The following is a 287,189-nucleotide window of genomic DNA, read 5'->3' on the forward strand; positions in this document are numbered from 1 at the left end:
CTTGTAAATATGAAGCATAGGCCTATTATTTTTTAATACATGATAACCTTAATCACGGCGTCATCCAAACGCTTGTGAATGGCGCTGGTTTCGAAGACCCCAAATCGGCACTTCAAGACAAACTCGCCGTTCAATTATGAACAAGCGGGTTGGATTGTGGAGAAGTGTGCCGGGTTGGAAAGTATTACCGTGGTTAGGCGGGCTTTCCGCCTTAAGTTCTCTCCGAGAAAACCAGCAGCAATACCACATCTGAATGTTTTTCAGCGTTTGGTGGAAAGATTTAGGATGGTTGCAGCGACACGGCCATGTGTGTGCTCCGGGCGCCAGCCGATGACCCCTGGTGAAATGGAACAAGTCAATGATTTCTTCCGGAAAATGTCACAGCTCATGCTCGGCAGGCGTGCGAAGAGTTTAAAATGTCCATTGGAAAGGTATTGAAGATCCTAATTCTGTCATGGCCTCCCTCGATCGAAGTTCAACGACCTCGCGCGGAAGTGCCATCTCCACTGGCCCGCATACAGTCCCGACCTGTCCTGCCTGGATTTCTCGTTCTGGACCCAAGCTTTGGATCGCGTGATGGAATCGGAGCCGGAAACAATCAAAGAACTGAAGAAGGTCGTGGAGGACCTCGCCAGTGGCATAAGCGAGGAGCAGCTGAGGAAGATGGTCTGGCACACACAGCGCCGGGCAGAGCCGTGCGTGGCCGAGCGAAGGTGTTACTTTGAGCACTTCCTGTAGGAGACACATGTGGCAAGCGGTGATCGCGATGATGTCATCATAAATGATACGCCCTCCTGAAAATGCATTGTGTGATTTGATAACGTGAGATGAATATATATCATTCTGGTGCCTACCTACTTTATTCCATTCATTAATGAACACCCGGTACTTCGTAAACGGTCAAATGGTTGCTAAATTCGAATTCAGCTCCAAAAACTAGCCTGGAAACATATAAAACTCGAAAATGTGAGCCCAGGTCATCAAAGGTAAATGACCTGACCTGACCTTCCGGTGACCTTGACACCCACCCTAATGCATGGGAGCAACATCATATCCCATGTTTGAACGTTTGAAACCACGAAAAGACTGCAAACGCGCGGCTAATGCGAGGCGACATATGCCGAATCGCGATCCCGGCCAAACATGGTGCCATGGTGCTAGGCCGCCGGTGCATTTGAAAGAACTGTGGTGCCCCTGACAAGCCTAAAGTTCCAACGACAGGCCCGTGGTGCCCCTGACAGGCCCATGATACCCTTGCGAGGCCGGTGGTGTCCCTGCGAGGCCGGTGGTGTCCCTGCCAGGCATGTGGTGTCCCTGCTAGGCCTCTGGTGCCCCTGACAGGCCTGTGGTGCCCCTGAAAGGACTGTGGTGTCCCTTGGCCCTGACAAGCCTGAGGTGCTCCCGACAGGCCCGTGGTGTCGCTGACAGGTCCATGGTGCCCTTGCTAGGCCTGTGGTGCCTCTGGCAGGCCTGTGGTGCCCCTGGCGGGCCTGTGGTGGTACCCCTGACAGGCCCAAGGTGGTGCCCCTGCGAGGCCGGTGGGGCCCCTGGCAGGTCTGTGGTGCCACTGGCAGATCTATGGTGCTCTTGCTAGGCCGATGGTGCTCCTGACAGGCCTGTGGTGCCCCTGACAAACTTGTGGCGCCCCCGACAGGCCTGTGGTGCCCCTGACAGGCCCAAGGTGCCCCTGCGAGGTCGGTGGGGCCCCTGGCAGGTCTGTGGTGCCCCTGGCAGACCTAGGTGCTCTTGCTAGGTCGATGGTGCTCCCAACAGGCCTGTGGTGCCCCTGGCAGGCCTGTGGTGTCCCCGGGCCCCAATGGGGCGGGGGTCATGACCCATATGACCCACCCTTGGATCCACCACTGGTCATTACTTGCAGACTGACTCATTTGACATCCATTGCAAAACAAGTCACAGTAGTATGTTTGTCACCCTGTTCCTTTATGCCCATTTTTATAGTGGGCAAATCTCGACGACTGGGGGGCAATGCTATTGAGTGCGGGGGCATTTGCCCCCCCCCCCAGTTAACATGTTAAAATAGGCCCTGACGTGCTGCATTCCTCAGCAAGGCACGCATTCCTCTGCAAGGAACTTTTTAAGGAATGGATTAATACTTTCGTCTAGGGTGATCGTTGAGCCGTAAAAGCTCCTGATTTGTGCTAGCCTCATCTCTTGCTACGAAGCTGCTATTCCAGTTCAAAACCCTATGCTAAAAGTGAACTATTTCCTTTAACCCTCGCATGCGTAGGGGGGGGGTCGGATAGAACCCCCATGGTTTTTCGCAAATAACTCGCGAAAAAACGGCCGATCGCGGCGAAACTTTCAGTACCCTCGAGTTGATCAATTTTACACCTACTCTAAAAATTTCATGACCCTGACCCAAGTGACCTTTGACCTGTGACCTATTTCTCGAGGCCATGTTTGGCCGGAATCGCGATTTGGCGTATGTTGGCTCGCATTAGCCGCGCGTTTGCAAGCTTTTCGTGGTTTCAAACGTTCAAACATGTGATTCGATGCTGCTCCCATGCATTAGGGTGGATGTCAACTGTCAAGGTCACCTGAAGGTCAGGTCAGTTCATTGACCTTTGGTGACCTTGGTTCACTTTTTCGAGTTTTACATGTTTTTAGGGTAGTTTTTGGAGCTGAATTCGAATTTACAGGGTGTTTCACTAAAAGTGTCAAAAAGTAAAAGGTCATAATGCACATAATAACAATGTTTTCTAAGGAAATTTGCATATCATTTCATCCGCAATTGTTGGACATTTGAATATATAAAAACGATATCACCGTCACTCAAACCTATTCCACACATCTGCCCCTTCTTTTGATGCACCGTTTCGGCACGTGTCCGGAGGTGCCTCACAGCCCGTTTTCATCTTCAGCGTCCAGACTGTCGGCAAAGCCTTGAATTGTGCTCTTCAGCTCCCGAAGTGATGCGACTTGAGTCTTCCTCAGCTCTGCGAGAGCTACTGAGTCACTGACCAAACCAGAGGCTTAGCGGTGACAGATCGGGGCTTCGCGCTGGCCAGGGGCGGTCGGCGAGGCAGCTGATTATTCGGCCCAGGAGCTTCTGGTCCAGTCAGTTCCTGGTGGCTACAGCCGTTACAGTGGTTGATTTTAATAACTTGTAAGGCCCTGGCTATTTCTGATGTTGGAATTAGCTTCTTGTTATCTTCAAAGGCCCTCAAAAAGACCCTGACCTTCTCAACGGTTTCCGCCGAGAGGTGGGGGCAACCCCGCCTTTTTTGGACTGGAACCGGCATCGAAGGAACCCTTTTAAACCTCTCAACAAGTCCTTTGAAACTTTTATAATCTGGAACGTAGCGAGGTGAGAGAGTAAAAAGTTTCCTGAAAAGTCGGCATACGGTTTCATGTTTCTGATGGCACCAAATGTACATAAGTGTAATTCACCCCTCCTGTTGCGGTGTAAATAACTGTTCTTGTTCTGCATAAGGAAAAAATGACTAGTAACTTTGGCCTCCTGCCCTCGCTCCGTATGAGTGTAAAATATATCTTAAATGGATAAATAATAAATGTCCAAAAATTTGCAACAAAGCCACGTGCGCAGCCACGTGATTTGCATATTCTATATATCTTTAATAAGCATTTACTTTTTGACACTTTTAGTGAAACACCCTGTAGAAACCATTTAAACATTTACGAAGTAGTTTGGTGCCTTCGTAACATGTTACGAAGCTGTCAGAGGCGTTTGACACCTACTACGAATACCCGTCACGACCCCTACTGGTTGACCTGACCCAGAGCCTATTCTAACATGTTAACTGGGGGGGGGGGGGGCAAATGCCCCCGCACTCAACAGGATTGCCCCCCCCCAGTCGTCGAGATTTGCCCACTATAAACCACGGGCCTGTCGTTGGAACTTCAGGCCTGTCAGGGGCACCACAGTTCTTTCAGATGCACCGGCGGCCTAGCACCATGGCACCATGTTTGGCCGGGATCGCGATTCGGCGTATGTCGCCTCGCATTAGCCGCGCGTTTGCAGTCTTTTCGTGGTTTCAAACGTTCAAACATGGGATATGATGTTGCTTCCATGCATTAGGGTGGGTGTCAAGGTCACCGGAAGGTCAGGTCAGGTAATTTACCTTTGATGACCTCGGTGCACATTTTCGAGTTTTATGTTTCTACTTTCTAGACTAGTTTTTTTAGTTGAATTCGAATTTAGCAACCATTTGATCGTTTACGAAGTACTTTTGGTGCCTTCGTAACATGTTACGAAACTGTCAGAGGCGGTTGCCACCTACTACGAATACCCGGCAAAACCCTTACTGGTTGACCTGACCTGACCTGGCCTAAATGCATGAAGACATCATCTATGATCATAACTAACATGATATTCGTGATCAGCACCCCGAAAAAAACCATAGCAGCCACCCTTTACGACACTCTAACAGGTTCCGATTTTCCCGACGTTTGGGTCATTGACCTGACCTGGAAGGTCAACCGATGACCTAGGACCTTAAAATTGGGTATCATCGGCTTCCTTTCATCACGGGCAATACGGTCGTTTTTTTCCGCGAAGCTCTAGCTCGATCAGGGGCGACACGGCAAGGGGGGAGGGTCCAACGGACCCCCCCCCTCCACCCCCCATATACGTTCGCAGTTGGAAAACACCAATACGGGCGAGGGTTAATGGATTATTAAAGACAATTTTCCAGGTTGCCCCTAGTCAAATTCCCTTAAAATATGCTCTGGAGATCCAACGGGGTTGCATATTGAGAAGAGGTTTCCAGTTTACACGAATGTTTACTACAGCTTACGAGCCACCCGATGGTACGCTTTGACTTGGAATTCGGCCGATCCTTACACTCGAAAACCGCTGCGCAATGTAGATATTTTCGACATAAGCCACACAAATGATCTTAGGTCATCGCACGACACTTGCCAACTGCGGTTGGGTTTCACGCTCTATGCTAGCTTTGCCACAAGGTTCCTAAGGAGTCGTTCCCTCATTCAGAGTCATAAGGGAGAGCCGTTACTTTTACTGTGGTAAGGTCACTATCGTAACTTGGTGACCTATTTGGGCCGCTGTGCTGGAATACAAAGGTGGCACGTGACGATCTGCGTGGGAGTAGCGGCTACTTAAAGGGACCCTCCCACCTTAACATTAGATTTGAGTTGAGATAGCCAAAATGGGGTCCCTGGCTCACAATTACCGGTTTCGGCACTCACAACATCGAGAAATGCCTTAAATCGGAAATATTGAATTTCAAAATTGCAGCATTTTGATTCAGAGGGGCTAATGCTTAGGAATACCCCTCTGAATGTGTGACGTCAGCGCAAATATCTAACGATTTTTAAATGTTTGACTAAAACGTTTTGTAGCACGCGGTGGTATATGCTATTTGCGCGCAACATCTGCCGCAAACGCCGCACTTCTAAAATAAAGTCGCTAGAAACAGCGGAGATCCAAAAAAGTAAACAAAAGTAAAAGTCTAATATCTTGAAAACCGGTGAATATTTTTCGGTGAAATTTGGTAGGTATTCGTTTTCGCTCTTTCTGAACCGAGCGACATCACTTTAATGCCAATTCATAAACTTTTTTGAAGGTGGGAGGGTCCCTTTAAAGGAAATAGTTCACTTTTTAACATGGGTTTTGAACTGGAATAGCAGTTCCGTAGCCTGGGCTGAGACGAGCATAAATCAGGAGCTTTTACAGCCCAACGATCACCCTAGGCAAAGATATTCTATTTCTCGTCCCGAAAAAGGTGTCTTGCGTTGAGGATGTGTGCCTTGCATATATTCACATCCAGTATGAAAAGAGCATGGGTACCGAAAATTCTTCAGAAACTAGAGAAATTATCTACGAGAACTCTAGAGAAATTCTCGTACTGATCAATAAGGACATTCAGCAGCAGCAGATCACCCAAATGCCGGTGGCCGCGATAATTTCTCTAGTTTCTGAAGAATTTTCGGGACCCATGCTCTTTTCATACTGGATCGCCTGTGCCTTACAGAAACTGAAAAGTCCTTCCTATATCAAAATATAGAAAATAATCTTTTGTTATAAATAGGTTTTATTTTCTTTGCTGATCATTTTGAACATAAAAAATCATAAATCCATTGCAAAAAAATAATTTTGTGAAAGTGAACTATTTCCTTTAAAGGGACCCTCCCACCTTCAAAAAAGTTAATGAATTGGCATGAAAGTGATGTCCCTTGGTTCAGAAAGAGCGAAAACGAATATCTACCAAATTTCACCGAAAAATATTCACTGGTTTTCAAGATATTAGGCTTTTACTTTTGTTTACTTTTTGGGATCTCTCCTGTTACTAGCGACTTTATTTGGAAGCAATAATTTGGCAGCCTTAAAGTGCGGCAGACGTTGCGCGCAAAGCAGCGTATACCACCACGTGTTAACGATGGTTTTAGTCTAAGATTTAAAAATCGTTAGATCTCCGCTGACGTCACAAATTCTAAGGGGGCATTCCAATGCATTAGCCCCTTAGAATCCGAAAACTGCAAGTTTGAAATTCCATATCTTCGAATTAAAGCATTTTTCGATGTTGTGAGTGCCCAAACCGGTATTTGCAGGCCATGGCCACCAATTTGGCTATCTCAACTCAAAACTAATGTTAAGGTGGGAGTGTCCCTTTAAGGGGGCAGAGTCAGTCTTGGAAGTGCCGCGCATCGGGCAGTGGATTCATCAAGCCCCCGACTCATGAGGAAGGGCTGCCAAATTTCAGTCACTGAACCTTTTGACCTGGGCAGGCACGTACCCAGGATTTCGCCCAGGAGGGGGCCACCTGCTTTCGAAGGGGCCCCCCACAGTGTATAGGGCCCCCCAGGTTCCCCGGGGGCCCCCGGGAGTCATGAAGAACCTTTCGATGGTGGGGGGGGGGGCATAGTGGGTCCGGTCTCTCCTGCAGACGTAGGTGAGAAAACGCCACGTGTGTGGGAAAACGCAATTCAGTTCTTTACAACCTAATGTAGCATTTGGTTGTGATTTCTCGCGTTTAACTTCATCAAAGTCAATTAAAACGGTCTCTGTAACGGTCTAAGCCTTGAGAAAATGTGGAAAATTGGAAAGTAAAAATATTTTTGCTTGAGGAGTGTGCATGAAACGCACGGCATTTTATGAGCGAGCGCCTCAATTATTGAACATCCTCCAATTCCGGATATGTAGGTATATAATATAATAGTGGGGAATAAATGTCTCGTTATCGGAATTCCACTATCTGGCAACTAGCCCTATGTAAACGCGGCTATTATATGTTTCACTAGGAATCGAGCGCAATTGTACTTTTAGCCAGAAAATAAATGTTTGGGTAATTCTGACCTCTGGGACACTCTGTATTAATTGGAGGAATGGGACTTAGGAGGAAATGCGATTGCAAATCGACCCACATCCCTGTGTTAGCCAATGACGCCTTTGGGGCCAAGGTTGGGGGTATTCAGTTTAGCCTTTTTGTTTTTCTGTGATATCTCCGGCACCGTGAAAGATATTGGCTCCTTCAGATGAGTGCCTACTCCAGTCACTACTTATATCCAGTAGCCAGTAGCCACTCAGATGATTTGGGATCAATCAGGTGATAAGCGTACTTTCAGACGACCAGGGGCCCCCAGTCGACCAGGGGTTCCCAGGCGACCAGGTCCTCCAGATGACTAGGGGCCCCACTGCCCCAGGCGACCAGGGCCCTCCAGGCGACCAAGGGCCAATGCGATCAGGTCCCCAAAGCGATCAGGGGCCCCCAGGGGGCCCCCATGCGACCAGGGGCCCCCAGGCGACCAGGGGCCCTCTAGGTGACCAGCGGCCCTCAGGCGATCAGGGGCCCCCAGGCGACCAGGGGATCCCAGGCTACCAGGGGCCCAAGGCGACCAGGGTCCCCCAGGCGACTAGGGGCGACCGGGGGCCCAGGCAACCAGGGGCCCCCATGCGACCAGGCCCCCGGATACCAGGGGCCCCCTGGGCGACTAGGTACCCCCAGGCGATCAGGGGCCTCAATATCATGCAACCAGAGGCCCCCCATGCGACTAGGGCCCCCTAGGCGACTAGGGGCCACAGACTATCAGGGGCCCATACGACCAGGCCCCGGGCTATCAGGGCCCCCTAGGCAACTAGGGGCCCCCAGTCGATCAGGGGCCTCATGCGACCAGAGGCCCCCCATGCGACCAGGGCCCCCTAGGCGACTAGGGGCCACAGGCTATCAGGGGCCCCCATGAGACCAGGCCCCCGGCTACCAGAGGCCCCCTAGGCGACCAGGGGCCCAGGAAACTGGGGGCCCTTGGATGACTGCAGGGGCCCCTCGGGTACCCGGGGCACATGAATGAAACTTTAATATCAATTTTTCTTCCGAGTAAAAGACGTTTTATCCAGTGTTTAAAAAAAAATATCCTGGGGCCTGAGGGGCCCCCTGAGCGCCTTCGGCGCTCAGGGGGGGGCCTTGGCCCCCGTGGCCCCCCCCTTGGGTACGTCACTGGACCTGGGGGATGGATGAGGATGTCAAATGGTTCACTGCCTCTCAAATTTAGCAGTCCTTCCTCAGTCGGGCTTGCTGGATCCATCGCACCGATGCACGGTACTTTCAAGACTGACTGTACGTTGGTTACCAGCGCATAAACAAATAAAAGGCAGAGTGAGAACTCTGTATTGATCCATCATCACTCATTGGCCAAGTGATCTCAGTGCACGGCGAGATCTAGGTACACAATTACATACGACGGACACATGGGCGCATATCTCACCAGTTGAGCCACAACGCCAACCAAAACGTCGGCACGTACGAACCGGTCAGTGACGGAAACGCTTGTAAGCCCCTCAATGCACAACATAAGGCATCACAACTCGCGAACAGGGCACATGGTTTTAACAATCGTGCTGAAAGCCCGTCGTAAGTTAAGTTTGGAACACTAATCGTAGTCGTCCAGACAAATCTCATCTCTCCCGCTTAGCAAGGGCCATGTTCATTGTCCACACCTCGTCCCGCTTAACGCAACCCAAAATGATGATGGTGGACTTGAATCGCCACATTCAGGCGCCAACACTTCCTTATAAATAGTCATGATCCGGAGGAAAGATGTCAGCCTCTCTACTCCTGTCGTTTCCAGTCCGTTCGGCGCTGGTCCGAGCCGCAGCGCCGGGGCGCAGATGGGCGGCGGTATCAGCCACGCCGACCCCTCGGTCGGACGGCTGTCGCTCGGTGCGCGCACTCCATGCACGCCGATCCTCCTCCACCGCCAGCGCGTCAGCCTGGTGGATGGCTCCCAGCGATACCAGCTCATCCAGCTGGCGAAAATGATGTGCAATCTGTTCTCGGATCGTAAGGGGCAGGGTGGGCATAAGCTCGGCAAACTCCTTAGCCTTGGCCATCAGGTAGGCCGGCGAGGCGTCACTGAGTGAACTACCCGCGGACGGTGGAGGCAGAGACTGCTCTGTCGGCGGCGAGTCGGCGGCATCGTCACCCCAATCCGTCTGCGGCGACTGCTCCCCGGCTGGCAGCAGATGCACGGTGACGAACTTGTCCTGCAGAGCGACCAGATGGGCGTGCTCACAGATCTGCTTCTGGCCAAGCCACTCACGGCAGTCGCATCGCATCATGTGCCCGCAGATGTTGCACGCTTCGCACCGCTGCCGGCACTGCGTTGACAGTGGGCACGTCTGGTCCACCAGCTCCACTGTATGTGGCTCGCCATAGGGGTCATCAGGCTTCGACCTTACGACCCAGGCAGGAAGTGGATTGTCATTGATCCTGAAGACCGTCGCCCCCGTCTCGGCGGAGAGCCGCGCGGCGGCGTTGTGGCGGCGCCGCATCTTGACCTGGTTGAAGCCGGGCTGCTGCCACAGCTGCCGGCGGCCCGCCTTCAGCAGCTGCTCGTCGGCAAACTCCAGTAGCGCTCCGATACACCTGTGAATCATGGTAGATGCGGTCAGGGTTAACAGCCTTCCAGTCAGGCACGGCGAGACAACGGAGTCGATCGAACCTTAAACGTTCAAGAAGATCTACTAACTATAGGAGTTTATCCGGGTGCACGCTCCCTGATCCCTGTTGACCTTATATATTTACGCAAAACATGATAATAATGCTGATACAGAGCCCGTTTTGACAGCCGATGCGCTGTTTCCCTCAGAGTCCCTCTCACCGTGATTGGTTGGAAGGCTGGTGACGTAGGCCAGATGCCGTCATCTCTCCGCTGTCAGTGAAGCTTTGCTGCGGAGAGAAAACACGTGTCAGCTCTCATAAATGGTTTAGTAGGCATCGGCACATGTAATCATACCGCAGCGTTGCGGCAAATTACGTAAGAAACTCAAAAACCATCATATACTTTGATTGTGGGGCTGGACGCTGGTAAAGTTCACATCTATATTACAAATAATAAAAGTAGTCATGGTTTCCCTTCCCACAATTGTAAACTTACACTGAGCGTGACGAGCCTGTCACGCCAAGCCTTGTTCACTTGCCACAAGCGCAGGCGATGTTGGGTGTCTTGGCCGGTCGTGGCGATCCAGGCGTTGAACAACGTCTGGGTTTTACCCGTCATCAGGTACTCCGCGTGTGGAAACTCACGGCCTGTCTCAGCACAGAGCTGAATCAGCCCTTGCAGCATCTTAGCGACGGCTTCCTCGTCTTCGCGACTGGAGAGCAGCCAGGCGACCGGTAGACCCTGGCCTTGGTCGGTGAGGACCAGCAGCGTCACCAGGTTGAATCCGTGTTCTGTGAAAATCAAACACACCCTCCGCCACAAAACATTCGTATTAAAGGGAGAAAATGAATGCTCAGAGAGCAGCAGCGCCGCGAAAGCGGATGACAAGCAATGGGAGAAAGAGATGGGAGCTGTTTCCAGTGCGGGTCCATCTGGAGAACGGATTCTGCTCACAATGGGTAACATAATTCAGAAAGGCATAGAACAACATTTACTAAAACTGGCGAAACTTTAAAGGTAGTGTGCCACCTCCCAATGATTTCCCATTTTATTTTTCCTAGGATAAGAAGCTTCTGTTTTTACCTTATATCGCAAAAAAAATCAAAAATGGGCCTGGAATAGTGACTTTTTCGCCTAAAAGTTTATCGGTTTTTCGATATGTATAACAACTATAGTGGGCTGACCTGCAAGCAGGCGTCGGCAACAATCGCGAATGCGGCGCACATGTGACAATAAGCAAAGGTCATTATAGAGTTACGACGTACGGGAATGAGTTATCAGCTGTCTAATCGTAGACAACACAATGTCGAACTTAAACTGTAAGCCTGTATTGGTATTGTTTCTTTAATTTGGCTGTCGAACATTAATTTATGGTTTGAAATATGATTTTATGTAAAATAATTGATATGAAACAGCCGTCTCTTAAGTTATGACCCCATTTCACCACAAGCAAGTGGCAGAAATGACAATGATCAGCTGACGCATTTTTCTTGGCCGAAGTCAGAGCGCGCGGCCCGACGCACCACCACCGCACCACAAAGTGTGAGCAGCATATTGGGAAATTCCGACCTCGACGAGCACCAGAAACCACCTAACAGGCGTGTTCGAAACTGCAGGAGATGATGATGAACGGGTTTATCGAAACTTGATTGGATGAGCCTATCGGTAATAGCGATTTTAGTGTGTGCATTTATTGTTCATAGTGGTGTGAAATGTGGTTGGGGTACGACCGACAACCCGTCGGGGCGAATTTCGCACTGGGGTACTCAAAATTTGAAGAATTTAAGACGTTTCCATGAGTTTTGAAGGTATGGATAAGTTCTAAAAATCCGGTTCTCCTTATCCGGGTCATTAACTCCATATGGTCCAGGAAAGCTGGCACACTACCTTTAACGCGCTAAAAGTTGGGGACATTATTTGCCTACTTGACTGTACCACTACTAGACGCTTACCACTTGTCCCTCGCGTCTCATCGATGCAGACGGTGCCGCAGCCATGCTTGATGAAGTTCCTGAGCTGGAATTCCGTGCAGAACGAGAAGATGAAATCTTCACGTCCCAGACGGCCATCGGGGTCGGCTTCACCGGGCATTTTCAGGGCCAACAGATGTTGCTGAAAGACATGGCATTACTTCTGTTAATATCCAGGACTTCGGCGCATCTTTTCAAGCGTATATGGATATTGAAACTTCTTCATAAACGGAGACAATTTCACAAGCTGGTTTGAAATTGAGACCAAAATATTTTTTCAGCATATCTTAATGTTAACATTATAGTTGTTATGTTAGGACCGTATATCTAATGCATCGTTAACAAAAACCTCTGATCCAGCTGGTGAACATTATGTGCAAACTGCAAGCTGTTCGACGGCGAACATGCACGTCCCGCGTTAACACCACGCCCACATTTACATAAACAGATACTTATCAACTGTGTGTGCTCACCTGCTCCGACGCGCGGATCTTTTCCGCGTATGTTTCCACGCTGGTCGTCTCAGTCGCGCTCCCCGGGTGCGCTCCCGACGCGTTCAGTCCCAAAGAGGCAGCGATGTTGTTTACGTCCTTTTTATTGACCCAGTAGGTACGGCTGGAGCGGGGATCACCGCAGGCCTCCAGCGAGCGCCGCACGTCGGAGATGATGCGGGTCGCGCCGACGCCTTTCAGCAGTTTCTCTAAAAATGACAAGTACTTTACTTTTATAGGATTACGCATGGAGGTACATTGTACAATGGGTTTTCATATTTTTAATATCAATGCCGCATAATATCAATACACAAATACAATATACATACATCATTCAGCTATTTCGATCCAGTTTATCATCATGATTATTTTTTAGAGAGCGGACAAGCGTGCGGCCAGTACTATTTCACATACCTTTTATCAATGCCTTGTCCTCTTTCGGAATCCGCAGATGGGCAGCGCCGTCCGATCCGGTCCCGTGGCCATAATGAAAGTGGAAGACAGTTGCCCTGATGGAGCCGTCCTCCTCCAGCCTGGCGCGTATCTCGGAGGTGCAATCGCGGCCCATTTTGCACGAGCCTTGCGATTTCAGTCTTCGGAGCCCCTTCCCTGAGGGCTTGTGGAAGCCGGAGCGGAAGCATTTGAAGAGAACAGACGGGTGATCGGCTGTAGGCGTCTTGCATCTGCCCACGTATGAGGATGACGTCTTCGCCTCATACATCTTCTTCCATGACAAGAAAGCTGGAAAATTTGGACGATGAAAAAATATCGAGATTCATTAGACCCGCCAAAAACCTTTTAAGAGTTTCCCTCCATATAGCGCAAAGCAGGCGGCCGCCTGACCGATTCCTTGCATCATAATCCCTGTCAAACTGAAACAAAACCTATGAAATTCTGGCCCCATATAGCCTCTGTCTACTGTTCCTCTTAACGTGGCATGGAGTTACCGTTGAAAGAGATTGTTGCATTGCAAGGGATGGTAAGAAGTATTAATAAGCGATTTTTTAAAGTATATGTTTTTTATTGACACAATCTTGCATGTACAACGAGGGGGCTGAGATCTGCACGATCTAACGAATTCACCTGGCCTGATATTAAGTGACTCTGGATTGTTGCGGGAGTCGGGAGATGGAGAACCCACAGTGCGTCCAGTGATTTAAAGACAGAAATGACGTCATTGATGAGTGATTTACGGGACAATGTGAAGGTCCCACACTGACGGCCTGAGGCAGCTCAAGTAACGATGCAAGAAGTTTGCAGTCGTGTGTGGTGACTTGTGACGGAGTAAGGAACATCATGTAAAAAATCAAATTTCTGTCACATCTACTTAATTCATGGTGATCAGAATTTTTTCGATACCCCTCGTATAGTGGGATGCCCTTCAGACCGCCCAGCGCTGCCCAGTGTGTCCAGCTGGGGACGCGGCCCGGCCAGCGGCGCAGAGGCGAGTCACCTGCCTTCAGCCGCGTCCAGCCGGACCGTCTCGGAGCTCAGCGCGTCCGAGATGCCGTGCTCCGACGCCAGGTGGGTCCGCAGCCGACTGCTGTTCGGGACGGCGGCCGTGCACGCAGTCTCCACACCGGCCACCAGGGTAGACTCCAGACATTTCTGCCGACGGACATTTGTGCAAACCATCAGAAGGGCAACGCAGATGCCCAATTTACTTAAGAAAATATTCATTATCATAAATCAGTGCTATAAGCCGTAGCATCGTCCATTGGGACCAATACCCTCGCCCGTATTGGTTTTTCCCCACTTGCTAACGTATAGGGGGGAGGGGGGTGGGGGTGGGGACTCCCCTTACCGTTCGTCCCCTGGTCGAGCTAGAGCTTAGCGGAAAAACGAGCGTGTAGCCCGTGACAGGAGGAAGTCGATAATACCCAAAATTGTAGCCCTACTGCCCTTGCCCGTATTGGTGTTACCTATGCCAGCGTGTAACGTACTGGGGGGATGGGGGGGGTCCGTTGGACACTCTGCCGTTCGGCCCCTGATCGAGCTAGAACTTCGCGGAAAAAACGAACGTGTTGCCCGTGACAAGAGGATGCCGATGATACCCAACTTAACCCTCGCCGGCCGAGGGGGGGGGGGGGCATCCGCCCCCCATACGGTTTTTTTCGCGATAGCTCCGAACACGCTGGCGATAGAGAGCTGAAACTTGGCATACCTGACCTTTGATCCAAGCCGGATCTTTTGACACCAACCGCATTTTTGGGTCAGGTCAGGTCACTGACCTATGACGTCATAAGTGAACCTCTGCACGGTCTTCAGATGTCGCAACTTCGCAACGCCCTCACTGCCAGAGGAGATGTCACAGGGAAATGAAACTTGCAGGATCTAGTATCCATTATGAGTCTCACAACTTGTATGTCTCAGATTTTTCCTAAAGGTCATATGAGGTCAGGTCATTTTCGTGACCTCACCGTTATAAGTCAACGGGGAAAAATGAAAACTGCTATTCTGGCGCCGGGAACGATCTCCAACTATCTCAAGCACACAGAATCGTGATTTGATGCACTCCTTGCAAGGTTAGATGCGTCACTTTTGCAATGTTGACCTTGCGTGACGTCATTTATGACGTCATCAAGGTCATATTAGTTTTTCGTCAATAACTCTTGATCAAATTGAGCTAGCGACTCGGGAAAGCCACCAATGGACTCAGGAAGACCTGCCGAATCGAATGATATGCGACATGACCTCTTTCGACCAACTTCGTGACCTGGGGGTGCTGACCTGACCTTGACCTGAGGTCAACACCCGAAGTTGACCTGACCCGAACAAAAAGTATATTATTCGACGCGCCTGAGCGAGGCGAACACGATGCTGCCAAAATCGCAGCTCTGCGGCCGTTTTTTGCGAAGTTATTCACCAAAAACTGAACCGTACCTTGGGGCACTTGACCTGACCTCAGAGGTCACCGGTTGACCTAGGACCTTAAAATCGGGTACCAATCTCTGCGTCTCGTAACGGCGCACACGCTCATTTTTTCCGCAACGCGCTAGCTCCACCAGGGGCGAAACGGCGAGGGGGGGTCGTACCCGCCCCCCACCCCTCGGCCGGCGCGTATGTAGAAAACCAATAGGTCCGGCGAGGGTTAAGTGTTAACCCTCGCCCCTATAGGGGAGGGGGAGGTCTAAAGGACCTCTCTCGGTTTGACACTCGCGTAAAACGCGGCCGATCGCGACGAAACTTTCAGTACCCTCGCGCTAATCAATTTTACATCTACCCTGAAAATTTCGTGACCCTGACCCTAATGACCTTTGACCTGTGACCTACTTTTCGAGACCATGTTTGGCCGGAATCGCGATTCGGCGGATGTCGGCTCGCATTAGCCGCGCGTTTGCAGTCTCTTCGTGGTTTCAAGCGTTCAAACATGGGATATAGTATGTAATGCTCCCATGCATTAGGATGGGTGTCAAGGTTACCGGAAGGTCAGGTCAGGTCATTGGCCTTTGATGACCTCGGTTCACTCTTTCGAGTTTTACATAATTTCGTGGCTAGTTTTTCGAGCTGAATTCGAATTTAGCAACCATTTGAACATTTACGAATTAGTTTCGGTGCCTTCGTAACATAATACGAAGCTGTCAGAGGCGGTTGCCACCTACTACGAATACCCGGAAAAACCCTTACTGGTTGACCTGACCTGACCTGGCCTAAATGCATGAAGACATTATCTATGATCATAACTAACACGATGTTCGTGAACAGATTCAGCACCCCGAAAAACCCCATAGCAGCCACGTTTTACGGCGTTCTAACAGGTCCCGGTTTTCCCGACTTTTGGGTCATTGGCCTGACCTGGAAGGTCAACCGATGACCTAGGACCTTAAAATTGGGCATCATCGGTTTCCTCTCGTCACGGGCAACACGCTCGTTTTTTCCGCGAAGCTCTAGCTCGATCAGGGGTGAAACAGAAAGTGGGGTCCAACGGACCCCCTATACGTTCGTGGCTGGAAAAACACCAATACGGGCGAGGGTTAAAGGTCCTAGGCCATTGGTTGACCTTCCAGGTCAGGTCAATGACCTAATAGTCGGGAAAATCGGAACCTGCTAGAACTTCGTAAAGTGAAGCTGTTATGTTTGTTTTGTTTTGTTTTTTTTTTTGGGGGGGGGGGGGGGTACTGATCACGTATTTTATGTAAGTTTTGATCACAGATGTTTTCATGCATTTAGACCGAGTCGGGTCAGATCAGGTCAGGTCAACCAGTAGGCGTTCTGCCGCCGCTATCCATAACATACCTAGCAGGTGTCAACAACCACTGACGGCGTCGTAACATGTTACGAAGGCCCTAAAACTACTTCGTATATGTTCAAAAATGGATGGTTATTCAAAATGAGCTCCAAAAACTTCCATAGAAACGGGTAAAGCTAAATAAGTGGCCTTGACGACAGTTGACACCCACCGTAATGCATGGAACCAACATCATTTCAAACGTTTGAACGTTTACAATCACATAAAGACTGGAAATGCGCGGATAATGTGAGCTGACATACCTGGCGCGTTAACAAAGTTCTCGGCCCGACCATGAAGTAGCAGAGATACGACGTCGACTTATTAGACCAAAAACTGTTCACTTATCCAGATAGCTACCGTCAGGACAAACACACTTCTCGCAGCGCTTCGCTTAAGCCCTCAGGGCCTCCTCAAATGGGTTTTGAACCCATCCGGCACGTCCGAGACGGCTACTTTGGTCGCCCGGCTGCCGGCGAAGCCGCGACTGCTAAGCAATTTCCTTATGTTGGGGAAACTGAGGTCATTTTCGAGCAAAAATGGGCAAAAAACATGAAATCTTGAAGCACTTACAAAAGTTACAGTTAACAAGCAATTTCAAAGTTATTTATGTGGTCGTGTAGAGAAAAGACGGCGCTACAAAAACTGTTAACTCGGATATTCAAAATTGTGTGATTATGACCCCACAAAATTAAAAAAACATCATTTTTTTACAAAAACGCAATAAAAACCCAAAAGTTTTTAGAATTTTGTAAAAAGGAATATATATGATATTCCCTGCGCTATTCTATCAACATAAAAAATTGTAGATCGATATCTCCTTTTTTGGCCAGGTTATAGCGAAAAAACTGTTGAAAATTGATGCCGTCAAATTTGAATTGAAAATTTGAATTGAAAAAATTGATTGAACACAAATTTTAGCAATTCTAGACACGTAGCGCAAAACAAAGACCACCCTTGGATTCCCCGTCACGAGCTGCATCGAATTGATTAGTTGATACCCATTTTGTGCAAAAATATCAAGTTTGAAATTTGACCTCATTTGACCTGACCTTGACCTGACCTTCACCAGAACATAATTCAAACTGTCCCAAAAGGTTGCCTGGCCCACATAATCGCATTTGCCATGTAAAATGGACTATAGGTAAAACATGCATCACATATTTTCATATTAATGACCCTCAGTGACCTGACCTCTGTGACCTGACCTGGTATCAGTGACCTCAAATAGCAAAACATGTGTCTGACGAACAATTCCCCATCGATGATTTTCAATGACATGCATTTTACTCGATTTTACAACGCATTTCTTGAAATGTCTGTAAACGGTGAAAATTCGACATTCGACCTGACCTGTGACGTCATCGGTTTGACCAAAGTCAATGAAATTGGGTCACAAGGTAGTTTCCCGTTGGGGCTATCCAACACCGTTTTCTGCTTGTCGCTATGTTGCGTGGTTCTCGAGATCTTAGGGGGTGCCAAAATGCCCCCCCCCCCCGACGGGGCGCGTTGCTCGGCAGACCCCAACGAGCGCGGGATGCCAATGAAGAATGGCTTTTAGGAATCCAATAGACACCTGCGCTTCAGTTGCGTAAAAAAGTACTTATTTTTTCATATTTTGAGTCAATGCTGTTGATGGCTTGCACACTGCGGAGGTCACCTTTAACCCGGCAGGCGGTGGGCTTCCCGGCCACCTTCCGCGCCGTGGGGGAGGGCATTTTTTGCCCCCCCCCCCCGTATCTCCGAAACTACTAGACGGATCCATAAAATTCAAACGACGTTCGATAGCCCTGTCAAATTTGTCGAGAGAACTCCAATTTCATTGACCTCGGGGTCACCGATGACGTCACAGGTCAGGTCAAACATAAAATGTTTCACCGTTCACGGGTCTTCTAAGGAATGCGCTATAACATCGAGTAAAACGCATTTTGTTGAAAATCAACGATAGGGCGCAAGTTGCCTGGTGGCTAGTACATATGTTGCTATAAGAGGTCATTGATAATACCACGTCAGGTCATAGGTCAGGTCACAAAGGGTCAGCAGTCAGCACATGAACCCAACTTCACTAGGGTTGTGCGATGCATGTTTTATGGCCAATCTTGCATGTACAACTCAATGGTGTTGGTTATATATAAGACCGTAAGGTACGGTTTAAGTCACTTTCTGGTGGAGGTCAGTTCAATATCAGGTAAAAAAAGTCAAATTTCAAAGCTGATAGTTTTGCATAAAATGGTATTGATTCGATGCAGTTCGTCACGGCAAGTCTAATGGTGGTCTTTGTTTTGCGCTATGTGGTCTATGTAGTATTGCTAAAAATTGAGTTTGAAAATTTGACATCAATTTTGAACAGTTTCTTCGCTATAACATGGCCAAATACAGAGGTATCGATCTAAAATTTGGTACGCGAATAGCGGTCGGTAGGGGCTATCACATATATTCCGTTACTTTCGAAAATCGAAAAACATTTTGGATTTTTGGCTATTAAACTAAAAAAACTATGACGATTTTGGGGGTCAAAATTTTAAAATATAAACATTTCGAGATTGCAGGTTAGTAGCCCTGGTAATTCTACACCTTTTATGTCCAAAGCTATAGGCCTGACAGCTCTTCCCGCGAAACCTTTTTTTTGGGGTCGAAAATGGCAGAAATGACGTCACTATGACGTCACTAGCGGCCAACCTATCATAGCCTATGGAAAATGCTTGGTCACAATGTGTAAAAGTTACTCCCGGGAGGGTAGTGAAAGTGGTGCAGCGGTTCTGGAGATACCTACCTATGTCGAAAAAACTAAACGGGGCAAACATGCCCCCTACCGCCTGGAAGGTTAATGGTCTGTTGACCAAAATTGAACAGAGATGTCCACTTTTTGACGCTACTGTAAGAAAGACAAACCTCAACATGTGTTGCCACTAACTTTTCGTGAATAACGCTTGAAGCCTTGTTCTGCAGTATTATGAACCGTATAGCCGAAAATGGCAAACTATGTTACGATTAACTAACAGCCTGAGCTAATCACAACTCAAGGTAGATTGGTTTATGGCTACGTAAGTGGACATCTCAGCAATACATAATTGAACACACCGCGATGCATTCCAACTCCTTCATGGTTGGGCCTCCAACTTTTTGAGCACCCAGCGTACGCCGATTCCGGCCAAACATGATCTCGAGAAATAGGTCACAGGTCAAAGGTCAGGGTCAGAGACTCAGTCATGAAATTTTTAGAGTAGGTGTAAAATTGATCAACTCGAGAGTACTGAAACTTTCGTCGAGAACAGCCGCTTTTTGCGCGGGTTGCATGCACGCACACACAAGCTGGAAGCTGCCCAGTGCCCACATACATATAAGCCGGCCATGTATTTTATCAGTTCGGAAAAAACACTATATAATCGCGAGCATTTGTAAGGATCCTCACCGATCTCTCGTAAGATCTCTCGCAGAATTGGTGATGCTTCCACCGGTGCGTATTCAGGGCGTCCCTGGAAACGCCCTTGTAAGTGCACTTGTCGCACGAAAAGGCCTGAAACAGAATAGTTCAGGTTACCCGACACCCATCATAGGTACGGCCCTCCAGGTATTTAGTGGTTGGTTGCTAACATCACAATAATCTATCTGCATTGATGAATACGTCTAATGGCTGTTGAAAACCACTGCCGAAATGTGTGCACGAACCCTCTTCTCATTTCTATTGAGTCATTTTACAGGAGTGTCTCTGTCATTTAAAGTTATTACACCAAAAGCACATAGGCTAACCAACTACTCTTTTGCTGGTGGGCCGTACATTAGTGAATGTAAGAGTATCCGATTAGCAATTAATGAGATGAAAACACGCACTGTTGGCATTATTGATATTATCGAGTAAAGTTGGGTAAATAGTAAATATACTTAAGCGCTAGAAATATGTGTGGTCAAGACTGATAGTAGGTACGCGTTTTCGGGTTACAAGAGATTTTCTGGTCTATGGAAATCGATATTCCAAACATGTGACTGCTAGTCGACTTGTGATGTATTTGTGAGTGCTAAGAAAATAACATTATTTGTCCGTATCTAGCACTTGGCGACCTCCCCCGTTGCAGGAATCTGACCTCTGCAGTTCGGTACAATCCTCTGTTTTGCCTCTGTTGTTTAAAACTGACGTCCACCGCTTAGCAAAGCCCAGCATTTCTCTGACGATATCGTGCTAATGAACATACCTTAAGGCCATTTTGATCTAGTTATTGCAATTAAACTGTCCAAGGCAAGAGTTACGCAAGGTCACCATTGCTTCCAAATTTCGCTTATGGTTCTTCGACAAACGCTGCGATGTTGCGATAATACGAGAATGCGATGCCCTTGGCGATGCCAGAAAATGTTCATCTAGTGCAAACGGATGCGCTGAGTCACACTGCGGGAATCGCATTATCGCATGAAATGTCACGCAATATCGCCCACGCAATATCGCAAAGAAGTTCAGCATTCTGAACTTCTTTTTGCGATAAGCGATATCGCAATATCGCAGATTCGCACGGGAAAATCGCTTAGTGGAGCCTGGGCATAAATTATTTGACTGCCTGGAAACCATACTTTTATGTCCATGAACCCCACTTCCCAGTACCTTGACACCCAACATACCTTGGCCCCGTCGTGTTTAGTCTTGAGATGGGCCTTCAGGGACGCTAGGCTGGGATGATGGGAGCCACATAGTGCACATTTGCGCTGGGGAAAAAGAGACTTCGTAAGCGCGTCACAACTAACTATTTTTCACTTTTGGCGGCCCGACACAAATAACTTTTAATCAACAAAATTACGGGGAAATGAGCAAAAACATATTTAATTGGCGAAACAAACAATGAATCAAGATTTGCAATTCAAAGCTTGAACTGTATGCATCAGGTTAAATAATAGATATCACCATCAGTGATTCAGTTTCAATATACACGTAAAATCTGTGCAATTAAAAACAAAGTATTGCATTGAAAAAATATTTCTACCTCACTCAAAAGTAAAGAAAATGACCATTAAAAGGTAGGTACTAAAAAGATGTTCCCAAAAAAATCGGAGTTATTCAGTGTAACGTTTAGAAGAGGCTTTGAATAAACTACCCATTGCTATTTCAATCCTATCTTGAAACTTAAGTTCGCCAGTTTCGGCGTCGTACGTACGATTTTAACCCGGTTTACATAGCATATTTGACGAGGCTCTAGCTCGTTAATTTGGCGATAATTTCGATGCAGTGGTCTTCAAATATTTAGAGGGGATCATTTTGTAAATTGATCAGCACCATTGGCATCTTTTGCAACATCACGGATGGAGATATAAGCTTGCAACAAACCCTATGTAAACGCGTCTATTATCGGCCTAGTGGAGAAAATGAACAATGGCCATCGACGACATCACTATAAATAGTGACGTAATGTCGACTCTATCAAAAATGGACGAATCATTGCCATTTAGGCGAGCTTTTCAATCGCTTATGCCATTTTTCTCTGCGACGTTTAGTTTTGAAGATCTCTGGGGGCGGGCATTCCCCAAACCGTCCGCTATAGGCTGACTCAGACATCCATCCTTGCCAGTGAGTGGATAGCAATCACATGGAGATGACGAATAAGGCGGGCACTATCTACCTCGCCTACATTGGAGATTGGGGAAGATTCTCAGCCTAACATATTTGCATTCATGACAATGTACAGTCCACATCCACTGAATACTTCAGGACGGGTACCAGTTATACATAGGCATACCAGCTAGCTGTACCTACTTGTCATAGCGTACTAACCTGACGACCTGTCTTCTCCATGTTTCGGTGACCGAGACCTGGAAAAAAGGCTGGCATCAACTGGACAGCTCATAAATGATTTTGAAATAGATACTATCATTTGATCTGAGTTCACTGGCCTTCGAGAAGCCATCATTAGCAAAGCCCACCACAAGGTTGCTGAGGGCGTGAGGGTAGATACTAGATATGTTCGAGCAGACAGTGCGTTTCCGGGAGTGGGATGCGAATTCTCGACACAAACTATCGGCCGCTATCGGTCACCTTATCGCCGATAGTTGTCGCGTGGTTGCTGCCTGGCGATTTAATACCTAAGCAGTAAGCTGTCCGATTTGCACGGAATGTCATCTACATACATAATTGTCCACTACCCAGCTTGTCGTAGGTACCTAATACCTACCCGTGACAGGCTGGACACATGTACCATTTATATATTTTTCTTTTTAGTTAAAAAAAAATCATAGTGTCAGGGCTGTGACGAAAAATAAGTGGCCTAAATCCGATGAGAAAACAGGATTTGGGGGTACCCTAGGTTTGGCTCCTGCATGAGTTGCCCCCCCCCCCCCAAAACGCAAGCCTGGATCCGCCAGTGCATGAACATGAACATACAGGGTGGAAAGTAATTACGCGAACATACTTTTTCGTCTTCTAGTACCTAATGAAAAAAACGGCGGTGACATAAACAATATATGTTTTACTTTATCCTTATCTAGTTGCGATGCATTGACATAGGCGTTCCGGCATGATTTACATCAGCATGTGAAGATCTGTTGGCCAAAGCTCAGCCCACACCTTATGGAGCTGTCCAGTGAGGTAATCGGTATTGGTGGCTCCTTGCAGCTTTTAGACGGTCTCCTGAGGAGTCATCTGGGGATTTTTAATCGAATTGAGGCCCAGGCGTTTCCCAGATCAGCTTTTGTATGTCCTGAAGAAAAACAGGTTCTCACAGCACCAGTATTGCGTTTTGTTGGCCGTGAAAGTAAGGATTTCACCAATCACGAAGAGCAGTTTCTTTGCGTCAGGCACAAAAGTGCGCTCAGTCATTTTGCCCCTTTCGTTGCACGGTGGATTAGACAGAGACACTCGTCTTGGAGGATGTTCCACCGGTTGTATACTTTATTTTTAGTGACCTTTTTTAGCGCTACACGCAATTCTGACACCACCCGGGGGCTCGTGACCCACTGATGTGTTCCTTTGCCGGATGTTTGAAGGTTGGGACGGACGGGACATAGGACGCAACAGCAGCCCTCAGAGCAGTTGTTCTGCAGGTTTGACGGATGAAACAGTTTCACAGATGTCTCACCCAACCACAAATCCAGCTGCCTGTCCTCCTCTGTCCATCTTTGATTGTCTTTGAAAAGCTTCAATTAACAATTCTGCTGTTAATTCGTGAATTTTGGTCATCCCGAGGGTTTGTACGACTTAATTTTCGAATTTTTGCGTATTAATGTGCGAATCGTGATATCTTAGATCGGGTACCCGGCCAGAGTAAGCTATTTTGCCAGTTTTCGGGTCGACTGGCGTCGTTTTGTCGCCGACATGGTGACCACCCGCCCGGCGGCAGAATTCGCCGAGGGGTTGCTGCCGCGGACGGCTTTGCTTTTTAAGTCTTCTCAAGTGTTATTATGTTAAAAAAAACGTATAATTGTGCAATGCTGGTGCTGAGACCACTACGAATCCCTTCTCCGCCAATCCAGCGAAAATAATCATAAACGCTTTCCCTGGCAGCTCCAAATTGAGCTCTTTGCCCATTTCGGTCTTGTGCAGCGTATGGTGTCTGCACCATTTTAAGTCGAGAGGTGTTTAAGACCTTCCAGGTCATTGTTCAAAGTTGGGTCACTTTTGGTAGATGAGGCGACAACAAACACGACCAATTATGTTCCATGACAGCCCGTACTCATAATAATGCTCCACTGACGGTCAAAATTGTAAGAAAATACATGTTCGCGTAATTACTTTCCACCCTGTACACACCGTATTTTCTAAACACATACGATAGAAAATCGACTGCGACGGTCGGTCATGCATGTCATCTCTACCTTTCAAGCATTTCGTTGCAACTACTAACTAGCTTGACAACTAGTAGCGGTTTTCCGATAAAGGGCACAGACGAGATGACAACGACATCTAGCGGAGGCTCACTCGAACTCGAAGTATCCACAACCGTCAATACCACCCGCGGATGACGGCTATGAGTTATATAGCCTTGCACGGTCGCAGTACGTTTATCCGTGACGCAGTGACTTCCGCTAGACGGGAGCACTTAGGAAGCACTTGTGTTTGAAGGGTGCGGTTGCAGGCTTTGCGCTCACTCCTGCCAATAGGTCATCTGTTGCTGCTGAGCAGCTTATTGCGACACATTGCGTCACCCATTGATGGCAGGAGATGGTGCAATATTAACTGATCAACAACAAAGAATACTGACCATCTCAGTAGTGTAGTAATTGACGCGCACGGAGCAGAAGACGAAGCATAAACAGCCTAAAACGGTGACGAAGACGAGCCCTTAATTACTGGTGTTAGTGTCCGGCAATATTCGTGATGGGGAGGATTATTGAAGGATGCGTCCGACTTTTCTACACAACAATGAGGGTGCGAATGTACACAGAAGTGCTCCTGACCACCGTCATTGGCATGGTCTTCGCTGCATACGCCGTGATAAATCTCCTCAATACGGAATATACAACTGAACAGTTTTGTCAGTTGAACAGCATGAAGAAAACAGAGCCTGACGTGGTGCACGAGAACATTACCAACCCGTGCCAGTCTGAGATTGTGCTAGATTTCACCCCTGATGAGCTGGGGCCTTGGCTGCAGGCCACGCTCTACATGCCGGCGATCATCTGCCCGTGCCTGGTCACTGCCGGAGTAGTGGCTCTGATAGGGATCCGACGGACAAGAGGCCTTCTGATGCGGCCCTGGCTGGGCTTCAACACCTGCTGGATAATCTCTCTTGTCATTACGATGGCTGTTCTCCAGGTGTGGGGCTTTGACCAGTACTCACACGTCTTGGCTGTAGTTTTCTCTGTCAATGTCTTATTTCTTCTGGATGTTTCGTATTTCACCTGGAGAATCCCAAGACAAGACAGCTACACACTGAAAGATGGGCCTGAATTCACAAGGAATTTTGGAGATGGAGAAGTTCCCATGGAGCCCACGTCTGGAGCTACATGATGTAGCCTTTGACTTTTAGAATGTTCTTGACATAAGAACAGATGAGGGCGTATCAAGAACTATGCGATATATGCTTGTGAACAGTGCACTGCCAACTGAATGAGACACTAGCAGTCTGTTGAATCACTTGATGATGATTCAGTGTTTTAGGGCGCACCAGCAACGAGGCTATATCATGCCAGATTTTTATCTTATTTTGCATTATAGTATGAAATTATGTGATTATAAGCATTGTTCTGCATGTATGCACAGGCATTATACTGTTTAGGTGCTTTTGCCACATTGTATATAAATATCAAATATGCATGCTTTGATGGCTACATGTACATATGCTATGCTTTGCGTAATATATTTTGTTTTTCAGTCGGGCACACTGTGGTATTTCCGATCCATTTATGGAAACGTTTCCATTTTTGGAACAATGTTCCAAAAATGGATACGCCGTTTCCAAAAATAGAAACGATCTGTTCCAAAAATGGAGACGCTGTATGCATCGCTACCTTGAAGGCAAACTGGGCATTGATTGGTGCAATTTGGCATGCGCAGGATGCCACCAATCGACAGCCAGCATTCTAGTTTATGTTCCTGTTCTCCGACTTTCCGATCAGAAAACCGAAAGTTGACGAACGAGGCGATGCTTATAGCATGTTGACGTGATAAAAAATTCACACGTTATTCTAATCGAAAATAATAACATTTATGAATGCTTTGAACAAAAAATAACGTTTTTAACAGACTACTGAGAGACTGACCCATTGATTAGAACAACCACATCACCGGGAACTTCAGTTTTTCATTCATTTTCACGCTGCGTTTTCCGGTGTACCAGCGGCCTGGTGGTCGTCAATCTTTGATTAAATCGCATGAAAGTTGTTGCAAAGCCCTATTTGGAGACTTAAGTGGGCATTTTATGATATTTCAAATGTGCTGAATATGATCGTAGGCTCGGATCAACGTAAATCTCCGTGCAAATACGTAAAAAGCAGGATGGAAATAAGGTCTGCACCGTCGTCACACCAAATACCGTTGTATTCTGACGATGAATTTATTCATTCTAGCTCATGTGTAACATTGATATTAATTTTATATATTGAAATGATATCTACGCTTTATGTATTGCCCACTTTGGACCACATCTGTCCAGTAGTTTCTGGGAAATCTTAGTTTTAGTTGACTTTTGAATGTGCTCAAGTTGCGGCGCGTAAGGTATTATTTTCTAACCCGACATCCAAGGTAACTGCCGAGAGCCGAGATGCTAAACCAGTCCCAAAACATCAAATTTTTAGTTGCATGTTAATTTTAAAAACACATTTAAGCTAAGTTTGCACACATTTGAACTTCAGCGTTTCTATTTTTGGAACATCGGCGTTTCCATTTTTGGAAACTAAGTCTCCATAAATGGATACGATTCAGGAGCATTTTAAAGACGTGAGTTTTAATGCATACGACAGCTTTCCATGCAAGAAGACAAGTGCTTTTGGTGTATCTGAGCTTGTTTTACGCGAAACAGTTGTTATACATCGAATCCAGCCACCCTTGGCAAGAAAATATGTGCGGAGATGTTAGCGTATCTATTTATGGAACGAGCGTTTCCATTTTTGGAACAGAAGAGTAGTCAAAATTGGAAACGTTTCCAATAATAGAAACGTTTCCATAAATGAATCGGAGATACCACAGTGCGCCCGACTGTTTTTGCTTAATAAATCAAAACATGCTTTGAAGAACATGCTTTTTGATGCTTTGAAGTGTTCTGTAACATATGCACACATGCTGGGCTCTGTTTCATGCGTTTCATGGCACAATACTACAGTCTGCTATGCATATCGGTGCATTGGGTTTCCATGGTAACATCAACAACTTGGATGCTCGCTACACTGGAGCGCCCAAGGCCATCTCAATCTATAGACTCAGGAGTATATACTGCCTTGGACTCAGGATTCTATGACCGTGGACTCAGGGAGCGCAAGCGCCTGAGCCTGAGTTTGTTGTGGCAAATTTATCTCAGACACTGCACCAATCAAGATACCGCAGTGCACCAATACATAAACACACTCAAATGCCTGCCCATCCCCTACGCTTCAGTGTGTTAACAACATAGAAATAAATACGTAAACCACGGTGACTATAAATCAAGCTATAAATAACAACAAAAAGTACGTAGACAACTAACGTAGACAAGGCGTAAACAACTAAGGGTAGTCAGTAGCCAGGGTGTCAGTAGCAGTCAGTAGTGTGACGGGCTGTGGCCTTGAAACGCCTTGAAACGGGTGATAGTGACGTAGTTGTTAAATGCGTTACAACCGTGTTACCGTTAACGTTTTCGATGGAGTTTCGTTTTGTCTGGCGGAGTGGGATGATAAAGTTACCATCATTTCATGGCCTGGGTCGATATCTTGGTCGATATAGACGATATGGACAAGGACACTGTACACAAGCAGCGAAATTTCGAAGCAAAAATATTATTTGTGATCAGCTGGCTAGATTCAAAATGCATCAGTTTAGTTACCTATTTCTAAACGCCTTACGCAGAGCGGCCAATTGTGCGGATGCGAGACGTTCGAGACGTGAAAATTATCTGTGATAGAGGGTGGATGGAATGTTTTGCGATTGAATTTCTGTTGATTTTTCGTATTTTCTTGTCACGTTTCTGAAAATTTACATCAGCAACCTCGCATTTTCACAAGCTTTTATCTTAGAGGTGCTAATCGAAGAGAATGAGGCCTTGACAAATGACACTCCTTTGTGGCCGTGCTTTCTCAAGGTCTCGTCCGCCTCAGCCTCGTCCGCCAGGTGCTAACGGACAAGAATTGTACCCCCTATGAAATTCAGCTAGCATCACAAAATTAATCAAGATGAGCATGATGTTTGTGAAATGCATCATCAAGTGATATACCTTGGTCGTTGTTATTACCTCATCTTGCTGTCATAGCAGTCATTTGCTGAAATTTCTCTTCATCTCCTTTTGAAACCTAAAGTATTATGATGAAGGACAACAGCAGTGAGGCAATGAAATCTGATGTTGATGCTGTTGCCATATGGGAAGCCAAATTCAAGAAGGACACCCTTGTTGGAAGGGATTTTAGGTGAGTATTTTCCATGCTGTAGGATAGATGTATTTAGAGAAAATTTGGAATTGTGGTTAAATAGATCTATGTAGTGCCACAATATGCTGTAATGCACTTTTCTAACATTTCTGTGAGTTCACGGCAACATATCACTCTCAATCAATCATATGCTTAATGCTATGCTTTGCATAATATATTTTGTTTTTTGCTTAACCCGCGAGTTGCTGGGGGGGGGGGGGGCGTTAAACGCCCCCACTTTTTTCGCCGGGTCATAGCATAAAAGGTGCGCCAAATTTTGGGTACCTGTAGAGAATTGATAGAAGTTTATTGTGACAAAGTTTTAAAAAAATCGGCCGGAAAATTTTTGAGATATTGAGGTTTTAGTAACGTCATGATTTCTGAGTTTTTGACCAAAAACGGCATATGTTCAAAAAATCATATAAAATCACAGAATAGATATACAGACATGCCGTAAACACCATTAGACTGCCAATACCATGAGCAATCTACTGGCTATCTTCGATTATTGATTAATGTTCCACATTTTCCAAAATCTTGAACTGAATCTTCGCAATTTCTCGTGACTACTTCACGACCATGATACATGAATTTCTTAAATTGAACTTTTTGAGCCAAACTCGTTCACATATGAGAAAAATAATGTCATCATCGTGTTCTACGCTCCAAATTACCCATAAAACATGTGTCACAGGCTGCGAATATCAGTTTTGATTTTCGGGGATAGGTATGTGCCTACCCGGTTGACCTGACCTTGACCATGACATGACCTATGCTTGACTGACCCCTACATGGAGATGACACTCTTGTAAACCTTATATGATGGATTGTGCACCGTTTTGACAGAGTTTATGACGAGAGGCGCCCATTGCGAAGTCCTGAAGTCCATGCTACTGAAAGCCCGATTTCCGGTGTTTGACCTGACCTTGACCTGACCTGTGACCTCAAAATTCAACTTTTAAGTACTCATCTGAAGCGTCTCGTCGCGCTCTTTCGTTTGCCGCCTCGTGCGTTTCGCTGCGCCTATTGGTTCTCGAGTTATCGGCTGGGGTGGGTAGGCATATGTGGTGGGTAGGTGGGTAGTGGTGTGGTGGGTAGGCATATGCATGTGCGTAGGCAGGTGTGATGAAATAGTGTGTGTCTTGTGTGTGTGCGTGTGTGCGTGTGCGTGTTTATATTTTACTTTGACCTCAGCCGTCATGGGGTTTTGCCTGTGGCTGACAATGCCTAATAAAAAAATTGGTTAGAGATAAGATGCTTTTTAAACGACTTCCTCATATAAAATCGGGTGCTGGGACCAATCTTATAAACGCTTTAGAATGAACATGGCGTCACTGGTTTAAGTTTGGGTGCATAAAACGGCTATTAAATGCAAAATGGTTTTCATGCATTTCAGTCAATTGACGGTTCCAGTGGCCGAGCTAAAAAAGTTCGGTAGTGTTTTGCATCTTTTACGCCCTAAGAAACTACACCATCTATTGAAGTGGGAGGGCTTATTTGAATGGGACGGCGCATTATGCACCAATCGTGTTCTGTCGTTTGTTTTGGACTGTATTTTACCACATCCACTGCTGGTATCACTATTCATATTATCTAATGCCGTGAATACGACAGCATTCCATTTATAAGATTGGGCCAATGGAGTCGCGCCCCGCGAGCTCGGTTTTCCGCTCGGCCGCTACGGGCCGAGGAAATCGGTCTTCGCCTGAGGGCAGGACGGAGGTCAGCGAGGGAGCGCGGGGTCAGCCAGGCATCGCCCAGTGCCGAGCGGATGCCGCTCCCTCCCCTCTCTTCCCCTCTTCTCCCCTCCCCACCTCGGTATAGATGGGGAGGGACCGAACTGCCAATGACATGCGAGCGGTCAAGGCCGCTCGCGCGGCAGCGACCCTGGCGGCCGGGTGCCGCAACTGGGATTCAGCCAAGTTACCGATTCGCCTCCTGTGGGAGAGCCAAACCAGGGGACATACTTTTTAGATATACTGTACGTGTCAGCCGCCTCTGACAGCTTCGTAACATGTTACGAAGGCACCAAAACTACTTCGTAAATGTTCAAATGGTTGCTAAATTCGAATTCAGCTAAAAAAAAAACTAGCCTAGAAACATGTATGTACATCTCGAAAAAGTGAACCGAGGTCACCAAAGGTCTTTTTTTAATATTTTTGTTGCCCGACCTGAGCTTTTGTCGTTAGTAGCACACATTCATACTGGGTTAGTACACTATATACACGGCAGTGCAGTGGTACGAATCGTTTTCGGCACCCGCTACGCGGGACAGCCTTGACCGCACGTTTCCTGTCACGCACCCCAGGTGGCACCGCACTGGCGCGCACGCTGGGGCTATCCCGATTTCTCGGGCCCGGCAGGTCAGAGGGCTGCTCCGGGACATGAAGCGAGGCCGTGCCCTCGGGACATGTCACCGGACCGAAGGATCTGTTTAAAGGGACTATCCCACCTTCTAAAATGTTGTTAAAACCATCTAAATTGTGCCCGACTTTATAGATTGGATGACCAGGAACACGGTTCTGGCATTCTTAGGCTTCCCATATTCCAAACACAAACATTCAAATATGTGACGTCACAGCCCAAAATTACCTCCTTCCCCAGGCCACATTACTGTCATAAAGCTGATTCTTTTTACTCTGTAGGCACCACAACAAGGTTCAGACCAAGTTTTAAGCGATTTTTCAACGAACAAACCCATTTAAATCAGAATGACTAAACGAGGTGACGTCACACTAACGGTCGCTCCATGTTGAAGGTAGGGCCTTGTGCAACATAGGCGTAGGAACAGGGGGGGCCAGGTGGGCAAGTGCCCACCCACTTTTCGAGGTGGGGGGGCCAACCATGTGTTTTGGCCCACCCACTTTTTACTCGAGGCCCCTCGTCTCGATTTGAGAGGACGTCGTCACCTTCCAGAATAAACAAACTCGGTAAAAATAAGTTCCACGAATCCCCACGCACGGACTCCAAGGGGCCGTGATGGATCCAAGGAGGCCCTCTGTTCATACTTGTCAGTCGAAGCCCCTGAGACTGATGGCCTGAGAGGCCCTAGTGGATCTGAGGAGGCTCCAATATACACACTGGTCTGGGGAGGCCCCTGACACTGGCGGTCTGGGAGGCCCCTCTATCCCCACTAGTCAGAGGTCTGAGACTGGTGGTCTGGGAGGCCCCTCCATCCAGACTAGTCAGAATAGGCCCCTGACACTGGCGGTCTAGCCGAGGCCCCCTACCCTCACTAGTCAGAGGAGGCCCCTCTATCCTCAATAGTCAGAAGAGGCCCCTGAGACTGATGGTCTGGGAGGCCTATCCATCTACACTGTAGTCAGAGGAGACCCCTGAGACTGATGACCTGAGAGGCCCTTATAATCACACCAGGCAGAAGAGGCCCATGAGACTGATGGACTGAGACTTGAGAGGCCCTTCTATTCATACTGGCCACAGGAAACCCCCAAAACTTTCGGTCTGGGAGGTCCCTCAATCCGGCACCAGTCAGAAGAGTCCCCTGAGACTGATGGCCTGGGAAGCCCTTATATTCACACTAGGCAGAGGAGGCCCCTGAGGCTGATGGTATGAGAGCCCCTCATATTCACACCAGTCAGAAGAGGCCCCCGAGGCTGATGGCTGTGAGGCCCTTCTGTTCATATAACTGGCCACTGGAGGCCCCTGAAACCGATGGTCTGGGAGGGCCCTCTATCCACACTAGTCAGAAGAGGCCCCTGAGACCGATGGTCTGAGAGGCTCTTATATTCATACTGGCCACGAGAGGCCCCTGAGACTGGTAGTCAGAGAGGTCCACTCCTAATGAATCTAAGGGGGCCCTCTATCCACATTTACACTTTTCTAGGGAGGCCCCCGAGACTGATGGCCTGAGAGGCCCTTTTATTTATACTGTCCACAGGAGCCCCCTGAGATTAATGGTCTGAGAGGCTCTTCTATTTATACTAACCAGAGGAGGCCCCTATGATTGATGGTCTACTCAGGCCCTTCTATTTATACTAGCCAGAGGAGGCCCATGAGACTGATGGTCTGAGAGGCCCTTCTATTCAAACTAGGCAGATGAGGCCCCTGAGAATGATAGTCCGAAGAGCCATGCGGCGGCAACTGGCCGTGGCCATAGTTCGGCTCGGTAGGGCCCCACAGAGCTCATGAGAGCACCTCAAGGGCTCCTGATGGATAGGTAGACACGCTTATCCCTATAAGGGTGTCACGCTGGCTTCTGAAGGCTCCTTGTAGGCATCTAAGGGCCCTTTCCGGCCTCTAACGGCTCCACCCGCCTGTTATGGCTCCACACCAGTGTTTATGAGCGCCACACAGCGGCGCCTTTGAGGGTCATACTAGTGTCTCTTAGGGCCCTATATCGGTGGCTCTGGGGGCCCCACACCGGCGCCTCTGTGGGCCACCACACCTGTGCATCTCAAGGCTCTATAGGTACATCTGAAGGACCCACACCGACACCTCTGAGGGCCCCACACCAGTATCTCGGAGCTCTGAAGGCCCCACACCTTTGACTCTGAGGACTCACCGGCTCCTGAGAGCACCATGTTGATGTCTAACGGCTCCACAAGGCCACTGAAGGCACCACACAAGCTCTCACTGAGCTCTAATGTCCATGTACCGGCCTCTGAGGGATTTAAGCCAGCGCATTCATAGCTCCACACCAGCACTTGTAAGGGCTTCACACTGAAGTATCTGAGGGTTCCACACCGGTGTCTCTAAGGCCCACATACCGGCATCTCTGAGGGCCCCATACCGGCATCTCCGAGGGTCCACATCTGGCGGGCAACCATCAGCGACTGAAAGTCCCACACTGTCGACACCGAGAGCCCCATCTGCGTCTGGGAGCACCATGCGGTCTCTAAGAACCACAGCGGCTCCTCCGTACGAAAGATGGGCGTCTGCATGCCAAAGGGGAGCGGTTCTGAGACAGTAGGGCACCTACGTGCAATAGAGGGGCGCCTATGAAGCCCCTAGGGGCGCCTCAATGCGAAAGAGGGGCGCCTCTGAGACCTACATATATGGGCGTTCACATGCAATAGAGGTCTGCAATTGATCAATGCCATGGGGGGGGGGGGAGGGGGGCATTCATAAGAAACAGGGGCGCCGGCATGGCAAAGAGAGGCGCCTTCAAGTGTCCATAAAAGAGAGACGCCTTTGATAAGCGCACATTGTATGCGACAACGGGGCGACTGTGGGACATATAGGGATGTCTCTGATGATTAAAGGGCGCTTATATGCCAAAGAGGGCGCCTATGAAGCTAATGGGGGCACCTGGGAAACGAGGAAGACATTTCTGTAAGGGTTTTCAGGGGTCATGCGCCGTTTGTGGCAAATAGATTCTAAAAAAAAAATCGGAGGGGGAATAAGTTTTAAAAATGGTGCGGACTTTCCGCATCGTTCGCTTAAGCGGTTACGCCCCTGGGTACATCTGCCCGATCTCAGAAGCTAGATTTGGAGGTCATACTTGAAAGCAGTCAGCAGGACGAGGCAAAAGTTGGAGGCCCCTGAAAATAGGAGGCCCCCTGGAAAAGGAGGCCCCCTGGAAAAGGAGGCCCCTTGACAGGGTGGCCCACCCACTTTTCATGACGTTCCTACGCCCGTGTTGTGCAAGGCCCATTTTCAAATGAAGAACGAATTTCTTCAACACCAAGAGGCCGCGGGGGTTGCAACCTAGATAGATAGTGGTTTCTGAACCTCGCCGCAAACTTGGCTATCTCAACTCAAACCCCATGTTAAAGGTGGGATAGTCCATTTAAAGGCGGATCAGGCCCGTGTACCTGCGGCCGGGGGCGCTGGCTGGCACAGCGGTAATCCCCACGACCGAGCGAACACTCCCCAGTTACTGCCATCTCCTGGGTAGGAGCCGGCCGAGGAAAACGCTGCCAGAGGTCAGCCTTGATCCAAGGACCTCCCACACCAAACGTGAACGCACTTGCCAACTGCGCCACAAGGGTGGTGAGGTCACCAAAGGTCAATGACCTGACCTGACCTGACCTTCAGGTGACCTTGACATCCACCCAAATGCATGGGAGCAACACCAAATCTCATGTTTGAGCGTTTGAAACCACGAGAAGCTTGCAAACGCGCGGCTAATGCGAGCCGACATACGCCGAATCGCGATTCTGGCCAAACATGGCCTCGAGAAATAGGTCACAGGTCAAAGGTCACTTGGGTCAGGGTCATGAAATTTTCAGAGTAGGTGTAAAATTGATCAACTCGAGGGTACTGAAAGTTTCTCGCGATCGGCCGCTTTTTGCGCGAGTTATTCGCGAAAAACCAGGGGGGTCCATCCGATCCCCCCCCCCCCTACACATGCGAGGGTTGAATAAGACACAGCGCCGGAATAGTTGTGCTCAATGCCGATTGTCGAAATGGCTCCTCAAACAGTTGTGGCCATGGCTCATGGTCGAATTCAAATGCAAAAAGGTGTACTAACCATTAACCAAGGCACATATGTACTATTGTTTTCTTGTAATGTGCATCAGCTGGTAATTTGTTTAGCAGTTTCTTTGCACTTCATTAAGGGTTTGTTCCCGTCGCTCCTCTAACCTCCTCCAAGCTCTTCTAACCTCCTCTCGTTTCAAAAAATTGTTCCCGTCGCTCCTCCAAGCTCCTCCAAGCTCATCTTGATTTCACATCTCACCACCACTATTTGCCTCCTCCCTCATCCCAAACGAAAGTTGGTTTTTTGGAGGAGGCTCTTGCGTAGACATATTTGGCGCACGTAATACAAATGTGAATTGTTTATAAATGAGATTTGAGGGAAGTGGAAATAATTTTAGTGATTGATGACGATTGGATATCTTTAAATAGTAATGTTTGATATTAATCTAAGATTATTTTATTAGAAAACGGTTATTATCTCTTGATTTATGTTTGAGCGCCATAAATCGCCGACCGTTGCAGCCCGCAAACAGCTGATTTCCTCGCGAAAATGTTCCCGTGGCTCCTCTGAAACGGCTCTCCTCCAAGCTCCTCCAACCTCATCCGAGATTTTTTTGGGAGGAGCGACGGGAACAGACCCTAAGGTCAACAGTAGTCCTATTAGTGTTTGTCAATTTGTATTTTAGCAAAGTATCATGCTGTTCCATGGCACTGATTTCAAGCATATTCTTTGTGTTAGTCTTCATTAGTCCCTTGAGTAATGCAGAACAAGTTTTTTTTCCTGTCATCCATCATGCTGACCTGATGTATCGCCGTTTTACTTTCCAGGGAATACTGGAAGCTGCACGTGCCGACCATCTATGCCCCCGACGAGAGCACCAACTTTCTGCACATCAGCTACGATGACGACAGTGCACAGAAGCTGCTTTTCGATACACTGAAACAGTTCATCTGCATCGACAACCCGGCCGAAGTGTTAAAGGTTAGTCTTTCCTTTGGATTTGAAGTTTAGGGCGGTGTTTCACGGCCGCTGCTAACACGCTAGTGTCAGCACACGTAGCGAATTTGGTTTCCATGGAGACATCAACAAATTCGGCCGCTCTCATACTACCACAACCTGTGACGTCAGCTCGCGAAATGCGCTAGCAGCTTGGTAGCTGCGTCCGTGTAGCACCGCTCTGGCTAGCACTTGGGGCACCGCTCACTGGATGCTGTGCTACTTTTTTATCGTTTGGTTGTAGTTTTTCGCCGTTATGAAGTGAATCTATGTAAACTCAGACGTGGATAATCTGCGTTTCCGTTGGGTAGTTTTGATGGCAAAGGCCCTGATAGATTTGTGAAACGATGATGCCCATATCTTTAGTATCAGTGCGCTGAGGTCGAGCAATGAGCATATCTAGCACAATCACAGAGGACGCGTGTTTCCTCCCATACTACAAACCGCCCCCCTTCGTCCAGGCCGTCGCTGAGCAGTTCTGCAGAGATGCTGTTCAAAGTAATATTGACCACATCTACCTCATGGTATTTTTAATGCAGGACATGTAGGGCAGTGAGTGGGTGCTGCCACCCGGCGCGGCTGCGGCCGTCGGCGTCGCTGTCGGCTCGGCTCTGACCCCTGACCTCTGACCTCCTCAGCACCTCAAGGAGCTAACCACGCCGGCGGCGCTGTGCGGCAAGGTGTTCCGCATGGGCGAGGCCACGTACAGCTGCCGCGACTGCGGCCAGGACAGCACGTGCGTGCTCTGCCGCGACTGTTTCGCCGCTTCCGCCCACCAGCAGCACAGGCGAGTCGCGCCCCGAGCTGCCGCGCTACGGTACATCGCGGCCCGATCTCCGCGGTGCAGAACCTACCTCACCAGGGCTGAACCACCGGCGTCAACAGCTTATCGTTGTGCTCTCGATCGCCGGTTTTTCCTCCTCGATTCTGCTTTTATTTCGGATATGAACAAAAGCTATCACAAGGTTGTAACTTGTTGACTAACCATTGTGTCTATGTTCTCGGTGGTCATAAACGAAATCCGAGATTTCATATCATTCATATCATTCAATGATATCTGAAGTAGTTAAGTAGCCAGATAGGTTAACCCCTGACTGACAGCGCGGTGTTGGGCCCCGTCCGGCCGCGCAGGTACAAGATGAATCAGTCAGTGGGCGGCGGCTACTGCGACTGCGGCGACCGCGAGGCCTGGAAGGACAGCTTCTGCTGTAGCATCCACGAACGGAACGCCGTCGGCGGTGGCACCAGCTCGCTGCTCAAGTTCCCGCCGGAGATTGTGCAGCGCGCGCGCGCCGTCTTCTCCGCCGGTGAGTGGCCGTCGGGCCAGGGCGGGCCGTGTGCGCAGACTGCTGTGTGGAGCGTCGGTTGGGATCCTGCTCAGTTTAAGTTTCTGCTGAGGTTGGAAGATGTAAATGATGAATGACCTGTTATGCGTTCCCAGGAAGACAACAAAGCGTCATTTTGTATGCTTCCTTTGGAGAAGCTGTTAAAGGGACCCTCCCACCTTAAAAAAAGTTAATGAATTGGCATGAAAGTGATGTCGCTCGGTTCAGAAAGAGCAAAAACGAATATCTACCAAATTTCATCGAAAAATATTCACCGGTTTTCAAGATATTAGACTTTTACTTTTGTTTACTTTTTGCGATCTCCGCTGTTCCTAGCGACTTTATTTGAAAGTGCGGCATTTGTTGCGCGCAAAGCAGCATATACCACCGCGTGCTACAAAACGTTTTAGTCAAACATTTAACGGACGTTCGAAAGCCTGATGACGTCATCAGATTCCCGTAATGGTTAAGAGATAGGGACCACGCTGGTCCCACCCTGCAAGTAAAGGGAAGAAATTTCTTGAACACCATAAAGCTGCGGGGGTTGCGACCAGGATAAATGGTGGTTTCTGAGCCTAGCCGCAAACTTGGCTATCTCAACTCAAAACTAATGTTAAGGTGGGAGGGTCCCTTTAAGCTAGTTCCGATAGTTAGTTCATTCCGATAGATATATTTTTTATTGCTTAGTGACACCAATATTGCCGGTGAGCAACGGTCACGGATTCCCCACTCCCCTTAACCGTCTCGCCGTTCTAACGCCACTCCCAACACGCGTCCCCAGTGCTGGACTACTCGCTGGAGATGCTGACCCACGAGAACACGATGGGTCTGCCGCACGACCTGCGCTCTCCGCTGGAGCAGGAGGGTGACGCTGACGACCTGCTGTCGGGCGCTGAGCCGCTGCGCACGCCGCTCTACGTCACCATGTTCTACAACGACGAGACGCACACGTTCGAACAGGTCAGCGCGGCCGGCGGTGGGGCGGGGAGTGACAAACAGACGGGATGGGTGTGGAAGATGTGTGTTTGGTATTTGTGCAAGTGGGTCGTGGTGAGATTATTTGAGTGCGTGGCCTTAGTCATGGTAGGGTCTTGTTGTTTTATTTGTACAATGTACATAGTTGTTATCAGTGACTTTCGAGCTGCTGAATTCAATGAGTCGTTTGGTTATGCGACAGGTATGCTGTAATGAGCTGTGTTTCCGTCTGATGGCCCAATTATGGTGTTGATATCACTTGAGTCTCCTTATTCTGGTTTCGCTGTGTATTTATGTGTAAATAGTTTAGGCATCGGCCACTTATTTGACCGAATACGAAGCTTTGTGGTTGTTGTGTAACCTTCGTCTCGCTATCGATACCTTAATTATCCTTTTCCTTTACTCTGTTTCTCTCTGACCTCTGTGTGCTGTGAGTGACCTCTGTGACCTGTAACAGGTGATCGAGTGCCTGCGGCGGGCGGTGGAGTGCTCGCAGCGAGACGCCGTCGATTACGCCACAATCATCGACCGGGTCGGGCGGAGCATCGTCAAGTGCGGCGACTTCCAGGTCAGTCACTGCCGGGATCGAGAGCTATGTCCTCCGGTGGGGGTGGACTGATTTCAGGGCCGGTCGGACACAGTGTGGTTGTGTGCGGCGACCTCCAGCTCATTCACAGCCGAGGCTGCAGCGGCTGATGGCAGTGCGCTGGGCGGGACACAGGACAGTGATTCCAGAGTCGGACGGAATATAGCTGGGAGCGGGGATTCTATGCCAGCACCGCTCCAGAGTCGTTGTGTGACTGCGGTGCCGGTGGGCGGAGCGATGTCGGTTACAGAACGGCAGCGTTTGTACCGTAGAGTGTTTGTGGTGACGTCTTAGAAATTCAGTGGCCTGGTACGGCGCGGTGGATTAGCACGATCATGATGACTTCTCAGGAATGTAGACTGAAGCTGGTGAATGGTGATGCAGTTCATAGGTATGATGAAAATGATGGGTCTAGGGATGTCACTGCATTTTAATCGTGCGGTTGCTTTTCGCGTAAATATTGTGTTTGTGTGATTTCCACTGACCACAAAATGCAGTGGCTTAGTGGTTTCTAGTGCTGCCCGTTTGCTGATCTGTCATCTGACATTTTCTCATAGCGTCAGTGATTGTTTAGGTAAAATAGTGACACGGTATATCAGTTATGTGGACAAAAACATTCCCTGTTTACGTGACTTGCACACATTAAGGTAGTATTCAAGTTGACAAAATTGGCAAAAGAAACGCGTTGCAAAGTAATCCAATCTGCACGTGATGTAACACTGTTCTCATCACATGACTGAACCCGATACATGGCTAAGGGTAGGGGATGTTTGGACCGGTATACATCACAGTGCTCTGGGTGTCACCAGGCCCCTCATATCCCTCTCGTCCCGTGCTGGGCCGGTGGATGGCACCATCGGCGTCCTGTCCATCTACGGACCACTGAGTGTCCGCCGTGGCGCTGGCGGCCTTTTTTTTCCGGGCGGCCGGCCGCCTCCGCCCGCTGCCGCTCGCGGTCCGTCTCCGTATTTAGCCCACTGGACACGGCGATGACACGTTTTTTTTGCGGCGGCTTTCGGCCGTGTTCGTGGACTGCCGTGCGGGGCGGAGCGGCCGTTCCGTGATTCAGCGCGCTGGCCGACCGGCCGGCCGCTCCCGGGTCGACATCCGCGGCAGGACTGGGCCGACACCGTCCGACACTGGGGGTCGACGGGGGACATAACCGGAGCGTTGGCAGTAGTCCAGTGATAGTTATTGATACGCTTTCTATGAAACTAGCGCTCGTTGCTTGACTGATGAGCATATATTCTGCGCTTTTCTCTCATTGTATGCGATATTTTGCAGGTAATGTGTTTTTAGTAATCCATTTTACTGTGTTGACACTGAAGGCTTGGCAACCAGCTATGTAACTAGTGTGCAATGTGCATGCTTGTGAGTGCCACGAACATGGCGTAACAGTGGCCAGCTCTTATCTACACAATCCCTACGGTCGTGAAACACCCTAGCGGTATGATTCCCGCCGCTCCTCTGCAACTCCGCGCCGTTATTCGTACCTGCGATCCCCACAGCCATGTAACACCCGCCCCTTGTGTTACATGTCTGTCTGTGCAATGCTCTTAAAGTGTAACACCGCGTCTCTTTCCGTACAAAACCCACAGACGTGTCAGAAACCGCTGCCCTGTGTGTCATCCCCGATAAACCTGATTTTATCTCCTTGCTTCATCCCCAGGGACATGCGATACCGTGCCTCGTTCTGTCCAATCCCCTGCTGACGTCTCTGACCCCCCCACCCCCATGCCCTCCACATTCACGTCACACACACACACAGCTTCTGACGCCCCGTGTGTCTGTAAACAGTCCTCTTAGACGCTGACGCCTCTCTCTGCACCACCCCTCAGACGTGCAACAAGGCGAAGCAGGTGTTTGAGCACCACTCGGTACGTCACAGCAGCGGACCCTACAAGGTGCACGTGATGCACACGCACGTGGTGGCCCACCAGACGTTCGCCATGCGCCTGCTGCTCTGGCTGAAAAAGCTGATCGAGGAGGTGGACGGCTTCCGCACCCTGTTCGGCCAGATCGTCACTGAGGTTAGTTGTCGCTCAGCGAGATATTTACGTTGTAACTCAGTGGTAGCTTTCAGTATTGCAGCTGGAGGTCAGCGGCTGTTTTACGCCGGTCGATCGTGGCTTATTATTTTAGCGCCGCAGATGTGTGGCTGAATGATGTCGTGGATGGGTTTCGTTTATTATTTGTAGAGCTGTCGCTGGTAGGGTAGATGCTGGTGCAGTGTCGGGCGGCTACTGTGTCGCTGAGGCAACTCATGGCACTAGCATGTGAAATAGTGTGACGCTATGACCTCTGCTTTCAGTATTTTATCAGAACAGTACTGCTCAGTGTAAACATCTGGGGCGTACGATCGTTTTCCTTTTTCGGCTGAACGCATTTATATACCGAAAACCACGTAACAATCGCGGTTGTAGTATTGAATCATTTTTACCTCTAATTCTTATTGAAGTCTCAATTTTTTCTAGGCTTGATGAAGGTGGATTTTAAGTTTTTGTCTGGCCTTGTTTCGCATTTTCTTGGGTAGTCGCGTCTGTTGACCGTGCCTATCAAGAAACAAGCTAAAAAAACGCATTCACCTTCCTTTCCCCTGTTAAATATCACTGAAAAACCACAGAAGCTCACAGAGAAGCCCGCTCTAATCCAGTTTAGCTGCGATCTCCACCCGTGGTTCCGGGGCGCGCGTTCTGCCGTCGCCGGGCGCGGGCGTTGTGGCGCGCGCTCTCACGTCACCGCGCCGCCCGCGCCGCCGCCGCCGCCGCCGCCGGAAACAGTGAAAGTGCCCGGCGTCGGGAGCACGGCCTTGGAAATGGAAATGTCGGCCGACGGTAGCGCATCACAGGGGATCAGCGGGCACCCACCCTCAGCGGGTCCTGTAACAATGGATTACCTACCATACATACACCCCTCAGCGGGTCCCATAACGGGGGATCGGCGAGCACCCCTCAGCGGGTCCCGTAAAGGGGGATCAGCGCACCCACCCTCAGCGGTTCCCGTAAAGGGGATCAGCGGGCACCCCTCAGCTGGTTCCGTAACGGCACTCGTCATCGGGTCATGTAAATCTGCTGCGAGCATTTTCATTGGCACAGCGCACAACGATGACCATCGGAACGTGAACAAGGGAAAAACAGTTAGGGGGAGACGGTTGCAAGGGTGGTTTGTCACGGATGAGTATTTTTAGGTGTGCGGGGTTGGCTTGGCGGTGCATTAGTTCGATGTGATACTCTTCCCGGAAAACTTGCGATCGTATCTTCTAGATTGTTTTGGTCCATCGACCTTGTAACATTACAAATATGGCGCCGTCGGGTGACGTATGGTTATATTTATGCTATTTAAAGGTATGTCTTCGTAGTTTTTACTGAAATACGTCCCTGAAATCGGCAATGCTTCACTGCGCCGTGAAATTCCACCCTCTGCTAAAGAGCTGCTAGTTTTCCGCAAATAAACTGGCGGCATCGCCCGTGGGGTTTCGTTTGAACTACTCAGTAGACTTTTCTGGTCACGGGCGCGTGTGACATGGGACTTGTGACTGACCCTGACTCAGTTAATGCAACCCCTGTCCTGATTTGTGACCGTTGGCCTCTGTTCTGACCTCTGACCTATCCAAACCTTTGACCCTTTGTACGTCAGCCGGCGGCGGCGGGCGGACGGGTCCGTGACCTATAACCTCTACCGTGGCCTGTGACCTCACCTGACCTCTGACCCCGTGTGTGCGGCAGCCGGCGGCGGACGGTCCGGTGACATTTGACCCCTGACCAGACCTCTTACCTATCCAAGCCTGTTACCCTTTGTGCGTCAGCTCAGTGACCTGTGACACCTGCCCTTACCGGTATGACCTCTGACCTGTTTCATGGCAACGTTTCCGGCAGCCGGCGGCGGACGGTCCGGTACTGGAGCGCGTGATGAAGTCGGACACCCAGCTGTGGAAGCTGGCCAGAAACCAGTGGCACCTGCTGCTCATCCAGGGCATGCTCATGGAACACGACAGCAAAAAGGTTTTCGCCAAGGTTAGTACTGTTCGCAGGCACCGTGGATCGAGGGGAGGATAGGTTGGTTAGGTACGATGGAAGTGGTTAGTGCATGGGCTGGGAGGCGATGGTTGGCCACTCAGAGTAACCAATTACCCCGTTAAAGTGTCGTCAACCGAAACCCATTTGACCCCTGCGATCTGTCTGACCTCTGTCTGACTTGTGACAGCTCATCTGGACCCGCCGTCCGTTCGCAGACGTTCACATGCGTGTACCCGGCATTGAGGACCCCCTGTCTTATCCCTGTCTGACCCTTTTCTGACCCCTCTGTCTATCCGCAGACGCTTACTCGTCTGTACCCAGCGCTGATGACCTCTCTGACCCCTCTGACCCCATCTGACCCCCGGCCCCTCTGTCTATCTACAGACGTTCACTCGTCTGTACCAAGCGCTGATGACCTCTCTGACCCCTCTGTCTATCCGCAGACGTTCACCCGGCTGTACCCGGCGCTGATGCGCGACTTCATGTGTGACGACCACAACCACTCGGACTCTGTGACGTCGCTGTCGGTGCAGATCTACACGGTGCCCACCATCGCTTACATGCTCATCACCGACGAGGACTGCCTGTTCGTCGTCACCAGGACCTTCTACGACGAGTGCATCAACCGACGGAACGCACGTCAGTGGCGCACGGAGGGGGGGGGGGAGAAGGGGGCTGTGTCGCTGTGGGGACTCGATGCTCGATTGAGCGGGGTGGGGCCCGTACCAGAAGGCCGTTACTGGGCAGCGGGTGGAGTGATCGGATTTTAGCAGACGTTTGCAGTCTGTCAGTGATCATTCTCGATAGTACTACTGAGATGACAGTAGTGACTTTCAGGTCAAGCGCCGAAGCTCTTCCATTCGAGCCTTGGAGATGGGTTTCAATTCTTACATGTTCTGTTTGTTTTTCGGTGCGGTCCCCGTTGTGCCATTTCCCCTACATTCCCCTCTCTGGCCCTGACTCCCCTAACTTTCCCGCTCTATCCTTCTCTGCGCGGTCTCCTAGCGCTTTTTACCCGGTCTGCCCTGTATATTTTCCCCTCTGCCCTGTCTGCCCCAACTCTCCCTCTGACGCCGTCCTCCCGCCGTTTCCACAGAGGGCGTGCTGAGTTTCGACGCTCGCAGTCCGAACACGACATGGCGCCGGATCAGTTACTGTCTGAACGACCTGCGCTACCTGCTCAACAACATGCGGCCGCCCCAGTGGACCGACCAGCTGCGCAAGGGATTCCTGCACGGCTTCAACGCCCTGCTGGACGTGCTGGCGGTCATGGAGGTCGGTGGCGGTGCGGGATGCGATGGGGAAAGGAGGGGCTGGGCCATCTGAATTCACCCCCCGTGATTGTGGCCTCATTGGTGGGGAAGGTGCAGTGACCTTCATCTGGATGTAGTAGATTGTTACTTGTTAATGATTATACATATAAGTAATAATGTAATATGCGTGCTTGTTTTCAGCGATGTCAGTTCGTCAATTACAGTCTAAGTATCAATTACAGTCTAATCATACAGCCTAAGTCTAAGTCTAGTCTACAGTGTAATCATCATAGATCATTACAGTCTAAGTAAACAATGTTAAACGTTTATATACTTGTGTTTACCCTGTGTAGAACTAAGGGTATCGTACCACCCAATTACAGTGTGTTATCTAACCGCCGCCGCCGCTCTGCCGCCGCCAGGGGATGGACTCGTCGGTCCGTCAGATGGGCAACCACCTGGAGTTCGACCCCGAGTGGCAGACGGCGTTCACGCTGTTCGGCAAGCTGTCCATCGTCATCTACCACCTGATGGACTGGTGCAGCTCCGACCGCATGGTGCTCGTCAAGGCCTACCGGTGAGCCTGCACGGGCGGCTACGGGGAACGCCTGGACGGAGGGAGGGTGTTAGGTGGTAAAGTGTCATAATAACTGCGGTGTGTTTGTGGGATTGAGTTAGTGACTGAAGGGCAGGACAGCGCATTTTATTGAATCGTCAGAATTGGTGAGTCTGAGCTTTAGACATAGAGTTTGATGTTGTCCAGTTTCTCTCTTTCACGTTTCAAATTCATTTCGCTTGTGTCTTGTTCCTGGAAATCCACTATGGCCAAATTATCTCGTTCTTGTATCACTTCATCCAGCGCTGACCTGTCCAAGGACTCTGCTTACTTGACCCGCCCGGGATACCTCCCTCCACTCTAACTCCCCCCCCCCTCCTCCACCAGCGCGGTGCTACGGAAGCTGTACGGCAAGCTGAGTGAGGAGCGACTTCGTCCGTCTGCCACGGTCACCGCCGCCGGCAAGACGTTCCGCGTCATCGAGTTTGACATGTGGCAGAAGCCGGTGTCGCTGCATCTGCCGCTCACCAGGATGTTGGCCGGACTGCATCTGCATCTCGGTGAGCGCGCCTGGGGGAGGATAGATGTGGTGTGGAGTAGGAGCTGTTTGTTGTCTGGGGACGAGAAAGGTGACGGTTCGGGAGGAGAGAGTGGTTCGTAAACATAGCCTTGGGTACAAGCAGTTGTAGCGACCTTGTATAATGTATAGCTTGTTGAGGGGATTTTGATTTCAACTGAAAATTAGTCATGAGTATGATAAGATCCGTCACTGGGCATAATTTTTACTGCGGCTTTCAGAAACTCAGCAGAAATGCGCTCCTCGTTTGATGTCTGTTGCAAACATATGTAATTTGCTGGACAATATTTGTCACACAACAATTTGCCTGTTCCCAATATCCTCCATGTCTTGGCTGTGCACTGTGCACTATGCAGTGAATCCCACACATACGCTCACAGCTCCATGACTTGCCCTGACTGACCCACCGCGCCCTGAGACTAACCGGCACCCCGAGACTGACTGTGAGCGCGCCCTCAGGTCGGTTCGGCCTGCAGTTTGGCTCTCCCGAGTTTGAAATGGAGGACCGGCCGACCATCCAGCAGATCATGGAGACCTCTCTGCGCGCCGTCATCCTGACCACACAGGTGAGAAGACTGACCCACAGGACATCGGAGACTGACTGACTGGATGGGTGAGGTTGTGGTCAGAGCCTTGTTTGATATTTCGAGTCTTGGATATTTTAATCGATGTAAAATTGTGATGCTAATTAGGAGTGACGGTAGTTTATTTTATCCTTTAAGTTTCTCAGTGCTTGTGCGAGGATCATATCAGAGCATTTTAATTAGTGACCTTACCCTCGTAGTTTAAAAAAAGTTAAATCCAAACACTTGTTTATTAATGATTTCGAGCACAGCTCTTCGTCAGGTGACGGTAGTTTATCCTCGTTTACTTTGGTCTCAACCTAAAAGTGCTATTTTTTCTCGTTGTAAGCGTTATTCTTCATGAATGCCTATCAATTGGGCACAAACTGCACATAACGACGTGCAACATCCCCGATAGATTGTCCACCTTTTCCCCGCCACAGCTGCTATTATCCCCCGCCCGCCTCGCCCTTGCTGACTTACCCTGTGCGGTGCAGGTGCGGGCGGGTATGTGGCGTAGAAACGGCACCTCGCTGGTCAGCCAGGTGCACTTCTACAGCAACGTGCGCATCCGCTCCGAGATCCAGGACAGAGACGTGCAGGTAAGATTGACGGGATATAGGACTCTAGACGTGCAGGTGAGACAGACGGAGGTACAGGGGTGTACTGTGACGTGCAGGTGAGATGGACCGGTCGCACTGCAACTCGCTCCTCATTCAGGCCGCACCCGGCAGCGCGCGCAGGCATCCAGCGACAAGGCTCATCTTTATCCATCTGCCCATCACTGAACACGGTTTCAAGGTCATATTTGCACGACACTCGGCTGACCGGTCAACGAGGGGTCATTCCTGCGGTGATCTGATGATTGTCCACTAATCTCAGCGCGCGTTAGACGACGTCCAAGACGGGCGTCTGAACTTTCCGGACACTGCACGATAGGTCACCTTATCGCGTTCTTTCTCCCTCCTGACCCTCGTCTCCACCCGCCGCAGATTCTTCAGATGGCCGCCGCGCTGGAGGACCCGGACGAGTTTATCATGACGCTGATGCTGCGCTACGGCATCCACCACTGGCTGGCGCCCGACTTCGAGGGCGTCATGAGACGGGTGAGCTATGGGAGGGGGTGTATTAAGGGCGATGATAGTACTTTCTACGAGCGTAAGCCTAGACCAGTAGAGCCCAGCTCACTAGTACGTAATTCGCTGATGCCGCTCATCACTGGGAGCTGCTCATCCGGGAGTCACCCGACCCTCTGCACTCCGCCGGACCCTCACTTGTACCCCGCTGTCCCACCAGCCGACATAACCCCTTCCCTAACTGCCACCAGACCACTGAGGTGGACGGTGAGCCGGTGACCTACTTTGTCGAGACGGTGCAGGAGGGCGGCAAGACCGTCACCAACTTCGTGCAGACGGTGCAGGAGTTCACCCACAACCTGGAGGAGATGATGCTCGTGCTGATCCACGTGTTCGGCGAGCGCTACCAGCCCGGCGTCGGAGAGGTGACTCGAGAGGACTGCCTGAAAAAGGAGGTGAGTTGATGTGTGGGAGAGGAGGGGACTGCCTCAAAAAGGAGGTGAGACAACGGGCGGGAGAGTGACTGTCCGGGATGGTATAAAAAGGGAGATGATTTGCTTATCGGAAGAGACGAGATCTGCCTAGAAAAGTTGTTTTTTCTTGGAATGGAATGGAAAGGTGATGATGATGACTGTCAACGTTTGCCTTATGTATTGTTTTGAATTAAACCTATATTTTTAAAGTAATATTTCGGTTTGTTTTGCTATCAAACACCGTCGCGCCCGCCGTCCCAGCCTCGAGTCTCCGATGTCACCCTTGTTGACCCTCGCCGCCCGCCGTCTGATTTAGATCACTCAGTGTCTGTTGTCCCGTCTCCAGATCATCCAGTGTCTGTGCATCGAGCCGACGCCGCACTCGAAGCTCTCCAAGCTGGTGGTGGCTGAGAACCACAACGTGAGCATCGAGCAGCTGGCCGACCAGGTGGCCGAGTTCAAGCTGCCCCAGAACGGCACCGGCAAGGGCGTCTACGAGCTCAAACCAGGTGAGACGCCGATATGGGCTGGAGGGGTCACAAGTGAGGACGGTCTCATGAGGGCCGACAAGCAGGGGTGGGATGAGTGACTGAGCCGAATGATGAATGGCTGGATGGTGTAAAGAGGGGCGTAAAGAGAATACGAAAGCACTTTTGAAGGGTGGTTGTTGGGTTTGCCCTTACCGTGACAGTTACGGTGGCCGTCCACTGGCTAGGCGCGTATTCAGCGCGCAATCGTTCAGCGCCTAGCGCGCTAAAAACTTCAATTATTTCAACTCGACAGCGCGTATTCGGCGCCGACCAGCCGACGGATAATTAGCTGACTGCGCTTCGTCGCTTTCGGCACTGAACTGCCGTCAGCGCGCAGTCCGTAGGCTCCAATATTAAATTCAGTGCGTAAATGTGCGCGCCTTACCAGTGGACGGCGACCTTTATATGTTTACGCAGTCGATGAATTTCATTGTTGTTGATCGTGAAGTGTTTTTAGAATGATGTTATTAAGCGCCGGGGATGGACGTCAACTGACGCTGACACTGTCAACTGCCCCATGTCCCGGGCCGCTCCGCCTGCAGAGCTGTACTCGGACTACAACCCGTTCTGGTACCACTACACGCGCGAGGAGCAGTCGCGTGCCGAGGGCGCCCAGCGGCGCCGGAAGCGTCTGGCCGACGAGCCGGCGTGCCTGCCGCCGCCGCAGCTGCCGCCGTTCACTCCCGAGTTCCGGGCGGCGCGCAACGTGGCCGTGTGCCGCGCCATGCTGGACGTGCTGCTCACCGTGCTGAGGAGGTGGGGGACCGGGGTGGGGGAGGGGGAGATGGAGGGGGGAGACGGTGAGTATGACAGTTGACACTCGTGTAACAATTTGCCTGTATAGCACTTCGGGTTATGTGAAGGTGGGTGGGGCTGACTGTTTCTGTTTGTCGAGGGTGGGACAGGATCAGAGGGAGGATGAAAGCTGAAAGGGTGCTTAAGCTGCTGTTGGTAGAATTGCATCGTTTCTTTTGCGATGTATCTGAGCTCTGTGTTGCATTTGAAGTTCTCGCGAGCATGCCCAAGCATTTCCTATTGGTCAGACTGACGCGTGTTTTGAGCGCATTTGTCGTCCTTCTCCATTCTCTGACGGTTTGTCCCCGCCTTTTCCCGACAGATCGGCGGACCTGACGGCGCGGGTGTTCTCCGAGACGCTCTTCCAGCGCGCGCTGTTCCTGATGGGCCTGGCGCTGAACGAGGAGGAGCGATCGGCGGCCGGCGCTACGGCCGACGCCGGGCCGCCCGAGCAGCCGCCCGCCTTCTGCTTCTCGCAGCCGGCGCAGCAGTGCGGCATTGTGGACGCCCTCCAGAACATGGTGCGTAGCAAGGAGTAATGCCACGCGGTAGACGCAAAACGGTAACTTGTATTGATTCCAATCCTGGGTGTTGTGTAAATGCTCCGTCGTCTCGTCACTGATGTGATGTTTCTCGCCGCAGGTGGGCAATCCCCGAGTGAGTTCCCACGCCGACCTGCTGGCCTGGGTGAACGCCAAGCTGAACCGTCTGCTGGGCCGGACGGCGGCGGCTCCCGAGAGCCAGCCGTCCACCTCGGAGGAGGCCGGCAGCGAACAGAAGAAGCGGCGCGCGCAGGCGGCCGCCCGCCGCGCCCGCATCCTCGGCCAGATGCAGGCGCAGCAGAAGAAGTTCATCACGCAGAACATGACGGCGCTGGCCGAGCCGGAGGAGGCGGAGCCGAGCGGCGCGCTGTCGGCCGAGCGGGCGGCCGCCGTCACCGGGTCGGCCATGGACCTGAGCGAGGGCGCCGAGCCGGACCGGTGGCCCGTGTGTCTGGGCCCGCGGCAGTCGGCGCGGCCGGCCGCACCCGCCGAGTACACGTGCATCCTGTGCCAGGCCACCGAGCAGGTGTCCAGCACGCGGCCGGCCATGGTGATGGCGGCGTTCGTGCAGCTGTCGACGGTGCTGTCCCGGGACCGGGCGTCCACGGCGGCCAACCCGGTGCTGTACGTGCCGAGCTCGCTGCACCGACTGCCGCACACCTCCAGCTGCGGACACGCCATGCACGCCGCCTGCTGGCAGCGACACTTTGAGAACGTCTGTCAGCGCGAGCGGCGCCGCGCGCACAGGTGGGACTCACCGGCGGCAGTAGACGGGGAGCGGGACTGAGGTAGAGAGACAGACGGTCAAAGAGGCGGATAGAGTAGTACCTATTACAGATTACATGCGAACGCAGTGTGACGAACTCGCTAATAATTGGCATGCTGCTGGTTTATGGATTAGGATCTAATGGATTTCATATGGCTATCTCAGCACCAGTAGACACAAGACACTCAACGGTATTGAAGGATAAAGCGACTTAATCACTGCATATGTGAATGGTATGTTGTTCAGCCATGTCCCTCTTGCTTGTGGCTTTCAGCTGAATTATGTGGCCTGTTGCCGGCCTGTTGTGGCCGTTATTGACTAGCTCTCCACCACTCCCTGTCCGCCGCTCTCACCTCTCACACACTACCCGTCTGACGCCGGCAGGCTGCGGCACAATATGAGCTACGACGTGCAGAAGCGCGAGTTCCTCTGCCCGCTGTGCCAGTGTCTGAGTAACACGGTGGTGCCCCTGGTGCCGGCGCGCATGGTGGCGCTCGATGGCGACGACCGGCCGCCGGCCGACAACATCAACGTCTGGGTCAAGGGGCTCCAGCTGGCCTGCGCGCACACGGTGGGTGGAACGGGTAGTAGGAGGGAGGGAGGGAGGGAATAAAGGTGCCAGGTAGTCGGATTATCAACTGCTTATCGGAATAAATGGATTATCAACCCGCTGAGGCGTTTGAGAGACACGTTTTAATTAACAAGGTATAATTATTCAGCCTCAACCTTACGCTGATTTTTGCTGCAACTATACACCTAGCACCAGTATTGTGTATTTGACCGTTGGCCTCCATATGTTCCGCTGTTGCCCGCCCCGCCCTCTGACCGATCATTGACCGTTCGTTGACGGCCGTCTGCCCGCCCAGGTGGTGCAGGTGGATGAGTCTCCGGGAGCGGACCACAGCGTGGAGCAGCGCCGCGTTCGGTACCGCAGCCCCGGCCTCAAGACCGTCCTCAAACATATGACGCAGCGCGAAGGTACGGTGGCGCCGACGGCTGAGCGAGGGCGATTGAGCGGTTCGACCAGTGCTTTGAATTTTTGAAGAATCGCTACTCAATTATATGTTAGATAAACACTACGAGCTGCAGCTGCATATGTTTAGTTTGTTTTCTTTGATCTCCGTGTGGTTATATTCTTATTAATAACATCTTTTTAATCCATTCGTGGCAAATAATCCATCTCTACATTTATTGGGACTGAGGCTTATTACGAGCGAGCGAGCGCAGCGAGCGAAGTGAGTCTTTTCAATATAACGGAAAAATCTCAGTATGAGCGGCCCGGCCCGGCCCGGCCTGTAACGCTTTTGAGAGGCTTATATCTCAGCAACCGCTGGACCGATTGGCCTGCGGTCTTTTTTGTTGGGTAGCCCCATCCCTTCTACCCCGTAATTGACTACTTTTGATACATCTCAGTGACCGTCGTGGCACGTGCCACGTGAAAAGTCAAGGGTGTTCAAGCTGTTTTGCAAAAGTAGTGATTTTGAGAGGCTCATATATCAGCAGCCGCTTGGGTGATTGACTTGCGGTAATTTTTGTAGGGTAGCTGCATCCCTTCTACCAAAGGTCGGATACTCTTCATCTATGTGAGTGACCCCCACTGCACGTGCAAAATACAACAATAAGAGGTGCCAAATTTGTTCCCATTTCAGTAACTCGGTAATTACTGGGGCGATTTCGCTGAAACTTGGCATACAGGTAGGCAACCACCAGGCAATGCATTCCCATGTGTTGCGGTTAGGGTGCTACTGCACGTGCGCACGTGCAGGGGGCGTTTCCAGATCTCGAGAACGGCTGGGCCGATTGCGCTCAAATTTGGTACACGGTTGGGGACCGGTTAGTAGGGTGCCGTGCAAAAGTCATTTTGGACCCCGTTTGCACGTGCGCACGTGCAGAATGCCGCTTCCAGATCTCAGGAACGGCTGGGCCGATTGCGTTCAAATTTGGTACACCGCTAGCGACCGGTTAGAAGGGTGCTTTGCACAAGCCCGTTGGAAGTACCCTCTCGCCCTTCTGCACGTGCAGGGCTCACTCTCTCGCTCGCTCGTCCTTCGCCCAAAAGGCGTTTTACTGGTAGTTCAATACGCTGAATGCCTGTCATTTCATCATTGACTTCCTGCAGTCTCATTGAGCCCCTGTCTCAGAGGATCCATGGTTTTAGTTGAAAATCGAGGTCTTACCTTGTCTGTGTCGTTTCAGGGAACCAGTTCCGAGCGCAGGTGCGTCTCGGTGACCGTATAGCCGAGATCCCCACCTCCACTCGCGAGATGATGATCACATTCGCCATGGTTCCCTGCATGGTACGTATGAGGAACTGGCGTGTCGTAAAACCTCCTCCGTGTGGCACCGACAGACCGCCTCTCTCAGGAGTAACTTTCTATGTGCTTCTTTGTCTGTTGGACGCTGTTAGATCGGGTTCCAGGATGGAGCTCCATACGACTGAAATAAACTCTAGATCATATTTTTGATGTACGAAGTTACGAAGAAATTTTTATGCTGGAATATCTTGTAGGTCATAACTGTGATAGTTTTGCCGTACTGTGCCCGGCCGTTTGCTGACCGCCGTTCCGTTCCGTCTCGCTCCGTTCAGGTGGGTCTGGACGGCCGTGTGGAGCTGGGGGACCGCCGGGTGCCGCTGCTCACCCTGCAGACGTGCGCCTACACGCTGCACACCACGGAGCAGCTGCTGCGCCACACGGGCCGGCCGCTACTGGCCGAGCTGGGCAGTCGCGGCGACATCTGCCTGACGCAGCTGACGCACGTGTGCGCCACCATGCTGCCGGTGGTGGCCGAGCTGGGGACGGCGCAGGCCAGCTGCCTGGGCCTGCTGCGGCTGCTGCTGGACCAGCCGGCCGGCGGGCCGCCCGTCACAGACATGGACGCCTTCGGCCTGGTGGTGATCCTGTGCTCGCTGACCACCACACTGTTCGCCGAACACGCCGACGGCATCCAGGCGCCCTCCGGATCGCTGCAGGTGAGCTGAGGGAGCGAGAGAGACAGATATAGGGGAAGAGGAGGGTGGGTGCTCCGATGGCATCGAGGCGCCATCTGGATCGCGGCTGAACGGGGAATGTGGTGAGTAGAATGTGAAAGGGAGGGACGGAAGGGTGAGAGCTGATGTGTATAGAAGCGAGTTGTGGGAACGGTTGTGAGACTTTCGCTGTTGCTGACGCTGTGGTCTCGTCTCCCGTCCCCAGGACCTGCAGTGTGTTGGTCTGTCGCTGCTGCTGCACCTGGTGCAGATCCTGCTGACGCTGTGGTATCCCCCCTCCCCAGGACCTGCAGTGTGTTCGTGTGTCGCTGCTGCTGCACCTGGTGCAGATCCTGCTGACGCTGTGGTCTCCCGTCCCCTCCCCAGGACCTGCAGTGTGTTCGTCTGTCGCTGCTGCTGCACCTGGTGCAGATCCTGCTGACGCTGCGGTCTCCCTCCCCAGGACCTGCAGTGTGTTCGTCTCTCGCTGCTGCTGCACCTGGTGCAGATCCTGCTGACGCTGTGGTCTCGTCTCCCTCCCCAGGACCTGCAGTGTGTTCGTCTGTCGCTGCTGCTGCACCTGGTGCAGATCCTGCTGACGCTGCGGTCTCCCTCCCCAGGACCTGCAGTGTGTTCGTCTCTCGCTGCTGCTGCACCTGGTGCAGATCCTGCTGACGCTGTGGTCTCCCGTCCCCTCCCCAGGACCTGCAGTGTGTTCGTCTGTCGCTGCTGCTGCACCTGGTGCAGATCCTGCTGACGCTGCGGTCTCCCTCCCCAGGACCTGCAGTGTGTTCGTCTCTCGCTGCTGCTGCACCTGGTGCAGATCCTGCTGACGCTGTGGTCTCGTCTCCCTCCCCAGGACCTGCAGTGTGTTCGTCTGTCGCTGCTGCTGCACCTGGTGCAGATCCTGCTGACGCTGTGGTCTCCCTCCCGTCCCCAGGACCTGCAGTGTGTTCGTCTGTCGCTGCTGCTGCACCTGGTGCAGATCCTGCTGACGCTGTGGTCTCCCTCCCCTCCCCAGGACCTGCAGTGTGTTCGTCTGTCGCTGCTGCTGCACGTGGTGCAGATCCTGCTGACGCTGTGGTCTCCCTCCCCTCCCCAGGACCTGCAGTGTGTTCGTCTGTCGCTGCTGCTGCACGTGGTGCAGATCCTGCTGACGCTGTGGTCTCGTCTCCCGTCCCCAGGACCTGCAGTGTGTTCGTCTGTCGCTGCTGCTGCACCTGGTGCAGATCCTGCTGACGCTGTGGTCTCCCTCCCGTCCCCAGGACCTGCAGTGTGTTCGTCTGTCGCTGCTGCTGCACCTGGTGCAGATCCTGCTGACGCTGTGGTCTCGTCTCCCTCCCCAGGACCTGCAGTGTGTTCGTCTGTCGCTGCTGCTGCACCTGGTGCAGATCCTGCTGACGCTGTGGTCTCGTCTCCCCTCCCCAGGACCTGCAGTGTGTTCGTCTGTCGCTGCTGCTGCACCTGGTGCAGATCCTGCTGACGCTGTGGTCTCCCTCCCCAGGACCTGCAGTGTGTTCGTCTGTCGCTGCTGCTGCACCTGGTGCAGATCCTGCTGACGCTGCGGTCTCCCTCCCCAGGACCTGCAGTGTGTTCGTCTCTCGCTGCTGCTGCACCTGGTGCAGATCCTGCTGACGCTGTGGTCTCGTCTCCCGTCCCCAGGACCTGCAGTGTGTTCGTCTGTCGCTGCTGCTGCACCTGGTGCAGATCCTGCTGACGCTGTGGTCTCCCTCCCTCCCCAGGACCTGCAGTGTGTTCGTCTGTCGCTGCTGCTGCACCTGGTGCAGATCCTGCTGACGCTGTGGTCTCGTCTCCCGTCCCCAGGACCTGCAGTGTGTTCGTCTGTCGCTGCTGCTGCACCTGGTGCAGATCCTGCTGACGCTGTGGTCTCCCTCCCTCCCCAGGACCTGCAGTGTGTTCGTCTGTCGCTGCTGCTGCACCTGGTGCAGATCCTGCTGACGCTGTGGTCTCGTCTCCCACCCCTCCCCAGGACCTGCAGTGTGTTCGTCTGTCGCTGCTGCTGCACCTGGTGCAGATCCTGCTGACGCTGTGGTCTCCCTCCCTCCCCAGGACCTGCAGTGTGTTCGTCTGTCGCTGCTGCTGCACCTGGTGCAGATCCTGCTGACGCTGTGGTCTCGTCTCCCTCCCCAGGACCTGCAGTGTGTTCGTCTGTCGCTGCTGCTGCACCTGGTGCAGATCCTGCTGACGCTGTGGTCTGCTCTCCCGTCCCCAGGACCTGCAGTGTGTTCGTCTCTCGCTGCTGCTGCACCTGGTGCAGATCCTGCTGACGCTGGACGTGGCCGAGCTGACGCGCCAGCAGCCGATGGAGACGGACGACGAGCCGGCCGCCGGTGACCAGGACGAGCAGCAGTGGCTGGCAGAGCTCTACACGCTGGTCCGCTCCGCCGCCGGCGTCGAGGTGGCCGACGTCAGCCCGCCGCTGCTGCGCCAGTATGTGGCCGGCGCGGTGACGCCGTTCCTGCGCTGCTGCGCGCTCTACTTCCACTTCCTGACGGGAGTGCGCGCGCCCGACGAGCTGCTGCAGCCGCTGCCGCTGGCGGCCCAGTACCCGCACCTGCTGCGCTACCTGGGACTGGACTCGCTCTGCGTGCCCCAGGCCACAGACTGCCAGAGCGTGCTGCAAGATCTCATCGCCAAGTGAGTGGCCGCGGCCGGGGAGGGCGTGGGCCTGGAGCTCTGTCACTATATTCCTATTGTCGGGTGTTGCGTAATATTCAAACTTGCCAGTTCTCTCCTTAGTCTAGGCGTCTTAGAGATGTCCTACCGATCCGACCTGTAGCCTGCGTAGGCTGTGAATTTTGGCTCTGACTCGACATCCCCTAGCCTTCGCTTTCAGCTAGTCTTGCGACCCGTACTCGACTTGCCCCCGACAGCAGACTTCCGACCCGACCTGCCGTAGCCTCCGATCTGACGAATGACCTCTGATGACCTCGCCGCTGACCTCTTTCGCACGCCGTCCTCAGGTGGTGTCGCCACCCGGACATCGGGCCGTACCTGGCCGGCAGCCGCGGGCCCATCGTCCGCTACCCGCTGTCAGTCAACACACTCATCCCGCTGCCCGTCGACTTCTCCGAGCTTATCAACAAGGTCGGTGGTGACCATAGAACGCAGCGCAGGATCGCCCTTAGCGACCTGCGCTCGAAGTTGTGGTAGTTTTGTTCGAGCAGTGTTTTGGGGCTTTGAAATTTGATTCGAGCAGAACATGCGGCACTAAGAGTTCCTTACAACTGTTCATATCAAACTGGCAGAGCATACTGAATGACCAGCTGCTCATCGATACTCGAGCTCATCGCCAAGATGCATTGTGAAATGTACTTGGTGGACTCGTCGCCAAGTGTGTGGCAATGACTCTGCCCAGTTCATACAGCCATAGGGCGTACCAACTACCAGCAATGACTTATGTCCAGCGCGATTCGATTCAGGGCCGTGCCGTCGCTCAGACGCCCGCCTTGCATCCCTGGCATCCCTGTACCCTCCCAACTGACCCTCTCCCTATTCTCCCCCAGGTATCCGACTTCACGTGTCCGAGCAGCGACGGCGAGTCGCGCGTGCCGGCCATGTGTCTGGCGTGCGGCGAGCTGCTGTGCTCCCAGTCGTACTGCTGTCAGGTGCAGGTGGAGCACATTGGACAGATCGGCGCCTGTAACGCGCACCTGATGCGCTGCGGCGCCGGCTCCGGCGTCATGCTGCGCATCCGCGAGTGTCGCGTCCACCTGCTGGTCAACAAAGTCAGAGGTCAGTCAACCGGGGGTCAGACGTCAGGGGTGCCGGGTCAGTGAGAGCGAGGGTCAGAGGTCAGGGCATAGTTCAAATGACAGGGCATGCCACAGGGTTCAGTGTACAGAGGTCATAGATCATAGCACAAGTCAAAGGACACGATAGGACACGAGTCAAGATTAGAGCAGGACAGTGGTGAGGGCGCAGGTCAATGAGCATCAAAGAGCACATGCCGGTGAGCAACTCACTAGGGCACAGGTTAGAGCAGAGGATAGGCCGAGCGGATCAGGGTTGGGTTTGTTTGTTTTGCTTTGAAACGTTAGGTCCTTTCGGTCTAATGAGGCTCTGAACCGGGTTGATGATAGAATTAGGGGGGGGGGGAGTGGGAGGACGTTGGCCTGGGCGGGTCCCCATGTGCGCTGCTGGGGCTGAGCCAGTCAAAGTGTACAGGCCTACCGGTCCCACTAACGGGTGCCCCACCGTACGTGGAAATAGGGGAGAGTGGGGCAAAGCGGCCACCCGGGGCAAAGCGGCCACCCATCGTTTTAGCCCTTCATGACTGGCGTCAGTTCCAATGTATGGTTTCCAATTATACTTCTCTTTACGGTCGTTCGAATGAGCCAGACCGGGGTTTCAGGCCCATCACCATTGTTCTGTGAAACACGGAAAAGCATTTCTTGCCAGGTTACCAACTATGTTTACAATTTTTAAATGTTATGTTATTCCATAACCGTTTGGAATTTTTATAAGCGTTCTTGTCCATGCATTGCATGGTTATCGTACATGTATTCTACCAATTTTAATGTTTTTTACCCCACTAATAGCTAAGCTGGAATATTTTTGTCTCGGACGGTATGCGCGGGGCAAAGTGGCCGGGGCAAAGTGGCCACCCCCCAATTGGCCATAAGTTGCTTCCATCTGGATAAAAAACATAATTTATATTCAAATGTGTCGTCATGCAATTATCTTGGCCAGTTTTCAGTTGCATGAGTTACCAAATAATGCAATTCAATGTTTATTTTCATGAAAATCCTTTCTTTGTTTACCTACGGGTGGAAGTTGATAAAGTAAACATCCATCCTCGCTTAACCTTGTCGCCATCAAATACCGTAGTCGTACACAAGACAACTATTTTGTTTCTCCTATCGGGACTTGAGAAGACGCCGGTGGCCGCTTTGCCCCTGGGTATGGGGCAAAGTGGCCAATATGCATAGGTTTAAAGTTTTGTCAATATCTTTCATATGTGAACGCCTTTGGAAATAAAACGCAGTTGAAATAAAAGGCAACTTAATAGGGATCACATTGGTATAGAAAGAATCTTTCCAAGTTTAAAAATCAAGCGTTGGCATCGTGAGAAGCGTTAGGGTGGCCGCTTTGCCCCACTCTCCCCTACTCCTGAGGAGTCACACACGTCGGATGAAGGTGGCCCTTCAGCCCGGATCAGGGGGGTTGAGGTATGGAGAATGAAGGATGGATGAGGTTGCGTGTTCTGAGGATGGAACAGAGGAAACTGTACAGGGGGAAGGGATGGTACAAGGGCTTTTGAGTGTCAGCATACCAAGGCAACTTGGGCATAGTTAAGTGCCTAAAATCATAAGTTCACCACTCAAATTTAAGCGTATGGCGCCGTCTTTAGCCCAGGCATCTCTAACATCTCCTCCTCGGCCGGCGGTATCCCCTGCAGGTGCCAGCGTTCCCCCGCCGTACGTGGACAAGTTTGGCGAGATGGACCAGGGCCTGAACCGTGGCAACCCTCTGACGCTGTGGCGCGAGCAGTACGACAAGCTGAACCGGCTGTGGATCGCGCACGGCATCCCCGAGGAGGTGACCCGCCTCATGGAGGACTCGTTCAGTCAGACAGACTGGCAGAATCTCTGAGCGCTGCCGGACGGCTGGCAGAGCCTGTGACCGGCAGCCGACAGACTCTGAGAGACTGGCTGAAATGGTCTGTGACAGTCCGACAGACTCTTAGAGACTGGACTGGTCCGTGACCGGCGGTCCGACAGACTCTGAGCGCTGCCGGACGGCTGGCAGAGTCTGTGACCGGCGGCAGTCGGACAGATCCCGGAGACTGGCTGGACTGGTCTTTAGCCAGCTGTCCCTCAGACTCTCGGAGACTGACTGGTCTGGTCTGGTCACTGGTCTGTGGCCGGCAGTCCGACAGGCTCTCGGAGACTGGCCTGTCTGTCTGACTGGACTGGTCTGGTCACTGGTCTGTGGCTGGCAGTCCGACAGACCTCGGAGACTGGCCTGTCTGACTGACTGGACTGGAGCTCCTCCTGGCGGCGCCTGCCGTGCGCAGCTTAAGGACGCCGTGGACTGAGTTGTAAGTGTGGAGAGGGAGAGGACAATGGGCCCTCGCTCCCTGGGACGGCCGTCGGTCCGATGTGTTCTGTGTCAGAGGATGCTGAGCTCCGCGCTGTGTACGGCTGCGCTGGCTAGAAGAAGCTCTCGGCTTTTAATGCAGGCGGACGGAGGCGTGCATGACGCCGACGCAGGCGGATGGGAGATGTGACTGACCCATAACGTAGGCGGACGCGGACGTGAATGTTTCGACGCAGTGGTATGGGAGACGTGAATATCGCCCGACGTAGTTCCTCTCGCGTACTAACTCTAACCTAGGGCGGATGTGCTGGGCCGTATGTGAGAGGAGGAACGGGCCAGAGAGGGTCCGGTGTATGTGTCGAGGGAGGGGGGGGGGGGGGGGCGGGGAGGCAGAGCTATTTCTCGCTGGTTTGCGTTCTGGGTAGATATTGGAGGGCGACTCAGTCGCCGCTTATTCGATCGTGCAATTGATATAATGCACTAACCGCGACCAAATTAGACGTCGCAGACAGATATCAGCTGCCGTTGGGGATTGATAAATGTTTATGGAAGGAGTGATTAAGCCCGGATTGAACAGTTGTGAATGTTTATGCGTGTAGTGACAGAGCGATGGTGTATTGGGAGTTGTAATTGTCGTAAGGCTGGTCTAGGTTGGTGTGCTTCCGTCCCGTGTCGTGCGAGCCGCACTGGCGCCGCTGGTAGCTGGAGTCGGCCTGTCGGACGGCGGCCAGGGAATATCCGAGTGCCCGGCCCGCCGGTGGCAGGTCGGCGACTGTGAGGAGGTCGGCACTCGGCGGCGCGCTGGTGTATACAGCTGCCCGCTGAGGTGTTCTCGGGCTGGTCTGACCCTCTCCTGGCTCCCGGTGTCTAACCTGCCGAGCGGGGCGGTCAATGTAGGTCTCATATTACGAATATCAGTGACGGTGCGCGGGTCGGACGAGCGCCGCCGCGCGCCCGACTCGGGTGGTTCAGAGTCTCCGAGTGTCCGCTCCATGACAGAAGCGCGTGCGCCGGTCCCCACCCCGCCGCCGTCACCGTTCAACACCCCGCTGTGATGCTGACAATATTGTAGAAACTGATGACGATACATATACTGCTCGCGATAGATAACCGCAACGGTCGGGGCTGGCGAGCCAGCTCCGCCTGTACCGAGTGGCCGCTGAAAATCTCCGGCGTTCTGATTCTGTTAGTCTTTAAGCACTGACTAACAGCCGTCTTTGACGTGAGTGTGGTTCTGGGTGAACGCTAGGATTGTATCCGGATTGTTTCGTGTAGTACTGCGATATATGACTGGGCAGGATGGGCCGGAGCGACTCGCAGTGGCCGCCTCAGACTTTTGAAGTTCGAGCGGCTGCCTCGAGATGCTCCCCGTAATCAGACGCGAAATAGATGTACGAATGTTCTGCCTTTTAAAGTGGATTAATAAATGCTGGAGTCGTGGAAAACGTTGGTGTTCCGTGGAAAGGGGTGGAGTGTGTGTGTGTGTGGGATGGGGGGGGGGGGGTGTCATCTGCCCTGTTGACGAGCTCAGCGAAATATTCCTAAGCGTGGCGGATGATCCAACTTCAAGAAGAGTGTGTTAGTTGGTCTGGATTTATTGCTATTTGTACTCACTTTAACTGACAATATCAACAGGAGGCCCGCTGCCGGCGACTTCCGAAGGTTGTGGAGTTAAACGCACAATTTTTAGATGCACATGACGCACGCTACATTTCACCACTGAAACAAGCGTACCTACACGGTTGTCGAACTCCGCAGTACACCAGGAGTATGAAAAATAACCTCTTGCTCATATCTGAAGGAATTAAAAAATTAAAGACCAATATATATTCGGGCGTGGCCCTTCCTCAGTGGTACAGTGTTACAATGGAACAAGCAAATCAGATATGAGCAAGAGGTTATTTTTCATACTCCTGATAATCTTATCAACAATGCTCAACTCAACGTTTCAATACCTGAAATCCGCAGTACACGATTGAGAACTCCGGCTGGCGACGACCCTCATCGGTGACGCCGGGAAAAGAAATGGAGTGCTTAGCGCTCACTCCTTCTTGAGGTCGCGGTCGAACAGATCTCCCAGGCCCTGGCCGCGGTGCTCAGTCCTTCTTGAGGTCGCGGTCGAAGAGGTACTCTCCCAGGCCCGGGCCGCGGTGCTCACTCCTTCTTGAGGTCGCGGTCGAAGAGGTACTCTCCAAGACCCGGGCCACAACGCTCCATCCTTGTAATCATGTCACCCAGCTCCTTGATCGCCTCCACCTGGGAACAGACGGCTGGTCAGACAGCTGGCTCGGCATGATTGGGTCCTCATGGTAGGTCATTCTTACCGCACTGCCCACAGCTGCACTAATCGCTCCTTCGCTCCAGCTTCATTACACACTACACATTTATGTAATACTCCAGCTGAATTACCTTTCTCAGCTGTATGAACCGCGGTCACCCATGCACCCATTCCCCCACTCCCCGCTCCTCAGCTTTCGGTCTTTACCTGTTCGGTGAGGAACTCGTTCTCGATGAAGTCGCACATCTGGGCGTCGCCGTGCGAGCCGGCCACCGTGTGTAGATCCAGCAGCGACTGATTCACCGACTTCTCCAGCTCGAGGGCGGCGCGGGCGGCCGCCAGCGGCGAGCCCCACTGGTCCTGAGCCGGCTTCATGACGGGCTGCAGCAGCACCCGTCCGCCGCGCTGGTTCTGGAACTTCATCAGCTTCTGCGCGTGCTCGCGCTCCTCGTCAGAAGCCTTCTTGAAGTAGTCGAAGAAGCCGGGGAAGGCGACGTCGTCCCGGTCGAAAAAGTAGGCCTGCGGAGGGAGGTGGGGGAGGGGAGATGACTCCGTCCCGTTATGTATGTACGGTGTAACGGTAAGGTAGATTAGCTCTTCTCGGTCAAAGGGTGCCGCCCGTGACGTTTTTTTTTTTTTTTTTTGCAATTGCTCGGAGCGCAGTGGCCACATAGCGCTGAAGGCTGCCGCACCTGACCTTTGGTTCAAGACGGATCTTTCTACATAATTGCATTTTCAGGTTAGGTCAGGTCACTGTGACCTATGGTGTCACGAATGAATCTACGCACGGCCCTAAAATGTCGCAAATCCTCAACGCTCTCAGTGCCAGGAGATCGTTCATAGGGAAATGAAACTAACAGTACTCAGTGAGCTCTCGAGCTCTCACAGCTTCGATATCTCAGAACTCCCTTAAGGGTCACCTGAGGTCTCGTCGGTGAGATCACGCGACCTCACCATTATAAGTCAAATGGGAATCTTATGGACGTTTTTATTCTGGCACCGGGAATTACCCATGACTACCTCAAAGCAAGGAGAACACCATCGGCGTGTACCAGGGCGGCGCCTTGAGCTGTGTACTGTACATGCTTTTCTCCAACGATCTGTGTCTGAGCGTACCCGAAGACGTCACCATAGTTCAGTACGCTGACGATACTCAGCTTATGGTAACTGGCAGGAAATGTGACTTACAAATAATCGATGACTGATGAGGCCATTGCGAGGACGCAATGGCCTCGTGTCTATCTGTGGTTCTGCCACAACGGAATGAAGCTCAACGCTGCAAAGACGCAGATGCTTGCTATAGGAACTCCGGCGATGCTTCGAACCTTGCCACCAGTTACCCTGAACTTCTGCGCGACTACCATTACCGAGTCTGAGACTGTGAAAAACCTAGGAATCATTCTTGGCCGCCACCTCAACTTTGTGCCGCATGAAGATGCCGTAACACGGAAATGCACAGGCATGCTCACGGCGCTGATACACGCACGGCACGTGATACCGCGATCAGCCCTGAGGCAGATTGTCGGAGCGCTGGTCATGTCAGTGTTGCGGTATGGTTTATCGGTGTATGGATCGTGTGGGGAAAGGCAGCTTTGTCGACTGCAGAAAGTGGTGAATTTTTGTGCACGTGTCGTATCCGGTCGACGGCGTCGCGATAATGTTGTGGCAGTCATTAAGGAGCTGAAGTGGTGGTTGACTGCCAAACACTAAACAGTTAGTAACGTATCACACTGTGAGCGCTGTAGAGCGCATCATCACGTCCGGACAGCCCGAATATCTCCGAGGTACATTTGGCCAGCGGGCTAGCCAGCGTCATAGACACGACACCAGGCGCGCCTACTATTTTACACTCCCATCCATTCGTACGGAAGCAGGCCGCCGTAGGCTCTGCTACCGTGGCATAGCTCGTTTGAACGAGCTGGGAGTCGAGCCAGGTATTCTGTCGTACCGCTATAAAGTCAAAAATGTGCTGCTGGCCACGCCACCGACATGAACGTATGTTGAACGAATGCATGTGCGTGAAAGAGTTATGTATGCGTTTCATTGTTTGTATTTTCAGTTTTTCATTGACGTGAACATGTGAAAAGCCCCTCCTCAGAGGGGATCCTGTTTGAATACATCTGTATCTGTATCTGTATCTGTAAACTCATAGCATCCTTGGGAGTTCCGATGCTTCACTTTTGTTCTGTCGACTGCGTGATCTCATCAGAATATTTCGTCAATAATTACAGACCAAATTAAACAGGGAAGTAGGGACTCGAGAAAGCCGCAATGGACTCGAAAAGACCTGCCAAATCGAATTATATGCGACATAACCTCCTTCGACCAGCTTCGTGACCTAAGACGGTGTGACCCGACCTTGACCTGAGGTTAACACCTTGAGCTGACTTCACCTAAGCAAAAAGTATAAGTAGGTATCGGTTAAGTCAATACAAACGGTCCCTGCCCTTTGTAAACCGAACCGTTGAACTGTAAAACAAACCGTGGTCAACTGTAAATGTAAGGGCTTTTAATAATAAGCTGTCGATTCGAACGATTTCCCATGGTACCTATTGCAACCAGGAGTTATGAGGCCAAGAAAGTCGAAATCGGCAGACGGCAACATCAACATGTGACCCAAAATAACCTCTGTTGCATTACCTTTGACCTTACCTTCAGTGACAATTTGTTTCCTTAAAATGGCCGTCTACCGTCTCTATTTAACCCGGCAGTTGCTGGGGTATTTCGCCACCCACCGTTTGCTGGGGGGGGGGGGGGGCGTTAAACGCCCCCAGCCGATAACTCGAGAACCAATAGGCGCAGCGAAACGCACGAGGCGGCAAACGAAAGAGCGCGACGAGACGATTCAGATGAGTACTTTAAAGTTGAATTTTGAGGTCACAGGTCGGGTCAAGGTCAGGTCAAACACCTGAAATCGGGCTTTCAGTAGCATGGACTTCAGAACTTCGCAATGGGCGCCTCTCGCCATAAACTCTGTCAAAACGGTGCACAATCCATCTTATAAGGCCTACAAGAGTGTCAGCTCCATGTATGGGTCAATCAAGCAGAGGTCAGGGTCAAGGTCAGGTCAACCGGGTAGGCACATATCCCCGAAAATCAAAACTGATATTCGCAGCCTGTGACACATGTTTTATAGGTAATTTGGGGCGTAGAACACGATAGTGACATTCATTTTATCATATGTGTACGTGTTTGGCTCAAAAAGTTCAATTTAAGAAATTCATGTATCATGGTCGTGAAGAAGTCACGAAAAATTGCCAAGATTCAGTTCAAGATTATGGAAAATGCGGAACGATAATCAATAATCGAAGATAGCCATTTGATTGACCATGGTATTGGCAGTCTAATGACGTTTACGGCATGTCTGTATGTCTATTCTGTGATTTTATATGATTTTTTGAACATATGCCGTTTTTGGTCGAAAACTCAGAAATCATGTCGTCACTAAAACCTCGATATCTCAAAAAATTTCCGACCGATTTTTTTGAAACTTTGTCACAATAAACTTCAATCAATTCCCTACAGGTACCAAAAATTTGGCGCGCCTGCGGCGCGCCGTTTTGATGCTATGGCCCGGCGAAAAAAGTGGGGGCGTTTAACGCCCCCCCCCCGCAACTCGCGGGTTAAAAACATGCTTCAAAAGGTAGACACTAAACATATAAATTATATTTCCGAATTTTTAAATACAGGTATTTACAGGTATTTTAAATTACAGGTACCCACTGTATAGGTCTATACAGTGGGTTCCAAGGGAAGTGAGAATCGTGTGAAGCACTAGCGTCATTTCTTTAGCGTCCCCCGCCGATTCAGGCAGTGTGCGTCTGGCACCTCTGCGTAGTTGCGTACTCCCCCAAGGTTGGATGACCGAGCTCCGGTCCGGGGGGGGGGGCGAGGGGGGAGGACGCTGCGCATTGCCACTCGGCGCGCACAGCTGCCAGCGACGGGAGCCAAATGCGTTCCAAAGAGGGGAGGGCTACCGCGGGTCGACGGGTCGGCCACCGTACTTATGCATTATGCAACTGATTCTACTGGTAAATACAGGGATGTGACGCGAGATACAATTTAGACGGTAGATAAGCCGAATGAAAAGAGAAACCCTATGAAAAGAGCCGGAGCCGGAACTCGCAGTAACTCGCACTTTCGCACTCTTAATTAAGAGCATAGGCTTATGCAAGCCGTGCAATAGGTAGTGCAATGCAATTGCTTCTGAACGTTGAACTACGAAGCTACGTAAGTAACGTAAGCACGTAAGCACATAAATAAGCAGTGTGCCACTGGTTATATGCGATTGCGTTCTGCTCACCATAGAGAGGTAGGTGTAGCTGGCGAACAGCTCCATGTTGATCTGTTTGTTGACCCCGGCCTCAGAGTCCTCGTGGTAGTTCTGGCGGCACTGGCTCGCCATCCTGTCTCCCGGTCAGTGCGTGTCTCAGAGGTCACAGGTCACGCTGCGGGCGGGTCAGGTCACCGGTCACCGGCAGGTCCGTACACCGTTCGTCCGTACTCTGACGGCGCAGAACGATCTGTCGCCGACGGCGGCGAGACGCGCTAATATAGACCGGCTCTGTGTGACGTCAGCAGCCGACTGGTGACGTCACAGCGGACAGGTGACGTCACCAGGGCTGCTCCCGTCGGCCCTGCTGCCGACGGACACCCAGAGTTCATAAATACCTTATCAATTCGGTTGGAACTATGAGTAAATAATTTGATATATCCGCACATGCCACGTTTCGCTTTTTCTTTCAAACTGACTTGGGACACTGGAGCCCTTTTAACTTTTTTGTTCAAATAAAGTACAAGCAGAGCAGCTAATGTTCCGTGGACGGGCCGTATCCATAAAGCGACGCCACTCCTTCAAGGCATTTCATTTTAATAAAAGGTACCATTAAAAACACTAAGAAGTTGCATGGAAAGAACGACTGGCCCTCATTCCCATTCTAACCGACAAACTGCGGTGTTACTGGTTTGGTGAAGCTTCTACCCACGCCACCCATTGGTATACGGTACTTTATAGAGATGTCAATCGGATACCAACTTCTTGGTATACCGATACCAAACCGATACCAACTTGGTATTTGGTATTTCAATCGTAATGTGTTTGGTATTTTGTTGGTATCATGAACCCTCAATAATGTATAAAAGGCTAGGAAATCGGTAAAAAGCTGGTATTTCCCTCATTTTTCCAAGTTGGTTTGGTTTCGGTATTTCCCCATGGTTTTGGTTGGTATTTGGTTTGGTATCGGTATTCAGATTTTCCGTAATTGACATCACTAGTACTTTACCCAAGGGTAGAATAACTGAAAAAATAAGAGCCTTCCAACTTGGCATTGCGCGTGCCCTTGCAAACTTAGAAGAAAAAAAAACGGCTTTCCAATCAGCCGTATCTGAGTCGTATCATTACTCACCGAATCCCACGGTCATAGAATACTACCGAATCCCACAATGGTCTGTAAAGCTTGAAGCTGCACGCGGACGCTTTTCTTAGCTGACAGCTTTTTATAGATAGGACAAGGTGTTACGGTAGAAATATGTTTTAGGTGTGCAGGAGATCCGCCTAACACCGAACGTGTCGAGATGTTATCCAGCAAACCTAAACGTTATGTGATGAACGGCGAGTCTAGTATTTAGGTAATTAGGTTAAATACAACATCAGACACATTGGAAGCAATATTCAACATCGCTGTCATTGCTTAGGGCCTTGTGCGAGAGTCGATTAGATTGTCCTGCTGTTGCATATTTATTGATTAAACTTTTCAAATACCAAATAATCGCGTGCATTCGTTTACAACAATGTTCCGCTAACTACATAAATATTTGAACATAATGTCATTTTAGATACGTTTATCTGCACCTTAGAAACTGCTATATTTTCAAATTTTCCCTCATTACCTTAAGTAAGGATGCATTGGGTGATGCGTTGCATAAATGGCCTAATTACTCACTGAAAATGTTCTTTAAATAGCACAAGTGCAATTTGTAAGAAGCAGAGGTGGCAAAAGGTGAAAATTTTGGGAACCAAACTCGAACCAGACCCGACTGGATATTTCTGGAACCAGTCGGACCCGGTCGAAGTTGGAATCGGAACCAGTTGGACCCGTTCCCCAAAAGTCAAGTAATACAAAGCATTTGTAGGTAGCATTGCAGGTAGGTAGGTAGGCTGCATCATGTGAAACAGCCTTTTTCGCACTGGAAATATTCATGAGGTGCAGTGTGCAAAGAAACATACATGAGCAAATGTTTTCTTTCCATTCACTTCATATTTTGCAATCATTTGTAGTGTGCATGATGTATGGTTTATGGCAGGACCCGGTTGGACCCGTCAGAAAATTTCCAGGAACCGGTCTGGACCCATATGGGTCCAGACTGGTTCTTTGGACCGGGTCCTCGGGTCCACATTTTGCCACCTCTAGTAAGAAGTTAAAACAAAAAAGCGCACGTAACTGGTTAACAGATCCCTTCACATTTATTCGAACATTTTAATACTCAGTTGGAGGCACGGCCTCCCTCAAAACTCGAGAAAAGCCTTGAAAATTACTTTACCTACAACTGGACCTTAGTCTGAAGCTCATTTATACCTACCAAACTACCTTACTGTCGTGAAGCAAGCTATGCAACATTTTTGACCAAGTTCGTTTCGAGTGGAGCACACATCGTCGGTCCCTCGTTAACCACATCTTTTTGCGGTGGCGCGGGCCTTAAAATGTTTTCTGAAAAACACTCAGAGAAAGTGGAAGTCCGTTTGAATCGCCTATCGCCGTAGGAAAACATCGAGAACCTGGGCCCTCGACAGGCTACATAAGCGCATGCTAAGTTTAATCACCAGTTTGTATGTCATTATACTGCATCAGTCGTTTGGATATCATTTTATCCATCCGTTTTCAGATTTCTTTCATTAATATACTCATTTTTTAATTCATTAGCATTATTGACTTTTTGTATATTGCCTGTAATTTTAATGCGGACTTCTTCGGCCTCATTACATTTTTATCGCTCTTTTCCTGTCAAGTGTGCGTGGAGGAATGTCAGTATTCCGGTAAGTGTCAAGACAAAAAAGTTTGTGACAAAACGAGGACCGCTGGGTGTTCTTATGCACTGCGCGAGGTCCGAATACTATAGTGTAATATTATTGTCCCTTGGCCCGTGAATACCTACAGAACATGACTCTCTTCGGTCTTCACTTCACCGATAAAAAAGAAACAGTAGTATCATTTGAGCACATCTATTATAACATATACAAGGGCGCTACCATTAGAGTTAAGCCTATATCACATGACATAATTATGCGCTTGTATGTATGATTCCTATATTTAAACAGCATTCACTCCCCAACACACAGAAAACAGTCAAAAAAAGACGAGAGTTCGGATAATAAATTAGGTAACAGGTGATTGCACAAAAGAAAGGAACAAGAAACGACAAATAACACATTCAATCGCAGATAACATATGCCTACATCGAAACATAGCATTGTTCAACTATTCGTTCACCCGAAGCAAACAACGTCTCTGCTAGCCTTTTCCATTAAATAAATATCTGCAGCCTCTGCAGTCTGCCTCAAACAACATCCATGCACACAACGTAAGGACAGTACGAACACACAAATATGGTACAACCGCTCGACAGATGAATAGAAGTCAAAGCCGTGAGATTGATAATAGGTACATGTTGTTTTTGGAGTAGCAAAAACACTGTGCGCAGTGTTGGCAAAACCGGACCGAAGCCTAAAGAGTGCATTTCTGTCTAGTTGTTCCTGAAAGCACATCGAACAATCCAAATAGTCGCTCCTTTCCTAAATCTATCCCTATTCCTAAGCTCGAACGGCTGCAGTCAGCCGAGAGACGGAAAATTCAGCTCTAGATAAAGACTGAGAAACTCGACCGCGAAACGTGGCCAGAGGCATAGATATCGACGAGAATGTTGAAATCGACGAGACATTCACAGTCACAGCGAGTTGACAACACGTCTTACGGAGAACATTGGCCGGTAGTGAGACGGTGACCGACCATTGAGAGCTGATCGGCCGAGGCAGGACGGCGAGCCCCGCGGCTGGAGCCGGACAGTGAGCCCCGCGGCTTGGGGAGCCGGACCGTACGCCCCGCGGCTAAAGACTCGGACCGTGCCCCCGCCGTTCAGAGTGCGATTAGCGGCTCGGGAGGCATATCTCATTACCGCCACAGGAAACCGACGGATCAGGGAATCGTGGAAGGGCAGACACTCGACAGCTGAACACGGCACCGCTACCCAGACACCATGGCAGTCCACTGGAATCGTACACGCCAAGTGCCAAGGCGCAGCGCCCGGACCAGCTACGAACTTCGAGTAGACGGGAAAAGAGAACGCGTACCGTTTTAGAATAAAATGATATGCTTCTATTTTGGTTCGGTAAGTCCGAGAAAAGGGCTTGATTCCCTAGGAAGCACTGGTGGAACAAGTACAAGTTACTTTAGGATTCATTGAAGTTATGATTCAAAATTTCAAAATAACTAATATATATATGTTATAAAAAAAACTCACGCACATTGACTGGACAGGAAAAGTCGGAGGATTCAAGAGGCGGACTTACTCGAGAACACCCATTCTACGCTAGCGAACATTGGAATCGTATGCCATACCTGCCATGGCACACAAATACACTCACAGCTCCAATAACCTGTGGACAAAAACAAAACCGAATTGCCTTGACCAAACCAAATGACTCATATCCACTGCCCACATCTGAACGCTTAAGAGACTGCGATCGAAAACAAAGTCCCTATGGATCTCCAATTTACCATTTCATGCGATGATGCGCATGCTTCCAGTGTGGGAGGAAATATATAACAGAACGTAACTATTGCTGGAGTCCCATCAGTCGTAACGTTTGCATTCCGTCGACAGTTTTCATGGCTATGTACCCCAGCAGCTACGCATACGAACAGCCCTATCCCGATAAATGATAATAAACATCCGAACAACAACTTCCGTCCTGTAACAGTTGAACAGCCTCCCATAAATGAATGGCGTACTGTCGTGCACTCAGTCGTATCCCAAAAGGGTGACCACACGGGACTTCGGGGCCTCTTACGGCCGGCTCATTCAGCTCCACACACGCCCTCTATCATACTCGACACTTGCATTCGCCAGAGTTCGTTTCGCACATCACACTCTCTCCGTAGTGTTCGCCTCAGCCGTCTCCACCGCGCACACGACATAGTCTCCACGGACGCTCCTGGCTCGCCGAGAAACCACCAGCAATGCAGCGGCATCAGCTCTTGGTGCTCCGCCCTCCAGTATAACTTAACGTCCTCTCTTCGGTTTTCCACTGCCTCTCACACAAACACTTGACGCACAGCGTTCGACAAATAACAGCAATAAGTCCTCGAGCTTTCTAGTCGCTCTCTCAGAGCGTTCCCAGCTTTTCCTAATGCCCGATGTCGTCGACCAATCATCCAGCGCCACCTATCGGTCGACCGACTCGTAACCTCTCCGACACATCGCTTCACACTTCCACTTCACAACACCTCGGCCGGACCATCCTGGTACCCTCCACCTTCATATGACCGGTCTGCGCCTCACGACCTCACCACATCATCTCTCTGGAACAGCGCACACCCAGGTGCCCCTCAGCAGCAACACTCCGCTGACCAGAGGCCGCCCTAGCTGACCCAGAGGCCGACCTAGCTGCCCTTGCCGTTGGGGTTGAAGTGCAGCTCACTGGAGCTGACCTCGTGTGGCATGCGTGAGTAGTAGGTTACGTGTTGACTCATCAGACCGGTGTCCTCGCCGGGGTCACTGCCGGATCCCATACAGCAGCGGAACAGGCGGAACAGACCTGCCGAGGGGACGGAACTTCGTCAGAGGGTGATACTGCGACGGAGGAGGTCGTTCGAAGGGTAATATGTTATCTTCATCGTGGTATATAATGTGTAGAACAAGCGGTAGAATCTTATCGTAGGTGATATAACGTTGCTGGTGTCATCAAATGAGAAAAAAATCATTATCATTTGTACGGAATACGTCTTTCCTCCATTTCTCCCAACAGAGCGGCCATCTTTACCTATTCACTTACCGGCCTGGTTCTTTATCGAAGCGCCCACGACGAACAGGACAAATACGACGATGATCGAGATGAGGACCACCAGAATCACGTTGATCTGGAACATGACTGGACCCACCGACTCGAACTCCTGCAAAAAATGAATCAAGCATATCACACTTGTCACCAATTACCAGTGTCTGAACAATTTCCAGAATGAACAGGCAGTCTCAGCTGCTCAGTTCCTTACAATGGCAAAGGTTGAACCTAAACACCTTTTTTTTTGGTAGTGGCGTAACGCACTGAGACGCTCAAATTATTGAAGTCATCGGCAATTAACGGCTCCCCATCAATACGACATCCCAGACATCCCCATCTGTTCGCTAACGATTGAGAAAACGGCTGATAAGCCCGCCCGCATACACTCCGTGCCATGCGGCACAGCATAACTTCAGGCGTCTTCACTGCTGCCATCTATGGGCGGCAGAGGAAGCGTCCGCACAAGCGGTACCACGCATACTGGTGAACGGCAAAGCAAGGCACAGAGTCAGTCCGTTTTGAATCAAACTCTACGTGAAGTGGGACAAAAATAGTTTAACTTACGTGTCCGACCACGACGGGCTGGACCATCTCCCCGGCGGCTGCCCCGACCACAATCAGACTGGTGATCACCGCTGTAACAGAAGGGGTAACGTCACCAGTCCAGCCGCTGACAGAATTACTGCATACTAAACATTGAGTATGATAAGCTCTATTTGCTATTTACAAATCATAAACTGGGCGGTGAGAATAATATCGAACGATCGGCTAATCGGTCGAACCGACCAAAAATTAGACGGTTACTGTATAGTGTATACGGAAACTGTACGCATGCTCCTGGCATGTTTCTAACCAACTGTGATCTAAAAACGCCATCTAAAAACAAGGTGTGCTTTTCAGAACGTTACACAAAACATCCAGCACCCTGCAGCTCTCGAAAGTGGCCGCGTTGCGCGCCATCTGCTGTCACGTACAGCTAACGTCGATGTATGTCTCTGCCAGCGAGATAGTGGTGGGGTAGATACTGCTCAGAGAGAGGCCGAACAGGCAGGTGCCGGCGTACACCACCAGACGGCTGTGCTGCCAGATGAGCATCAGCAGGGCTGCCATACCGCAGCCCACCTGCCGGACAGGGCGCGGGCCAGGTCAGCGCGTGTCGGGTCAGGTCAGGTGGACGTAAGTCGGGTTAGGTGAGGTCAGCTGCAAACGAGCCAGTGTCTGTAGGTCGGTAAAAACAGCTCAGGTCGCCTTACCACTACATGTTAGGAGAGACCTCTCCGCTGAAGTAATGAGACGTTCTGGCATCAGCAGCCCGTTTCCGACTGCCGTCAACAGCTCGTTACTCTATCGCTCTACCCGGACGCCACTCTACCCCAGACGATTGCCACAGTCATAAAGACGGACACAGTGACCAGGCCCGCCCCGCTCCAGTAACCGGGCGGCGGCCGTCCCTATCCACCGCCCCGGCGAACGGGTCATCGATCCGCGGTAACAGAGCGCTCCGGTCGCCAGACGACTGAACTCCGCTGACCGAACTGCCCGCGGCAAAACCCGCCTCTCAGAGGTCAGCCCGGGGTCAGCGGTCGGAGGGCAGCAGTCAGAGGGCAGCGGGCAGCGGCCAGGAGGAGAGGCGCCGACGGCAGTGCAGACTGCTGCGCCCAGCCAGCCACTAAGGCTTTTGGGCAATTCAGCTGATGGATATCTAAAGGAGCATCGTGTTGCCGTCTTCACCCAAAGGATTTCCTGATAAGCTGGAGAAGGTTTTCGTCGGGAAGCACGAAGATAGACGGTCACTGGAATTTGTTATAAATGGTTTTGAAGTTGTTTCAGCTGATGCATCAACAAAGAGTTTGTTGATGCATGCTCGTAACATTTATCTCTTTCAACCAGGCAGCTGATGTCTGTAAAAAATCTTCTGTGTTTCGCAAGCAAACTGTCTAAACTTTCGTTTTTTTCTCATAAAAACAGTGCCATGAAGCTTACGTTTAATTTGCAAACCGTTTGAGCTGATGCGGACAATGTTCGCCCAAAACAGATGGATTATGGCGAGAGGAGCTCATTATCCCCAAAAATCCAGGCGGTAGGGTTGAAATTTAGATTCAAGATAGCTTAGTTGCAGCTTTGCATAACTGTGCAACTACGCATTTAGATGATAAAAATTCATGTAATCTAAATATGAGCAACTGCCAATAAAAATGCAAGAAACACCCAAAATTGTTGTAGATAGGCACTGGTTGTCACGTACCTAACCAGTCATAAGATACAGTGCTTGTGTTTTTTATTTGTAAAAATGTAACGATAAAGCTAATTTGTCTATCAGCCCACCATGTGAGAGACCTATTCTACTCACGATGTTGAACATGATCATGAAGGCCGGCGAGAGTTTGGTGGCCACGCCAATGGAGACCAGCCGGCCGACGGCGAACGTGCCCCAGAAGCAGGAGGTCAGGTAGGCGCCCTCTGTGGCCGTCAGACCCGACACCATCTTCCGGGCGTAGCTGTAGATGTAGCCGCCGTAGGCACCCTGGCAGCCAAGGGCGACGGCGGGGTTAGTTAAGCGAGAGCGTACGCGACCAGCCCAAAATGCACAAGTCTTGAAGGAATAAGAGAGCACATTCGTGACTAATAGATGACTTGACTATTATGTTGTATTATATAAAAACTTCACTGTGTTATTGTTCCACGCACCTGCAGTCCGTCGTACATGAAGCAGAGCACGATGGCGCAGATGGTGACCAGCGCCACCTGGCGCGTCGAGGCGGCGTTGTGGTCGTCGATGACGCCCTCGGACGGCACGTGGTGGACCGTCAGGCCGCCGCTCTCGTCAATCTCGTACGTCTCCGAGCTGGAGCCCTTGCGCTTCCGCAGCAGCACGGTGATGACCAGGATCGCCACAGGAATCTGCGGCGGGGGGGGGGGGGGCGGGTCAGGTCAGGTCAGGTCAGATCAGGTCAGGTCAGGTCATAGCTTTGCCAGGTTACCTAGATGATAGGTCATCCGCAACCGTACTGATTATGACCAATTCAAGTATAAAAATAGCACCACGCGCTAAACAGCTACATCAAGTTAAAAGCAATCGAGTTTGTCGAATGCCATTTCGCGTTCATCGGTCGCATTTACCTGGAGCAGCGCCATGATCTCGAAGCCGTACTGGATCTTGGAGTGCTGCAGGATTTCAAGCAGGGCGGCTTCGTTTTCGGTGGAGTTGCCGCGCGCCTGCAGAATGTCGTCGATGAGCGCGAAGCAGTGGTGCGGGTTCTTCAGCAGGAACGGCTCGTTAATCATCGGAGACGCGAACGCCCCCAGCGCGTAGAAAAAGTGCAGCGCCTGAGGACACGAGACGGCCGGAGGTCAATGGGATTGTGAGAAATCAGACGCTAGGTGATGAAGGACCAGTGTCTACATTTGTGTGTTAGTGGGTGGTAGCGAAATGCTGCATAACATAAAATAATAAACAAATGTATTTAACCAGCAATCAACAAAATTAATCAAACAAGCTTCAGCCTGCTGATCACAGTAAGTCAGGAGAATTAAATAAAGAACAGTTTCCGAATGAGAACGTGCTGCAATAAACCTTTATTAGTTTCGTCGCGCTCCTCCTATAGGTATATGGCCACCTGGCACGACACTACGCACGCCCGAACACATTATTTATACGCGCTGCTCGAGCAACAACGTCACATCACACTGTCCCGGAGCTACCCCTGTAGCTCCGCCCACCGAACACGGCAACAAATGCGATTGGTCGAGGCGGAGGCATGTCTCCGTACGCCGTACAGCGACCCCCACTCCAGTGACACGCCCCGAACAGAGTACTGGGTCCGGCTGCCGTCACTCCGCTCAACATATCACTCCCGTGGATGCTTCAGAGAGGAGGATGGGGCGCATCGAGACCCTGGGACAGACGTCATCAACTAGCTGCTCGGCGACATCGGAAATAACTCTGACGAAAACATCCTTATTGTGACTGACCATGCATGCAGCTGCTAGCTGTATACCGTTCAGTTGTCATCAACGATAAGTGACGGGACGTATATAACCTCAGTTTACGACGGGAGTTCGTGTCGCTGCACCATTTGTAACTGCAGCGGATGATGAGGAAACCCCTCTCCGTCCCCAGTCTCCAGACCGACCCATGGCCGGCGGAGCGTCCGTGCCCGCTCCCCATGGCAGGCGGGCTGACTGGCACGGGTCGCGGCCGATGACATCCCGGGAGTAATTTAGCGCGCACGCTGGCATCATTCACGCTGAGTGAGCTCGCTGATCGCGCAGCCACTGAGCCGATCGATGGCCGCTGGCTGGGCCGATAGAGACATTAGTGTCACCGCCTGCGGAGACTGGCCGGCCGGCCGCGCGCGGCGCCTCTGAGCCCTCTGAGCCGTCCGCTCCATCGATCTCAAAGAGCGGCGGCGGGGCGGCAGCGCGCCTGCGACTCGTCACTGACGCGCCGCAGTCGCCGCGGCGGCCGATTAGTGCGCCACTAATGTCCCGGCCGTGCTATCGCCGCAGCGGCGACACGCGACTCACGGACTCAGCCCTTCCGTCCCGGAGAAGTTGAGCAGGCTGCGGCACTTCATGTTCGTGTGACCTACACTAGCGTACCTACATACTGCGCATCTGGGGTGGAAATACGGCAGGATGATGATCATGTAGGCCCGGGAGAGGGACGGATGGGAAAGAGAAAAATAGAACTGAGTGGAGATAAGAGAGAAGAGAGCAAGAAAGGAGATAACAGAGCGCTAGAGAGAAGAAAAGAAGGAGATAGGGAAGTTGAGAAATAAAAAGTATAGCTGCATGACTTGTCAACTCAATGCTTAAATTTTGGACACTAATAGAAATAGAAAACCGAGTTAGGTCACGAAATGATGAGAATACGAAGCTCAGCCACGGTTATTACTCGATGCAAAAAAAAAAAAAAACTCATGGTGAACTAAAGTAACACAAAATGAAACCGTTGCTGGTGCCAGGCAAGTCAGTTAACGAGAAAATCGACGAGAGGGTTCTCGGCTCAGTCAGCCCGACTACAGAACACTGCAGCAGTCAGTCCCAGCAGAGCACTGATAGTCAGCCCCAGCAGAGCGCTGGAAGTCAGAGGAGGCTTAGCGCGGCGGCTGAACGAGGCACGACCGTCAGCGGGGCTTAGGGCGGCTCCGGGCGTCCCTCGGGCTGATGGGACGCTCTGCCGAGCAGCGCCGACGGCGTCGACGGAGAGCCGATGACGTGAGACTGCCGTCATCATCCTGAGCCGCAGATCGCCACAATCACCCAGTGAATGATGGCCGGCGATGAGTCCCGACCCCTGAGGCGCATAATGATGACAGGAGATATAATTCAGCCCGACTACCGACTCATCGTCTTATAAACGAGAATGTAAGAGCGCTCTTCTATTCATTACGCCGTAAAGTAACACTTTGTTGGGGTAGGTTGGATATTGCAGCAGCCCAGAATACCAAGCGGGTAAATGACGCCTCACTGCCTGTGCTTCGCGGGCATAGCGGTACTCGAGATGCATATTAATGAACACTCAAAGGCTTACCGTGCAGGGCAATAGATACAGAGTACCAACAGTCCCCCCCCCACGCTTCTCACCAACCAGCACCGCTTTTGTCAACAACACCACCGACAAGACCCCTCTGCATAACGCAACCCGCCCCTCTGTATCGTTTTCCGCCCCCTTCAGACCAGCAGGTACTCTGGGCTGACCAGTGACTAATCCTCTCCTCCTCTCCCTGGCCTCAGCCGACCAACACCCACCTGCAGGAAGGGCGCCACGTTGGATCCGTAGAGCTGGATCATGCAGAGGTTGGCCACGGTGTCGATGATACCCATGAAGAGTCCCATGGCGGCCAGGTTCAGCGCCAGCATCGAGAGGCTCCAGCACTGTGGCACCATGGCCAGCGTGACGGCCAGCATCAGCAGTGACACCAACATGGCGCCGTGCGCCGACGTCCTGGCAGGGGCAGACGGGAGGGTTAGCTGCTGAGGTCCTAATCATAGGGCACAGATACGGGGAAGTGAGTCGCTGACGTCTTGAACAGAGGCGAGGGGTGGCCGAGACGTCCCGACAATAAACGGACGGGCGACTGACTGCAGTGGCCCGATCAGAAGAGAGCAGTCAGCGGGAAAGTGGCCGTTTCACGCATATGACTCTTTAGTCTTCACGCTTCAGACATGGGAAGCCTCAATGCTCAACAACCTTGCTCCGCAGATCTAAGAGGCTCAAACAGCTAATGCAGGATGCCGGCTGAAAATGGAGCTGCAACAGTCGGCAGTAAGCTGTGATAAGGGAGGAAAAGCAATGGCGGCTCGAGCCGGATCCACTGACCCGCTGCTCCGTCGACCGCCGCCCCTCTCCCCTCCCCTCTATGGACCATAGACCTCTCTCCTCCCCTCGGACTCCCGCGGCCCTCTCTCCCCCCTCGGACCACTGCCCTTCCTCTCTCCTCGGACCGCCGCGGCCCTCTCCCCTCAGAGCCGTTCCATCACAGCCGACAGGGCACTGATGGTGTCGGCTGGCGGCACGGGCAGACCGCAGCTGCCTTATAGACGCTGCTGATTATAGCCGCGCCAGGACGCTAGCCGACCATTGCAGAAGGTCAACAGCGCTTGGAACGTCACATGAGCAATAACAAAACTCAGTTACGCAGTTAGGCCACAGCAATCCGTGATATACACGGTCATGTGTACACAGTCCATACGCATTCCATGTAAGGTTTACACCGTTTGAATGTCGGGCGGCTATTCACTGGTTCATTCAGGTGCTCTCGGGTTTTATTCAGCCGGATAGGGCGGCGACGGGCGGACCGATCAGCAGAGCACCAATATGTGCCGATAGCAGCCGCGGTTGGCGCGATGAGTCATATCGGACAACATGGCACGAGATAACCCCTGAAACGTTCACTTTAGGATGGTGATTCATGCATCAGGCGGTGTTGTCCGAAAATGAGGCACGGCTTTGGTCTTCCCCGTTACTGGTAGGGGCCCACTAATGTGGGTGTGACAGGGCCACGGCCCGGCCCGGCCGGCACGCACATTTCCAAACAGTTCCGCTGTTGGACAGATGACATAACCGGCACGTCCCCCGGAAATCGGGCGTCTGGACATCCGGAGACATGGCAATTCTCTCAGCTGCTCGGCTGACAACCGTAACGTATACATCAGACACTCTGACAGCAGCGTACCGCGTCTTCAACACTAAACAGTGCGGCGGCTGGGACCGCTGTAAAATTCCCTCTCACGGCCTTATTTTAGCCTGATCAGTTCATGAATTTGCAAAGCCCGGGAAGCCCCTCTTTTTGTAACTGAGCCAGCTACCGTCGCCGTCGAGCTCAGGCGGCTGCATCTGCAAGCAGCTCGAACTCCCCGGACTGCTGGTGACCGAGTGGCCCTGGCGCGGATGGCCGGCCGACGGGCGGAGGATTTGGCCGCTTTTCGTCGGCCGGGGAGCGGCGTGGGTGGGCGGGCCGGCGGCGGAAGTGTAGCCGCTCCGGCTGGGACTGGCCCGGGCCGCGGGAGGCGAGTGGGCGGATCAATACGGGGGCGGCGGCACGGTCAGCCGCCCTCCCAGCCGCCCAGCCTCCGCAGTCCCCAGCCTCCAACCGGCCCAGGGTCCTTCTCCCCCCCCCTTCCCCAGCCGCCCCAGCCGCCCAGACTCCTCAGTCCCCAGCCTCAAACTAGCCCAGGATCTCCCCCCTTCCTCAGCCGCTTCCAGCCGCTCCCAGCCGCCCCAGCCGCCCAGCCGCCTCAGTCCCAGCCTCAAACCGGCCCAGGGTCCCCCCAGCTGCCCTCCCAGCCGCCCCCAGCCGGCCCAGCCGCTCAGCCTCTGCAGTACCCAGCTTCAAACCGGCCCAGGGTCCCCCCTTCCCAAGCCGCTCAACCTCCTCAGTCCCCAGCCTCAAACTAGCCCAGGGTCTCCCCGTCACCCAGTCTCCAGCTGACCCAACCCAGGGTTCGGGGTCTCACATTGACCAGACCGTGGCCGGTTTGATCATTGGTCACCCGCCCTCACACTTCCGGGACTGTCAGCTGCCCAGCCTTCAACTGGTCCACCGAGAACCGCACAGCAGTTCTCGACCTCTGCACCGTCCCGAGACGTGAGATCGACAGACGACCGGCCGCGTGGAGGCTCAGGGGTGGCAATCGGGACTGGTACAACTGTTCAGTCTTTCAGTGCTTTAAATGCAAAGATAAATAATGTAAATACCGATATAACTGAACTATGTATAGTTACGTCTTAGAAATAGAAGCATCACGGCCTCTTGATGGAAATGATTACAAGTACGGTAGCATTACTAAAAGCTTAGTTCGCTGAGGCCCATTTTGAGTAATATTTGACATTTCGGCTCCAGTCTAGACAGAGACGTTAGCGGGGCAGTAAACTGGAGCTGCCCGTCCTCTCGAGCAGCGGGGTCGGTGGATCGAACTGGCCCGGTCATGGGAGGGACGGCCGACCACCGCCCCAATGCGGCCACCCGTCACTGAGTGGACGTGTTACCATGTAAGCGTCAGCGGCTCGACACCGCATACCTCAGCGGCAGCTGGGCGCCGACAAACTATTTCCATAGTTATTTATCATCAGATCCTGGTTGATATACGAGTAATGGCGAGCGCAACAATGGATAAAGCTGAATAGGGGATACTGCAGACGAGAAACTCAAATTAAGCACGCTACACATCAAGGCAACGAGACTAGCAAAGACAAGCGAAAGGGAATGAGCATTTCGTTGTGCGCAAAACCAAACGTCGAATTATGTGCGCATGTATCGGTGTGTTTAGACGTTGCTGAGCCTATTTGTCACAAAATAGACGTTCGAGCACCTACATTGGATACTTGCACAGCAGATTCAAATTCAGTCAGACACTGATCACGAAAACAGCTCACACACAAAACTCGACAGCACTGCAATGCATATCAGCACATGCATACGAAGCACATTGCAAAAAGCACAATGCACACACTCATGGCATGATGCACGGGCAAAACTGGTGCCGGTTTAGCATGCGGAAGCGGATCTTTGGGCTGGTAATGCATTTACTTACCATTGCAAGCTAACCGCTGCATCGTCTCGGTTTCCAACTTTGTCTTTACCCTTGCAGATGTTGATATGTGATCGCCATATCGACCTCTTGGCTCCCAGATGGGTCGGTCTCGCAGACACAACCATGCTAATGTGTATTGTGTAATGTCCGTCATGCAGGTTCAATGGGAGAGAATGGAGTCGAAAACTCGCGCAATAGGTTCAACTTATCCCTTACGTATCATAGCTGGCAGTTCTTCATTTTCCCACGATGCATCGTGGGAAAATGAAGCTTATGAAGCATAACTTTACGCCATCGCGATGGCGTAAAGTAACCCTCCAAGCATTTTGGCCAGATGCTATAGTTGATCGAATCAATCCATTAGTGCCCATTTAGACCATGCATGACTTCTCCTGCCATCGGAAGCAGAATCCGCAAGCCACAGTCGGTCCTCTCGGCAAACTATGTCTCTTTCTTGCCCTATATGTAGATGGATTGCATGCTTGCGTGTTAGTATCCAATGTTCACGATATAAAATCCAGGATGTTTCGTTGACCTAAGAAGGTATCCACAAAACACGCCAACTCAGCTCCCCGAAATTTATCTGGACGACGACGACCGAACAAACCCAAAACAGCACCCCACTCTCAGCGCCGCGTGCATTGGCGCCGTTCACCCAAAGTCGCCGACGCGGAGCCCCAGGCAGCGGCCTGCCCCGAGGCGATGCCCGGGCAGCCGGTCACGTGACGCTGACGTCACAGCTCACCTCCAGTGGGCGGAGCCGGAACAGAACGGCAGACAGGACATACCGGGCAGCATGGACTTGCCGTCCATGATTCTTAAACAGACCACCGGGCGGGGTGAGGGGTGCAGCGCGCGACAGTGCAGTGAGGCAGCAGACAGACAGTGTGAGGGGGATACATAGCTAATAACGTACACACGTGCCCATTGCTGTGGCTCGGAGGCACGAGGCAGTACGAATAACAACGAAAATGTTTACGTGATAAGCTAGCTACAACACACTAAGCACTAAGCAGCCTAGCGCTCTATAAGTGAAGGTAGGTACAATGCAACAGTCAGGGCAACAATGAAAGCATGTTTTCCATCCATCAACCAAATGTGTGAGTGTTAGCGCATTACAAAAATAAAAATCGCATGTATTATAAACAAGATACATTACAATAAGCAAATATGCCTTTTACATGAAGTCAGCAAAATATTCATCCAACTAATGCACAGGAACTACACAGTCAAATTCTACAGCCTTAACGTGCGGCACTATGGACTTAAAGGGACCCTCCCACCTTCAAAAAAGTTAATGAATTGGCATGAAAGTGATGTCGCTCGGTTCAGAAAGAGCAAAAATGAATATCTACCAAATTTCATCGAAAAATATTCACCGTTTTTCAAGATATTAGACTTTTACTTTTGTTTACTTTTTGGGATCTCCGCTGTTCCTAGCGACTTTATTTGAAAGTGCGGCATTTGTTGCGCGCAAAGCAGCATATACCACCGCGTGCTGCCAAACGTTTTAGTAAAAGATTTAAAAATCGTTAGATCTCCGCTGACGTCACAAATTCTAAGGGGGCATACCAATGCATTAGCCCCTTAGAATCCGAAAACTGCAAGTTTGAAATTACATATCTCCGAATTAAAGCATTTTTCGATGTTGTGAATGCCCAAACCGGTATTTTCAGGCCATGGCCACCAATATGGCTATCTCAACTCAAAACTAATGTTAAGGTGGGAGGGTCCCTTTAACTTTAATCATACAAAAGCCAGGACTGAGTAGAATGTTTGATCATATCCCGCGTGTCATCTCGGCTTTGACCGGCTGAGACAGCCTGCAGTTTGGTCTCTGAACCTGGGCCTTCCGGCACTCCCGAGAGACCGAGCCTGGCGAGCGTGTGTGTGTGTGGGGAGGGGGAGGGAGGCTGGACCTGTGTGTGGGGGGGGGAGAGGGAGAGGGAAGGTCGGGCCTGTGTGTGAGGGGGCGGAGGGAGGGAGGGGTTCGGATTGTGTGGGGACCCGCCTTCCTTCCGCCTGGGGCGGGAGTATCCGGTGTCTAGAAGGGATGGACGGGGCAGCGATGTCTGTGAGGGATGAACGGGACTGCGTTGGGGTGCGACTCGCGCAGAGGGGACGGGCGAGGGCCAGACGGAGCAGTGGATTGCGAGATTGTGTATGCAGCCGGACCCGAGTGCCAGCAGGCTTCGGTGTGCCCATGATCAGCTGATCAGCATCTGGTGCCTAACTGGTTTAGTTCATTTGGGAGAATCGATAAATTAGTAATCAAACTTTTACATAAATCTACTGCGTCTCAAAATGTCACGTCGAATGATAAGACTCATCAAGTCTGGACATTTATCCGATTATCAGGATTACAAGGACACACGGAAACCGAGGGAGCTATCCGCCGAGTAGGGCCACAAGGAACGAGATTTATCGAGTGACATGAACGACGAACGTACCAATATTATGAAACCCGCTTTCCTCGAATCCCCGCCTAAAAACGGTTACCGGTTTCCGTTTTCACACGCGAGTGTTGCTACCGCCCGTAGCCCTACCCGGCTCTGTAAGGACTGTCAGTCTGCGTATTGAACTCGGTCAGGCTGTGAACTCACCTTTGTACGAGGACGCCGCCCACGATGGAGCCCAGCAGAGTGAACAGAGCCTGAGCGAAGAACACCCAGCTCATGGTGGCGAACGGCGTCTCCGTCTGACAGCCTGTCGGTGTAAAATAACCCGTCAGGTGCGTCGAGGTGTAACGCTAGTGCGCCGAATTAAATACCTACAAAGCTATGGTGCTGGATTTACCCAATTTTTGAAGCATAATTGCTTTAATTGATATCTTAAACAACTTAATGGGTAATTATTTTGAAAAAAAATTAGAAACGTTTCATCTGCATAATGCTGTCAAAAGCTTGAGCTCACAAAACTAATTATGAGCCTAAACAGCCTTTTTTTTCTATCGCCAGCAGGTATGGGCCACTTGATAAGCCCTCCGTAGTCCGTTTACAAAAGTCTATGGCCAGCTTCATTATCATTTGCATCCAGAATTAAGTTTCGTGACAATTTCCATTCGCCATTTTCCCGTCATCGCTCGGTGCTGGCCACTCACCGAGATCCCCCAGCGTGGGTCCGAGGAAGGCCACGCACATGCCGAACGACCAGAAGACGAAGCAGTAGGTGATGGTGACGTGCCAGTTCTTGAGGAACATGGACCAGAACTGCACCCTCCTCTCGGCTGTGGACGGAGGGAGGGGAGAGGGGGGGTCAGCCTCCGTCCCCGTCAGGGTCAGGGGGCCCGGCGTGACCGCCAGGCGGACAGCAGAATGGCCGTGCCAGCCACCACTCGTGACCAATGATCATGTAACACAGGTGGTTGCATAACCGTACCCAGACAGGACCGGCCGGCGTCGGCAGCAGAGGTCGGGAGGCACACGATATGGGTGAGCGATAACAACCAGGGCTGTGTTGGTAAGCATCAGGGCGACCAGTGGTCGCGCTGAATGGGATGGTAGTGACGATTTGATGGCAAAGTCATATGTAATGTAGGTCATAAGTCATACAGTGATATGTCGTTATGTCCTTATGACTTACAGGTATCGTGCGTGACAGCGTGGCGGAGTCTTTTACTTCTAATGGCATCCGATTGTTCCCAAATGGAGCATTTGGTTTTAAGTTGCATAATGCAAACAGCTCTTTAGCCGCCCTAAACGCTACCCAACATTCAACAAAAAGTAGGTATAGAAAACGGCAATACGAGCACATGAGATTTGGAAGGCTTTGTAAATGCCATATTCAGCATGCCATTGGTCCACGATGTCCGTGGGCACTGCAGTTTGCATTTACCGTCTACGAGCCGTATCTTGGCAAAGAAATTCGTAGATCCAGAACGAGATACCTAAGCTAGGAATGTAAGAAGCAAGAGGCGATATGAAAGAAATGCAATGAGTTTCATGTTTTCGAGAGCATAGCACGCTTATGTAACCCCTTTTTTAAATTATCTATAGATTATCTAAAATATGTCTTTCCGGGCTATTTATACACTTTATTACACTACGTTTGCTTGTTATTTATATTTTTTAGCCCGCGCATGACTGGGGGGGGCTCTACAGAGCCCCCTCCCGTTTTCAGCAATATTTTATAAACCGTTTGACGGATCAACACGAAACTTGCGGTACCCTCAGAGGCATCAATTTGACACCTTGTGGTAAAATTTCAACTTTCTAGCTACTATAGTTTGGCCGGAAATGACGTCAGAGTGACGTCATGTGGGCCGATTTTCATGCAAAATACTGAATTACGGCAAACGCTCTCAAGAGCTCAGTTTTAAAGCTAGATCCATTTTCTTTGCATGAGTGGACTACAAATACACGTAGCTATCAAACTGCTATCTCGAATTTTCGAAATTTTGAAATTTTTTGAAAAATATGTATTTACAATTACAAAAAATATATTTTTTGATTTTTTCAAAAAGTTTTTGGCTTTTCGCAAAAACCGGAATATATGTGATAGAACACACACTGATGAACTACCTTTGCAAGTTTCAGCTTCATGTCTTCAAAAATAGCCAAGTTATTCGCATTATTGTCAAAATTTTACAATTTTATGTTTTTTTCAAATCCATTTTTCAGTACGTTTTGGACGTCATACAGCAATATAAATGGCACCATCGTGTTCCTGAGCTCCAACTGCATCTGATAGGCACCTTTTTTGTTGAAAAATTTCATTTTCAAAATTTGACCTTTTCTGACCCGAAAGTGACCTGACCTCCGGTAAATTCAGCTGACAATGACCTCAAATGACACAGACGACACTATTTTCGAAATCTACGAGTAAAATGGACCATAAAACATGCGTCACGTGACCGATACATGATATACAATTTTCGTGACCTAGGATGACCTGGCCTTGACCTTAAAAATTCGAAGTAAAAGTTCGGTACCCTCAGGGTATCTAAGGCATCCGTCAAGGAGTGCGTAAACCAAAAATGAGCCTGATCGGACCGGCGGTCCGGCTGTCAGAGCCTAAATTGTGAACTAGCAAAAATGTCGATAATTTTTACTTTGACCTGACCTGTGACGTCATCGGTGACCTCGAGGTCAATAAATGCCAGTTAATGGTAACGCCGCATCCTTGCTCAAACGCGTATCCCAGTCGGTGACACACCAGGGAAATAAGCTAAAATTAGAGCGCTCTATTTATTGCTTCCGCTACTTCACCGTCTCCCATAGGGTCCTGTGTTGAGCTGGTGTCGAGGCTCTAAAAATGACGCCGATTTTTGCACCCTTCTCACGAAAACCGCTCGGACCGCCTGGAAACCAATTGTTCCGCTCTAAAAATTTCATGATCGACGGGAAAATGAATGAGGAAAAGATTGGTCCTGAAATAATTCTGAACTCCCTGTAGAACATATCGAAATATGGCTGCAAACTAGGAGCATGTCAAAATCGCCAAAACAATACAAATAAATTTACCGGGATTTTTTATTTTCCATGCATCTGTGTATGAAATCAGTCGGTTTTTCGGAAAGATCATCTTCTGTTTAATAAATAATTCCACAATTGCAATCGAGAAAAAAAAACATTTCCGCTGTGACAGCAGTTTTGGCATTGTGCCAGTAGTGTGGCGTGCGCGGTGCTGCGCGGTGGTCGGGACGGAGTTGTGAGTATTTTCGGTGTTTTAAATGGTTGATGGCCATTTGAACCAGCTTCATATTATTTCCTACAAATTTTTGCATCAAATTATTGCTTTGAAAGACCATTGAAACCCCTTATCTCTTCAGAAACACGATCATATTTATCGTCGACGAAAATGGCGCGGGACTCCATGTGCATTCCGATCGAAATAAATCGTAAATTAAATAATATTCGATGATAAGTATCATATTCTAGTGACACATTTTCATAAAATAAGGCATAAACTTTGCAAGGAAGTCAACATTGGATAATTGGATTCCTATTTTGCTCACATATCCTTGTAGTAGTCAAATGGCTCAATAGTTAGATAGATGTAAGTTATGTTTTGGCTTGATGTTTGCTGTGAAACCACCCAGCCACTTGCTGGTTGAATGGTTTTCTGATAATTACCGGATAATCATTTCTCCTTTTCCTGAAAAGAAACTAAAATTCCTTTCAAAGTAACCCATTTTAAGGAAAGGTGGCTTGCTCATTGGCATTTCATGTTCTTGTTTTGTTATTGCTGGCAGTATTTTGATACAATAATGAAATATGAATTTTTTGCAATAATAAAACCTAAGACAAACTTAGTTAATGCGTATATCAAACACCTAACAGAAAGATTGTGAGTCCTTGTGACGTGAAGTAGAATACCTATTCTATGAATGTGTTATATATAATATGCCAAATATTAAATTAATTATTATTTGATACTGATAGCTGAGCATGTGAATTATGCCACAATATAATTTCATTTTCTGGTTTTGAAATAGCCGGCAGTATTTTACTTCAACAAATGTAATATACATGGAATACATGTTATGTTACCTATGTTAAAAACTTAAAAGTTTAATAACAGCCAACAGAAGGAGCTGTTTCAGCAGATAATGTTTGTACCTTATGCATTACCTTTCTTTTCTGCAGGACCATGCTTCCGCTGGGTGGTCGACATTTGCCTCCTGAAGAAGTTGAGCAACATGAAGACCACCAGATGAGGTGTCTGCAGTTCATGTGGAACTCTGCAGACTACAAGTGTTATGCCAACCACAACCACAGTGCTGTGATCATGGAGGCATGAACCTCATGACAACACTTCAGATTTGCAGTTGAACCAAAGTGTGATTCAAACCACCTGTGGCATCTCACTCAATGTGTGAACAGTGTGATTATTGTGCAGTGTTCAGCTGCAACTAAGACATTTATTAGTGACTTGTTTTGCAATTAGCCACCAAAAGCATTTTTGGGCTGGCTGCTGTAATTTGTTGTGCACTGCGCAATAGTGGTAGTGTTTTGTCACTTGTCAAGTTGTCAGTTGTGCATGTTGCATGTTTCTCTTCCCTCGGCCCTCATTATCAGTTAAGTGGTGACTTTGGCATCACTCAGTCTCCCCAGATCTCCATTGACTGTCTGTCAACCACCTAGCTTGAGATGGTATTTGCTAATAGTGTCAGAAAAGAAGTGATTGTAGACATTTTTAGGAATATGAGCTCCGTTTCATGCGTGTTCCAGTAGTCATTTTGTCACATGTCCCATAGTGTAATAAATGGGAACTGTTGTTCCCTTTTAAAGGTACTCGCGGATGCAGAAAGCGTTGGGCCTTATTATTAAACGCACCCTCCTATCAGCGACGCACGAAATCGACAAATATCATCCTTTTTAGAACAGGAGGAAACGAAAACTTGTGAACATAGCTGTACCTACAACAGTGCATAAGGAATTGAAATTCTGGGAGTTTTTGAAATTCGGAGAAACTCAAGTTGTCGACAGGTATGCCCCCTTGCACGTCAAAGACCGCCTAAAAAACAAACGTCTACAAATGAAGGCAGTATTCGTATGTTCGTTGTAATTGCAGCAGCCTAGCAACATGTATTGCGGTCCGATGGCGAATTACACTCGTGCTCAAAAACTATGCCAGTAACTGCCAATGCACTTAGGTCATAGGTGAGGAGAGGAAGGGTTATGTCATATGTCAACATCATAGAAATGGCTTCATCTGAGTTGTGCCTATTGTACATAATTCAACCAATCTATGCATTTCGTTTCTTGCAATCTACTCATGCTTTCACTCCAGCTTCAGAGTAATCATCCCATATTGTACGTCTTTAAGATATTGATTTCTATGGCGGTTTGCAATTACTAGCCACGTCTCACCTCAGTTTGGTGGCCCCGCATCGGCCCACTCGGCCGCTCTAAAATTGACTTACGGAGGAGGATGGTGGCTTTTATTTTAGCTTCTCCGCCGACTGCGGGGAGCGCCGTCGCCGAGGTAGGAGCAATAATTAGCTTATGTTTGGGACTAATTTCCACGCTTAATTAACATTTTAATGTTATTTTAATTAATTCATGTTAATCTTTGACGCATTCTCTTTCTATTGATACCATCCACCGGTCTGAGAATTACTGCCTTGCTGCGTAAGGGCCGATAAAAGATCACGCTTTTAGGGGTATCTCTTCAACATGGGGCAGGAGCAATAAATAGAGCGCTCTAATTTTAGCTTATTTCCCTGGTATGTCACCAACTGATCCGTGGTTGGTCTCTAGAGCCGCGCCGGCCGGCCTGTCGAGCGGTGTTCCGACCTGACCTCGCCGGAGGGTTCGTGACGTCACCAGCGGGCCGCCGTGAGCGGGACGGCTGAGGTCCACTCAACGCGGCCCGGGCGAGTGAAGCGAACCAGCAGCGGTCGCTGCCGAGCACGTTTTCCTCCACCCACCCCTCCAACCATCTGCGTTGGTTTTACTTACCTTCATTTCCTTACCTCGTCGACCGTCTCCTCTCTCTTCGCCTGGAAGGTGAATAGGATATAAGGGAGAGAGAGACGGCCGGCCGATAAACAGCCAACACATGAGTATGCTATGGAGCATACGATGCCGAAGCGTTACGGGATTAACTAAAGATAACGCCAGTTATAATAGGTTTCGTTTCACAGTTTTTCCAGGGCTATCAGACGCCGTTTAAATTTTCACGATCGGCCCAGTAGTTTCGGAGATAGGAGGGGGGCTCTGGAGAGCCCCCCCCCCCCGTCACTCGCGTTATGGAAAATACCCCAGTCATGCGCGGGTTAAGAGGTGTCGAGTACAGCAAAGCGGGAAAATTACCAAAAACCGAATTGCACTCTTGTTATCGTAAGTTCATAAAATTATCACAAAACTACAAAATTAATATCAAAAAATTACTTTGTTGCTGTCGTAAGCTCATAAAATTTGCTGACTGAATATCTAAAATATTAAAGTTAATCATGCACCAGCATGTTTACAACTTACAAGTACAAATCCAATCAACCGCATCTTTCTGTGATTGGTACCGACCAGCGGCCGCCATTCACACCTCCTCACACACACACACACAAACACTGAGTGGCCCGCCCTCGTGCGTTCGCTCCCTGGGCGAGGCCAGGGTCGCGCTCGCCTCATGGCTACCAAACAGGAATGGAGCACCTGTGTCGCCGAGGTTCCAGCCCACTCCCGTTTTTGTCTACCTGGCCGGCGGCGAGCTATAAATAGACGCCGACCCGACCCGCTAGGCGTCTCACGCAGTTCAAGGCTGAACGGCGGACGTCCTATTCCACCTCCCGAGTTCAAGGATCGGAGAGGGAGGGAACTACCGTCTAGATCAGCTGAGCGATGGTAGTGCACTTTCTCCATGGCATACGCTGAGCGATTGAATGAAATTCGTAAACACATGCTATATCATACTTGTGCGCAATCCGCCCTGGGAAGTTAAAGGAGACTGCAACAACTCTTTGTCAGCGCGTGTCTCCTCTAGAAAATATGACAGTTTTCTTTGTAAAATACCCTTCAAGGAAGCATATTTTGCCCAAAATCAGACAAGAAGTAGCTAATTGTTCTTTAAGACATAAATTTTAAATTCATTTTTCTCAGTTAATATTTAAAGTCGTCATATGTTGAGCCCATTATCACATATAAAGCCCAAGACTTCAATCTGTTCTTGCTCCTGGCCAAATGGTTTATTTGGAAACAAAGTAGGAATGAGAGCATGCTTACGATGCGTTCATACCTGACTCATTTACGACAATTTCAAAACGTGCAAGAATGTGTTTATAAAATCAACAGCAGAGTTGAAGAATTTAATAATCATTAGGAAGCAACCTAAAAAATGATCAAAATCCTCTCACATGAATCATGAGTAACGATCGCGTCGGGGACGTGTAATGGTCGAGTTTTGTTTCCCCTGTCTAATGTTTCTTCGTTGTAACGAGGCTTTTTACGGGGACTGGCGTGTGGGACGTGCGGCGCCGGTCGTGTGGGACCAGACGCCGGTCCCACACGAGACCGCCGCGCCCAGATCGTATCGTAACCCTCAGGTGTCATGTACCACCGTAATGTTCTTATCTGTTCTATGTGATAATGCAATGAATGAAAAAATAAAAATATCACATATAAACTACTTTATTACGCCCATAGAAGCAAAACGAGAAAATGATTCAGGAAATGCAACAGCGACCCAAAAGAGAGAGTAATAATGAGGGATATAATAAGGAGCAGCGAGCAGCTGGAAGCAAAATCAGCATCACTTTACCCCTGGTCCTCTGCTCACCTGGCACGATGAACACACTAACTTCGTGAGGTTTTCGTGAGTACGGCACTTGGTCATAGTCCAGGGGCGGTCGGCTGGCCTTCCGGGCCGTGGCTGGGGGCTGGTCCGGGGCCTGGGCTGAGGGCTGGGATGGGGGCTGTGTAGGGGGCTGGGCTGGTCGCTGAGGGCGGGTAGGAGCACCGGCCACAGCCGCGGCTGGGTCGTGCTGAGGCTCCATTGTTAATGTGACCCGTCACAGGCACTGTTCAATCACAGGGTCGGCGGCCGCCTCGATCACCCAATTAACATAGTGTCACCACTCCACGCACCAATCACCGGCCAACAGGTCATCCTTCCGTTGGGAGCACATTTTGTGCCTGCTTCTCTGCAGCTTTTGTGAACCGAGCTGTGAGGCTCTGTATCAAGTTTTCAGCTGAGTCAGCTGTTAGGCACACGTCCGTCCCCCGCAGCACTAAGCTCTTCCACAGTCACAGGCTCTTCCTTCCTTTATTTTATATGTAGCCCGATGTAACCGTCAGTTTGCCGTCCTGAGGCAACAACAAGTCGTCCTGTGCCGCGCTCTGACCGTTCTTGTTATAAGCTGACCGTTCTCTTACGTGTTCTGGCCATTTTCTTGCTGTGTTCTCAACGTTCCCTTACCGTATTTTGACTTTGCTCTGACCGTGGTTTAGCTGACGCCGGTCGCCGATGATTTACCGATGGTTTAGCTTCCCTGTGACGCACCGGTCGCTCCTGCCGCCCTCCAGTCCCTCTGATCGGCCTCCAGTCCCCGCGGCCACCCTCCGCTCCCAGTGGCCGTGCTCCGGCCGTTCCCGAGCCGTGCTCCGGCCGTGCCCGAGCACGGCGGTCGACTGGGAGAGGTCGAGCCGCCGCTCTCCGGCGCTGCCACCAGCGCGGCTCGCACGACTGCGCCGGGGGTCGAGTCGATTTAGCGCAGCGGTCGGTGGACAGACTCAGAGTTCCACAATCCACAAGGAAGAGACGTGGGGTAAAGGCAGGTCAGGGCGAGCATATGGAATATGGGGTGCCAGAGTGTCAACACTGAGGGGCACGTAAGTCCAAGCTGAGGCAATGGAGTCTCAGGCTTTTGGGTGCCATCGAGACATGCGAGATCTTGGGGGGGGGGGGGGACATCAGAGTCCCACAGGGGACAATGGACATGCATTGGATAAGGAACCGCAGCGCCACAACGTCTCACGTAAATGCTGAGACAAACAGGAGCGAGGAATGAAATGGTTGTTCCGAAGGAGGGCCACAAACATGTGGAATGATGCCACGATTAGAAAGGGCAGAAACAGGAGAGGACGGGACAGAAACGAGATAGAGACATCATCACGGATCGCAGAGGGAAACGTGAGAGCACCGGCAGTGGAAGAAAACACTCCGTCAACATTTTAATCACGCTTTACTCTGTTCGCTTTAATTGCTTGAGTTCGAGTACCACTGGGCTCCTTATGGTTAACGTACGAGTAATCACATAAGGTAAGTATAATAGAATGCATGCCTAACATGATGTAAGGAACTGCCAATTAATCCCAGATTTCTCCGAAGCATAGCGATTCCCGCTGTCAGTGTCGTCCATACCTTTATGGTCGTTCGAGGGCGGAAGAAGAAATACAGAAATAAATTATTATTTCTACCGAAACAAGACAGACAGTAAAACTCATGCATCGGCAAATTGAATAAGTCAAAACTATCTCAAGAGCTTCAGCACCGAAGCACGTGATGCACGAGGAGCCGCACTATTACTGAATTGCCGGCGAGCGGTGCGGCGCTCTGACGATCGGTCGAGGCAACATGTCAATCGTATTTGCCGAGTGTGAGCATTTATCGAGCGGCCTCCGCGCGCCGGTAACAGAGACGTCACTCGAGAATTAAACGCGTGCCGCCGCACCTTACCTTTAGAGGTACACCTGCTCTATTTGTGCCTCGGCTACATGCATCAGCAATATTTTCCCAATGCGAAAAACTATTAATTTTTTATTTGATTTTCTTTATCGCAAGGACTTATAAACACTGATAACACAAAACACAAATTCATTAGTTGACACTTCGCGCTTGATGATATTACGCTTGATACATTAAATTGTATTTCTGTTGTTGAAAGGCATTTACTAGAGAGCCCTTCAGACGAAGGTCACAGCAAAAAGTCTGGAGATCCAATGATATAGAATAGCAGCAATGGATTGATAGGCGACGGTATGAAATACACGTAAGTCGTATAACCAAACGGTAACAACTTTGAAACTAGCGATCAAGCTGCTAAATGGCGACCAATCAATCGTCTGTGCGAGGCAGGCTGGGGACTATAGATAGATGTGCCTGTTAAAACTGTGTTGGCTCTAACTCAATGAAAGAATTCAACGAACCTCAATAAAAGGCACATCCGCCTGTCGAGATGTAGGTATTCTGGGAACACGCCACACAACGGGGGTATACAGCATCCGTTGTGCCAAGGAAATATGCATGCACGCATGTCGTATGGGCACTAAAATCTAGCAATAAAATAAAATTTCGATGCGCTCGGAAGGCAATGTATATTTTTCCGTATTTCTAGCACTCGGTTATTGAGTAAATATAAAACAGGCTGCGAATTCCAGGAAAAAAGCTCGTATTTCGCAACTATTTGTTCAATTATTCATTTCTAAATAGGACTTTCTGTAAAGAAACAGCAGCCCTTATACCGGACCGGAAGTACCGTCTCTGTAACACTAACAGAGGAAAGGCTCGTACCCATACCGTCTGTAACACTCGCAAAGGAGGGGCTCATATCCATAGCGGCTGGAACACTCACAATATGGGAGAGGCTCATATCCATACCACCGGAAACACTCACATAGGAGAGGTTCGTATCCATAGCGGTTGCTCGTGCCTTGCCGACGGTCATCGCCTCGCTGTTTCGCAGTACTTCGCGCCTGGGCAAATCCCCACAGAAGGAACTCTGCGTACGGACCCATTTGGACGCGTTGGATGAGCTCAACGCGTGCTAAAAATACGGCAGTGACCCGGTCACTCGTGGACGTTCACTGGCGGCACCACTCAAACGGTCACTGGACGTCACGCTCTCGCATTTGGTCCCTGAGTATGTACCGCACTATCGGTCACTCTCACTGCCACCACTATTTCGGTCCATGGGTACCACTTCGGTCACTGGGCAGTGGGCACGATGCGATCCGCATCGCCGCCCTGTCCGAGCCACAACTGAGCTCCAGCGCGACAACTGAGCTCAAGCACCGGTCAGTATGGCACACCGTCGAAAGCCAAGGCCACTGGTACGGGGCCCTTCCTGGACCGGCCACCTCACCTGACGGGGCCGCGATTGGCGAGAGGCGCTGCACGTACCGGCCGATACCAGAACTGCCATCAATGCAGGACCATTGCCAAAAGTTTAGGGGATCTATCACGTAAGAGCATATCCATTATTCATGCGCCGACATCGCTTCTAAAAGAGATCCACCGGGAGAATATTGTAGAGTGCTGGCTGGTTCAGCAGGATTAGCAGAATAATCGTAATCGACAGGGTGACATTCAGCTCGACGATACGGATCAACTGATGCAATATGACCTTTTGCGGTCAGGTCACCTTGCGACTGAGGTCAAATTTTCAAAATGACCTTTCAAGGTCAAATTATATTTTATTCGACGCGTCTCGACGAGAGGAACATGATGTTGGCAGAGTAAGTGTAGTGCCTTTCTTCAGTCAAAGCTTATTACCGAAAAACATTTTGTGTAAGAAAAGCATTTTTAGAACTTATACCTTTTAGAGGCTAAGCCGTTGACTTCAGATAACATCTAAGGTCATGTCAGGGAAAGAACGTTATAACAGTTATCGAATGCGCTTTTCCGCGGCGCTATAGCTCTACTGGTTCCCGTGGTATGCGCCGGTTTGTCAAAAATATTTAACTAGGCAAAATTTGACCTTTAATTACCTCTGGTGACCTGACCTTTGACCTGACCTAAAAATGACAATGTTTTCTCATTAATTTTGACGATCGTTCGAATGCCTGTCGCTCACCGCGTGTCGCTACGTGGCCCAGGAGCCGACTTATATGGGGGAGGGGCGTCTCCCCCCCCCCCCCCCCCCAGCAGGACCTGGAAAGCTCAGACCACCAGCACGGCGCGTGATAGCCTATCCATTCTCCTTCTCTTTTCATCAGCTACACCTCCCACCCCTTTTATCTCGCCGCCGCAACCCCTCTATCCCCTCCATCCCGTCCAGAGCCCGTCTCGGGGTAGTCGCCGCACGTCGTTGCGTCGGCATGCGACCCCTGCTGCCGCTCGGCCGGTCACGACGACGGGCCGCCGGCGGCGACTGTGTCGGGTCGCCGACGTCACCGACGGCAGAGCGCGGAGCGGCGACGGCAGAGCGCGGAGGATCGATCGCCGGAGCAGAGGACGGCAGCCAGAATCTCAAATGATATCGTCATTCGCCAGAGGAGCCGACCATGCAGAAGTCAGCGGCGAGAGATTTGCCAAGAATTTGATCAGAGTATGGCAACGACCTGGGTTATTCGTCTCGTTACGTACGTCATATTGCTGTCGATTAAAAGTAATTCGATAAGTTGCCACAGTTTGACAAAAACTGTGATAAGGTCTGAGCGCTCCAAGAACATTCGTCTTGAGTTGGTAATTGTTGAGTGCAAGATCAAAAGAAATATTATTTTTGTTATTGGGAGATGAAGTGATACTATGAAGCTCTACGGAATCAATGAAGTCTATGAAGTATATCTCCGCTGTTTCTAGCGACTTCATTTTGGAAGTGCGGTGTTTGCGGCAGATGTTGCGCGCAAATAGCATATACCATACCACCACTGCTTCACAAAGATGTTAGTATAAGGTTTTAAAATCGTTAGATCACCGCTGACGTCACAAATTCTAAGGGGGCATCCCAATGCATTAGCCCCTTAGAATCCGAAAACAAGTTTGAAATTCCATATCTCCGAATTAAAGCATTTTTCGATCTTGTGAGTGCCCAAACCGGTATTTGCAGGCCATGGCCACCAATTTGGCTATCTCAACTCAAAACTAATGTTAAGGTGGGATGGTCACTTTAAGAATAAGACAAGACATCACTTTTTTACACAATCGGTATAACATGTCCATCCCAGAGAATGGCAACACAATACTCTGGAGACCTGTCTATGTTTAGATTAGGTGTGAACATCAAATCGCAGTTGGTGATCTGCCCTTGCTCTGACCGACTTATTAGATTTCAACCATAAAAATATGACCCTGTTAACCATTAAATCGCGTGCTAACAGTAACAGCACCGGAATCATTGCAGGATCAAGAGGTTACCTTTTACGAAAAAGAAACATTGACCGCTTTAAAAGCGAGAGTTCACTTGCATGCCAATAAGCAGAATTGAATGACATATCGAGAAGAGCTAATGCTATGGAATAATAAGTTTTGGAGCTTTAGGTATGTTCTTACCCATTTCACAAATTTTGCAAGTAAAATATTTCAAGCTCAGAAGACCTCGAAAGGAATAAATGTCTTTGCGAGTTTGTGTGTGTTTGTTTGTTTGTTTGTTTGTTTGTTTGTTTGTTTGTTTGTTTGTTTGTTTGTTTGCTCGATTGCTTGTTTGTTTTATTTGTTAATTTTTATTTTTTTGCATCTGATAAGCGTATTGATAACCAGATTATGCTGCGCCCATAGAAAGGGGCTTGTAAGACCACTGCCGACCGAATGCATCCATCACTCTAAAAACAAAAGGTGCGATGCAAGATGCAAAGGACTCTCGGTATAATCGGATTTCACAAAAAGTCGTAAGTTCCTCGAATGAATTAGGCTGAATGAGTCTCCGATTAAAATGCAAGCTGACAAAGCTTGTCTTGATCGCTGCCGTTTGTCTCTTATGTAACGGGTAGGTCGTTTGCATTCTAAAGAATGACTTGGACGTGTCCGAAAAATATCAACTGGTGTTTTGTTTGTTTGCCAACAAATAAACTTTCAAACGTGGTTTACAGCGTAAAGTTTGAAATATGGCGTGTCCTGCTCACTCCTCCATTCAATAAGAAATTATCATCGGCGCCAGATACGCGGCACACAGAAACTCACAACATTCGTTGAGCTACGAAACACTCCATTTTCCGAGGGTTGGGACTTACCTGGCGGACTGACGGGAGTCGGGTCGATCGGCTTGAAGCCATTCTCGGCCTTTTTCTTCTGCTTCTGTCCCTGCTGGTTCAGACCGCTCTCCACGGCTCCCTGACGCAGGTTCGCCTCGTACTGCTTTTTCTTCTTATCGCCGAGTAGCCTCATTGTGTTGGCTGGTGCGTGTCAGCCGAGTTGATATGTCACACCTGTAACCGGAGACACACCGTTAGCCTTGGCTGAGGAGACGCGCTGACAACCTGCAGGCTGCCGGGAGGTGGCAGGGGGGCTCCTCTGTGCCGGAAGCATTGTGGAAGCAACGAGCAGCTGTGCTGCCGATTTTCAGATTTTTAGTCGTGCAGAGATTGCGTGTGTCGTCATCACTAAGAAGCATTCCCGTGGCCGAAACTTTCCCTGAAATAACGAAAGGGAGGTATACCCATTACCCAATGTCTGTCCTGTCCTAAATGAAAAAATCAAATAGCCAAAATGCAAGATAGTTATTTGTGCTGTTTGGAGCACAGAGTCCCACTCGGCAGGAAGGCTGAGAGAACCGATCATACTCAACGTCAAAGGATCAAAGTGCACCATATTCAAAATAAAACATTTTGCTCAGGTCCTGCAATTACATAGTTTCATTAAAATCATGGTTGCATTTTATCGCAAGGAAGAAGCCAGCGCTCTCTGAAATGTCACAGTTCAATCCCCCAAGTGCGCTGAGAGCTGCCCCAGCCCGGCCCCAGCACTGTGAGCTGTCCCATCGCGGGCCTCCCACCGCTATAAGCTGTCCCAGCCCGGTCTTCCCGCCGCTATAAGCTGTCCCAGCCCGGTACTCCCAGCGCTATAAGCTGTCTCAGCCCGGTACTCCCACCGCCATAAGCTGTCCCAGCCCGGCCCTCTCAGCTCAGCTCAGCTCACCGCAGCGCACGCGCAGCTCTCCTCCTCCGGCGAGGGGCGTGCTAAGGTCAGTGTTGACGGGTCCGACGACGGGCTGATACAGCTGCCTGTCACTCAGCGACCCCTGACCCCCCCCCCCCCACCGGCCACAGCTGCCGCACTAAACAGTAGCCGCCACCTGTGCCTCGGCGCAGCCCGGCTCAGATTGGCCGCGGATGGCCAGGGTCAGGCCCAGCGGCTCTCAGAAATGGTCAAAACAAGGCGCATATAATACCCACCGACCAGAAAGCAAGTCAGGAAAGGGGCTCGTTTAGTGTCAAAATGTTTGCCCAGAATGATCGGGTATGATTTATCTGAGCATTATTTCTCACATATCTCCACAAACAAATAACACAAATGGTGGACCTGTTATCAGGTACTCCATCAATACGTGTGATAAAGCCATCAGCTGTTTTCATAACAAAGGTGCAGTATATATTTGCTTCAGCAGCTACTAATTTAATCAGCTATTTATGCGTGTTATAGCTGTTGTATTTTAAAAGACTTTTAAGGAAACACTTCACTATTGTAATGTTTTCAGGCCGATATCCCTGATATCACTAAGCTGCATCATAAGCTTATTTCGAACGATCAGTGCCAGCTCACCAAATGCCAAACAAACGGATCTCATGCAGATAAAATAATGAATAAATGAATAGTTCTTGCATCGTTCAGGGGAATCGCCGCAGTAACACCAACGAACAGACCTCCCTGTCAGCACGAGCCCAAGCGTGCAGCTAATTATTAGTTAAAGAATATATCTTAATGGTTGATCTCCGTCTTCGCTCATCGGAGCTCACACTCAACTAAGCAGCACTAAGCCACTTAGTCGGGCCTGAACTACAAATCAGTCCGTAATATGCACACCAAAACCTCTCGATTTCAACACTACGTTTATGGCTGTGCATGGAAAGAAATGAGCATCCAAACATGATGAAGACTATGCTCCAAGAAAGTGATTGTGATATCGACGTTAGCGCTATGTACATATATGTTCTGCCATCATATTTCAACATTACTTCCCAAGTGCAGAAACTTGCTTTTACCGGACTTTTCAAGACTTACTTTTATTGCCCCACCGATGAGCGGCGTTCTCAGCTATTCCAAGTCGGCACGGCTGGGGCACTTCGGAGCAGACAACAAACAGATCGGCGCCGGGAAACTACCGTCACACTGCCGCCCGGCTCAGACTGAAACTTTGTTTAGGCCGTCGCCAGCCTATATAGGTGACAGAGGTGGTCGCAGTACGCCCCCCCCCCCCCCCGAGGGTCACCGGTGCGTCTGGAGTTTGTCAGCGGCCACCCCGGCGCACCAGTCACGTGACATGGGACCCGGGCGAACTTTCCAGTGCACGTGCGTACATACTCGAGGGACGGCGCGGAGAGGCAGGCCGGATGGCGACCGGATCACCGGATGTCTGATGAAATTTAACGGTCTGAAGATGATCATCTTTTTTGAAAGGATTAACATTGACAGGATTGGGTACATGCCTACGCTTCTGATAACACTTCTTTCCATGCTCGGCTGAGTGACAAGTGATGACGATAGAAATATTACTGGCAGAACGCTTAAAATAGGGCCAAAGATCTATTTGTTGCTTATTGCTACGCCAATGTCAGGAGTAAATTTGTTATCAATTTTAACAATTAGGTGCGCTATAGACAAAAATGCATGCAATGCCTCTATCTAAAATCATCGCCCAAAAACTGCTGGGGACCTTTCATGACCTGAGATGACATTAGAGACATAAATAGGGGCCACGGGGGACACTTTTCCGAATCACTGTGTCATGATTAGCTGTATCATTGATGTTTGAAAAAGCTAAGTACGAAGTTCGTCCGAAAGAAGAGCAGTTCAATTTTATCCTATTGCGATATAATAGAGGCCGCAAAATTGAGTTGACCCACGGTCAACGATTTCAAAATTCTGAATTACAAACTTGATGGTACTGACTCCCTCAAGCAATGTTCTGAGTTTCAAACCTCTAGGAGAGCAGCTGTATAGGAATGACAGAATCACTTATTTTATACGAAGTTGCAGTTTGCACGCCGCAGTTTTCTTTGCTCACGAAAAACTAGTCAGTGGGACAAAAATTGTCCCTCCCCCCCCCCCCCCCACAGGGCGAAGGCTAATGAATAGGCGAGATTATTTGTGGTAACGGAAAAATCTTAGTATATGGCCGGGGGTGTTTGAACACTCCTCTTGCGGTTTTTCACAGATATCGCGCCACCCTTTTTGGCTCACCTGTTCATGCATCTTTTTCGTACATGTTGTGAAAGTTTCAGATCCAGGTCTCTCAAGGTCACATCACAGGCCACGTCAAGTGACCACACCTCAGAAAAAAAGTTAGAAACCTCGTACATAGCTACGTCATAGCACTGAACGATCGCCTAGAAACTTCCAGCGATTGGTTAAAGTAACAATAGATACAAAATTTGCGTCTCGGAATTTTTATATCGGTGACCTAAGATCCGGTCAATTTTACGGCCTCTTATGATGGATTATATGATGGATTATATGGATTATGATGGATTATATGGATTATTTACGGCCTCTTATGATGAATTTTACGGCCTCTTATGATGGAGGCCTTCTCATACGTAAATGAGAGAAAACTGAAATGCGTCTCTTTTGGAATAATTTTGTTCTAAACACTCTCAAACATCATTTTGTAGGTAAAAATGACACATTGCCCGGTCCGGCGCGGGTGAAGCTTCTCGTGTCGCCAGTAATCAAGAGTCACTCTTCTATCGGCCCAGTTAGCGATACTGAGTCATACGCTACCACCCTGTGTTTATTGGTCTATCACATGTCCCGTCATAAGCGCCGGCTCCCTGGCGACAAGGTCAAGGGCCCGTCAATTCCATCCGCTCTGTGCCATGTCTTCTCTCTGCGTCTTACCGATTCGGCTCGACCTTGACCGCGCAGCTGGTAATCACTGGTTGTCGGAGTGGGGTAGTGGGTCAAACGGAACCGGTGCCCCTGGCGGAAATGTGACCCGTGACCTTCAGGGCACCTCTCTGTCCTTCAGGACACCTCCCTGTCCTTCAGGACACCACGCTGTCCGGGAGGTGCCGCGTGATGGGACGGGTCAGACAGAACACAGACGTGTCGTGTTTTTTTTTGTAGTCGGTAGCTGGCTACCATGTAAAGATTCATCCGTGAGGTAGGTCAGCGCAGTTCCACGTCTACCTGGCAACCAAATGATACTGCAATAACATGTGCATATCCTGAAACTATTGCATGTACAGTGGAAAACGTATTTTCGAAAAAGAAGGCTGACGCAAACAGAATTCGTGAAAATGTATGTGACCATATTTGGACTGGGTCTGGTCTCAGGATGCATGGGACTAGTTGGTCTGAGGTTGAAACTAACAGCACATCACTCTATAGAGTAAGAAGCCGCCCGTCGCATTCGACGGAGTTTATCTGCTGGAACAGTACTGACAAAAATAAGTCAATGAAATTCAACATTTTTACCAGAAACTGTTATTTTTTTACAAATCCTCTGATTTGTCACTCTGCTTCAGGATAGACAGACGCATAAAGCATATTGAGTGAACCAAAAAATACGAGCATGTAGGCTTTATAGGTTTTATAAGTACACATGCAGGCTTTTTAACCCGCGCCCTGCTGGGGGGGATGTTTGAACACCCCCTTGCGGTTTTTCACAAATAGCCGTTTTTAGTACACCTTATCATACATCTTTTCTGCATATGTTGTGAAAATTTCAGACCCAGGTCTCTTAACCCGCGCCCTGGTTGGGTGTTTATAACGCGACCTGGTGGGGGGGGGGGGGCTATTTTTTGCCCCCCCTCGTATCTCCGAAACTATTGGACGGATCCGCAAAATTCAAACGGCGTTCGATAGCCCTGTCAAATTTGTCGAAGGAAACCAAATTTCATTGACCTCGGGGTCACCGATGACGTCACAGGTCAGGTCAAAGATGAAATGTTTCACCGTTCACGGGTCTTCTAGGGAATGCGCTATAACACCGAAGAAAACGCATTTTGTCGAGAATCAGCGATAGGGCGTCAGTTGCCTAGCACATATGTTGCTATAAGAGGTCACTGACAATACCAGGTCAGGTCACAGGTCAGGTCACCAAGGGTCACAGGTCAGGTCACATGAACCTAACTTTAGGTACTAAGGTTGTACGATGCATATTTTATGGCCAATTTTTCATTTCCAACTCATTGGTGTTGGCTATAAGACTATCAGGTACGGCTTAGGTCACTTTCTGGTGAAGGTCAGGTCAAGGTCAGGTCAAAAAAGGCCATATTTTAAAGTTGATAGTTTTGCATTAAATGGGTATTGATTCGATGCAGCTCGTCACGGGGAGTCTAATGGTGGTCTTTTTTGCGCCACGGGGTCTAGAATTGCAAAAAATTGAGTTTGAAAATTTGACGTCATCAATTTTGAACAGTTTTTTTTTCGCTATAACTTCGCCAAAAAAAGAGGTATCAGTCTGAAATTTGGTGTGTGGATAGAAGGCGGTAAGAACTATCACATATGTTCCGGTTTTTGCGAAATTCAAAAAACTTTTTGGATTTTCGGCTATTATATTCAAAAAAAATCTATTTTTTATTTTTGGGGATCAAAACTCAAAACTTCAAAAATCCGAGATAGCAGTTTTGTAGCCCTACCAATTCTACAGCTTTTATGCCTTTATCGTTTTTCTGTATTTGCAAGGCTATAGGCCTGACAGCTCTTCTCGCGAAACCCTTTTTTGGGTCGAAAACGGCAGAACATGACGTCACTCTGACGTCATTTCCGGCCAACCTATCATAGCCTATGGAAAATTTTTTGGTCACAATGTGTAAAATTGATGTCCGGGAGGGTACTGAAAATTTGGTGACGATCGGCGCAGCGGTTCTGGAGATATATCGAAAAGTCTGGGGGGGGGGGGCAAAAATAGCCCCCCCCCACCAGGGCGCGGGTTAAGGTCAGGTCAATAGGTCAGGTCAAGTGACCTCACCACATAAAACGTTTCAATGTCTGCCAAAGCTACACCGAGTGACTGATCGCTTTAACCCGCGCCCCACTGGGGTCTGTGTATAACACGCCCTACTGGGGGGGCTATTCATAGCCCCCCCTCCTAACTCCGAAACTACTGGGCCGATCATCAAAATTCAAACGGCGTCTGATAGCCCCGGAAAAACTGTCGAGCGAAACCTAATTTCATTGACCTCGAGGTCACCGATGACGTCACAGGTCAGGTCAAAGTAAAAATTATTAGCACTTTGGCTTGTTCACATTTTGGGCTCTGGCCGCCGTCTTACAAGTCAGATCAGGCTCATTTTTGGTTTCCACACTCGTGAACAGATGCTCTAGATACCTTGAGGGTACCAAACTTGTACTTTGATTTTCAGGTCAGGGTCAGGTCATCACAGGTCACGAAAATATTATATCATGCGTCGGTCACGTGACACATGTTTTATGGTCCATTTAGGCCATAGATTTCGAATTTGATGTCGTCTGTGTCATTCGAGGTCATTTTGAGTCGAATTTAGCTTAGGTCAGGTCACTTTCAGGTCAAAAAAGGTCAAATTTTGAAGTTAAAATTTTTAACAAAAAAGGTGTCTATTGGATGCAGTTTGAGCTCAGGAATACGATGGTGCCATTTATATTGGTGTACGATGTCAAATACGTACTGAAAAAGTGATTTGAAAAATTAATAATTGTGAATTTTTTGCAATAATGCGTATAACTTGGCCATTTTTGAAGATATTTAGCTAAAACTTGCTAGAGTTAGTCATAATCATGCGTTCTGTCACATATATTCCGGTTTTTTTCGAAAAGTCAAAAACTTATTGAAAAAAATACAAAAATATAAATTTTGAATATTATTATATAAAATTTCCGAAATTTTCAAAATTTTGAAAATCCGAGATAGCAGTTTGATAGCGCGGTCAATTCTGAGTCCTTTCATGCAAAGAAATTGGATCTAGCTTAAAAACTGAGCTCTTGGGAGCGATTGCCGTGGTTCAATGTTTTGCGTCGAAATCGGACGAACATGACGTCACTCTGACGTCATTTCCGGCCGACCTATGGTAGCTACGAAGTTTAAATTTTGACACAAGGTGTCAAATTGATGCAGCCGAAGGTACTGAAAGTTTGGCGTCGATACGTCAAGCGGTTTGGAAGTTATTGCAGAAAAACGGGAGGGGGGGCTATAAATAGCCCCCCCAGTGGGGCGCGGGTTAAACTTTCAGAGATTGATAAGAGCAGTAATATGTACAAAATGTTTCTTAGAATTTTGATATCGATGACCTAAGGTCAGGTCAATTTTGCGACCTCCCCATTACCTATAAGTCAATGGGAGAAGACTGAAAGTCGCCTTTTTTAGACGGAAGTCAACTCTAAAACGCTGAATTACCTGTATCTTTGACACACTGAACATGAAAATGGCACCCGTGACCCCCTTGTTATGCCCCTGAGGTCATTTCAGGCCACCAAATGGTATCTGACTGTTTTTGCGAATAACGTTTGATAGATGCAGGCATGCTTTAGCGATTAAAACACCTTAGTTGTGTTTGGCTCGACGATACGGATCGATTGCTATGCAGCTTGACCCTTACCGGTCTGGTCATGACCTTGACCTGAGGTCAAATTTTCAAACTGATCTTTCAAGGTCAAGTGATAGTTCATTCGACGCGTCTTGACGAGAGGAACACGATGCTGGTAAAAGAAAGTTCGTGTAAGGTTTGAGTCAAAAGTTATTGCAGAAAAACGGTTTCCGAAAAAATCGGCTATTTTGGCAGTTTTTGCCCCCTGCAGCATAGGCGGCGGAACGGGGAGGGCACCGGGGCACCGTCCGTCCCCCTTTGATTTTGGCATTTTAACATTAAAGCACTATGGGAGTTGCATGGAAAGAATGGGACCAAAAGTAGGCAGTGCCCCCTTAATCGAAGGTGTTCCGCCGCTACTGTCCTGCAGGCAAAACCGTTGACGGTAGGTCAAATCTGAGAGAATTATTCAGAAAGACCTTTATTAGGGCTATCAAAGGCGTTTTCCGCGGCGCTGTAGCTTTATTACTTTTCGAGCTTTGCGTCAATTTGTTGAAAATTGTCGACATGTGACCTTCAAATCGACGAATTTTGGCCTTCAATGACCCCTGGTGACCTAACCTTTGACCTGACCAAAAAAGTGACCACAGTGATTTCTTCCTTATTTTTGACGCTCTTTCGAACGCCGCCTTTCCCGTATCGCTACGTGGCCCAGGAGCCGAGTTAGAAGGGGGGGGGGGGTGTTCAAACACCCCCCCCCCCAGCAGGGCGTGGAAATCCAGGACCCCCAGCGGGGCGCGGGTTAAACCTTGAACCATAGCATTGCTCAATCGGCTTCATGAAGCTTCAAGAATAGCCAACACTGGTGTTTCTTCAGACTATCCGGAACCAATGGCGGATCCAGGGGGGGGGGGCATTTGGAGCAATTGATACCCTCGCCGCACCCGAAATCGATAAAAAATTGTCATTTTTTAGAGGAGAAGGAAAGCTAAACAGCTTTCATCAGTAAAAGTGTGCTTTGAACTGCACAGCAGCGCGTAAGAAGCCAAAAACCGAGTTTTTGGAATTTGGAGTACCTTTTTTGAGGGTGTGCTTCCCCACAGTGTCCGAGACCACTTATCTGGATCCACATATGTCCCGGCCCCATGAGTATCAGGGCATGGCGAAAGCACGCCAGCGTATCTCCCAACTGCCACAACACCAGCATCATCCGTGACTGTCTGCATGCTAGACGTGGTGACGCCCCACAGCGCCTGTCCAGACACACTTCCAAGACCCCGCTGTCAAACAAACTGACGCGGCCTTCCTGGCGGGCGGCCCGGTGTCGTGTCCACCCGAGCTGCACCCAAAAGCAGCGCTAACGAAAGCCAGCAGCCGCGGCCGTCGCGCGCACATCCGCTGGAGGTGTGGTGGTGCGACTCGGTGTCTCGGTCGCCCGGTCCGAGGGGCAGAGGTCCGCCGGTGTCTGGGGCCCGTCCTGGCCCCATGGCCCGCTCATCTAGGTCATGTGACCGAGACGGCTGTCATTGTTTGTGCGTACTGACAGTGGGAGACACAGCACAGCAGTAGCCGTGGGTGTGCATGTGCGTGAGGGGAGGGGAGAGGGAGGGGCAGCGGGGAAAGACGCACGACCAGTCGGGGTCAGTGAACGCCAACGGAAATTCCAGCTGGTTTTCTTATAGGATCCGGCATCCTAAAAGGATTCTAGTTCATTTTACAAACCGCTACAATGCCTCAAATTCAACAGGTAAAGTCGTGTCCCCAACTGAACAGGCCCAATCTCACCAAGTGCGGTAAACTGAATTTGGGGTAAAATACCAAACTACCCCACTCCATAACTATAAAAATACTACCCCGAAATTAGTTAAACTAGCTTGGTGAGGTTGGGCACTTGGCCCAATCTCACCAAGTTATGTAAACTTAATTTTGGGACAGTATTTTTGTAGTTACGGAGTGGGGTAGTTTGGTATTTTACCCCAAATTGAGTTTACCGCACTTGGTGAGATTGGGCCGGGACATATGTGGATCCAGAAAGTAGTCTCGGATACTGTGTGGAGGCATTGTAGCGATGCTGTGCAGGGACATAACTTCAGTTGGGGATCATCAGGTCTCCGTGCCCAGTCCTTCAAAAATTACTAAAGAAGCGATACCAGTAGATAACACGCGAGAAATTCACGATAGCTGTATCCATTTAAGGTGTCACCGTTTTACGTCCTTCGTTAATTGTTGCATTTCCCTGTCCAAGACAAAAATGCATATATGCACTGTAAAGCGACGTTTCTAAAGACCATGGGGATAGTTCGAAGTTTCAAAACAGATAAAATGTTAATATCATTTCTCAGATTACGGGTATACTACGTGGCAGGGGTAAACATCCGTAAATGAATGCCTCTTCCAGATGCCGTCTTTTGACGCCGAAAAGATAGCACAACAACTTTGGGTATCATCACGAGCCAGTAGCCACTAGCCTGCCAAGATGATTTTTTTTTCATATCGGTGCTTTGCAGCGTTCAAGAATCATAACTCTGGGATTGACATTAATATGAAATTTAGCTGTGGCGACCGTTTTTCGGCTCCAGTAGATGCCAATTACCGTATGACAAATGAGTCAATGACAGCTATTACATTTACAATGTCGGGAATGCTTTCCACTGGCGGATCCAGAAAGGCAGTTTTGGACGCTGTGGGGGCATACTCCCAAAAAGTTTCCCAAATTTTTACAAACTCATCGGATTTCGATTCCTTACGCGCTGCTGAGCAGTTTAAAACACTTTGCTCCTCATAAAAGTTTTGTTTACTTTTTACTTTCTAAAAAATTGTCACTTTTAGATGCGGGGGGAGTTCCCCTTTATGCCCCTTGGATCCGTCAGTGAAGGTTTTTACCTATAACAATCTACGATCCGATTATAGATGGTCTTGCCAGTTGCATAATGCCGCACTGTATTATTGCTGATGTAACTGTTTTAGTCAGATACGACTCGTACTTTGCAGCTTGCACGCAATGCCATGTGACATGCGAGCTTACATTTTTGGTCGGTGGGTCCAGAATTGCTGCCCGCTATAGCATATATTTTATCGTCAGGCTTTCATACACATGGGAAACGTGAATGTGAATGTGAATATACCTAATTCCGGATGTGAACCAAAGTTCCCAGCCAACGTCCGTTGTTGTTACTGGTACGGTAGGCATCCCGTGCAACAAACACATTCCACGCTAATGCGACAGTAATTCAGTAATGCACTAGTTACCAGTTTTCAACCTTTCATGACGTGCCACTTGGCAACCAAGCACCGGTTACGATAGCTTCGGTGAATGGCAGTACCTATCACTGCACGGTTGCATAACTGTCAGCCTGCACGGATGCCGCTGTCGTGCCATGAAGGCCGCCTCTGGCGGCTGCTGCGCCGCACTACCCCGGTGCCCTGCGGCACAGCATACCTACCCTGAAACAGCCGCAGACGTCAGCCGTCTTCGCTGATCGTCGAATGGTTTGACGGCCCCCAGGCACCCGGCCCTTAGTTACATAGACAATCGCTGGAGAAGTGTTTGCGGGGGTGAGGGGGGGGGGAAGGACAAGAAGGCACCAAAGATAGCCGAAGGACAAGAAGGCACCAAAGATAGCCGAAGATAGCGAAGATTTGATGAGCCATTTTATTTACCACTGTAGTGCATACAGACTACAGAGGTCCATGAATGAACGTATTCAATTCATGATCCAAGTCCCTTAGCCGGCCGAAAACTGTCAAAAACCGCGTCCTCGCACCTCGGACTTCAGCTGCAAGCAGCAAGCATACCCCAGTCATCAGTATCACCCATATTTTTGCATAATTTATGGTAGTCCTTGCGGATCATCAAGCTGCATCAGATCGTTATTTTGCGTTAACGCAAGCTTTAAACATCACCGGTCCTTTTGGTGTTCTACATACGCGCTGGCCGAGGGGGGGGGGGCTGGTCCGAACCCCTCGCCGTTTCCTCCTGATGGAGCTAGAGCGTCGCGGAAAAAAACGAGCATGTTCGCCGTTACGAGACGCAGCGACTGGTACCCGATTTTAGGGTCGCAGCGCCGCGATTTTTGGCATCATCGTGTTCGCTTCGCTCATGCACGTCGAATGGCATAGGTACTTTTAGTTCGGGTGAGGTCAACTTGAAGCGTTGACCTCGGGTCAAGGTCATTCCAGAGCCCCCAGGTCACGAAACTGATTGATGGATGTCATATTGCACTTCATTTGATTTGGCAGGTCTTTTTGAGTCAATTGGGGGCTTTCCCGACTCGCTAGCTCAATTTGATCGGGAGATATTGACGAAAAACTTTGACCCTAGTACCTACGTCATAAATGACGTCGCAATAGGTCAACAATGCAAATGTGAAGCATCGGACCTTGCAAGGAGTGCATGAAATTATGATTCCGTGTGTTTGTGGTAGTTTGAGATCGTTCCCGGCGCCAAAATAGCAGTTTTCATTTCCCTTGTTGACTCATAATGGTGAGGTCACGTGACCGACCTGACCTCATGTGACCTTTTGGAAGAATTCGAGACATGCAAGTTGTGAGACATCTGAAGGATACTAACTAAGCTATGTAAGCTTCATCTCTCTGTGAAAGTTCCTGTGGCAGTGAGGGCGTTGCGTAGTTGCGACATCTGAGGACCGTACAGAGGTTCACTTATGACGTCATAGATCAGTGACCTGACCTGACCTGAAAATGCGGTTGGTGTCACAAGATCCGGCTCAAATAAAAGTTCAGGTATGCCAAATTTCAGCTTGCTATTGCCGGCGCGTTCCGAGCTATCGCGAAAAACCTTAGGGGGGGGGGGCGGCCTTAGGAGAATTAACCTTAGGAGAATTAACCCCCGGCCGGCGAGGGTTAATTCTCAACTGTCGGTTTTCTACATACAACCTGGCATACATAACCACGAAAAGCTTGCAAACGCGCGGCTAATGCGAGCCGACATACGCCGAATCGCGAAGTCCGGCCAAACATGATCTCGGAAAGTAGGTCACAGGTCAAAGGTCATTTGGGTCAGGGTCATGAAATTTTTAGGGTACCGTAAAGTGGGGCTATTTGAGACAGTGGGGCTATTTGAGACAGTATTTAAAATCGTTATAAAATGAAGATCGTTTGATTTTTGTGTGATATTTTTGCTCAGGGAGGTGTGGAATCGAGCAGTAAATCGCCTGAGCAAAAAATTAAGCATAAATTTCAAGTGGTTTTTATTTTATAGCAATTTTAAATACTGTGTCAAATAGCCCCACTGTCTCAAATAGCCCCACCTTACGGTAGGTGTAAAATTGATCAATGCGAGGGTACCTACTGAAAGTTTCGCCGCGATCAGCCGCTTTTTACGCCAGGTATTCGCGAAAAACCTTAGGAGGGTTGCATCAAGCCCCCCTGTGCCGGCGAGGGTTAATTGAAGGTGTTCGGCCGCTACTGATTTACGTGCTTGAAAAGGCCTTTGATCAGTTGCGGCCTCAAAATAGTATTTTCGGCATCTTCCCAACCGACTTATGTAATGGTGAGGCTATGTGACCGGCCTGACCTCAGGTTGAGGTGACTTCCACAACCAAACCAGAGATGGAGAAGTTGATAGCTTGGGCGGTCGCCAAGTCGTGAAACTTTTATTTCTCTGTGAAATGTTAACTGGCAATGAGGGCGTTGCATCTTGCGCAGTTGTGACATTTAGGATATAGTGCAGGCTACAGATGTTCCCTTTCGACGTCATATATGTCAGTGACCTGACCTGACCCAGAAATGTGGTTGATATCTCCAGATTCCGCCTGAATCAAGGGCAAGGTATGCTAGCTTACAGACAGCCCTTCAGCCAGCGCGTTCCAAACAATCGCGAACAAATGCGTCGGTGGTGGTGGTAGTGGTGGTGGAGGGAGGGGGGAGGGGGGGGGGGGGAAGACGGCATCCGCCCCCTCGACCGGGTAGGTGCCTTTCAAACCGTATCCCACTCTCAGACAGGACATAAGAACATTGCCGGCGGAACGAGGGTGGGGGACCGGGGCACCGTGCCCCCCTTTGATTTAGGCATTTCAACATTAGCCCTATGGTCGTGGCATGGAAAGAATGGGACCAAAAGTCGGCAGTGCCCCCCCCCCCCTTACCTAATTGAAGGTGTTCGGCGCCGCCACTGCATAAGGACTCGAAGAGAGAACGCCTGTTGACTTTCTCCACTTTTGAAATGGGTTTCTATTCTTATTCATTTTCATAATTTATCATTTAGGTATATGCAAGCTGCAAAAAGCAACTACCAACCGTGCCTTTTTCTAAGGTCACCAATTCACGAAGCACGACACACTTTCGGCGACACGTGTGAGGCTGTCTGACAGTGAAATATGCAAAGTGCAAGCGAGATGCGGCTGCCGAGTGCTGCGTATCTAACTCGTTTTGGTTCATGCTGCTGCGACATAGGGGAAGCCGGGGGAAGCCCGGCATAGTAAGCTCTTTTTCATTTTTATTACATACCATACGTGCTGTATAAAATGTTGATATCCTGTTAGCTAGCTAAGTTCATTGGCCGTGTTTTCCCAAAAATTCGGTTTCGTGGAATAAGTATAAGGTTGAGAAAATCGAGTTTTAAAAAAGTGTTTATTTTTCTGGGGTAAGCCCGGCATAGGGGTAACGCCGGCCACCTCCCCAGCGCTTTATAACGAGTTGATGAAACCATTATGTGTCTTCCAAATATTAACGGAAAGTGAAATATTAAGGTACTGATTAGCTCTGGACATCTTAGAGTTTATGTCACTACTGGTATTTTTGCTAGCGTCTACCACATATACAGTACAGGTCGATGAAAATCGTGATGCAAAATTGAAAAAAATGTGTATTTCAAAATTCCTTAAAAGTTATTTTTCTTTTTACCTTAATGCATCATATTGCATATCATTCGACTCGGCTGATGAAGAAGAACACAACGACACCATTTTTTAAGCTCTAGCTTCATTGTCTGTCGCGTTATCTGCAAAAACGTAGTTTGACCCTAGTTAACCTTAATGACTGGCTTTGTCTATGATAACATGTTTATTTTCGAAATTTATCTTTGATCTAGGTGTAAACCAAACCTGCTCAGTACCTATTATCTCATGGAAAACAGTGGTTTAGTGGCATTGCTCTCGGTTGGGGGTAAGCTTGGCCACTCGCCCGGGGTTACCCCAATATGCTAATTTTTATTTTAGAACAGCGATATTCGAAAAAAATGTCATACTTAAGCTAGCCTGCCTCGTCACCCCTCACTACAAACACTTAATCGGTCCTTACATAACATTCGTATAAATATTAGTACTGTATGGTATAACATAAACAGTGCAACATATCTCACTTTGTAGCTAAAAACCCTTGAAATATCATTTTTGCGCTATAACTTTAACAATATGCAGTTTTTGTTAGCCTTAACTTGTATGCTGGCGTTACCTTAGCTGCCACGCTGAAAGGACAAACAGTTGAGCATTTTATTGTGAATAATTTAGCCGGAAACGGGGTGGCCGGGCTTCCCCCGCGCCCGGGCTTCCCCCGGCTTCCCCTACCATTCGAACCGTTCTTTTTTTTTTTTGTTCTAAAGTGAAGCTCTGAATTCGGAGCTGAAGACGGTTTTAAATTCCATTGGACCGGAAGAATTTCACAAACGGCTCGAAGTTTGTAATTCCCTACCCACCCTCCCACCCTCCAGAGCCGTTCGCTCACCGTTCGTTGAGCCGCGTCTCCGCTCCGCTGCAGTCCCGGGGAGGTGCCGCCGCCGTGGGGCCGAGCCGTCAGTGCGCGCCGTGCCGCGTTCGACGGGCGTGTCGCCGCCCCGGTCGGGTTAGCACACTTGTCACCGGTCGTCGAGAGGCCGAACACGGCACAACTGTGCCGGCGAACGGCTCAGCCGTCACCGCGGCACTCGGCGAGTGGCGCAGAACGGAGAGAACTCGACCGAGAACGGTGCAGAGCCGCGAGAACTCGCAGGTAGTGGCGTAACACAGAACGAACTCACAGAAAAAAAAACTCGCAGAGAAGTGCCGATATAACACTGCAGTAGCGTTCTGCGTTGTTTGTGTCGCTATCCTTTTGGCCTCGCTTCGGCCTCGGTAGTGGAAGCTCGGCCGCGAGGTCACACAGAAAAAGCACGCGCGGCGGCAGATAGGGCGCACACGGCCGGCCCAGGTGGCACGTTCACACAGCGCGCACCGCCGCCCCTCCCCGCCCAGCCCGCGCAGGGCGACTGCCACTTCGGCGCCGGCGGTAACCCGCCCCCAGACACGACCTTGTCCCAGGCCGTGACCCGTGACCGGCCACAGCCTCCGGCGCCGGTCACGTGACCCTCCCTCCGCCCACCTCTGAGCGCCAGGACTCACTGAGAGACGCTCAGCAATCGAAAGCATCAGCCGATAAAAACGCATCGGACCAGGCATAAAAACACCGTACTTTTACGTTTGCGTAAAATGCGCGCGTAAGTGGATGGGTTGTGACGTCAATCAATGTGCGTGCCGTAGTCGGATATAATCCGTTCGTGTCGTGGTTTTGTGAATATGCCCCTCCCTGACATATGATCCAGCTTGGCCAGACTCATTCACAAAGTACGGACTACGGCAAAATTATGTGGAGCAGGCTTGATACCCACCGATTGGACGAACGTTGCGTGAATGAGCAACATATTCGCCCGAGAAACGCAGGATAAATTTGTCTTACGAGACTCATTCTGAAATGAGGAGTAGCGGTAAAATGAAGAAAGCGTTCAGGATGAATCAAGTAAAGACCACATGTGCCATTACGTTCAAAAGTAATTCACTTACAAAAGAAATGGCAACTAATCACTGAACAAAATAATTCTCTTAAACCGCTAGTGAAGTATCATACACTACGACCCAATCCCAGGCATTGCTGCTAAAGACGACGTGCTGTCGATGGACGAGGAACAAGGGAAAAACACCCGAGGCCATCGCTCATTCACGTGTCACTGAAAACGATATGTAACACGCAGTCTACAAACGCACCGTTTACAAACTACGCAGTAGTGTCGCCAGCGAAGACGAGGCGTCACATTTAGGACGCGTTTTAATCAAACAGTTGTTTGGCAATAGAAACTGTTCGTGACAGCAAATACTAAACCAGATATTCCGTTTATTTACAAATGGAAAAAGCTCTACGTACAAAGACCAGCATACTCTGAACCATGGATTCCACAGTCCACACCAACCAGGGATAAAGCAAAAGACCCATACGGCTCGGCAGTTCTTAACCCAGTCTAAACTCACACCGAGGTGGCAGTCGCAGATGAGGCGAGATTCAGCCACAGCATGGCAGCACAAAAACAGCAAACACAAAGCTATACACAATCAGACGTCTGCGAATTATTTGTTGTTCAGAGACTATTGAAATTCACCACCCCTCTGTGCTTACTGATATCAGACTGTGAGCTACCACGGAGATGACTGAATACTTAAGCGATACTCCGAAGGCGCTTTACATACACGGCAAAGCGCAACAGAGTTGTAAGTAGTAAACAACAGTCACTGAGACTCAAATTAGCGCACCACTCATTGAAAACGACACACGTCGTAAAAATATATCAACAAAAGTCAGAGCTCAAATCATAGCCTTAAACACGCGACTTTAACCCATAGTGTGCACTGTGCAGCCCAATAAAACAGGGCTACATACAACGTCCAAAGACCACTTCGACGTTGCGCACAATATCCTAAAAATTCGCACCATACCAGTTTTTATCCCTGTTATATGTCCACAAATAGCTACAATTAGCGATACCATCGCTGGTGAAAATAGATCCAGAGTCAAACCCTGATCCAGAGTACCCGAATAGGTTTCGGGAAGCACGCGTGGCCCGCTAGTGACCTTTATATACAACATCTTTGAACACATCCCAACAGCCAGGGATGTTTGTAAGTATCAATCAGATCACCAGAGAGGTTCATTTCGTGACGGGCTCATCGCGTCACTTGTCCATCGCGACGAGACCGATCAGATCAGCATGACGGCACTTTCCGACGGCACTGAGCGACACTGGCTCCCGACATTTCAACGAGTCATTGAGCGGTTTGACACGCCCGACCTTTTACTAAGCCAGTGAGCACATTCGGTAGTTTGACATAAGTCCGATGGCGGCGTAACTAGGTCCGCCCGGCGCAGTGATCTTCAGTTGGTAGCGATGACGTCATCACACGGTCATGACGTCATCATACAACCGGGACGTCATCAGCCGGGCGCCGGCTCAGTACTCGAAGGTGATGGTTTTGGTCTTGAGGTACTCGTTAAGTGCCTCCTCACCTGGGGATCAAAAGGACCATTCGTCGGTCTTAAATGGCACACACATTCGACGCTCAACGTTGATGTTTAACGTTGATGTTTCACGTTCAACGTTGATGTTTTGTCATGACTGCCAACAAGGTACTCTGCTTACTGGTGAAGTCTCAAATCTAAGTTTGACGCACGTATTTACATTCAACAGACGGGAACACAGCAGAATCACAGAGCAGCCCTGCTGATCACCCCGCTCAGCCAGCTGTCGTCAGCCGAGCGTGGTCACGTGACCGATACCGGGAACCAATCAGCGTCGCGGCTTCCCGCGACGACAGCCAATCAGCCGTCAGACAGAAACAGTACTGACGTATGGACTATATCGTATTCCCTTGGGTAACGCAGGAGGTGAACGTTAAACATAATTAGGATCCAGCTTCTCTGTTCCAAAGTGCAACCTGTCTTTCTGCTTCGTCCTCCTTTGAGCCGTCCTTTGAATTATGGTTTGGAAAGACATTTGGCTAGTGTATCGATGAATGGTGCCGTTATACAAATTACAAATATAAGATAGAAACAAAGAATACAGACTGACTGCGTAATGAAACAAGGAGTCTCGGGGCGGGACAAGTTCTCTAGGATACTGCGCATCAACTGCTGGCTCGAGCCAATTCAGGTGAGCAATAAATCCTGCATCCACCATATACATTACACACCTTTCTACAACTGTCAGTAACCGCTGTTCCGTTAGATGCGTATATGACAAATAACAATCCGAACGCCAAATGGCGACAAAGGTCGACACAATGTCAGGATAGCTTGCAATCACACAGGAAGATATCGGAAATACAAGGGTGAAATAACGGTGGCTGAATTCCATCATTTACCGTCAGTGGCCTGACCTTTGTACCTACTCAGCTGCCAGCGTGGAGCTAGTCAGGCCACACTTACTCATTGACTGGGCACATATGGACGCGCCTCACAAGTGGCTTAAAAAACTTCACTGCCTATTCAAACGACACACCTGCCTATGACCCAGTTCGCTGAGACCAGTGATTTGGCTGAATAGAATGAGGCCTTGGTACATAAAAAAACTGTTTAAAGGTCTATTTAGAGGACAATTATTTTCGATCGGAGATGGTAGACATTATCCCGCAACGGAGCAAACACAAGATTTAATCAGGCCAGTCCCTTTCGATACTATTCTTGAAATAAAAATTTGTCCTAATTAAAATGTACATAAGCAATCATCAATCCCCTTATATTTCGCCAAAGACCGAAATGCCACTTCACATCACTGCAGGTTTTGTTAATTCTAAAACTGTAAAATAAGTGCTCGTTATCAAAAGTAAATAACGAACGGACATTGACACAAAAACAATAATCCGTACATTACAAACTACAATAATGTTGATATAGACTATCAATACTGCCCCGAATGACTGGCAATAAAAAACAATATGTGCTGTGAGGATATTAAGGAAAAAACTGAATGATAACACATAGATGTTCAATGGTCATTAACGCGTTAACGGCTGACGTACCGAGGTCCTTGCCGAATCCGGACTGTTTGAAGCCGCCGAAGGGGGCGGCCACGTCCGTCTTGTTGTAGGTGTTGACGAAGCAGGTGCCGGCGTCGAGCCGATCCGAGACGTACAGGGCGCGGTTCACGTCGCGCGTAAACACGCCAGAGGCCAGGCCGTACTCGGTGTCATTGGCGCGTCGGACCACACCCTCCACGTCACTGCGGAGTAGAGAGGGGGTAGGATCACAATTCACACCCTCCACGTCACTGCGGAGTAGAGAGGGGGTAGGATCACAATTCACACCCTCCACGTCACTGCGGAGAAGAAAGGGGGTGGGATTACACCCTCTGTCACTGTGAAACAGGGGGTAGGACCACACCCTCACCGTTACTGTGAAAGGATCACACCCTCCACAGTCCACGTCACTCCACTGTGAAGTATACTATGGGATCACGACTTCCACGTCACTGCGGAGTAGAGAGAGGGTAGGATCACACCCTCCACGTCATAGGATAACACCTCTCAACGTCACTGTGAAACAGGGGGTAGGATCACACCCTTCACGTCACTGTGAAATAGAGAGGTGGTAGGATGACACCCTCCACGTCACTGTGGAGTAGAAGAGGTAGGATTACACCCTCTGTCACTGTGAGATTGGCAATCAGTCAGCAGGCTCGGTCAGCTGCAGGTCAGCAGTCTCGGTCAACAGCCTCTGTCAGCGGGCAGTACTAGCAGGCTCCGTCAGCAGGCTCGGTCAGCCGGAAATGACAGGTCGGTATCCGTCCTCGTCACACAGCTGCCCGGACCCGGCGCTCGGAGGGCAGCCGAGGAGGACACACGACGCGAGGGAGGCCCGGCTGCAGCGTACGCACAACACCCACGCTATCTTGCCCAACCTCCCTCTCAGCACGGTAGCTAACTCACGCCGCAGCTGTCAGCCACTCGACAGCCGCTGTGAGTGTGTCATCACGACTGAGCTCCGAGAGGAGCGGGCACAGCAGCGGTTCAGCCACCTCACCCGTGCCCCGAGCCACACACATCTGAGCAAATAGTGCGGGACGGCCTCAACGGCATAATACACTCATCACACCTGAACAAACAGCACAAAACAGCTTCCGCGCCACGCAGTTATCACACCTGAACAAAACACAGCAAAACACTGCACAGCGACCTTCGCGCCATACATCTGAAGTGTGTACAACAGCGTCCGCACCACGCACTTATCAAAACAGTACAACAGCACTGAACTATAACAGTAGGTAAGGGGACCCGCAGTTGCTACTGTACAGCGACATTGAGTAAATTGTCCCAGCACACTCACAAGGAACAAAAATAAGCTGTCAGAGGGCACGCACAGAAAACCTCAGCTGCTCTTGTACAGGGACCGGCAGTTGATATCAATGTTATCGGTTGTTACTGGACAGGACAGACGGCTAGAGTTGGGGTTCGTGTACAGTAGCAACTGCGGGTCCCCGTACAACACACAAAAGCGTCTGTCAAAGGACGTAAGTTCGCGCAACAAACAGAAGCGGCAGTGTCGAGCCCGTCTCCCCCCCCCCCACACACACACTCACCCCTCTGCGAACTTGGAGACGACCATGATGGGTCCGAACGACTCCTCCTTGGCGATAAACATGTGGTCCTCGACGTCTGCCAGCACGGTGGGCTCCATGTAGAGGCCGGGACGGTCCACGCGCTTCCCGCCAACCACCAGACGCGCACCTGACGGCCGGACGGGGGGACAGGTGCGTCAGTGTGCGTGTGTGTGAGTGGGGGGGGAGAGAGGTGCATCAGCGTGCGTGTGTGTGAGTGGGGGGGGGAGGGGCAGGTGCGTCAGCGTGCGTGTGTGTGAGTGTAGAGGGGTGGAGTGGGAGTAAAGTATAACAGGAATATGGTCTGTAGACAGGTGCGGTGAAACAGCTCGATGCCATTAAGCTGACACTTGTTGGTAGGTACTGTTATAATCTGAAACTGCAAAATGAAAGAAGCAGTGGTGGGCGATTTATTAAATATTTGGGGAAGACGGGGATCATGAAACAATTACGAAACATCACGGGTGTTAACTTGAGTCGCAAAGGAAGGTTGACCATGAGGTGAGTGGAACTTCATTAACAGGAAAAGCGTCAACTAGAGAGATCCCATCTGAGGTAGGCCACGGATGACAGAGCGGAGAGGAAAGAAAGAGAGCACCCCACCGGGGTATATGAGCAGAGCACGAGCAGTCATCCCTCAACGAGACGGAGGCCCGCCCGCTAATGGCTTCCCGGAAGCTTTCAGCGGTATTACCATCCAGTGACGTCACGCCTGCAGATGACGTCACACACGGTGGAGCGGCGACTCACCCTCCTTGACGCCGATGTCGACGTACTCGAGCAGTTTCTCCAGGTGAGCCAGGTGGTTCTGCGGGCCGTGCTGCGTAGAACGGTCCAGCGGGTCGCCGATCGTCTGTCATGAAAGGGGACGGAGGTTAGTTAATCTACAATTCTACACAATACGCGAAACCGTACAATGTTCGGTATGGGCCATAACATAGACGACACAGGATTCCCCAGGCTACCCAGCTCCGTCCGCAACGTCTGACCTCAACACTGACGACCAGTGAGCATCACTACATAGAGCCGAAAGGTTACTGTTCGATGAAACACCATTATTTTAAGACGGCGTTACAGAACAAGTTTACACCAACACAGGATATTGTGTTTTCTACCAGCCCCTAGCATGTTTTATTACGTGGTCTGTGAAGTGAGACTGCATACTATATAGACAAGTCTACAAGACCCTTCCCTATTTCAAATATACCATCTATCTTACTATTCAAACAGAATCCGTCTGTGAGTCTGTGAGTCTGTGTGTCCGCACATCGTGTAGTGGGTTCAATTAACCTCGCCTACAGGGCAGACGGTAAGTCGTAGGAAGTTGAAATTTGCACACCTTCTAGGTGACAGAACGGGTCAGCGCCATTTCTAGGTTCCGACTCGCTGGGGTGCACGGTTCGCGCGTGGGGCGCGCTGGAAGAACGCCAATGAAATTTTCATCGGTTCGTATATCTTCATTGAGAGCCGGGGTCGACAAACTTTGTGGACTAAATGCATGCCGATCGGTGGCGGGTGCCTCGCATTGGCGGAGGGGCAAGTTTTAATTTGAATAAAAAGTGGCGAGAGAATGTGTTGATTTTCGTTCAATGGGAACAATTTGTGATACGAGTTTACAAATGCACCGCGTTTGCCGCAATGCGTCACAATTATCTGAGGGCGTCATTTTTGCCGCAAATCGCACAGTTTTGTCAAATATGGTCCGATGTGGGTACAATTTGGTGCCAGGATGCATGATCAACCAACAGGTTCAGATGCGCCGCGTTTGCCGCAATGCGCCACGTTTGCCACAAAGCGCCATTTCCGACAAATTCGATTAAGGGTAATGGAATTGCACGAATAGGAACAGGGCTGGGAACACTTTAAGTCTAATATTTTAGTACTGATTGGATCCAATTATTCTGTGACCTGACATGACCCAGCGGTGTTGGTAGGGGTAGGGGTAGGGGTAGGGGTAGGGGTAGTGGTAGGGGTAGTGGTAGAGGTAGGGTAGTGGTAGTGGTAGGGGTAGGGGTAGGGGTAGTGGTGGTGGTAGGGGTAGTAGTAGGGGTAGGGGTAGGGGTAGTGGTAGGGGTAGTGGTAGTGGTAGGGGTAGTGGTAGTGGTAGGGGTAGTAGTAGGGGTAGTAGTAGTAGTGGTAGGGGTAGTAGTAGGGGTAGTAGTAGGGGTAGTAGTAGGGGTAGTGGTAGGGGTAGTGGTAGGGGTAGTGGTAGGGGTAGGAGTATGGGTAGTAGTAGTGGTAGGGGTAGAGGTAGATGTAGTGGTAGGGGTAGGGGTAGGGGTAGTGGTAGGGGTAGTGGTAGGGGTAGTGGTAGGGATAGGGGTAGGGATAGGGGTAGTGGTGGAGGCAAAAGTAGAACAGTGGCCCGGGCTGATTCCATCGGACGAGAGGTGACCTTTGTGACCTTGCCTGACCCAAATTGACCGGGGCTGACCCCTTTGACCCGTCTTGACCCCATATCAGCCAAATTTCATCCAACAAAGCCCTCAGAACAGTTCTTTTTTTTTAATTCCGTTCACATTTCCGTCCATATCTATGCTTTTAGACGACACATCGACTTGAAACGAACACCATTCGAAAGCAAATTGGCTGGTGCCGCAATTTTTCCTACCACGCAGCAAAGCAAGTGGCGCAGCCGCTTGTCTATATTACTATTTGAGGTGACGTACTTTCTGTCTATTACGAAGGTTGCGACATGGTGCTACGTAGCGCGGGTTACAGGTCACACCGTTGCACCTACCGCGCTGAAGTTTGCGCAACTCATAGAACAAGGATGGACAACGTGCCTTTGATGGGTCTCAGCTCGATCGGATCGATAGCGAGCGCGTGGCGCGTGCCCAAAAAGTGCAAATTCGCGTCATAGACTTAACATGTATTAATCGGCTGGCAAAAACGGGCGAAAACAGCCAAATTTGCCCGACACGGGTCCGGTCCCGGTGCAATATCTCGGTAACCGTGGGCCCGACCGGTACGGGGAAAACAGCATCGTGTAGAGAATCGAACGGGCTATCGAATGGTGTGCGGTGCAGAGGTTGGCACGCGCCACGTGCACCGGGGAGGACACTTTGTTTTGAAAAATGGACGTTTTGGACGGATTTTGGAATTTATATTAATTTCAGGTGATCGTCAGACGGAATGAGTTGAAACAGCGCCTATTAGCAATAAAAATGTACCGTCTCTCATGGAAAAATTGTGAAAAGCTAATTGATAAAAAACAATGTGGAAAAAATCGCTGAATTAAACGGTATTTGTCCAAAATGTGCCACTAAATAATTACACGGATTCTGCTGCTTAACCTGACACGTTTGACAATTGAAAATGCTATCATTGGAAAGAGCATTCAATTCTCTCCAAGATCCAATCATCACGTTTGCATGACAAGCAACAGTATTCTTAAAAATATAAATGTTTCAAACCTCTGCAAAACGATTTTTAGTGAAAATTATCTACGCCTTTAATTTGTCATAAAACTACGCGCCTAAATTATAAAGCACATTTGACAGATTCTGAAGTGGAAAGCATGCTTATCAGACACGGGCACCTCGATGCGGTGGATATTTTTTCCACAAACCAAAACGTTTAGCCGTCAAAAAGCAATCGACCGAAATGGATAGATGACCCAACCGACACAAGAACAACCGAACACCCGCCGATCGAAAATATCCCTTTTCGCGTTGCGGAGCACGTGGGCCACCCTAGTTTAACCCTATTCCTGGCGGGCTCCGCCGGGACAAGAAACTGGCGGAGGGGGGCCGATTCGGCCCCCCCACCTGAGATCTCGAGAACGAAGCAAGATAGCGACAAGCGGTAAACGGCATCGGATACGCATGGACAAGGTCTACAATTTTTACTAAGGTCATTTTCAGGTCAGGTCAAAGATGACGTCACAGGGGTCGAAAAAGTCAAAATGGCGGCGCTAGATATGGAGAGTTTTTCTCGAATAACTTTCGAATTAGTCAAGATAGGAACAAACTAAGGGCATCATCGTGATCCTCTCGTCAATCCGCATCGAATGACATATATATGTTGACCTCGAAAGGTCAAGGTCAAAGGTTGACCTCAGGTCACGTGACCTCGAGGTCATCATGTATATCATTCGATGCGTCTTGACGAGCTGAACACAATGAGACCATCCACGCGTCTGTATCTTGTTCCTGTACGGAGTTATTGGCCAAAAACCTTTGGTGACCTTTGATGACGTCACATGACCTCACAGCTGCCCAACAGCAAAACAGACCTCAAGGTAGTGAAGGTTGATCGTATATGAAGTCATGTATGGTATATGGGGCCATTCCGACCCGTTTTAGTGGTAAAAACAGGGAGTTGATTTTTCCCCCATTGACTTATAATGGGGAGGTCGCGAAACTGACCTGACCTTAGGTCACCGATATCAAAATTCCGAGATATACAAATTGCACATACTGGTACCCTAACTAAAGCCTGAAGAGAAGAAATTGATCGGTCAAAAACTCTAGCTCTGGCGTGATTGCAAACTTTTCTGAGGTAGGGTCACCAAACCGCCTCTGGTGACCTGACCTGAGGTCAGATCAACTCAAAATTTTCAGACATGTTGCGTAGAAGCCTTTTAGGAAAAGTCAGAAAATTTGAGCTTCCTAGCTCAACGCGTTTGGGAGAAATAACCAAAAAACCTCAGGGGGGGGGGGGCTCCTGAGGCCCCCCCGCCAGGAATAGGGTTAAGTGCCTTTGCTTCTGAAAAGGCAACATCGTTGGAATCGATAACTACAATTGAAGTGCACATTATATCGTCAGTGAATCGGATTTAGGCCGTAATTTTGCTGGAGCAATCTTGGAGAACAATGATCTCTCATGAACCGTCGAGTAGAGATTAATTAAGATTCTATCCAGTGACCTTAATGTGTGAGTAATTAAAGGCCACTGACGTAGGTCTCAAGTTGAGCCAGTTTAAAAAGATGTCGATTGCAGCGGCAAAGCCCGAGCATAAGAGGGCATTAAAACCAGATAGAGCTAGAGCTACGTCACTGAGCTGTGATAGGCCCACATCAAACCAAAGATAAATGGTTCTTTATTCCAAGGCGTTCAACCTGTTGTCAATCAGGTGAACAAGCTTTCCGCCAGCAGATCCTACACCGTGAGCACCTGAGTCGTCATTGCAGACTCAATGAGCTTCCCAAAAGTCTGAACAATGTCTATCCTGCCGCGGTCTACGTTTCGAAACTTCATCCTCAGACCTCAATGTCCCATCGCCATCAGACCTACTACTGAACACCACCCACCGTCCACACATACAGGGCATTGTTGCCACCGAACGTGTCAGGCTTCGGTCAGTGCTACCAGCGGCTCTCAAACTTTTCCGCTCAACCGCGGCTGGGACAGGCGGCGCCCTCCCCTCAGAGTCGCGATACTTTCAAGAGAGACTATACACCAAGAGGGCACGAAGCCAGGGCCCAGGGGGACTGGACATGCGCCGAGCGGAGACCGACCGGGCATCGGTGCTAGCGGCAGGAGACAGTGTGAGCAATTAGTGCAATGTGCATAATAGGCGAGCTGCCGCTAACTGCTACCCATCGTGATTGAGGACAGAAAAACAAGATATTGTCAGATTAGCCAAAAAGCCACCGCATTTGAAAACTCGTAGTAACGAAGACCCAACGCTAAAGTTTCGATACACCTGACATTTCCGATAGTTTTGTTTTCAACATATGATCTAGCGGACGACGGCCCAAGCTCAGAATGCTTAGTGATTTCATCGACGATACGTCATGCTCCAGTTATTCGTTACGGTATCCATAAGCCACACAATATACATGCTTATATGTTATTTGACCTTGAGTGGCCTTAGCCAGCGATCGTATCTAGTCAGCAGTAGCAGCTCGCCTTGCCAGGCGGGTGGCTGGCGGTGACGGAGCCGTTTTTCGGAATGTGCAGCAGCTGTGTCCCTGTCCCCGTTACACATTACCAGCCCTGATACGTCCTGGCTGAGTCACGGGAGTAGAGGGATACCGGGGAACGGGCCGGGGGAGGTCACCAGTGACCAGTGTCCACGAGGGATCTCGGAGAGCGGTCCCCGCCCGCCGCCTGTCAGTGGCCAGCGAGACAGGCTACTAACGGCCCAGAGCCGAACGGCCGCCGAGCGAGCATAGAGGGCTCGATGGCAATTTAGCCAGCGGTCGACTATCACGAAACAGTCTATAAGATACACTTACCCGCCAACTCACCCTGGTCAAACTACCTCCACGACCATCCCAATTGCGACAGCAAACTCCCTCCACGAGCAGACCAGCAGTGAACTCTTATCATACCTTACAATCTCCCAAAGTATCCCACAAGCAGACTTTGTTCAGTACCAGCCATTCGAAAACCGCCCGTCGCCGCCACTAAAAGACATTACTCTCGAGCACGCGAAGCTGTTGCCTCTCCCCCAGGCACAGGTGTCGACTTCACTTACCATTTTGCCGATCTCCTCGACAATTCTGCGCAGGTACTCGTCGTAGATGGACTCTTCGATGAAGAGACGGCCGGCCGCAATGCAGTTCTCGCCCTTGTTGAAGAAGACACTGCTCATACCCTGAGGGGGAGACAGGATCGGGTCAGGGTAATCATGAGGTAGATAGCTGCGAGTCCTTGTTGGACAGCATACTGCTCGCTCATACTCTGAGGGGGGGGGGGGGGGGGCAGGGACAGGTCAGGGCAGACGGGGCAGCAGACAGCGAGTGCTTAGTGGCAAGGCTCACTGCTCAGGCTCTGAGGGGAGATGGGTCGGGTCAGGACAATCATGGTGGCAGCAGACCGCAATGTAAAGGATAGCGGTGGGATGAGGGCAGATCAATCTTTTCTCTACACACGAAAACAGCACGAAAAGGACGAGACAGTCTCGTCTCACTTTGGTTCATACAAAGCCCACTGCTATTTGTGCGATACTCCAACCACTAGCTGAATATCCAATATGGCGAGTGATTCTCAGACATGCCCTCTTGCAGACAGGTACTGTTCTCAAAATGGATCATAAGACATAGCCAGATCAGATCCAAAACAATCAAACTAAACTCCCACATGGACAGCGCTCTACAATATGCAGAATGTGCTCCTCCGACAGACCCAAATCGGGCCTGAACCTGACCGGCGCGCCCTCATCCGACCGATACGGTGCCACTCCTGGCTCAATGAGCCGCTGAGCCGCTGCCGGCCGGGGCGCCTCTAGCGGCTCAACGAGCCACCTGAGCGGCCCTCGGTCCGTCGGCGTCCCATCGGGGGCGATATTAAACAGCTCGCCGGCGGATATTGAGTCTGCGGGTATTGTGTCGCCGTGGGGAGCGGCTCCGCTGACGCCGCCCACGGGCCACACTTGTGGTGCGCGCAGCTGGCGCCCAGTCGGTCACACGGGCGCAAATCAGCCACTGACGTCACCAGAGGCGACACGTGACGTCAGAGAGGGGAAAGGAGTGGCTGAAAGGAACTGATAATGGGTGAGTCTTTTGAGTGTGTTCTGCCTTTTTTACTTATCTACCGTACATGAAGTTTTTTTTTTTTTTATATCGTGACTTGCAGTACGGGACAGCCACTACTGTTTGTAGAGTGCCAGTGATGATCGATAGGTAAATGCTTGCCGGCGTTGGACTGGTTGCGAAATAATAACGGCTTCGATGACTGTAAATTAGTCTATCTCTAACATAAGGGGAAATAAGCAAACATAGCCTAGGTTTGGAAGCCCCACAATCAGCAGTTGGCTGCGTAGAAAATGGAGTATAACGGCGATCTGTAACAATATCGGCTGTATACACACTACCGGATCACTGCCCCAGCTCATTGCGGACTACGAGCATATCTAACCCGTTTTCAGAGCCGACTGCGCTTCAGTCACATGGGCCAAGCTAACGCTAGAGAAACAGTATCCAATTTTCCGATCAACGTGTCAAATCACAGCATTGGCAGACAATCGCTGCAATCAACGAGAGACGATAGACAGGTATAAAAACAAGGCTCACCATAAAGCTCCGTATCGAGCGTCAGAAACCTCCTCGGTCACCCCGTTTCCGCCGTATTCCAGTACCCCCGCCGGTGCCGACGGCGACTCACCATGCGCACGGCCTTGTCCATGTCACAGTCGGCGAAAATGACGAGCGGCGACTTTCCGCCCAGCTCGAGCGAGGCCTTCTTCAGGTTGGACTCTGCGCACGACTTCATGATGACCTTGCCGATCTCAGTGGAGCCGGTGAAGCCGAGTTTGCGCACCAGCGGGTGGTCGGCTATCGCCTGACCGCACTCGCCGCCTGGCGAATATACAGACAGGGGTGAGCGGAACGGGGTATGGTGGAGCTGGGAGCAGGCGCCGACTGACGTGACCTGTATCTGTAGCAGCTGACAACTGACTCGGCAGGAGACATATTTTGAATACTTGATATTCATTTCCTTATTTTCAGAAATAATGAGCAGTGAGCACCGATGACCTACGCATCACAGGCTAAAATATCCGAGCTCATCACGACAAAATGCCAAAGCCAAAGCAAAACTAAGTCGATCTGGCGAAAAAGCAAAAATTTATAAGACAAGGATGCTCGGTGTTCAGAAACAGAAATGGTGTCACGTAATCGCTAGCCGACCTGACCCGACCGCTGATCAGCAGACTGACCTGACCTGACCGCTGATCGGCAGCAGACTGACCTGACCCGACCGCTGATCGGCAGCAAACTGACCCGACCCCTGATCGGCAGTAAACTGACCTGACCCGACCGCTGGTCGGCAGCAAACTGACCCGACCCCTGAGCGGCAGTAAACTGACCTGACCCGACCGCTGCACAGTCTTGCCGAATACCAGATTAGCGCGAATTTAATCAAAAACCTGACTTTCGATAAACTGTTATTTATACCTATCAGTGGGTAGGAAATTGTCTGAAGTTATCTGATAGAACCTTATTTTTAAGCCACTTTACCATTTGAGGACTTATATCCCTGCCGAAAGTAGACCCACGCTCCGGTTCCTAAAATCGGGCTATGGTACTGATAAATATGTCCAGTTTTCAACGTAAATTTTACGGAAGTTTCGAGAAGATATATGAGAAAATAGCATATCACCGGATAGCACAATTCATGATGAAGCTGTTTCTGCTATCATGGTAGCTTTTCAATGAATGGTTTTTGAGTTTAATGAGTTAGAACAAGAGCCCTGCATGTGTATCGTTCTCACGATAGTATTTAATAAAGAAGTTGAAAAATGTCAAAATGGATAAAAATGGATATGACGAATAGGGCATGGCTGAACTCTCCGCACCTTTCTGAACATAAGCGAGCAAGTTTCAGCTGCCAGTTCTTGCCTATTTGCCGTCAACTCAGCTTTGAACATGTCTAGTCGGCCGCCCTATGTGACCTGACCAAGGTCGGGGGCGGCGCGGCCGGACAGGCTCCAGCCTAATAAACTATCTCAAGCACACGAAATCGTGATTTCATGCACTCCTTGCAAGGTCCGATGCTTCACCTATGCATTGTTGGTCTTACGTGACGTCATTTATGACGTCACTAGGGTAATAAGAGTTTTTCGTCAATAACTCCCGATTAAATTGAGCTAGCGAGTCGAGAAAGCCACCAATGGACTCAGGAAGACTTGCTGAATCGAATGATATGCAACATGACCTCCTTCAACCAACTTCGTGATCTGGAGGACTCTGACCTGACCTTGACCCACGGTCAACACCTTAAGTTAACTTCAGCCGAACAAAAAGTATACCATTCGACGCGCCTGAGTGAAGCGAACATGATGATACCAAAATTGCGGCTCTGCGGCATTTTTTCGCGAAGTTATTAATAAAAAATGAATCCGCGCCTGGGTCACTTGACCTGACCTCAGAGGTCACAGGTTGGCCTAAGACCTTAAAATCGGATACCAGTCGCTGCGTCTCGTAACGGCGCACACGCTCGTTTTTTCCGCGGGGCTCTAGCTCCATCAGGGGCGAAACAGCGACGGGGGTCGTACCACCCCCCCCCCCTTCGGCCGGCGCGTATTTTGAAAACCAATAAGTCCGGCGAGGGGTAAGTGTCAGTTTTGGAACCAGAGAACCATTTTCAGTGGATCCGAGCAGCGCTGGGATTAAATTCGCGCTAAACTGGTGTTCGGCCACACTGTGCGCTGGTCGGCAGCAAACTGACCCGACCCGACCTCTGATCGGCAGCAAACTGACCTGACCCGGGCACCACGTTGATGACGCCCGGCGGGAAGCCGGCCCTGACCGCCAGCTCGGCAAACTTCAGCGCCGTCAGCGGGGACACCTGGGCCGGCTTGATGACCACAGTGTTACCGGCCGCTAGGCAGGCGGCCATCTTCCAGGAGAGCATCATCAGGGGGTAGTTCCAGGGCGTCACCAGGCCGCACACACTGCGGGGAGCCGATGAGAACCCGTCAGAACGAACACCACCAGTTCAACAGAGGCAACATCAGTCGAGTAGGAGTCGACAAACTGTAGGAAAATGGACGGAATCGGACATCATTTATGTCACTTATGCTAGCTAGGGGACAAATAACTGAAAACATATATGAGATACGACAAGCTCTTCCATTCCCACATCCATTCCCCCTTCCTCCCTTTCTCGAGGCTCGCTCTATCCCTCCCTGCCTCCCCACTGACCCGATGGGCTCGCGTTTGGTGATGGTCAGATTCCGGTTGGGCCGGGCGTTGTTGATCGGTATCGTCTTGCCCTGGATCTTGTCGCACCAGCCGGCGAAGTACCGCCACGTGTCAATGGACATACCGACGTGCGTCTTCAGTGCCAGCGTGTAGACGGCGCCCGAGTCGATGGATTCGATGGTGGCCAGCTCCTCTTTGTGCTGGTCCATCAGATCGGCCAGTCTGAGAGAGAAGTGGGCGGGTCAGCCAGACTGATAAGAGGCGGGTCGGCCAGTCTAGGAGGGGACGGGTCAATCTAAGGGAATAGTTGGACGATCAGATCAGACAGAGAGGGACAGGAATGGGTCAGCATCTGAGTTCGGTACTTACCAGAACAGCCTACAGACAAGCACTGAGGGAGCAAAGATTAGTTTATCCTTCATTACTGCACAGCGCACATGTGAAAGAGGAAAACATGAGCCTCAGCAAGTGACGATTTCAGTGTCAGACCCGACAAGTGACAAGGAGTTCGGTTCTCCCCAAGACGAAACACTCACTTGAACATGAGCGCACCGCGGTCCCTGGCGTTCATTTTGCCCCACTCGCCCTCTGTGAAGGCCTCGTGCGCTGCCCGCACAGCGCGGTCCACATCGGACGGCGACGACCGCGCCACCTGTCGGCAACGGACGGAACTAGGGTTACCGGAACATTTCAATGGACGTTGGTTTACGTAAACAGTCGAGGGCACTGAAAGGATGGCAACATATTGCAATACAACTTGGATGGGGGAGGGTTTCAACTCAACCTGACGCACATCAAGCCAGGCCCTAGCTCTCCACAAAAGACCTGCATCACTTGCAGGTATCGATGCTGAGGCCTCGACTACAACCACTTCCACAAATTAGTTACATCCCAATGTTGCTGCTACCGCCCCTCACCTGTCTTTCTCTCAGTCAGCCCCTACGTCACAAACGCAGGACTCGTCAGCCCGTGAAACCCCCTTCGCTGCCCATAATACCGCCCTTACTTCACAGCTGGGCCGGGTTGATGAGGATGATCCGTCGACCCGTGTTAGACCCCTAACCCTGTTTATAACATCGCCCTTACGTCACAGATGGGCGACTCGTCGGCCGGGTTGATGGAGGTGATCTGTCGACCCGTGTTAGACCCCCATCCTCCCTGTTTATAACACCGCCCTTACGTCACAGATGGGCGTCTCGTCGGCCGGGTTGATGGAGGTGATCTGTCGACCCGTGTTAGACCCCTCCCCTGTTTATAACATCGCCCTTACGTCACAGATGGGCGACTCGTCGGCCGGGTTGATGGAGGTGATCTGTCGAGCTGTGTTAGACCCCCTATCCGGTTTATAACACCGCCCTTACGTCACAGATGGGCGACTCGTCAGCCGGGTTGATAGAGGTGATCTGTCGACCCGTGTTAGACCCCCCCTCCCTGTTTATAACACCGCCCTTACGTCACAGATGGGCGACTCGTCGGCCGGGTTGATGGAGGTGATCTGTCGACCCGTGTTAGACCCCCCCCCTCCCTGTTTATAACACCGCCCTTACGTCACAGATGGGCGACTCGTCGGCCGGGTTGATGGAGGTGATCTGTCGACCCGTGTTAGACCCCCCCCTCCCTGTTTATAACACCGCCCTTACGTCACAGATGGGCGACTCGTCGGCCGGGTTGATGAAGGTGATCTGTCGACCCGTGTTAGACCCCTCCCCTGTTTATAACACCGTCCTTACGTCACAGATGGGCGACTCGTCGGCCGGGTTGATGGAGGTGATCTGTCGACCCGTGCTGCTCTCCGTGAACTCGTTGTTGATGAAGATCTGTGGACACGGACGGTGGCGGGTCGTATGAGATGCTGGAGGTCTAGCCGAGCCAAGGGTAACGCGCAGTGTGCACATCATCAAAGAACACTGAGAGAATTGTTGAAAAGAAATTATGGGTGACGAGATGATCGAAAAAAAAAAAGAGAATTGCCATGCTGACAATATGTAATAATATGCATACATCGACAGAACACGTCACGCCATTGGCGGAGTTTGAGCCAGTTTAGACAATGGCGCTGAATTAAATGAAGTCAACATGCAGCGGTAACACTGTGAAACACTTAAAGCCACCCATCTGTCGAGAGGAAAAAAACATCAGCAATGAGCAAATAGTAATAAGCCCGTATGGGCAATAAAAGATACGCCGAATTAAGACCCAAAACTAACTGAATCCGCTCCCTCCGTCCGCCGCCTCTATCGCGATTCTCGGCCCCACCTGGTGCGGGAACGAGATGTCCATGTTGTTGACGTGCATCTTGATGGCGTCATAGGTGAACTCGGGCTTCAGGCTGCCGCCGCGGGCCACAAACACCACTGTCTGTACAAAGTCGTCGAACTTGGAGGCCATGAAGACGTCCTCGTTCTGCAGCTCGACCCCCGACTTCATCTTCACCTCCTCCAGCAGCCTGACGAGAGTAAGGGGGTCAGATCAGGGCGGAAAGCGGGGAACGGGTCGGCAGGGCGGTCTGGCATGGTGGTCAGGTCATGGAGCGCGATCTGTGGCGCATTATGGTGGCAGGAGAAGCGTTTGGGCTTTTTCATTTTGTCGATCATTGTTGGGAAATGGGAATCATCTAATTCTGTCGATCATTGACAGGTCCTTGACCTCTGTAAACCTGGTGTACAGAGGTCTTCGACAGGTCAACGTTATGCTTTTATTATTGTAAAAAAGAAAGCAAATCATTCCCGAAAAATGTTTCATGTTAAATCGCAAAAAAAGGGAATGGGGAAAGTAGTCCTTCAGAATTAAAACTAACACACAAAAGTCTGATTCGTGTCACCAATGCCATCGTAAGGTTAGCCCGTCACAAAACATAGCACAGAGGCCGAACACTAAACAAAAAGAATAAAACTCCGGCCAAAAACATCTCGCAACTCACGTCCCTCTCCCCGTCTCCTCAGTCTCACCTCACGACGTCCATGCTGCCGGCGCCGGCCACGAAAAAGTCAGTCTCGTCGCTGACGTCGATTTTCAGGATGTCGGCCCAGGTTTTTCGGAGGTCCTCTGCCACGGCCGTCTCCTCGGCGGTCAGCTCGAGTCGCTCGCGGCTCTCCTCGGCCTGGCCGTACTTGGCCGCCTGCACGAACTTACCCTCGACGGAGAGACGCGCCACCGACACCTGGAGTCGGCATCGTTATTAGATCACCGTAGTAAAATAGGCACTCATCTATCAGAACACAGCTACCACCCACGGCTGGCTACACGAAAAATGCAAACTGAGGAAAACTAACTGCAGATTCGTACCCATACAAAGCAAATTAACAATAGCTCTCACTACCTTCTACCGAATGTCCTCCCATCGCAAGCAATTCACAATTCTTAAAAAAAACGCAGCTGTCACGATCACGAGGCACTGTTACTCTCTTAACCCGCGCCCGGCTGGGGGTCCTGGATTTCCACGCCCTGCTGGGGGGGGGGGTGTTTGAACACCCCCCCCCCCTTGTAACTCGGCTCCTGGGCCAAGTAGCGATACGCGGAAGGCGGCGTTCGAAAGAGCGTCAAAAATAATGAGGAAATCACTTAGGTCAATTTTTTGGTCAGGTCAAAGGTCAGGTCACCAGAGGTCACTGAAGGCAAAATTTCGCCGATTTCCAGGTCGAATGTCGACAATTTCCAAGAAGCCAACGCATAACTCGGGAACCAATAGAGCTAAAGCGCCGCGGAAAAGCGCATTCGATAGCCCTATTAACGCCCTTTCTGAGTAATTTTCTCAGATTTGACCTAACGTCAACGGTTTTGCCTGCAGGGGGCAAAAACTGCAAAAATAGCCGATTTTTCGGAAACAGTTTTTCTGCAATAACTTTTGACCCCAGCCTTGTAAGAGCTTACTTTTACCGGCATCTTGTTCCTCTCGTCAAGACGCATCGAATGAACTATAACTTGACCTTGAGAGGTCAACTTGAAAATTTGACCTCAGGTCAAGGTCATGACCTGACTGGAAAGGGTCATGTTGCATATCAGTCGATCCGTATTGTCGAGCTGAACACTTCTAAGGCGTTTTCATCGCTCTAGCATGCCTCTATCAAAAGTTATTTGCGAAAAACTGTTAGATACCATTCGTGACCTAAGATGACCTCAGGGCATAAACAGGGGTCACGAACACCATTTTCATGTTCAGTGTGTCTAAACCACTTGAAATTCAGTGTTTGGGAGTGTTTATAATGTCTTTCGTCCAAAATAGGCGCATTTCAATTTTCTCCCATTGACTTATAATGGGGAGGTCGCAAAATTGACCTGACCTTAGGTCATCGATATCAAAATTCTGAGATAAACATTTTGTACATGCTATTGCTCTTAGCAATCGCTGAAAGTTTCAAAGCGATCGGTCACTCGGTGTAGCTATGACAGACATTGAAACTTTTTATAAGGTGAGGTCACTTCAAGTGACCTGGTGACCTGACCTTGAATGACCTTGGTCTGAAATTTTTACAACATGTGTAGAATTGATGCATGATAAGGTGTAAAAAACGGCGGCGCTCCGCGCCTCCGTTTTTGAGATATTCGCGAAAAACCACAAGGGTAACCCCCCCCCCAGCAGGGCGCGGGTTAAACCATCGGTATCCCTCTCTGCCATGTCACTATCACACGATTCGACTCACTACGTCTGCCAGAACCTCCAGGGACCCTGCAGTCCTGCCAGTCCCAGCCCGTCCACCCAGTCCTCCCTCACCATCTTGCCGTCCGAGCCGGTGATGACGAGTCCGTGGGAGCAGATGACGCCCGGCCGGTCACAGCCTTCGATGGCCACCTCGGTGCCGGTCGGCTTCGGCCCCGAGAAGCGCTTCGAGCCGTACAGCTTGGTCTCCTTACCGTCCATCATGATCCAGGCTCCTGTAGAGTGGGAGGAGAGGTCAACAGTGGGGACGGGAAGACGGGGAAAGTCACAGAGACAGGGGCGGAGGCGGGGGTAGTGGTAAGAACGGGGAGGAAATGGGTGTCAGATATGAAGAGACGAAGTGATCTACGGTGGGGTGAGAAGGGTAGGAACTAGGAAGGAAACGGTCAGTACTGGAGACGGGGAAAGCAGATGGATCAGTGATGGAGACGGATGGAAAGGTAACCTTATTAGGGACGAAACAGCTAAAAAAATTTGTCTTCTTTATTGTACTTCGTTGGATTGCAGCTGAGTAAAACGGTTTAGTGTAACTGCGAGATGGACCATGACATCGTCATTTATGAATCAAACTCCTATGGACGGCAGCCTTGCAGACTCGTCTGGCCGGGATATGGGGTCATTGGGCACTAATGTGGCATATGCTGACGCAACCCTATGAGGGGAATCTATCAACAACCGAGAGGTCAAACGACGGAGGGGCTCCGGCGTGGCAAGTTCGGCTTCTCCGTAATAACTCGCGCGACAAACAGCTACGAGAAATGTCGGTACTGTTTACTCTGAACACATACGGCGGGTTGCAACGCCGGGTGGCGGACATCAAACAATACAAATCATGTCTTCGGCAGTCGAGCCGTCGTCTCTCCCTCCCTCCCCTCCCACAGCCACCTCCGTCTCCGTCTCCGTCTCCGTCTCTCTCTCTCCCTCTCTCTCTCTCTCTCTCTCTCTCTCTCTCTCTCTCTCTCTCTCTCTCTCTCTCTCTCTCTCTCCCCCTCCATCCCTCTCCCCCTCTCTCTCTCCCTCCCTCCCCCTCTCTCTCCCCCTCCATCCCTCTCCCCCTCTCTCTCTCCCTCCCTCCCCCTCTCTCTCTCCCACCCACCGGGCGAGCTGTCCAGCCCTCGGATAAAGTTGTGAATGTCCTCGGCCGGCCGCTCGGTGTCCAGACGCACTAGTTCCTTCTTATTGAGGAACGGGTCGTAGGTGGCACCCTCCTCTGTCTGAGGCACCCGCGGCGCAGTGCCCGCGGACACCATATTCACCGCCTCAGCCTGAAACAAGGTAAAGCCGAACGTCAGAGGGGAAAGGTGAGCGTCAAAGGTGACGAACGGGACAGTCAAAAGTCGAAAACACGAGCATCGAAGGCGGTCGAAGGAGAGCGTTAGGAGGGCGTGTAAGGCTACGAACAAGGGCGAGTTTCAGAGGTGTCAAAAGGCGGACAGGGCTGGCAGATGTGAGCGTCAGCGGAGCAAGGGCAAGCGTCAGAGAGGCCGTTAAGCGTAAGAGGGTCGAGCGTCTGTTTACCGGCACCTGACTCACCTCAAACACATCGGACCCAAGGCATCAGTAATTCGGGCCCTAAGCACTCGCAGGGAAAGGCACTTAAAGGATCTCATAAATCGCTTCAGAATTACCTAGAGACTAGGATCTTAGAACTCGCTTTACTTGTCAACTGAGAAAAAGCATCACCAACAACCGACCCGCGGCCGTGAGCCCGCGTTGCTCACCATGGACTTGATGCCCTCCGGGTACATGAACTTGTTGTAGAGCGTGTCGACCGTCTCGTCCGGGTCGACGGAGCACTCCTTCTGCAGCAGAATGGGGCCCGTGTCCAGGCCGTCGTCCGCCCAGAAGATCGAGAAGCCCGCCTTCTTGTCGCCGCACATCAGCGTCCTGAGCGGGAGGTCACAGGTCACAGGTCACAGGAGGTCACAGGAGGTCACAGGTGGTATGTCACAGGTGGTATGTCACAGGTGGCAGGTCACTGATTACAGAAGATCGAGAAGCCCGCCTTCTTGTAGCCCGGCAGGCGGTGGGCCTACCAGCCACCTTCCGCGCGGTGGGGGGGGGGGGGCACTTTTTTGCCCCCCCCCCGTATCTCCGAAACTACTGGACGGATCCGGAAAATTCAAACGGCGTTCGATAGCCCTGTCAAATTTGTCGAAGGAAACCAAATTTCATTGACCTCGGGGTCACCGATGACGTCACAGGTCAGGTCAAAGATAAAATGTTTCACCGTTCACGGGGCTTCTAGGGAAAGCGCTATGACACCGAGTAAAACGCATTTTGTCGAAAATCAGCGATAAGGCGTCAGTTGTCTAGTACATATGTTGCTATTAGAGGTCACTGGTCATACCAGGTCACAGGTCAGGTCACCAAAGGTCACCAAGGGTCACCACATGAGCCCAACTTTACTAAGGTTATGCGATGCATGTTTTATGGCCAGTTTTTCATTTCCAACTCAATGGTGTTGGTTATAAGACCATCAGGTACGGTTTAGGTAACTTTCTGGTGGATGTCAGGTCAAGGTCAGGTCAAAAATGGTCAAATTTCAAAGTTGATATTTTTGCATAAAATGGGTATCGATTCGATGAAGCTCGTCACGGGGAGTCTAATGGTGGTCTTTGTTTTGCGCTACGAGGTCTAGAATTGCTAAAAATTGAGTTTGAAAATTTGACGTCATCAATTTTGAACAGTTTTTTCGCTATAACTTGGCCAAAAAAAAGAGGTATCGATCTCAAATTTGGTATGTAGATAGAAGGCGGTAGGGGCTATCACATAAATTCCGGTTTTTTCGAAATTAAAAAAAAGGATTTTTTTGCTATTATATTCAAAAAATCTATGTTTTGATTTTTGGGGGTCAAAATCCAAAAATTTCGAAAAACCGAAATGGCAGTTTTGTAGCCCTTTTAATTCCACACTTTTTATGTCTGAAACATTTTTCTGTATCTCTAAAGCTGTAGTCCTGACAGCTCTTCCCGCGAAACCTTTTTTTGGGTCGAAAATGGCAAAAATGACGTCACTCTGACGTCATTAGCGGCCAACCTATCATAGCCTTTGGAAAAATTTTTGGTCACCATGTGCGCTAGCTGCTCCCGGAAGGGTACTGAAAGTTTGGTGACGATCGGCGCAGCAGTTCTCGAGATATATCGAAAAAACTAAAGGGGGGCAAAAAAATGCCCCCCCACCGCCTGGAAGGTTAGTGGGTTGCCCGAGTCATACGTCATAGAAGACAAGCATTAAAGCGAGAAACAAAGAAAACGAGAATATGGGTTTTGCCTAACCATATCCAATAGTCGTTGGCCAGAGCTTTATGACAGTGGAAGCCGTTTATATTTAAATTGCAGACTACATAGTGGAGAGAACTCCTGGAAAATGTCCAACGAACGGGACCTCCGCCCAGAAACCAACACCGGCACAAAAACAGGTCCACCGGTAAAAAGTAGTCTAGCCGCCCGCTCAGGAGCGGACAAAACACGCTACTGGACGCTGGGCGGCCCAGAGGTTCTCAGCAGCTCGGCATTTAAAGTTTCATAGTGCGCTTAAGAAGCGGAGTAGCAAATAGTTCCGTGAAGTATCCACGTCGGATGGACGACAAGGAACTGAAGATACCTACCAACCTATCGTTAAAAGAGGATTTCCTGTGTGAGGGCGAACAATATATTTCAAAGGGAAAAGGCTTAGGAAGTAATTGAATTTACCATGTATGTGCCAGTGAAACGTCATGTGCTACGTGAATGTCCCAAGCGTAATTGCTCCCACCCTCCTCCACCCGTCAGCTCAGTATCCTCTGCGGTTACCAGTTGATGGACGAGGCGCCTCGGTGGCGCGGCAGCAGCGACGGGTGGTAGCAGATGCTCTGGTGTCGCGGCGCGTTGATGACCTCCATGGGGATGAACTGGCTGCAGAAGGGCAGCACGTTCAGCTCGGCGTTCACCGACTTGTACTGCTCGAGCACCTCGGGCAGCGCCACGCCCTTCTTGCGCCACGACTTGAACTTGAAGACGGGCACGCCATCCGCGGCCGCCGTCGTGGCTGTCGGAGGAGCACACGGGAGAGTTACACGGGGACGCAATGTTTAGACGGTGATGGTAAATGGTGACCCAGAGGTTATACGAATCCTTGTTTGAGATTGATTTCAATAAGCGAATCAACCAATAACATTTTCAATTAAATAGCTCTGACACCCAGAACTGCCCCGATTCTCGAACAATGTGATATAAACAGCAGTACAGCGCATCCCCCTGTCCTAAATCGGACCAACAGCTGCTTCTCACGACTTTGGCGCACCAACAGAACTGCGTCATACGCTGGTATGATCACATAGTTTTCGAGTTCAGCTAGCCGGAGGTAGGAAAATTCTACCCTGACAATGTATCTAACCGACTCTGGTGTCAGGGCTTACATCGAGTTCCAAATAACGGATCCATGCCCAGTACCTAGGGCGACAAACACTGGTTGCAGGCCTCGGCTCCTGCAGACACTCGGTGAGCCCCTGCGACCGGAGAGGGTCCCCGCCCGGGGAGGGGTCAGACGGACCAGACGTTCCCCTCGACCCCTGGGGCACAGGGAAGCGCAGAGCTCGGGTTCCAGGTCACCCTACCACCATTGGCTGAGCAATGAGCATGGACAGTTCGCAGGCCATTGAATTGAGACGGATATGGTGCACGCCGTGCAATGAAATTACGTGCAATGGAGGAATGATAGGACCACCTACCTACCAAAGCAGAGGCATAATACAGGGGCAATCACGAATAGCGCACCTGTTATCAGCATTGGGGACGATTAACTACCAAAAAGCACCGGCCTAAAACAGGGTGCCGGGGAGGACGGGATGAAAGCCAAAAGGCAAGATGAGCCTAAATGAATAAAATACTGAACAGCTGTGTAAAAGCGTCATCATAAAAAGAGTCCTCGCATGCACTTGTCAGCTTCCTGTAGTGAATTCTTTTTTCGTATGTAGGTAGGTATATGAATAAAGTTTAAAATTTGCGTGTTTACTGCAAATCTTTTATCGGTAAAGAAACATCGGTATAATCGGCGCATCGAACGAATAAGCGGCTACAATATCTTGTAGCCACTTCCTCTCCCCTCTCGGTCCCGTCTCTGGGGGGGGGGGGGGGGGGGAACTACGTCAACCACTCTGGCTCGTACTGAGGCGACCTTGGCGAGGCAGTGTTTATAAACGTTCAGAGTCGGACACACCCCCGGCGAGCCATCACGTTCAGGGCCCCTCTGGCGGACACACCCCTCGGGGCCCGGCGGGGGTCGGTCACCCCTCCGCTGCACTGCGCGCCGGTCCGGCGGGGCCGCGACCAACGGCCGGGAGGTCAATCTCAGGAGCGTGCACTCTCGTAGGGGAGAGCGGGGCCAGTTGAAACACGGGGTCAGATGAAACATGGCTTTATTTTCAACAATATGCAACATATGGCGTTGCCGACACCACTGCGCATCCGCGCTCGACCACTTCCTTTGTCAACGGCGTTTGGGCGGCAAACGCACGGTAATTTTGATTTGACACTTGTTTTTGTGTTTTTGAGGGGCGTTTGGGAGAAATCGTTTTTATGAATATTTTGTGATATCTCATATACCTTTGTTTGCTGAAAGAAGAACTCCTGGCTCCGGAATAACACCTTATTTGGCCCTTCATTCAGCATGATGCCGTCCCTCCAGCTCGTTTGACATGTGCTTTACGGCGCGTGCGAGATGGCGGGAGCGGATGGGGTCAATTGAAACGCTTCTCTGAGGGTCAGTTAAAACAGGGCCACAGGCCGTTTCAATGGACCCCGGTGACCTTTGCCATGGTTATTGTTCAGGGGCTGTAAACATTAAAGGAAATAGTTCACCCAGGGGTGTAGGATCGCAAAATAGGTTGGGGGGGCTGAACCCGGACGCCGCGCCGGTGGGGCGGCGACGAAAGTTGCTGAGCGGGGGGGGGGGGGGGGGCAGGAAAAACCAGCAGTGGAAAAGGTGTTGACCGGGGGGGGGGAGGGAGCGTGGACCATGGTGGTGAAAAGCGGACTTGAGTGATGTGACTTATGCTCTCCCCCTGGATCCAAGTTCAGGCTTATAAAATAAGGCGTAGGTATTTATATTCCGGCTCAACGTTTTGCAACCACATTTATGCAGTGTATGTTCCCGCTCTTTTCAAATGCAAAGTGATGCCACTAAAACGGTATATGTATGCTCTTCTTATACTTAAGGCTGATGAGAGATTCAATTTCTTGATTGATTCAGTATTTAGATTCCTATCCCCTAGTTTGGCAAACTGTTTTAGGGCTTCCTTGGAGGTACCCCTGCAATTTCCTAAAATCTAGGTAGGTACTCACTTTTCACCAATCCCCCACTTCATTTCGGAAGGGTCAAGTTTTTGTGTAAAGATTGTAGACTGTTTAATGGCTCCCTTTTGGCTGTTTCAGGGACCTCCTCGACTACTTCTAGGGCCACGATAGCGGTATCGACAAAGTAGGCGGATCGTGATCGGTAAAACAGGACAGTCACAGAACAATTTCTGTTGTAGTATTTCGCAAAACCCCCGCATTCTGCATATCATTGGAAGCATAATTTTGTTTTTAAAGTTGCAGGTCGTGTAACCACACGAATACTCCCAAAATGCACGAAACATTTGCAGGCACGTACCTAGGATTTGGCCAAGGGGGGGGGGGGCGGAGGATCCGGGGGGGGCTTTCTCTCCTCTCTACAGGGCGCCTCCTCTCTACAGAGGGCAAGGGAGGATCTAGGCGAACGTTTTTGTGGGGGGGGGGGGTTACAGGTCGGCCGATATGACGGGTCTGATGGATGAATTCTGACGACCGGGGGAGGGGAGCGAGTATGTCGAGATCAAAAGGCATTTCGTCTTCGCCGTTTCTATAAGATGAAGCTTTATCGTTATAAGTCACTCGGCTCAGTAGTTTTAGTTAAATCCACCTATGCAAGTGCGTCGCCACGGATTTCTTACTTGGGGGGGGGGGGGGCGTATCGACCGACTTAAAAACATAGAAGTTGATATTTTTACCGCACTTTTAGCCTAATGCATTAGTAACATACAGTAGCGACCTCTCTTATTGACTTGTTAACGAACCGACGGCGCGAAGCGCTGCGAAAATTTGCAAAAAAAAAAACGTTTTTTTTTAAAGAATGATGTTCCACTTTTCACAGGCAAATATTTGCCTGGAGTGGTAGGCTGTGCCGCATTACACGGGCTGAGTTCACAAATTATAACTTTGTCCTAATGCTCACAATCGACAGGCGCTTAATTGCGTGATAAACAGCACAACTAGCGCTCCAGTCAACTGATGCTTCTGAGGAGTGGAACATCATTCTGTAGTCGACTATACTGACACTTAGGGAATTTTGATTCAATTTGACACGGTTGGTGTTATTACAGCCACGACCTTTCTTATTGATTGGTGTATGAATCGGAGGCGCGGAGCGCCGAGAAAATTTGCAAAAGCATTTGTCAAAACACTGCTCCAAATCACAAATTTTATAACTCTTTTAGTATGGTAGTACAAGCCGGAGTTCCTTCACACTCCATAGTACACATATGAATTCTGATTCAATTTGACACGGTTGGTTGGTGTAATTACAGTCACGATCTCGTATTGACCTGTACGTACACAAATTTGCAAAAAAAAAAAAATCAAAACACAGAGGGGCCTCCTCTCTAGAGAGGACCACCCCTCTACTGTGGGCCTCCTCTTTTCACAGGGCCTATCAACTACAGAAGGCCTCCTCTCTACAGAGGACTTCCTTTCTACTGAGGGTCTATCTCTTTCAGAGGGCACCCTTTCTTCAGAGGACCTCCTCTCTACAGAGGACCTCATCTCTGCAAAGGGCCTCCGGCCTCCTCTCTACTGAGGGAGTCCTCTCTACAGCGGGCCTCCTCTCTTCAGAGGGCCTTCTGCTTTCAGGCGGTCTCCTTTCTACAGAGGGCCTCCTCTCTACACAGGGCCTTCTTTCTACAGATGGTCTCTTCTCTACAGAGGGCCTCCTTTCTACAGAGGGCCTCCTCTCTAAAAGGGCCTCCTCTCTAAAGGGGCCTCCTCTCTACAGAGGGGCCTCCTCTCCTCTTACAGAGGGCCTCCTTTCTACTGAGGAGTCAGAGGGGCCCTAGCGGTCAGACACAGACACTAGCAGTTATTCACAGGAGGCCCCAGGAAGTAAGAAGGACCCTAGCTGTCAGGCTGGTCAGAGGCCCTGAATATCCTGACGTGATTTTTGGGATTCCCTTGAATTTATTTCGCCTCCGACGTGATTTTGGCCCCGTGGCCTTCGGCCCACGGGGGCCTCCTGAAAACCCCGAGGGGGGGGGGGCACCCCGTCCATCTTGGGTACGTCCCTGAACAATTGTCCTCATCGTTCGTCCTATCGTCCGAGTTCCACCCACATGGCCTTGCACCCACCCCTAAACAAACGAAACGAAGCTGTTAAGTGTCGCGCCTTTGTTTTGTTGTGTTTTTCTGCTTTCTGCGCCGCTTTAGCGTGCGTTCGGTATCCGGAAAATATCGTTTGGATATTCTCGGCCGGAAAATTATTGGTGGGTGCCTATCTTCAACATGTCTCATTATCGCGATACCGAACGTAATCCCCGATAATTATCGCTGATGCCGGATAATTTTCCCTGATTATCCGGATGCCGAAGGCACGCATAGTAACATCCAAAGGTTTTGTGCTGTATCGTCAGCTGATTATGTCTGCGATGGCGTCAAATTCCGTAAAAAGGATTTGGCCTTCTTCTGAAGGCGAGACATAAGAGATATCTTAGAGAAAAAAGATGAAAAAACATTTAAAAGTTAGTGAATGTGCAAATTTCTTTCACCAAATCCTTTTAAGATAATGCCAGTTTATTTTTATTCATTATGACGTTATCATTTTAATGATTTGACATAATCATAAACATAATCAGCTGATGATATTTCACCGGCCTTGATTTCACCTCTATTTTACTATTTATAGTCTTGTTACAAAAAAGGTGTGACAACGTTCGGGAGGTGAGATAACCGTTCTTGTAAAATACCGCAACGGCAACCGAAGTTGCTTGGTGACGCCTGCTGTACTGGTGTAACATGCTGACCAATTGATTATTTCAGGCTTGCTAAAACCACAGTTGATTTTTATGTGTACCTACCCTCCTGGTTTTGTTTTGCTAGTATGTTCTTTCTAATGACTCGAAAGTCATTTTATAAATTAAATTTACTCTCTCCATTGTAATGCACATTTTCAAAGCCCCCAGTTAGTTTTAAGGCCAAGATTGGGTAGTTAGTCGTAAAGCAGAGAGGCGCTTTACCGAGACTCCAGAGATGCTTTCTAATCGGACCAAACCAAACCAAACCTAACCAAACCTGACCTAAACTCACCTACAACCTACAACCAAAACATGCAACCTACAACCTAAAATTTACCACCTAAAACCTAAAACCTACACCCTACAGCCTAACCTACAGCTGCGCATCTCCTTGGTTACAAAAAGAAGTGTGACGCCTGCTTTACTACTACCCAAAATTGTAACTTTGCCAAGTTGAGCTTTCTTAATTTGTCCATATTTTATAATGTTGGGGGGGCTGCCTGGCAAGTTGGGGGGGCTGACCAGCAGGTTGGGGGGGCTGAAGCCCCCCCAACTGTATAGGATCCTACGCCCCTGAGTTCACCTTTGAAATGAGCTTTTAAACTGAAATAGTAGTTTAATAGAGCTCAATTTTTGACCCCCTTTTCTCCAGCTTTTTGCTTGAAAGCACACTATAGCATGATATATTTCTCATTTTTCTCATCCGCCCATTTTACCATAGTCTATGTACTTTATGTCGCCTATTATGAGGAACTTTGCACTTTTAGCTTTCCAACGACCTATTGAATGTAGCATTTGGAAAAGTAAACCGGACAAAATATCTCCTTAAGAAAGTGGCCTTAATGAGGAAAACATCCCATTGTTAACCCGCGCACCGACGGGGGGGGGGCGGATATCCGCCCCCCCCTGAGGTTTTTCGCGAATAGCGGGAAAACCGCGGCGCGTAGCGCCGCGAAATTTGGTATGACTATTCCCTTATCAATTTTACACATGGTGTGCAAGTTTGAACCTCCTATCTTTCAAGGTCAGGTCACCAGGTCACTTTGAATGACCCAACCTCAAGTCACTTTTTTGCAACTTTGTCACCGTGCCAGAGCTACAGTAGATGTCGGAGGCCTTTGAAAGTCGCAGGATGTTATTAGGTCATTAGTAGCTACAATTTGTATATCTCGGAATTTTGATATGGGTGACCTAAGGTCAGGTCAATTTCGCGACCTCCCCATTATAAGTCAATGGGGGAAAAATCAACTCCCTGTTTTTACCACTAAAACGGGTCGGAATGGCCCCATATACCATACATGACTTCATATACGATCAACCTTCACTACCTTGAGGTCTGTTTTGCTGTTGGGCAGCTGTGAGGTCATGTGACGTCATCAAAGGTCACCAAAGGTTTTTGGCCAATAACTCCGTACAGGAACAAGATACAGACGCGTGGATGGTCTCATTGTGTTCAGCTCGTCAAGACGCATCGAATGATATACATGATGACCTCGAGGTCACGTGACCTGAGGTCAACCTTTGACCTTGACCTTTCGAGGTCAACATATATATCATTCGATGCGGATTGACGAGAGGATCACGATGATGCCCTTAGTTTGTTCCTATCTTGACTAATTCGAAAGTTATTCGAGAAAAACTCTCTCCATATTTAGCGCCGCCATTTTGACTTTTTCGACCCCTGTGACGTCATCTTTGACCTGACCTGAAAATGACCTTAGTAAAAAATTGTAGATCTTGACCGTGCGTATCCGATGCCGTTTACCGCTTGTCGCTATCTTGCTTCGTTCTCGAGATCTCAGGGGGGGGCGGTCATCCGCCCCCCCCCCCCCCCGTCGGTACTAAGTTGGCGCAGACCCCCGTCGGTGCGCGGGTTAAGGATAGATGCAATTGACCCCATGGGCTGGTTCAATTGACCCTCGCATCGGGGTCATTTGAAACGGGCGTAGAGCTGTTTTATAAGCATGCGTTTGGCAGCAAAATATGTTTGAAACATAATTTTACATATCTTAAAATAAAGCCAAAAGAGCATATTTTTTCATGGCATTGTGCATTTTTCGATATGACAACTAGATCTCGCTGTGCATGTCAATATATAAAAAGTGGTTCAACTGGCCCCGCTCTTCCCCTACAACAGAGTGCAGACGGCACGAACGCAAAATGCATGCACTGCCGTGCACCAGAGAAAGCAGACCACACGCGCTGGAGGAGCTGACCACTGTCTGCGACACAGACTGGGACTATGCACATGGTCACATAAAGCTAAGCTGCACATTCTAAACTGCTCTTTTGCAATGGAGTAACATGGAAAGATAAATGGATCGGTTACGATAGAGGTCGTATGCCGTACAGCAATAGAACCGCAACGATAATATAACAGTGCGAGTATAACATCAAAACACTGTCTTCCAAACATTAACGACCCGTGGCCTGCTTTCGCCAGCGTTTGGCGAGCTCCCTCGTGGCAGCTCATGGCCGGCCCGAATGCTGACACGACAGCTTTCGGTTCTGGGCGCAGCCGGTTACAACCGGTATTTACCGGAGAGAGCCGGTTCATGGCCGGCGCCGCCTCGCGGACCAGCCTGGCGACCGTATCAGTAGAGCCAAACATACATGCACGGCCACTGCATGCCTGACTGGTCCGCCGACGGGTACATACAGTCATGGCAGGCCGGGCCGGCCGGTCCACCCGGGGGTTACGGGACGGACCCAGAGTCAGGTCGGGCTACCGAGCCAGGGGCACGAGCAGAGGGCATTATTTAGGAGGGTTGGGCATCCCCCTATGGACGAGGGTACGGGCCGGACCTGACAGGGTCGATGAGACAAGACACAATAGCTCTTGCGTATAACCTTGTGATGGAATGCAACGACCTAACTGAAAGTTTTGGGCAGTGTAACGAATGTTTCCGTTTCGAAAACGTTTTATACAGTGCTGTGCATATTATCATGGCATACAACGTATGAGGACGCCACATGAAATAATGGCGTTCAATATGAGGTAAAAAAAAGTTGAGCAATGAACAATTGAGCATGCAGAAACTTGACTAAGGACGCCGGGCCCGGAAGAAATATCAGATAACTCAAATACTAAGTCGATAAAATGCAAACATTGCAGAAGCCGTAAAATAAAACAGCTTCACTATAGCTTCATAATGCCGCAAGTAACAATGAATTAACATAGCCACGGCAGTTACGAGATGAAGATAATTCGCGAGTCGCGAGCGATGGCTATATCACTGAACACACCCGGAGTCTCTCCTGTGTCGGCAGCGAGCACATCACCACGTAAGTTACAATGACGGACATTTATCGACATTTCCCACGATTCCCGGGCAATGCACGTGGCATTGCCGCTGCCTGACCGCTTGGAACAGCGTGAGAGTTCCGGTTAGCACCTTAGTCCACCGGATATGGTGCTCAACCCAAACCAACCAACCGACCGACATTTCCGACACCAGCCAACTCCGGCTTGAGTCCTTCAGCGACAGAGCCGGTGACCGAGCCGTTCACCGTCTCGCCCTCACGCGGATGTCAATGATAAATCCACTTTCAGCACCGATGACCATGCCATTAGCCGACTCTCTCTCTCCCTCTACAGACCACGTTTGTGCCCACCCCTCTGTCCCGTGACCGCAGTAGGTACTCACCGACGGGGTCCTCGCGCGCGCCCTGATCGGGCACAGTGAACACGCCCACCACCGTGTGGCCATCCTTGCGCAGCAGCTTGTACACCTCGCCGGCGAACGAGCTCTGGCCGATGATGGCCACACGCAGCTTCTCACAGCTCTGCCGGGGAAAATCAGGGGCAGTAACAGCTCTGCTGGACAGGGTTGGAGTGGCCAGAGGCAGTCACAGCTCTGCTAGGGTACACTCAGGGGCAGTCACAGCTCTGCCAGGGCACAGTCAGGGGCAGGCACAGCCTGAGTCTTAACCAGCCCTGGTAGTGTTCAGGGGCAGTCACAGCTAACATAACAGTCAGTCCAGGGCATAGTAACTAGCAAGGCACAGTCACAGCTCTCCCTGGGTGCAGTCAGCCATCGGTTTCAGCTAACTGCTCGTCCTGCAAAGAACAAGAGCTAAAACATTAGCTGGAAAACCTGTCAGATGAATAGTGCACCTCTTTAAGCAGCTTAAGCCTTAATTATTGGATGTGTACACTGTACATTGCATCCCTTTCAATTTTTGCCATATGCCCTCATTCATTGCCAAAATGAAATATGGGTAAATATTTACTTTAGGTCCGCAATATTATTTCAACAAGAAAAAATGCACATTCTTACACTATTTGATATGCTGAATTCAGATATGATGCTTAAATGCATCAAAAATGTAAAATAAGATACTAAAACCCCAGCACATTACACCGCACTGCTGCACAATATACACTGAAGAAAGCACGCTTCCGCGACAAAAACGAAACTTACAACGCTGCCCTATAAAAGAAAAAAATGATGCGGATATTCATTAGTTTTCGACGTTATGAAAATGACATCATAATACCAAAGCACAAGAAAAACGGTGAATAAAAAAGAGAAAATATTTAGCAAAGGTAATAGAGCATGAGAAAATGATCAGAACATAACCAAACCTTACCTAACCTGACCTACTGATGTTTGCCTACTGGGGGAAAAGGAAAAAGTGACTTGCATGAATAGATTGCAAGCAATGGTAAGTCAAATATTTTTAGGTTAAGTGGTTATGCATCAGGCTTCAGGCCTTCGGCCTGAAGCCAGATACACAACCACTTAACCTAAAAATATTTGACTTACCATTGCCTGTAATCTCTCCTAAGGCATTGCCTTCGGCACTGCACCGCTCCGCCTCGATTATTTTGACGTCACTTTCCTTACAATTTATTATCATCCGTAATTTCGCTCAACCTTGGTTGGACCATTTGTAGCGGGTGCGCCGCGCAGACAGTCTTTTGACACGTGCAGTTCCGGTCGGAGGTGGGGCCGTTGGTGGTGATACTGGTGATACTAGTGTACTGGTTCTTTTAAATTGGTTTCTAGAAGGAATAAGTATCAGAAATGAAATCAGGAGGTCTCAGAGTATCGTGTGAATGACTTTTATTTACCCCTCTGTTTTGCGGACCTAAAGTAAATAAATACCGAAATATGTTGGTGTGGAGCACTACACAATTCAATTATCTCTTAGATTGTTTGGTCAGTTTGGCAAAAATGCAATCAGGATTCCAAGCAAATCTAGGCAAACCACTGATCTTTAAGTACTTCATAGACACAGGCAAGCACCCAGCATGGATATAACTTTTGACAAGTATGCCATTCAGAAACATAAGTTTATGAGCCCAATTTCTGATGCAATGAAGAAGCAATGGAAAGAATTATAACCAACCAAGACTTAACACTCCTGTATATAACCAACCAAGACTTAACACTCCTGTATACATGGATACAAAACATGAAGACAAACAAACTTACTCTCGTTGTAGAAAATGTCCTGTTGAAGTTGTTCCGTAAAACCATACCAGACACAGACAATAAGCGAATCATCTTAAGTACTTTTCAAGTTTTCAGCTTAGGATATATGTCCTTTTTATCAAGTATCTTCTGGTTACAGTGCTTGAGTAACCAAGTCAATTCTCATATAAGTACAGCTCATAGGATCAATTCCGTATAAAAAAGCTAGTAATTAAACAACTGTTAGCAGGCAAGGTTGTGACCACACCAAAACGTACGATCAACACAAAGAGCCTTGAGAGTAAAGGCAAAATAAATTTCCAGCAGTAAGAATGTGCAAATTCTCAGCTAAAACACAAAATTAACACTTGAATCAGTATAAGCCCCGCCGACAACCCACACGGCTTGAGCGCGAGCCGGCAAGTGGCGATCAACAGCTGGGTTCCGCTGCGCAGCGTCCGTCGCAGCTCCGCCATAGCTGTCTCAGACAGCTTCGTACGATAAACCAAGGATAAACAACTGCAAAACGATCCGATAACCAAGATAATGCGAAACGCGTATAATCTCCTGCACAGGTGACTTCGTGATAATTATTTTTGATCCACTGCCATACTTCACTGAAAAATAATAAAACCTAAGAAAGTTTAATTATCCCCATGAAATCCACATCCTTTTTATCGGCAAGGCCCTATAGCCCACAGAGGGCTGTTCACGGACCCTGTGTGCGGTGGGACCGCACACAGCCTCCAAGCTCCGCTCACTGCGTCCCTACGTCAGCCTTGCGTCACCGCACACAGCGACCGCTGTGGCCGGTCGGGACTGGCCCAAGGCTATATAAACCAGGTAGAACGCTCCCGACGAAAAAGTGGTGACAAGCGATAATTAGTAGCCGCGACCCTCTTTTGTTCAAAACTATATCCGCAAGCAGCATTTACAGGCTAGCGGAAATCGACCAATCGGCGTTCGGCAATACTCAACGCTGATTGGCCCGATGCTCGTGACGAAATTGCGGGGGACTGCAGCTATTCCCCTATGGCGTTTAATAGACTTACGGCTTTTGAAGGGGATTTATACCAGTTTTTGTTGGGTTTGAGGCCATTTTTGAGCTTGGATATTCTTTCTGTGACTTTTGACTGTGTAATAACGACATTTAATCATAACATTTCTATATACTACCGGTGTCACATCGACCAAAAAGACCGTAAGTACATGGGATAGACGGACCACTGCTGATGGGGCCACACATGCCGGCGTGTGGTCATCGGAGGCCCATGAGGGCTCGACATAGGCCCTTCATGGGTCGGTATAGGCCCGGTGGGTCCAGTGCAAGCCTATCAGGGGCCGGTGCTGACCCAACAGGGCCCAGTGACATATAATGTAAGGCCGTCTAGGGACGTTGAGGGCTCATGGGGGGCCATATAGGACCAATAGGGACCACATAAGCCAATCAGGGGCCATTTAGGCCAATAAAGGCACTTCAAGGGACTTGAAAAGGTCATTCAAGAGCTGTGGTGGGCCCATGAGAGGACGGCACTGGTCCAGCAGGTGCAGTCAGGGGATGTTGTACGGGTTTCTCAGTGGCCCATTTGGGCATATCAGTGACCAATTTAGACCCAGCAGTGGGCTTTGTAGACCTATCAGGGGCTGGTGATGGTTCATCAGGGGCCAGCGTTAGTCCATCGGGGCACGGCATATGCCCATCAGAGGTAATTGCGAGCCCACGCTGAACAATGATGGCCCTTCAACGGCCCCATGGATCTACATTGACCCATGGGCCATGATGTGTCATATATGCCCCTATGACAGGCCTACTCAGACCCCTGATGGACGTTCCCGGCCTCTGATGACCCTATGCTGAATGCTGATGGGGCTCTAAGAGTCTCCAATAACCCTTCGTCACCCCATTATTACCATACGCTGGCATTAGGGACCCCACATCAGCCGCAGGGCAGTCCGTACCATGACAGCATGTCTTTTCGGCCGATATTTCATCGGTAATATTTATCAAAATCATGATTTTATGGTGCCATTATATAGGTAACAGTCATAAGAAATATATTTCAACTCGAAAACAGCTCGAAACAGCATATAATTTTAAAGAAACCCCTCCGAAATCCAAAAGCCTATTCGGGTCCATAGAGAATAACTGCGGTCCCCCGCAATTTCGTCACGAGCGTCGGACCAATCAGCGTCGAGTACCGCCGAGCGCTGATTGGTGAATTTTCCGCTAGCGTGTAAGTACTGCTCACGGAACAAGAGTTCGTCGACAATCCTCCACAAACGTCTGTCACCATTTTTCATAATGCTAAACAGCCGGAGCGTACCCCCCTGGACTGGCCACAGCGGACCGTCCACCGCACGCAGCCGTGACGTCAGAGCCGCCTACCCATCCCCTACCCCCACGCCTGCTGGACGTACCGCACACACCGCACGCAGCAGTGTGCGGTGCCCGTGAACACCCCGCAGAATAGGTATTTTAAAACTCTACTTTTTGAGCTACGATAACATTGAAGAGCAAATATAACACGTCTTATCTCCAATTTCCTCCCAAAGCATGGTGCACAGCTTGCCTCACGGCCAGCTGACCGGTGGCGACAGGACATGACCCGGGGCTGGAGGAGAGGCCGGCGCGCTGGCCGCCGTCCATGGGCATTGGGCATCGGCCCGAAATAAACAACCGCGGCTCTGCAGCAGCGCGGCACTGGCCGCTGGCGGTCCGCGGCAACTCACCGTCATCTCTGCAGAGTTTCACCGCCGGACGTCCTCCGATGTCGCCTCTCAGCCGCGATCCCCGGAGCAGCCGCCGTCGGTGCCACAGCGCCGGGAGTGAGAGACGAACCGCGGCCGGCCGGGGCGCCAGACAGCGGACAGGGCCGGCCGCTGGCCCGGAGACACACCGACCAGACCGGCAGGACACTCCAGAGCCGCGGCCCGGCCCCGAATGTATACAACGCAGATCGGGGTGACCTTCACCGGGGGCCGACCAGCGCGGTCACGGGCGCCGTCTTGGCCTACCGATGCATAATGAGCCAGTCAAGTTCGAACCGATAGCTTGCAAATAAGCCGATCCCTGGCTATGCAACGCCTGCTCGAATGCATGTTCCTCAACGTATCCAAAACAGAAAGGATCCACTTAGATATAGCCCGTGTGGCACATGAAAAAGTACCCCTTGAGCGGGTGGCTCTCCCCACTTTTCCAGTGTGCGTGCCGTTGGTCCGCCTCGGGGGGGGGGGGGGAGACCAACCCCCGAGGTTCTGATGGTGCCGCAGCTCGCCTCTCCAGGCCAGTGTGCGTGTCGTTTTTGCGTGCACTGACGGCGGCACTGGCGCGACGCCAGCGGCTGTCGGGGCAGAGCCGGGTGGGGGAGGGGTCCGAGCGGCCCACTGCCGAGTGCCGGGCTCCCAGCCAGCTGACAGTGCACGTGGCCACAACGGGTGCCGGGTTACAGCGCTGAGTGCTGACCCTATGATACCTTTGGCGCTAGACTCAGCGGTGTTACCGGCACAGCGTGAGTGTCATGTAATAATACGATCCGTCAGATCATCATAGCACGTCTTTGAACTTCACATTCATGCTCCATGTTTTATATAGGCTTCCAGATCCCTCAAAATTCAGGTTCTTTGTTTATATCACGATGTATTATTTTCACTTAACCCGCGCACCGACGGGGGGGGCGGATATCCGCCCCCCCCCCCTGAGGTTTTTCGCGAATAGCGGGAAAACCACGGCGCGTAGCGCCGCGAAATTTGGTATGACTATAACCTCATCAATTTTACACATGGTGTGCAAGTTTGAACCTCCTACCTTTTAAGGTCAGGTCACCAGGTCACTTTGAATGACCCAACCTCAAGTCACTTTTTCGCAACTTTGTCACCGTGCCAGAGCTACAGTAAATGTCGGAGGCCTTTGAAAGTCGCAGGATATTATTAGGTCATTAGGAGCTACAATTTGTATATCTCGGAATTTTGATATCGGTGACCCAAGGTCAGGTCAATTTCGCGACCTCCCCATTATAAGTCAATGGGGGAAAAATCAACTCCCTGTTTTTACCACTAAAACGGGTCGGAATGGCCCCATATACCATACATGACTTCATATACGATCAACCTTCACTACCTTGAGGTCTGTTTTGCTGTTGGGCAGCTGTGAGGTCATGTGACGTCATCAAAGGTCACCAAAGGTTTTTGGCCAATAACTCCGTACAGGAACAAGATACAGAGGCGTGGATGGTCTCATTGTGTTCAGCTCGTCAAGACGCATCGAATGATATACATGATGACCTCGAGGTCACGTGACCTGAGGTCAACCTTTGACCTTGACCTTTCGAGGTCAACATATATATCATTCGATGCGGATTGACGAGAGGATCACGATGATGCCCTTAGTTTGTTCCTATCTTGACTAATTCGAAAGTTATTCGAGAAAAACTCTCTCCATATCTAGCGCCGCCATTTTGACTTTTTCGACCCCTGTGACGTCATCTTTGACCTGACCTGAAAATGACCTTCGTAAAAATTGTAGATCTTGACCGTGCGTATCCGATGCCGTTTACCGCTTGTCGCTATCTTGCTTCGTTCTCGAGATCTCAGGGGGGGGCGGTCATCCCCCCCCCCGTCGGTGCGAAGTTGGCGCAGACCCCCGTCGGTGCGCGGGTTAAACGCAGTTCACAACACTACAATGAACAATCTCGGACACTCTTCATGCGCTCACCATAAAAATCAATCGAATCATTCACAAAAGGCGTCACAAACCGACCTTACATCGACTTATGATTGCCGCACTGCAGCTCATGACACGACCGACGAGTCAAAGGGGTCCTCCCTCCCTCTCTCCTGCTCCCGCTGCGCCTCCACGAAGCGCTCGCGGCCGGTGAAGTCCCGGTGCACCTGGGGTCGCGTCAGCCCCGTGCCGGGCTCTGAGAGCAGCGCCACTACAGTCTCCGGCTGTCCGAGGCCGAGCTCGAGCAGGAGGCGGCCGCCGGGCCGCAGCCAGCCGGCCGAGCGGCGCAGCAGGCGGCGCACCAGCGCCAGGCCGTCCCGCCCGCCGTCCAGCGCCGCCCGGTCCTCGTACCTGCAAACACACCATGTGAGGTCACACGCTGGAACGAGAAAACCACGCCCGAACGCCGCCCGGTCCTTGTAACTGGAAACATCGCACAACACGGGGTCACACGCTGGAAAGAGAAAACCACGCCCGAACGCCGCCCGGTCCTCGTAACTGCAAACACACGGCACCACACGCGTCACACGCCGTAACGAGAAAACCACGCCCAAACGCCGCGCGGTCCTCGTAACTGCAAACACACCATGTGAGGTCACGCACCGGAGCGAGAAAACCACGGGGATGAGCGCCGCCCGGTCCTCGTAACTGGAAACACATCGCACCACACGGGTCACATGCCGGAACGAGAAAACCACGGGAGAGCGCGGTCCTCGTAACTGCAAACACATCGCACCACACGGGTCACATGCCGGAACGAGAAAACCACGGGAGAGCGGTCACCAGTCCTTGACAGGAAACACACCGCACCACACGGTCACATTCGCAACAACGAAGACAGACACACAGACAGTCTTATACAGACTGCACGGTATCACAGCATTCCACTGCACTGCGGAGCCTTTACACAGGATACAGCGAGAAACGCTCCACCAAACTGTGAATTGAGGCTGCAGCATCCAGCCTTCTGCCCCGAAGTCCCACTTCACTTCGTTATGTAATTGCACGCTGCAAAGCCAGTGTACGGACTCGTGAGATACCACTCAAGGGTGGTAGGAGTTAGGGGGAGACAATTATGGTCTGGACGGGCACCCTAGTGGGTTGTCGGGACTGTGCCCATCCAGTGGACAGGCCGCCCAGCCCCATAACACTCACTGCACCTGGCCACGGGCGTGCTCCTAGGCAGTAGCGGCGAAACATCCTCAATTAACGGGGGGGGGGGGGGGCACTGCCGACTTTTGGTCCATTCTTTCCATGCAACGCCCATAGGACTAATGTTAAAATGGCAAAATCAATGGGGGCACGGTGCCCCGGTGACCTGACCCTCCCCCCTTCCCCGCCTATGCTCCTAGGTAGCTTCCCGCATGGGATAAAGTTGCCCGTCCAGTCTGGAGCAGGGGGTGGAGGCGTGAAGAAGGACTTGGGCTGTCCTGAGGATGGAAATGACGGAGCGGAGGATCTCTCTCTACTCCGACCCCAAACAGCTATGAAGTTCGCCCCCTCTCCCAGTTTCGGCGGTGCTGCCGGGCGCTCACAGCAGTATCTCCGGCTGCAGCCGCCGCAGGTCGGCCGTCGGCACGTAGGGCGGGTTGCTGACCACCATGTCGAACCGCTGACCCTCTATACAGGGCAGTCCGGCGTCGGTGAGCGCCGCGCGGTGCACGTGCAGTCGCTCAGAGACGCCCAACCGAGCGGCGTTCTCCTCAGTCAGCAGACAGGCGGCCTCAGACGGGTCCACCGCCACCGCTGACACCTGGCGGCCGAGGGGAGAAGCTCAGCTTTAGGGGATTCACCACACAGTGCCGCTGTATATTGTCGTCTACTGGGCATCTCGAGGTCGATGGCGGTTATTTCCAGGGCTGCTGAGTACCAGTAGGAGTAAGTAGGTCGACAGTTCTGCCGGAGTCGTAGTCGGAGTCATAAAAAAATTCATCGACTCCGCAGCCCTGAACTTAGTTCCCAGTCGGTGATTCAGCAACACAAACGTATAGCTCACTAAGGCATTGTAGTTACGAGGTAGGATGACAGCGAATCTTATATCACAGAAAATGTTTCGCTAACGTCAAAATAACATGTAATTCGGTCAGTCGACATTAGAGCCAGTACTTTGCGATGAAAAATTGAGAGAAAAAAGCTCTAAGCTTAGCACGACTTTATTTGTCACGTGGTGATTCAGGCGACGCCCGGTACAGCGCTCGTTTTAGTCACCTGTTTGAGCCAGTGCAGGACGGCGAGGGTGATGACTCCGGAGCCGCAGCCGACCTCCAGCAGCCGGGGGCTCCGTTCGCCGGCGGCGGCCAGCGGGCGCAGCCGGTCGGCAGCCAGCAGCGCCAGCCGCTCCGTCTCGGGCCGCGGCACCAGCACCGGCGGACGCACCGACACCGTCACGTCGCAAAACTCCCACTCGCCCACGATGTACTGCACGGGCATCCTGGCGGCGGAGCGGCCAGCCGCCAGTCACTGGGTCACCAGGGGTCGGGACAGGAGTTTTGATGAAATGACCATCAGGTCAAATATCACATACCTGCGTGGAGATGATGCCATTGAAGGCACAAAGGACTTCGGCTCCTTTGGAAGGTCCAGGCCCCAGGGCCTGTGCAAACCACTCATGGTGCGTGGCATCACAAAGAGATGGAAACAAAGTATGGGTTATTTTCTCTCGGCAGGCCCTACAAAGGCAGAGGTCCAGCGAGAGCTTTTGGTGCAGTGTGTCACCAAGCTGCAGGAAGCTGGTCTCACAGTAGTGGCCTCTGTGTGTGACATGGGCGCCACGAACCAGCAGACCTACCGACTTCTCGGCGCTTTGTTTGTTTGTTTATTGGGGCTTTAGGGCGCGTCGACTGCAAAGGTCATTTTGCGCCCATAACGTCGCGCTAGTAAAACAAGTGTTTCAAAAGAAGAAACTTTCTAGATATCAAGACTAGAAAGTAGAAGACTTTATAAAAAAAGCAGGGTAAAATAAAACAACGCAAAAGCGTCGTAATAGACAACTGACTAGACAAGGAGACTAGAGAGGATTTGGGTCAGGTCGAGTAAATCGCTTGGAATTTGACTGCACGGATAAAGGAAAAGATGTTGCCAGATAAAACCCAGGGTGACTCGTCACCCAGCAGGTGGCGGACAGTGGTACCCGGAGCGATGCGGCCGAGGTAGCGCGTCCGGTCTGGTTCTAAAAGTGGACAAGATAAGAGCACGTGAGCGACGGTAAGAGGCGCGGAACAACCGTTGCAAATGGCCTGCTCGTCTCCGCGGAGGAGGTGGCCATGCGTGGCATATGTATGGCCGATCGGCCGCTGAGGACGGTAGCTACCGAGTGGGTGGTCAGGATGTGGCTGCGTTGTTCGACGTGCCGCACCTGTTCAAATGCCTGCGGAACGCTCTTCTCAAGTACGACGTCACAGTGGACGGCCACGTCGTCAGCTGGAACCATCTGATGGCTCTGTACCACTGGGATCGCTGCCGGAAGCTGCGAGCAGCACCGAAGCTGAAAACGCTCCACCTTCGACCAACACCATTCAAAAAGATGAGCGTTAAGTTGGCCACCCAGGTCATGAGCCGTTCAGTTGCTGTTGCAATGACTCTCTTCTCTGAACTCGGTAAGATTCACTGCTGGTGGCTGACCCATTCTTCCATTCATTTGTCGCGTGCATTACCAGTATTTTTTGCTCGATTGTGGAAACAATACACGCAATTTTGTCAAGATATCTTAATTAGACAGCAGTCAATATCATGAGCGGTTTGACTGGTTTGGCACTTGGTAGCCCGCACCCCTCACCACCAAATAGGGAGCGTTTTGCAGTATCCTGAAAAATTATGTAAATTTTGAAAAATAGAGCCCCTCCTGTCCTCACGTGAAGGGCTACTCCATGCTGAACATGTGCCTTTCAGTGTCCTTTCAGTGTCCTTTCAGTGTCTGATGATGATCTTTGCAATGTTTCAACCATTCCAGGTATCCTGGCTCCAGAGAGCAGACACAGCGGCAGCACTGATGAAACTGAACGACCTCTTCGACGTGCTGAACTCCAGCAGCCGGTTGGCTAAGTGCTTCAACAAGAGGGCCATCTCGCGCATGAAGCCAGCAACGGCCGAGCGACACCTCAGCCTCCCCCAGGAGGCCGATCAGTGGTTGGGAAGGTGGGTCGTGGGGGATGGGTCGGTTCGAATCGACTCCATCGGGGGCCTCCGTCAGACTATCCGTGGGGTACAGAACGTTTGGGAGAAGTGCAAGGGGACGGACTGCCGGTTCCTATGCACTCGCCGTCTAAACCAGGATCCACTTGAAAATCTGTTTGGTGTTATCCGTCAGCGTGGCGTCAACATGGGACAACCCCGACCCCACCCAGTTCAGACATGCGTACAAACATGCTGTCCTCAACATTCTGATGGTGGCCCCTGAAACGGCTAACTGTGAGGCCGACAGCGACAGTCTGCTCATTGGTCTGGGGATGATCGCCGGAAGTGCAGGGCGTGGCCGTGCTCCTTGTTGTTGTTTATTGGGGCTTAAGGGCGCGCCGACTACAAGGTCATTTTGCGCCCATAACTATATGCAAGTAAAGCAAGTGTGTCACGAGAAAACCGACGTAATAAAAGGCTTAAAAAAGCCTAAAAGCTGGTTAAAAAGAGCAAAGAAGGGTAAAATACTCCAAGCGTATCGTAAAAGACAGCTGACTAGGCGTAAGGACTAGATTAGAATAGACGTATGGACTAGTTGGTTTGGTATCAGATCGAGTAGATTACTTGGAATTTGATTGAACGGATAAAGGAAAATATGTTGCCAGATAAAACCCAGGGTGACTCGTCACCCAGCAAGTGGCGGACGGTGATATCCGGAGCGATGCGGCCCAGGTAGCGAGTCCGGTCCGGTTCCAAGCGTCGACAAGATAAAAGCACGTGGGCGACGGTGAGAGGCACGGCGCACCCGCCGCAAACGGGCTGCTCATCTCCGCGGAGAAGGTGGCCATGCGTCGCATACGTATGACCGATGCGGAGCCTGCATAAAATCACTTCGTTTGACCTGTTGTCTTGCGAGCAAGACCTCCAATGCTCCAGAGTCGGCTTCACCTCTCGGAGCTTCCTGCCTCCACGCAGGCGCCACTCTGCCTGCCACTCCGTTAGAATAAAAGATCGTACAGCAGGGTAAAAATCACGCGCCGGCAATGGCAACCGACGAGTGCAGGGTGCTGCAGCAGCACGCCTTGCAGCCGCGTCTGCCAGCTCATTGCCATGAACGCCAACGTGACTGGGAATCCAGCAGAACTGAACAGATTTACCCGATTGTTCTACTGACTGAAGCCGAGCTAAAATGTCTTGAACGATCGGGTCGGCTGGATTAAAACTCCGCAGGGCCAACAGGCTGCTTAGGGAGTCCGATAAAATCAAGTAAAAAGGTCCGTCCGATACCTCAATAAAACACAAAGCCTTCTCGATGGCAACAAGTTCCGATGAAAACACCGAGGCGAAAGATGGCAACGAAAATGAACGGGTATCGTCGCCAGCGACGAAAGAACAGCCCGCTCCCTCAGGTGTTTTAGAGCCGTCTGTGAATACAGGAATAAAACCATCGTAAGAGGCAAGGTGTTCCAAGGCTCGGACTCGTGCCTCTGCAGGCAGCAACTTGCCCTTTGGAACTGCAGAAAGCGAAAGATCCACCTGTGGACTGACACTTTTCCACGGTGGAGGGGGCGCAGCCCAGGTACGACGAACGTTACGCAATGCTATGTCAGCTATTGAAAACAGTTCTTTCATGCGCACTCCGAACGAGGGTCGTAACCTTCCGTTACATCGGGTGGCATGCCGTGAAAAAACGTATGGGTACGTCGGGTGCATAGGAAATTGGCGCAGTTTCAGCGCGTACCGCATACCCAACATCTGACGGCGGAGTGAAAGTGGCGGTTCATGCGCCTCAGCAAGAATGCTGCTCCTGGGCGAGGTGCGGAATGCTCCGGTGGCTACTCGGAGTGCTGCATGATGGACTGTATCCAGGACCCTCTTGCTAGATTCACTCGCTGAATCGTAGACATAAGAAGCGTAATCTAGCTTCGATCGTACAATAGATCGATATAGAAGAAGAAGGGTCCTGCGGTCCGCACCATAAGATGTGCGGGCGACACATTTTAAAACGTTCAGGGATTTAAAACATCGTTCCCGAAGCGTTCTAAAATGTTCTTTATACGTTAAACGACTGTCAAAAAAGATCCCAAGAAACTTCGCCACCGCACAGTGGCCCTTTTTCAGAATTAGCACGCATAAATTCAAAATATTTTTTCTCTTCTTTTGAGTAAAAAGCAGTCTAATCGTGTGCAAAACATTCCAAACTATCCGATGGTGCCATTTTTACCTCCTAAAAAATAATTATCTTTGGTAAAACTGACCGCAAAATCGAAGTTTGTCGAGAGGCGCGCGGACACCACCGGCGGACCCTAAAAAGTAGGTTGAGATGAACATCAATTTGTAAGGCTTTCGGTGAGAAAATATTAAAAATTAGTGGCATGGCTGTGAAGCTGAGTTTACGTAGAAGCCCTAGAAACCACAATTTTCATTGTATAAACTTAAATAGACCACTTTTGCCGAATATTGCGGACACAATAACAGGACAATTATTAACTGGAGATGGCGGCATACATATGAAGCTTTATGTTAAGTAGCACACTCTGGAACATGTCGTATTATACATCGTTCGAATCGCCGATCTCTTCTGACCATGTCCACCAAAGGGCATCGCGCCATTTTGCGCCATTTTGCTTCTACGGTGGATAACGTGAGCCAGTTCAGTCCACGAGCGGCTGTGGCTCCTGTTCGATACGACTAAGCTCATTGACCTGGCTCGAAGCTGGTGTCACCTGGTGTGCGCCTAAATGTGGCTTGACTTTTGCCATAAGATGTGCTAATTGAAATTACACTAACGGTGGCTGGCAACAGCTGTAGATGCGGTCACGTGACGCCCTGGGGCGTCCTGGCGGTCAGCGCAGCGCGGTCGGCTGGCGGGCTCGCCACACTTGCGTTCGGAGCGGCCTGGCCGGCGGGCGAGCCGTGCAAACGTGCGCCAAATCTTGGCCCGAGCGGTCTGTCGCTGTTGGGCCGAATCTCCTTGGGCAGTTCGTTTCTTTTCTTCTCTTTGCATTGGCAGGGAATACGTCCTTGATCACGTGGTGATGTCTTGCACCACTTTCAGGTATTGTGGGAATTAATGCGTGCTAATTCTGAAAAAGGGCCACTGTGCACCGGACGAGTAGGAATCACCTGTCCATAGAGCTGGATTCCCAAGGGAAGGTCGCCGCAGCGGCGGCGGCAAAAGTGCATAGCGACGGTCTTCGTTGTTGCAAAACGAAGACCGTTGTCACGACTCCATCTCTCCAACCGCGTCACTGCAAGCTGCAGCTGTCTGGCCATATGCCGAGCGCTTGAAGCGGCAAACCAAATGGCAAAATCATCCACGAAGAGCGATCTACCGATCGAGACCGGCAGATCATCAGCGATGTCATTAATCGCCACTGCAAAGAGAGCCACACTAAGCACCCCGCCCTGGGGAACTCCGTTCTCTTGAGTAAAACTGCTCGAAAGACTACTGCCAACTCGGACTTTGAACCGACGACCCGATAAAAAGTTCTTAATAAAGAGGCCCATCCGGCCGCGTATGCCGTACTTGTGTACTTTGGAAAGTATTTTGTGTCGTAACACTGTATCATAGGCCGCCTCAATATCAAAGAACAGTGCTCCAAGGTGCTTCTTTTCAGTAAAACAGGTGCGTATCTCGGTGTCGAGGGCTAAAATGTGGTCAACAGGGCTGCGGTGCTTTCTAAAACCGCACTGGGCGTTTGTAAAAACACCGTGATGTTCCAAAAACCAGCTAAGACGCACATTGACCATCTTCTCCATCAGCTTTGAAAGCGATGATGTGAGAGAGATGAGCCGATAGTGGAGAGGGTCATGTCCCGACTTGCCAGCCTTCAAAATAGGAATGATAGTGGCTTCACGCCAGGTCTCAGGGAAAGTGCCAGTCTCCCAAAGCGAATTGAAAGTTGCTAGCAGCGCCTCGAGGGCAACTGCTGGGAGATGACGGAGCATGTCGTTGTGGACAGCATCCGGACCTTCTGAGACGCTGCGCAACGAGCTGATGGCAGACGTGAGCTCAGCCATAGAGAAAGGCTCATTGTACATCGAATTTTCAGCTGTGCTGAAGTCCACGGCGGCTGGTGCAGGTCGTGAGGACGGCTCTCCTCGGCAGCGCTGATAGAGTGCACGGCCTATCGTCTCTGCGACGTGTAAAGGGTGGGATATGTCCGTGTTGTTCACTCTTAAAACCGGAAGCGGAAAAGCTGAACCGGCCTTCAATGCGCTTCATGCGTGCCCATATCTGGGTCGTAGGAGTAAAACGGTTTAAGGAACTCACGTACGTGCGCCATGAAACAGCCTTTGCCTCTTTTAAAACGCGACGGGCAAAAGCCCGCGCTTTCTTAAAAGCGATGAGGTTCTCAGTAGTACTACTCCGGTCAAACTTTCTAAAAGCGCGCTTCCTGGCACGAATCGCATCTCCGCATTCCTTGGTCCACCACGGGACCGGAGGACGACGAGGCTGACTCGACGTCTTGGGTATGCACCCGTTTGCGGAGTCAATGAGTAAACATGTAAAATCATCTGTAGACATCACAGAGGCGTCGGCTCTGGATAAAACCGTGGCCTCTACGGCGGCCTGGAATTCGCTGTGATGATGATGATTTGGAGTGACAGGGCGCACCAGCTGCGAGGCTATATCGCGCCCATTTCTTATTTAACTTCCTCAGTGTCGGGCGTTAAAAATCACCTGAAGGCCGGAGGCCGCAATAAACGAAAAGAGACGAGAAGAGTCTAGCAAAGAGGACTCGTCACCTAAGACTGCTCTCAAAGAAAGCTGGGCTCCGCGCAGGCCCAGAAACTTCAGCCGCTCAGCTTCCAGTCTCGGACACTCCAGAAAAACGTGTCGGACGGAAAGTCTGTCGCCACATCTCGCACAAACAGGTCTTGGGCCGACGCCAATAAGGTGTCCATGGGTACCGAAAGTGTGCCCTGTGCGAAGCCGACAGAGGATAACCTCCTCTCGACGCGACTTGCGCGACGCAGACAACCAGGTTGCCAAACCCGGTTTGATGCGTAGCAGCTTGTTTGTCTGACATTTGCTCCAATCCTCCTGCCACTTTCCGCGGAAGAATGAGCTCACCGCAGGGAAAAAGTCCCTGGCCGGTAGAGGGAACCGGCGGGAGCAGGGCTGCCGCGCCGCATGGTTCGCAGCACGGTCCGCCCGCTCATTGCCAGCTATACCAACATGGCTAGGAATCCAGCAAAAAGTCACTGAGGTACCCTCTCGGTCGAGAGCCGTCAAACGGAGAAGAATCTCCTGTACGAGGGGGTCAAGTGGATAGAATTGTGTCAAGGACTGGAGTCCGCTCAATGAGTCGGAGAGGACAAGATATGACCGAGCGGGATGAATCTGGATAAAACACAAAAGTTTGAGGACGGCGACCAATTCGCAGGTAAAAACGGATGCATGTTTAGGTAAAGTAAAACATCGCACAGCGTCGCCGCAGACGAAGGCACAGCCAGCACCGAGGTCCGACTTGGACCCATCGGTGTATGCCACGGCATGGCATGAATATGATTCAATATGTTCCAATGCCTTCGCCTTGAAGGCCAGAGGCAGAATTTGGTCTTTCCGTGTGCCTGATAGGGTTAGGTCCACAGAGGGGACAGATAACCTCCAAGGCGGTTCAGGCAGGATAACAACTCGCATGATGTCCCGAGTGCTTAGGCCACAATCTCGGAGGAGATCGGCCGTTCGGGTGCAGAAAACTCGAGAGCGGCTCCTCTCGTCGCCATCAAAGACTGCTAAGAGCGACCTGGAGAAAGCCGGTCCGTGAGCAGGATGGGAAGGGAACTGACGAAGTTTGATGGCGTATCGCATGCCCAACATCTGCCTTCGTAGGGCCAGAGGGGGCTCGTTCGCCTCAGCTAACAAGCTGACGACAGGAGTAGTTCGGAAAGCACCAGTCGCAATGCGAATCGCTGCGTGGTGGACAGTGTCAAGGATAAGCTTGGATGAGGATGCAGCGTTGTCATAGATAAAAGATCCATAGTCCAGACGGGACCGCACCAGAGACCGATAAAGAAGGAGTAGCGTACTACGGTCAGCGCCGTAGGACATGCGAGCGACACACTTCAGAATGTCAAGAGCTTTAAGACATCTGTCACGGAGACACTTTATGTGACTTCGGTATGTGAGTCGGCAGTCAAGAGTCATGCCAAGGAACTTGGCCTCCGCAACCACCGGTATGGCTTCACGGTAGAGCCTCACCACCATGGGTGCAGTGGGGCGACGCTTACGGGAAAACTGCATGCCTACCGTCTTTGCAGAGGAGAACCGGAAGCCGTTCTCCTTGCCCCATGCCTCCACTCGAGCAACTGCCATCTGCAGCTGTCGCTCCATTGATCGAGTCGACGCCGCACTGCACCAAATAGCGAAATCATCGACGTAAAGAGCGCGGCCGATGGCTGGAGAGAGGACCTTTTCAATGTCGTTGATCATGACACCAAAAAGCGTCACGCTGAGCACACCGCCTTGTGGGACTCCATTAATCTGGGCGAACCGCTCAGATAACTGGTTGCCCACACGAACACGGAAGAAACGATCACCAAGAAAACTGCTTAGAAAATGACCCATCGTGCCTCGAATGCCTAGCTTATGCAGCTTCTGTAAGATACCGAATCGCCAAGTGGTATCATACGCTGCTTCAATGTCGAAGAACAAGGCGCCTACTTGACGACCTTGTTTAAAATTCGAGCGGACAACTGAGTCAAGAGTAAGAACGTGGTCGACAGTACTCCGGTGCTTTCTAAAACCACACTGAGAATTGGCAAGAAGTCCGTGCCGCTCCAGATGCCAGGTAAGTCGGATATTCACCAGCTTTTCCAACAGCTTTCCAACGGCGGATGTGAGCGCAATTGGGCGGTAGTGCAGAGGGTCCAAACCGCTCTTCCCTGCTTTTAGAACAGGGATGACAACTGCCTCCCGCCAGGAGTTTGGGTAAACACCCGTCATCCATAGGAGGTTGAACAGCTGAAGGAGAGCATCCAGAGCAACCGGAGGGAGATGGCGAAGCATCTCATTGTGGACAGAATCCGGGCCTTCTGCGACACATTTAAGACAGCTTATAGCTGACTTGAGCTCAACCATTGTAAAAGTATCGTTGTAGCTCAAAACGTCGGAGGTGCTAAAATTGACCCCAGAAGCTTCACAAGACGAGCGGTGCCTGACAAAGGATTCGTCGAGGGACTCATCACCACACCGCCGATAGAGGGCGCGGCCTATCTCCGAAGCAACGGCGTTTGGCTCCATGATGTCCCTTCCATCCACCTTCAGCACGGGTAAGGGTACAGAGGAGTGCCGGCCCGAGATGCGCTTTATGCGCGACCATACTTCGCCGATTGGAGTAAAACGATTAAGAGTGCTGACATATCGTTTCCAAGATAAGATCTTGGCCTCTTTGATAGTGCGCTTGGCAACCGCTCTGGCTCTCTTAAAAGCTATCATGTTGGCCGTGGAACTATTCCGCTGAAAGGCACGGTAGGCACGCTTTCGGGCACGAATTGCATCAGAACAGGCATCACTCCACCACGGAACTGGTGGTCGTCGGGGCATACCGGAACTGCGGGGTATGCAGGCTTCGGCAGCCTCGACGAGTTTGGACGTGAAATCATCGACTGACAAACTGTATGTTGGAACATCTGAGAATGACTCTGTCAGTCTCGCCTCGAATTCGGTCCAGTCTGCCTTCGTTAAGTTCCACCTGGGTGGCCGACAGCCAACTGAGCCATGCTCCCGGAGGTCCAGCCAGATCGGAAAATGGTCGCTGCCCATTGGGTGCGCAGCAACGCGCCACGTGAAAAGAGGAGCGAGCTGCGGACTGCTAAGACTGAGATCTAGAACTGATGTCTGGCCAGAAGGTAGAGTAAAATGAGTTGGAGCACCGGAGTTAAGGACGCATAAGTCCTCATCGCCAATAAAAGATGCTAAAAGTCGACCACGGGTGCAAACTGTCTGACATCCCCATGCAGAGTGGTGAGAGTTAAAATCGCCTAGAATCAAAACTGGCTGAGGTAGCTCTGCCAGTAACATACGAAGATCCTGCACAGGGAGAGACTCCCCTGGTGGGCAGTACAGTGAACAACAGGTTAGCTCCCGGTGACCGAGAGCCACCCGAACAGCGACCGCTTGAAGTGGGGATCTGACCGGGATTGGTCTCGTCGAAATTCTATGGCTGACAGCCACGAGAACACCACCGTGAGCAACTGAGTCGGTATCCAGGTCCTTCCTGAAAATGGAATACCCTTTCAAATGTAGGTGATGCTCTGGTTTCAGCTTCGTCTCCTGTAGACAGACCAGGAGAGGACAGTCGCGACGGATCACCGTCTGTAAATCAACAAGGCTACTGCGGAGTCCTCTACAGTTCCACTGTAAGAAACTCTGCATGGAGAAGACAGTAAAAGAGGCGCAGAAGCGCTTTAAAAGCCCGTCCAGACGTAAAACAGCCCAAGAAGGCGATAAAACTGTTTAAAAGATTGAGTAGAAAGACGACTAGAAAATCACCTCCCCAGAGGATTCGTATTGAATCCTCGCGTGGCTAGTTCTCTGTCGGCCGTCGGCAGACTGGGACCGAGGTCCCACAGGGCCTGAAAAGGTTCGGTTGCCAAACCGCACCCGGCCAGGGCCCTGCTCTGGCGGCGACGGGGGACCACGCTTGGCCGAACGCCTGCGTTCGGCCAGCACCGAGCCTGGGGGGCTGGGTGCAGGATCCGGCACGCTGAGGGTTCCGGATGCCGCCCCAAGGGACGGCGGAGGGGGCCGCCTCGGGAGAGGCGGGGGAGGGGGAGGGGGCATGGCCGGAGAGCCGGCCGGGGCGTTCACCATTGGGGACGGCCTCCCCTCCTTGGCCTTCTCGGCCAGTCTGGCACGTTTGGCGTCCCTCGCCCGTCGCTCCTCCTCTCCCCGCTTCAGGGTTTCCAGCACTGCTGGGCTGATCGCCCTGTCAGATCCCGGAGATGGTGGTACAGTGGCTGTTGGAGACTGGCGCCTCGACGGGCGGCGCCGTGGGTGAACAACGGTCCAGTCATCCTCAGATTCTGCCCGGCGACGTGCATCAGCAGCAGGCGCTGCTGGCACAGAATCGGCTGCGGGAGCCGGCGGGGTGTCATCCTCAATGAGCCCCGAGAGGAGCTGGATCAGCTCTGCTACAGAAAGCTGGCGAAGATTGCCGGCCTTCCTGAGGGCACCACTCACTCCAGGTCCGAGGGCGACCCGGCTTGCAGCAGGTTGGGGTGGCCGAGCGGCCACATCTCGGTATGAAAGCGAAGGTGCGGGAGTGCGCTGTCGCACCCTGTCCCGCGCCTCGCGAAAGGAGACGTTCTCCTTCGTCATCAATGCGCGCACCTCAGCCTCAAACACAAACTTAGGGCATTTGCGGTGCCATGCCCGGTGCTGGCCACCGCAGTTGGCACATTTGACACTGTCCGATTGGCAAGCGTCAGAGCCATGCCCCTCAGCTGAGCAGACCCCACAGCGCTGTGTTCCCCGGCACTTCGAGGAGACGTGCCCGAAGGCCTGGCATTTGAAACACCGGACTGGATCCGGAAGAAAGGCACGAATGGGAACCACAAGATAGCCAACCTTGACCTCCCGCGGGAGGGTGGGGCGGTTCAGAGTTAAAACGATTGAGTCGGTGTTCATAAGAGATCCTTTCACCTTACGGCGGATGCGGCGGGCATGGGTGACACCTTGCCCTTCCATTCCGTCCACGACTTCGTCGTCCGCCACGCCGCGGAGGTCCGGGCATGTGATCACTCCCCGCACTGAATTTTTGAACGGATGTGGCTCAACTTTGACCTCTATTTTGCGGACCTGCTTATCACGTGCCTTGAATGATATTTCTTTGAGGGCAAGCATATTCCGGATCTCAGTTTGGTTCGTCAGGTGGATTTCCAGGGTCCCGTCTGGGCGTTGGGTTACACGCTGAGGCTGACAGTGAGGCGAGAGTGCCTGCTCTCTTTGAAACGGATTGAGTTTGAGCGGCACGGGCTGGCCAGACTCATCCTGATCGGTTGAGCTCATGAGCAGAAAGTGAGGCAGCGGCCTCCCAAGATCACCGGGTGGCCGAGGGGTTGCCTCAGTCGAGGTCTGGGGGCGAGGACATCCGGGCGGGGCCGGAGTTGAAGTGGTCGCCGAGGTCGAAGTGGTCGCCGAGGTCGAGGTGGTCGTGGTTGAGGTCGAGGTCGAGGTAGGGGTCGGGGGAGGGAGTTCAGAATCCATGCAGTGTGAGTTGGTCTCCGCCAGCTCGGCCGCCGACGCTCCGCAACGGCGCCGCTACAAGGCCTGGGTCGGCCGAGCTGACTGTACGGGACTTGGCGGCACCTTCCGCGGGGGAGAGAGAGACTCACCACCCCCCACGGTCGGATACCGCCTCCTCCCTTGACGCCTCGCCGAGTCACCGCCAGGGGCAGCGACAGATCAGTCCCACCGACGGAGGACGAGCACAGGTGCCCGAACCCCGCCGGCGACACCACTCCGACACCACTCCCGGCGGCATCACGACTGGGAATGGCTCCTCAAGTGCGGCGCCCCACTGAGTATCCCGCCCTTACAGAACTCAGGGCCAAAGAGGCGTGTTGCCCAGCCACCGCGACTGGCTCCGCACGGTGGGGGGCTCAACCTCCAGGATCCCGTTGTCCTGGGGTACGGGTCGGCTCGCCTAGCCTAGTAAAACCGGCTGGTACCCGAGGGGACGCCACTCCCCTTACACTAGCCCAACTCGGCTGTGTTCCTGCGGGTGCAAAAACAACGAAAAAGGTAGGAAAAGAATCAGAAAGCTGTGATCGAACGAAACGCGGACATCCAGTGAGAAGCAAAGCAAAAGCAGACAAAGACCGCTCAAGAGAAACAAAACCACGAAAACCAGGAAAAGTCGGACCGTACCATCTGTCCATCCAGCGATCAAAGCAAGTCGTAAGCAAGCATGGGTCAAGCTGGGGCCGAGGGGGCGCTACTCCCCTTGCTGGCCGAGGCCAGGGCCGCCGCGGGGCAAAGGCCCAAGGAACCCTGTCCAACAGCGACCCAGGCCACTGCCAACCCCCTGCGGGGCCAATCCTGCAGACAATCCATCCAGTAAGCAAGGCAAGTCCAGGTCAAAACGCGCGTCAAGCTGGGGCCGAGGGGGCGCTACTCCCCTTACTGGCCGAAGTCACAGCCGCCGCACAGCCGGAGCCAGATGACCCCGGCTAAGCAGCAGCTCTGACCACGGTCAGCCCCCTGCGGGGGGCCTGGAATTCGCCCCAGTCGGCCTTCCGAACATTCCACCTAGGTGGACGGTTGCCTGACACTGGGGACTCCTGGTGCTCCAGCCACACTGGGAAGTGGTCGCTCCCGAGTGGGTCGTCATGGACGGACCAGGTAAGAAGCTGAGCTAGCCGCGGACTGACTAAGCTCAGGTCCAGAGCCGATGTTTGACCGGAGGGTGTTGTTAAATGGGTGCGCTGTCCTGTATTTAAAATACACAGCGCCTCATCGCGGATAAAAGATTCTAAAAGTCGACCACGAGTGCCAGTCGTGTCGCATCCCCACGCCAGGCTATGGGCATTAAAATCGCCGACTACCAGGACCGGAGGTGGAAGCTCATCGACAAGCCGATGCAGCTCAACCACCGGGAGCGCTATACCTGGTGGTAGGTATAAAGAGCACACTGTCAGTTCCCGGTGGTTGAAATCAACTCTGGCGGCCACCGCCTGCAGGGGAGTCTGCAGCGGCACCTGGCGAGCAGGTACGCTGTGGTGAACCGCCAGAAGCACACCTCCATGGGCAATGGTAGGGGTGTCCAGGTCTCTTCTAAAAACAGAGTAGCCCTTGATGGCAAAGGTAACGTTTGGCGCTAGCTTGGTCTCCTGGAGACCTAAAACAAGGGGTGTGCGCCAACGGATAAGAGACTGTAGGTCCTGGTAGTTGGCCCGGAGGCCTCTACAGTTCCACTGTAGAATAAAAGGCGTGGTTAAAAAGGCGCAAAAAGGGCGCGTATAACATGAGGCAAAGGCGCACACAGATACCTGACTGACCACAAAAAAGGTAAAAAGCACCGAGAGAAATGCACCTGGTAAAAAAGCGCAATAGCGCGAAAAAGATAAAAGGATAAAAGAGGAAATGACTAGACTGAAAGACTAGACTAGGTCCTCTAACTCCGAGGAGGCGCTCCCCCCGTAGCGGATACGGGGGTGCCCTGAGCCCTCTCGGTGAAGCCTCCCTTCAGCAGAGGCAGATCGGGCATGGCTCGGGCCCGGCTGGGGCCTTTTCGACCGGGGGGCGTCGCCCTCCGAAGGTGACCAGCTCGGGGGCGTCTGCCGCTTGGCGAGGCGCCCTGGAGCCGCGGAGGGCTGTTGCCGCCCCGACGGGGATGTCGAGGCGGCGGCCTGTGTCCTCGACACAGGCGTCTCTGGCAGCGGCGGTGGTGGCCGCCGCTGCGGAGGTGGAGGAGGCGGCGGGGGACCCATGATGGGCCGAGTCCCCGCCTCAGGTGTCTCCGGGGTGTCAGCGGCGACAGCCGCATTGGCACTCCCGGAGGCGGAGTCGGCAGACGAGGCTTCCTTAGCCTCGAGGGCCTTCTGGACGAGGCGAGCCCTCCTCGCCTCACGTGCCCTTCTCTCCTCCTCCCCCGCCGCAGAGCCTCCTGCACCGCCGTAGACGGTCGGGGGCGGGGCGGGGTGGGTGGCGCCTTACCCTGCGCCGGGGGGCGCCGACCACCCTGTCGGCGCTGGACGACGGTCCAATCGTCTCCATTACCGTTCGCGGCTGGAGCGGGACTGGGTGGACCCCACACTGACTCTTGAGCAGCCTGCTCTGTGTTGCTCGGCGGCGCACGAGGCGCCGTGTTGTCCGCTGAGTCACCAGTGGCTACGACGGTGAGGCCGAATCGTTTGAGAAGCTGCACGAGCTGTGCTACGCTCATCTGGGAGGCATCGGTAGAGTTTGTGACTCTCACCTTCTGGGCATACGAGGTCTTCGGGTGACTCTGGTTGTACACCTCCCGGGCCTCTTTGAAAGACAGATTTCTGGTAGCCTTGATGGTCATGATCTCTTTCTCCTTGACGTATGCAGGGCAAGACCTATCATACGCGGAGTGCGGCGTCTGCCCCTCTCCGCAGTTGACGCATCGGGGGGTCTCCGAGTCACAGGTTTCGTCAGTGTGGTCCTGCGAAGCACACTTGGAGCACGTGGGTCTTCCTCGGCAGTTGTCCTTTGTGTGGCCGAAACGTTGGCAGCGGAAGCAGCGCATGGGCGCTGGGACGAAAGGCCGCACGCGAACCTTCACGTAGCCCACGCGAATCTCACTCGGCAAGTCGGTAGAGTCAAATGTCAGAATGATGTTGTTGGTCGAGACCGTGCCTCTCTTCGTCATGATGCGGCGAGCCGCTGTCACGCCGAAATCGGCGAGCCCGTCCGCAATATCCTCGTCGCTCACTCCCCTCAAATCGAAACAGTTAATGACCCCTCGTGAGTTCTTAGAACGGTGGGGCTCCACTGTAAGCGGGATGGAAACGAGCCTCCGGCCGGATGCCCGTCCCTCGGAGAACACGAAGCGAGTAGCGTCCAATGCTTTCGCCGCCTCCTCGCTTTTCCTGAACTCGACCTCCAGCGCGCCATCACGCATCCGGTCACAACGAACTATCGAACCAAACCGGTCGCAGCCATCCTTCCGCTGGAAGGGCGACAGAGAGCTCAGCTCCCTGTCTGCGCTCCGGAAGATGAGGATCTTAGGAGATCGTGGACCTTTTTCAAGCACCGTTCGCCTGTCGGCCGAGGCCAACGGGCGAGGATCGGCCGAGGCCGAAGGATTGGTAAGAGTGGGGGAAGGGGGGTTGGTCGAGTTATCCATGGAGTGTGCTTGGTCTCCGCCAGCTCGGCCGCCGACGCTCCGCAACGGCGCCGCTACAAGGCCTGGGACGGCCGAGCTGACTGTACGGGACTTGGCGGCACCTTCCGCGGGGGAGAGAGAGACTCACCACCCCCCACGGTCGGATACCGCCTCCTCCCTTGACGCCTAGCTGAGTCACCGCCAGGGGCAGCGACAGATCAGTCCCACCGACGGAGGACGAGCACAAGTGCCCGAACCCCGCCGGCGACACCTCTCAGACACCACCCCCGGCGGCGTCACGACTGGGAATGGCTCCTCAAGTGCGGCGCCCCACTGAGTGTCCCGCCCTTACAGAACTCAGGGCCAAAGAGGCGTGTTGCCCAGCCACCGCGACTGGCTCCGCACGGTGGGGGGCTCAACCTCCAGGATCCCGTTGTCCTGGGGTACGGGTCGGCTCGCCTAGCCTAGTAAAACCGGCTGGTACCCGAGGGGACGCCACTCCCCTTACACTAGCCCAACTCGGCTGTGTTCCTGCGGGTGCAAAAACAACGAAAAAGGTAGGAAAAGAATCAGAAAGCTGTGATCGAAAGAAACGCGGACATCCGGTGAAAAGCAAAGCAAAAGCAAACAGAGACCGCTCAAGAGGAACAAAACCACGAAAACCAAGAAAAGTCGGGCCGTACCATCTGTCCAACCAGCGATCAAAGCAAGTCGCAAGCAAGCATGGGTCAAGCTGGGGCCGAGGGGGCGCTACTCCCCTTGCTGGCCGAGGCCAAGGCCGCCGCGGGGCAAAGGCCCAAGGAACCCAGTACGACAGCGACCCCGGCCACTGCCAACCCCCTGCGGGGCCAATCCTGCAGACAATCCATCCAGTAAGCAAGGCAAGTCCAGGTCAAAACGCGCGTCAAGCTGGGGCCGAGGGGGCGCTACTCCCCTTACTGGCCGAGGTCACAGCCGCCGCACAGCCGGAGCCAGATGACCCCGGCTAAGCAGCAGCTCTGACCACGGTCAGCCCCCTGCGGGGTTGCCCAGCCACCGCGACTGGCTCCGCACGGTGGAGGGCTCAACCTCCAGGATCCCGTTGTCCTGGGGTACGGGTCGGCTCGCCTAGCCTAGTAAAACCGGCTGGTACCCGAGGGGACGCCACTCCCCTTACACTAGCCCAACTCGGCTGTGTTCCTGCGGGTGCAAAAACAACGAAAAAAGGTAGGAAACGAATCAGAAAGCTGTGATCGAACGAAACGCGGACATCCGGTGAGAAGCAAAGCAAAAGCAAACAGGGACCGCTCAAGAGAAACAAAACCACGAAAACCAAGAAAAATCGGGCCGCTGTCCAACCAGCGATCAAAGCAAGTCGTAAGCAAGCATGGGTCAAGCTGGGGCCGAGGGGGCGCTACTCCCCTTGCTGGCCGAGGCCAAGGCCGCCGCGGGGCAAAGGCCCAAGGAACCCAGTCCAACAGCGACCCCGGCCACTGCCAACCCCCTGCGGGGCCAATCCTGCAGACAATCCATCCAGTAAGCAAGGCAAGTCCAGGTCAAAACGCGCGTCGAGCTGGGGCCGAGGGGGCGCTACTCCCCTTACTGGCCGAAGTCACAGCCGCCGCACAGCCGGAGCCAGATGACCCCGGCTAAGCAGCAGCGACCACGGTCAGCCCCCTGCGGGGAGAAAGCTGTGTTCGAACGAAACGCGGACATCCGGTGAGAAGCAAAGCAAAAGAAAACAAAGACCACTCAAGAGAAACAAAACCACGAAAACCAAGAAAAGTCGGGCCGTACCATCTGTCCATCCAGCGATCAAAGCAAGTCGTAAGCAAGCATGGGTCAAGCTGGGGCCGAGGGGGCGCTACTCCCCTTGCTGGCCGAGACCAGGGCCGCCGCGGGGCAAGGGCCCAAGGAACCCAGTCCAACAGCGACCCGGGCCACTGCCAACCCCCTGCGGGGCCAATCCTGCAGACAATCCATCCAGTAAGCAAGGCAAGTCCAGGTCAAACGCGCGTCAAGCTGGGGCCGAGGGGGCGCTACTCCCCTTACTGACCGAAGTCACAGCCGCCGCACAGCCGGAGCCAGATGACCCCGGCTAAGCAGCAGCTCCGACCACGGTCAGCCCCCTGCGGGGTGGCCGTGCTCCCCCTGAAGCGCCGGTGATGCAATGTGCGCCTGAGCCGGAGGTTGTGTTGGACGTACCGGCAGACATGGTCACCAAAAACTATAAGTTATGTGGCTGGCTACCTAGTCCACAAGGCTGACCTACAGTGTGATGACTGCGCCGGCGCTCTGGTCAGGAGCAGCACCGTGGCCACCAGAGACGCAGATGTGCTAACCGCTCTCAAGTCGCACACAGGCGTGAGCAGGTGCGACGTAGGCAGTCTGAAGCTGCCCATACCAGCACTGCTAGACTTTATCACAGAGTGTCATGTGTGTTTTAACGTGCATGCGCGGTCCATGATTTTTGAAACAGCCATCCGAGAGCGGTTGGTTCGCTGCATGTTGGCGAGCGAGCCGGCGGCGGTGCTCAGGTGCCAGCTGCGCTGCCACGCAGGCGTGCTAGCTGACATCGCGGGTAGGTATACCCGGTTGATGCTGCACTCGATGTGTCGTGAGATGATAAGTGTGTCAAAAGTCGGCCCGAAAAAGCAGTCACGAAAGCATGCTGAAGCTACAGCATCGCTAGTGTGAACTCATCCGGCGAATGTTGGCCGCTGAGATGGAAGTCAGGGTACCTATCTGAGAAGCAAGAGCATATGCGTGTTGTTGGGGTTGTGTGTTTTGAACATATGTAGTGACAGACATGTTGTGTTTGTGTTTTTATGGTTTTGCTCCTTGACCTAGGGTACTGCGAGCGATCGACCGTGCTCCGTTGGGTGCTTACACGATGGAGGCTATAAGTGTGCTAAGCTAAGTGTGCTGTACGTTTCCGACTGTCATGCAACATATGACCACAGAGAAGATGAACTGCTATTACATCTGTAAAAATATCAGTTGGCCTTTTTGTTCCCGTCTTGGGATTCCCATGCGTATCGAGCAGAGCCCGCGAACGCGTCCGGAGGAATTTATATAGTTGTGTTAACCCGCGCCCCACTGGGGTCTACGTATAACGCGCCTGCGTATAAAGCAGTTTGATAGCGCAGTCTATTCTGAGTCCTCTCATGTAAAGAAATTGGATCTAGCTTAAAAACTGAGCTCTTGGGAGCGATTGCCGTGGTTCAATGTAATGCGTCGAACTCGAAATCGGCCGAACATGAAGTCACTCTGACGTCATTACCGGCCGACCTATGGTAGCTACGAAGTTCATATTTTGGCACAAGGTGTCAAATTGATGCAGCCGAAGGTAATGAAAGTTTGGCGTCGATAGGTCAAGCGGTTTGGAGGTTATTGCAGAAAAACGGGAGGGGGCTATGAATAGCCCCCCCCCCCCAGTGGGGCGCGGGTGAATAAACCAGGCTCGCTTGCATTTGCGGCAGGTTACACCCGTGCATTCCTCAGTGTCTGCGGTGTCGAAATCAGAAAGACTGAAGTCGCTAACCCTCATATTCGCCGAGTTACACGCCAATCAGTACACCCGTTTCCCAAGCGTTGTGCGTGCGCGCAGCCGCTCCGACCTTATCGAGCCCGATAACCGAATAACAACTCACCCGGGCCCGCGGTTACGCGCGCAACAATGGCGGGCGCCCGGAGTTTCCAGTCCAGGCGTATTTGGTTCATGGCCGTAATGCCCCAGGCCGGCGCACCGGAGACCGCCGTGCTGCCCCAGGCCGACGGAGACCGCCGCACTGCCCCAGGCCGGCGCACCGGAGACCGCCGTACTGCCCCAGGCCGGCGCACCGGAGACCGCCGTACTGCCCCAGGCCGACGGAGACCGCCGCACTGCCCCAGGCCGGCGCACCGGAGACCGCCTTACTGCCCCAGGCCGACGGAGACCGCCGTGCTTCCCCAGGCCGACGGAGACCGCCGTACTGCCCCAGGCCGGAACACCGGAGACCGCGGAGCTGCCCCAGGCCAGAACACCGGAGACCGCGGAGCTGCCCCAGGCCGACGGAGACCGCCGTACTGCCCCAGGCCAGCGCACCGGAGACCGCCGTGCTGTCCCAGGCCGGCGCACCGGAGACCGCCGTACTGCCCCAGGCCGGCGCACCGGAGACCGCCGTGCTGCCCCAGGCCGACGGAGACCGCCGTGCTTCCCCAGGCCGGAACACCGGAGACCGCGGAGCTGCCCCAGGCCGGAACACCGGAGACCGCGGAGCTGCCCCAGGCCGGAACACCGGAGACCGCGGAGCTGCCCCAGGCCGGAACACCGGAGACCGCGGAGCTGCCCCAGGCCGACGGAGACCGCCGTACTGCCCCAGGCCAGCGCACCGGAGACCGCCGTGCTTACCCAGGCCGGCGCACCGGAGACCCCGGAGCTGCCCCAGGCCGGAACACCGGAGACCGCGGAGCTGCCCCAGGCCGGCGCACCGGAGACCGCCGTACTGCCCCACGCCGGAACACCGGAGACCGCGGAGCTGCCCCAGGCCGACGGAGACCGCCGTACTGCCCCAGGCCGGAACACCGGAGACCGCGGAGCTGCCCCAGGCCGACGGAGACCGCCGTACTGCCCCACGCCAGCGCACCGGAGACCGCCTTACTGCCCCAGGCCGGCGAACCGGAGACCGCCGTGATTCCCAGGCCGGTGGCTTCATTGAAGCGCGCGGAGAAGAGCCCTGTGGTATCTGCCAGGCTCCAGCTGCTGCAGAAGTCATGATGGAGGAAGGAGCTCGAGCACGGCGTTGACGAGCTTGAGCTGCAATTGGCTGAGGACGTCCCGCTAACGTGGAGGATGGTCTTCTCAGTCTAGGCACGGAAGCTCAGCTTCACCGCAGTCCAGAGTGCAGCCACTTCGCTGGCTGTTTACATATTGCGTTCGACGCGCTGTGGAGCCCGCCGAAGAGACTCAGGACCGTGTGGCCAACGCACGTCGGCGAACCGTAGGCTAGACTTCTATAGAGCCTTGGGTTAGACTGTGGCTAGCCTACGTTAACCACAAAGGCTGTGTACTGTGTAGCCGTCCGACATGGTCTGTTCCTGGTTGTGTAACCTTCCCTTCTCCGGTGTTTTCAGCTCAGTATACTGCATTTAACACGTTTCTGCTGTTTTCGTTTGAACGAACACGTTCCCGATGTTTTTGTTGTGATACTGTTCACAAAATGCAGAGCGTTAATACACGACCGTTATGTTACATCTTATGTAGCTTTTACTGATGTCAACGGCGTGAGCCATCAGATGGTGCCGCCACTGTGTGTGATTGTTTCCCTCACAGCTACACGTTATACTGACCACTGGCAAATAGAGAATAAGGGTTAAATCCGAATCCGGAAGACCTGGTTGTTGGTGGGCTCAAGAAGTTTCTACTCACCTACGGCTACGTCAGCCGGTTCCGAGCTCCTCTCGCGGAAGCAAGAAAGGCACACCTTCTGTTTCCATCGTCAGACCCGGCGGATGACGTCGTGGAGGAATGCCGTATGTTAAATGTCAACTTCACGATGAGGCAACAGTGCTTTGCCAGGCCGCCTCTACAGTGCTTTCGATGAGCTTTAACGCCGTAAACTGGCATCCGTCTGACTGCCGAGCAGAAAGCCGCCCAGCTGGATCTTATGCTGGGTCAGATCGTGAATGTCTGCCCGGTGGTATCGCGGAACTCTAACGAAGAACTCAACCTCTCTGGCCTATATGGCAAACGATTTGACTACATTTCGATTTGACTACAGGGCCAGCGGCGTGCTAGTGCAGAACCCAGCAGAGGGAAGCAGCGCTGCTTGCGGTGTGGCGAGCTAGACCACTAGAAGGACGACTGCCCCGGCGACCCATCAGATCACAGCACTCCGGGACGTCCCGCTAACGCTGACACAATAAAACAGTCCGTGTAGGTATGGTGGAAAGTATCTGGTGAGCGGTTGCATTATCTTGTGGTCTATTTGAATTATCGGTGACGATTTGCAACTGGATGCGACTCTGATGCCCGATTTGCTAGAAGCAACGAAGTCAGAAGACCTTAACTCCGCTCCGGAAAAGCAGGAAGTCAAGGAGAGGACGCTTCATGAACTCTATCAAGCTCATCACACAAAAATCTGGGGAGGCGGTTTCCACACAACAAACAGACACACACTTCAGGATGAAAGATTATGTTGACAGAATGGCGGCAAAGCTGACAGCTGGTACGGCAAACACAACTTGCAAACATTGTTTGGCTCTGCAAAGAGGCAACTTCAATGTATGTCCCATGGCGCAAAAAGCCCTCGACTCCTCCAGCGGTCTTGCGAAAGGACCGCATGCACGGCGTGCCGTCTAGGCACCGCGGAAACGTCGACAAACTTACCCCAGAGCACAAGATGAATAAAAAACATATGATGTTGAGGCTGTCATCAACACAATGGAAAGAGTGATTATGTATAGATGACACCTGCATTGGTTGCAAGGCACAACAAGATGGTTGCAAACACGCAATAGCGTTTGCGTTTTGGTTGTTACGCAAAAGCGGGGAAAGGGCTGTGACACAAGTGAAGTGCTACTAGAAGAAGGCAGCACTGTCCAGCTATAAATCCCAGAGCCCATTAAAGGTAGCCAAGGAGGAGCACAAACTTACCCCGCGTTCGATGTCTCTCGGACGGCGAAGATTCTACGCCGTCCGGCCAATCACGTTCCATAACCGCAGCCCAGCCCCCGCTGACCTTGAACGGGATTGGCCGGACGACGTAGAATCTTCGTCGTCCGAGAGACATCGAACGCGGGATTAAACATGCTTAAACTACTGTGGATTAAAAGGCATTCCGAGAGGCTGCTCCAAGGGCTATAATTCAAAGGGGTATTCCAGTCAAGGCCCAGGCCCAGGAGGTGGTAACGGCGCCACCAGACCAAGCATTCCTGCTGCGGCAGGACGCCTTTTGGAGTTTTAACATCAAAACTCCTAAAAACTTGGCCAATCTGAATTGGTTTCTGAGAATCAAAGTGTTCGGTGGACTGAAGGTCGACGTGCCGCCATCAGCGGCGGCCATCGCGACCGTGAAGCAAATGGAGTGAGATTCCCGGAGAGCGTGTCATACACATTTCTTGAAATATATTTTTTGTCTGTGCTTGGGTACACGCCACTACACGGGTTTAGGGTTGTTCCGCTATTCGTCCATTTTTTTCGGGTGGGGGGGGGAACAATGAAATTGAGTTGTCGGGAATAATTATGAAACGATAAGAGAGTCATCAAGAATAATGGAAGGGAGTTTTAGGGAGTGGATTATTTGTTTTGATAGGATAAAGGAGATCAATGAAGACTGAAGAGATTTCTAAAACGGTAGGGAGTGTTACAGTTTTTCCAGGGAAGTTTTAGATTGTAATGGAGAGTTCTGGAGGGAATGATGATGATGAATTGGGGTTTTTGGGCGCCCGGACTACAGTGGTCATCGGCGCCCATGTCACGACATTAGAATATCACGTTATGATTATAAAAACGCAGGGGAACTAAGTAGCTCCCGTAATGAGGAGTACTACCTGTAAGCTTCGGGGTGTCGTTTTGGTGGACTCCCCCTGGGGGTGTCACGGGGAGTCGGGATTTCTCTCAGTGTGCAGGAGCAGCTGAAAGCCATCAGCAGCGAGTCGGCGAAAATCAGCACTACGACTCCAAATGGAAAGGTCATCCTGGCTGCGATCACACCGCTGATGGAGTGCGTTCACCGTCTCACGGAGGCGGGAGAGATCGTCTTCGCAGACTTAGTGAACTACTGTTGTCCATAACAACGGGCATCCTGTTCCGTCGCGTTGTGGTTTGTTGCGTCAAATTTATTGGTGTAATAACACTCGAGGCAAGTCCCTAGGTTGATGGCAATTCGACAGCAAAACACCCACCAATGATCGGTGTTATGGAAAAACAATGCGATGAGGATAAAGAAGAAACTTTCCGAACAAACACTCGAAGAAAACGAAAGCACCGTCACGGCCACGGGCAATGCTATTGGAAAATGACAACGCACATATATCGGCTTCCATGGACAAACACAAGGCACAAATACATTCATGACGGGACACATGGTATCAGCTGGAAAAAGAGTAAATCAGGCAGCGACATCGGCGATCTCCGCCACCTATCGGCTAGCTAGATTATCACTAGGGAGCTGGCGGCCGACGTGCCGACGATATTGCGTGTTGCGAGGAGTGGAGCGAAGGTTCAGACATGACACACTGACTGCGGAAGTACTGCGCCGCGACATCACCAATGCTGGCTCTGTCAAAATCCGACTTTGAGGCTTTAACAAAACATATGGGTCGTGTCGTAAACATGTGCAGAGTAGCCTATTGTCAGACACTACACTCGAGTTTCCCAAAGCGGCAATTTGAATGATGACCCTGCACTCTGGTAACGTTTCGATGTATTCCGGAGAGGACGTGGGGATAATTCTTGGGTTGGATGACATAGATGATGACAAAGAAGATGGTGGAGGAAATGAAGGGGAATCATCCGGGCATGGGAATGATGGACAGCTGCAAGAGTCAGAAGATGGAGGGCAAAACGCAAAGCCCCGCCGTCCATTCACAACTAATTAGATAAACCTCCTTGTCGGCCCGCTCTGTGACTGATTGATAAATCGGCCGGTGCCAGCCACAAGAGCATTTAAAAACAGGTGAAAGTGTGTCTGAAAACCTTTTACAATGTTCTGAAAAGGTACCAAGAGGCGGGAAACAACCTCAAGCAAACCCATTCCAGGCAGAAAACGAAGTGCTCGCTCCAAACAGCTCGTTGACATGGTCCGAAAAAAGGTGTCCAGGTCCATGTGTCCAATTCTCGGAGAAGCATCCGCATGATGGCGAAGGACCTCCAAAAGTCACGTGGAGCAATCTGCAGGATTGTCGAAGATGATCTGGGTATAAAATACTACGCCGAAACCTGATTTCGCAAGGATCAAAGGCAAAGCGGCTGGAGAGGGCATAGAAGATGTTTCAGGCGATGCGCAGCGCCGGGGGACAGGGTCTTCATCCGGTCAGACGAGAAGATCTTCACGGTGGAGCCCCAAGTGAACACCCAGAATGACAGGGTTTTGGCAACAAGTTCTGACAGTGTCGATCCCGAGTATCGAGACCGTTTACCGCCGGCAGAAACCCGCTGGCGTCATTGTGTGAGCCGCAGTGGCCTCAGATGGCCAAAATCCCCCCTGGTGTTCATTCCGGAGACGCTGACTGCGAAAGTACTGCGGCACGACATCGCAGGGGTCGACTCTGTAAAGACCGCCCGCTTACGCATTGCCGGGCTCGATAGCCGGAGTCCGTGTGTGCCCTTCCGGCTGAAAAGCGGCAGCTCTTCGGCCGGTGTGAAGACCGTCCGTTTGCGCCCCGCCGGGTTCGATGGTCGGAGCCTGTTTACGGCCGGCCGGTCTGGCTGGCTAAATAGCGGCAACTCTAATCATAGAGATGGGTTGCGAGTAGTTTGTTTTGTTTTGCAAAATATAGTTAGCGATTTAAATTATGTATGCTTCGCGTCGCCACACTGGATATAGTATAACAATATTTTGTGATGCATTTATTCGTACTGTTATTTTCGATTAGTTACTGTGCGACGCAAAAGTGGAATATTTCGCCGGTGACGTGGACTGCGCAGTGGGACGCGCTCTAGGCGCGTTCTTTCCGGTGCCGGTCTCCGCCGTGAGCGGTCGTGTGTGGCAGGTGTGAACTGCGGACGCAGTGTAAGTCAAATGATGATGCGTGAATTATACTGCAATTTAACGTAAATGAAATATGAAATAACTGGGAATGTCGTTGGTCGATGATCATTGTCGGATTTGTTACTTAGAGGCTGTCCTGTTTGTGTTAGGTGCGCCGGGTTCGCCGGAGTGAGGCGTGTGAACGCCTCGTGAGGCGTCGTGTCTCGAGGCCGTCGGTACGGGAGGAGCCGTGAACGCCGACCCGAGGGGCGTCGTAACGCCGACACGAGAAGCGTCGTAGCGCGACCCGAGAGGCGTCGTGAACGCCGCGGTGCGCCGCCCAGGGCGCAGGAGCGCGGTTTTCGCCGGAGTCGGCGTCAGCGCCGTCAGTGGCGTGGAGGCGCCAAAGGCCGGTAAGAATTACCTATTGTACTCGTTTATTTTCACCGGATGTTGTTTCTTTACCGCGCCTGATTGTTGATGACTGGTCTATTGATTGATGCGTATTGACCCATGTGAACTGCTGCTAACGGACGTAACCCGGTGCTGTGTGCACGTGCAGTGTGAGGCCCAACCTTTGAGGGCCACTCGGGACGATTTCCGTGGTTGTGTGTTAATTGATTGTATCGTTTACAGAAACTAACACGAGTAGAATACACTGCTCAGTATTCGGCGGCGCTTTGACGTCTGGTCGAGTGACGACTACAGACTCTTCTCCGTATCTGTTTTCCAACAGCATGTCCTCGGAACTCAGACCTCTCAGAGGCTGCGACTGCTTGCGCAGATTTGCGCCGGAAAGTGGCATCAGGAACCCAGGCACGATCACATCCACCAGGCTTCGAAAACATATAGCGACAACGTCGCAGGTCCTGAACCTCAAGGACAACGAGCTTGACCTGTTGGCCAAGTTCTTGGGTCACGACATTCGCGTGCACCGAGAAGTTTACCGGATGCCGGAGGCTACCACACAACTTGCGATGGTGAGCAAGCTTCTCCTCGCCTCTGAAAAGGGTCTCGGACAATGGCGCGGCAAGAGTCTTGGTGAAATAGATGTGGAGTCTGATACTGAAGTCGCGACTGTAGAGTGCGACTCGGCCGGCCCGAGTGGGGTAGCTGATACCGAAATCGCGACTGTGGAGTGGAGTGCGAGTCTTCATTCGGTCAGACGAGATCTTCACGGTGGAGCCCCAAGTGAACACCCAGAATGACAGGGTTTTGGCAACAAGTTCTGACAGTGTCGACCCGAGTATCGGGACCGTTTACCGCCGGCAGAAACCCGCTGGCGTCATGGTGTGGGCCGCAGTGGCCTCAGATGGCCAAAAATTCCCCCTGATGTTCATTCCGGAGGGTGTGAAGGTGAACACACAGGTTTACCTCAACCTGCTTCGGGATCACGCTCTGCCCTGGGCTGATGGATCATTCCCGAACGGATACGTCTTTACCAAGGACAGTGCAACGTCGTTCACGTCGAAGTTGACCCAACAGTGATGCAAGAGCAACTTCCATCGGTTCTGGGACAAGGACATGTGGCCCCCTCCAGCCCAGACTTGAACCCGATGGACTTCGCGATCTGGCCCATCCTGGAGGCAGATGTGTGCGCGTCCCCGCACAGCACCACCGCCTTCCTCGAGCAGGCCCTGAGGACGGCATGGTCCAACATCGGCGAGGACACCGTGCGGCGCTCGTGCCTGTCGGTGACGAGGAGGATGGATGCCGTGGTGCAGGCCAAGGGTGGTCACATCGAAGCCTAGTGCTGCGGTGTGATGAAGGGCATCAGTGTGCGTGTGTGTGTGTGTATCCCAAGTTTTGAGCAGATTCGTTGCGTGTGGCTCGAAATAATGCATATTTTATAATTGTAAATCTTTCTGGCCCATCCTGTAACTGCCAAAACGACTGACACTTTTCCGGATTATGTTCTGAGCTACACTAAGATGAGTCTACCTCCTGCCATACACAACTTCATCAAGCTCCAGCTGAGGCGCAGCAAAGTGAAGCCAAAAGGCCGCCGCTTCTCTGATGAGGATCTCATGCAGTCACTCGCGATATACGACCAAAACCCGAGAGCATATCGCTATCTGCGTTCAATCTTTCACCTGCGTCAGCTGCGTACGAGGATGGAAAACATTATGGTGATGCAAGGGTTCGGGATGTTATCATGAGCATCCTTGGAAGAGAAGATGCGGCAAAAGGATCCTGCTGATGGGTTTGTTGCGGTGTCCCTGGGTGAGATTAAGTAAACCAAAGTACTTATAAGGGGGATGATTGTGTGGAAGGATTTGAGGGCTTGAGGGAGATGGAACGCACTACGAGGGTGGCTGATCACGCAATGGTGCTGATGGTACAAAGTGTGACCATGAAGTGAAAGCGGCCAAACGGCTTCTTCAACAGTGCTGAACCAGCGACGACGGATGTCATGGAGAAAATCCTCAAGCAGGGAATACGTCGGCTAAGAAAGGCAGGGCTGACCGTGATCACCACAGCGTGCGACAAGGGAAAGCCCAACAAGGCACACGTCAGTGGGTGTCTCTGCGGACAATCCAACATTTGCGGTGGACGTTGAAGAGTGTGATAGCCGTGCATGACGTGCCACATCTCTTCAAATGCATCAGAAAAGCACTCTATAACGACATATATGTGGACGGGGAGACGGCGTCCTAGCGGCACACCCCGCAGTTCTGCACGCTGGACAGAAAAAAGCCGCGGGGGCTGTGCCAAAACTGCGTCCGGTCCATACCCAGCTGAGGCCTTTCATGAAGACGAAAGTAAAGTACACTCTAAAAGTTCGGACATAAATTCGGAAGCGGACATCAACCTGGTCCGACACCGTCAAGAAGCAAGAGGTGCACAGGCAGGAACTGAACACAGCAGACACCGAGGACCAGGTACACCTCGACAGGCCCAAACGGCCGGCAGGGTTAGCAGAAAGGCCATTGTTACCGATGCGGTAAGCAGGGGCACTTTGCCCGAAAGTGGTATCTGAAAGACAAGATGGGGAAAGTGGCAAGTTGGGACATGTGTTCAAATGTGTCACACAAAGCTTGTGTACAATGTGTCTGTCCAGATACGAGAGCAAAGCCGCTGAAGTGCAAAACAAAACACACCACAGTTACGGGTAACATTATTGGAAAACGACTTGGCGAATTCCATATCGATGTAGGTTCGATAAAATCATAAACAACTTATTTGAAAATTAGTCTCAAGCTTCAAATTCAATACCTATCAAGGGAAGTGAGTTATGTGCTGATGGCCGCGCATGTTCTAGCAGGAGTTCCACCTGGTCGTCCACGACCCGCTGTCGCTGGAGCTGGCCCGGCTCCAGCACATATAGAGAATACACATAGATAATATAATGCAGTTGAGTGTATGTGTTAAACGCTCTCCGCCCGACATCGTGGGATGTACTGACGGGACACACATCCGCCTAACCGTCCCCAGGGAGCAGCGATAAGTATACATAAACCGTAAAGGCTTCACGTCCCTGAACGTAATGGCTTTCGCATCCGACCGTTCAATAATCACTTTGAGCGTACATTGTGGCGGTCGGGTGCACGACGCCCGAGTTTTAGCCACATCAGGGCTGCCCGAGTATTTTCGCAATGGGAATCCAGTAAAAGGCGGCATGATGCTGGGTGACAGTGACTACGGCCTTGCACCCTGGCTCATGACGCCCACCGCGGACCCCACCACTGCCGAGGAGCGCGCTTATAACGCCGTTCACGCTCGCACTCGTGTGGTGGTGGAAAACGCTTTTGGTCTCCTCAAGATGCGTTTTGGTGCACTTCAATTCGAGTCTCGGAGACTGCGGTGGAGCCGGAGAAAGATGTGTTCTTAGCCAGGATCCGGAGCCTGGACCAGAAGGCTTCCGCTATAACAAGACTGCAGGAGTCGGGGACGCTGAGCAGTCAGCAGATGCGGCGTCTGGCAACTGGGAGGCGCCACCGCTGGTCTACCGAGGAAATTGGTGTGACTGTTGGGCTACGATGCATCAGTCACGAGGCATACGCCTTCGTCCAGCCAGTCATGCACTTCCCTCTGCCGTCATGCAGTACCCTGTCAGCCCGCGGCTTATATCTTACTTAATGGATCTCCAAAGGAGCAAGACTGTCCTGGCTGCTTGCTGCTGTACAGCGCATGAGCGGCATGGAACGGCTCTGCGTCCTGTGCTTCGACGAAATGTCGCTGAACGGAGGATGGTGCTACGACCAGATGACAAACCGAGCCATGTCAGCCACGAAGCTCCAGCTTCTCATGGTGCGGGGCCTTTGCGCGTCGTGGAGGCAGCCGTGCTACTACGGCATGAGTGCGCCGATGAACATGACCTCCATCAACGACGTCGTTGACGACCTCGAGGTCACCGGTCTGCGTGTCATTGCTGCCGTCTCCGACATGGAACCAAGCAACGAGCGGATGTGGCGCCAGGCAGGTGTCTCGGACAGCCAGAGCTGCATCGCGAGACGCAAACCCAGCCGCCCCGAGAGGTTAAGATACTTAAAATTCTTGGAATAGATTTCGGCTGAATTTTCACGTGGAATCGGCAATCAAGGCGTTCTTTGCGGATTACATGCGGAATTTCACTTGAACTCCCGCGCCATTTCGCGTGAAAAACGAGAATCGAGAAAGCTTGCCCCAAGCCCTATTTTCAACACGGCGACGGGCAGTGGAGAAGGGAATGAGTGTGTAAGTATGATATGGACTGCTTTTGAGGAGAATGATCAAGGCCATGAGGCTCATTACAACTGTTTTGATCTTGTACAGATTCAGTTTTCTTTATTTTCGGGCTACACTGAGGAAAAAAAGATTAAAAACCTATTTCGGCTTTATCGAGATACCTCGTTCACTGGTTTCCCGTGATTTGATTTTTCTAGGAAATTATTTTTCCATCAGTGTAGCCCGAAAATAAAGAAAACAATTATTAACCTGAAGAAAATTTAGATGTACGCGCGCAGCAGCGGGCTTGGGCGCGCCGGAGGGCCAGCAGACACGGTCTGCTTGTCTGCTTGGGCGAGAGCCACGCCAGGCGTGCTGCCCGGTGCCTGCCGGCCACCTCCACCACAGGGGCCGTGGTGGAGGCCATGCATGTGACCTCCGGGGGCGCGACGGGTGGGGCTGCCGCCGAGGACTGCCGAAAGATCCTGTCAGCTTTCCTCCTAGGGCAGCTGGGCCCCTCCCCAACGCCTGTGGTTCCCGCCCCAGACGTAATCGTGGTGTCGCTCGGGGGAACGCTCTCACCCCCCGGGCGACACCACACAGTGCTCACACAAACGCCCCCGCCATGGCTGCGTCGGTGGCCCAGAACATCAAATGGCTGATCAGGTGCCTGCTGATGTTCGGCACCTCGGAGGCCACTGTCATTCTCCTGACGGGGGTCCCGTGGGCCCAGTTGTCACCCAGCAAACACATGACGTTGGTACAACGTTGTCAGGACGTTGCATTTCGGTAAGTTATGGTACAACGTTGTAAGAACGTTATGGCAACATTACAAACGTTGTCCGTTAGCAAGGTTGCCGGTAGGTCGTGATTTTACGTTTTGTTAACGTTATCGGACATTTTTCGCAATGGACATTTTTTATACAGTGTTCTTCACTTTGTAACTTTTGCATTTCAAGGAAACCATCAGAAAGTCCTATACAAACTGGAGAGCGTTGTCGCTCAGCGAAATCATTGCGTCGCTGCGAGTGCTGACTGCGGAGTTCAAAACTTCGCGAAAAAAAACGAGCGTGTTGTCCATGATACAAACAAAGCCAATGGTACTCAATTTTAAGGTCCTAGGTCAACCAGTGATCTCAGAGGTCAGGTCAAACACTCCTCTCAGAGCTAGTATGTCACTGGAGAGTGGAGATGGAGCTCTTCTGGATGCTATAAAATCGACAAAAGTGAGCAAAATCATTATCAGAACAGGCTGAAACATTCCAAATTACAATAACCTTGACCCTGAGTGTAAACAGGGTCTCAAGGTCACCCGAGGACAAGAGATTTTGTGAATAACCTCGTAGACTTCAACCTTCTGTTGCAGATAAACCTGCTCGTCCTCCTCGGCTGTGCCACGATGGGGGAGACTGTGCGGCGCATCATGAGAAAAGTTGGGTCCAACAGTCTGTGGGCCGGCTGCAGCCCACATGGAAGAAAGGGGAAGGAAAACTTCGCAAAAACACAGCTGTGCTCTGTAAGCACGAGTAAGACACTTTGCTTTTGGATAATAACTTTGTGAGTCATGTGTGCCTATCCACTTACGTAATAATACGACCCTAAACTAAATCATTTTCGTGTGACAACTTATATCGTGGTGTGCATGAAGATTGTGTCGTGTTACCTTACCATCATTTCAATGATCGGCCATCTCGGGCGCAGTTTGTATCATCTACAACGGTTAGCTGTTGTTTGTTTTCAAATAACATTGTTGTTGTTAGACTTCGGCCCTAAGATGCCGATAATATTGTATATACCTCCTCGTATTACAATGGTAGGTAATAGTATGGTTATGGTTTATGCCTTAAGGCGTATGCCTTCGCGTTCACAAATCTGCTATGGTGTCGGAGGTTGAAGACGCGTTAGCAGAGATGCTGAAGCACGCCCCGTACCAGCCCGGTGGTCCCAAGCATAGGGGTCAGGTAAGTTGGTGGTCGCTAATAGTTCAATAATCCAGTGGTGCCGATTTAGCCAGTTTCAACGCCGCGAAACAGCCGCATTTTTTTCTGACATACCAGACTTCGATCTCCAGTCCTCGATGACGGTCGTTTAAAGCTTCCGATTTCAGTGCAGTTGTGCAGATCAGAAGCCAGCATCAGTATTGCATAAGTTAGGGAAGTCGGTTTTTATGCATTATTGCCGTTCTGTTAATTCTTGTCTGGCTTTCGGACAGTCGACTCGGTCGGACATATGTAAAAAGTAAAAAGTGCAGACAAGATGTCAATTTTTCCCAGACATTCCAGAAACAGGTTGGGGTAGCCTCTGCCCCCGCCACCTCCCCTCCCCCCCCCCCAAGTGCGCATATAACAAAGACTGACTGTTATGGTTATTGTTCGCATTGTCATCATGTCAGTAACTTTTGCAGCGCTCGCTTATACGTTACTGAACTTTTCAGACCTGCCGGAGAGAAACTGGTCTACAAGGTGTCCCGAAATTGATGTCCTCTCCCGTTCGTTACGTTTCCCCAGAGCAATACCGGTATACCAATGGCGCTTTACCGGGACCCGACCCTGGGGCACGGTCACGTGTTTGTTGGTCACGTGACCTAGCCAGGCGAGCCGACCCAGGACCCGGCGGGGCGGCAGAGGTCATTTACCGAGAGGGTCGCGAGGCGCGCGAACTGCATATCAGCCATGGCGAAGGAGTACCCTTTGTCGACTCGCTATCGGGCTGTCGGCATGGTCAACGGCGGCACGCCCCAGGTACAGGTAGCCAAGGAGCTAAGGATAGAGCCCAGGACCCTCAGACGCTGGATGGCCCTCGACCGCAAGGGAGAGGCACTGGAGAACCGCGGGGGAAGAGGGAGGAAGACAGCGATGAGCCGGGTGGCCAAAATCGTGGTGGCGAAATGTCGTGGTGGCGAAAAAAAAAGAAACGGCACCAGTCGACACGGAAACTGGCGCGGAAACTCGGTGCAAAAATCATCCGGCCTCCAAGTCCGCTGTCCACCGGTATCTGCGGCAGTGCCTCCGTCTGAAGCCGCTGAAACCGCGCGTGGAGCCCAAGCTGACGGCAGCACAGCGACGAAAACGGCTGGACTTCGCTAAAAGTCAGATCAACTGGTCCATACAGGACTGGAGGCGGGTCCTGTTCAGCGACGAGTCTCCTCTTGAGCTGTTTCATCCTCCCAACTGCCAGAACGACCGTGTTTGGGCTCAGAACAGCTCAGAAGTGCTTGTCATCGAGGCCGTCAAGCAGCCGGGCAAGGTCCTGGTGTGGGGCATGATGAGTTTCCGTGGCCTGTCAGACCTTCACATCGTGCCCCGCGGCCAAACCGTGACAGCGGACTTCTACGTGGAGGAGGTGATGAAGGGAACGGCGGCATCAGCGATGAGACGACGGAAGGAGAACGGACCACCAACGGCCATCAAACTTCTGCCGGACATGTCACAGGCCTTTTTCCAACAGGACGGTGCCCCGGCTCACAACGCCACCAAGACCCAGGAGTGGTGCCGGGCCAACTTCCCTGGCTTCTGGGCCAAAGGAGAATGGACAAGATGGCACCAGCGTCGTCCGAACTGCCCTCATCAGGAAGCTCCGATCGGCCTGGAGCAGCATCTCTGGAGAAACTCTCGACAACCTGATGTGTGGCATGCCGGAGCGCATGCAGGCATGTGTGCGGAAGCGTGGTGGATACATCAACAAATAAATCATGAACCGGTCATTTTTTGTTTTGATGTTATTGCACGCAATGGGAGAGGACATCAATGTCGGGACACCCTGTACAGACGCCAGGGTCACTGCGAGCTGCAACTCAGCTGTTGCACCCGACAGTGTTCACCGACAGAGATGAGGAGGGATAAATATTTGCTGCATTCAGTTCAGCTGACTGAGCGCGCCGCCGCGGTGAGCGGACGTGAGCGCTCCTCACTCCTCCCCGTTACCCCCTTCTGCCTACTCCGTTAGTGTGAGTGTGAGAGTGTATTTGTGCTACTTTTGAACAGTTTTTCTACGAAGATACGTCGATTGGAACCTCTCAAAGATCTCTTTGTGGACTGGTACTCCCATCTCACGTTCAACATGCACCGTGACATCGCCCGTCTCCTGGTTCTGCTCGCCGTAGTGCGGGTACTGACCGTTTTGACCTGCCCGGCACCAGCGCCGCCACCACTTGGCGGAGCTGGTGTGGCGGATCACCAGCTCAGGCACCATCTCACTAAAAGAAAAACTGCTTTCCCACGGAACTTTTCTCGGTTTTCATCGAGCTTTACTAGTGATTCGGTCCCAGCTCTAGCCACCCAACGGCTGCCGGCATTCAAATCTTCCCGAGCCTCAGGGACGACGGACCGCGCTCCCGCGCCGCGCGCAGAGCCCCACGGACGCCAGCTGTTTGCAGCAACTGAAGTGGAACGTCACTGGCTGCTCCTGTGGGACCGCTACAGGAGGGCCAAGAAGGTGACTCTCGCCACGGTTCCAGTGGCCCGAGTCGGCGTGACGCAGAGCGCTCCAGGCCAAGGTGGCCTTTATTTGACGTCATGGACGTGTTCCTGGCGCATCACACGTCCCAGAAGAGGCGGTAAGTTGCAGGTGCTTGGTTTTCCACTTTCAGTTGTTGTCATTTCACCCGTACGAAAATATGTGTACATATGATTCTTATGATTCTTGCCCTATACCTATACTGAACATTTAAGATCCATGACTGTTACAAATTGCCGGGATGTGTGTGGCCTCTTTGTGTGCTGCAGTCTACTGGACATACCTACATAATTATAATTATTAACGGTATTCCACTGGTACACATGTCCTCCTTTTGCTCCTGGTCTATTGTCCATGTGATATGCACTTGACAGCGTCAAATTTAAATAAGGGCTTCCAGATTCTATGAATTTGTGTAGCTATATTTAAAATGACTGTACAGCGACATGCCTTTTGGGAATTTCGGCCGGCATGCGACGATTCTACCAATTACCGTTCATAACCTAATTCATTTCTGTTAGGCAGCGGTGGATGGCATGTCCTTAGAGGAGATGCGCGCCACCGTACTAGAGATGGCGCACGCACACCCTCCCCTCCAGTGGCACTTCCTAGGATGCCACCTCCACCCGACGGCTCCTCTGTCCACACGCCCTCCCGGTCCATCCGGGTCACCGGATTGGTGTGTCAGTGGCGGCTGAGTATTAGCTTAATTTGCAAGCTAAGTAATGGGCAAGGCGTCCTCACTCACAGCCCACGACGGGCCGGCCCAATCCGCAGACCACGACGTCTCAGCTGGCGGCCGCGACGGTGCGCTCTCACCCGCCGGCTGCGACGGGACGCCCTCAGCTGCCGGTCACGACGGGGCGCCCTGAGCCGCCAGCCACAGCAGAGCGTCCAAGGGAGCCAATGAATCCGACCACGCCAACGCTGCCCCGGCCGCTAGGTCGTCAACATCAACACCCAGTTGTCTTCATCGCCGAGCGTGGCCGACCGATTCTGAAGCCAATTGACAATCACCAGAACAGTCGGCCATCGCCAAATAGGTCAGAAAATCCACGCGCTCGTAAAAGGAAGCAGGGGTGGAGCTTCCTATTCACTTGGTGGGGCGCCTGCCCCACCAACTTGCCATTTTGCCCCACCAATAAGCGTTTTGCCCCACCAACTTAAGCCGATTTGCAGGACTTTACTGCTTAGCAAACCTATGTTTTTCACATTGAGGAGCTTTGAAATGTCTGTGTAATGCAAAATATTATCTCTGTACCTAATGAAAAGAATTGATTCATTGTTGAATCTTATCTAACTTAACAATCGGACATTGTAGGTTTGACAACTTTTTGCCCCACCAACTTTCCTGGAAAAGCTCCACCCATGAAAGGAAGTGCCCTGAAGAATATTCCGAACGCCACAAACGACGAAAGAAGGAGCTGATGCAAACAGCTTCACACTATGGTCTCGACCTCAGCGCCACGTCCTGCGCTACGGCTGCCTCAAAGGCTTCCCCAAAGGTCGTCGCCGCTCGGATACTAGACGAAAATAATATTTCCTTGAGAAAATATCAGGAAATTACTGCGGGATCGCCATCTACGAAGGGAGATGGCGATCCCTACAAGTCTCTCAAGGAGTCCATGATTCAGAAATCGACAAGCACAGCACCAGCCGACATGTTTTGCCGGTTTGCACTTCAGAAGTTAGATGTAAAAGTAAACCTGGACAAGGACGACTACGGGCTGAAGAAGGGCGAACACAAGCTATGGGGTGAGGGAGTGTTCGCCAGCTGGTCACAGGAAAACGGTGCGTCCACAGCCACCGCTGAGCAAATCAAGGCCCTTCTGGGGGTGGTGGCACTCGCATCCCGCTGCCGGGTTCGGCCAGGACCAGACAGGTCCGAGTATCTAAGGGTGCTATAGTAGCGTGGCATCACCCTTGTGGACCAGCAGCTGGTGGCGGAACTGGGGATTGAATAGTATTCACCTGAAGTGATCAAATCCATTGTCTCAAACTTCAATTCGGCAGTTCTGGCCCTTCTCTACATCTCAACCAGGGGGCTCCGCCCTATGACCTACCCGGAGTCGTTCCAATTTGGAGTGCTCGCCATCCAGGGGATTTCCAACAGTCTCCTGAGCCACTGGCTGAGGGTCGGTCAGCTCTTCGACGTTGGGCCGTCCATCGTGGCCGCCACGGTCCCCTTCCGGGAAATCCGACAGCTTTGCGCCAAGATCCTGGAAAAGAGCTACGATCTAAGCGACAAGGGACCCCAAATCACCCTCTTCCTTCCAGCTCTGGGTCGAAACTTCACCGGATTCTCCATCCGGGCCAGTCCGTTCACTGCGTCCTTGATGACGCTGATTCTCCTCTTTGCGACTGACAGTCGCACTCTTCTATACTTGTACGCAGGAGCAGGAGCCGACGTTGTGGTTGAAATGGCCCGGCGCGCCTACTTGTGGACGACAGGGATCAGGGCGGTCCAAGGCCAGTTCGCCGCAGTCACGGGGGGAAACCAAGTCATCGCCCCCACAGGTGTGAGGCGAAGGAGCAGGTCGACGAGGACCCCAAGAGTAACAAAGTAGAGTCATGTGAGCGCCAGGACTTGGTTAAGTACCTACTCTGGCTCATGACCTACTACGTGGACCTGCCCAACCATGGTGTTCAACTACCGGACGGCCGAGTCGTCAGTCAAACGACGTATCTGACAACAATCATGGAACTCCTGCAACCGGATCCAACCGCTCGTCCGTTTAAAAAAAAAATGTATGTATGGATGTATGGATATGTATGCATATGGATCAAGCATATGGATGTATGTACCGTGAATGTAGGTACCGGGTGTCCGTTTTAAAATGGTACTCATGTGTTAGGCTCGTGATTTTTTATCGCACGAGCTATATTGTTAAAATTTCACGTGCTGATAAGACATCATGGCATGACAGAAAGTCATAAAATATCTGTCTTAGGATGCGGACGAACGTACAGATGGCTTTTGCTGCAGAGGCCCACATTGTAAAAAAAAATCCTACAACAAGGCTCGGCGACTAGCGCCTACCAAAAGCTGTGTTAGAAGGTGGGTGGAAAAGTTCAAGAAGGAAGGCAGTTCAACCAGGAGACAAACCGGTAGAAACTGCAGCGTGAGAACAGAGGAAACCATTCAGAAAGTGGCAGACTCTGTTAAACAGAGCCCAAAAAGCCGCGGCAACTGGCAACGCATGCTGTCCTGGGCGAGGGTTAAGGATCTGAACTTCACAGAAAGTCCCCATCCCTGACCTGTTCATTCTCGTTTCAGCCGGGAAAGAGTGTGCATCCTGTGGACAACGAGTTCGCGGAAGAGAAAGGATATGCTCATGTGGGCATGATTTGGAGGCACAACGGCAGATCTTCGTGTAGCACGTCAACAAGAGCAGCGGAGGAAAGGCAATAAGCTCCGCGATGACAATCAGGACAAAGTGTTCGAGGCTATTAAGAGGAAGGTATGTAATTGGATTTAGAACAGCGGATTCTAGAAAAAAAATAGGCCGTAGGGGTGGATGATAAAGGGGAAAATGTATGCGTGCGTAACGAACGCCTGAATCTTTTGTTTAAGGTGCACATCCTACAAGGAAGTGGTCATCACATTGCACTTCTTGGCGTACGTCTTCACTCAAGTTCGTCAAGGCAAACGTTCCGTTTCGAAACGTTTGCTGATGAAGCTTTGGAAGACGCATTCACGGACTCCGCGATGAACAAGCGCGTGCCCAACGAATACCAGGAGGCGCTGATGCGGACGTTCGCTCGGAGTAAGTTTCCTGGACGATTATACAGCTATTGTGTGTAATTCAACCTGTTGCCTGCATTACAGTGAGTTCTGCTATTTGTTTTCGGCACAAATAACAATCGGTTGTGGATGTGTGTCATTGTCTACGTTTTTTTTATAACAGTCAATCCTAAGAATGCGAAAGGTATCCAATCTGGCACCGATCAGCCTGAGATGCCATATGCTTGATTTTTTTTTTTTTTGTAACGCAGCTTATTGTGACAGTGTTGGTACCTACCCACTCAGATCAAGGACGTTTGGCAAATCCCAATAACCGAAACTTTCCCCTCAGGGATCTTACAAATGCACCCGGCCCAGCCCAAGGAGCCCAAGAGCATCCTGGGAATGAGGGGCTTTGGTAGTTTCCGGTGTGAACAGTGCAAGTGCGCCTATGCCGGATCTGCAGTCAGGTCCGTCGCAGCCGCCGCTACAGCCGCTACAGACACCTCTGCCACGTGCCACCGCCTTTGTCACCTCCACTGGTGAGGTGGATCAAGATGGTGACCAGTCCCCCCCCCCCCCTCAAACCCATCTCGATCAAGCGACCGAGCTCCTGACACCGCCACCCTCCCATTTCGAGATCATCCCTAACTCATCCGTCCCTCCAGCCCGCCACTCCAACGCCATCCGAACCCCACCCGTCCCTCCAGCCCCCCAGTCCAACGCCATCTGAACCCCATCCGTCCCTCCAGCCCGCCACTCCAACGCCATCCAAACCCCATCCGTTTCTCAAGCCCGCCACTCCAACGCCATCCAAACCCCATCCGTCCCTCCAGCCCGCCACTCCAACGCCATCCGAACCCCATCCGAACCTCCAGCCAAGGGCTCTGAGACAATGCCTTTACCATCATCGGCCCCGCCACCTGCCCGCTTCATCGGTCCGGAATCGGATCCTAGCGGCGTGTCTTCTGGTGTTACTGCTAGTACTGTTGTGTGGGTAACTGAGGATGGCCGCGTTCTTACGTGCGCACGGGTGGAAGGGCTCTAAATGGCTGGTCGTATCATATGGAGCCAATGATTAGCTGTATCCTGGAGCTGCTTTCGGCGCGTTATTCGTTATCCAAGGCTCTTTATGATGATGGAGACGGTTAATTACTTTCCTGGCATTGTTTTCAGTCTCTGTTCTGGGATACCGCGCCGGCTGGGGGCATCGGCGGGGTTGTCCGCCGAAGCGATATAGCGGAAGGAGACCGCTCGCCGTGAGAAGAAGCGCGAGACGAGCGGCAGCCACTTGGTGGGGCATCGGCCCTTATGTACCTAGGTTATAAAGCACTCCATATTGTCCGTATCTATGGTAGTACCCGCCGGTACGCGCTCGGCCGCGAGGAGAGCCGCGATGAACTCCGCGAGATAGATGGGGAGCGGTTGTGACAGCGGCAAGGCGAGGGCGGCCGAGGCGTCGGCAAAACCCAGCTGCCGAGGGGTGGCGTCGACTGCCACAGCCTGGTCGTGCTAGCGGAACCAGTTGTCATAGTCCGAGCTGTCCGAACTGTCAGAGCCGGGGATCTCGTGCATGGTGGCGATCACCAGCTGGAGCGGTAGTTTCGCCACTGGTCGGACCAAGTTGATGAATCCGGCCAGTTGGAGGGCCTGGCGCTCGGTGAGCTGCTCCACCTGCTCGAGGGCACTCAGGATCCGGAATTCGGTGCCGGCTCTTCTGCCTGCGAGCAGACCTCCGACCGCGGTACGCTGCACTTTTTTTTAGTTTGTAACATATGAAGTGTGATACCTGTTGATTATGGAGTACATATTGTTAAGGCTATCGCTCTCTGATCTTACTTGGTATTTCGGCAGGCGTTACGTCACAGGCCCCTGAGTCACCGTCGCAGGCCCCTGGGTCACGGTCGCAGGCCCCTGAGTCACTGGCCCTCGCTTCGAAGCTGGCCGGCTCTTCTGCCTGCGAGGAGGCCTGCGACCGCGGTACGGCTGCAGTTATTTAGTTTGTAACATACGATGTGTGATGCCTGTTGATTATGGAGCACATATTGTTTAGGCTATCGCTCTCTGATCTTACTTGGTATTTCGGCAGGCGTTACGTCACAGGCCCTTGAGTCGCCGGCTAATGCGACGACGGTCACCCCTCCTTAACACCAGCGACGACGGATGTCATGGAGAAAATCCTCAAGCAGGGAATACGTCGGCTAAGGAAGGCAGGGCTGACCATGATCACCACAGCGTGCGACAAGGGAAAGCCCAACAAGGCACTCGTCAGTGGGTGTCTCTGCGGACAATCCAACATTTGCGGTGGACGTTGAAGAGTGTGATAGCCGTGCATGACGTGCCACATCTCTTCAAATGCATCAGAAAAGCACTCTATAACGACATATCTGTGGACGGGGAGACGGCCTCCTAGCGGCACACCCCGCAGTTCTGCACGCTGGACAGAAAAAAGCCGCGGGGGCTGTGCCAAAACTGCGTCCGGTCCATATCCAGCTGAGGCCTTTCATGAAGACGAAAGTTAAGTACACTCTACAAGTTCGGACATAAAATCGGAAGCGGACATCAACCTGGTCCGACACCGTCAAGAAGCAAGAGGTGCACAGGTAGCCACTGAACACGGCAGACACCGAGGACCAAAGGCCGACAGGGTTAGCAGAAAGGCCATTGTTACCAATGCGGTAAGCAGGGGCACTATACCTACCCGAAAGTGGTATCTGAAAGACAAGATGACCTGTGGGAAAGTGGCAAGTTGGGACATGTGTTCAAATGTGTCACACAAAGCTTGTGTGCAATGTGTCCGTCCAGATACGAGAGCAAAGCCGCGGACGTGCAAAACAAAACACACCACCGTTACGGGTAACATTATTGGAAAACGCTTGGCGAATTCCATTTCGATGTAGGGGAGAGTGGGGTAATTTGGCCGCTTTTTTTAGAAAACGATGTTACTAAAAATCGACAACACATTTCTGCGTTTTCTCAACGCTGACAGGTGTGGCATACATTTTACTTTCTTGGACAGTAAACTTGAAATGATAGAGTAACTACTTATATTGAAATTGTGACGTATTACAAAGGTCTGCAAAGCGGCCAAATTGCCCCACTAGCAGGGTTATTTGGCCGGGGGTGTGGGGCAATTTGGCCGGTGTTAGTTTGAGGCCATGATTTTTGTTATAGGCGAGTCAGCTTCACATTCAGCAATGACGCGTGTCCTACGACGCATTTGAAGCATTTTGGAGGTTGACTCAGCCGTCACAGGGGTCGAAAATAGTCAAAATAACGGCTCTAGATGCGATGACAGTTTTTTAAGAATAACTTTTGAAGTAATCAAGCTAGGCCAAAACTAAAAGTACCATCGTAATTCTCTCGTCATTCCGCATCGAAACATGTATGTGTTGACCTTGAGAGGTCAAGGTCAAAGGTTGGCTTCAGGTCACGTTACCTCAGGTCGCTTGACCTCAAGGTTACGTGAGTTCAAGGTCATCATGTATATCATTCGATGCGCCTTGACGAGCTGAACACAATGATACCATTTGCGCGGCTGTATCTTTTTTCTGTAAGTATTTATTAGCAAAAAAGCGTTAGGTAACCTTTGATGACGTCACATGCCCTTACAGCTGTCCAATAGGAAATATGGCATCAAGGTAGTCAAAGTTGGTCATGAATTATGTCCTTTATGGTACAATTGACCATGACAACTCGGCCGTCGCAGCAAAGTGACTCTGAGCCCACCGGCCAAGTTGCCCCGCTAGTCCCGGCCAAATAACCCCACATTGCCATTCTGAAATTTTTTGTCTATAAAGTCGTCATGGCTGTACAGAACTAGATGAAATTGCTCTTGGAACCGCTGAACGCCCTCAAAAATGGCGCTATAATGTTGGGATTCGTTTACAGCCCAAATACTACATGTTATACAAATTTTTAAACGGAAGTAAAAGTTACCATTTTCTAACGAAATTCACCTTTTATTAATTTTGAATGAAACTAAGAGAGGGAAAGTTTTGACATTTGTTCTCGAGTTAGTTCTGCCGACGACAAATGAATAGAGACTAAAGTTATTTCATTCACTTTTATCAGCTTTCGTACAGGTGGGGGCGGCCAATTTACACCACCGGCCAAATTACCCCACTCTCCCCTAGGTTCGATATAACCATAATCAACTTATTTGAAAGTTAGTCTCAAGCTTCAAATTCAATAGCTATCAAGGGAAGTGAGTTATGTGCCGATGGTCGCGCACGTTCTCGCAGGAGTTCCACCTGGTCGTCCACGACCCGCTGACGCTGGAGCTGGCCCGGCTCCAGCACATATAGAGAATACACATAGAGAATATAATGCAGTTGAGTGCATGTGTTAAACACTCTTCGCCCGACATCGTGGGATGTACTGACGGGACCCACATCCGCCTAACCGTCCCCAAGGAGCAGCGATAAGTATACCTAAATAAACCGTAAACGCTTCACGTCCCTGAACGTAATGGCTGTCGCTGCATGTTCAATCATCACGTAGAGCGTACATTGTGGCGGTCGGGTGCACGACGCTCGAGTATTAGCAACATGGGGGCTGCCCGAGTATTTCCGCAATGGAAATCCCGTAATGGGCGACATGATGCTGGGTGACAGTGACTACGGCCTTGCACCCTGGCTCATGACGCCCACCGCGGACCCCACCACTGCCGAGGAGCGCGCATATAATACCGCTCACGCGCGCACTCGTGTGGTGGTGGAAAACGCTTTCGGTGTACTAAAAATGCGTTTTGGTGCTCTCCAACATGGCCTGCGTTTGAACACTATGTCCTTTAGCATGGCGGACATTGACGTTTGTTTTTTGCTGCTAACATATGCATAAATGGCGGGGTCGTGGGCGAGTGGCTTGGAGCACTGTGCCCGGCCGACGCGATGATGCAGGAGCCAGCGGACGTAGCTGCAGAGCTGACGGCGGCAGGCTCCGAGCCGCCGGCTGTCCCAACGTCTGTGCTTAAAAAGGTAACTTTGTGGCTTGGGCGTGTGTTGTTTTGAAATGTACTCGTTAGAGGTGATACGTGGTGTTGGAGACGAGGTGTGTCGTATGTCGTGAGGACATTCAATGCCATTCATGTAGACGCTCTCGTGGACTGCCAATATACGGATAAAGAAATCAAATGCACACACTGTTGTATAAAGAGGCGCCTATGTGGACATAGAACGTACGGATCCCGCCAGAATGCAACGCAACTATAATAGCCGTTTCAATTTCACAGAAGGATCATCTGAATGGCTGGTGTGCCCTTCTGTGAGTGAGCTGGTGGCCACCAGCTCCCTTACTACAAACGTACGGTTTGAGATGCGACAGTGTGTCTGCGGTGAGGTCAGCAGTCAGCTGGCACTGAGAGAAAAAACGGACATCGGCAACACCCGTGTGTTGCCGCACTGCGAAGTTAAAAGCTAAGTCGTTTCACGACTGGTTTGCTGTTACCGCTTTGTCGTTTCGCGTTTGTTTAAATATCACGTCTCTGTTTAATCGTTTGTCACTTAAATATAGTAAAAAAAAAGTTAAATATTTCTGCTTTAATCGTAAGTCGTTTCACGATGTCCCAACCCCCGACACTCGCTTCTTCCGATCCCGGAGAGGGCGTTCCAGAAGTGGAGTCCCACACCGAGGCTGAGAGCAGCGACTCCCTGGATTCGCTTCATCGGGACGCCTTTTTCCCGAGTCCCTGTACTCTCAGCGACTCCTCCCTGGATTCGAGTCAATTCGACCTTTTCCTGAGTGATTCCAAAAGTGACGAAGAGGCGGCGGAGACCCTGGGAGATGGTGTCGGCGACTCGGCGATTGCCTCCAGCCCGGCTGCTGCCAGGTCAGAGCTGGCAGCTTCTTGTTCTTATGACTCTCTCGCCGCTGATCCGGATGTGACCGGCCTCCTGGCCTACAGACGGCATTCCACACAGTTCGCCGAACGGGTGTACGGACAGCGATTTCGGCACCAGGTAGACAGCACCTCCCAGAGGCAGCTGTTCGCTGGGATTGAGGAGTTCATGGCTTCCGCGCTGGAGGAGTCGCCAGCCGCGGAGGAGCTGGTGGAGCCCGACCGGGTCCCCTCCCGACCTGCCACCGAGGACGACAGACGGCATTCCACACAGGTCGCCGAACGGGTGTACGGACAGCGATTTCGGCACCAGGTAGACAGCACCTCCCAGAGGCAGCTGTTCGCTCGGATTGAGGAGTTCATGGCTTCCGCGCTGGAGGAGTCGCCAGCCGCGGAGGAGCTGGTGGAGCCCGACCGGGTCCCCTCCCGACCTGCCACCGAGGACGACAGACGGCATTCCACACAGGTCGCCGAACGGGTGTACGGACAGCGATTTCGGCACCAGGTAGACAGCACCTCCCAGAGGCAGCTGTTCGCTCGGATTGAGGAGTACATGGCTTCCGCGCTGGAGGAGTCGCCAGCCGCGGAGGAGCTGGTGGAGCCCGACCGGGTCCCCTCCCGACCTGCCACCGAGGACGACGAGTCTAGCGAGGACTAGCGTATCCCAGTGTTCAGCGATGCAGTAGTGTTTGTTTTTCGTGCGGTTTCGCGTCGCGGGGAAGTTTAGTTTTTGTTTCTGGTGCGGCTTCGCGTCGTCGGGGCGGCGCATTGTTCCAGGGGTGCCAGCCCCTCTGAAGGCCGGCGGTGTCCCCCGTACCCCCCCCCCCCCCGCCAGGCCGGTAGGGGGGTAGGGTGTTCCCAGGCACCGCTGGCACGCGCTCGGCCTCAGCTGGCTGGTCGCCCCCCGGTCGGCAGGTGTCTGACGGGGGCGAGCTGAGGAGGCCCCAAGACCCGGCTGGGGGTCGCGGGGCCACTTGGACGTGGAGGGAGCCGTCACCCTCCCTTTGCGACACTTTGCCGTCTGGACACAGGGAAGGGGCTGGTCACCGCGACCCTACTGCGCTCCAGCCAGCGCGGGAACCCAGTCTGGCGGTCGTCTCTGGCCCCCTGATGGGGCGGAGACGGGCTGGTCGTTCCCTGTAAATAGACCTAATTTTTGGGGGGTGTATGACTTGTCATACAGCCAGCAATCGGGTCCAGACCAGCCTCCATCATTGGATGAAGGTCACTTGTGATGAATGTCACAGAGGTCTACCCGCCCCCCGGGTGGTGCTAAGCATTGCTGGCCATCAAAAGCTCTTTAAAAGCTGTTGTAAGATATTTCAGACACATCTGCATTACTATTAGTTTTAATTACACGTACCACACAAAAAGTTCGCGCCATCTGTTGGGTAGATCTAGGAACTTGATCAAAATGCGCTTTTAATATGTTTAAGCCACGTTGATTCTGCATTGAATGAGACCAGAAACTTGACAATCGGTTCAGAAGTTTTGGGGCCAGAGCCTTTCAAATGCACTTATGTAAAGCATTCCAACCCTTTAGGATTAAGGGCTGTTTTGGCCTGAATACCAATGTGGATGGTTCTTCAAATGCCTCTTCTGCTTAAACCAAGAAAGGTACAGATACCGGGTTACAGACATTTGATAGCCATTGCATTTACCTAAAATATGTCAGAAAATGAACAGCCAGCCTTTCTTAGTCTTGCCGCTAGATGGCGCTAAAGTTGCTATATGTTAGCACCACCTGCTGGGCAGTTTGCAAAGCTCGATAAAAATGCAGTTCGGATATGTTGTACTCTTAGCAATGGAACTTCTACCACAGAATGCATTTTGCAATGGCTAAGATTGCTGTTATTACAATTTGATAGCTTCTTTTGTTGGCTTCAGGAGCAGTAGAAACCTTATTACGAGGCATATCGTTATATTCTTCATGTAAAATCAAACGTTTCGTCTCTGAACAAAGACATCATCAGTGGAGTTACACACAGCAGTACATATTATGAGCAAACAAGCAATCAGGCGACATAACAAGAGCAACACAGTATCGCACATAAGTATCGCACCGGCTGCGACGGGACGCCCTCAGCTCCCGGTTACGACGAGGCGCCCTGAGCCGCCAGCCAGAACGTCCAAGGGAGCCAATGAATCCGACCACGCCAACGCTGTCCCGGCCGCTAGGTCGTCAACATCAACACCCAGTTGTCTTTATCGCCGATCGTGGCCGACCAATTCTGAAGCCAATTGAGAATCATCAGAACAGTCGGCCATCGCCAAATAGGTCAGAAACTCCACGCGCTCGTAAGAGGAGGTGCCCTGAAGAATATTTCGAACGCCACAAACGACGAAAGAAGGAGGAGCTGATGCAAACAGCTTCACACTATGGTCTCGACCCCAGCGCCACGTCCTGCGCTACGGCTGCCTGGAAGGCTTCTCCAAAAGTCGTCGCTCGGATGATGGACGAAAATAATATTTCTCTGAGAAAATATCAGAAAATTACTGCACTTACTCCAACTCTGCCCCGGACACGCCATCAACGCATATGGATTAGTGGTGTCAATCGGAACTTGAATATTCGGAATTCCGATTTTGTCCGATGTCCAATTCGGAATTCGGTTGGACAATGGCCGCAGGCTTTGGACAACTTTGGACAATCGCTTGCTACACCTCAACATTTTTAAAAAGTAGTCGTGTTTAACATTGATTGGCTATTAGAAAGCTCAGCTTTCGATATGATTAACACTTTTGAGCTTGCAACGGTACATGAAAAGCAAATGAAATAACAGTGTTGAGTGTGTAAACTATTGCGTAGGTGTCGGACATCTTTGGACAAATGGCTGGATTGGACATTTTTGGACGGACAATCGACGAAAGCATTGGACATTGGACGGACTTTGGACATACGTTTTCTGAAATTGACACCACTAATATGGATGTATGGATATGGATATGGATATGTATGTATGTACCGTGAATGTAGATACCGGGTGTCCGTTTTAAAATGGTACTCATGTGTTATGCTCGTGATTTTTTATCGCAAGAGCTATATTGTTAAAATTTCACGTGCTGATAAGGCATCATGGCATGACAGAAAGTCATAAAATAACTGTCTTAGGATGCGGACGGACGTACAGATGGCTTTTGCTGCAGAGGCCTACATTGTAAAAAAAAATCCTACAAGGCTCGGCGACTAGCGCCTACCAAAAGCTGTGTTAGAAGGTGTGTGGAAAAGTTCAAGAAGGAAGGCAGATAAACCAGGAGACAAACCGGTAGAAACTGCAGCGTGAGAACAGAGGAAACCATTCAGAAAGTGGCAGACTCTGTTAAACAGAGCCCAAAAAGCCGCGGCAACTGGCAACGCATGCTGTCCTGGGCGAGGGTTAAGGATCTGAACTTCACAGAAAGTCCCCATCCCTGACCCGTTCATTCTCGTTTCAGCCGGGAAAGAGTGTGCATCCTGTGGACAACGAGTTCGCGGAAGAGAAAGGATATGCTCATGTGGGCATGATTTGGAGGCACAACGGCAAGATCTTCGTGTAGCACGTCAACAAGAGCAGCGGAGGAAAGGCAATAAGCTCCGCGATGACAATCAGGACAAAGTGTTCGAGGCTATTAAGAGGAAGGTATGCAATTGGATTTAGAACAGCGGATTCTAGGAAAAAATAGGCCGTAGGGGTGGATGATAGAGGGGAAAATGTATGCGTGGGTAACGAACGCCTGAATCTTTTGTTTAAGGTGCACATCTTCAAGGAAGTGGTCATCACATTGCACTTCTTGGCGTACGTCTTCACCCCAGCTCGTCAAGGCAAACGTTCCGTTTCGAGACGTTTGCTGATGAAGTTTTGGAAGACGCATTCACGGACTCCGCGATGAACAAGCGCGTGCCCAACGAATACCAGGAGGCGCTGATGCGGACGTTCGCTCGGAGTAAGTTTCCTGGACGATTATACAGTTATTGTGTGTAATTCAACCTGTTGCCTGCATTATAGTGAGTTCTGCTATTTATTTTCGCCACAAATAACAATCGGTTGTGGATGTGTGTCACTGTCTACGTTTTTTTCCTAACAGTCAATCCTAAGAATGTGAAAGGTTAAAGCCCGGTTCCCACTGGGCCCGTCACCCGTCGAAACGGGCCCGTCGCCGTTGACGGGCCCGTTTACGGCCCGTCCTTGACGGGCTCAGTGGGAACCGGGCGGCGACGCCTCATCATGGATAAAGGAAACCCTGGATTGGAAACTCAGCTGATTATACGTAACCGGCGCGCTAGCCTGCGCCACTTCGCTCGATAAGGACATTCGGTAAAGATGGCCGCTCGTCATGACGGGAGCATGTGGTGCGGGGCGATTAATTGTTCGAATTCTAAGAGCAAGTGCCCAGATTTGTCTTTTCATCGTGTTCCTGAGGATCCTCAGAGGTAAACACGTTTTTTGATATATCGGTTGCGTTAATTTTTTGTGAGGTTCTTTTTTTATTGACATTAAATGTGCAGACCATGCTGGATTGCATTCCATGCAGATACATTTAGTTAAGGTAATAATTTTTACATTATTTTTATAGAGTTATCATCTCCATTTTCAAAATATGTTTAATAACACTTCAAGTTCACTATAAGAAATTAGCATTTTCACTCATAATAATTGTGTACCCAACCATTTGGAACCAGTGCGGAAACAACTCGTGTTTACTGATGGTATGATGATTGAATGTTTGTATTTGATCTATCTTTGTGATACTTTGGTGTGTTGGATATTCCTACAATTTGCTGATTTAAAACCTTTTACTAATTCCTGATATTGTCTGTAGCAATTGATATTCTATGAAGCTAAGAGTGAAAAACTCGCATCCAGTGGCGGATCCAGGGGGGGGGGCAAAATGGGCATTTGCCCCCCCCCCAAACGGCATGATTTTAACATTACGCCTATGGACGATGCATGGAAAGAATCGATAAATTTCTATGGTTTGCCCCCCCCCAAAAAAAAACTCTGAGCTGGATCCGCCTCTGCTCGCATCAAATCGTTTGACATTTTAATTCAATTATGCATAGGTAGATTTGAAAATAATTTTAACCAGGTTTATGTCAATATGTAAGCAAGTTGTGTGCATGTGACTTCTGTTTTACCTATTAATAGTAATAATGGTAATGACAAAATGTAGGTACATAATTCTTGAGTGTTTTTATTTATATCCCATCTGCATATGATCAAGCCAAGGCAATATGAGTATCATCTGTCTGTTACCGGGGTTACATGAGCGATCCGTTCCAAATACGCACTACGCTAATGCGCATCAGCTCCCCACAAACGTATCTACGGCACCGGTTACATGAGACTAATTCGTTTTATCTACGTCAAACGGATCTTGTTTGGCTCACCCGGGCTGACTCCTCGACGGCCGGTAATTCGTATCACAAACGGAATAGGATTAGCGTACAGTCATGGCGCAGTTGCGGCATTTACCGGGACGACTGAACTAAATTTTAAATACTTATATCATTTGATAGGCTCAAAAACATTTAAAATTAACATGAAATCAAAAAATGAAAACAAAGTTTTCTTGTTTTAAGTCAGTGGGCACTGATTCGCCATGCAGCGACAGCAGGGTGGTCAGAACAAATTATGTATCAAAATATTTCATTCATTTTACTTCACATGCAAAGACTAAACCAAAATACCAACATTTTTTTTGCTATTTTCTACGAGGCAGCCAATAAAAAAATGCTTAGTATTTTGCATTTTGACGCTTCCAGTCAGCAAAGAATAGTTCTTGTGAAATACGGCCCGAATCCTGTGCCTCGGTTACGTGAGCGAGCCGTTCCAAATACGCACTACGCTAATTCGCATCAGCTCCCCAAGAACGCATTCAGTGCACCGACTACATGAGCAAATTCGTATCAGTGACGTCAAACGGATCTAGTTTGGCTCTCGGCCCGATGCGCATTACAAACGGAATAGCATACAAATGTGGCGCACTTCCGTAGCAATAGAGGTGACTGAATTAAAAACTTAATATCTTATGTCTTTTTTGCATTTAATCTGCTCAAAACATTCTCAATTAACTTAACAAAAAAAAGTTGAACATAAAGTTGTCTTGCTTTGAGTCATTGAGCACTTGCCTCTCTTGATTCGTCTGTAGTGCTGTCAGAAAAGTGTTTCAACTGAAAGTACTTTGATATTTTCTTTTTGGTTTTCACTATATTTATTTTTGAAAACTTGACAAAATGCCGACATATTTTTTTTTTTAATTATTATTTCAAAAGAAGGAAATGAAAAAATACCTGTTATTCTGCATTTTAATGTTTCTTTTTGGAAAGAAATAGTTCATGTAATACGTATCTTGGTCCTATTCGCTTCTAAGCCTCTTTCCCTGCGGATTTTGTTCGGACCGCCGATTCGTATTAGCAGGTGGATACATGAGTCGGTAATACGCTCGTGATTCGCATTAGCGGTGAATCCGATCGTGATACGTATTTGCTTTGCTCTTGTAACCGCGGATCGGATCGCCGATTCGTACTAGCAGGTGGCTACATGAGTCGGTAATGCGTTCCTAATTCGAATTAGCGGCTAAATACGTATTTACTGTGCTCATGTAACCCCGATATGTATTAGCGGTATGCTACATTGTTTGTCTCTGTCTTGTTCCAGGTCAAAGAAGTGGGTTATCAACAGCAGAAGGGAAGATCTGGTAGGACGGTCTGTAGAATACCTGAACAACAATGTCCGCTTCTGCAGTGCACACTTCGAGCCTGACCAGTTCTATCCAGGAACCAGACGCCTCAAGAAGGGAGCTCTGCCTACGTTGTTTGAGGTTCCAAACCCTCCACCAATGGTTGGCACGAGGAGGCCACTGACTGAGCGCCAGTTTACTGCACCTCCTCCCAAGCGATTCTGTGAAGGTGGAACATCTGACGGTACCAGTACTGGCAGTGATGCTGACAAGTCGACTGGAGTCATTCCAAAGCCGTGCTGGGTCAGTCCTCAGGGTGATGATCCTGAAGTTGAAAATCAGGAGAACTCTGTTGAAAGGCTCCAGCGCAGAGGTAATCGCTTGAAGAGCACTACCTGGAGGCAAAGGCAGAAGATTTGTCACTTGAAGGAACAACTGAGAGTGGAGCGTGAGAAGAACTCTACTGAAAAAGTCCTGGAAGATGTGTGCAAGAACATGTCCAAACAGGCCAAGTGTTTCTTCAAGCTGCAGGTGAGGACAGCCGGGAAAGACCCTCATGGAAGAAGGTACACAGATGAAGAGCTGATGTACGCTCTGGCCATTTATTTTCAAGGCCCAAGAGCATACAGGTTCCTGGTGAAGCACTTCGTGCTACCAAGTACGCGCATCCTGCGCAAGAACATGCAGAGAGTTCGACTTCTCCCTGGCTTCCATGACACTGTGCTCTGTGTGCTGAAGGAGAAGTTTAAGTCAGCCAGCGAGACAGAAAGGCTGTGTGTGGTCAGCTTCGACGAGATGTCTGTAAAAACAAAGATGACCTACCTGCGTGGTGAGGACATGATCGAGGGCACAGAGGATTTTGGGGAGCTAGGAAGGTCAAGAGACCGTGCTGACCACGCCTTAGTGTTCATGGTGAGAGGACTAACGAAAAAGTGGAAGCAAAGTATTGGCTACTTTCTCTCTGCTGGGCCTACCAAGGCGGCCATCCAAAAGCAGCTCCTGGTGAACTGCATCACCAAGTTGCAAGAAGTCGGGCTGACTGTGGTCGCAACTGTATGTGACATGGGTGCGACCAATCAACAAACGTACAAGCTCCTGGGAGCCAGTGAAGGGCGCTTTGAGTTTGAAGTGGGCGGACAGGAAGTGGTAGCGTTGTTCGATGTGCCCCACCTGTTCAAGTGCCTTAGAAACGCTCTTCTGAACTATGACGTGACTGTTGAGGGAACCGTGGTGAGCTGGAACCACCTCATGGCTCTGTTCCACTGGGACCGATCCCGCAAGCTGCGAGCAGCACCAAAGCTGAGGATGCTGCACCTGCGGCCAACGCCATTCAAGAAGATGCGCGTGAAGCTGGCCACCCAGGTGATGAGCCGGTCGGTGGCAGCGGCCATGGTCCTGTATGCTGATCTGGGTAAGTTTTACTTCAGCCGAACTGATGATGGTCATGCAATTATAGAAATTTTCTCACTTGTTCATAGCTTGATTGCATTTTTGTTTGTGTATGTATTGTAACTGAGACGACAAGTTAAACATGTAATTTCAACAATAATAAATATGCACGTTTTTGTTTTGAATATAAGTGACTTGAAGATATCTTCTAGTTCAATATGATGCCTCCAATTTTCTGTTGTGTTATTAATAAATTTTATGTTGTGTTATTAACAATGTCACGTTCTTCAGTACCCGATCCTACCTCACCCCACCCACACCCCAGTGCCCACCCCGCCCCACCTGCCCCCGCTCACGGATGCGATGGCGTTGGTCGGCACGTTTTGTTTTGTAATGACATCTGAACTGAAGTATCTTCTGTGTTCCATTTCTCAGACATCCTGCCTCCGGAGAGCAGAGAGACTGCAGCGGCTCTTCTGAAGCTCAACGATCTGCTGGACGTGTTGAACTCCAGCAGCCGGCTGGCGAAATGCTTCCACAAGAGAGCTATCTCGCAAATAAAGCCGGTTACAGCGGAGAAACATCTCCAGCTTCTTCGGGAGGCGGATCAGTGGCTGGGGAAGTGGGTTGTTGGGGATGGGTCTGTGAGAGTGCATTCCATTGGTGGCCTTCGTCAGACCATTCGTGGAGTGTAGTCAGTATGGGACAGATGTGTGGAAGCAGGCTGCGAGTTTCTATGCACTCGTCGGCTTAATCAAGACCCGCTGGAGAACATGTTCGGCATGATTCGCCAGCGCGGCGGGTGCATGGACAATCCTGATCCAACGCAGTTCCGGCATGGATATAAACATGTGGTGATAAATCACATGATGGCGGCTCCCCCGACAGCCAACTGCGAGGCGGACAGCGACGGTCTGATCGTCGGCCTGAACATGACCGCAGCGCGGCCTGAACGTGCCTCCGCAAGGCCAATGGCCCGACTTCGATCCGACGACCGAGTAATGCCCGAGCCAAAAGTGGTGTTGGACGTGCCTGTAGACGAGGTGACAGCCAACTGCCTGAGCTACGTGGCTGGCTATCTCGTGCACAAGGCAAACGTGGTGTGCAGGAACTGCGAGCGTGCTCTGGTGAGAGTGGACAGCGAGGTCAGAGCGACAGCAGACGTGCTGACGGCTCTGAAGTCGCACACTGGTGTCACCAAGTGTGACGTAGGCAGCCTGAAGCTGCCTTCGGCAGTTCTGTTCGAGTTTGTCAGGGAGTGTTAAGTGTCGTTCAGTGTGCACGCGCGCTCTATGCTCTTCGAGACCAGGATTCTGGAGCGGTTGGTCCGTTGTGTGCTGGCTAGCAAGCCGGCTACGGTGTTGGCGTCCCAGCTGCGCTGTCACCCGCGTGTGCTGACAGGTATCGCCGCGAGATACATGCGACTCATGCTGCACTCCACTTGCCGGGAGCTGAGCTCTGCTGCAGCGAAGAGCGGCCCAAGGAGGCAGTCCCGCAAGCTGCTGAAGCTCCGTGGCTTATAAGACGTACGGGTCGTGAACCGTCGAATGACAACGTGTACCTAGATATGTTTTGTTCGAATCAGTGAGGCGTACGTTTTTGCTGACGTGGTGGCGCTGACTGAACACCTTAGGTAGATTGATCATTACAGATGTGCATTATCAATACAATGCGGTCAGCGTGATTATTGTTTGGCTACTTTCTGGTGACGAGAGAGCAATCATGAAAATTCTAGAGCCTGAGAGAATTGTAGGCACCTAACTATTTCTTTGTGGAACGATATTTGAAATGGGATGCTTGCTTCTGGGAATAAGTAGACAACAAGTACTTCGAACAATTTAGTAACGAGCTATTATAATTTGTTGATAGATCAAGCAATTGCCGGTGCTTTTCAATCGGCTGATATCTTGCCTATTATTCATTCCAGCTAATACTGAAGATCAGTAACAAAGCATCTCCAAGTGACGGGCGGTGACCTTGTTTGACCTTGACCTCGACCTTCATGTATATGGTCAAAGTACACTCTTATTGATGCTCGAGACGACAGACATGGTGAACGAACCGAAAAGTCGGTCGAAAATGGTTCGTGTAATTCACACGGAACACTACGAACGACCGTGATATGACCTTGGAAGTGAAGCCAAATCTCAGAAACTGAAGGTCATAGATACTTGAAATTTTCGGTCAACCTGCAGGAAGGATTGAAAAGTAGCTGTGCCAAATTTCAGATGCCTAGCTTAAAAGACGCGGCGTGCAGCAATGGGAGAACGCCGCCTTATCGTCCTATCGCCATACCGCCGCCCGCCGCCGCCTCCTTATCAAGCCGGGTTTTCCCGCTAGGGGCGCGCCAGTCGCCCGGTTACGCTGCGCGCCACAGTTACCGGGGTTACCTACATGAGCGATCCGTTCCAAATACGCACTACGCTAATGCGCATCAGCTCCCCACAAACGTATCTACGGCACCGGTTACATGAGATAATTCGTTTTATCTACGTCAAACGGATCTTGTTTGGCTCACCCGGGCTGACTCCTCGACGGCCGATAATTCGCATCACAAACGGAATAGGATTAGCGTACAGTCATGGCGCAGTTGCGGCATTTACCGGGACGACTGAACTAAATTTTAAATACTTATATCAATTGATAGGCTCGAAAACATTTAAAATTAACATGAAATCAAAAAATGAAAGCTAAGTTTTCTTGTTTTAAGTCACTGTGTACTGATTCGCCATGCAGCGACAGCAGGGTGGTCAGAAAAAAATTATCTATCAAAATATTTCATTCATTTTATTTTTGATCTTTATCAAATTCACCTTCAAAGACTAAACCTAAATATCAACATTTCTTTTTGCTATTTTCTACGAGGCAGCCAATAGAAAAATGCTTAGTATTTTGCATTTTGACGCTTCCATTCACCAAAGAATAGTTCTTGTGATATACGGCCCGAATCGTGTGCCTCCGTTACATGAGCGATCCGTTCCAAATACGCACTACGCTAATTCGCATCAGCTCCCCAAGAACGCATTCAGTGCACCGACTACATGAGCAAATTCGTATCAGTGACGTCAAACGGATCCAGTTTGGCTCTCGGCCTGACGGAAGGTAATGCACACTACAAACGGAATAGCATACAAATGTGGCGCACTTCCGTAGCAATAGAGGTGACTGAATTAAAAGCTTAATATCTTATGTCTTTTTTGCATTTAATCTGCTCAAAACATTCTCAATTAACTTAACAAAAAAAAAGTTGAACATAAAGTTGTCTTGTTTTGACTCATTGAGCACTTGCCTCTCTTGATTCGTCTGTAGTGCTGTCAGAAAAATGTTTCAACTGAAAGTACTTTGATATTTTCTTTTTGGTTTTCACTATATTTATTTTTGAAAACTTGACAAAATACCGACATATTTTTTTAATTATTATTTCAAAAGAAGCAAATGAAAAAAATACCTATTATTTTGCATTTTAATGTTTCTTTTTGGAAAGAAATAGTTCCTGTAATACGTATATTGGTCCTATTCGCTTCTAAGCCTCTTTCCCTGCGGATTTTGTTCGGACCGCCGATTCGTATTAGCAGGTGGATACATGAGTCGGTAATACGCTCGTGATTCGCATTAGCGGTGAATCCGATCGTGATACGTATTTGCTTTGCTCATGTAACCGCGGATCGGATCGCCGATTCGTACTAGCAGGTGGCTACATGAGTCGGTAATGCGTTCCTAATTCGAATTAGCGGCTAAATACGTATTTACTGTGCTCATGTAACCCCGATAAGTGAGCCGGCGGAGTTTCCAATCCAGGCTCTTTTATCCATGGCCTCATGACGGGGCGCAACAGCTGACTGCGACGGGCCCGTCGCAGTCAGAGCCCGTTTCGGAGACATGAAAATATTCATGTTTTGGTGCAGAACGGGCCCGTTTTTCGTGTTGCTTCTTGTCTGTTTCTACTGGTTTTAAGCGTGAGTATAGTTTCAATGAGGTAGTAGATGACTACAAAGCATGTAAACATGATTATTTAAGGAAAATAGCGTAGAATGGCATGCATTTTGTTGAAAATTTGTCAATAAACTGTTATGGCAGTGCGCTGCTTTTGTCCACATGGACATCTCGCAGGCATTTGGTAATATTTTTTGGCTTTCTTTCATTTGCCGTGGTAATAGTGTGGGGTATTTCAATTTCATACATTTTTGGAGAAGTTAAGAGAATATTTGCCTAGTCACGAAGGCAGGGCCCAAATTTCTATGTAGGTTCAAAACCCCTGTGCAATATTGTAGGTATCATGGGTATCTATTGTGCCTAATGCAGTTGTTTGGGTTGAGACAGGAGAAGTCATTTTCCTAATTTATTGGTATGGCCCTAATGGTTGATTTTAGGATAGCAAAGCCATTCTTACCATGCAGGGCAAGAGGGTTATTTAATGTTAAAGTTATGAATTTATGGTAGGGCTCCGAACCTACCAAGCCTATAAAAAAACAACACCCATGTGTTGAAATGTGGTGGGATTTTAGCAACCCACTTTATTTGAAAGGTGGCATTATCCATAATCAATGTATTTGATCCAGATAGCAGGGTTTTGAATCCAAATCCTTTTTTAGTATGCAATGGTAGGTAACTGGTAAGCCGTTAATTGCAACTCTGATTTTGGACATACTCTATGTAGAGTCTAGATTGGCTTCAAGTAGGATTATGGGTTGCATATGGGTTGCATGTATGTCATATTCATGCATAGCCATGCGTTTTGATGAGTTTTGTGTGATATGTTGAGTGTGATGTCTTTTTGTTCCCTTTTCATATGACGCGGGAGCGTAATAGCCACAACTACCTGTGGAATGTGGATGCCCCCCAGATGTTAAATACAATACGATACAATATGGAGTATGGTTAATGCATACTGTTACTTTATGCTAGTGCATGGTCAAGCCCCACTAATATAGCCATTCAACCATGACGGACATGATTGAACACAGCATAGGTGGGCACGATCCGTTCCTCCGTTCCTCCGTTCCGGAACGCCGTTACAATTTTTAGGAACGGAGGAACGGACTCGTTACATTTTAAAAAGGGTAACGGACCAAGTAACTTCCGTTACATTGGTTGTTCGTTCCTACGTTACACTTAACAATTTAGTCCGTTCCTTCGTTCCTCCGTTACTTTTCGTTGTCCGAGTGGGTTGATCTTTCAGCTAACCCGCAGACATTAATGCAGCAGCGGAATAGGGGATTATTGAGCAGCCCTGACTTGAAGACGGAAGATGGCCTCAGTGTACTGGCCTTCCGCAATGAGCCGGCGTTGCAGTATGTGTTCGCAAAGTTCAACACGGGCGTCCCTTCAAGCGCCTCAGTAGAGCCCATGTTTTGCGCATGTTCTCAATGGGAAAAGATTGCTACGTGCAAAAAGGGCTACCCTCTCAGAAAGTGGCAGCGGAACATCTTCAATTAGGGGGAGGGGGGGGGGCACTGCCGACTTTTGGTCTCATTCTTTCCATGCAAAGCACATAGGGCTAATGTTAAAACTCAAAATGCCAAAATCAAAGGGGGGCACGGTGCGCCGGTGCCCCCCCCCCCCCCCCGTTCCGCCGCCTATGCTCTCACATGCCAACGGAACGTCTAGTGTTCGTGAAGGGCAACCGGCATCTGGCCGGGGACAAGTGATGCGCATCAGTACCACCAGACGTTCCAAGGTTTAGTGTCCAATCAGTGCCCGCTGTCTTGGTAGATTTGGTGGGCATTCCGCTTTCTCGGTAGATTTAGTTTTTGTCAGAATGGTCTAAAAAATGTGTGAAATACCCAACATTTTAACGTTTTGATTTTGCTGTAACGGAGTAACGGACTAAAGAACTTCCGTTACATTAGATGCAGAGGAACGGAGGAACGAGTAACGGAAGTCACGTTTTGAAGGAACGGAGGAACGAGTAACGAAGTTACAATTTTGGGGAACGATGCCCACCTATGGAACACAGCATGCAAAGTGACTGATTACTGAGGCAATGCCAATGTCTTTGTAATGTGTACCTATTGAGCTATTTGATACCACCTAATAAGCTAACAGTCGTATCCCTTGTAAATTGTATGGCATTTTCTTTCCTCAGCTTACAAAGTGACATGGAAGAGGCGCTGATCCAGGAGGTATCGAAATTCCCATGGATCTATGACCCAAAACATAGAAGCTATAAAGATATGTTTAAAAAGAAAAACACCTGGATTGAAATCCCGGCAGCATTGGGCCTGCCAGCAACTGAAGGTGAGTGGCAGGTTTCACTGACGTGTGACCAGCTTATCAGGGATACATTTTCAGCTATACTAGCACCATTATAGTACTAGAGCAACTATACAGCTACAGCTATGGAAGCCATACTAAACGAGCTATTGGTACTAACAAGCATGATGTAAAAAAAGGGAAGGTGGTAAGCTAAGCGTAGTTGCTGGATGTGTCCAAAAATATAATTCAGGACACCAAAACTTATCACTCCACTTAAGGATTCAGCAACAATGTTCTTGCTCTGCCACCAAAAAAAAATTGAAGCCTCTCCACAGTTTGCTAGCATTAATTATTACTGAAAGTCAGCTACATATCGCCGACAATAAGATTGTACATGGGCCTTTCCTTGTCTTCATTTACCACTGAGTCACTGTCTGATGGACTCCTGACATGTACCATCAGTCAGCATGCTATCTTTTTTCAACAGTGAAAGCTACCACCTCCAAATGGGCCTACCTTCGGGATGGCTTTGTGCGCCGTCGTCGCATCGTCGGCGCCGCCCTACCCAGCGGCAGTGGCTATGAGGCGCTGAAGAAGCGGGACATGGCCAAGCAGTGGCCATACTACAGCCTCATGGAGACACTGATGGCACGGGTCACTCAGGAGCGAAGGTAGGATTCACATTCACTGCAGTTTATCATTATCATGATGCATAACTCTGCAATTAAACGTGCCTGGCTGATAACCTCCTTGCTAATTATAAATTCCGTAACCTCTCCGTATGCTTATCTTAACCTGCGCCCCGCTGGGCTATTCAGCCATACGCGCCCTGCTGGGGGGGGGGGCAGATTCTGCCCCCCCCCCCTGTCTAACTTCCGAACCGATGGTCGTAGAAAGACGGGGAAAACGGCAATCGAAAGCTCTCAACAAGGCGGATCTTAAGAGCCCAAATTTTTTTGCTTAAGTAGGTCAGAGGTCAGGTCAAGGTGAGGTCAAGGGTACAAAACGCAAGTTTCTACAGTATCGGCCTTGCACCGTAGTTGCCGAAGAATGGACTGAGACTGATTGCTCAAAACGTGTTCTTAGACTACCAAGACAATATTCGTTGCACACAATGTCATGCAAAGGTCAAGGTCAAGGTCAGGTCAGGTCAGGTCAGGTCACCAAAAACAAAATATAGAAAAGGGCATGTGCGACACATGTTTTATGGGCCATTTTACTCATGGAATTCAATAGGCACACTCAATAAGTGATATGGACCACCTCTGGATGAATTTCAGGTCGAGGTCAGGTCAAGGTCAGGTCAAGTGAGGTCAAATTTTGAAGTTGGTTGTTAAGGCCTAAAAAGGTGTCTACCCGATGCAGTTTTTCACGGCGAATCGAATGGTGCTATTTTTGTTTCCGTGCGAGGTCTAGAAATTCCAAAAAAATCATTTTTCAAAAATTTTGTGTGTCGTGACGTCATAAAATTTTGAATAACTCCCACATTTTTGAACCGATTCTTCTAAAAATTGGTATGTAGGTGCACATAGACCACTTCTTTGACATATATTCCGGTTTTTTCGATAAACTCAAAATTTTCGATTTTATAAATATTTTCCCAAAAAAGTCAGTTTTTTGGAAACATTTTGGCCAAAATCCAAAATTTTCAAAAAACCGAGATAGCCATTTGATAGACAAAGTAAAATCACGTATAAACTTTTTGTTACGTCTTGATTCCTTTAAAAATGAAGATGTTAGCGGCGTTTGAAATTTTGCCGTTTTTGAGGCGAAAATGGCGAACATGACGTCACTAAAACGTCAATTTCTCAAAAAATTTCCGACGGATTTCGCTCAAATTTTCAGGGAACGTGTCAAATTGATGTATGATAAGGTACTGAAAGTTTGACGTCGCTGGCGTAACGCGTTTAGAAGGTATTGGCGAAAAACGGGAGGGGGGCAGATTCTGCCCCCCCCCCCCCCAGCGGGGCGCGGGTTAACTTTAATGTGTGTTTTTCTAGTCATACTATACTGTGCACTACAGGAGGGAGGACTTGTTCCATGTGCTAGCGCCACCATGCGGACGGACATGGCTCATTAGTTTAGCTTAATTACGAGTTGCTGCCGGTAGGTGTCCGTAATGTCACTAGTTGTCGCGTAAACAGCACGGAGCGTGTGTGATGCGGAGTACGACCTTGATCAGGGTGGTGTTTCACCGGTGATAGCAGCACGCTGCTATTCTGCTGACGTCACACGTGTGGTAGTGTTGGAGCAATGGGCTTGCTGACGTCTCCATGGAAACCCAATTTGACCCGTGTAATAGCAGCGTGCTGCGGTGCTGCTACCACCGGTGAAACACCACCCAGATGTCAAGGTGACAGTTGATATATTGACTTTTTTGTCAGCTGGAATAAATTGACGGTGTACTGGGGTGTACTTAAAGAACCTTGATTAATTTCTATGTTTTGTTGCTAGTGGAGAAGACAGCCTGTTTTCCGAGACGATGCCTGCCGCGCCAACACAGCCAGGACCGAGTAGCAACGAAGGCAGCGACCAGGACGGAGTAGCTGGTGGCGACGACATCGAAGTGGATCCATCAATGTAAGTCTCAAGTCCACAGCTCACACTTCATAATATATGTCCCAGGTATTCCTGATCCAAAGCACTGACTACTGAGAACTGACAGCTCGCTTCTTGCGGCACCCATTTTGCACTCGTTAAAGCATAACAAATATGGGGCAAATGTGATTATGCTTGGGGGATCGTGAAAAGTGAACTGCAGAAGAGCTACCCAGTCAACAATCCATCCATCCGGTTACGCCTCCGGCAGTATACATATCTCACTGCTAAACTTGTGTAAAAAGGATAAAATTCAAAGATCATTTCGTCTGATAGACTGGCGGGTTGATCATCTTTCAAGACCAGTACGCCCTAAAGCCCTAATAAACAACAAAGACCAGTACTCCGTCGTTATTGCCTGGAACTAGTTGACTTTAAATGACGGTGTTCCAACACGTTCATGTTCGTGACTTGTTAGTTGTTGTCCATTCTCTATCGGTCACATATTTTCCTGTCGTGAGTCAGCAGGTCAAGATCACCCAGCATCATATATTTGACTATTCTCCCTACTTATCGTTCTCTGCGTTTTTGTCTTGCCGACAGCGTGATAAACTCGCAACCGGCGGGGAGCGGCGGCCGACGCCACCACAGCCGCTCAACGCCGTCGCCGCTGGAGGGCCAGACGCCTCAATCGAAGCGGCAACTGCAGCAGCAGCAGCAGTCCACAGCCATCAGCGAAGTCATAGGCCTGATAAAGTCCCGTCGAGCCGTCCGTGACGAGTACGACTCGTTCGGGGAAGTGGTGGCACATGCCCTACGAGGCATGCCGGCTGAAAGAAGTGGACGGCTGCGCTTCAAAATCGCCGCCCTGCTTTTTGGGGATGGTTCTGCTGATGTGGAATAAGGTGGAATGTGTTTAAACCTACACCCAGACAGCTGTAACGAGCCGAGCTTTTTTTGCCAAATTTGGCCTTTGCCTTAGATTAGAGGAGTTGTAAGGATTTCCAGTTGGAAAAAGGCTGTGTCCAGCTGTGTCGTATGTGTTTTTCAGTGTATATATGATGTTATATTCTCAATTCTGTGAGCTGTACAATCCAGAGGTTCCTATGACAGGCTGTGATTGGAATACACGTTGCCGTTTTTACTAGATAGAGGGACGAGGAATTGATATGAATATCGAACAAGACGAAGAGGAAGAGTTGTTGCTGGCATTATTATTGCAAGAAGAGCACATGACGTCCTACATGACGTCTTCGGGGGCCGTGTTGACTCCGTGGAAATCCTGGGCAGCTTCGGACTTGCTGTCCCAGCCAGGGCAACTCGCGCGCAGCCCTGTCTGAATGTCCCAGCCGCCAGAGTAGGCACCATCAAAGATGGATTGTTTTGCCGTCTACCACGTCGGATTAATAGCCTGTACCAGGTGACTCCTGGAGCGGACATTTTTGGAAGGCGCTCTCGTTTTATGAAGTGTGTGTCTGTGTTCGTTCGCCATACAGTGTGAATTTTAACCCGGGCGGGGCTGGGGTCTCCAGCCGAACGCGCGGGGCTGGGGGGGGTAAATTTTACCCCCCCTGTTATCTCCCGAACTAATGGTCCGATTTGGAAAATTCAAACGCCAATCGAAAGCTCTCATCACGAACTACTAAAAACATGTACTTAATTTAAAGTTTGAGGTCAAGGTCAAGGTCAGGTCAAGGGTACAAATTGCAAGTTTCTACAGTATCGGCCTTGCACCGTAGTTGCCGAAGAATGGAGTCATGGACTGAGACTGATCGCCCAAAACGTGTTCTTAGGCTACCAAGACAATATTAGTTGCATACAATATCATTCAGAGGTCAAGGTCAAGGTCAGGTCAGGTCAGGTCAGGTCACCAAAAAAACAAAATATAGAAAAGGGCATGTGCGACACATGTTTTATGGGTCATTTTACTCATAGAATTCAATAGGCACACTCAATAAGTGATATGGACCACCTCTGGATGAATTTCAGGTCGAGGTCAGGTCAAGGTCAGGTCAAGTGAGGTCAAATTTTGAAGTTGGTTGTTCAGGCCTAAAAAGGTGTCTATCTGATGCAGTTTTTCACGGCGAATCGAATGGTGCTATTTTTGTTTCCGTACGAGGTTTAGAACTTCCAAAAAAGTCATTTTTCAAAAAATTTGTGTGTCGTGACGTCATAAAATTTTGAATAACTCCCACATTTTTGAACCGATTCTTCTAAAATTTGGTATGTAGGTGCACATAGACCACTTCTCTGACATATATTCCGGTTTTTTCGATAGACTCAAAATTTTGGATTTTATGATGATTTTCCCAAAAAAATCAGTTTTTTGAAAAAATTTAGGCCAAAATCCAAAATTTTCAAAAAACCGAGATAGCCATTTGATAGACAAAGTAAAATTACGTATAAACTTTTTTGTTACGTCTTGATTCCTTTAAAAATGAAGATGTTAGCAGCGTTTGAACTTTTGCCGTTTTTGAGGCGAAAATGGCGAACATGACGTCACTAAAACGTCAATTTCTCAAAAATTTTCCGACGGATTTCGCTCAAATTTTCAGGGAAGGTGTCAAATTGATGTAAGAAAAGGTACTGAAAGTTTGGCGGCGCTGCGCGCCGCCGTTTTTGAGATATCACAAAAATTCGCGACGGGGGGTAAAATTTACCCCCCCCCCCCCCAGCCCCGCGCGGGTTAACAATGTGTGTCGTATTTATTGTTTTTATATGTCTGACTCCGTCTATTATTGGGTTTTCGGACCTGTTGATGGTATGCAATAAATACAATACAATACAATACAATACAATACAACAGGAGCCAGAACGTCGCCGCAGAATGTGGGTGCGTCAACCTGTGTTGCGCAGGCAGGAGATGGGCGAGTTTCGAGCTTTGATGGCCCAGGAGCGTGAAAATGGAAGTGCTTTTCATAACGCATATCGCATGTCACCGGAGGCCTTCGATGAGTTGACTGTACAGCTGGAGCCTGCCCTGCGACGTCAGGACACCAACTTTCGATTGGCCATCACCCCAGCGGAGAAGCTAGCCCTTACCATAAGGTGATCATAATTGTAATTTTGTAAGATTTAGAAAAGGGTTATGAGAAACAAAGAATATAGTGCAGACTCCATATAAAAATAGATGCAAATAAATTGCAGATCCCTACTTCTGGATGGTCAGTTTTCAGGTTGACTCAGTTTCCAACACATTGAAATGCTTAAATTGTCAAGCAAGCCGAAATGCACTTACATAGCTACAATCATGTTTGTCTGCTAATGTGATGATTAATATGCTGCTAATGCTGACAGATTAAAATATAGATAAAGCTGGTATAAACTGCCTTGGAAATTTGACTGCCATTTTCACTTTGCAAAGGGCCGTTTATTACTATTCCCAACTGTTTAGGTACTCCAGCATATCCTCACGTATTGATTGTAACTGATTGTAACTTGTTTGAAAAGTAATTGAATGATGAGGCTAACTTTGATAATCTTGCACAGGTACCTAGCTTCTGGCATGTCCCAGAAAGATGTAGCTCGCTACTTCAGGCTGGGTCGAGCTACAGTGTCCAAGGCTATACCAGAAGTCTGCCAGGCCATCTGGAACATCATTGGGCCCATCGAGCTGCCTCCTCTGACTGAAGAAAGCTGGCTGGAAGATGCTGCCGAGTTCGAACGGAGGTGGAACTTCCCTCATTGTCTAGGTTAGTGTCATGTCTAGGTTAGTGTGATGTGTTATTGCAAATAATTGAATTTAGCAAAATTAAAAAAACAGCCAGTTGACATATGGCTTATGCAATAATTTTTACTTCGCCACACTATTATGTGAGCCAGGCTACACCAAAAGGCTCCTATTTCCTAACCAATCGTTTGTCTTAATTAATCTGCCACCTATTGACCAAATGCACATTTCCTTATCAGTTGTAGTACCATTGGAATAAACATTTTACCAGTTTCCATTTCATTTCTGCAGGAGCCATTGACGGCAAGCACATCGCCATTCAGAAGCCGGGCCTGTCGGGCTCAGCCTTCTACAACTATAAGGGAGGTTGCAGCGTGCTGCTGATGGCGGTGGCCGACGCCGACTACCGCTTCAAGTATGTCCACGTCGGCGCCTTCGGCAGGGAGCACGATAGCACCGTGTTCAACCGTTGCGGCTTCGGCCAAAGGCTGGCTAGGAGTGAGCTGAACCTGCCGGTTGCGCCAGAAGGGGATTTGCCTTACTGTTTTGTAGGTGACGAGGCCTTCCCGCTGCGGGAGACCATCATGCGGCCGTACCCCGGGAGGGTCCTTGATTTTTGTTGTTTATTGGGGCTTTAGGGCGCGCCGACTGCGAAGGTCATTTTGCGCCCATAACGTCACACTAATAAAACAAGTGTTTCAAAACAAGAGACCTTCTATATACCAAGGCTAGAAAGTAAAAGACTTGATGAAAAAGACAAGGTAAGATAGAACAACGCACGAGCGTCGTAACGGTCAACTGACTAGACAAGTAGACTAGAGAGGAATTGGGTCAGGTTGAGTAAATCACTTGGAAGTTGACCGAACGGATAAAGGAAAAAATATTGCCGGATAAAACCCAGGGTGACTCGTCACCCAGTAGGTGGCGGATAGTGGTACCAGGAGCAATACAGCCCAGGTAGCGTGTCCGGTTCCGTTCAAAGAGTGGGCAAGATAAAAGAACGTGAGCGACGGTTAGAGGCACAGAACACCTGTTGCACAAAGGCTGCTCACCTCCTGAAAGGAGATAGCTGTGCGTCGCGTATGTGTGACCAATACGGAGTCTGCAGAGGGCCACTTCCTGGAAACGATTGCCTTGCAGGCAAGACTGCCAAGGCTCTAGAGTTGGTTTCAACTCTCTCAGCTTGTTCCTTACACACAAATCCCACTCTGCCTGCCACTTTGAAAGCATGAAGGGTCGCACCAGCGGATACAAATCCCGGGCAGGCAGAGGCAAGCGCCGAGTGCAGGGTGCTGCGGCGGCGCGTCTGGCAGCAGCATCAGCAAGCTCATTGCCTTCAATGCCGACGTGACTGGGAATCCAGCAGAAACGGACTGATTTTCCAGATTGCTCCACCGACGTAAGCCGAGTTAAAATGTCCCGCACGATGGGGTCAACTGAGTTAAAAGTACGTAAGGCCAATAAGCTGCTAAGAGAATCAGATAAAATCAAGTAAAATGGACTGGTGAGGATAGCTATGGATAGGGAGGGCCCTTGATGAGGGGGATGATGCACAGCAGACGCGTCGCAAAGTGTATAATTACAGACTAAGCAGAGCTCGACGTGTAGTGGAAAATGCTTTTGGCATTTTAGTAACAAAGTGGAGGATTTTTAGGCAGCCAATCATCGCACAGTGGCCCTTTTTCAGAATTAGCACGCATAAATTCAAAATATTTTTTCTCTTCTTTTGAGTAAAAAGCAGTCTAATCGTGTGCAAAACATTCCAAACTATCCGATGGTGCCATTTTTACCTCCTAAAAAATAATTATCTTTGGTAAAACTGACCGCAAAATAGAAGTTTGTCGAGAGGCGCGCGGACACCACCGGCGGACCCTAAAAAGTAGGGTGAGATGAACATCAATTTGTAAGGCTTTCGGTGAGAAAATATTAAAAATTAGTGGCATGGCTGTGAAGCTGAGTCTACGTAGAAGCCCTAGAACCCACAATTTCCATTGTATAAACTTAAATTGACCACTTTTGCCGAATATTGTGAACACAATAACAGGACAATTATTAACTGGAGATGGCGGCATACATATGAAGCTTTATGTTAAGTAGCACACTCTGGGACATATCGTATTATACATCGTTCGAATCGCCGATCTCTTCTGACCATGTCCACCAAAGGGCATCGCGCCATTTTGCGCCATTTTGCTTCTACGGTGGATAACGTGAGCCCGTTCAGTCCGCGAGCGGCTGTGGCTCCTGTTCGATACGACTAAGCTCATTGACCTGGCTCGAAGCTGGTGTCACCTGGTGTGCGCCTAAATGTGGCTTGGCTTTTGCCTAAGATGTGCATATTGAAATGTCATTTAGGCATAACGCTGTGCTCAAGAAAAACTGTCCGATTTCTTGTCGCGTTTGATGTCCAAGCCGCACAAGTCCCGTGGTCGGCTTAAGATCTAACGTCAAAAGCGCCTATGTGTTTGTATTGTTCGCGTCGCGCTGACCTTAGTTGCTGCCCGGCCGGGGCCGACTAACGATGGCTGGCAACAGCTGTAGATGCGGTCACGTGACGCCCTGGGGCGTCCTGGCGGTCAGTGCAGCGCGGTCGGCTGGCGGGCTCGCCACACTTGCGTTCGGAGCGGCCTAGGCCGGCGGGCGAGCCGTGGGAACGTGCGCCAAATCTTGGGCCGAGCGGCCTGTCGCTGTTGGGCAGAATCTCCTTGGGCAGTTCGTTTCGTTTCTTCTCTTTGCATTGGCAGGAAATACGTCCTTGATCACGTGGTGATGTCTTGCACCACTTGCAGGTAATGTGGGAATTAATGCGTGCTAATTCTGAAAAAGGGCCACTGTGCATCGCCAAAACCTCCACCGTTGACGACATCGTGCGCGCCAGTTGTGTCCTTCACAATTTCCTTCGGCGCAGGGACGGCGTGTCGAACGACCGCCGATATATCGAGGTCAACGACGTGGACCACGATGACCGCGATGGGAACGTGGTGCCTGGACCTTGGCGAGCGCACGGTGAGGCCATGGGCCTGAGAGACGCGGGCCGTCTGGCCGCCAACACCTACACGCGCGCTGCTGCCAGTGCCCGCGACAAGTTCGCCGAGTAGGGGAGAGTGGGGTAATTTGGCCGCTTTTTTTAGAAAACGATGTAACTAAAAATCGACAACACATTTCTGCATTTTCTCAACGCTGACAAATGTGGCATACATTTTACTTTCTTGGACAGTAAACTTGAAATGATAGATTAACTATTTATATTGAAATTGTGACGTATTACAAAGGTCTGCAAAGCGGCCAAATTGCCCCACTAGCAGGGTTATTTGGCCGGGGGTGTGGGGCAATTTGGCCGGTGTTAGTTTGAGGCCATGATTTTTGTTATAGGCGAGTCAGATTCACTTTCGGCAATGACGTGTGTCCTACGACGCATTTGAAGCATTTTGGAGGTTGACTCAGCCGTCACAGTGGTCGAAAATAGTCAAAATAGCGGCTCTAGATGCGATGACAGCTTTTTACGAATAGCTTTTGAAGTAATCAAGCTAGGCCAAAACTAAAAGTACCATCGTAATTCTCTCGTCATTCCGCATCGAAACATGTATGTGTTGACCTCGAGAGGTCAAGGTCAAAGGTTGGCTTCAGGTCACGCTACCTCAGGTCGCTTGACCTCAAGGTTACATGAGTTCAAGGTCATCATGTATATCATTCGATGCGCCTTGACGAGCTGAACACAATGAGACCATTTGCGCGGCTGTATCTTTTTTCTGTAAGTATTTATTAGCAAAAAAGCGTTAGGTAACTTTTGATGACGTCACATGCCCTTACAGCTGTCCAGTAGGAAATATGGCATCAAGGTAGTCAAAGTTGGTCATGAATTATGTCCTTTATGGTATAATTGACCATGACAGCTCGGCCGTCCCAGCATAGTGACTCCGAGCGCACCGGCCAAGTTGCCCCGCTAGTCCCGGCCAAATAACCCCACATTGCCATTCTGAAAATTTTTGTCTATAAAGTCGTCATGGCTGTACAGAACTAGATGAAATTGCTCTTGGAACCACTGAACACCCTCAAAAATGGCGCTATAATGTTGGAATTCGTTTAAAGCCCAAATACTACATGTTATACAAATTTTTAAAGGGAAGTAAAAGTTACCATTTTCTAACGAAATTCACCTTTTATTAATTTTGAATAAAACTAAGAGGGGGAAAATTTTGACATTTGTTCTCGAGTTAGTTCTACCGATGACAAATGAATAGAGACTAAAGTTATTTCATTCACTTTTATTAGCTTTCGTACAGGTGGGGGCGGCCAATTTACACCACCGGCCAAATTACCCCACTCTCCCCTACTTTGTGAGCGAGCAGGGGCGACTGCCGTGGCAGGAGGCCGTGGTGCGCCGTGGTGCTCGAGAGTGAACAGCGTCTACTTGCGACTATATGTAGTGTATAAGATGAAGGATTGTGCTTTGTTAATTTTCGAGACCAGTGTTTTGTTTTCTTCAAATCAATAGTTTTGATATTGGATTTTGAACTTGCAAATCAATTTGAAGGCCAACTCGTCATGCCTGATTGTGAAGTGTTTTGCTTGAAAGTCACTGCTAGACCCGGGTAAAAGTTGCGAGGTAATGTTACTTGATAACGTACGTTCGCATGTCATACCGTGCTTTGCAGTGGCTATGTTGAACCGAATGTCCTAAGACAATAACTTATCAACATGTTCTCCATGGCACCTGTCGTTGTAAATCAATGGATACACGGTTAATTCCCATCGGGGTGCTTTGTCCTATGCTGTGGCGAGAGAAATCTGAAAGTACCTAGGAATTCACACGGACGTATGCATTCACAGGGCATTAGTCCTACTCTGGTGACCTCCATTGCTGCAGTTCTTCCTAGCTACTATGCCTATCGTCCATTTCTTAACCATTTGATGTATCAAATGGTTTTCGTGAATAGCTGAAACCTCACAATGAAACGATCCAATCTACATCAACATAGCTCTTCCTATGAGGCATCAACTATCAACACTGGCAGATGTAAATATTAACTGCGCACAGAGTGAACTATGCGCACTGTTTCTGTCTCGGCAGCTGCTACCATATGACCCGTTTCATGGCTGCCATATTCAACTTCCCATGAAGGTGTGAAAACGGCCTCGAAAACGGCGAGGGACGGCGACGGGCCCGTTTTGACGGGTGACGGGCCCGGTGGGAACCGGGCTTAAACCTAAAGAATATAATGCAGTTGAGTGAATGTGTTAAACACTCTCCGCCCGACATCGTGGGATGTACTGACGGGACCCACATCAGCCTAACCGTCCCCAGGGAGCAGCGATAAGCATACCTAAATAAACCGTAAAGGCTTCCCGTCCCTGAACGTAATGGCCGTCGCTGCATCTGACCGTCCAATCATCACGTTGAACGTACATTGTGGCGGTCGGGTGCACGACGCTCGGGTGCTCACTACATCGGGGATGCCTGAGTATTTCTGCAATGGAAATCCCGTAATGGGCGGCATGATGCTGGGTGACAGTGACTACGGCCTTGCACCCTGGCTCATGACGCCCACCGCGGACCCCACCACTGCCGAGGAGCGCGCTTATAACGCCGTTCACGCTCGCACTCGTGTGGTGGTGTAGAACGCTTTTGGTCTCCTCAAGATGCGTTTTGGTGCACTTCAATTCGAGTCTCGGAGACTGCGGTGGAGCCGGAGAAAGATGTGTTCTTAGCCAGGATCCGGAGCCTGGACCAGAAGGCTTCCGCTATAACAAGACTGCAGGAGTCGGGGACGCTGAGCAGTCAGCAGATGCGGCGTCTGGCAACTGGGAGGCGCCACCGCTGGTCTACCGAGGAAATTGGTGTGACTGTTGGGCTACGATGCATCAGTCACGAGGCATACGCCTTCGTCCAGCCAGTCATGCACTTCCCTCTGCCGTCATGCAGTACCCTGTCAGCCCGCGGCTTATATCTTACTTAATGGATCTCCAAAGGAGCAAGACTGTCCTGGCTGCTTGCTGCTGTACAGCGCATGAGCGGCATGGAACGGCTCTGCGTCCTGTGCTTCGACGAAATGTCGCTGAACGGAGGATGGTGCTACGACCAGATGACAAACCGAGCCATGTCAGCCACGAAGCTCCAGCTTCTCATGGTGCGGGGCCTTTGCGCGTCGTGGAGGCAGCCGTGCTACTACGGCATGAGTGCGCCGATGAACATGACCTCCATCAACGACGTCGTTGACGACCTCGAGGTCACCGGTCTGCGTGTCATTGCTGCCGTCTCCGACATGGAACCAAGCAACGAGCGGATGTGGCGCCAGGCAGGTGTCTCGGACAGCCAGAGCTGCATCGCGAGACGCAAACCCAGCCGCCCCGAGAGGTTAAGATACTTAAAATTCTTGGAATAGATTTCGGCTGAATTTTCACGTGGAATCGGCAATCAAGGCGTTCTTTGCGGATTACATGCGGAATTTCACTTGAACTCCCGCGCCATTTCGCGTGAAAAACGAGAATCGAGAAAGCTTGCCCCAAGCCCTATTTTCAACACGGCGACGGGCAGTGGAGAAGGGAATGAGTGTGTAAGTATGATATGGACTGCTTTTGAGGAGAATGATCAAGGCCATGAGGCTCATTACAACTGTTTTGATCTTGTACAGATTCAGTTTTCTTTATTTTCGGGCTACACTGAGGAAAAAAAGATTAAAAACCTATTTCGGCTTTATCGAGATACCTCGTTCACTGGTTTCCCGTGATTTGATTTTTCTAGGAAATTATTTTTCCATCAGTGTAGCCCGAAAATAAAGAAAACAATTATTAACCTGAAGAAAATTTAGATGTACGCGCGCAGCAGCGGGCTTGGGCGCGCCGGAGGGCCAGCAGACACGGTCTGCTTGTCTGCTTGGGCGAGAGCCACGCCAGGCGTGCTGCCCGGTGCCTGCCGGCCACCTCCACCACAGGGGCCGTGGTGGAGGCCATGCATGTGACCTCCGGGGGCGCGACGGGTGGGGCTGCCGCCGAGGACTGCCGAAAGATCCTGTCAGCTTTCCTCCTAGGGCAGCTGGGCCCCTCCCCAACGCCTGTGGTTCCCGCCCCAGACGTAATCGTGGTGTCGCTCGGGGGAACGCTCTCACCCCCCGGGCGACACCACACAGTGCTCACACAAACGCCCCCGCCATGGCTGCGTCGGTGGCCCAGAACATCAAATGGCTGATCAGGTGCCTGCTGATGTTCGGCACCTCGGAGGCCACTGTCATTCTCCTGACGGGGGTCCCGTGGGCCCAGTTGTCACCCAGCAAACACATGACGTTGGTACAACGTTGTCAGGACGTTGCATTTCGGTAAGTTATGGTACAACGTTGTAAGAACGTTATGGCAACATTACAAACGTTGTCCGTTAGCAAGGTTGCCGGTAGGTCGTGATTTTACGTTTTGTTAACGTTATCGGACATTTTTCGCAATGGACATTTTTTATACAGTGTTCTTCACTTTGTAACTTTTGCATTTCAAGGAAACCATCAGAAAGTCCTATACAAACTGGAGAGCGTTGTCGCTCAGCGAAATCATTGCGTCGCTGCGAGTGCTGACTGCGGAGTTCAAAACTTCGCGAAAAAAAACGAGCGTGTTGTCCATGATACAAACAAAGCCAATGGTACTCAATTTTAAGGTCCTAGGTCAACCAGTGATCTCAGAGGTCAGGTCAAACACTCCTCTCAGAGCTAGTATGTCACTGGAGAGTGGAGATGGAGCTCTTCTGGATGCTATAAAATCGACAAAAGTGAGCAAAATCATTATCAGAACAGGCTGAAACATTCCAAATTACAATAACCTTGACCCTGAGTGTAAACAGGGTCTCAAGGTCACCCGAGGACAAGAGATTTTGTGAATAACCTCGTAGACTTCAACCTTCTGTTGCAGATAAACCTGCTCGTCCTCCTCGGCTGTGCCACGATGGGGGAGACTGTGCGGCGCATCATGAGAAAAGTTGGGTCCAACAGTCTGTGGGCCGGCTGCAGCCCACATGGAAGAAAGGGGAAGGAAAACTTCGCAAAAACACAGCTGTGCTCTGTAAGCACGAGTAAGACACTTTGCTTTTGGATAATAACTTTGTGAGTCATGTGTGCCTATCCACTTACGTAATAATACGACCCTAAACTAAATCATTTTCGTGTGACAACTTATATCGTGGTGTGCATGAAGATTGTGTCGTGTTACCTTACCATCATTTCAATGATCGGCCATCTCGGGCGCAGTTTGTATCATCTACAACGGTTAGCTGTTGTTTGTTTTCAAATAACATTGTTGTTGTTAGACTTCGGCCCTAAGATGCCGATAATATTGTATATACCTCCTCGTATTACAATGGTAGGTAATAGTATGGTTATGGTTTATGCCTTAAGGCGTATGCCTTCGCGTTCACAAATCTGCTATGGTGTCGGAGGTTGAAGACGCGTTAGCAGAGATGCTGAAGCACGCCCCGTACCAGCCCGGTGGTCCCAAGCATAGGGGTCAGGTAAGTTGGTGGTCGCTAATAGTTCAATAATCCAGTGGTGCCGATTTAGCCAGTTTCAACGCCGCGAAACAGCCGCATTTTTTTCTGACATACCAGACTTCGATCTCCAGTCCTCGATGACGGTCGTTTAAAGCTTCCGATTTCAGTGCAGTTGTGCAGATCAGAAGCCAGCATCAGTATTGCATAAGTTAGGGAAGTCGGTTTTTATGCATTATTGCCGTTCTGTTAATTCTTGTCTGGCTTTCGGACAGTCGACTCGGTCGGACATATGTAAAAAGTAAAAAGTGCAGACAAGATGTCAATTTTTCCCAGACATTCCAGAAACAGGTTGGGGTAGCCTCTGCCCCCGCCACCTCCCCTCCCCCCCCCCCAAGTGCGCATATAACAAAGACTGACTGTTATGGTTATTGTTCGCATTGTCATCATGTCAGTAACTTTTGCAGCGCTCGCTTATACGTTACTGAACTTTTCAGACCTGCCGGAGAGAAACTGGTCTACAAGGTGTCCCGAAATTGATGTCCTCTCCCGTTCGTTACGTTTCCCCAGAGCAATACCGGTATACCAATGGCGCTTTACCGGGACCCGACCCTGGGGCACGGTCACGTGTTTGTTGGTCACGTGACCTAGCCAGGCGAGCCGACCCAGGACCCGGCGGGGCGGCAGAGGTCATTTACCGAGAGGGTCGCGAGGCGCGCGAACTGCATATCAGCCATGGCGAAGGAGTACCCTTTGTCGACTCGCTATCGGGCTGTCGGCATGGTCAACGGCGGCACGCCCCAGGTACAGGTAGCCAAGGAGCTAAGGATAGAGCCCAGGACCCTCAGACGCTGGATGGCCCTCGACCGCAAGGGAGAGGCACTGGAGAACCGCGGGGGAAGAGGGAGGAAGACAGCGATGAGCCGGGTGGCCAAAATCGTGGTGGCGAAATGTCGTGGTGGCGAAAAAAAAGAAACGGCACCAGTCGACACGGAAACTGGCGCGGAAACTCGGTGCAAAAATCATCCGGCCTCCAAGTCCGCTGTCCACCGGTATCTGCGGCAGTGCCTCCGTCTGAAGCCGCTGAAACCGCGCGTGGAGCCCAAGCTGACGGCAGCACAGCGACGAAAACGGCTGGACTTCGCTAAAAGTCAGATCAACTGGTCCATACAGGACTGGAGGCGGGTCCTGTTCAGCGACGAGTCTCCTCTTGAGCTGTTTCATCCTCCCAACTGCCAGAACGACCGTGTTTGGGCTCAGAACAGCTCAGAAGTGCTTGTCATCGAGGCCGTCAAGCAGCCGGGCAAGGTCCTGGTGTGGGGCATGATGAGTTTCCGTGGCCTGTCAGACCTTCACATCGTGCCCCGCGGCCAAACCGTGACAGCGGACTTCTACGTGGAGGAGGTGATGAAGGGAACGGCGGCATCAGCGATGAGACGACGGAAGGAGAACGGACCACCAACGGCCATCAAACTTCTGCCGGACATGTCACAGGCCTTTTTCCAACAGGACGGTGCCCCGGCTCACAACGCCACCAAGACCCAGGAGTGGTGCCGGGCCAACTTCCCTGGCTTCTGGGCCAAAGGAGAATGGACAAGATGGCACCAGCGTCGTCCGAACTGCCCTCATCAGGAAGCTCCGATCGGCCTGGAGCAGCATCTCTGGAGAAACTCTCGACAACCTGATGTGTGGCATGCCGGAGCGCATGCAGGCATGTGTGCGGAAGCGTGGTGGATACATCAACAAATAAATCATGAACCGGTCATTTTTTGTTTTGATGTTATTGCACGCAATGGGAGAGGACATCAATGTCGGGACACCCTGTACAGACGCCAGGGTCACTGCGAGCTGCAACTCAGCTGTTGCACCCGACAGTGTTCACCGACAGAGATGAGGAGGGATAAATATTTGCTGCATTCAGTTCAGCTGACTGAGCGCGCCGCCGCGGTGAGCGGACGTGAGCGCTCCTCACTCCTCCCCGTTACCCCCTTCTGCCTACTCCGTTAGTGTGAGTGTGAGAGTGTATTTGTGCTACTTTTGAACAGTTTTTCTACGAAGATACGTCGATTGGAACCTCTCAAAGATCTCTTTGTGGACTGGTACTCCCATCTCACGTTCAACATGCACCGTGACATCGCCCGTCTCCTGGTTCTGCTCGCCGTAGTGCGGGTACTGACCGTTTTGACCTGCCCGGCACCAGCGCCGCCACCACTTGGCGGAGCTGGTGTGGCGGATCACCAGCTCAGGCACCATCTCACTAAAAGAAAAACTGCTTTCCCACGGAACTTTTCTCGGTTTTCATCGAGCTTTACTAGTGATTCGGTCCCAGCTCTAGCCACCCAACGGCTGCCGGCATTCAAATCTTCCCGAGCCTCAGGGACGACGGACCGCGCTCCCGCGCCGCGCGCAGAGCCCCACGGACGCCAGCTGTTTGCAGCAACTGAAGTGGAACGTCACTGGCTGCTCCTGTGGGACCGCTACAGGAGGGCCAAGAAGGTGACTCTCGCCACGGTTCCAGTGGCCCGAGTCGGCGTGACGCAGAGCGCTCCAGGCCAAGGTGGCCTTTATTTGACGTCATGGACGTGTTCCTGGCGCATCACACGTCCCAGAAGAGGCGGTAAGTTGCAGGTGCTTGGTTTTCCACTTTCAGTTGTTGTCATTTCACCCGTACGAAAATATGTGTACATATGATTCTTATGATTCTTGCCCTATACCTATACTGAACATTTAAGATCCATGACTGTTACAAATTGCCGGGATGTGTGTGGCCTCTTTGTGTGCTGCAGTCTACTGGACATACCTACATAATTATAATTATTAACGGTATTCCACTGGTACACATGTCCTCCTTTTGCTCCTGGTCTATTGTCCATGTGATATGCACTTGACAGCGTCAAATTTAAATAAGGGCTTCCAGATTCTATGAATTTGTGTAGCTATATTTAAAATGACTGTACAGCGACATGCCTTTTGGGAATTTCGGCCGGCATGCGACGATTCTACCAATTACCGTTCATAACCTAATTCATTTCTGTTAGGCAGCGGTGGATGGCATGTCCTTAGAGGAGATGCGCGCCACCGTACTAGAGATGGCGCGCGCACACCCTCCCCTCCAGTGGCGCTTCCTAGGGTGCCGCCTCCACCCGTCGGCTCCTCTGTCCACACGCCCTCCCGGTCCATCCGGGTCACCGGATTGGTGTGTCAGTGGCGGCTGAGTATTAGCTTAATTTGCAAGCTAAGTAATGGGCAAGGCGCCCTCACCCACAGCCCACGACGGGGCGGCCCAATCCGCAGACCACGACCTCTCAGCTGGCGGCCGCGACGGTGCGCTCTCACCCGCCGGTTGCGACGGGACGCCCTCAGCTGCCGGTCACGACGGGGCGCCCTGAGCCGCCAGCCACAACAGAGCCTCCAAGGGAGCCAATGAATCCGACCACGCCAACGCTGCCCCGGCCGCTAGGTCGTCAAAATCAACACCTAGTTGCCTTTATCGCCGAGCGTGGCCGACCAATTCTGAAGCCAATTGAGAATCGCCAGAACAGTCGGCCATCGCCAAATAGGTCAGAAACTCCACGCGCTCGTAAGAGGAAGTGCCCTGAGGAATATTCCGAACGCCACAAACGACGAAAGAAGGAGGAGCTGATACGGACAGCTTCACACTATGGTCTCGACCTCAGCGCCACGTCCTGCGTTACGGCTGCCTCGAAGGCTTCCCCAAAAGTCGTCGCCGCTGGATACTAGACGAAAATAATATTTCCCTGAGAAAATATCAGGAAATTACTGCACTTACTCCAACTCTGCCCCGGACACACGTCATCAAAGCCGAACGTCGAAGGTATGTTGTATGACGTACATCACATGTACAGGGTGTTCCAAAAAAAGTGAGCCCCCTAACTAAGATCGACTGTATCTCCGCAACCGTGTATCCTACAGCTTTGGAAAGCCGCTCATTAGAAAGAGCAATCGAATTCCATCCAGATAGGTCGTAATTCTGTTACATAGCTTGCTCAACACGACCAGCATTGTGAAAAGCACAATTCAATACCAAATTCTTAGTGAAATATTTAGCGGTAACGGATATGGTTAAAATTTCTTCACATCTGACTGCATATTTCAGTTCACGTGCTTTTATTCATTCTTCGCGCGTGAACTTTTATCATAAAAAAATGAAGACTGAATGGATGACCTAGTTCAACCAGTATTTTGACCACTCCAATATCGGTCGTGCGTTGCCGTCAGCAATACACGTTTACCGCCGTCGCCGTGTTTCACCCGATCTCGCAACACATTTTGTTCTGGTCGTTCTCGGTGTAATACGTAATCATTCAGAGCCACACTAGGTAGCCTACTAGAACCGAAATTGACCGTTCTTTCCAACAATGGGTCTTTCATTATCGTAGGACATACGGTTTTGGAGATAAAAGCAATAATACGAGGGGGTACCCAAAAGAAACGGGAATTGTTTCATATCTGTTTATTCACTGATCCCTACACATCGTCACTCATGTCATTCTTAAAGTACTCTCTCTGCGAGACAATGCACCTATGCAGACGCGTTTTCCAGCTCTCAAAGCAGCTCTGGAACTCTTGCAAGGTGATGCCTTGCAGAGCCATCGTCGTTTTTGCTTTTACCTTATCAAAGTCGTCGAAATGGTTTCCCTTGAGGTCTTTTTCATTCTGGGGACCAGGAAAAGGTCACAGGGTGCCAAATCCGGTGAATAGGGAGGGTGGATCCGTAGGGTCATGCATTTTTTGTCCAAAATTGTCTGACACTCAAGGCGGTGTGCGCTGGCACACTGTCGCGATGAAATCACCACTCCCCGCTTCGCCACCTGTCGGGGAGTTTTCGTCTCACCGTGTTTCACACACGCCGCAGAACGTCCAAGTAAAACGTCTGATTGGCAGTTTGACCAGGGAGGAACAATTTCCTTTTCCACACTTCCCTTTGCATCGAAAAAACAAATCAGCATTGTCTTGACATTTGACTTCACTTGGCAAGCTTTTTTGGGGCGCTTTTGGGATAACATTTGACCACTTTTGAAGTGCGAAAATCATTCATAAACCCGCGTCTTGCTCACGGCAGCATTTTTGTATGCTGCTTGAAGCATTGGAACCGTTTCAGTCGCGGACTTCCCCAGCAGGAAACAAAATTTCACAGATGCGCGTTGTTGCTCAGTTCCGCTATGCATAAAAAAACGACGGATCGGGCGGGAGTGCTTCAATAAATACGTGCGCCACGCGGCCGCGCCTCTTTATTAAGTCACCTCACGGTGCAGACTAAGTCCCAGGGGCCAGACTGGTTTGCCCCTAGCAGGGCAATGCCGAGCTACAACTGGCTTGGCCTACAGAGAACGATTCCCGTTACTTTTGGGTACCCCCTCGTAGTTAGGGGGCATACCGCCGTCGCCAAGTTTCACTCGATCTCGCAACACATTTTGTTCTGGTCGTTCTCGGTGTAATACGTGATCATTCAGAACCACACTAGGTAGCCTACTAGAACCGAAATTGACCGTTCTTTCCAACAAGGGGTCTCTCATTATCGTAGGACATACGGTTTCGGAGATAAAAGCAATATAAGTTAGGGGGCTCACTTTTTTTAACACCCTGTAGAAGCATATGGATGTACAGGGTGTCCGGAAATTGATTGCACACTCTTCTAGTCCACTTTACAAGGAAACAAAACATGCATGGGTCATGGTTTATTTACCGATATACCCTCCACCCAATCGCACACACTCCCTCATACGGTCGGGCATGCCACACATCAGGTTATACAGTATCTCTACACTAATGCTAAGCCACGCTCGCTGGAGGTTCCTGATATGCGCCTGCTCGGTGGTAGCCGGCTCCATCATGTCGAGCTCGCTCTGCACGATAGCCCGCAAATTCTCGATGGGAGACGGGTCAGGGCTGTTGCCCAGCCATACACCCTTGTCCCAAAGCCCTGGGAAGTTGTCCCAGCACCACCGTTGAGTGCTGGCGTCGTGATGAGCTGAAGCACTGTCTTGCCGGAAGATCGCCTCGGACATCTTCGGGAGCAGCTCGACCTGTGTTGGCGCCCCCGTCTGCCTCTTCCGCTTATCGCGGACACTGCAGACTTCTTCAGAACTCCTTCACGTAGTACTGGGCCGCCACGGTCTGACCGCGGGAGACGATGTGGAGCTCTGACAAGCCCTAATGACTCATCATGGCTCAGGCCATGATTTTCAGCGGCTGCTTCACCTTGTCGATGGCAGGCACTTCAGCACTGCTGTGCGCCCAGACGCGCTCGTTCTGGCGATTCAGCGGAAGCATGAGCTCGAACACAGACTCATTGCTGAACAAGACGCGCCGCCAGTCCTGAATGGTCCAGTTCTTCTGCTCCCGGGCAAATACCAGACGCTTCCGCTTCTGGGCTTCGGCCAGTTTTGGCTGCCGGCGCAGATTGAGCGGTTTGAGACCCAGGCACTGGGCCATGTAGTTGTGAACAGTGGTCTTCGACACCGCTTGACCCTTCTCAGTCATTTTTTGGGCCAGTTTCCGCGTCGCTTGGCGTCTTTTCAGCACGGCCTTAGCGAGCACGATTTTGGCCACACTGCTCAGCACAGTTTTTCTCCCATGGTCCTTGCGATTCTCCAGTGCTGCACCGCTGTGGTCGAGAACCAGTCAGTAATGAAGGGTACGGCGAGATACGCCCACTTGTCGGGCAACATCGCCTACCGTCATCCCGGCTTCAACCATTCCAACCGCGCGGTAGCGCGTCGTCAAAGTGTGCTCCCTCACTATTCTCGATATGGGGTCCGCGCGCGAAGACTACCTCTCGGAAAGCGACCTGTGGCCACTCACTGCGGCTGGGGTCAGGTCATCTGCTGGGTCACGTGATCACATGACATGCTGGGGTGCCCAGGGGCGGGGTCGCGAACCTCCCTAACCGGTTTGGCGGGAGCACGTGCGAGATACGTGAATATGGGCAGTGTGCAATCAATTTCCGGACACCCTGTATGTATCGTGAATGTAGGTACCAGGGCCCAATCTTACCAATGCCGTGGATGCAGAGGCCGTGGATGCCTACCACGGCGGCTGATCCACGGCACTCCATTTACCCAATCTTACCTATGCCGTACCACGGCATTTCTATTCACCGCATTTTGCCCACGGTACAATTCAGCGCCAGCAGAAAACACGCAATGTGATTGGTCAATTCTTGTCACCTTCGCTGTTGGAAATTGTGCGTAATGCTTGTGAACAGGTATAGCTCTCTATTTAAAGTTTTGTCGGGCGTTTATTTGTTTTAGAGACATATATAATATGTGTGAAGGATAAGTTATTTGTGGAAAACGTGATAGCAAACTATGAAAAACTAAAGCCTGCCTAAAGAATTCTGAAAAGCGGATTACTGGCCTAATGAGCTTCCGCGAGGACATTCTTGCGCTGAGAAAATCGAGTGGATTAGTTTTCAACTTCGTGTCGCTACTCATCATTTCTATTTACTTACTGTTAAGATATTGCAACAATTCTTAGATAAAATTATTGAAGTAACGACCTAGTGATAGCTCCGCTGCTGTTTTTAAGTCATTGGAATAATGCAATTGAAATGCAGCTTGTAAAGCTTAAACTTTGGGTTCATGCACCGGGCCAGCTCAAGCTATAGCCTATTTTTCTGCTTTTTACAAGCATCAGGGCTGCGGAGTCGGAGTCGGAGTCGGAGTCGGAGTCGGTCGGAGTCGACAGTTGTGACCGGAGTCGGAGTCGGAGTCGATTTTAGAAACCCGAGCCGGAGTCGGAGTCGGAGTCACCGAAAATCTGTCGACTCCGCAGGCGCAGCCCTGCTAGGTCTGCGGAGTCGGAGTCGGGAGTTGGAGTCGGTCGGAGTCGACAATTCTGCCCGGAGTCGGAGTCGGAGTCGGAGCTGGTTTTTGAAAGCCGGAGTCGCAGTCTGAGTCGGAGTCGCCGAAAATCCATCGACTCCGCAGCCTTGACAAGCATGATAACAAAAGGAATTCCTCAAAATATTGAAGAAACTCTTCTACATCTCAAAACCATATCAAGAAAAAGGCTTCCAGTTCAGAAGTCAGATTGAGACGCATGAAGACAGCATGCTTCGTAGCTGTCTGTGCCAGACAGAAAGTGGTAAAATATGCATTGTGAGTGCTGATATAATTGTTTAACAAGTTTACGGTATTTAATTGTTTTAAATATTTACTTAGAAATCATTAAGTACCTATGTTTGTGAGACGTCCGGACGGGGTAAACACTGAAACACCCATATTATAGCATATAGATAGGTTTGGCATTGGTAAGATTGGGCCCAGGTGCTAAAATCGCCTCCACGATCTCGTATGGATTTGAAAAATAAGACCATATAATGAATAAACATGTTTATTTTTATGGATTTGAGTGTGATTTTATCCCTGGAAAATACATGTTTTTGAAATAATCACTATGCGTGTAATCGTCGCTCTAAGATGTCAAGGGCATTATATGAAGAATTATTTACTTAAAGGGAGATTATGACCTTTTTCCACAAAATCTGAGTTAGGACCATTTTCTGACAAAACACAACAAGTTATAATGTAAATTAAAACCATTTTGCTCAATTCGGTACCTTGCCGCAAATATCTCAACTTGAAGTCACGTTAGCGGGGAGCGCTGAAAATGACCGTTGAATAAGTACTTACATCACTTTTTGGTACTTGCATGTAATTTTGTAAAATGAGCGTATTCATTACATTTGATCTTCATCACATCTAGTTAGTTAATGGTCGTCTATAGTGCCTTCAAAAGATATTCATGTTTTGGGGGTGGTTTATGTCTAAATTTACGCAACTATTTTTCCTGTTCATCATCTGTCGCCATATGCTGCTATTTTAGTAGCAACGACTCAATTTTGAATCGGTCCCGCCGACTGCACAATAAAAGAAGATAGATACAACACTTTTGCGGCATCACTGAAAAACTTATGCAGTACTGTCATCAAAATTCTCATAACACCGTTCGACAAACCTGAAGTCTTTTTGAAATAAATATGCTTGTATTTTTCGCTTCAGGCTCTGAGGCCAAAATAATGAATTTCGTAGTCGCAATCGCAAGATTTGGCTGCGTTTCTGGCGCATGCCGTTCATTTGTGGCGCTTGGAAACAAAGAAGAGTAGGCACTATGTACCCCCGAATTAGAATCTAATTAATTCTAAACCGAATTAACTCTAATTCAAATTAGAATCCTTACAACCAAGCAACGACAAGGCGATAACATAAACAAAAACCCAAGCGTCGCTGTTTGAAACAAAAGCGCCATATACTGCGACTTTTTTATAGAGAAGGACAACGCATTTCGGTGGGTGTTACAAGTAATGCAAGTACTGCTTCTTTTTTGCAAAAATAAAAACCTTTTTCACATACGAAAATGTGCTAGGAAATTTTCATATTTTATAGAAACTACAGTAGAAATAGTATAGATGTCGAGTAATTTTTATTTAAGAAAAAAGAAAGCTCATTATCTCCCTTTAAAAAATAATAATAGTGTCAAATATTGCATAGTAACAGTGGCGGATCCAGGGGGGGGGGCAAAATGGGCATTTGCCCCCCCCCAAACGGCATGATTTTAACATTACGCCTATGGACGATGCATGGCAAGAATCGATAAATTTTTATGGTTTGCCCCCCCCCCCCCAAACCTCTGAGCTGGATCCGCCTCTGCATAGTAACATCCTCCCAACGGCCTATCCCTTTCACAACACCCGCCATTCACGGCACTAAAAGGTGGCGTGAATGGAACGGCCACCGACAGCGCAAACAGCTGATTATTTGCGTTTGTTCTGCCGCTCTCGCGGCAGCTTGTGCCACTGCCCATGTTAAAGCACTGCCAAAATGCCGTGGATAAACATCGACCGCATGCCGTGAATGAGACGGCGTGAATAGCTATCCACGGCATTGGTAATATGCCGTTGCCGTGAATGGGCTCCATTCACGGCATTTTGCCTATTCACGGCATTGGTAAGATTGGGCCCTGGTGTCCGTTTTAAAATGGTACTCATGTGTTATGCTCGTGATTTTTTATCGCATGAGCTATATTGTTAAAATTTCACGTGCTGATAAAAGACATCACGGCTTGACAGAAAATCATAAAATAACTGTCTTAGGATGCAGACGGACGTACAGATGGCTTTTACTGCAGAGGCCTATAATGTACAAAAAAAATCTACAAGGCTCGGCGACTGTTCCTTGAAGTTTAATTTTGACCATCTTAGAGCTGATTTAGCGCCAACCAAAAGCTGTGAAGAACAAGAAGGTGGATGGAAAAGTTCAAGAAGGCAGTTCAACCAGGAGACAAACCGGTAGAAACTGCAGCGTGAGAACAGAGGAAACCATTCAGAAGGTGGCAGACTCTGTAAAACAGAGCTCAAAAAGCCGCGGCAACTGGCAACGCAGCTGTCCTGTGTGCTGTGGTCCATCCAGTACGCCTTCTCAAGCCCCATGGGCCAGTAGGTTGGTTTCCGCGAGATCCTCCCGAGGCTCTAAGCAGGACACCCGCAGCGGCCAACGTCCAGAGCGCAGCGGACCCCGTCCGGAACACGCAGCGGCCAACATCCGGAGAGGGAGCGCAGCGGCACCGCCTTTACGGCCCCTCACTCGTATGTTTGTAGGATGTTTTGCTACTTACTGCAAATGTGTTATTATCAACTTGTGTTTAAGTGATGTGATATCCTTTGATTAGCTGAGACCATCAAACGTATAACATTTAATTTAATTCTCTGCAGATAACACTGTGTTTGAGCGAAACACCTCCCACGGTACAGCACATCGGTACATTTTAACCGTCGGGATACAACAGACCAGCGAATACAATTATTAAGTCAAGCTAACTTACCTTTGCAGGCGACAAAGACAGCGTCTCTCTAGATCTCTCAACTGCTGTGCAGTCAAAACAGCATTTCCCATATGGCGTAGATCTCCCTGAAAGCAAAAACCAAACAAAACAAATGTAATGTTTAACATTGTTTATGAAGAGCATTATGGCATGTGTGTGAGTGTGTGTGCACTGCAACCCTGCTTTGTTGAAAACAGCTAAGCCTTATCCCATGTGGAAGCAGACTCAGAGCGTGTCCAAAGATTATTAAACAGTCTGACAGTTAATGAGCTTGAGGAGTTGCAGGGAAAATGGCAGAAATTTCTTACCTCTATCTTACACCCCAGCCACATCGCACTGAAGTCTGTGTTATTCAGCATTTCCTGCCACTTTCCGAACATTTAGATGAAGCTCAGAAATTTGCAATGTTTTGAAATCTTTAAAAAATTTACTGTTCTTTAAGAAGAAAGAATTCTGCATCACTTGTTTCCCCTGATGTGGATTACAAGATCTTAGACTTAAAAAAAAAATGTTTAGCATTAGCCTGAAAAAAAAATGAACCAAGCAAGATATTGAATATTGATTCCAAGTAGGTACCTAGGCGGTGTTCCACAGCCGCTGCTGTCTAAGTTGCTGACATCATACTTCATAGTGGGCAATTTTGGAGCATGCTTGCAACAATATTGAATGACATCACCAGCATAGAAGTAAAATTTGATGCTGCTGAAGACATCACTTTATTTCACAAGGATGTCTACTTTAACCACATAATTGATGTCACTTAAAATTGAGGCAATCATGCGCCAGAATTGCCCACTATGACGTCAGCACACTGGCAGCATAACGTGAAGCACTGCCCTAATTTGCTTTTTTTGTGCTTACCGTTGAGCACTGCAGAGAAGCACCCATTAAGTGCTGTATGGAGGCTTCTGGCTCTGAGATCTCAGCACCAACAAACACGGATTTCCAGTGCTGTAAAAGTTCATCTATGGTATTACCGACAGCATGAACCTTTCTATGAATAACAAGTGAAAGAACCCAATTAGGGTGAGGCTGACAAGCCTCTAATTTCCTGAGGATAGTTGAGAACTTGAGAGAATGCATATCTTGACCAACTCTGAAAAAAATAACAGTCAGCATTGAGTTTCTAATTATTAATCCACAACCCGTTGTGCTATTGCCGGACCCTGCCACCGACATAATCGAGTAAGTTGAAGTGCTTTGTCCATGGAAATCATGCATTTCCAATTTTCCTTGTTCCACAGCAAGACACTGTTGTCTGTTCTAATATCTAGTTCCAAAGCACAAGTATGGAATTCATCAGGAATAATTCACACCCTAAAATTTGGCCAAACCTACTTCGAGCCGGCTTCGAGCGAGAAAACACTTGAAAAAAATTGCATGAACACGCGCAGTAGCCACGTGCAACCGCACGTGCGCGCCACTACCAAGGTTTGCTATTTTATTCAAGGTCACGTACGCTAGATGACAGCTGCAGATTGCTAATTTACTGCAAGGAGAGTTACGGCATGGATGAAAAGTTCTCTATATACCGTGAGTTCTCCTTCATCTATGGTTTAGGTTTACGTTTAATTGGATTGTCTGGTGTAGAGTAGACAATAACCCCGCGTTTGATGTCTCTCAGACCGCAGACGACGAAGATTCCACGCCGTCCGGCCAATCTGTCGCATTCCATAAATCCATAACTACAACCCGCAGCCGAGCCCCCGATGTCCATCAAGACCATATTCAGCCCAGATTCAGCCCGGATTCAGCCCAGATTCGGGACACCTCCGATCAAGCTGAAACTCGCACACAATGTAGGCCATGACATCAGGGCCTCGTCTAAGGAATTTTCACTGGGGGGGCCAGAGCCTGAAGGAGCCAAACCTAGGGTACCCCCAAATCCTTTTTTCTCACCGGATTTAGACCACTTATTTTTCATCACAGCCCTGACACAATGTTTTTTTTTGAAAACTTAAGAAAAAATAATAGGCCATCCGACCCATGCTTTTATATTAGTTTGAAGCCTCCTCACATTGCCCCACCAGACAGAAATAATCACACTTATCGGTGTTGAGCGTTTTTGAGCGGCAGTGCCTTGTCTATGGAATTTACATGCCGAGCCTTGTGTCGGGGGCCCACACGCATAGACTGAGTGCTTGACTCTGAGCTCTGCCGAGTTCTGAGGGCTAATACCAGCTTCTGGACCCACGCCGGCCTCTATGGTAGCCCACACTGGCTTTATTATGATCCATACCAGGCTTTAAGGATCAAGCTGAGTGGAGACAGTATTTTCCCACTAGGGTCCCCTCAGACTAGTGTAATGCCTACGTATCAACTTGGAGACTGATTGCTTCTCAGGTGGATTCTCCGTAAGTCGTAATCGCCGTGGAGCTCCGACACAACCTTAAGGTTGTCAGAGGCAGTATAAACTAAACAAAAAATGAAGATTTCCCGTGAAGTAGTGCAATTTGAGGCCCGTTGGGACCCTACAGGCTGGCATTTGGCTGGCATTTGCCCACCGGGACTCCACGCCGACTTCTTTAGATAATCCAGCTGTCAGTTCCCGTCCCCACAGACAGACCACCAATCTGCGCCTACGTACGACCACCACGGGATCCTGCTTCATTACGATTAGAAGCAGGCCGTAACCAGTCGAAGTCAGTGAGGGGACCGGCCGTGCGCGGCTATGTGCATACGTAAAACTTTGAGCTCTAAATTCTGCCATAGATCAGGAAATGCGCGATCGGAGGGTAGAGGGCAGAGCCAACGCAACAAGCTCTGATTAGCGGGGGCTCTGTCCTTGTGAATTCTTCCATTCAAAAGATTCGGACTAAATTTATGTATAAAAAAGAATATCCGAGACACGGAATTGGGCGCCCGAAAAGACGACATGTAACATATTGCTGAGCGAAAAAAAAAAATGGTAAAGGGAGGTTAACAAAATAAACATTTGATAACAGGCCTAAGTAATCGGGTAGGTATCAATGTGCTCACATTCCATCCATGTTTCGTTTACACATTTGCTTTTATGTGCACTGACGCCTTGAACTAAAAATTCGTTTGCCTTTTGGCTATTGCCGGCCCCCCCAGTAGTGACTTTTTGCCCTGACTGGGGGGGCCAGGCCGGTGACTGCGGGGGTTTGGCCCCCCCAGTTAACATGTTAGACGAGGCCTTGCATGACATGGGTCAATCCACAGTCCGAGTCATTCGGCGGCACTCCCAGCCATTTGACCTACAGAGGTCAGCAAAGGTCACGTGGCCCAAATTTGCACAGCAGATTGTGGCCCACCCACTGACCGCAGACGACGAAGATTCCACGCCGTCCGGCCCAGTCCGGCCAATCTGAATCACGTAAACGTTCCATAAATCCATAACTACAACCCGCAGCCGAGCCCCCGATGTCCATCAAGACAGCCCATATTTAGCCCAGATTCAGCCCGGATTCAGCCCAGATTCGGGACACCTCCGATCAAGCTGAAACTCGCACACAATGTAGGTCCTGACATGCCAAATCCACAGTCCGAGTCATTCGGCGGCACTCGCAGCCGTTTGACCTACAGAGGTCAGCAAAGGTCACGTGGCCCAAATTTGCACAGCAGATTGTTGCCCACCCAGTAGAGCAAGAGCGCAAAAAATGGCACCAATCGACTCGCCAGCATCTAATCTTACTTTCCCAATACCCATTTGACCTCTCAAGGTTATGCTATGACCTAAGGTCATTTGTGGGCTATGTCGAAAATACACTTGCACAGCAGTTTTCGAGTAGAGGGATTGACCGAATTCCAAATCAAAGCACATCATCGGGTATCCCATTGGCCGTAATAACTTTCCTTTAAAACCGCTTCTCGATATGTGACCCCGTTTGACCTCGGCAGGGCAAAATGTACAAATAAACGACACTATGTCGCAGCCCGGATTCAGCCCAGATCATCGGGACACCTCCGTCCAGATTCGGGACCCCTGGATTACGCATGGCGTAATCCAGGGGTCCCTGATCGGCCCAGTACTATTTTTAATTTTTACAAATGATTTAGTGTCATACCTGGAAATGGAGGGCTCCTAAATGGTGATGTATGCGGATGATGTGCAACTTTTACATCAGAGTAAGCCCAGTAACCTGTCGGGACTCAAAGTGAGCGTCGAACGCACCGTAGCCACCGTGCACAGCTGGTTTAGTGAAAACAGTTTGCAAATTAACCCTAACAAAACCGACCTCGTACTAATTAAGTCAAGTAAGCGGCAGTCATCCTCCGAGTTTTCTGTGCAATTCGGCGATGTTTCGATTAGACCTTCCCCGGCGGTGAAAGTGTTGGGGATGGATGTTGACGGAGGATTAACGTTTGAGAAGCATGTTTCTAGTATAGTTAGACGGTGTTATGCCACTCTTGGTGGACTATAAAAAATGGCTGGCAAATTGCCAGAACCTGTGAAGAAAATGATTGTTGAATCACTTCTTTTTCCGCGTCTCAGTTATTGCTCTTCTGTGTGGGCCGGCTGCAATGCAACCCAACGGCATCGCTTACAAAAAGTGTTGAACCATTGTGCACAGGTGGTGAAGGGGGCAAAACGGCGAGACCTTGTCACGCCGTTATTAGCTGAGCTAAAATGGACGTCACTTGACAACCTTGTAGCCGAGCGCGACGTTTCCCAGCACTATTTGCTAAATAACGAACAGGCGCCCGGCAGCCTGACCGCGTGCATTGTACACCGCCAGTGATGTATACTACGCAACGCTTCTTCAAAACTGCGATGGCCCATACCTCCAGGGGGCCCATACTAGAGATGTCAATCGGATACCGACTTTTTGGTATACCGATACCAAACCGATACCAACTTGGTATTTGGTATTTCAATCCTAATGTGTTTGGTATTTTGTTGGTATCATGAGCCCCCACTAATGTATAAGACGCTAAGAAATCGGTAAAAAGTTGGTATTTCCCTCATGTTCCCAAGTTGGTTTGGTTTCGGTATTTCTCCACGGTTTTGGTTGGTATTTGGTTTGGTATCGGTATTCCGATTTTCAGTAACTGACATCACTAGCCCATACCTCCCGGGTCTCCCCTATGTGCTGTTGTGGTTGGGGCCCTGTGAAGCTGGGATGCGATTGTGGCTCCGAGTGACCCCGAGAAGCCCAGGTCGGTATCGGATCCCAATCGGACAGTGAGTGCACAGTGCACAGTGCACACTGCCAGTATGCTCTACTCGGATCCTCTGCAGGTGCAGCTCAGACCGCGCCCTCTAGGCGCTGCACCTACACCGTGCACGGCTCAGTGGCCATCCAGCCGGGTCAGCACATATAGGTGACGCAGTGATCGCACCATGTGGGCTCAGATTCGGGGACAAAAGCATCGCGAAAGCACGCAAGGGAAAAAGTACGCATCGCTAAAAAATATAACTTGACCTGACCTAACCCACCTTAACCTGACCCAACCAAACCTAGCCTAGCTCAACCCAGCCACGCACAGATGTTTACTTTAAAGTAAAGAGCTGTCAAACAAAGAGTTTGGAGTTACCTAATGACAAGTTGCAAGCATGGCCTTGCATATGAAAAAAAAGAAAAAATGGTGACCTGAGGTTAGAGGTCAAGTAAAAGACCCCGAACTGAGCTTTTAAGCTTTCCGCAAATAACCTCAACAAACATGGCCCTAGAGCTCTGGTGTTATCAAAGCATTCGTCGCGTCAAAGCACGTCGATTGACATATATTTTGTATGGAAATAGTCAAGTTTTATGCTGACCTCATGTGACCTCGAATCTGGCCTTGGATGACTTTGGTTGACACTTGACCTTGACACCTTGACACATGTTAGGTCTCATATGCTGCAGGGTAAATGTTCCTATTAGCGACCCTTCCCGATGAGCGACCCCACCTCCTTGAGTGAATATGCCTGGAATGGGAGGGAATTTCAAAATAGTGATAAACACGTTCAATGCATCTGAACAAAATAAGATATTCTCTTCCGTTCCATGGCCCTGAGGCAGTTGGACATGAGCCCGTAAAGAAAAATAGAGATTCATGCTTACATGCAATTAGGTAGAACCGTAGACCATATGCAGTTTTGAAGTGTTGATAAATAGGCATTTACCGACACTCAAACTGACATGAATATTTGTTGTTGAACTTGTATTTATGTGTGCTCGTGGTGTAAGTATTTTGAAAAGACATCCATTGTGCTGGCTTATCGAGCTCGTCAGCAGTCAGCACCATAGAGATCGCTATGGTAAGCACTGCCGTAACCGACCTGAAGTAAAAAAAAAAAAAAAAAACAGATGATGTAGAATTGTATGGAGACATTCCGTTTGGTGCCGTTTTCGTTTCCATGGCATCTTTATTTACGGAGAAAGAAGGGGGTCAAAACCCGCTCCACCCCCGGGGGTGCGGTGGCTGAGATTACTACCCGGGCCCGCCCGGGTTAACCCGCGCCCTGCTGAAGGGGGGGGGGGGTTGTTTGAACACTTCCCTGTGGTTTTTCGCGAATATCTTATTTTTGGCACACCTTATCAGTACATCTTTTCTGCACATGTAAAAATTTCAGACAAAGGTCGCCCAAGGTTAGATCACCAAGTCACTTCAAGTGACCTCGCCTCATAAACAATTTCAATGTCTGTCATAGCTACACCGAGTGACCGATGGCTTTGAAAATGTCAGTGATTGATAAAAGTAATAGTATGTACGAAATATTTACCTCGGAATTTTGATATCGGTGTCCTAAGGTCAGGTCGATTTTGGGACTTCCCCATTATAAGTCGATGCAAGAAAATTGCAAGGTGCCTCTTTTGAATTTTAACCACTCTCAAACGCTGAATCACAAGTAACTATGACACATTGAACATGAAAATACTACTCGTGACCCATGTTTATGCCCCACCCATGTTTATGCCCCTGAGGTCATCTCGGGTCACGAATGGTACCTACTACTTATTTTACAATTTTTCGCGAATAACTTTTGATAGAGGCATGCTAGAGCGGTGAAAAACACCTTAGTGTGTAACGTGTTCAGTTTGACGATACGATACGGATCGACTGATTTGCAACATGACCATTTCCGGTCAGGTCAACCTTGACCTGAGGTCAACTTTTCAAGTCGACCTTTCAAAATCAAATACTATGTTCGATGCGTCTTGACGAGGGGAACACGATGGCGGTAAAAGTACGCTCGTGCAAGGTTTGAGTCAAACGTTATTGCAAAAAAAACTGTCCCCGGAAAAATCGTCTATTTTGCAGTTTTTCCCCTGCAGGTAAAACCGCTGACGATAGGTCAAATCGGAGAGAATATTCAGAAAGAGCATTAATAACCCGTGCCCCGTAGGGGGGCCGAAACGCCCCCCTGTCCTTTTCCGTCGATATCTCCTAAACGGCTAAAGATATCGCCACCAAACTTTCAGGATCCCGCCGGACATCAATTTTACACATCGTGACCAAAAGATTTTTTAGAGACTATAATAGGTTGGCCACAAATGACGTCATAATGACGTCATGTTCTGTCATTTTCGACCGAAACAAGACCTTCGCGAGAAGAGCTGTCAGGCCTACAGATTTGAAGATACAGAAAAATAATCAAGACATAAAAGGTGTAGAATTGACAGTACTACAAAACTGCTATCTCGATTTTTTTTTGGAATTGTTGAGTTTTGACCCCTAAAAATAAAAAAGTATTTTTTGGATATAATAGCCAAAAAATCCAAAAAGTTTTGTTTTGAGTTTCGAAAAAAAAAACCGGTATATGTGATGGTACCAACTGTTTTCTATCTACATACCAAACTTCAGATCCATATCTCGTTTTTTGGCCAAGTTATAGCGATAAAACTGTTCAAAAATGATGACATCAAATTTCCAGACTCAATTTTTGGCAATTCTAGACCACGTAGGGCAAACAAAACGAAGACCACCATTAGACTCCCCGTAACGAGCTGCATCGAAACGATACCCTATTTATGCAAAAATATCAACTTTGAAATTTGATCTAATTTGACCTGACCTTGACCTGACCTTCACCAAAACGTGATCTAAGCTGGCCTCAAAGGCTGCCTGACCCACATACTCGCATTTGTCATGTAAAATGGACCATAAAACATGTATAACACGACACTTTCATATTGAGACCCTCAGTGACCTGACCTCTGTGACCTGACCTGGTATCAGTGACCTCGGATAGCAAAGTATGTGTTTGACGAACAGTGTACCATCGATGGTTTTCAATAACTTACCAATTTACTCGATTTTACAACACATTTCTTGAAATGCCTGTGAACGGTGAAAATCCGACCTTTGACCTGACCTGTGACGTCATCGGTTTGACCTAGGTCAATGAAATTTGGTTACAAGGTAGTTCCTTGGTGGGGCTATCGAACGCTGTTTGAATTTTGAAAATCGGCCGGTAAGTTTCCGAGATCTTAGGGGGGCCGAAACGTCCCCCCTACGGGTTGTAGGGTCCGCCGATAGCCCTACGCTGGTTAAGAGGGCTACCAAATGCGCTTTTTCGGAGCGCTCCAGCTCTATTAGTTTCCAAGTTAGGTATGCATAGGCTTGCTGCTAATTGCCGACTTTCGGCCTGAAAATCGGTGAAATTTGGCTTTCAGTGACCTCTGGTGACCTGGCTTCACCTGACCAAAACAGTGACTGTTCAAATTATTTTGTCATTATTTTTGACGCGCTTCGTATCACTACGGGGCCCAAAAGCTGAGTTAGAGGGGGGGGGGGGTGCTCAAACACCTCCCCCAACAGGGCGTGGAAATCCAGGACCCTCAGCGGGGCGCGGGTTAATGACAGAAATTCGAGTGCAAACCGTGAGCATAATGCATAACGTTACGCACTATCCATATCCTCTGCATTTCCTATCCTTTGGCATTTCATGTGGTGCTCGGCCCTGCGGCCAGCAAAGCCCCAGTATTCAATCTGCACCCTGGCGCCCGGTGTCCCATGCGCTCCACAACCAGCCCAGCCCCCGTATCGACCCGCAGCGCAGGGCCGGTCGGCCGGTCGGCCGCGCCGGGACTGTGACCTCTGACCTGACGCACGCAGCTGACGAGCACAGCCGAGCCGCGGGCGGGCCGCGACCGCTGCACCTGAATCATTGACGACCTCGGCCGCCACCGGAGGCACCTGGTGACGTCAGCGGTCGTCATGACGACGGCCGCGGCGCACAGAGACGCCGCGAGTGCTCGGCATTGACCGGTCGGCTGACGCGTCCGTCTGCATGGCAACCGGAGCGAGCGGTGCTCATGTAGAGGCTGCCCGAGCTGCGGCCGGTCGATCGGTCCCAGGCGGCGCCTTCTTGGAATTGGTCTGAGCCACCCATTCGGTGGGTAAATGGAGCACGGACAGCACACGTGATTGCCGTCAATTGCGTCAGAAAACTGACTGGGTGCTCTTATGAAACGCTTAGCTTCTGATTATTATTTACCAGTGAATACTAATGCGATAAATAATTTTGATGCATATGTAACAATCCGCAAGCAAACACCTGGTGCCCTAGCATGTTCTGAAAGACAGAGCGAGGGGTAAACCCTATAAATTGGTTGGTCCATTCCATCGGAAGGTTAGGTGCCGTGTCCATTTTGGTCCCAAGCACTGTCTTCGGGGTACAATGATTTTAGGAGAGATGCTGGTTAATTCAAGTGGGACATGATCTGCATCGCACCAACGGCCAACAGCCAACAAATTACCAAACTGATTATCCCTAGAACGCCTAGGGGGGGGGGGGTTGTATCAACCCCCCCCCCTGAGGTTTTTTCGAAGTGCACGCTAAACGGCTTGTCGTAGCGGGCTGAAATTTTCAATACCCTCTGGGGCAACCTTTGCGCATCTTTTGCCGAAAAAAAAATGATCGGGTCATGTCAGGTCACGGAGTTATGACGTCATAAGAGGTACAGCCTCCGGCCGACAGTTACCAAACGTGTGCGCCGAATCCCTAGGTTTTCTGCCGGTGATACCCACATTGTTTGATGGATCATGATGAAACTTCCCATGCATGTTGGGGCAAGCATTGGCTATTGTGTGGTGCAAGAAAATTGACCGGGTCAGGTCAGGTCACGGAGCTATGACGTCACAAGAGGAACAGCGTCCGGTACTATTTTTGAAAAGCGCCCGAACCACTATTTTGCTAATTCTTGTCACCTCAATGGGAATATGCAGCAATATTAGCTTCTATAGGGAGCAAATGGACCTCCCAAATCCAAAAATACAATCAGATTTCAAAAATTTAAATTTTGATTTTTCGAATTTCTGCCGCCGACTGTGACCTTGCCGACTTCCGGCGCTCCCAACGCGCCATTTTTAGAGCTAGGGAAACGAAATACATACCAAACGATAGAGAATTGATCAAGGAACACGATAGTGAAGGTTTCAAGTCGATATCTCCCACCGTTTTGCCGCAATCGCCGCGGAAAGTTGAAAAAGTTTGATTTTTTTTCGGAAAATTTGACCTTTGACCGGTCATAAGTAGGTCAAATGTTGACCTAGGACCAAAAAATATACCACCAATCGCGAGATCTCCGCTAAGCTCTACGACCTTCCGTTTCGAAACGCCAGGGGGGGGTCGTAACAACCCCCCCCCTGGTCGTTCGTGTCATGAGAAATGGCTTGGTCGTGCGAGGGTTATACCTACCTATGCGATAGACATGCAAAAAAGTATCTCAGGTTTTCTATCACCGATCGGCCGACTAAATGGCATGTGTTTCATGTATTAATCACACGCAGAGTGGACACAAAACACACACCGCGTATGTTCAAGTTCATGCTGATCCTGATCTGGCCCTATGCGGAGCGCCACCCGAGCCGGTGTGGCTGCGTGGCGACCTCTGCGCGGCGCCGTCGATCTGGCTCGGCCGTGGAGTGCGCCGGCCATAAATCAGGTGCCGGTATGTCGTCTGACGGCCCATAGGCGAGCCGCCCTGGCCGCCCGCTGCTCTGGGTGAGTCGCGCCAGAAGGTCAGCGGCCCAGCCGAGCCGAGGCACTCGCTGGTCACAGCTCCAATTAAGTCGGCTCACCGGGCCCCCGACTGAGAGGCACCCCCGCCGCGGCCAGGGGCCCCGGCTGAGGGACGGCCAGACCAGGGGCCCCAACTGAGAGACGACCTTGACTGAGAGACGTCCCCCCGTCACAGCCGAGGGCCCCCTACCACAACCGAGGGCCCCGACTGAGAAGTTGCCCCCAGTCACAGCTAGGGGCCCCGACTGAGGGGCGCGTGGCGCCCCCGTCCGAGCCGGGGGCGATTGACTGAGACTGAGAGACGCCCCCCGTCCACAGCTGAATCTGAGACTGCGACTGAAGAAGACACCGCTCTAGCCGCGTGCTCGTGAGCGGGCGTCTGGCTTGTAGGAGGAGGCTCCGTGCCGCGCTCCTCGGAGAGACCCTGCGGCGGTGCTCGGGGAGACCTGCAACGCTCCTCGGGGAGACCCTGCAGCGCTCCTCGGGGAGACCCTGCCGCGCTCCTCGGGGAGACCCTGCAGCGGTGCTCGGGGAGACCTGCAGCGGTCCTCGGGGAGACCTGCAGCGGTCCTCGGGGAGACCCTGCAGCGGTGCTCGGGGAGACCCTGCAGCGCTCCTCGGGGAGACCCTGCACTGCAGCGCTCCTCGGGAGACCCTGCAGCGGTGCTCGGGGAGACCCTGCAGCGCTCCTCGGGGAGACCCTGCAGCGGTGCTCGGGGAGACCCTGCCGTAGTGCTCGGCGGTCAGTGAGGAGGAGCGGGGCAATAAGACCGCGCACTGGAAGTCCAACGTGGCCGTGCCCTGGCATTTTTGGAGTGTCGCCGTCTCCGGCTCTGGCTGATAAAAGCTAGTGTTGTTTGAGGATGGCGTTTATTCCGCCAATGGAGTCACTTTGGCTAAAAAGTGGCCAGGGATCTCCGGATAGCATGTGATTTTCGGAAGAAAAATATGTTTCATTTTACAGTTTTATGATAGTTGTTCATAAGTATAAGGCACCCGAAATAACACGAATTTTTATGCTAACGGAACGGCAAAGTCTGCAAATGTATCCCTCGCATGTGTAGGGGGGGGGGGTCGGATGGACCCCCCCCATGGTTTTTCGCGAATAACTCGCGTAAAAAGCGGCCGATCGCGACGAAACTTTCAGTACCCTCGCATTGATCAATTTTACACCTACACTGAAAATTTCATGACCCTGACCCAAATGACCTTTGACCTGTGACCTCTTTTCCGAGACCATGTTTGGCCGGAATCGCGATTTCGCGTATGTCGGCTCGCACTAGCCGCGTGTTTGCAAGCTTTTCGTGGTTTCAAACGTTCAAACATGTGATTTGATGTTACTCCCGTGTGTGTCAAGGTCACCTGAAGGTCAGGTCAGGTCATTGACCTTTGGTGACCTCGGGTGACCTCGGGTCACTTTTTCGAGTTTTACATGTTTCTAGGCTAGTTTTTGGAGCTGAATTCGAATTTAGCAACCATTTGAACATTTACGAAGTAGTTTTGGTGACTTCGTAACATGTTACGAAGCTGTCAGAGGCGGTTGACACGTACTACGAATACCCGTCACGACGCCTACTGGTTGACCTGACCTGACCTGACCCGACCTGGTCTAAATGCTTCAAGACATCATCTGTGATCAAAACTAACACGATATTCGTGATCAGCACCCCGAAAAACCCCTTAGCAGCCACACTTTACGACTTTCTAACAGGTCCCGATTTTCCCGACTTTGGGTCATTGACCTGACCTGCAGGTCAACCAATGACCTGGGACCTTAAAATTGGGTATCATCGGCTTCCTCTCGTCACGGGCAGCACGCTCGTTTTTTCCGCGAAGCTCTAGCTCGATCAGGGGCCAAACGGCAAGGGGGGGGGGGGTCCAACCGACCCCCCCCCCTACACATTAGAAGCTGGCAAACGCCGCACACATGCGAGGGGTATATCATGTAGTCGCTCTGCTCTCTTTATTAAATGTTTTTGAAAGTAATGTGGGCATTTTAGTTCGAACCTTGAGTTGCTTCACCAGGTAAACATTTTGTCCTATCTTTTAAGGAACAAGCTTTAGAAAGCGGTTTACCAATGTAGGAATAGTTTGTCACTTCAATCAACAAATCTTTTCCTGGGCACTCACTTTTATGTGACTCAGACTGCCGAGCGCCTGAGCCCGTGCTGTGGGCGTCTCATGACTGCCTCTGGTCGGCACGCACTCCGCTGGTATCGGTTCCGTTGTCAGACGACCGTTGGAGCCAGTCTCACCGGCGCCATATCTGTCTCACGGCGCCGTAACTGTCTCACTGTCAGCGTCATCGGCCAGGTATGTACGCCAACCGCAGACATAAATCAACAACTTTTATATACCGAAACGATCGACATTATGCTCGCAGAACAAAGACTATCCAGAGGTCTTCGACTTTTTTTCAAACCGATATTTTTTGCGGTCAAGAGCGATGAGGTGGCGACGATTCATGCGTCAGCGGCGGAAAAAATGGCCACCTCGGGAGCCAGTTGGCGACTCATGCTACGGTAGCTGTAAAAAATACCTACCTGGGGTACTTGGTGAGCCAGGCAGCGTCAGCCATACAAAGTCTTGAATCATAGCAATGTGGAGCTGGTTATTGAAAATATCGACTCCGATTCACTGACTGCAGCAATAGCATTATCTAAAAGTAGATCTCATCTCACGGGTACCCTACCGGGGTGCAGAAGAGGCAAAAGTGTCTGCACGCTGCAGCTGCAGGGATGCAGTCTGTCATAGGCAGCACTGACAGAGTGTGCAAAGCGTCATTGTCCAGCATGTGAGGTCATTTAAGGTCACAAGGGGTCCAGTGTCTCCCGTGTGAGGTCAGGTGCGATCTAAGGGAGGTTTGGGGGGATGTCCAGCGTGAAAGGCACGGACGACCACGTGGTGGTCCGTGCCACCGATGACGTCACCACCGCCCGAGTCGTCCCCAGCAGCTGCAGCGACCACGACCTGGTGGTGGCCGAGACACGGCTGAAGAGGGAGCGCAGCCGGCCGGCCGAGATCACCGTCCGTTCCACGAGAGGACTGGTGCCGGACCAGCTGCGGCTGGAGCTCCTGCTGGCGGACTGGGCGGCTGTGTACGGCGCGACCAGCACTGAGGAGAAGTGGGCGGCCTGGCTGGCCGTGTGGACACCGGTGGTCGATCGACACATGCCTGTAGTCAAGGTGCGGCCCCGACACCGGCCGTGCCCGTGGCTCGATGACAGCGATGACGTGCGCACTCTCATGCGAGAGCGGGATCTGGCTCGCCAATCACATGCCGCCGACCCGTCTCCTGCGAGCCGCGAATATTACACCGTGTGCCGCAACCGGGTGAAGAGTGCGCAGTGTCAGGCCAGATCGTCGTTCTTTCTGTCATCCTACCGTCACGCGAGGCGGACAACATGGACTGACATCAGGCGGTATCTGATCGCACCGAGGGGAGGCGCACACCGCACCGACACGTGTGAACGTGGCAGTCAGTGGGCTGAGAAGCTCAACGCGCACTTCGCTACGGTGGGGGCTCGAGTGGCGAACGCATTGGAGCAGACTCGGAATGGGGCGGACCGACTGCCCTCGCGCCCCTCCCGCGTGGTGAGCGGTGCGTTCAAGGTGCGACCGGTGACTCTACCCGAACTGTCTGCGGCGCTCCAGCGAATGTCGACCTCGAGGGCGAGCGGGGAAGATGGGATAACAATTGGCATGCTGCGCATGACTTTTGAAGTGACTGGGCCGCATTTACTTAATGTCGTGAACTCTTCCATTGTGTCGGGAGAGCTGCCAGTGTCGTGGAAAATCGCAACAGTTTCTCCCATCCATAAAGCAGGGAGTACAGCAGACCCCAGCAATTACCGGCCCGTATCAATTTTGCCGACCGTCGCGAAGCTGGTAGAGAGTGTTGTCTGTCTCCAACTGATGTCGTATCTACTGTCACACAACATACTCTGCGATGAACAGCATGGGTTCCGGCCGGGCCGATCCACGGAGTCGGCGATGCTGGACGCTGTTGGGTATTTAATGGACGGCATGGACCGTGGGTTCATTGGCTGCCTTACCACGGCCGATACGTCCAAGGCGTTCGACAGCGTTCGGCATACCCGGCTCCTGGAGAAGCTCGGCTGGTACGGGATTGATACCCACTGGTTTGTGAACTGGCTCGGCGGGCGCAGACAGGCTGTGAGAGGTGGTGCAGGTGACACGCTGCCCATTACGCATGGCGTGGTGCAGGGGTCCCTGATCGGCCCAGTGTTATTTTTAATTTTTTTTTCAAACGATTTAGTGTCCTACATAGACACAGAGGAGTCCAAAATAGTCATGTACGCCGATGATGTCCAGTTTTTGCACCGGAGTAGACCCGACGATCTGTCTCAACTGAAAGCGAGTGTTGAGCGCACCGTAGCCACCGCGCACAGTTGGTTTAAAGGAAATAGTTCACTTTCACGAAATTATTTTTTTTGCAATGGATTTGTGATTTTTTATGTTCAAAATGATCAGCAAAGAAAATAAAACCTTTTTACAACAAAAAATTATTTTCTATATTTTTGATATAGGAAGAACTTTTCAGTTTCTGTAAGGCACACGCGATCCAGTATGAAAAGAGCATGGGTCCCGAAAATTCTTCAGAAACTAAGAAATTATCGCGGCCACCGGCATTTGGGCGATCTGCTCGTGCTTTTGTTACTGGAGCGCCTCACTGGAGCGAATTTCTCTAGAGTTCTCGTAGATAATTTCTCTAGTTTCTGAAGAATTTTCGGGACCCATGCTCGTTTCATACTGGATGCGAATATATGCAAGGCACACATCCTCAACGCAAGACACATTTTTCGGGACGAGAAATAGAATATCTTTGCCTAGGGTGATCGTTGGGCTGTAAAAGCTCCTGATTTATGCTCGTCTCAGCCCAAGCTACGGAACTGCTATTCCAGTTCAAAACCCATGTTAAAATGTGAACTATTTCCTTTAACGAAAACAGTCTAAAAATTAACCCCACTAAAACGGATCTTATTCTTATCAAGTCAAACAGGAGGTTGTTAACCTCTGAATTTTCTGTTCAACTTGGCGATGCTTCAATCAGACCGTCTTCAACGGTGAAAGTGCTGGGGATGGATGTAGACGCAGGGCTGACTTTTGAGAAGCATGTGTCTGGCACAGTCAGACGCTGCTATGCCACACTCGGAGGCCTATCAAAAATGGCTGGCAAATTGCCGGAGTCTGTAAAGAAAATGATTGTAGAAATGCTCATCTTTCCACATCTCGCCTACTGCTCTACTGTATGGGCTGGTTGCAACGCCACCCAGCGCCATCGGCTACAGAAAGTGGTAAACCACTGTGCGCAGGTGGTGAAGGGGGCGAGGAGACGCGACCATGTCACGCCGTTGTTAGCGAAACTGGAGTGGCCGTCACTCGACAACCTTGTGGCCGAGCGCGACGCATCGCAAATGCACTACTTGCTCAATAACGACCAAGCGCCAACCGGCCTCACGGCCCAAATCGCACACCGCAGTGACGTCTCCACCAGGGACACGAGGGGCTCTCTAGCCGGCTCGCTGCAGATCCCTCGAGTGCGCAGTGAACACGCACGGAAGTCGTTCTTTTGTCGTGCTGTCTCACTCTGGAACCGCGCTCCTGCGGAAGTGAGAGAGTCCCGCTCTGCCAGAGTCTGTCGGAGAAGGGCGAGAAAGTGGCTGACGACCTCCACCTAAATAGGACACTGATACTTTTTTTAAATGGTGTTGATAACTTTTAGGCGTGTTTCATGTGTATTTTAATATTTTTAGTGTAGGGTGCAATCTTACTTTTATGCTGCATATTTTACTTTTAATAGGTACCTGATTTTATGTAAACCTGACACTTGTTCCGAAAAGCCATCGAATGTGGACGAACATAAGAATACATGATGATGATGATGATGAAAGGTCAGTTGGGGTCAGAGGGAGGCCCGGTTTCCATCGTGTAAGGTCACTTGGTGTCCGGTGTCCACTGTGTACGGTCAGTTGGGGGTCAGAGGGGTGGGGGTTGCGGCGACTACCGTGGAAGTTTAGTTGGGGTCAGAGGGGTCCAGTATCCGTGCAGTGATGTCAGTTGGGGTCGGTAGGGGGATCAGCTGGGGTCGGAAGGGGGGTCGGCTGGGGTCGGAAGGGGTCGGCAGATGCGGAAGAGTCGCTCGGGGCTGGCCGGGCCGCTGTCAGCTCGCCAAGGCCTGTGTCAGCGTCAGACCGGCCACTCAGCCCCCCCGTCCCCCCCGAACATGGCGCAGCGCCGCCGCCCTGCTGCACTATGCATTCGCTGTGACGCAGGCGGCGGCGCCGTGCCGGGACACAGGCGCGCTCCAAGGTCCGAGCGCCAGCGCTTCCGAGAGATGGACGCAGTTGTCGAGACGACCCGCCGAGACAGCAGGGACTTATTTGGGCACAAATACCGACTTCTCATGACTATTCAGAAGGATTTTGATGCGAAGGAACTTTGGGGGTTGTACAGCATGGTGGTATCTATTGGTGATTGACAAGCGTATGTATTAATTAAACGAGGTATTTGTTGATCCGAGCAGGGTGCAATGTCCCAGCGCTGTCGCCTGATATCAGCTCAGGCATAGTTAACATGTCACACTGTGTAGTGTGTACTGGTTGAGACAAGCGGTTACAGTCTAGGATTCGAACCAAAGACTATGAATCACTGCACAGTGAATCATTGCTGGCGAAATCAACACAGTAATCCTGTAAGACGCCTTTTGAGCGACACACGAGTGTGTATTAACGCCGGCCGGCATGTTTAATCAGCACCTCTCCGCTGTTGATAAGGCATTTCTATGGCGGATGATTGTCGCTCCTGTTCTGATTTATGGATGTGAGGTCTGTTTTTTAAGCTCTGGAGATATTGCTCGCCTCGAAGGCTGGCAAGCCTCGGCGGTCAAAAGCGCGCTACGCCTACCGCGCACTGCCCACCACTCCGCACTAATGGCGGCACTTCGCATCCCAAGTGTACAAGCTCTCGTTCGGCGGTCTATTTTTCGCGCTACTCAAAACGCTTTTCGTGGCCAGCAACGCCTCCGTTGTGTGCTGGTGAGTAGCCTGGCCCAGTTGGCGACCAATGCGAGATTTGCGGAAACATCTGCTTCTATTGTGTGCCATCTAATGTCGCTATGTGGGGGAAACTTCATGAGGGTACTGGAGGCTGCCAGCGGTCATATACACGGAGACTGGGTGCACACGCCCAGGCCCGAGTGTGGCCTTGCGGACTCGCTCAGCTGGCTGATGGACAGCAACAGCGCCGAGTCATGGCAGCTAGTAAGGCTGCTTGTAACAATACATCCAAACTGATTCTCCTAGTCCGCCTGATGTAAAAAGCTGCCCGTGCTTTGCAAACGTGACTTTGTTGTGCCGTGCTGTGTTTGTATCTTCATGCGTCACGGTTATGTTATGAAGATATGTTCTCCTTGTTTTGTCCTCAAAGGATGTCAAATAAATATGATGATGATGATGATGATAGTGAGGTCTGCACATGCGAAAGTACGATATGAGACCTTCAGTTGACTTGTGCGGACCACCCTTCTAGCTAATCCATTAATGATTAACCCGGCAGTTGCTGGGGTATTTCGCCACCCACCGTTTGCTGGGGGGGGGGGGGGGGGGGGGGGCGTTAAACGCCCCCAGCGATAACTCGAGAACCAATAGGCGCAGCGAAACGCACGAGGCGGCAAACGAAAGAACGCGACGAGACGCTTCAGATGAGTACTTTAAAGTTGAATTTTGAGGTCACAGGTCGGGTCAAGGTCAGGTCAAACACCTGAAATCGGGCTTTCAGTAGCATGGACTTCAGGACTTCGCAATGGGCGCCCCTCGTCATAAACTCTGTCAAAACGGTGCACAATCCACCATATAAGGCCTACAAGAGTGTCACCTCCATGTAGGGGTCAGTCAAGCATATGTCAGGGTCAAGGTCAGGTCAACCGGGCAGGCACATATCCCCGAAAATAAAAACTGATATTCGCAGCCTGTGACACATGTCTTATGGGTAATTTGGGGCGTAGAACATGATGGTGACATTCATTTTATCATATGTGTACGTGTTTGCCTAAAAAAGCTCAATTTAAGAAATGCATGTATCATGGTCGTGAAGCAGTCACGAGAAATTGCCAAGATTCAGTTCAAGATTTTGGAAAATGCGGAACGATAATCAATAATCGAAGATAGCCATTTAGTTGTTCATGGTATTGGCAGTCTAATGGCGTTTACGGCATGTCTGTATGTCATTTCTGTGATTTTATATGATTTTTTGAAGATATGCCGTTTTTGGTCAAAAACTCAGAAATCATGACGTCACTAAAACCTCGATATCTCAAAAATTTTCCGACCGATTTTTTTGAAACTTTGTCACAATAAACTTCAATCAATTCCCTACAGGTACGCCGTTTTTATGCTATGGCCCGGCGAAAAAAAGTGGGGGCGTTTAACGCCCCCCCCCCCAGCAACTCGCGGGTTAAGGTGTATCAACTTTGAGTGTAACTGACCCGGCCGTTTTCGATATGTATAGAAGGGGGCCAGGGGAACACGTGCAAAGTGAGACCCCAACGGATTTATGTGGACACCCTTGTTACCACCTCCTAACGGTGTACATACCAAAATTTTAGCGCCGTCGGCCAAGCCGTGCTCGATATGTGGAGGCGACCTCTTTACGTGAAAAGGTGCACACAACCGTGATGCATGATTTTAGTCATGATAAGGAATGGAACCATCTGACGCAGAAGACATGCTGTCCATCGCTCGTGAGGTTGCTGAGATTATAAGCCTTCAAATCGTTACGGGGCCGGGATGGGTCGGGCCGTCTATGCTGAGATTTTTCCGTTAAATCACATATAAATTCACTCGCTCGCTAGTAAACTCCACACACACACACACACACACACACACACACACACACACCTCGAAGGAAGTAACCACTAACCACTAACCAGCCTTATTATGGTATGCGCACCAGCTAAACTAACTATCATGCGGAGTAACAACATAGTTACTGGTTACAGATGCCGACCTATTAGTGCTAAACAGTGAACATGGAATAAGCCATGGGGCAAGACGTTCAGGGCAAGCTGACCGTCTCACCGATGCACCTCGGAAATGGCAAAGCTCTGAGGAAACACTCGCTTCATGGAACGTACGTACACTATTTGTTCATTATAACGGCGGACTAGAAGGAAGTTTTAAGAGCTTTTAATGGAAATATAACAAAAACGTGCTTGAAAGAACTATTTATTTTGTTTTTTTGAGTATGCATCTTAGCGTTCTACATATAATTATGCGCTTCGGCTTAACGACTTTTATGAATTTGAACAACTTTCATCTAGCGTTTCTTATGTTTGGCTAGTTCGTTTTCAATTGTATCTGGCTTGCGTGCACGCAGTTCTTCTCTGAACGATCTGCATGATGGGGTAAAACACCCGAGTAGATCGCAGGGCAAAAAGTCCCATGGTGTCTTCTACCTCATGTCAATGTGTTTTTTTTCAACCACTATTTGCTGATAATGGGCAGCTAGCGGAAAGTAAGTTTCTATGCATCTGAATGTATTTTTATTAGCATCTGGACAGCAGAGGAAGAATTTGGCTCAAACTATCTAACAATAATTGTACGAGTACCTACGTTGTTGGACCTTTTAGTAGGTGGAAAACCTGACGACATAACAGCGTAACTGTTGAACAGCTGCAATGAGATGGGAGATGCTTGGCTCCAGCGACGTGCCTCCGGAGCCAGGAAGTTTAATCAGCCTGTCATATGCTATAATATGAAGTCAAATATCGTGATCGATTTCTATCCATAGCAAGTTTTTTTTGCCCCATATCGTGGGGCGTATTTCCCCGCGAATGAGGCAAAATGGCAATTTTGGAATATCGTCACAAATTTATTCCAAACTGGGAATGACTTCATGGCCACGCCAGACCTGGCTCCCCAATACCTTGTTAGCTTAGGCATACAACGCGGCTAGGTATCCGAGGTCAAAGAATACGTAGGTAAGCACCGGTTGTTTACAAACAGAAAAGCCGACACGCCCTCAGCTCCCAATGACCATGCTCGGACCGCCGGAGGACAGTGATGACGCCGGACGCCGGTGACGCCGGCTGATGACGCGGTTCCGACCGTCAGCGGTCGGCGGAATGATGACGTCCCGCGGCAGACGTCACCGCGGAGTCATCTGCATCTCTGACCCGCCGGACCGCGGAACGGTAGCGCGCCGAGGCAAGGTCGCCCGCGAGTCCAGCTCGGTAAACTCGCAAACATGCATACCGGCGCGTCCGTGGCGCACGTGACCATTGGCGGCGTGCGCGCGGTGAGTCGGAGGGCACCTGGGAAATCCGAACCGCCGTGCCGTGGGTGGGTGGCCATCCAGGGGCACGGCAGTTTGTATGCAAATTTGGAGGACCTCAAGGGGAGCTCTGACGCTGATTTTCGGTCTGTAATAACGAGATAAAATAGCGGAAATTGCATTTTATGGCTATCCTATGGACAAGTAGGCATTTGGTGTTTTCAACGTGAATTTAATTCCATCCAATTATGAAAAGTTACCTGAAAATGTGATATTTGAAAAAATATATATGCGCTATGAAAATAGTTAAATGTTTTACCCTGAACTCCGTTTGGGTAAAACATTTAACTTAAGGCTTGGTCGTGAATTTACAGAATTTATAGATTTATGCGAATTTACAAAACTCTCAATAATAATGAATTCGCAAATTACTCAGGAAGCGTTGATAATGGCGCAAAAATGATATGATTTCTGAGTAGCGAGGACGGTAAGAATGAGGACAAATGTTTAAGATGTGCTAAAAATTGCCTTGATTTATCAATGTCGTTTTTAAACCAGTTTTGCAATTTTCTCCAACTTTATACGAGCATGATAAAACATTCTATGTTTTAGTAAAAGCTAAGAACTAGGAACTTAACTTCATCAAGGACATGCTGTGCGGTCTACGAATAAACCATTTGATGAAAGCGCAGCTCAAACCAAGGGCTATCACCGTGCTGATATGGCCGGCGCCCCAACATTCATTGCCACGCCAATCGTGCGCCTTTTAAGGCCTTCACTGGTACAGTGTCGAGACCGCCACCCCAATATGGATAGCCCGCGCCGTGTCACGCCGTTCATTTTTGTTGATTCTCGGACGCAAAAATCAAGGCCGTATAAGTTGCAAAAATGCTGCTTAGGCTCAAGTCACAGGTGCCGCTAACTGATGGTTCTCCGTTCTGCAGAAATCCCGCTATCCGATTGGGATCACTACTGGTTCCTCTCATGTTTCATATACCAGGTATAAAAATGTGTTGAGCAAATAACTTATAAAAATGACAGCAGCCAAAAATTATTTCCATTGAAAGTAACTTGCCATCACTCCCTGGCCGGTGGCCGTTATTTCAAACAATTTTTAACATCTTTAGTCTAATTGAATGAGGACTTTACTCCACAAGAAATCGTTCGGGTCGGAGCTTTCGAATTGTATTACAAAGTTTCGTCAGCGTATCGTAATCGGGTTCGGGGGTATCGGTCGCAAAATTGCGACCGATACCCCCGAACCCGATTACGATACGCTGACGAAGCTTTGTAATACAATTCGAAAGCTCCGACCATAGACCTCTGTACACCTGGACTGAGCGCAGAAATTTCGGCCATGACCATAGTGGCTCTAACTTTCAGATGTTATATCTCGAGATCAGGAACACCCAGATAGGTCCGGTCTTCACTGTTTGATGGCCCCGTGCATTAAAAATTGAATGCAATGTCTCCGAGGAATATTGGCTGGCACAGAGGAGGGTCTGCGCGTGGCGCGTGAGGGGTGTTTACAAAGTTGGTCTAATGATATCTCCAGAACCGCGTCACTGATTGAGCTCAAATTTGGTATGTGACCAGATACAATACATCCGACACTATCACATTTCTCAAATAGGGGGTGCAACTGCACGTGCGCACGTGCGCACCCCTTTTTCATATCTCCGGAACTATTGGCCCGATTGAGTTCAAATTTGGTATGTGCCCAGATGGCATAAATTAGCCACTATTGCATTTCTGAAACAGGGGGTGCTGGTGCACGTGCGCACGTGCGCACCCCTTCTCTATATCTCAGTAACCACTGGCCCGATTGAGCTCAAATTTGGTATGTGGCCAGATGACATACATTAGCCATTAATGCATTTCTGAAACATGGGGTGCTGGTGCACGTGCGCACGTGCACACCCCTTCTTTATATCTCAGTAACCACTGGCCCGATCAAGCTCAAATTTGGTATGTGGCCAGATGACATACATTAGCCACGTTTGCATTTATGAAACAGAGGTTGCTGCTGTGGGTGCTGCCGCACGTGTGCACGTGCACACACTTTCTTATATGTCCGGAACTGCTGACCCGATTCTTGGGCCCGATTGAGCTCAAATATGGGGCCAAACATCGAGCAACTGCCGCTAACGTATTTCTGATACTGTATGGGCGCATTCTGGAACCGCTGACAGTGCACTTCCCTTTTTATGCAAACTAATCGGCGCGTGCCATTGCTCTCAAGTTCAGAGTGCAGTATCATATCATGCATCTCCGTCAGAGGCAACCCTCGAACAGGGGATTCTGTTCTAAGTTTACAAGAGAATGTCTCTTTCGAATGGTTTTATTTGACGTTTTTCCACTTTGAACAGTGGATCTGTAAACGCATAGATCTGTAAACGCATAAATAACGTATTGCAAAACGATTTTATTTTACTGAACACTCTTATTCTTCATACCTACACGAATGAATAACCAACTCCACAGAAGTCATAACATATCACACGGATGCGAAACGGCCCCCGCTAAACCAACGCCACGGCCTCATTATTGACTCTCAACTAAGCATTCGCACTCGATATTCCACACGGACCAGCGTTCAACCACCAGCGACCAAAACCGTTATGTCACTCGGTGACCGGTCAAGGACAGCGACGACAAAGTGGCCGTGTAGGAGATATTGTCCCTGTAAACCATCGAAGCACATAATTCTACAGCTACGTAATTATAGTACGTAATTACATATTTCTTTCACGCCAACGTTTAGGCTGCTGATATTATCACGGTTTTGTATGTTGTCCGTGGGCTGGTCGCCTTGCCGAATGCATGCACAATGCACATTGCACACTACTGACGTTTATCTCACTACTGCCGGCTTCCATGGCCGGCTACCACGTCTTCAATATGTCCTTATGCAGTCTGGGGCCTGATCTATGATGCATGCCCCACTGACGCATGACAACACTTAGGCACTTGAGCAGTGCTTCGGTTTGTCCTCCACGTGGCACAGTAAGGAGATAGCACACGGGTAGCTCCGTCTGAGCAGTCGATGTTCTCACAGCCCAGGCAGTCCTCCGTCGCGTGACGGTCGATGCGGTTTACCTACTGATGCACGAGCAGCACTATTAGGCTTAATTAGTGCTGCGGAATGTCCTCCACGTAGCACAAAATGAGGTAGCACACGGGTAGCTTCGGCTGGGCAGGACTTGTCACAGCTCAGGCTCAGGCAGTTTTCCGTCAGGCGGCGGTTGTTGTTGTTGGTCCCTCCGGCCGCTGGCGTCCCGCGGCGTAGCCTAGAGGCTCTGGAGGGCCCTTAAGGCGGCCACCAGGGCCGCCACCACGTCGCTGCGCCAGGCTTCCTCGGGTGTCGGCCGTCTCGTGTCGGGAGTATATTCCCAGGGGCCGGGATTCTGAGGCGGACGCCCTTCAGGCACGGGCACGTGAGCAAGACGTGCCGGGGGGGGGGGGGGGGGCCGCCTCCTCTCTTCATTGCGGGAATTGCGCGGCCTCGCACTGGAGGTCCCGGCACTGGGTACAGGCGGGTTTCGGGCTCCGGCCTATTGAGTGCAGGTACTCCATCGGCCGGTCCGGATCTGGTGCTCTTCAACAGCTGGGACTCGCGCACCCATCAGCTCGCGGTATATACCAGCCAGTAGCCGCTCTGCGCGTCGGGTACGGGTATGCGGGTCTGCAATTGACTGCGTGGTCGCTCTGAAACTAGAACAGAGCACTCGGGCGGATCTCTTCAGCTCGACGCAATCGTCGTCAGCGTAGACGGTCAGCGCGCCGGCTCCGCCACGGAGGACGCCACCCGTCGCCGGCCCATCAGTCCATACCCAGGTCGCGCACTAGATCAGTGACTTCAGGTGATGAAGCGCGGTGTCCCTCTTCGAGGAGGCGGCAGCTCCGGCTGGGAGCTCCGCTCCTATCTCCACAGCCAGGGTGGGTAGGGGTGGGGGTGGGGGGCGCTGTGGCGGACTTGAGGATTCATAAAAGAAGGATTCAGTTGGTCCGCGGCGGCCAGCTAGTGCAGAGGGTCCTTGGTGGGCGGGGATGCTTCCCTGGTCGGCATCCGCGCTGCCAGCGCCGTGCGGCGCGCCGCGACCGGTACCACGCCAGCCTCAGCCACGACCCCATGGTGGGGGGCCGATCCGATGCAGCCGGTGATGATCCAAGCCGCGGCGTGCATCTCACGCTTCAGCACCTCCACGCTTTGTCCGTTGCTGGCAGCCAGGCGGCCGCTGCTGTCCTCTCCAGAGAGGGACCTGGTGGCCGGGCTTCGGTCGGTGCGGTTCACCTGCTCACTGGGCCGAGTCGCTCCAGCGGCTGGCCGTTGTTTGTTGATGGGTATTCACCACGACTTCTTTTTCTGTTCGCTATTTTGCTATTCTTCCGTACAGTTACTGGTAGGCTGCAGTGGGTACATACCTACTGAATTGGGCAGCTCTGTCCTCTGCACACCACGAGGCGACCAGGCCGCATGTCGATGTATGTACCATTATAGGTAGGTGGACGGTCGGTGACAAATTAACTGAATCTAAGAAGAACCTCTTGCATAATGAAACAATGCAGCTTTTGACTCTTCAATATCTAAGTACTGCTACAGTGACTTCTGTCTCAAAAGCGTCTGTCTGAAAAGAAAAATTAATTGCAATTCAGTATTGGCATTAAACAGCATTGTTGGGGATTAAAACCATGAAAACTGCGATTAAGTTAAGAGCATAAGGCTACTTAGGTAATCAGTCAAGGATGGCCAAAAGAAAAAAAGAATAAAATAGCATTGCTGTTTCGGCGACGTAGAAAGCAATCTGCATTTTCAAGTGATGAATCGACCATTCAAGTGATAAATCGATCATTGGTATACAGTAGTTTTACGGCGACCACCGATGACACCACTCACCTAAAACTTGACCTGAAGCCTGAAGGCAGCTGGTGGTGCCTTGTCGCCGCATTAGATCATTCTCTGGGATTCGTCATGCATTTTTCCTTCTTCAAAAACTCGGAACGTAGTTAAAATGTGGCATACCAACAATGTCAAGCAATGGTCGGTAACAACATAAACCTTTCGAAACAATGACTAAAACATCTAAATATTCTATAGCATTTAAATCCCGCGCAACTTCTCAAAAATAAATAAAAATAAATCAAGGCTACAATTTCTTAATCTTTGATGTGTATGGCGAATACTCGTTTTCAATGTACATTTTTATTATTTTTCTCGCAATGTCACGAGATTTCGTTAGACCCGTCTGATGCGCGGATTGCATTTAACGCTTTTTGGAGTTTCTTCAAGACGGTGTATACCATTTGTTGATATGGAAATTTATTTAAAACAGACGTCACGTACAAAAAATTAGCACTAAGTTTTTTTTTTTAAAATAAAACCATTGCTTCGTTTATGGTTTCTATATCTTTATTAACATAGCCGGTCTTCATTCCAATTTCCATGTCAATTTATTGCTATTACCGGGAGTCGCTCATTCACAATTATAAGAAAAAAAAAATGGTGCGGAATGAAATGCAGCCCCGGTAAGGTATCGTACAGATTATCAGCCACGTCTACCACTTTACTTGAACTAATTATCAAACAATCGGAAACACAGCTACCCGGAGACTTAGAACTATTAAAGTAGGTAAATGCGCGTGTAATGCACGTGCATCCAAGCCCCCCCCCCGCTCGATAAATGTGAGAGTGGTAAATATATGACATCTGACCTTATACCAAATTCGAATTAAATCAGGCCTGTACTTCCGGAGATATAAAGAAGGGGTGTGCACGCGCGCACGTGCAGCAACACCCCTCTTCGAAACATGGGATAGTGGCGGATCTATGACATCTGGCCACACACCAAATTTGAGCTTGATCGGGCCAGTGGTTACTGAGATATAAAGAAGGGGTGTGCACGTGCGCACGTGCACCAGCACCCCATGTTTCAGAAATGCACTAATGGCTTATGTATGTCATCTGGCCACATACCAAATTTGAGCTCAATCGGGCCAGTGGTTACTGAGATATAAAGAAGGGGTGCGCACGTGCGCACGTGCACCAGCACCCCCTGTTTCAGAAATGCAATAGTGGCTAATTTATGCCATCTGGGCACATACCAAATTTGAACTCAATCGGGCCAATAGTTCCGGAGATATGAAAAAGGGGTGCGCACGTGCGCACGTGCAGTTGCACCCCCTATTTGAGAAATGTGATAGTGTCGGATGTATTGTATCTGGTCACATACCAAATTTGAGCTCAATCAGTGACGCGGTTCTGGAGATATCATTAGACCAACTTTGTAAACACCCCTCACGCGCCACGCGCAGACCCTCCTCTGTGCCAGCCAATATTCCCCGGAGACATTGCATTCAATTTTTAATGCACGGGGCCATCAAACAGTGAAGACCGGACCTATCTGGGTGTTCCTGATCTCGAGATATAACATCTGAAAGTTAGGGCCACTATGGTCATGGCCGAAATTTCTGCGCTCAGTCCAGGTGTATAGTCGGTCAAATATGTATCTTTCCCGGCCGGCCCTCCCCAAGCTGGGCAGGTCGGTAACTTGGCTGAATCCGCCGGCCGCTGCGAGTACTACGGAGGGGAGGGGACAGGTTGTGCGGTTGCCGCGTCGGCCAATGAGCGCGGACCTGGCGAGCGGGCTGGGGCCACGGCGTGTTGACCTAATATGGTCAAAGGTTCATGCCCTGCGGGTATGGTCTGCGGCCAGCTGGCCCACTGATTGAGCCACAGCACCGGGTCGCGGAAAGGTTTCGATAGGTATCTGAATTGGAGAGTGGAGACCGTTAGCTTGAACTTGAGTGTAGTCGCTCTAGGTTTGAGATGCCGTATCACTGCACCGTTTTTGAAAAGGGGAGAATTATTCAGTTGAGTGATGAGGGTAGAACGGTTGCAGAAATCTTTAGGAGGGTTGGTTTAGGAGGTTGTTTTAGGAGGGGGCGATTTTACGCCCCCCCCCGTCTAACTCGACTCCTGAGCGTCGTAGAGACAAGCGGTAGGCGGCGTTCGAAAGAGCGATAAAAAACGTTTTTACTTCTGATACTTTTTCTTAAATAGCTTTTGATCCAGACAAGATAAAGGATCGATTCGAACGTCATCGTTCTTAGCTTGTCAAAGCGCATCGAAAGCTATATCATGTGACCTCGAAAGGTCAAGTTGAAAATTTGACCTAAGGTCAAGGTCATGACCTGACTGAAATAGGTCATGTTGCATATCATTCGATCCGCATTGATCAGACAAACATGATAAACGTCGAACGGAGTCTCCATTTCTATTCACTCAAAAGTTATTGCAGAAAACCCCCGCTGGTGACCTCAGGTGACCTCGGATGATCTAGCGACACCTTCCAAAGGTCACCGGTGACATCTTTCGGTAGAATGACCACCAGGGACCTGCAACACCATGATCCTGAATATATTGTGTGGATCGGGTGGCATTCAGATGAAGTTGAAATTTATCCCATTGACTTATAATGGGGAGGTTGTGAGATTGACCTGACCTCAGGTCATAGATAAAAAAATCCGAGACATACATTTTGTGGATATTGTCACCCTTACTAACTCCTGAAAGTTTCATATCGATCGGTCAACAGTTGTAGCTTTGGTGCAAGTTCAAACTTTTTGTGACGTTAGGTCACTCAAACCGACCTGTTGACCTGACCTTAAGTCATATAAGGTCAAAATTCGCACACAGTATGCGCAATAGATGGAAAAACAGGTATGCAAAATTTGGTGGCGCTGCACGCCGCCGTTTTTCGGCTATCTGCGAAAAACCTGGGGGGGCGCAAATCGCCCCCCCCCCCGGCCCGGCGCAGGTTAAGATTTTCAGTAGATATGGCTGAACGCTTTCCCGTTAATGCCAAAAAAAAAAATGAAAAAAAGTTTTTGCTTTATCAAAAAATAACCGGTCATAATTCGATTAAATATTTATCTTGCGCTAATCATCATATCACCAAGCATTCAATCGTATCAAGAGCAACCATCTTAATTTTTAGGTCAGCGACCCCTGTTGAAACACCAGATAATCCTTTGATAGCTCATAGCACTCAGTCTACAATTTACACGGCGCATGAAAGCACAGCCATCATTAGACCATCGCGCTGCCCTCACATTCGTTAGATTCCTAACGCATCCGCTTGCTCGCCTCTCCCGGCCAGACCCGCCGGAGCACCCGGCGGCGAGGCCGTCCAGTGCTGGTCTGCGGTCACTCTCCAGCCGGCCGCTGTGTAGCTCCGCCCCCCGCGCGTGACGTCACAGGGCCGCCAGAGCCGCCAGGGCAGCTGGGGTGTGGGCTCAGCCAACTATCGAATCCAGACCGTAGCGCCACTTGGCGGCCGGGAAAGATACATATTTGACCGACTATACAGAGGTCTATGCTCCGACCCGAACGATTTCTTGTGGAGTAAAGTCCTCAACCATGAGTCATTTGATGAATCGATTCAAATTTTCAGACTCAAACAAAGAATTATTACATTAGCAAACTCCACATCATGTCCTTCAGTGTATCTTTAGTCTAAATGAGGTTTTGACATAATTTGAACCGTGCCCTATCTCAGTGCACAACAGATGTCAGATAAAACATAACAAAAACGACAGCTGTGCACATTTCTGTCGCACTTGATATTCCACCACGCACTGGAATGCATAGTTCATACATTAACTCATACGTTCTCACTACTTGCTGCTTCTCAGAAACGTCAATTTCATTCATGGGGCGTTTGAACTCGTGTCCAGCACCTACACCGTGCTCTTTTTCGCTCTGCACATTTGTGTGATTGGTATTTTTATATTTACTTTTATGCGCTTAATGTTGCATTACAACAGTGCTCAGAAGTGGCAGCCTACAGCCTACTACCACCAAAACACGTAATGCTGTTAAGATGAGAAAGTCCGCGAATCTTTGCTGATTACTTATTTGAATTGTACCACTTTTTCAAACATGGCCTTGTTCCAAGCAACTAACGGCATTTGGAGGTGAATTGCGGCCTCAGTAAACTAAGCCGATGACCATGTAAAGCGTTTTAGCGTTATTTAGATTGTTTTGTGTGAGTGTCACAACTAAAAAGCAAGTTTTATTTTAATTTTGATCATCGATATTTACCCATTTTCTTCTTTAATCGTTTTCCTTTCATGTTTTGGCTTATTGGACACAACAAAACTTCATCATTAGTGATTTATGACTGCCGACTATTGTCTTTGAATAAATCTCACCCAGCGTTAGCAGCCTGCTAGCTGTGTTCATCTACTAAGGATACCTCAGCCCAGGGGGCGTCGAAGTCTAGTTCCTACCAACCTGGCACTCCCATGCCTACGTCACCACGAGGACGCCCGAGGGCATTTACGTGTTGAAGATAGGGAAATTGCCATAGTTTAGAGCCGCCTGGAGGGCAACCTTGAGATAGATGATAATGTAAATGTGTGCTAATATGATCATCAACATGTTATTTATCCAAATCCAGGGCCAATTAATCGATATCTTGTTACGTTTTCCAGTGGTGATGCGCTAACTTTCGTGGTTCTTGCAGCCAATAAGGGTGTTTCATAGTGCGATTCAGCCGCATTATCGACTTTAATGCCATAAACCGCCACGGAACATATGATTTGCAGCTCCCTGGCGTGATAGCTGCCAGTAGGGCTCCGGAGTCGGAGTCATGAAGTCGGTCGGAGTTGACAGTTCTGACCTGAGTCGTCGAGTCGGAGTCAGAGTCGATTTTAAAAGCTGGAGTCTGAGTCAGTCACCGAAATTCGATCCCCTCCGCAGACCTTTCAGGGTTCCGTAGTCGGAGTTGTAGTCGGTCGGAGTCGACAGTTCTGACCAGAGTCAGAGTCAGAGTCGATTTTGAAAGCCAGAGTCGGAGTCGGAGTCACCAAAAATCCATTGCCTCTGCAGACCTGCTAGGGCTGTGGAGTCGGAGTTGGTCAGAGCCAACATTTGAAATCAAAGTCAGAGTTGCTTTTTGAAAGTCTGAGTCAGAGTCGGAGTCATCAAGAAACCCATGGACGATCCGCAGTACCATGCAGTAAGGGCGCTGCCGATCGATGCCCTGAAATTGCCTATGATTTATGAATTGAATGAATAGGGGAAGGTGGGGTAAGACGGCCCAGCGGGGCAAGACGGACCACCAGCCCTCCCGGCTGAACCGCTGCTGGTATCTACTGCTTTATGCACTCACTATGTTTGTTTTCCTTCGTAACAATGGCCACCTTGAGCTCATGCTGCTAGGATGCATAGCTTTTGAGTTATTGAGAAAAATGTTGTTTTTCGTCAAACCGATCTAATATAAGAGGTCTACGGGTGATTCAACTACGGCGCCTTTCTTGCATGATTAGTTTCTATTTTGCACTTAACTGTGAAGAACAAAGTTATAAACTTAGTTATAGTCACACTTTAGGAAAGGCAAGGTTTGGCAATGTTGGGCTATTTGACATATACGTCATGATAATGACAGAATTTAGATTTGGGGCAAGACGGACCACTGTGGTCCATCTTACCCTGTGGTGGTCCATTGTACCCTGCATATGGAACGTTCTTTTCCAAAACATTGACACAAGTTTAAGTAAGCTAATTTTTCAGGAAGGAGTCTTTGTTGCATGTGAGCCATGCATGCAAGTGCTCAGTTAGCATGCATTCATGCCAAACGACAATCAACACACATGTTCCCAGCTTTTAGCTGCACTTCCATCACACATGAGTAAAGAATAAAGGCTCATTTTGTTATTTTACCATTCTGGTTACTTTTTCTTACAAGAGTACAGAGCAGAAGTGTAACACACATGAACGGATAGCAGGCACTGCTGGGTGGTCCATCTTACCCCACGTTTTTTCTTGTCTGAGTTTTTGACATGTCCCTCTTTAAGAGCATCCACCACCTAGATGTCTTTAATTTGAAATTTAGTCTTTACACATATCAACAGAGGAAGGATTGAGCATTCCGAGGACTATAAATAATATGAATTACGAGAGCAGTGTAGCAAGATATGCGGCCTCAAACCTTAGCTGGTCCGTCTTACCCCACCTTCCCCTAGATGGCAATTAATTAGGTACCTGCTATTATTCATCCCTTGCCACTTGGAGGACTTACTTTCAGTAGAAAAAGACGCATTATTTGTTTGTTTATTTATTGACAAATATTTTTGAGCAGTTAGGGATACAGACACAAAACACAATTATAGCCACCTCGCTGGTGCAAATCATTGCTAGATAGATGTTGAAATGTGTTGCCATTGAAGAATCTGCTGAATTTCCTGGCGGCTCTCGTTTTCAAGTAACTACTGGTCTTGTAAGATATCTTGATTGCTCACCGTCTGGCATATAGTTCCAAGGTTTTCTGAAAGCTAATCAAACGTTATAATGGCTGCTCTTGATGGCATGGCGCTTGCTGGTTCTGGGCTCTTTATTGGTGGTTCTTGCGTCTGATCCTGTTGCTTCATGTTCCATCATATCACATTAAATTTATGTATAATGGAACAGACACTTCTACCGCTTCTACCTTCTATTTCACGATCAGTCGACTTGCATTTACTCCTGTGGCCTGCTGGCCCTTTTATTTCCACGATAGAATCTACCAATTATTGAAAAAGCCTCGGATAAAAAAAGCAAGAAAAGTATGTCAAGTTAAATAATTGCGACGGTCCTAGAAAACCAGAAAAAAATATCAAACAGCCTGTCCATCTCACTTCCCTCACTTCATACATAACAAAAACAAACCACGCAGCAAAACATGTGAAAGAGTCCTTAGCAACGCCTTAGCAACGCATTTGTCTGAAGTGCGCAATATGTGACACATCTGGAAAATTTAGTAGCTACTTGATTATTCAACTAGAGTTGGACTATATAAGCTAGGCTTTTATATAAAAAATAAGTGTTTGCTTATCGAATTTATAGTAACTGGGGCCGTATTCACGTCGATCATTTTCGTAAGAATTTTCTTAAGTTTGACCTACTTCTTAAGTAATTTTTTTTAATCACGTGAACTCCGTAGATAAAAACTTAAGAAGTGTCGACGTGAATACCAAATTATACTTACGAAAGAAAATCGACTTACGAAGTCGACGTGAATACGGCCCCTGGTTGCTTAACTTCGAAATAATGATTTATTACAGAAAAAGCTTGTTTGCGACATATTTGTAAAGAAACAACGGAAATAGCTTTGACTCGTACGCTATTCTAGTACATTTTTGGTAGAAAACTTCGTCCAACCTTATGTTTTAGGGCCTTGCCTCAGCCGGACCAGTGTCCCTTTTCTCGCCGCTCTACATACATAACCATGCACCGCTCCATGCAGGCCTGAGACCGAGATAACGCTGCTTCTTGAGAACTCAGCACACATGACAGGATAAAAAAATATCTAGATTTCCGAGCAAGCTCTTATCGGCAGTTTTACTGCGAAACTCGCGCTGAGATGTTGTCATTGGAATGCACTCGATGGGCCTGTTCTGGTTACTGGGGCGCTGCAGGTGCAAAGGTAGACAGACAGACAGACAGACAGACAGACAGACAGACAGACAGACAGACAGACAGACAGACAGACAGACAGACAGACAGACAGACAGACAGACAGACAGACAGACAGACACAGTCAGACTCAGCACAGACACACTGTCAGTCAGCACAGACAGACAGAGCGCCGACCGACGGGCCGCCGCGTCGGCGAGTTGCGAGCTCGGTGCGCTGACGCCGCCGTGCTGACGTCAGCAGTGTAGACGATTGCGGCGTATTGAACGTCTCGCCGGTGGCGTCAGGGCAAAGGTCATCTGTGACGACCGACCGATCGGGCCCCGCACCACAACCGTGCCTGCTCCGTTGCACAAGAGGTCCAGAGCTGCTGCTGTTGAAATGCTTATGATCAACGGCTTGATATGCTTTTCTTGAAACGATGTTCAGCGTGAACGGCTTTATTCGTGATTAACAATTATAGCAAGGTGTGTTTTTTCAGTCAGACGTACTTAATGATTTTTCTGTTATCTTTTTTTTTTACTCAGCAGTACCTTCAGCAGGTAGCAGAAAATTACGTTTAAAAATTAAATCTGACCTCTGCAATGCAAACTTTACTGCCCCGATAGGTAGATGCCTAGTGTTTTATTATTCATTTATCATATACAGGACGATTCAGGATACCAAATTATACAATCGCACACACACTCGCACCCACTCCTTCTAAGCAAAGCCCTAAAACTTACAGTCGGTCTTTCAGAAGGCAATCATTGATTTGCCTCTACCTCTACTCAGGGGCCCGGGAACGATTTTCAAGTTGGGGGGGGCGAGCCTAAAATGCCTGACATGATGCATATGAAACAGTGGCGTAGCTAGGGGTCTAAGGGGACACGTACCCATCGGGATAAAAGGGACCCTTGGGTCCAAGGCACCCTGCGGTGCCATTTGACCGCTGAGGGTTAACGATGGCCATATTTCTACTCAGAAGGGTCCCATGGGGCTCGTTAGAGCACCTCATGGGCCCTAAATAGCCACACTAAGATCTCCATAAGGGCCCCAAGCCGGCTTTTCAGGGCCTCTTGCGGCTTTTAAGGGCCCCTCGGTGGTCTCCAAAGGCCCGTTACTGGCCTCTGAGAGGTCTTACCGGCCTATGAGGGGCCAGTTCTAGGGGCATTTCCCGCCTGTCATGATCCCACACTTATTTTTCTGAGGGCCCCATAGCGGCAACTGTGGGGCCCTCGTCGGCGCCTATGAGGGCCCACACCGGTGTCTCTCAGGGTTTCACACCTCCAACTCTGAGTGCCTATACACCAGTGCCTATTAAAGCCCTATATCGGCGGCTCTGTGGACCAAATCAACACCTGCGCATCTAAAGCCCACCCACTGGTGACTTTTGAGGGCCCCACACCGGTGACTCTGAGGGCCCCACCGGCGTCTGACAGTACCATGCCGGTCTCTAAGGACCCCACAGGACTTTTTCTGCCGGCCTAAGGACCCCTTGCCGGTCAATGAGACCCCCTGCCGGCTTGTAGAGAGTTCGCGTCAGCAGCTCTAAAGGCCCCACACCCGTCTGTAACGGCTCCACACCAGCGTCTATGAGGGCCCACAGCAATGCCTGTAAGGACCCTCATCGGCACCTCTGAGAGAATCACACTAGCACCTCTGAGCGCCCACACCGGCACCTGCATGGCGGCCCCCCACCGGTGCCTCTAAAGGCCCCTTACCGGCGGCTCTGAGGGCCCTACGCCGGTGAATCTGAGGGTGCTACCCAAGGCCCTATATGTGCTACCGATAACCGAAGGCACCACACAAGCCCTTAGTGTCGCTGAGCTTTAATCCCATACCGGCCTTCCGAGGGCGCCACGTCAGTGCACTCATTGCCCCACACCCCTCCATCACACCCGGAGCGGGTAAACTGTGTTATACCTATAGCAACGATTTTACCATCGTTGTATGTTATGTATTTCTCAAAGTTGACTCAAGCTGGTGCAGTATAAAATCTGGCCTGCCAAACTTATGGCCAAGGTCAGGCCCAAATGAAAGCGGGATGACAATAGCAGATGTTGTCACATCGGTACTGTATCAGCAGAAACCATTCAGATGGCAAGGAAAATGCCGTGTGTTGATGTTTAGATGCATAAAGGAAACAAAAAGGAAAAAATCCGGAAAAGGGAGGAAAGATCTTTTCTCGCTACCTCAATGTTGAGGGGGCGCCGCCCCCTCGGCTCCCAAGTTGGGGGGCAAGCGCCCCCGCTGCCCCCCCCTGTTCCCGGGTCTATGCCTCTACTTGGCTCTTTTAGTACCTTCTGATCAAGTGGATCCAGTTTTCAAGTACTTTCTAAAACGCAATAGCGTGACATATCAGCCGAAGAAATCCCACGTCTTTGGCTGCTCGACTGTGTTTTCACAGAGGTATTTGCGATATCCGTAAAAATTACCACGGCATTTTGTGTTCGTGGGTAACAAGGGGCTTAGAAGCGGCTGCACCTGCAGCTGCATTCCTTGCTACATTTAATAACGCTCAGAAATATCAGCGCTGCCTATCTAATTGAACTGTGATTTGTGAGGTAAACAACCGATAATAAGAGAAGTAAAATATTTTGTCCTTGAAATGGAACACAACCGTTACATCACCTTCGTGACCATTGTCCTGTGCTATTCCCAAAATAAATGTGCGAGCTGACGCTGACAAATTCGCGTTGCCTCTGTTGCCGCCCACGTCGCATGAGCACACACCGTGTGCCTGCCATGGCTACGGTCAATACCCTGCGGCATTAACCTGCTGTATGCAGAGACTACAGAGCCGCCGTCAGCTGAGTCAATAGAGCCACAGTGACGTCATCAGGCCACGAGTTGAAAGGAGACGCACAGGTAGGGTGACGTCAGCGGCTCGATCAATGTTTCATGGTGAGCATTCAGCTGGATTGGTCGTAGTGCTGGTGTGAATTGGTAGCGCACACAGCAAAAACGCGAAACATTAACACTGAATAGCCAACAGCATAGCAAAAGATCGCGCAGCATTAACATTGAATAGCCAAGAGCCAATAGGAAACATAGGTATTAGGTATGCCACTGAAAATAGGCATAAAAATAATGACAAAGCTGTGGTAGAACAACTGGAGGGAGGGAGAGGCATTATTTCTTTTTTGCGTCAGTAGCGGCGGAACACCTTCAATTAAGGGGGGGGGGGGGCACTGCCGACTTTTGGTCCCATTCTTTCCATGCAACGCCCATAGGGCTAATGTTAAAATGCCAAAATCAAAGGGGCGCACGGTGCCCCGGTGCCCTCCCCGTTCCGCCGCCTATGGTTTGCGTCAAAGCTCCGAATAATTTATCTGTTGTGCATCCCGCCCAAAGGCAAGAGTGTTGAAAATAGTCTCGAATTGTTTTTCTCGGTGAAACGCATTGGCTGATTTTATCAAGAATGTTAGAAGCACAAAATGCTGCTTCGGCTAGACATAATAAGTTTGGTTTAATCAGTGATGGCTAATAGTTGAGCATACAGCATCCGCCGTTCGTAAGCCTAGCCAACAACCGATTGCATTTGTCTGCATAATTACACCTATCAGGATTTAGTAAGTTTCCGACTGAGGCGACCGCCGCTGGCGGGTGGAACTGGCGTGGCTGGCCGACGGCCGTCACCTGCGTCCCCGTCACCATCCGACCCGCCGCCACCAGCATCCAGGCCATGAACATCGAGCACTGAGCAGCGGCGCCTGTATCAGAAAATCCAGTCGTCACGCCACGCCGGCTCGCACCGTCCGGCCGCCGCGCCGCGCTGGGGGCCCGCGCGCGCCGAATAAGGCGCGGCTTATCGGCAGCGGCGGCGGCGGCGGTCGGCGCGGTCGGCGCCTGCACTGCTCGGGTGGAGCTCGCGAACGGGTTCTGGTCGGCCGCACCTTGCAGCGAGCACGGCAGGTCGGCGCCAGGCCGACCGACTCAAAATGGCCGCCGAGTCGGTGGCGTGCTGCGCCGACCGGCCGGCTCAGGAACACCGTCACCACTCGCCGCAATTAAACTGATGACCAGTATAATACAGATAGGAAATAACGCTCCGTGCTTATTTATCTTTCCAAAAGTAGGCATTGAATGCTACTTTTTAAGCTTATCATCATGAAACGAATTAAAATATAAAGTTTTACAGCATACCAACTGCTTATATGCAGGCAAATTCAGCTTGAACCGTCAGCCAGGCATTTGCAATCGCCCAAGTTAAGGCTTCCTAGCACCCTAGAGATCATCTTTGAGCTGGCATGACCCTTAAGAGTTGCATTAATGATGGGTTTCAGGTCGGGAACTATGCCGGGAATAATGCCAGCCGGCTCAAATGGTCCTCGCTCACATTAAAGCAATACCCTGGCATAAACCGGCGCGAGAGCTCCATGCTGCACAAGTTTTGACCGCCACAGAAGGCTATCCGGCATCTAATATGCACAAGTCGGCGCTTACGTGAATTGGGTGCAGCTAAGACGCTCTTGTTTGTATGTGACATGCAAAGCCTTTCCTTGGAATGAGCGGACGGCGTCGGCCGCGTTGACATTCAGCCTGAAAACTGAACATGGCTGCGGACATTTCGGTCACGCCATTCGGCGAGTCGCTCGCGTGTGGGCTCAGGGCCGTGCAGATAAGGCCCCTGTGACGCCACACTGCCAGCGAATGACGCACTTCAAGCACATGTCAGTCGGCTCGCTAAAAAGAACGATGCAGCTCGCATTGTTCAATATCATTTATACTGAGATTACCGTTTGCGTGAGCATTGCTTGCAAAACTGCAGTCCTGTCTGCGCCGATGCAGACTTACTGTTTGAATCTGCAGGGGCGGCCTGCATTCTCACACTGACTTTTTACAACGATGTTGGTAATGGCGAAGTGCATTGAAAACTTTCTCGAAATTTCACCATGCATGATGCTGTGTTTCCTATCCGCGGGTCATGCATGGGCTGCATAAAATCGTAAGATCGATGTCACGTTTGTTTTACCAGTGTTTCGCAATGTTTTGGCATTGTAGGGCATATTTAACCTTTAAACCTTTGCAGGCCTCGCTTGTGGATAGCAAATTCTATTTGAAAAGAATCTCGGTACCTTATTACGCACGCTCGAGCGGAATTGCCGTTCACTCAGAACAGTGCGCAATAGTTTTTGATCTGTAGTTGTCTATAAAGGCACATATTTACGTGAATTTATGCGTTCTCTGAAAAGGTAGGCCTAGCTTCATGGCTCCTCGAGCGCCACAATGTCGTTAAAATATCTGCACAAGTACAAAGCCGAATATCTTTGCTGTAGATTACTAAATAAAGCGAAAACATAGCGCTCATTACTTCGGTTAAGACTCTCTACCATTTGGACATGCTGATAGCGACAACGAGCCTTCGTTATCATGCCATGCCAGGTGTGTTTTTACAGTAACTAGCCTTCGAAGGAGCTTAAGATTGTTTGACGTTATCATGCAAGGAAGTATTAGGCTGTCATTAAGCGTATCTGAAAATAAGCCATTTTATTGCCCTACCATCAGTTGCTATCTGTTAAAGACACCATCTATCTGTATTTTGTGGTGAGAGGCTTATACGTGTAACGTTCAGCATTTGATATGACGCACGAAGGAGTGACTGTGAAGTATGATAAATATCGTAAACCTAAAGAAGCAGTCTTAGTTTGTAACCTTCACTCAGAAACACCCGACGATTGTTAGGAAAAGAGAACAATAGAAGCCAGTTAGTTCACTTCCCAGGTCCCCTTAGGCGTCCTCCCCTGGCCTTTCGATAAACATTGATACCTTACCATGGAACCATATAATTAGCTCGGATGCTTTGATTGTTTTTGGTGAAACATATGGATTGATAATTATAGAAGTGTTACATTCCATTACACGCTGCTCAGCGGCAGGTGCAGGCATGCAGTTTGATGTTTTGAAATGCTAGTAATAACGTGTAAATTAGCAATCGTATGGAAATTCCTTAATTGTTCTGATTGCTGATATCAAAATGACGTAATCTGTATTTATTTCAATTTCATTTTTCATTATAACATTATCTTCATTTCAAATGAGTATAAATGTATAGATGGGTGACCTTGGGCCCGGTCGTAAAATTACATAGGATATAATCACATATATTTATAATGCTCCCAAAGCATTCAGTGATGCTAAAAACATTCAATTGTGTCATGGTAACTACAAAAAGGGGCATGCGCTTTGTGAGAGGAAGAGGATTTGTCGGCGGTACGATTTAGATGTAACATACGTTTTCTTATGATACGTTACATACCCATTGACTTTTGTCTATTGACATGATTCATTATATTTGCATGGTCCGATATGTTAATGGATCCCAAAGACATAAGTCACTTTTATAAACAGAAATCGCTGACGACCCCATACCAAATGCAGTTGATTGCCGTTGTCTTCACCCTAGTTAGACGACTTAGAAAATAAATAAATAATATTAGGGTAAGGGCGGGTAAGAGTACGCGGGCGATAAGAGTACGCATCAGCTGTTTTGGTTGCTTAGCAACGCGGGCTTGTCGAGTTCATGAAGTGACATGAAGCCGCCAGTGCGTGCTTGTCACCAACGGAACGTAGGCGTTGAGCGGCGACGCTGTTGAGTTTAAGGCGATGAAGATTATTTTCGAGCGTTATGATATTATTATGGTATGGTACAATAATTTTGATACTTGGCAGTTGAGATAAGGTACATTTTCGTGATTGTTGTGGGAAACTTGTGAGGTTATCTGGGGAAATACTGTGCAGTGCAATATTATGTTTCCGAAGTTTTGCACAACGTTTCGGGGTTGTTTTGTGCGCGAATTGCATGTACGGTAAGAGGACGCACTGTTCAGGAGGGTAAGAGTACGCAGAATTATACATTAAATCGAATATACAGAAATATAAAATTATTAATATATCGCTCAATGACGTTTGTTTTGTAGGTATATCATCAATGGAGCACTGTGATGCAGATGCTTACCCGAAATTCTTCCAAATACGAGTTATTCTCCCTTTTGATTGTGCATTTTTTTTTAAGAAACACACGACATGAATATTTCCTAATTTATAGACTTGAAATATTTATTTTAAGTTTTTCTTTTTGGATACTAGAATTAACTTCAATGCCTTCTGAGTTTGAAGTTAAGCATTTGGACAGTACAAGCTGCATAGGTGTGTGTTCATATGCTTGCGTACTCCACCCGCCTGGCGTGCGTACTCTTACACACCCCACATGGTAAGAGTACGCAACTGCAGCGGTTCAGAAAATGTCAGTTTTAGACCACTTCCATTTACGCTGAAGGATCGTTGCCCCATGGGTTGATGGCTAATTCAATGAGCTTTAATATTCCCTATTTGCGATTTCTTTCTTTCAAATATTAAACAAATGAGAGCAAGAAATCCACTAAGTGCGTACTCTTATACGACTTCACCCTACATTGTTATTTGTTACCTAGATACACTTCGCCATTGTGCGTTGTAGTTTATAAGAAGCGAAATTAAACTCTTGAATTCAACATTGTCCACTATGTATTTCACCATAAAGCTCTATATGCTTGCCTCTCACAGCACTCACGAGCTAATACAGTGTAAAACCCTCCACAACTTTGACCTCGTAAACGTACCGTTATCGCAATTTATAACACGCTCCATGGCTGGCTGTTTTTGGTCAACACTGCAGAACATCTCTCAGTATTTCTGGTGCCATCCAGAGAGGGACCACGGAAAGGACCGAGAGATGTGCCTTCCGCAACGCTCTCAGCCTTGAGACTGCTTCATCGATTAGACTAAAAAGGACAGTAGCTTCGACGTCTAGCCATGGTGCTCGATGGCCCGTGTCTACGATCTAGCGCTGTGCTTAGCTGCGTGTATCCACGATGAAAGGCTCACGGCAACATCAGTGAGGTCATAGGGACCGGTGACCTCCACTCCGACCAGCTACGGACGCCTTGCAGCGACTAACGTAGTGCGCCCTGCCTCTCCTCTTGACTTACATAGTTTATTGGCCTCTTCATCGAGTTTTGTTCTCGCCACTGTGCCCTGTATCTACTTATCTATTAAGTGCTGATCATTTGTAGCGCTCCACCCTGAATCGATATGTGCGCTTAAGATGATTTGCATGTCATAAGCATATACTAATTCAAAAACAATCTAATTCGTATGTTCTCCGCCACTAATTAATTGCATAGTTTCAGTGTGTTGTTGCGAGAAGATTCAGATAATGTGATTAGGTATATAGTCTTATTTCGAAGGTGTCCGGCAGTGCATTTCGTCACTTTTCTCCACAAATAAACATCAGATTGCGCCGAAGCATTTCGTGTTTTATTATGAAAAACGCCAAAAAGCAAAGCAACAGAACGCCTAACTCATCCAGCTCTTGTGGCTGGTGATAAGTTGACTAATTGGAAGTAGCCCCACAGTCACCAGCCCAAGTCTTCTCTGGCACGGGACCGGCCTGGTCCCCGGCCCAAGCCCCTGAACATATCGCAGCAGCGATTAGTGGAAAGGAGAGCCAGATTGGCAGCGAGCGCACAGCAGACAGGTACTTGGTTACCGCGCACACCTGGGCTCGAGCATCCACCGCCAGACAGCGGCGGTGAGATGTCAGCCCCGACCGGCACAGGACCGGCCACTGCCTACAGCAGACACGTCATCCGACAGCGCCGTCGACGCGCCGCAGAGTCCCAACGAAAACCGTAACCAACGGACGAGATTTCTCCTCATAAAATACTCCACAGCGCGCGCCGCTTAACAACGTCATAAAACGGCAACCATTCGCCAGTCGCTCGCCTCTGCTATCACTCGTTGCAATCACAGTCATGCCATCACACGGGGTTCACACGGCTGCACTTGCAGCTGGGCGCGGGTCACCTAACCCGGCCCGGTGTCTGTACATATTTACACGGAAACGTTCCGCGAACTGCGGGCGCCGCGGGCGCCTCTCGCGGGGGCCCGCCGCGCCCGCAGTCTCGAAGGTGCGGCGCGCGGCACGGCGACTCGCCGAGCCCGACTCTCCCGACCGCGCCGCCCGACCGCCCCGGCCGAGGCCTCTGGCGTACGCTCTCTTTCGCTCAGCACTCTCTCAGACATTCTTGGCGGGGGCAGGGAGCGGGGCCGAGCTCAGGCCCCGGTCTCTGCCCGGCCGCATTCACTCGACCTTTCACTCGGAGTCTGTCTCGCTGCCTGGGCGCGGGGCGGACGGGTCGGCGGACGGCCGGGGGACGCGCGGGTCGACAGAGGCCGGCCGGCCGTCGCCAGGTCGGCCGTAGGATGTTCATAGAACGTACATCGGCTATTTATCATAGATAAATGGGGTTAAAACGTCGTCAGGTGTCGAGGAGGCGGCGCGGCGTCGCGCCTACGGCAGCAACAGCCGCGCAGCGCGCATCCTCTCCCTGCAACTTATACAGTGACACGGCATCATTACACTCCACATAACGCCACAACAGTGTAGACAAGAAATTACCTTCCGCTAACTGCGAACCTTAACCCTAGTTACCTTAAAACCTATCGTCGGCGACTGCGTGCCGGCCACGGAGCCGCCGACCTTATAGCTAGAGCCTTAACCTATACAGAAATGTGCCGATAAAAGCGGCATACACGGTATTTTGCGAGTAACTCCCGCAAAACGGACGTTGAGGTGTGCTGGCTCGGTGAGGCCTTACCGCCTCGCCAGCGTTGCACCTGGGACCTAGAGGCTGTACGGGTGGCAGAACTGGTAGACCAGCCGCTGCGAGCGCTCAGTCTTCTTCATGATGCCCTTCTTGTAGTACTGGCGCACCGAGCGGCTCAGCTTGTCGTAGTTCATGGCCGGCCGGTTCTTGCGCTTACCCCAGAGCTTGGCCACCCGCACGGAGTCCTCGATCTTGAAGATGCCCTTCTGGCGGTCGATCCAGCGGATGGCCGAGCCGTACAGCTGCGGCTGCGTCAGCAGCTCCTTCAGGAACTGCCACAGGTGGATGTGCGAGCCGCTGCGGCCGGTGGTCACCTTGTCCTCGTCCTCATCTGCCGACAGAGAGAGTTCAGCCAGTCAGCCACAGCGGGCCATAATCAGAAGCCCCACCCTTCCGCCGCCGGCAACAAACCGCGGTCATGGGAACACCCCTCACCCCCCCCCCCCGCCCCCCTCTTCAGGTGACCTCGGCGGTAACAATGCGCGGCGCCGGCCATTGTCCGTTCGGGCCGAGCGGCGCCGCATCCCGCGCCGTGCCTGGCACCGCCGCACCAGCCGCCCGTCCCCAGCCGCCGGCCGGCCGCCCGACCCCAGCCGTGAAAGTATCCAGTGAAGTGGGTCATCTCTCGCCACAGCGCCGCCGCGGCGCCGCGGTCGATACTCAAAGCAGCCGTGACGTCAGCAGCCCCGCTCATGACGGCAGGCTGCCCGTCCCTTCCCCCACCGCCCCGGGGAAGGTTAAATTCGGACGGTAAACACTCTCCCCTCCCGATCTGCGGTCCAAACACGACCCGACCGCGATTACGGCCGACCTGCGCTCCCCGGGATAGGAGTACGCTCTCCTTTCACTCGCTCCCGATTACCCTACCACCTGCCCCTCTGGTTCCAGGTACTGCACCCCTCCCTGACCGCCCGTCCAGTCATGGTGGCTGGCGCCGAGGCCCCACTCCAGTGCTCAGGAAATGCCGACCGGTGTGAGTCACCGGCCGCGTGAGGTCGAGGGGAGGAGGAAAGAGGGACGGGCGACAGAGGGCGAGACAGAGGGGTGGGGGAGAGAAGGCGGGACTCACCGTCCGTATCCATTCCGTCTTCGGCCGGCTGGGGCGGGCTCATGTCGAGCGGCTCCTGTTTGACGGGCCACGGGGCGGCGGCGCTCAGCGGAGCGCCGGCCGACCGCGGGGCGCACGAGGAGCGCCACACCTCCAGCTGGGCGTACAGGGTCGCTCCCGCCTGCAACACACAGACAGACAGACACACACACGTCAGCGGACCGGCTGGAAATCCCGGCGCCGGCGGCGGACCGGCCGCCGCGCCGCGCCGAGGTCATATCAGAGGACAGCGCCATGCCAGATAATCCGCCGTGCGCGGCGCATCGCACACCTGCGAATGACAACTGGGTTCTCACCTGGGGCGCGCACATGACGAACTGGTTCTCGTCAAGCGAGCAGAACGCCCGGCCGTCCAGGTGCAGCCAGTCCATCTGCGAGGCGGGCAGACCGAACTGCTGGCACATGTAGGCCACCCAGGCGCGCACGTTCTCCGGACTCCAGTCCATGGGGTCTGAAACAGAGCGGGCGCGCTGTCAGCACCCGTGGCCACGCCGTGCACTGAAATGTCACCGTATAATGTCACCGGAGAGGGACGGGGACGTGGGCGGATCGGTCCGACAGCCGGTAGAAGTTCAGAGCTCGCTGGTTCGCCGAGCGCCCGGCCGCTGACGTCAAAGGCCTCGGCTGCAGGGAGCTGACATTAGCGATAGGGCGCGCTATCTGGCGGTGCCCCCCCCCCCCATGGCTCTCTCCGCGGCGTTGCGGGGGCCGCTCACCGCGCTGACGTCACAGGCGCCACGGTGGCGCTGCCAAGCTCCCGAGCCCCCACGGACGACCATGGCGGTCGCCGCGCTCCCGAGCCCCGCGGACGACCATGGCCGGCCGCCGCGGCTCTGACGCCGTCAAAGTAATTTGCCGGTGCGGAGCGGCCGTAAAGGCGAGATTAGTCCATTAACACACGGCCGCGGCGGCTCTATTGACGTCACGGCCGCCGGAGGGGCTCGGAGAAAACCAAGGTGCGCCGCAGCTCGGCGGCGGAGCCAAGGTCGGTCGCCCCCGGCCCTCTGCCCGCCGCCTCCGTGCTCTGCCCGGGCCCCCGGCTGGTTTGTGGCCCCAGCTCGGCTGACGACATAGCGCCCTTATACGGCCATCAAGCTGGCGCAACGCATGATGCATGAGCATGCAAAAATGCAACGAGCGCCGGCTGTCACGAAGGTTTGTGACCGGCGACAAGCCGCTGCAAAATGCGCATGTCGTTAGCCCGGGGGCCCGCAGGGGTTGCCAGCTACAGGTGGTTGGTGACAGGCCGCGCTGCGTGACTTTGGTCACACCAGCCGCCTCGCTCAGTAGCCGTGAATCAGCGGCGTCACGGAGCGGCCGTCCGTGACGGCGAGCGTAACGTAACGCGCCATGGAGCGGCGCGCAACTCGGATCGGGGCGCGGCTTCCGGCGCTCGACCGGCGATCGCCAGCGGACCAGAGGGATCATTAGGGGGATCACGGCGCGGGATCAAAACAGAATCGTTATTCCACTCGGCGGAGCTCGACCGAGCTCGTGGGATCCAGGTCTGTACGGGACAAAGGACTTCAGGGAGTAGGATAGAGACAGTACGAGATTTAATTCGTTTGTTACGTTATATAAGCTACCGACGAAAGTACAATTTCATTTGACTAGCAAAAGCTGAGAAGAGACTGAGCTATTACGTTAACCTTTTTGGCCTTACAATATGATAAAATCTGACTAATTATCTAAAAATTAGAAAGGTGAGCGTACCCGGAGAAATGCCGAGCAGGCGGCACACGCTCTTCTTCTCCTGTCTGATCTGTTCTAGGGCCAGATCAAAGACGGAGTCGAGCTGATCGAGCATCCAGTTGCCGGCCTGCTGCTGCTGCTGTTGCTGCTGCTGCTGCTGCTGTTCGGCGGCGTACAGCATGTCGAGGCTGAAGGCGGGCCGGTTGAGCTGGCGCTGCAGCGTGGTGTCGCGGAGACACTGGCGCAGCAGCTGGTGGTCCTCGGGCGGCGGGCTGGCCGGCTGGTAGCCCGGCGAGCCGCCCGCAGACGAGTAGCCACCGTCGCTGAGCGGCGAGTGCGCCGGCCCGTAGCCGCACTCGTCGGACGACTCCAGGCCGTACGGCGACTCGATCTCCTGCTTGATTGCCGTCGGCAGCTCCTGCTTCAGCGGCGGCGAGAGCGGCAGCTCCTGCTTCAGCGGCGGCGAGAGCGGCGCGCCGGCGTACGGCGGCGAGGCGTAGCCGCAGTCGAACTCTGTCTGCTCACGGCGCGGCGAGCCGAACAGGTGCGGCGGCGAGCGCTCCAGCTGCGGCAGACTGCCCGGCGACGGCACCTGGTAGTCGCTCAGGATCGAAAAGTCCAGCTCTGCCAGACTACTGCCCAGCTCAGAGCCAGCGCCGGCGCCGGCGTAGTTGGGGACCGTCTGCGACATCTGCCAACACAACGGAGCACACGTCCAGAGACCGCTGCGGTGGGGGATGGCGGGGGAGCCAACTGCGCACCAGCCCAGCTACACTAATATTTAATCTAAAAATAAGCTGAGAGCTCTGCGGCTGGGGGGCGATACCACACGGCTTACGTCAGTCGCGTGGTAAGCAGACAGGGTGACCTCAGTGCCTGCTGGAGGGAGGGTCGGATGGTGCACCGATAGCAGTGCCCGATACGGATTGACGTCAATGGCCCCCGCCTCGAGTTCGGGGGCGGCCCGGCGGCCATTGCAAGGCGAGGCCATCGCTCAAGTCGAGTGACTTTCGAACGTCATGAACGAGCGTTCAGGTTCAAAGTTTGGAAATGACGTCAATGAATTTCAGAGTAAGCATGTCCCAATGATAAACGTCTTAAATAAACCGACCGCATCTAGACAGAAAGTACAACAGATGATGTCATTGAGACAGCCCTCGACTCTACGAAGGCCGTCTTACGACCAAACAAAGCGAATGAATTACGATTATGTTGAAACAGATGCCATAAAAAGCTTTACTGGTGGAATATCAGTCGTATAGTTATTGGAAAATTTTGAGCTATACATAGAGCCGGTGACAAACGACATTGAAAACAGTTACTATTGCGTTGTTTAACTTTCAACAAATTTCGGAATGAAATTTATCTAGTACTTTGAGCCTTGAGATGCATTAGTGAAAAAAGATATCGCATAAAATTAAAAGCGCATACAATTGACGATAATGATTTGAGCCGTAACAGTTATATAATACGACATCCAAGTAACAACAAAATACAAATAAGAACAATAACAATAACAATCAGCCCGAACCCGTCTACGCTGTTGCACCCCCGGTCCCCCACCGTTCAGACTAGGGAGACCGTGACCACTGGCAGCCAGCAGATCCCACGCGGTGAGTACGGTGGTAAGACGGCACCTCGAGCGCCACCGATGCGTGTCAGAGCCCGCTGCCTTCGCCCAGCACAGGGAGCGGCGACCACCCGGCCCGGCGTGAAAGTCGCCTCGGATTTCTCATGACGGCGCCGGCGAAAGCAAAAACGGTCGACGAACCCTGTGATGTGATTACTGACGCTGCCCCATCGCTCACCCCCTGGCCCCGGTGAGCCCGCCAGTCACCTACCATTGTGTTTGTTTGGATTTGCTTCTCAAGCTGACTGGTCACTGCTGCAGGAGGGAGGGAGCGGGAGCTCGGCTCTGCTGCTGCCGTCCGACTCAGCTCGTGAACCACAACTGACGGTCGAGGGGCGCCGCCGACGCCCTTCACCAGCGCCCGTCGCCACTCGAGGTCATCGGCGCGCGCATGCGCAGTAGGCCCGACGGCAACAGTGACGCCCGCCGGCGCCGCCGACCGGCCCGGCTCGGTGCGGCGTTTTTTACGTGGCTAGCAAAGCCTCTACTGAGGGGCCCGGCGCGGCTAGTAGAGGAGGGATTTCGCAGCTTCACAACACACCTGTACCGCTCGGAAGCTCCCAGTTCCGGCGGTAGGGGCGCCTACTGCCTCCTCCTCTCCCTATAGGTGACTGCGCAACTTCGAAAGCGCTCTCCGCTTATGGTGCGTTGCGCCGTGTTGTGGCAGCACGTTGTTGTTTCGAAACATGGCGACTCTAACCGCGCACTAAGGCCGAAACCCGGCCAACAGGTACTTACATCAAAGCGCAATTCGCCTCTGATGATTTCAAACAATTGTTTCAATATTGTTTGGTAACTGCGGTGTAATTATCGTACGGGCGTAGGGGAGAGTGGGGTAAGATGCCCAGGGTGGGAAAGACGCCCCACCCCCTCTAGCGGGGAAACAAAGAATCGAACCTGGAAATTAATGTTCTTAGCGTAAAGCAGAAGCCTGCCTTGTTAACTGCACAAAAATTTGCGAAGCTCAGTTGGGCAACGGCTGGCTGGTGATTGCATGTTTTTTATTTACTGCTTTCAAAAAATATTTTGGCGTCAAAACATTGTAATTATCAAAAAAAGGTAGATAATTTTTGCGTCCCTTGCTATAGTCGTGATACATTAACATGCGTGTACTGTGTCCCAAACAGTTTGTTTCAGGGTGTAGTTTTATGGCTAACAGATTGTGCTGATTTAATGTTACTTCGGTACCTTGGGGTAAGATGCCCCCTGTCCTGATGGGGAAAGACGCCCCCCTAAATCCGTAGGCTGTCCTTCAAGCAGCCCGTTAAATCATGTATTACATACTTGTGATGAGAGACAAAAGCCGATCTGGGACTATTGAGAGTCCGGTACGGTCGGGTGCTCCCCATGCCGGTCTCTCGGCCCACACAGCGACTTTTTGGGCGGCATCTGACTCTGAGAGCCCTCACGACGGCCTCTGTGGGCCCCATTTTTGGTTCTATGGCCCCTCACGACATCCTTTGAGGGCTCCCACGTTGGCTCCACGGGCCGCGCTGGCATCTGAGGTCCCCACGATGG

At 50.5% G+C, this 287,189-nt stretch overlaps 8 protein-coding genes across 20 annotated transcripts in view; 2 read left to right on the plus strand and 6 right to left on the minus strand.

The window, feature by feature from the left end:
* Window positions 1–8,583: 8,583 nt before the first annotated feature.
* LOC122382330 lies at window positions 8,584–27,734 on the minus strand. Of its 2 annotated transcripts, none has more exons than XM_043367523.1 (11): window positions 27,662–27,734; window positions 22,321–22,358; window positions 21,177–21,260; window positions 19,981–20,085; window positions 13,798–13,948; window positions 12,755–13,081; window positions 12,323–12,549; window positions 11,832–11,991; window positions 10,375–10,670; window positions 10,099–10,166; window positions 8,584–9,863 (listed from the first exon to the last, which is right to left on the minus strand). In XM_043367523.1, exons 2-11 carry the CDS (start codon window positions 22,339–22,341, stop codon window positions 9,008–9,010), a joined length of 2,295 nt encoding a protein of 764 aa, XP_043223458.1. In that variant the 5' UTR covers window positions 22,342–22,358; window positions 27,662–27,734; the 3' UTR covers window positions 8,584–9,007. The 2 variants fall into 2 exon arrangements, with proteins under 2 accessions (XP_043223458.1, XP_043223457.1); XM_043367522.1 differs by lacking the exon at window positions 27,662–27,734 and adding an exon at window positions 25,322–25,746.
* Window positions 27,735–28,046: 312 nt separating this feature from the next.
* Window positions 28,047–60,461, plus strand: LOC122382326 (E3 ubiquitin-protein ligase UBR2-like). Its single transcript, XM_043367518.1, has 28 exons — window positions 28,047–28,574; window positions 35,784–35,937; window positions 36,591–36,739; window positions 37,084–37,259; window positions 38,059–38,237; window positions 38,710–38,820; window positions 40,677–40,868; window positions 42,714–42,851; window positions 43,298–43,493; window positions 43,951–44,129; window positions 44,530–44,684; window positions 45,051–45,223; window positions 45,700–45,806; window positions 46,301–46,405; window positions 46,796–46,909; window positions 47,131–47,334; window positions 47,699–47,861; window positions 48,425–48,638; window positions 49,000–49,198; window positions 49,320–49,966; window positions 50,370–50,556; window positions 50,852–50,963; window positions 52,182–52,282; window positions 52,573–52,956; window positions 55,187–55,611; window positions 55,938–56,061; window positions 56,481–56,709; window positions 58,376–60,461. The coding sequence occupies exons 1-28, from the start codon at window positions 28,471–28,473 to the stop codon at window positions 58,567–58,569; spliced, it is 5,415 nt and encodes a 1,804-aa protein (XP_043223453.1). The 5' UTR covers window positions 28,047–28,470; the 3' UTR covers window positions 58,570–60,461.
* On the minus strand, window positions 56,587–67,010 carry LOC122382327 (soma ferritin-like). Of its 2 annotated transcripts, XR_006256662.1 has the most exons (5): window positions 66,700–67,010; window positions 65,598–65,742; window positions 61,502–61,813; window positions 60,972–61,272; window positions 56,587–56,690 (listed from the first exon to the last, which is right to left on the minus strand). XR_006256662.1 is itself a non-coding variant. In XM_043367519.1 (4 exons), exons 2-4 carry the CDS (start codon window positions 65,697–65,699, stop codon window positions 61,171–61,173), a joined length of 516 nt encoding a protein of 171 aa, XP_043223454.1. In that variant the 5' UTR covers window positions 65,700–65,742; window positions 66,700–67,010; the 3' UTR covers window positions 60,594–61,170. The 2 variants fall into 2 exon arrangements, 1 of the variants encoding a protein (XP_043223454.1); XM_043367519.1 differs by lacking the exon at window positions 56,587–56,690 and having other exon boundaries at window positions 60,594–61,272.
* Window positions 67,011–68,499: 1,489 nt separating this feature from the next.
* LOC122382325 (major facilitator superfamily domain-containing protein 4A-like) lies at window positions 68,500–112,483 on the minus strand. Of its 7 annotated transcripts, none has more exons than XM_043367510.1 (13): window positions 111,830–112,351; window positions 96,716–96,910; window positions 83,488–83,613; window positions 82,991–83,093; window positions 81,133–81,204; window positions 77,103–77,298; window positions 74,469–74,675; window positions 74,037–74,249; window positions 73,699–73,872; window positions 72,323–72,470; window positions 71,913–71,983; window positions 71,343–71,460; window positions 68,500–71,105 (listed from the first exon to the last, which is right to left on the minus strand). In XM_043367510.1, the coding sequence occupies exons 2-13, from the start codon at window positions 96,867–96,869 to the stop codon at window positions 70,951–70,953; spliced, it is 1,737 nt and encodes a 578-aa protein (XP_043223445.1). In that variant the 5' UTR covers window positions 96,870–96,910; window positions 111,830–112,351; the 3' UTR covers window positions 68,500–70,950. The 7 variants fall into 7 exon arrangements, with proteins under 7 accessions (XP_043223445.1, XP_043223446.1, XP_043223447.1 ...); XM_043367511.1 differs by lacking the exon at window positions 111,830–112,351 and adding an exon at window positions 98,703–98,830; XM_043367512.1 differs by lacking the exon at window positions 111,830–112,351 and adding an exon at window positions 97,620–97,634.
* Window positions 112,484–113,231: 748 nt separating this feature from the next.
* On the minus strand, window positions 113,232–150,246 carry LOC122382320 (cytosolic 10-formyltetrahydrofolate dehydrogenase-like). 4 transcript variants are annotated; one of them, XM_043367497.1, is made up of 19 exons: window positions 147,948–147,965; window positions 147,252–147,455; window positions 145,458–145,596; window positions 136,544–136,778; window positions 134,471–134,636; window positions 133,846–134,014; window positions 132,804–132,964; window positions 131,041–131,252; window positions 130,349–130,538; window positions 129,823–129,909; window positions 128,629–128,744; window positions 128,093–128,314; window positions 127,649–127,842; window positions 125,553–125,746; window positions 123,925–124,044; window positions 118,248–118,350; window positions 117,480–117,627; window positions 115,924–116,123; window positions 113,232–114,412 (listed from the first exon to the last, which is right to left on the minus strand). In XM_043367497.1, exons 2-19 carry the CDS (start codon window positions 147,321–147,323, stop codon window positions 114,357–114,359), a joined length of 2,784 nt encoding a protein of 927 aa, XP_043223432.1. In that variant the 5' UTR covers window positions 147,324–147,455; window positions 147,948–147,965; the 3' UTR covers window positions 113,232–114,356. The 4 variants fall into 4 exon arrangements, with proteins under 4 accessions (XP_043223432.1, XP_043223434.1, XP_043223435.1 ...); XM_043367499.1 differs by lacking the exon at window positions 147,948–147,965 and adding an exon at window positions 147,631–147,653; XM_043367500.1 differs by lacking the exons at window positions 147,252–147,455; window positions 147,948–147,965 and adding an exon at window positions 149,961–150,246.
* Window positions 150,247–151,911: 1,665 nt separating this feature from the next.
* Window positions 151,912–239,356, minus strand: LOC122382323 (MTRF1L release factor glutamine methyltransferase-like). Of its 2 annotated transcripts, none has more exons than XM_043367506.1 (6): window positions 239,283–239,356; window positions 238,806–239,040; window positions 237,945–238,030; window positions 154,159–154,381; window positions 153,486–153,703; window positions 151,912–152,301 (listed from the first exon to the last, which is right to left on the minus strand). In XM_043367506.1, the coding sequence occupies exons 1-6, from the start codon at window positions 239,324–239,326 to the stop codon at window positions 152,019–152,021; spliced, it is 1,089 nt and encodes a 362-aa protein (XP_043223441.1). In that variant the 5' UTR covers window positions 239,327–239,356; the 3' UTR covers window positions 151,912–152,018. The 2 variants fall into 2 exon arrangements, with proteins under 2 accessions (XP_043223441.1, XP_043223442.1); XM_043367507.1 differs by having other exon boundaries at window positions 239,261–239,315.
* LOC122382324 (protein ANTAGONIST OF LIKE HETEROCHROMATIN PROTEIN 1-like) lies at window positions 217,783–221,729 on the plus strand. Its single transcript, XM_043367508.1, has 4 exons — window positions 217,783–218,016; window positions 218,458–218,660; window positions 218,930–219,136; window positions 221,547–221,729. The coding sequence occupies exons 1-4, from the start codon at window positions 217,796–217,798 to the stop codon at window positions 221,660–221,662; spliced, it is 747 nt and encodes a 248-aa protein (XP_043223443.1). The 5' UTR covers window positions 217,783–217,795; the 3' UTR covers window positions 221,663–221,729.
* A 40,511-nt stretch (window positions 239,357–279,867) lies between the features above and the next one.
* The window catches only part of LOC122382308 (SAM pointed domain-containing Ets transcription factor-like), a 14,155-nt gene continuing 6,833 nt past the window's right edge, over window positions 279,868–287,189 (minus strand). Inside the window, exons 2-5 of the mRNA XM_043367485.1 lie at window positions 284,063–284,732; window positions 282,646–282,800; window positions 282,311–282,470; window positions 279,868–281,572 (exon numbers count right to left, since the gene is read on the minus strand). Coding sequence (XP_043223420.1) covers window positions 281,259–281,572; window positions 282,311–282,470; window positions 282,646–282,800; window positions 284,063–284,732 — 1,299 coding nt within the window. The 3' untranslated portion in view covers window positions 279,868–281,258. The remainder of the gene's footprint in view (window positions 281,573–282,310; window positions 282,471–282,645; window positions 282,801–284,062; window positions 284,733–287,189) is intronic.

This window comes from Amphibalanus amphitrite, unplaced genomic scaffold, assembly GCF_019059575.1.
Source record: "Amphibalanus amphitrite isolate SeventyFive unplaced genomic scaffold, NRLGWU_Aamphi_draft 000137F_arrow, whole genome shotgun sequence".
Taxonomy (NCBI): Eukaryota; Metazoa; Arthropoda; class Thecostraca; order Balanomorpha; family Balanidae; genus Amphibalanus; species Amphibalanus amphitrite.

Bases quoted from the DNA above. Each gene is read 5' to 3' on its own strand.
- LOC122382330 (XM_043367523.1), bottom strand. From the start codon at position 22,341: ATGGAGAAGACAGGTCGTCAG. The intron at 10,671-11,831 runs GTAAGCGTCTAG...TGATTTTCACAG, and splicing joins TGAGACGCGAGGGACAAGTG to AACACGGATTCAACCTGGTG. The intron at 10,167-10,374 runs GTAAGTTTACAA...TTCTCTCCGCAG, and splicing joins ACAGGCTCGTCACGCTCAGT to CAAAGCTTCACTGACAGCGG.
- LOC122382326 (XM_043367518.1), top strand. From the start codon at position 28,471: ATGATGAAGGACAACAGCAGTGAGGCAATGAAATCTGATGTTGATGCT. The intron at 45,224-45,699 runs GTGAGCGCGCCT...GCGCGCCCTCAG, and splicing joins CGGACTGCATCTGCATCTCG to GTCGGTTCGGCCTGCAGTTT. The intron at 50,557-50,851 runs GTGGGTGGAACG...CTGCCCGCCCAG, and splicing joins AGCTGGCCTGCGCGCACACG to GTGGTGCAGGTGGATGAGTC.
- LOC122382327 (XM_043367519.1), bottom strand. From the start codon at position 65,699: ATGGCGAGCCAGTGCCGCCAGAACTACCACGAGGACTCTGAGGCCGGG. The intron at 61,814-65,597 runs GTGAGCAGAACG...CTCCCTCCGCAG, and splicing joins GCTACACCTACCTCTCTATG to GCCTACTTTTTCGACCGGGA. The intron at 61,273-61,501 runs GTAAAGACCGAA...GTCTGTTCCCAG, and splicing joins ACGAGTTCCTCACCGAACAG to GTGGAGGCGATCAAGGAGCT.
- LOC122382325 (XM_043367509.1), bottom strand. From the start codon at position 90,822: ATGGAGCCTCAGCACGACCCAGCCGCGGCTGTGGCCGGTGCTCCTACC. The intron at 74,250-74,468 runs GTAAATGCGACC...CCCCCGCCGCAG, and splicing joins AGATCATGGCGCTGCTCCAG to ATTCCTGTGGCGATCCTGGT. The intron at 71,106-71,342 runs GTAAGTGAATAG...TCCCCTCGGCAG, and splicing joins TTCGATAAAGAACCAGGCCG to GTCTGTTCCGCCTGTTCCGC.
- LOC122382320 (XM_043367497.1), bottom strand. From the start codon at position 147,323: ATGATTCGCTTATTGTCTGTGTCTGGTATGGTTTTACGGAACAACTTC. The intron at 136,779-145,457 runs GTGAGTACCTAC...CTCCTCCGACAG, and splicing joins CGCGCGCGAGGACCCCGTCG to CCACGACGGCGGCCGCGGAT. The intron at 116,124-117,479 runs GTGAGTGTGTGT...TCTACTCCGCAG, and splicing joins GTCTCCAAGTTCGCAGAGGG to TGACGTGGAGGGTGTGGTCC.
- LOC122382324 (XM_043367508.1), top strand. From the start codon at position 217,796: ATGTGGGTGCGTCAACCTGTGTTGCGCAGGCAGGAGATGGGCGAGTTT. The intron at 218,661-218,929 runs GTTAGTGTCATG...TCATTTCTGCAG, and splicing joins GAACTTCCCTCATTGTCTAG to GAGCCATTGACGGCAAGCAC. The intron at 219,137-221,546 runs GTGAGCTGAACC...CCTTCGGCGCAG, and splicing joins CGGCCAAAGGCTGGCTAGGA to GGACGGCGTGTCGAACGACC.
- LOC122382323 (XM_043367506.1), bottom strand. From the start codon at position 239,326: ATGCAATTTTTTTCAAGTGTTTTCTCGCTCGAAGCCGGCTCGAA. The intron at 238,031-238,805 runs GTAAGCACAAAA...TTTTGCTTTCAG, and splicing joins CTTCTCTGCAGTGCTCAACG to GGAGATCTACGCCATATGGG. The intron at 152,302-153,485 runs GTGAGCGCCCGG...GTGTGTTTGCAG, and splicing joins CTGCAGCCGGAGATACTGCT to GTACGAGGACCGGGCGGCGC.